Here is a 214,375-nt window from a genome sequence, read left to right on the forward strand (position 1 = left end):
TATTTTATTAATTTGAAGAATTTAAAGGTTGAATATTTAAATATTAGGTCATATTATATGACCCTGTTGTATACGGTATTCAGGTGAATTGGGAAATTGACCCGTTGTCCACCTGTGCAGGTGGCTACAAAGTAACAGTGTTAAAACTAAGTTTAAGAAATATTTAATATTCATTCACCTGCAAAAATTTAACCTTATTAAGTTTTCACAAATACTAATTTTCAATTTTATAAAATTCATATTCTGACTAAGTTAATTTGTAAATTTAATTGCAAATTTATTTTGGAATTAGTGGTTGTTATTAAGATATACAGATGTAAATGACACAATTATGACAAAAACTCCAAACATTTCACCAGCGCTTAATCCAATATTAGCTCATTTGCATATAAGTGGTTCATTACCTCCAGGAAATATTCGTATCATGTGTTGTAAGAAACTTGTAAACATCACAGTTAAAGCAAAACCATTGACAAATCAGGTTAATTTCAGCACTGAATTTACTATTTTGAAGTTCCTAAAGGTCAAACTACTTTGACAAAAAAAGTGTGATGTGCCCAAATATGGCAGTGATATGCCTAAATATGGTAGTGATAGGACATCATCATGTCCATATAGGGGCACATTCAATTTTTTTGTCACATAAAGTTTGATAGTGTAGACACAGAGATTTACTCCCATTGACAAATTGCAAAAGATGCCTAATATCTATATTTTGTCTTAAGATGATATTCTTCTTTAGTACTATTACCTACTGACTATGTTATATTAAATTGACAAAGTGTGTCTTGTATATTTTTATGTTTATTTTCATAAATAAATTACCAAATAATATACATATATGGGTTTTGTTGTGGATGTGGTAGCTTTTAGGTTCACTGATTAGTTTAGTCCTAAACATTATTATTATTGATTGATCGAATGATGTTTGGTATTTATTTCAGTTATCTTTAAAGTCAATTTTGGTGACTATCTCAAGTTTTTAAATTGCAAACACGAAGAAGCATGTTAATGGTTAATGGTTTTTATATATAGCGCAAAATACAAATAGTCTCTATGCGCTGGTTAGCACATGTGTGAAAATGAAAATGTTGATGTAAAATAAACCACGAAAGAGCCTAAGAAAACTGAATAAATTGACCAAGACAACAGTCCAAAAACGGAATCTCACATCACAACTCAAGTTATGTTATGTATGTACATAACAAACATTACGTAAATCAACTTGAGGTTGGTTAATTTTAGATATACTAAATTTTTTAATTGGCAGTGGAGGTCTTTTGTCTCTTGGTAGTATCAACCCTAGACCTCACCTCTCTATCCATCCTACCTCCTCTGAGCCAGCACAATAATGTTTGGAATTTCTCAGTTTAAAACCCACAAAACTATTACGCTAGATTTTCTATCTTCTATCATCGTGTATTTTTGTTTTTCTTTCTATTTGATCTACCGGTGTGAATCAAAGAATTTTTCACACCTTTTGGGGAGATGTTAGCTACCTTAGGCCGTGGCGGTGGTGATGTCTGCCGAGCTTGGTATGCAAACGAGTTGCAAGGCTTTGGGGACAACCGGGCTAGCCATTCAATATACCTACTGCTGGGTAGATATTCTAAGAATTTAGGCCATGGAGAGAGCGTTTGAGTTAAATGGTAAGATTCTAGGCCCTATGGGGCTGAATATCGTGTAATGAAGCTGTAGAAATGAGAAATTAGAAGAGGGAGTACCAACATAATATTATCATTTCCTTGTTTATGTTTTGTCGCGCATAGTTAAAATATTAACAGCACATTTATTTAGAAAATTGTTTTTGATTTTTTTGTTTTGACACATTTTGAGAAAAAAATATGCTTGTGGACATTGTAAGTTTTTTCAATTGTAATATTGGTAGTGTATTGAACAATACTGATATCCACACAGACACAAATTGGACACATAATTTTAGGGGGAAAAATTATGCTTGTGGACAATTTAATCCCTAATAAAATGAACCAAAACAAATATTCTGTGTTGTATTATTTGTTGTTGTCGGAGGGTGGGAAAAAAAACGAGGAACTGGTTAATATTATTAAAAAATTTATAAAAATTTTTAAAAGTTTTTATACTGATTCTGGAATGTTTCTTGAAACATAAGTTATTAAAAGTTGTTTCTGGGAATGACAGACACTTTTGTCTGAGAACTAAATCAAATTAAATTGACTATAAACAGAAAAAGTCACTTTTATGAGATGGTGTTACACTTCTAGAAAACGTGTCGGGTTATGAAGTCTTTAAGTCCAAAGGCGTTAAAACTGAAATATTAACAATAACAACAGCTGTAAGGACACTATATTATAAAATATTAAAACTGACACTAATGTAACTATTTAATAAATGTCACTTATTTAATAACTTGTCACACAAAGTGACACATGACACTTTTTAAACTTTTTTTTTCATGTTTGTAACAGAGTATATTTTCTATAATAATTTTTTAGTAAGATAAGTTTTGTCTACACTATCAAACTTTATGTGACCATATATGGACATGATGATGTCATATCACTACCATATTTGGGCATATCACTACCATATTTGGGCATATCACCACTATATTTGGGCACATCAAACTTTTTTTGTCAAGCTAGTTTGATAGTGTAGACAGGGCTTTACCCTATGATAAATTTTATTAATTGTTAAATTTATTTTATTGCTGAGTTGATAGATGTCGATCAAACGTCAAAATAATTAGTACTATGACCTTTGATAAGGAAGCCAATGAGACTCATTGTCCAACATAAACAATTATTACATGTATCATAACAATTGATAACAATAACATAAACAGTTTACATAATTGTTTCAGTCGACTCCAATACCGGACTCTTTAAAATCAAAAACTCTCTCAAACCAAACTTTTCTTGAAGTCAAAAATGCCCTCAAATTATTTTTAACTATTGAAAACCATTCATAATATCAGAATTAGGCTAGCCAGCCCAAAGGGCGCCACATTTAAGGCCGTGTGGTGCAGTGTGTTGGACGTTGGACTACCGATCGTCAGACCTAGGTTCGAATCCAACTCTCGCCGCATTGCTTGTATCCGTAGGCAAGATACTTTACTTACGTTGCCTCTCTCCACCCAGGTGTATAAATGGGTACCCAGTTAGATCTAGACACAACTTTGCGCTGGTTACCGGCTGCATTATGGAGTATGTTTCCATACGTGTTTGATCCCAAAAAATACTGGGGTAATAATGCTTGTAAAGCGCCTTTGAGCATGATTACTCATGAAAAGGGCGCTATATAAATGTGGTATTATTATATATTATTATTATAAAGGTGCCCAATATTGGCAGAGATAACTGTATGACTGTTACTCTTCTATTAAATGTTGATTATTATGATATGATGCAACTGTATTTTGTTGAGTTTTAGATTGCTTGGCGCTTTCGTCTCGGATTGAGTTGATTCTGTGGTTTACAATGCGTAAGGTACGGATATTCCATTATTTTATGTGTTATCAAATGTTATGTTGGTTAACTATAATTTCAAACGAAAAATGTCTTTTTTTCCACTCAGGTTAATGTTTCTGCTCAGAAGAAAAAAGAATAGACCCTAGATGCTCTAAATTCACAAAGAAGTTGAAGATGAAATTTGCTAAGAAAAACCCTGATTCAACACAGGATTCAGCTCTGAGTGCCCTCATAGGTAAGAGCCTAGAGGTAATGTTATTCAAATCAAATAGGATTCAGCTCTGAGTGCCCTCATAGGTAAGAGGTAATGTTATTCAAATCAAACAGGATTCAGCTCTGAGTGCCCTCATAGGTCATAGGTCATAGGTCGTGAGGTAATGTTATTCAAATCAAATATATTTTATTCATCATCGTTGAAATAGAAAGAAATCAGAAAAATAGGTCAATAAAATGATGAAAGGGAAATACATAAAAACTCGAAATGAGGTTGATAAAACTAATGGAGGAATTTATTTTATAGCTGTTCATCTCCCGTGTTTAAGTAGTCTATTTTGAGTTTTACACCCACAATATGTCAATTTCTTAGTAGACTAATTCAACTAATTTCCAGGTATCATTTTGTAACACTTTAAAACCATTACCATTAACATATTCTTTGAAATACTTGGATGTGGTTTGGGATGTTTATATAATTTAAGAGGTACTTCTATAAAGGTTATCCTAAAATTAATTTTAATTTTTAAGATTTGTAGCCACAACAATCCCAATAATGGAAGTTGTAGAACAGAAGGGACGGATGTGTTCATGGAATTATTGTTTTTATGCTAAACAATTCTGAAAAAACAAAAAAATATGTTTTACTTTTTCCAGCCACATCCAACAGCTGGGATTGCCAATACAGGATACATCTTAAACCTACACTTGGTAAACAAGTGGGATGTGGCAGTTACAGTGGTGTTAGGTCATAACATAAATAGGATTTGGACCCAGGACTCTAGGTAAGTAAGCAAGCATATAAACAAAGAAAAAAAGTGGTAATGATAATAAAGCCACTGTTATTGTTTTTCATTTTCAAAGAATGTGAATACCAAGAAATACATTTTTAAATGAATAAAATGTTAAAATAAATTAAATTTATTGTTAAATTGACCAAGAGACTGCTTGCCAACGAAAAAAATATCACCACACCACATTATAAAAGAAAGGATATATCCGGCAAATAGATAAAGTATTTTATTTATTTAATATGTCTGTTTTTAAATCAAAACGCAAAGTATAATCAAATTTGATGTTAAGCAAAGTCTTTAAGTGATTCCTTGCTGTTTTGTTTATTGCCGAGCTAAAACATAATGGCAGCCGTCCGCGACATCTTAAATTAGATTAAAACTAAAAATTATCATTAAAATATTTGCTGATGTTTTCTTATGTCTTGCTAGGAATTATTTGAAGATGAGTTTGTTCCCCTGACCATGAGTTCACTGTCAAATGATGAAAGATGCAGTTTAAATATCGATGTTGAAAGGTTGTTAATGGCCCCTGAGTTCTCAACCAGCATGCTTCCATTACAGTTTGTTAACATCATCCACACTGTCTTATAAAACTTACCCTGTACAAGATGATGTCATACTTTGGATCAGTCCATTATAATTACAGGTAAATTCATTCTCCATATTAACTTCATCATCATCATAGTTTTCATCACTGTCTTTTTAACATACCCTGTACATGATGATGTCATACTTTGGATTATTCCATTATAATTACAGGTAAGGTCATTGTCCGATGTGTTAGATTAGCAATCTTCTTATACAAGCGTGGTATAATTGGTATGTTTTTTCACCACGTCGCATATCTGTTTCGTAATCTGAGGCATCTGACGTAGTTGGGGCTCGTTTCCCGGGAGTTGATCATTCGGTGCAAGTTTTTGACATTGGGAACTCAGCAAGTGACTTCTCTTAATCTGCCCAGTGGAATCGCTCAAGCGTGTGATTGACAGATGATAGCAGAAGTTATAAACTTATGATTCACAGTCAAGGATTAGGGGTTGTAAGAGTAAGAAGGACTGCTCTCACAGTAATACTCATTCTGTGATTTTATCACATTTTTTATCCACAATTGGACACGATATTTGATACATAATGCAACGATTTGGAGTACTTTTTGTGGTTTTTGGACTTTTTTTGAATTATGGAGAAGGTAAAGAAATGAGTAAGTGAGCTAGTTAGTCAGGACCGCATGCTTAATTGTTTTAGCTTAGTTCAGGCTTGTAGTTTACTACTATATCCACTAACCCCAGGTCAATATTGTGAAAATTAAAATTTAAAACTTTTTTTTTTATTAATTGCATGACATTTTAAAGTACAGTATTTAAATGCATAAAAGGTAAAATGATTTTGTCATAAAAAAAATAATTATGATATAGAATTCTTTTGGCAAAAATTTTTTGGATTTTTATTGTTGATTTGTGGGCTTAATTTACATTTGGAAAGAAAGAATTTTTCTTTTAATTGAACCAATTATCATAAATAACAAAACCAGAGAAAACGATTCCTCCATGATATAACAGTTAGAGCTAAACATTTTGAAAGTAATTAAATTTGTTTCAAGTTTTTAAATTGTTAATCTTATTGATCTGTAGCTTAGAAATGATCAAGTTACAGTTTTGCATTGCTTTTGACCAATCAGCATTCATAACAGACCTACAGTGTAGTATTAGTACTAATGTAGTTAGTACAGTACTTTAATACTAATTGGTAGAAATGGTTTAAATTAACATCATCACAAGATCAGTACTTTATTCTCTGTCATTACGATAAAATACATTATTTAAAAAAAATCTTACAAAAACACATTTCCCACACGCACATGAGAACACGCAAACACCCTATCATTATTATCAACGTCGTTTGAACTAATTCGTCAATGATTTGCTGGTGTTATTCACCGTATTAAGCCTTGTCTACACTATCAAACTTGGTGTGACAAAAAAATGTGATGTACCCATATATGGACATGATGATGTCATATCACTACCATTGAGCATATCACTACCGTATTTGGTCATATCGAACTAGTTTGATAGTGTAGACAGAGCTTTAGTTTTGCAAATTATAGTCATTAATTAATAGCATATGACTGCAGTGGCAATTCTTGGTACTATTCTGTGAAATATGCTTCCCTAGTTTAATAGTCTGTAGTGTATTGTAGTAGACAGAAAGCGGCATGTATTTCCTATTCCCACTTCCTGACCCTACAATAAATGTTTTAAACAAAGCATAAATATCCTGCTATTGCATAACCTCTTAAGCATAATAGTAGGTTGTTAAAAATTACAACAATTACAATTAGTTTATTCATCCATGTTAATTTTAAATATCGGACAAATCTGGTATCCAAATTTTATGATAGAAAAAATTAATTTGGAGAGTTTCCGGTTTTCTGAAAGATCGGTATTGGGAGAGTTTCGTTTCGTTTTGTTTATTTGTTTTTTCCACTCACTTATATATATATATATATATATATATATATATAAACAAATCAGGCACAGAACATTAATTCTAAACCGCCCGGTGATATACTGAAATTTAATTAATTAATTTGAAACGATAAAGATGAGGAAATCTGTGAGAATGAGAAAAAGTCGCCCCAACCGAGACTCGAACTCGGACCGCCTGCTTGATATGCAGATGTCCTAACCATTAGACCACTGGGGCTTTCATGGTATTGTTCGAACTCGATTGGATAGCGACTCTTTAACATTCTCGGCGTGGTACGGCGGAACAGCACTAGTCCTCAGTTGTACGCACGCGCACCAGAGATCAAATTGATACGCCCTCATCTTACAGTATTTTTATTCACGAGGCGGGATCTCAGAAGAGATACTTTTATATATATAAACAAATCAGGCACAGAACATTAATTCTAAACCGCCCATATGTAGAGTTGACTACATATTTCCATTACATTTTACACCTTGAAACCTGGTAGTTTAAACTTTTTGAAAAAATGGTGTCAATGTTCTGCAAGTCATCAAAAAATCATTATGAACACAATTTAATATGATTTATATTAAAATGTAATGATAATGTGATATAAACACAAATCTGCCTCAGCCATGTTTTTTCAATAATGTATTTGAGAAAGATGTCACCCTATTAACCCCTTTAGGGGTGCACATGTCACATTTACCAAATTAAATCTTCCAAATCTCTGTTGCTGGTGTAGAAGGGGTCAAAGGTTACCCCTGTATTGCAACTTAACAGCCAGGAATGCCTTAAGTACGTATCGTTTTCATGAACATTAAAGTATCCGGTGGCAACAGATTTTTTTTCGGGGGTTACCCCTGGGCAAATGTATTGTCTGTGATATTTTGACGAGATTGCCAAAGCTGATTATTTTAATAAACTTTGTATCTGTACTTAGCCTTAAGCTCTGTCTACGCTATCAAACTAGTTTGACAAAAAAAAGTGTGATGTACCCAAATATAGTAATGATATACCCAAATATGGTAGTGATATACCCAAATATAGTAGTGATATACCCAAATATGGTAGCGATATGACCTCATCATGTAACATAATTTTTTTTTTCCGTTTCTGTGCTGTCGTGTTCTGTGTTGACCAAGTAGCATAGGTGTTTAGCACCTGTTTGGTCTTTCCTTGCCTTGTTTTGTCTTCTTTGTATTGTGTATGGCAGAAAATTGATTAAATAGATAAATAAAATATCCATATATGGGCACATGTTTGTAAGTTTGATAGTGTAGGCAGAGCTTTACGTTTAGTAACTTACTTTCCTAGATAGAATTGTTGGTTTATTTATTAAGTTCACTGGGAAGAAGTTTTCTCTGAGGCAATGTTTTAACAGTTTTAAATTTTGACATGGTGCGCCAAAACTGATATTGTTGTAAACATTTAAGTTCAATAACATTTAAGGTTATATATACAGCCTCAGATGATTTGCACTCGTTATCTTGTTTCGCTTATGGCGGGTGATATGTTGACGTGTTGACTCGCTTGCTTCTGAGAGGACATCATACCGTGCCCTGGCTACCATCCAGCCAAGGTTGCAATCTGCAAACCAAATGTTCCAAAACCACAAAGCAATTGGATTAAGTTTTAATACTGTTGTTTTCTTCATGTAAATCATTCGAATTGTGGTTAAAATTTGAATTAGTGTCGGTGATGATTATTCTATGAGACATATGGGTTCTACCATATACATGTTCAGAAGAGCATTATTATTTGTTCAGTATCTTAAACTGGTCAAATTAAGAGATTAAAATAATTCAAATACAAATTTGATACAGAATTTCACAAATTATTGTCATACAACATGTTACTGTATATAGTAGAACCAAAGAACTTATAACACAAGAATCTCCTGTTCTTCAATTTGCATTCAAAACACAGTATCGGAAGTACAGGGTTAAAAGGTCAAACTGGGCGATGCCATTTCACAGCATGGAGCAGCGCCCCCTCCAAACTAGGAAGTCAATTACTCTACCCCCCTAGAGCATTAGCAGATCCCCTCTATGATTTTGACTTTCTAATTTGATGCGGGCACCCTACTCCTCAGTCAATTACTCTATCCCCCCTAGAGCATTAGCAGATCCCCTCTATGATTTTGACTTTCTAATTTGATGCGGGCGCCCTACTCCATGGCTTACAATGGCGCCACCCATAGCTCTATTCTATCCCACAATGCCTTTCGAAATTGTTACGCGCTTCGGACGAACAGGAGATTCTTGTGTTATAAGTTCTTTGGTAGAACACTCCTTTGGGACACCACTATTAAGGGAACACTTTACTTGTCAAGTGAACAATGTTTTAACACTACGGCTAACCCATATAGGGAACATCCCTCTAGGCAACACAACACCCTTATAAGGATACTTTGTTGGGTCCTAGAAGTATCACCTTTATACTGGTTCTACTATAATAGTAATTCAGATATGATATGGCCAATACAGGAAGGCCATTCTTCCTCTTCCTCTCTTAAGATACTTTTTAAGAACATGTTATCGGGTCATCCTACCTTTGACCTTCAATGTCAATATCTTCTCAGTTCTCACAAAAAATGTTGCAAGTTTTATAAAATTAGATTTGTTTTATCTCCATGCAACATTTTTTTTTTTTACGAATGTCAGGTGTATAAATAATTCTACTCGCCATCTACTTGTTACGTTCGCACTTTGACACCAATGTCCTTCCGTCAAAGCACGTTCTTAAATTCATTTGATCTCGGAATATGTTGATTGTCAGATAACAACAAAATGACTGGAGGTGTTGTGTGAACTAGAGTTTCAATACTAAGTGATGGATGAAGACATTTGATCATTTTGCCAGGGTTATCGTACCATTTGTTTGTTACTCTTTCTCAAATAATTGCATTTCAAACGTTGACCTTTCCGTGTTCTTTTAAAAAAACATTTGTTTTATATTTTTTTATAATTAAATTATGTTTTTTCAAGTGTTGTCAATGAATCAAAGTTTGATTAAATCTTGACTCCAAAAGATAAAGCCAAGGATGACATTCTAATATTTCTCTTGAAAGATATGTCTGAGAACCATTTCATCCCCACCCTTACTTTTACTAATCCTAGAAATGGCAACAATATTTATCAATTTTGTTTCTTAAGTTAAGTCATGTTAAAAATCATTCTGCCCGTGCAGTGAAGATGGAATTTTCTCTCTTAAGCTCTGTCTACACTATCAAACTTTATGTGAAAAAAAAAATGTGATGTGCCCATATATGGACATGATGATGACATATTTGGGAATATCACTACCATATTTGAGCACATCACACATTTTTCAAACTAGTTTGATAGTGTAGACAGAGCTTTTCACTATTCCTTTACACAGTTTTAGTGGTTTCTAAGCAAAGACTCATCAATGCGTAAGTTCTAGGTCTTCGAAAACTTGAGAGCTCCCTATTAATATGTCTTGTTCTACATATTAACCATCCGTCTTCTATCAAATAATAATTGTCTTTCATTTAAATAAATCTGAACCACCTTAACTGGCTTAAATGGCTTGCAATACATGTGTTGGGTTAAAGTACAGTATCAGAGATAATCTAAGGAGCATGTTGTTGCAGACCGCAAAGTATCTTAATGTTTAGTCTCATAAGGCTTGTGTACTTAACATTAATATAACATACCACTTGAAAACAGGATCTAGCCAATTGAATGTAAACATACACATTATTAAATTATAATCTTGTATTATTCTGTGGTACCTGTTAAGTATTTCAGATTAGTTTTTGGCAACGTCCAGGTTTTTGCCAAATTGGTAAATACATTTTCGGAAAGCTTTCTATGTCAACTCCCAATTAAACCTTTAATGAGACATTTTTTTCTATCACATTAATATTAATTTTTTTTTTTATTGAGAAGACATTGAAATACAATTTTTATTGGGATTAATGCAGTCACTGGACTCCTGTTAGCATCTTTTTAAACACCTTAGATCCCGTTTGATGTGCCCATATATGGTAGTGATATGCCCAAATATAGTAGCGATATAACATCACATTTTTATTTCACGTAAAGTTTAATAGTTTAGTAGATATAGCTTTAGATAGTGATGATGATCTAAGCCGGGATCTTAGCTGTTTAAAAACCTTACACCCTTTAACTTGTTGGCACTCGCCCCAAGCCTTTTCTATCCCTGTATTGAATATGAGTTAGCAATATGGAATTTAGTATTATACTTGATATTGTCTGGAACACATTTTGCTACCATATGTAGACTACTCACACATGTTTAACATATGGTATATTAAGATCTGATCACATTATGATTACTGTATGTGGTTAAGAAATGGTATTGCTTTGTGAGGAGAATTTATATGAATCTATTTGTTAAATTCAATTTAAACCTCAGTAACACTGGGGCATTTATTTTGGATTTAACATTCAATTTTGAACATTTGTTGCAACAACCAGTTGGGAATATATATATAATACTGTTGAGAGCTAAAACATTAGATTTTGTATTTTGATAAATTTAATTTTGGAAAATACTAGATTCATGATGAGATTGTGTTTTTTCTTTCTAATAATAGTCTTTAGATTTAGGATTTAATTTTGTTGAAATTGTAGATGTAGATATGCTAACGATTTATCTGAGAGAAATGATTTTCAAAAGACATATTTTTACAATACTGAAATTGAGATTAAAAAGAGATGCTGTTCTTTAGTAGGACTCGCATAATCACACTTTCAATTTATTTTAGCTGATTTGAGATGAACAAAAATAACCAAAATCGTCCTGTGGTATAAAATTATTAGTCCTATAAATTGCCCAGGATGAACTTCAGGATATGTTTAATTAAGTTTAAATTTATATGAATACAAATGCAACCTGATATTTATCTAAAATAAGTTTTTTTCATTTTTAAGTAGTCATCGATAAAACTGTAAAATTGGTTAAAGTGAGTAATTTACTAATTTTACACTACCATCACGGGAACTTACTTTGTCAGCGTTTTAACACAAATGTTGTATCACCAACAAATTTACTAAAACATAAAACAGAATTTTAATAGAAGGTTTGGCATGAATAATTTGCTAAGTTTAAATTTATTTTAAATTTATTTTATTTAAATTTATTTCAACAATATTTTATGAGGGTGGTCCATCCAGCATCAGTTGATCATTAGGGACCCTCAAACAATACAAACAGTAAATACAAAATAAACTATAAAAACACAAAATTAACAAAGATAAAAAAAATAAATATATATATAAATATACAACACTCGTGCTTGGGAACAAATGTTCTCACAGTTTTGACACAAAGTTCTTGCCCTAAATTTAGTAAAACATAAAACAGATTATTGAAACGCATGTCATTTGAATAATTAACTAATTTTAAGCAATACACAAGGGAAATTGTTTCTCTTGATTTTGTTATACCTGGAGTTTTTTTTCTCAAAAAACTTAATTCTATAAAGACAGAGGACAGTGACCTGTAATTTGTTAATTTGAGGTCACTGTTTAAACATTGTTATAATGTGTAAATAGGTTAACTCTCCCAATAGCGCATATAGTACTCTCTGAAAAATCCTCCAAGTAGTCACAAAATAATTATTAACACTCAGAATACTGTACCAGAATTTCTTGAAAACCAGTGTCTGTATTTACTAATCACACTTAAGTGAGATATTTCCCTTAAATATTAAGTATTTTACTTAACTCAATAAGTATTTCCCTTAAATTGTATTCATTTTAGATAGGAGATTTTTTTTAATTTTAGGGGTAAGTGTTTCCCTTAGCCTAAATGTGAATAGTGAACTTAAAGCCTGCACAAGGGTGTCCCATTTTGGGATAGATAACTTTCATACAGTATACCAGCCTTTTACTAATTAAAATTGCTTCATTTTCAGGTGCTATTCAGAGTATAATGAGCCGATGTTGTACACTCGGGAAAGAATTTGGAACAACAAATTTACATTGTGAATCGTACGAAAGCGTGTTTGGAATCCCAGAATCAGATCGCATAGACTGTGAAAATATTTTTAGCTCGTGTTGTAAGAGATCAATAGAAATTGCCTATTGTGATCGTGGAATAAGAGACTATAACACAATTAAGCGGTGTGTGTATGGTGGAATGCTATCAGCGTCTTGTTTCAACATTCAGGATGAGGTAAGTGGTTTGCTGGTTATGGTGCTTGCCTACCGATTCAAAGGTGTGGGTTCAATTCTGGTTATGATTTTTACTTATAATTTTTAGAGAATAAGATTGGTTTGTCTGATGCCTGTTGAGAGACCCACTGCTTCGCTGCACAACCCTAATTAGCCCAAACCCCACAATGATGACCTGACCTATGAGAGAATATATTTATAGGAGAACCATAATTTTTTTCTATTTGAAATCTTTTGGAAATACTGTAGGCCTGAATAAATAAAAAATAAAAACCTTTTTTTATATCCTTTAATGTTTGGTCATTATAGCCACATTCACAATTGATCTTTGACCTCGAAAAACATCTTATCAACCCGCTTAGCAATCACTTAATTGGCGTACAGTTAGTGTTTCAAATGTATTCGCAAATTTTATTATAAACTATAAACTTATGTGAAATCTTGTTGTACTATTTAAACTTTACAAAAAGGTCAGAATGTAAATGCTCGGTATCCTCTGAATCGTATACAACTTGACTCATAGTGACAAGATCTATTGATACCTTCTCATATCAGTCGCTAGCAGCCACGTCTCAAGGTGTCTGCTCTTGCCATCTCCAAGGCTAATCAAAGAAAATGTTGAATCATATGTTGTTAGATTAAAGTGAAACTTTAGCAGAGCTTGGTGCAACATTTCACCCTTTTGAGATTAAGTTTAACACTATATATGTTCCAGTTTGATGTGAAAGTGATCTTTATAAAAGCATTAGCAGAGGATTTTAGCAAAGTCCTAGGCACTTTCTTGATAAGATTAAATGATTTGTTATAATCTATTCAGCATCCTTATTCCCCATCCCAGATTTTCAAAAGTCAATCTTTTGCCAAGTTTTCTATACCAATTTGTGTCAAATGTTATCAATACATTTTATACTCTACTTGTAATATCTTAAAGTTGGTAATCTTCTAATTTCTTTCTCAAGAGGCTTTTAAACAAAATTTGTTTTGCTAAAGCTCCCTCTGTCTATACTATCAAACTTTATGTGAAAAAAAATTTGAGGTGCCCATATCACTACCATATTTGGGCACATCGCACTTTTTGATTGATTTTTTTTGATAGTGTAGTACAGAGCTATAGTAATGTTTATATTTTCTTCCCCTTCCCAACATTTTAAAAACACTTTAATTTTTGAAATTATTTTCTGAATCCAAAAGTCTATGCAAGTTCAACTCTTTCCTAAACTTGAATTCTCATTTCTGTATGGTTGTACAAGACAATGTAATTTTCTCTGTAGACAGAGAAACTGATTTTACAATAACTTAATCATCTCCTACTGTAAATGTTCTAAGAAATTATATTCCCCTGCTTAGCTTCTAGGAACTTATTGATAATTCAAATTTCAAAATGTTTAGCCGCCTCACCAATTATCCACAATTAGGGGCAATTTGAGAGTACTGTATACCTAATTTTAAAGTATTGGTGGAGGTCTTACAGTGTCTATGCAAGGAATGGTTACACAAACATCATCAAATTCCTATAATAATGTTTGTATTTTGAATATGCTTTAGGGAAGATACTGACGTTCACAGATTACTGCCAGTTACACATTAATAATGTGTTTGTTTCAGTAAGAATGCATTGTAAGCCAGGGGTCACAGGTTCAAATCTAGTGAGAGGTCATAGGTTCAAATCCAGCGAGAGGTCATAGGTTCAAATCCAGAGAGAGTTCATAGGTTCAAGTCAAGCGAGAGGTCGTACGTTCATTAGAGTTTTTAGATACAATTATTTTATTCATTTACTGTCCAAACAAATTAATTGCTTACTATTATTTACTACTCTATAAGTAATTACTTAATATCAGCATGAAAATTAAGTTTTCTTACTCTTAGATAGGAGTATGAGTAATGAATGTAATGTTTAACATTGCTAGGTATTGCATACTTGTGTTATTTATTTTCATCTATTACAATCATGTTTAACGACAATATTTTGTAGCTGTAGGACGTTTCATGCCCGTGAATTTGCTGTCTATCGTACGTTTTAACGTTGGTGGTCGAGATCAGCTGTCACTGGGATCATCTTTTGTTGTCTTTGATGTGCTCATCTTCAGTTGTGGCAGCCATGTTGGCCAACCAATTGGCGTCGATCACTGTCAGTCTAGCCGTAGGTGACATGTCACCTGGAATGTACCACTGTATATTACTCACTTTGTCTGTTTGTACATGCTGTAGGTCTCTGCTGGAATACAACCAATCACAGCACACTCAAATTTAACCTGTGTTTTCATTACCATGCCAAAGAGTATTAAAATAGTTAGTTTTTAAAATAGAATGGATATAAAATATTAAAAATTTGATGTCAAAATTTGAAGCAAGCATAAACATGATACTGAATAGCTTTCTCGGGAGGTCTTGTCAATATGTTCATTCCAGTATAATGATAATAATAATTTTATTTCTAAATTTTCAATTTGGAGATAATTGATTTATTATTAATTTCAGCGTAGTGTTCTAGGAACTTTTTCAGTGAAGATTAATTCTCTTGTCTACACTATCAAACTTTATGTGATAAAAAAATGTGATATTCCCCTATATGGACATGATGATGTCTTATCACTACCATATTTTGTTACATACAGTAAAGTTTGATGGTGTAAACAGAGCTTAAGTTTTAGTTCGTACACAAACAAAAAAGAAGAGATATCTTTCTATCTTAACTCCACACCTGAATGAATACACATGTTCCAGGTGGCACTGTACAACTATTTTTATAATTTAATTTTACAAAAGCAGGTGACAACGACATGTGTCATTTAACCGGTGTGTGAACTGTCAATCACATGGTTTCTATGGCGATACGCTGTACACAGCTAGCAAGAAATATACCACAAACAAAATGATAATATTTATACTTTATGATTTACTTTATTAAAACTCTGTAAAATAATCATAAATAAAGAATAAGTTCTGAGTTATTGGGCATTACTTGCGGTCAAAGGTTAAGTGGCCTCAAATCTTAAAATTTGCGAATTTCTGATATGAGCTAGCATATCAAATTTCATGCTTCTATTACCCAATTTGATGTATTATGGGTCTACAGTCCCACTTTCATAGGGTCCTAATAATCCTATAAGTTATAGATTATTATCTATATTATTACGCTTTCCTTAATATTAATTTGTTTATGAATTTCATAGGAATGCTGCAAGTGTTGTCGTCTGGGTTCAAATGCAGGAGAACAAGGAATGGACTGCAATGCTGAAATACCAGACTTAGGCACACTTTGTAAAAGCTCCTTCTTAACTTGCTGCCTTGATAGTTCTGGAAGGCCTGGTAACGTTCCAAGCCCTACTACTACCACAGTTGATAATGGTAAGTTGTTGGATTCATTCTCTTATTACGCAATCTTTGAATCAACATTAAGCATTACATTGTGGGATGGTTGACAAACACGCACGAGAAACCTTGCACATCTTGGCACATAAACAATATTGTAAAATCTATATAAAAAATTATACATTTTGGGGATGCATAAAATCATTCTACATGGACAGGGCTCAATTTTATCAAACTTTTTATGTCAATTGCATTGTGGGACGATTGACAATCATGCATAAAAATCCTTGCAGAGCATATCAACTACATTGTAAAAGTCACATAACAAATTATACATTTTGTGGAATACACAACATCATTCGACATGGGCAGGGCTCAATTTTATCAACCTTTTTACACATCACATTTCAAGCAAGGCTACTCAACTTATTTCACTTAGAACCCTTTCCTTTGGGATCTTCAAATGCACAGATTTGATTGAACCTACCATACCCTAAACTATATTTCTAGCTTTATCTTTATTGTTTTATTTTTAGGAGTGAATGAGTGTAACACTCCAGGAGTGTGTCAGCATCGCTGCGTTGATACGCCAAACTCCTACTATTGTGAATGTAATCCTGGATATATCCTACAATCTGACGGAATCACTTGCATCCCAGGTAACAGAACGTTCCATTCAAAATATATCATGTAAATGTATATGTATATATGAATCAAACGATGTATTGGTTTGTGTACATTCATATCCAGCATTATAAATTAGTGGGGGCTAAATAGTTCATAAATGATATCAAATAAAATATAGTCATTATTTTATTTAAAAAAGACATGACTCATGTTAAATTGTTGGGGGGCTAAAGTCTGTCTATCGTTGCAAAAACTATGCAACCATTTAAAGCTAAAAAATCATGCAAACAGAATCACATAGTGGAAAACAAACTCAACCTTATTCTTATTTTGTTCTTAATTTTTCATTCATTTCATAGATCATTTAAAAGAAAAACATTTAACAGAAAGATGCCATGTGTTAATAATATTTTAAAACATAAAAAGGAAGAATCATATTACAGAAAGTGAACAAGGATGTTTTGGCTTCTGTAAATTGGCCCGCCCGAGTATTAGGAAGTCATTGATTGTTAAACAAGGGTGTTTGGTTAGTTTAACGTCTCAAATGATGGTCGTTTGTCTGCTCACGCAATACCTAGATAACTTTAACATACAGTACACATATGAAAAATCTTTTTAAAAACCTGTACCAGAAAATGTAAAAAAAAAAAGTAGGCTGTTAAACAAAGCTATCCCCAGATTCAACAATGGATGTAAATGCATTATAAAGATAATTTGTAATAGCGATTTAATAAAGTAAAGGGGATAAAATTAATTTGGCCTTGTTCTGACAATTTAACTTGAACTCTGTTGGTGTATTATCTTGTCCTTAGCCTTGAGGTGTAAAGGTCAGACAAATCTTTCCTTTCTACATTTCTTTGTTCATATTAACCAGTAATTAAAGTCTGTTATTTTAAGTCACATGTTATATCTCTTTCAATTATGACCCTCTAACAATAGTATATGTACATGGTATATGTCGTACACTGATAATAAGTGTTTTTTAGTTAAATATGGGGAAATTTAATTTTCATGAGTTGAAAGATTGAATGGTCTATTCAACAAATATTAATTAGGATCTAGTCAGGCTTTAAAAAAAATTAAAATCAAATATTGTTCAATTAATGATTTTTCTTAAGCTCTGTCTACACTATCAAACTAGTTTGACAAAAAAAGTGTGATGTGCCCAAATATTGTAGTGATATGCTTAAATATGGTAGTGATATGACATCATCATGTCCATATATGAGCACATCACATTTTTATTATATATAATATAATTTGTTGTTTTATCTTGTTTCTGTAGCTGGGGGTGATAGGTGTACGATATCATCACCATGTGAGCATCAGTGTACTGATACTGGAGAGGAAATCATCTGTTCTTGTGACTCAGGCTATGAACTTCATACTGATTCAAGATCTTGTAATGGTAAGCTTATAAAGCTCTGTCTACACTATCAAACTAGTTTGACAAAAAATGTGTGATGTGCCCAAATACGGTAGTGATATGACATCATCATGTCCATATATGGACACATCACGTTTTTTGTCACTTACAGTTTGATAGTGTAGACAGAGCTTTAATTTAGTGCTTATGTATTTTAGAATTATATCCTTATCCTCATTTTTGAATTGAATTGAAATTGAAATTTATATTTATACTGGGTAACCTCTTCAGTCAAAGACTGGTCTCCCAGAGGGCCCAGTTGGTGATCAGTGGCTGTGATGTACTAATACACCGGAGTAACCCCCTACTCGTCTCAAAAGATGTACTAGGTTCTTTAAAGTGCACACGAGCTAGATGTGTACACTGGACCTACGGTTTATAGTCCTTATCCGAGAAGACTCGTTCTACCACCAGAACCATGGAGTGAGTGAGCCTCGAACCCCTGCCGATGTTATGGCTACGGAATTACGGTTCCACTGTCTTAACCGCTCGGCCACTCACTCACTGGACAACCCTATTAATTCAGGGGACACAATTACAATGAAACAGTTGATATGCTTGCTTTACAGTTTTGACTTTGATAATAATACTTATTTTTGTTTGTTGTAGATGTGGATGAATGCCGTGTAGGGAATCCATGTCAAGCTGGTGAGACTTGTATCAATGAAGTTGGAGCATATACATGTCAGAGAGCTATTAGATGTGAATCAGGATACGAATATAGTGACCTCGCACAACAATGCACAGGTAATTCAATAAATTAAATTCCATTCAATTCCATTTAATTCTATTCAATTCCATTTAATTCCATTCAACTTCACAAATCCATATCCAGAAGAAAAATAACAAAGAGCCATGTGATGTAGAAGTATTACTAATGCAGATCTTAAGCTCTGTCTACATTAGCAAAGTTCTGTGACAAAAAAATGTGATGTGCCCATATATGTGCACGATGATGTCATATAACTACCATATTTGGGCATATCACTACTATATTTGGGCACATCAAACTCTTTTTGTCAAACTAGTTTAATATATGCAGACAGAGCTTTATGTATACAACGAAAGACTTCTCCACCAGCTTTTGTCATTTTTACATAACATAAATATTCTATCCAATCAAATTTGCACCATACCATGAAAGCCCCAGCAGTGGTTTACTGGTAGGATGTCAGAAGATTCTTGGTTCAAGTCTTGATTCTTCTCATTCTCAAAGATTTTCTCATCTACACCATTTATTACCTAATCACCAAGTGGGTTAGAGTTTACATGTAAAGTTAACATTTTTATTATATATTGAATTTTAAGTTTCTTTTTGGGAAGTTTTCAGTCTACAAACAATTTAAAAGAATACACCGTTCATTTTTCAGATATAAACGAATGCTTGTTGTATCCAACAATTTGTGCCCTCAAACAATGCGTAAACCGAGTGGGTAGCTACCAATGTGTTGACCGTAAAGTCCCTACTAAGCAGTGTAGCGAGGGCTATGAGGTTTACAAAGGAACTTGCAGAGGTATCAAGATATAGCCTCTATAGCCTGGTAGACGCTCCCCATCCCTTCATTTAGAATTGCAGTAGCTGTAGTATAGAAACATTTCTAACTATGCATTTCAAACTTAATATCTGCCCTCCCCCCCTCCCCTCTCTCTTTCCTAACAAAACTAATTTGATTAAAGTGACAATTGGTAAATAGAAATAGATAGATCAGTAACACATCGATTAAAAAAATTATTGGGTGTCAGGGATCGAATCCAGGAATTTTAAACATAGCAATAGTGTTAGTCTATCAAAAATAGATATCATAAAGTAGTTCATATTCTTTGTAGCTGTCAAAATAGAGTCTTGTCCCAAGCACTATCCCCTACATGGATCTGCCCCAAAGTGGTGTAATGAGCTTGTAAGCTTTAGATTCATAATGAACCTAAGAATTACTTTTGTGGCAGCTTTTAAAGTATCTTTCAATTACTGTATTTCTGCCTACATTAAGTGTAGGTCTATTCGTCAACAGTATACACTTATACATACATTGATGCTGTATATTGTTTCTGTATGTTTCTCCTTAACATTTCATCCAATTTTTATTTTTTTTTTATTATTATCTTAGCTTCACGTTGTTCATTTAATGTCATCAATAATTCTTGCATGAAAACATTTATTATTTTATTTTTCCAAACATTTGACAATAGATAGTACACTGTAATCGTTCATGTCATTATAATGCAGTAATATTTACCATAGTACAATTTTTTTAGTTTAATGAAAGCTAGAATTATTAAAAGTATAACATCATTGACTACCCATGCTGACTTCCAATCAATTTGATTTTTCTCACACTAATTAGTTTTTAATCAGTAGACAACAGTCCAATTCTGCTAGCTTCATACTTCATTAACTTTTAAGATTTCCGCTAATTAGCAATGACAAGATAACAATAAATCATTATCAGCTAGTTTTAACTTTGTTGTTCTGTATCTTGAAGACTAACAAAACTTTTTTTTCCAACAGAAGATGGCGCTCAACTAATTCTTAGTATTCATAATTACTCACTGTACATGCATGTATACCTACCCGAATAATATAGTTCTCTTTCCTCAGATATTAATGAGTGCGTACAAAATCCCAGTGCCTGTTCTCCTGGATCTCGCTGTGAAAATAGTCCCGGCAGTTATAAGTGTACTCGTATCACGCCATGCGGCACGGGTTATACAATGAATGCTGTTACGCAAAGTTGTGATGGTTAGATTAACTTAATACTAATATAATTATTAATTAGGATTAATTAAAAGATAATCCTTTATTACGCTTGGTCTTTCTTTTCCATCCTTAATCCTAATAATCCTGTAACAATAGATGTAAAACCTAACTTTACTTTTTTACCCTCCTCCTTTCCTTAGTTTTGCATCAGATTTTGAAAATAAAAATTGATAATATAGTTGTTTAATATAAAGTAGAACTTAATATAATATCGAAGTAACTAATTTATACAACACAGCAAAAAAGTACAACTAGTGTTTATATTGAATAAACACATGCATTGCTGACAACAATACAATATGTAGTTTCCATGCAAGAGGATTACTAATAAAGCCAGAGTCAGCAAGATACATTTAATATAATTGAATTTACACATTATTGGATCATTTTAACAGGCTGCATGTGAATTGAGACTTAAAAATACATTTGTGCGAATTTATTTATTTGGATGATATCATTATTAAATATTATTTTCTTTATGTGGTAGATATTGATGAATGCGCCCTCGGTGTACATACATGTAATCAGAAAGAAAGATGTATAAACTACAGAGGGCGATTCAGGTGCGAGAATTGTCGACGAGGATTTAAAGTTGATGGAAGCAACCAGTGTACAATTGGTAATAATCACAATACTTGTTTCTCAACAGCTCCACATATAACATGATCCCTCACTAATTTGGCACATATGGCGTTTCATATGTATACTACTTGAGCTCGTAGACAAAAATCGCTGACTGGTGGACTGACATAAAAAAGACAAGAGACTTGGGGCAAGTCTAAATCTCTGTCTACACTATCAAACTTTATGTGACTAATGTGATTTGCCCATATATGGACATGATGATGTCATATCACTACCATATTTGGACACATCACACTCTTTTTGTCAAACTAGTTTGATAGTGTAGACAGAGCTTAAGACAGTTATTGTACCAATAACGTTTTATCATCTATTTGTAGATATTAATGAATGTGAAGAGGAAGTGAATGCGTGTAGATCCAACACTATTTGTCAGAATACAATAGGAGGATACCAATGTAGGAGAAGGTGCCCTACAGGATATAAATATGATGAAGTACAACAAGCATGTATTGGTAAGACAATCAATATTTATTTTCTCCTGGCAAAGTCAGATAGTGGCCTAATAAAGTATCCTCCCTCTTACACAATCACAAACATACAAGATGCCCTACACAAACAAAGTTTTATTACAAGTCTTTGGAAGTAGAGTTGTTTTTTAACCCAGGAGCCTGGGATTGGTGGCTTAGCATCTAAACCACCAAGCTACAGGTTCAAATCCTACAAAGATACCAGTGTGTTATGTTTTAATGTTTGAATTCAGCTTTTCTACACTATAAAACTAATTTTACAAAAAAAGTGTAATGTGCCCAAATATGGTGGTGATATGACTAAATATGGTAGTCATGTACATATATGGGCACATCACATTTACCAAATTTTTTTTGTCACATAAAGTTTGATAGTGTAAACAGAGCCTTAAACTGTTTGTTTTCAGATGTGGATGAGTGTTCAGAGAATAGTCACAACTGTTTGGTTGGACAGACGTGTGTGAACAGACAAGGAAGCTTTACATGTCAATGTCCTCTAGGATACAACGCCAACAGACTAACAGGAAGATGTGAAGGTATGGGCATAGTCTAGGATCTTTCATAAGAGTCAACTAAACTCATATAATCCACGTTTTATATATTTGATGGAATATTTAATTTATTATATTTTGTTGTAGATGTTGACGAGTGCCAGCGTCGTGTATGTCAACATAAATGTACAAACACGCCTGGTAGTTTTCAGTGTTCATGTAATGAGGGTTTCGAACTTAACAGCGATGGCAGGACTTGTAAAGGTAAGCCCCTTTCACACATCTCTATGTTCTAAATAACCTCTGCTTCCTATCAGACACAGACAATTTCTAGCCTACAAGGTGTATTCACACTTGCTCCGTTTTATGAACGCTGCTTTGGTAAATATTGAAAAAATCATGTAAAGAATTGAACAGTGGTGCACATTTATTTAGATTTTTTAAATAAACTCTGTCAAGTAACTCCAATAACATTTTTATGTTTGACAAAATCTTGAATCTGTTTTGGGTTTTATAACATTTTAAAAATTTATTTTGCTTCCGCAAGATTTGGATGAGTGTGTTATCTCATCACCATGTCAACAGCGATGTATGAACACGTACGGATCGTATAGATGTTATTGTGAGCGGGGATATAGGACAAGAGAGGATGGAAGTTGTGTGGATAATGACGAATGTAGTTTATTTGCTGGTAGAGGGCGCCTGTGTGGTGGTATTTGTTACAATACACTTGGATCATATGAATGTCGCTGCCCTCCTGGTTATACTTTACAATCTGACCGTAGAACTTGTAAAGGTGAGATTTTTAAATTGTTAGGTAAAATATTAAATATTGTTTGGTTAATGTTACAGGCTATAAATGTTTCTACTTTTAAGAAACTGGATTTGTCAAGCTAGCCAAATACCACAACTTAATTTTTGACTAATTAATTGTTTTTTTTTAAGATCAAAATGAGTGTGATCTTGGTCTTGACAATTGTGGGTCTGAGCACACATGCTTCAACATTGGCGGAAGTTTCAAGTGTAATTATGTACAGTGTCCAAATTATTTCACTAAAGATAATAGGTAAGTTTTGCATGATGTGTGCTTGGCTCAAAGTAATCAAAAAACTAATGCTACTTTCAGAGGCTGTTAATTAAAATGTGATAAGTTTTCTTCTCCGCCTCCTTCCCTTCATTCACCTTAAGCTCTGTCTACACTTGACAAAAGTGTGATGTACCCAAATATGGTAATGATGTTCATATATGGGCATATCACATAAAGTTTGATAGTGTAAAGAAAGCTTTAAACCTTGTCTTGAAACAAACATGTCACTACTTCAAACTGAAAACTATGTATTTACATCAATTGCTTTATTAATGAGGAATTGTGTTGGTACTTGAAAACTGATTTGCCTTGCAAATTCAGAAGCTTACACACATCAGGGGGCACACCATACAAACGCTGGTGTTCTTTTGCTAGGCGATTTTGCTATTTTTTTCAAAATGAATTTAATAAGCTGATTTTTGTTCATTTTGTTGAGTGACATCTTTAATTGTTTTATACCTTTCAATAGTTATTAATTTGCTTGCCTGCAGACTGTCTTAATTTTCAAAGCATGTTTGGTGTGGTTTTTACTGTGATAATACTTTATTAACTTAAAAACAAAAACACAAAATAATTGCTACATATCCCATCCAACAGTAACAATATAGCTAAATTATCTAATGCAGTAGAACCCCTCATTTGGGACACGCCTATTCAGGGGACATCCCTACCCCTCATTTGGGACACGCCTATTCAGGGGACATCCCTACCCCTCATTTGGGACACGCCTATTCAGGGGACATCCCTACCCCTCATTTGGGACACGCCTATTCAGGGGACATCCCTACCCCTCATTTGGGACACGCCTATTCAGGGGACATCCCTACCCCTCATTTGGGACACGCCTATTCAGGGGACATCCCTACCCCTCATTTGGGACACGCCTATTCAGGGAACATCCCTACCCCTCATTTGGGACACGCCTATTCAGGGGACATCCCTACCCCTCATTTGGGACACGCCTATTCAGGGGACATCCCTACCCCTCATTTGGGACATGCCTATTCAGGGGACATCCCTACTCGTATTATGGGGATACCATTACCCCTATTCAGGGAACATCCCCTACCCCTATTTAGGGAACATCCCCTACACCTATTCAGGGGACACCCCTACCCCTATTCAAGTGACACCCTTACCTCTATTCAAGGGACACCCCTACCCCTATTCAAGGGACACCCCTACCTCTATTCAAGCGACACCCCTACCCCTATTCAAGGGACACCCCTACCTCTATTCAAGCGACACCCCTACCCCTATTCAAGGGACACCCCTACCCCTATTTAAGGGACAGCCCCTACCCTTATTCAAGGGACACCCCTACCCCTATTCAGAGGACACTCCCTACTGAGGTAAAACCCCTACCCTTATTCTGGGGACCCTTTTCCTGCAAAATCACTGGTGGTTAATATATGTGTTACCTCTATGGCCAGCCTGTTATGCAAGGACACCTCTATAAGGTTACACTTTGTTGGGTCCCTAAGGTATCCCCCTTATACGGGTTTTACTGTAGTTTAAACTAATCTGTACACGCATATCATTTTGGTGTGAACACTGCAAAGGATTCAGTACAAATGTGTTTTGAATAACATGGCTTGCATGATAGATTTCAACATTAACAAAAGGTCGCTTCATATAAGTAGTAGTCATTGGCAGAGAAATAACAAAACTGCAGCATCTAATCCCAGCAAGCTTACACACAAAGGTAAGAGTTGTTTTATTTAACGAGTATTAATAGCTGTGTCTACACTATCAAACTAATAATAAATCAAAATATGGTAGTCATATGCCCAAATATGGTAAGTGATATGACATCATCATGTCCATATTTGGGCACATTACATAAAGTTTGATAGTGTAGGCAGAGCTTTTATAGCTGTAATTCCTCCTTCAGTTCCTTTAGTAATACTGTATTTCCTAATAATAATATAATTCCTTCAGGCTCAAGTTTGATTTTCTTCAACCTATCATTCCTACCCTTAGTCTATAGATCACTTGCATGTTTTAACAGCAGGTTCGAAGAACTGTAATAATAATAATACAAATATTAGTAAATATTAATTTATTACTATTTTAAAGTAAATATTACATTATTATTAATTTTTTTTGTAACAATTTTACGAATTTGCCCTGAATTAACTTTCATACACATTTGATTTTTCTTAGTAAATGTATCCGGCAGATTTGTGGTATTAATGACCCAGAATGCATCAGGCAACCAACATCCATCACTCACACCTACATCTCATGGTATTCCCTGCCTCAAGTACCGGCCATGGTGTACCGTTTGACAGCGACCCCGCAATCCGGTTACACGTACGAATTCACTCTTACGAAAGGCAATGAAAGAAATGAGTTCCAATTACGGTCGTTGTACAACGTCGGCACGCTGAATATGATTACGTCAATTCGTGGTCCGAGAGAAATCGAGTTGGAGTTGGAATTAAACATGTATTTTATGGGAACATTACGAGGAAGAAATATTGCTAAAATATTCCTTTATGTTTCAGAATATACTTATTAACAGGGTTAATTAAATAATGATAAAAAAAATTGTGGTAATATTAGCTGTAAAAACATAATGATATTATGTAAATATTTATTACATATTATATAGAAAATAAATATACGTTTAATTTTCTAGCTTGCTTACCAAAATTTATGAAACTTTTCTACATTTTAAGCTGTGCATTTACCGGCAATAAAGCACTAGATCGAGTATATGTCCCTAGACCCCAAGAAAGGACTTAGGCCTAGGTTTGCTGCTTGGAGAGGCAAGGCAGCCACTCTGAATAGATAAGCACATTAAGACCATATGAAAACTTGAAATATGGGAATGAAGTTTAACAAAATGTACATTCAGAAATATCAGGACCAGGTTGTATATTTAGCTTAAAGTTTAAAAAGCTTTATAATTATCATTGTTGTAGCTAAGATATCATTTATGTTTAAGTGTACCTGAGAATTTGAATAAATGGTACTTTCACAGCCTGTTTGTTTTATGTTAATTTTGTCAGTTTTTGTTTAACAGTATTTACACATGCATCATTATTATCATCATCACTTTCACCATTCACCATTGTCACTACTTTCACTGTCATTACCAGTTACAGTAAGTATAGTACAGTTAGAATAAATACATTGCAGTTATAGTAAGTAAGTACAGTTAGAGTAAGTTCTCCTTATTGTCCTTGCTGTATTGTACAATGAATTTGTCCTATTGGCAAAAGATTTTATCTTATGTATAACAAGTATGTTGCAAGCTTTTTAATTAAAATTTGTTTTTATTTAAAATTAAAATGTTGTTGATGCCAGCATAAACAACATATTGTATTGTGTACAAAATTAATATTTTTACTAATACTATTTCATAATTGTCTTTTTACATGTAGCGCTGGATATGGAGATGTTCAAAGATGTATGCGTAATCTTGCAGCCTGCCCTCAAGGTGACGTGTCGTGCCTCTTGAATAAAACATCTGTCATTTCGTACAACTACCTGGCATTGCCGTCGATCCCAGCGCTACGACCTGGAAACCAAATTCGCCTTATCAGTATGCAGCCTACGTCGCTGTCCAGTACAAGTTCTGTGTTTTATCAAATTGTTTCTGGCAATGATCAAAGATATTTTGCTGTTATTAAAGCCGGAACCATAGGTTAGTTGTAGCAAAGTTAAACAAAAAAAATGTTAAAAAATGTTCTTTTCCCTAAGGAATAATTTAGTTCTTCTATTTGTCTTTGTATACTGCTTTAATTAATGTACAACACTTTGGTCTTTTTTTGGAAAAGCACTTTATAAATCAATATAGTCAAAATCAGTGTAGTATATAAGATTAGTTTTAAATTACACATCCAACAGCAAGTAGCTCGCCAATTACAGGATAGATAAACTACATCTCATGCTTATAAACTCTCATAATAAGTCTCATTTGAGTCATGAGTTACAACCATGGTTCAGGATTGAACCCTGGACCTTGTAAGGCAAGCATGTTAAACACCAAGCTACCACTAATACTTAAAAAACATGGCACTAGGTCAGGATTGAACCTTGGATTGGAAGGCAACAGCTAACACTACTGTTATTCCTTTAAATCAAACTTTATGTGAACAAAAAATGTGATGTGCCCATATATGGATATGATGATGTCATATCACTACCATATTTGGGCACATCACACTTTTTTTGTCATATGAAGTTTGATAGTGTAGACAGAGCTTAAGATATCAACCAATCAATAATTTTTTTTCTGTTTCAGGAACACTGTATCTTGTAAAAGCAGTTGAAGGTCCATACGAAACGGAAATAAAACTAGAAATGAGTACATACAACCGAGCGATGGCGCTAATTTATCGATCCATTGCCGTTATCAGTATTCACGTCTCCGAGTATGATTTCATGTGATGGAATTAAACGGCAAATCAAATTCTTCATTGTAAATTAGAAACCTATCTGGAGACTCCACCAGAATGTCTCTTGAATTGTATATTCATGTATGTAAATATGTTCAATTTAAAGGAATGCTTTTATGATGCGTTTGAGACTGAGGGTCAACTTTTGGGTGAAAAAGTTACACTATGACATGAGTGTAAACATGACTTTCAATTACATGGGTGTGACAGCAAGCCTTTATTTTCCTGTTGCTGTATACTAGATGGAATAGAAGTTATGGCCAATTCAATTACTTGTTGAATGGCTCAGCTTTCTTAATATTTGAAAATATTGATTCTATTCTTAAAATGAATTCAGTTTTAATTTCTATTATTATGTATAAAAAATATACTTATGATATACTTATGGTGCCCAATTACTAGCTCATTATGCAAGATTGCAAGAGATTACTAGTAGTAGCCCATTTCGGTAAGAGATTACTAGTAGTAGCCCATTTCGGTAAGAGATTACTAGTTGTAGCCCATCTTGGCAAGAGATTACTAGTAGTAGCCCATGTCGTCAAGAGATTACTAGTAGTAGCCCATTTTGGTTAGAGATTACTAGTTGTAGCCCATCTTGGCAAGAGATTACTAGTAGTAGCCCATGTCGTCAAGAGATTACTAGTAGTAGCCCATTTCGGTAAGAGATTACTAGTAGTAGCCCATCTCGGCAATAGATTACTAGTGTAGCAGCCCATGTCGTCAAGAGATTACTAGTATTAGACCATGGCGGCCCAAGATTTACTAGTATTAGCCCACCGCTCAAGATTTTAGTAATTCCTTCTTGGCACAAGATTCCTGATTCATGGCAGATCAGAGAGCTGCATCTAAATGACCAGCACACTGCATTCTTTTTCCTGGACACATATAGTAATCAAATCCTTCACTTAGAAGATGTCATCTCAATTTTGTAGTATATTTCAATTTTATATTAACAGCATGCACAGTGATTTGTAGGTGGTCAATTACTCCGATTATATACAAACAATTACCAAAGTATTTGCGCTAACTATTGTATCACATTGTTGTAAAAAAAACAGGTAAATTATTAAAACATGGCATGAGAATTTACAGATAAAGAAATATGCCTTTGTGTATTATGTGATGTTGTTGAAAGACTGTGGAATCTGGTGTTGACAGCTATATTAAGGGTGAAAAAAAACACATTGTCTTAAGTTTATTTTCATACATCATTTATTATTTTTTCATGATTTTTTTTCATCTATTTCATTGCAAAATGGACAAGTAACTATAGTGTACTGTATTAGGTTTGGAGTGGTTGAACCAGTTATACTGTAGTAGAAGATATGTTAAAGAACCAGCCCTCATTCTCATGCATTCTAAGAGAAACCTCTTGTAAAATAGAGAAACATTTTACTAATGATGATATTCACACTAACCTCAATACTATTTGGTAATTCATAATTGACTAGCTAGATCTTTAATTTCAAAATGTATTGATTTAATTTTTTGTTCAAATTATTAAACATTCTCAAGGCTGCATACGTAACGCTCCGTCGAGTCGTACAACTTCTCCATTCATCATTGGATTAGCTACTATACTCTCTACCAGGTGTGCATATTCCTCAGGGCTACCAAAGCGGCTAGGAAAGGGTACAGTATGTCCAAGAAACATTCGCACCTTCTCCGGAAGACTTGCTAACAAGGGGGTATCAAATAATCCTGAAAAAAAAAAAATTCATTCTGGTCTTTGCTATTGTGATTTTAACTTTTTAGATTTTTCATTCATAGCATGTTTAGCTTAGAGCTATTACTTTGGAAAAGTTACTGTATTACAATATACCACAATAAATAAATTCATTAGTGACCTGGTCAATAAAATAATCACAAAAAATGAATTTGGTACTGCAACCTTTGACCTTACCTGGAGCTATAGTGTTAACTCGTATCCCCTGCATTGCCAGATCCCTAGCAATTGGTAGAGTCATTCCAACAATAGCACCCTTAGAGGCCGAGTAAGCCGCCTGTCCCATCTGACCATCGTACGCCGCTACACTCGCTGTGTTCACTATAACACCGCGTAACCCATCAGCATCTGGTTCATTTTTACCCATTTCACCAACGACCAAACGAATAACATTGAAGGAGCCTGCTGCGTTCACCTACGAAGAAACATAAGGCCCAATTTACACAGACGAGCGGTAACGGTCAGCGGAAAACTGTAGCTTTCCCCACATAGAATCTATATCTATCCTGAGCGGAAACCGCCTGTCCGCTTTGCGTTATTTGTAAATGGTCATAATGAATAACATAGATTCTATATTTTTAATACCATTAGTACTGCCCGTCTGTGAAAATTGGCATTTAGAGGTGTTTTAAACCTGTGTTTTTACATATTACTTTACATACATACTGTATCTCATGTTCTGAAGTTACAGATAAAATAATTTGACATGAATGGTTCTTTTGATCAAGAACGGAGGTATTTGTTAACTGAATATTTTGAATATATACCAGTAAAACCCGTTGGAACTCATCCAATGGATGTGCTCTGTCTTTTCTAAAATTGTATGTCTTCACTGCGATACCAATACCAGCGCAGTTAACTGCAATGTCAACCTTTCCAAATGAACTCTTTGCTAAGGCAATGGCATTCTTCACGTCATCTTCTGATGTTACCTGAAAATAAAAAGAAAGATCATTTTTCAAAAGCATCAGAAAGAAATTTTATTGAGTGACCTCTTCAGTCAAAGACTGGTCTCCCACAGGGCCCAGTTATGATAAGTGGATGTGATGTACTAGTAGTACACCGGGGTAATAATTCAGGAAAATAAGCTGATGATATTTCTTGAGACTAAATGATTCTTTTGACCGAATCTTTATTTTATAATTGATTGATACATACATCTGCAGCAGCGAATCTACAGTTCTCTCCTAGTTCTTCAGCAATTTCTTTGCCAGGTGAGTTAGGCAGGTCAGCAATCACAACTTGAGCACCTTGACGGACAAGTCTGGTAGCTGTTCCCTTACCAAGACCCGATGCCCCGCCAGTCACAAGGCCAACCAAACCCTACAACAAAAGGAAATTGTTATTTATTAATATTTATATTTTATTTTTATAGAATATTTTATTTTATATTCAATGGCAAATTTCTGGTTGTTTAGACGCTGACAAGTTATAAATAAAAGCTTATAAGATCACGATTTGAGCTACTATACTACCTACCTTACTTGATAGCCTGGTCAGGCGCGCAGCCTATTATAGTAGCTCTAGATAGGGCTACTACTACAGAACAGAGCTTATTAGGCCTACTAGATAGAAGATTAGATTGCCCTAGGGCCAAAAAGAAAGTAGGCCTAGGTTAGGGCTAGCCTAGGCCTGGCCCTAGTAGTAGGCCCCTAGCCTACTAGCCTCTTGTTTTATGCCTATAAAATAAAAAGCCATCATATAGCTTTTAATATAGGGCTAGGCCTACTACTAGTGTACTTTTTAATAGAAATGTATATTTTACAATGCAAATTGTTTTACCTTCATTGATCTTATTGATGACATTATAGAAATAGCAGAAATACTAGGTATAAGTAGGCTTAACTGAAGTGGAGAAAACGCTTCCAAGCAGGTTACTGAAGCATGGTTTTTTAGGGTAGGCATTTAAATGACCTGACCTAAAGTTTTAACCAATCATATGATTGCTCATTTGTAACAACCTATCAGCACAAAGCTCTTATTTGTGTGATCCCGGTGCGAGCATAAACAACACAATTTCACAACATCCGGCCCTTTTCCACATGTCACACGATAAAAGATGACCATGAGGAGAGAGAGATAGATGACAGACGAATAAATAGGGCTTAGAAATGTATAAATAGTTGACAAATTCTTGTTTAACATGGAAAAAATCAGCCACAAAACAAAGCACGAGTTGCTGGAAACACTCAAGAACATGACAGATAACTTTAAAGAATTAAAAAACAGGTTAATTAACCCAGGTTCATTGAGGTATATTTTTTTTATGAAGGCTGCTAGCCTAGCCAAGCTAGGCTAGGCCTAGACTCTAGTTGGGCTAGCTAGAGTCAGCATGATCTGGCTGCTGCCCCCAGTCTACTCGGCGGAGATACCTTTCCTAGGCTAACTAGGCCTAGGCCTAGCCCATGGTAGGCCCAGCAGAGTAGTGTAGGCCAGGTCAAAATTGATATTTCAAATAATGATGATAAACTTTTATAATTAGTTAATACTAGCCTAGGCTAGTAGGCCTAGTCCTAAATAGGCCTACTAGCTAGGCTGGCCTACAGTATCCACTGCACCATCATATTGTTTATTTAATAATAATAATGGTATGTATCTTTTTAATTTCAGGGAGTTGCTGGATCCCCAGCATTTTGTTTTTTTGGCAAAATGTCTAGATAAGCAGTATGAAAATATTGTAACTGTAAATGAAGGCAGTAATAAAGAATTAGAAAAAAGTCATCATGATATTATTGTTGAATGTTTGAGATGTTTACGAAATGCCTGTGTTGAGTGTCAGCGTAACCAGAACATGCTTTGGTAAGGATGGGTTGATAATATGAAGTGATCATAAATAATGCAGCACAAATTCATTATGAAGATAAAACCAAGTCCTACAAATCTCCCCTACCGTACAATTGCAATACTAGTGATAGAACCTTAATACCCTGTAGGTTAAGCACTTTGTTTAAAATTATTTATGTATGACCCACTATATGATGCAGGGGTGCGTCAAAAAAGCTAGATGGTACGTCACATCAATGAACAATGGTGTGTCAATGTCACTTTATCATGCACCATATCATAAACAACATGGTCACCGTGCGTCAAATGATTGAGTCATGGCCACCAAAGTTAAGTCATATTTTTTACGCATAGGTGAGTCATGGTACTCATAAGGTATAACTCACATCGAACAAATGACGCACCCTTTCCCGGGGGTCGTATGGTGGGTCATACAATTGACAAGAAATGCATTAGGCCCTGGCCCGATCTGCCACACACAAATTAAAAGTTGCACTGTGGAATATTTACAAAGGTACATACAAATATTGCATAAGTATAGATTTAAAACTTAATTTCTTTAGTAATTCTGAGTGTGTTAAAAATATCGAGAAGCTAATTGTCATGCTGACAAGCCATCCAGAAATTAAAAACCAAGAAACTGCCCTCAGATGTGCGGTTCAAGTCCTTAGCAATGCTGGAAGTGGTAACATAGCAACACAAAAAATAATATGGGATGCAATTTTTCCAGAAACTTTACTGTGAGTATTTAATAATAAAATTATAATAATAAAAGCATTTATAATGTGCCGTATATCAAATCAATGATTGCTCATAGGCGCAGCACATACATGTATAAAACATAAGAATTTAACATATTTTTTTTTCTTTACCTTTAAACAACTCCTTAAATCCCACCTTTTTAATTTGAACTTTCATCATTATTCTTATGCTCTTTTTTATGTTGATTGTTCAGTGTTTTTAAAATTGAACTTTTTTTCTTATGTCTTACAGAACATTGTTAAAGTTTCCAGATAGTAAGGTACAGAATTACACATGTATGCTAATATACCATTCCATCACCTCTGATGTGAATACATTACAAATACTGCAACCTCCTGGTATACCACTTGTTGAACTTATTTTAGAACTTTCTACTAAAGAAACTGAACAGGATTGGTGGTAAGTATTGTTTTATTCCTTAAAATAAAAATTACATGATGGATAAACTATGTGATGGTGATATTCTCATTAAGGCTACATAATTTAAAAAAAATGCAAGAATAAAGGTATTGTCATCATCATTATATTAGCATCAGAAATATATATTGAATTGTAACAGAAATTTCATTTTTAGTTGCTAGTTTGTACCTTTATCAATTTATGAATAAAGTCAACCCTCCCAAAAAAAAACGGACACATTTGGGCTGGCCTAATATGTCTGGTTTTCTGGAAAGTCTGGTGTATGTGTTGTTAATGATAAAAATAAATTTGGGACTGTTTGGACCTCAAGAAAAGTCTGGTTTTTAATAGAGTTTGGGAGAGTTGACTATACTGTTGTATGTATAATATTAAAGTAAAATATTTGATGAACATTTTCTTACTGGTAATGTTATATTTAAAGTTTACAGATACTTGAAGAACTGCTCAAGTCACCTGACTTGTTTCTACAATGCTATGGCAACCTCAATGACAATTCCAAAGTGACTCTTCTTGACATCACATCAGCTTTGCTTTCAAATGATACGGATAACGCCTTGCCGTCTCAGCCATTTGCAAAAGAGGCAATGAATGATCATCAGATGGAAGAGACTAAGTTTGATACTAAGATTCCACAATTATCTATTGACTTTCTAGCAGAAACATTTGAAATGACGTTACTAACAGGGTTTTCAGCCGATTCCAGTACTGAGTCAAAACAAGAAATAGTAAGTTGAAAAAACATTTATGGTAGGAAGTATTTCTTCTAGAGGTTATTCCAAGGAACACCATCCCCTTTTGACAGCTAAAATGAAATGATGAACTCATTTTTTTGTATCTATTTCTGACAGACTATTATATTAATAATAAAACACTCCCCCGTTTAATCAATTCTGGATATGCCCCTGAAAACCGTGTCATTGGTAACGAAAGAGCTTTATTCTCATTAAGGAAAAAAAAAGAAAAAGTTTGGATATGGGTTTAAAAAATTTAGCATAATTCATTCTCATTAAATCAATGTAAGTGAAGTAGTTACATTAGCAGCAACAAATAATTCATCAATTAACCTCCTATAAGAAAAGCTCCGAAGCAGTTATTGAATATGACTTTGTTTGTTTTTTCAGTATATGCAAATACCTCTTCTTTTAAAAGTACTTTGTCTTGCAACATCAAATCTACATGTCTATCGCCCTCTACAGAATAGAACCTCGTTACTTGTGCATGCAGTAGGTGAGTTTAGCTACAACTGGTTTTTATCATCAAATTTATATACTATTATCAGAAGTGATGTAAGGTAGGGTCAAAGGGTCAACCATTATTTGCTAGAATTTTATAAAATCTGCCTCCCACATTTGCTGCTACTGATAAAACAAGTTAATGGTTGTGTTCTTGATTATTTCTTTTATAAAAATTTCTATCTTCGTTAGTTTTTCAATAGCAAGCCAAGTCATGCCACGTTTAATTAATCCTCCACCTATCAACAGATGAAGTGCAAATATAGAATATCTTTGTAAGCCAGAAACAAAGATTTTAACAACAAAACGAATTGTACTTATCCAATTGGTGGTTAATTTTAGAATCATTATTTGGCACGTGTAAGTAAAATATCGGCCAAATACTATACACTAGGCCAATTGCCAACAAATAAGTTGCCGATTTTTTCAGACGACGATTGATAGTATGATTTTAATTATGTAAAGGCAACCAAAAGTTTTATTCAACCTTTTTTAGGTTCTGTCTAGGATACTTTCAACAATTTATTTTGTTCAAATTTGTCACTACATATACAAAATATATATGTGACATTTATATAGCGATATTTCGTAAAGATCAGAGCGCTTTGAGTGTTATTAGTTGATTATTAAAATTATCTAGACTCTGAACAGGAAATAGGCTAACCAAAGACAACCCATTAATTACAATAAAAAAATACATATATAAATATAAATAAAAAGGTAGATTTCTCTAAAATATATCCGAGCAATGAATTTGTTAATTTTATATATAAAAAAAATTATTTATCCTATATCTTATATTTTAGAAACAAGCGTCTGTAGATGAAGCTAAATTCACCTATTGCCACCATTATTAATTTACAGAAAAGTTTCAAGTTCAATTTGCAAATTAATCATTTTCAACATAATCACTATGCCTTGTACTTTCCACAATACATCACTAATTATTTCATGTTTTGAAAAGCAATTAATTTAGTGGTTAAATGAAGGCAATTGTGCAATATCATGGCTTGATAGCCTATCGTACATGTGTAACTAATGATGGCTCATATGGGATTCATTGGGCTACGCATCAACCAAGTTGATACAAATGCGCCAAACCTGTTCTTATAGCCAAGTCATTCTGAAATATAAATTTGTTTTTAACCTCGCATTGATGTCTATTCCGATTAATTTAAAAAAAATAAATTTCTATTTTAAAACATTAATCAAATTGTTCATAATACAAATGATATTAAAATATTGGAACATGTTTATTAAAAGTTCTCAATTAGCTCTCATAAGCAAAAACATTTACACTAAGCCTGGATTCACACACAACATTTTGTATGGAATTCAGAATGAATCAGAATCTTAAGTTCTGTCTACACATCAAAACGTGATGTGCCCATATATGGACACGATGATGTCATATCTCTACCATATTTGGCCACATCACACTTTTCTTTCATAAACAGACACTACACTCATTTTTTATGAATTTTTATTCTGGAAATCAGATCCGATCTCGGTGTGATCATAACCTGCAACCCGATGATTACATGACTAGTTCCATAGTATAAATCCATATTATGTATTCTTCATAGGAAATCATATCTTAGGCTCTGTCCACACTATCAAAAAATGTGATATGCCAATATATGGACATCATGATGTCACATTACTACCATACCATATTTGGGTATATCACTACCATATTTGGGCACATCACACTTGTTTTTGTCAAACTAGTTTGATAGTGTAGACAGAGCTTTAGGAATGTTTCAATTTAAAGTAAATAGAGTTGGTTTCTGAATATGATTTACTTAAAGTGGCAAATTGTTTCAGGTGTGAATTCTAAAGAAACATAAAGTTTCACTCCACAAGGTGTTTAACACAGTGAGAACAGGTGTTGGCAAATGACATTACACATAGTTGTCTTATTTCACATTCCTAGGTAACATCTTACACCCATCACCTTAAGGATGCTCTGTCAATAAAATCCACCAAGTCGTGGCCAAATAGACAGATTGAATGCAGCGTTTACAATATAATAAATTTACCATTACTAAAATGTACTAATTGTCCAAATATGGTAGTGACATGCTTAAATATAGTGGTGATATGACATCATCATGTTTATACTGTATATGAGCACATCACAGTTTTCTGTCATATAAAGTTTGATAGTGTAGAAAAAGCTGAAGTTTTTAATTTTTTTATGAACAAAAGAATACTGTCATCATCTTTGCATATTAAATTGGTCACAATTTTAGCAAATAAATTAGATGGCTTCTAATTTAGGACTAAAAGGTTATAATAAAATTTCTGTAAAACAACCCCAAATTTCATCTTTAATTTGACATTCCAACGAGACATCAACAAATGTTTTCATCTCTTGCAAGTTTACCTAATATCATGTCTGTAAAATTATATGTCAATTCACATTACCTGACAACAGCATCTTTATTGTGATATTCCGTCGTTTATCCATGTAATGGATTATATTCCTCTGTTGGATTCCGTGTGGATTTAATTTGTAACAGTGTCTGATTATCGAATTCCACTCGGTTGGGTTCCTGACTCCAAACCTCACACTCAAAATAAATAGCTTTATATGAATAGCTGTCAAGTCCATCTCGGGTAATTCTTGACTTGTTGTAAATAGAAATATCATGTACAATTTATATAAATTGATCTTGAATTAGTTGTATTACATTTGTTAACATATACATTATCAATTACAGTAAATCCAATTCAACGGCAAAAAATGAGTATCTATCAGTAGCCAGATCTCAATAGAGTTACAAAATAAAATAAGCAAAAAGCTAAATCAAAATGATTCATAGAAAATTAATGGACCAACAGATAAATGTCCTATCCATAATAAACAATGAGAGTTCCTCATATATTATTGTTGTCAGGTTTTCGTTTGGTAGGAAGTTACATTTCAATAAAAGATAATGTAAGATTTTCATTTGTATTTATTTTAATGTTGTGCTTTTCTCTTTTCCCCTCACCAGGCCTTCTTCAAAGTTCACATCTAGTAATGTCAGAAACAGAAAAAACTACATCATCCCATCTTATACAAACTGATATCCACCCAAAACATGGATTTAAGAGAGATTTAATTCGCTTGGTTGGCAACATGTGTTTTAGACATAAAGATAACCAGAATAAGGTAAGACCTTGCATCATGAGCAGTTACACTAATCCTTGCATGCTTGTTCACATGCTTGCTCATGAGCAGTTACACTAATCCTTGCATGCTTGTTCACATGCTTGCTCATGAGCAGTTAGACTAATCCTTGCATGCTTGTTCATATGCTTGCTTATGAGCTGTTAGTCCACTCATTGCATGCTTGATTATATGCTTGCTCATGAGCAGTTAGTCCACTCATTGCATGCTCGTTCATATACTTGCTCATGAGCTGTTAGTCCACTTCTTGCATGCTTGTTCACAGCTTGCTCATGAGCTATTCATCGCGAAATGTATCCACCAATTCCAGTGTCCCAATCCAGCCTGATTTTTTTTACAAAAGAACTCTCACAGACTTAGTTTTTGATGCGCATTCATTCTCCGTTGCTGAAGCTATGCAATTTACAGTATAATGAATTACAAGAAGAGACCAGTTCAACCATTAGGTACAGTCCTAAGCGTGGTTGCCACTAGCGACGCAACACAAGGACGTAACGCAACGCAAGTGAATTGACCAATCACAAGCGATGGCTTATTCGCTTCTGATTGCTAACTGTCTATAACTTCGCTGGTCATTGGTTAAAACGCTTGCGTTGCGTTTACGTCCTTGCGTTACGTTCTAGTGGGAACCAAGCTTTACTACTGGAAATCAAAGTACGTAATTATTTGTTTAGGCTCCCACAGTAGGACACAAATTTGTAGGTTTAATAATTTGTACTGGCCTAGCTAGATACGGTTTAACATACTTATACACATACTGTATACAATCAAAATTTAGTGAATAAGTCAGTTTAGGCAATCCTTATTAGGTAGCCAGTCTAGGCAATTCTTATTAGGTAACCGTTCTAGGCAATCCTTATTAGGTAATCAGTCTGGACAATCTATATTAGGTAGCCAGTCTAGGAAAGTCTAGGCATTCCTTATAGGTAACCGTTCTAGGCAATCCTTAGTAGGTAATCAGTCTAGGAAATCCTTAAGGTAACCGTTCTAGGCAATCCTTAGTAGGTAATCAGTCTAGGCAATCCTTATTAGGTAGCCAGTCTAGACAATCCTTATTACAATAGCCAGTCTAGGAAAACCTTATTAGGTAACCAGTCTAGGCAATTCTTATTTGTTAATCTGTCTAGGTAATCCTTGTAGCCATAGGATAATTTCTTATTATAGTTAGTTGTAGGCTGTTAAGACTTACATTGGTATAACTTTGCCCATAATTTATATTCACTTTTAATACTGATTTATGATTAATTTAAAAGGTCTACCGTGTATTAATAACAAAAATAATACAGAAAAGATGACAAATACTGTATAAAGCTCTGGTTTTTATGATTTTAATAATAAACATCATTGTATTTTAGACATTGTAGAGAGTTGATTACGAACATCTCGACCTGCTTCATGTCATTCTTTGCCTCTGCACTTGTCTTGTATATTGTGCATCATATAATTTTAACCATTACACTTGAGAATGAATCTCTGCTACGTTACAGAAGGTAGAAAGAGAATGTTTAATACTTCCGTTGTTATAGCTAACTTAGTATCATTACCAATTTGTGGTGGAACTTTTGTTAATTGATATTAATTATTAGCGTTAAAAACCATGGAGTTAGGGATTATTACCGCGTTGTTTACAGTTGTAGCAAAGTATGCTTAAATGCCATGTGTAGGAGAGGACAGTAGGAACCCACCCACATCTGTGGATTACATTGTTAAGACCCTGGGCTACTGCGGTAGCCCACCTGGGTCACTATAAACAACTCGCCCACTACTTCCTGTGAAAAACATTTATATTATATAGTTGTGTTATTAAAAATATCTACACAATTTAAAGTATGGAATCTTTGATCAATCTATCTGTAATATAAGTTTAAGCATGGAGTAATTATTACTGGATGGTTTAAGTAACCAATCTATTTCATGTTGTTGTAGCGGCCTGTCTTCGTCTTAAGGCACATGGCTGTCATTGATGGATACTTAGCATCAGACTTCACTGCTGGTGTACTCAAGATCTACAATCATGTTATACACTGTTGTATACACAAAGAGATAGAAAAAGAACGTTTCTTCTATCTCATTTCATTACCCTCTCATATTGAATATGGTAATGTTTAAACTACCCATCTGAGCCAAGCATAATATTAAGTTACCTTATTTTCCAATTAAGTTAATAACTGGTTTATCTTTTTTGAAATCTTTTAAGCATTATGTTGTGAATTATGTGCTGGGAATCTGGCAGAATTCTAGGCTGAACTTCATGTTGAGTCAACACTAATTTCGTCATCAATTATTCAATTTAAAATCCTAATAGAAATGAGATTGTTTCGGAACCTGAGAGTACAAAACATAATAATGTGCGATGATTGATTGCCTTTTATTTGTAGGCTAGGCAATTACATAATAACATTGATAAAAACAATTAATAGTGAATAAATCTGAAAGTATAGAACCCCTTTGGATACCCCTATTATTTCCCATAAAAGTAAAAATATATGTTCTAACACTGCAGCCTTTTCAGGAGACAACCATATAAGGTGACACTTTGTTGGGTACCAAAGGTGTCGCCTTGTATTAAAAAATTGCATTACAAAAAGGTCGAAGAATGTCTTGATTTGATTTTGATTTTATTTGATTTCATTTTCAGCATCATTAAAAAAAAAATTAATATTAGGCAGTAACATTTCACTGTTTTGCTAGTAAATTTAGTGTGGTTGAAATCTAGATAGATAGGCACATAAACATGATTTTGTACAGACAACAATGAATTTAGTAATTTTACCGCTAAAGATGCTTCAAAGTCACCCATCATCTGTATTCCTTATATTCATCAACATATCTCTTCCATTTGGATGAACCAATCAAATTGCATTTAACTACGTTCGTTAGTTACGTGTGATTGCGAAACACAATGTTCGTTTTATAATGAACTAATAAATCACTGGATTAATGTTGTTAATTAGTCTCCGTGTACCAGGTGCTAGAAATAATTGTAAATGAGGATCCATAAAACAATAAACATTAAATGGATACACTCTAATGACATTATTAATCACAACGTTGTTAGACATTTTATAGGTAAATTTCCTTTTAACGACTTCATCATTATTTCAACACCTTTTTATCACTTTTTGTTGTTTGTTGTAATTCAAGTAAAACATTGCATCGGAATTATGATCTGTCTAAACCACTGATTTAGAATTGTGAAAAACGTTAGGAGTGTGCCCTCTATGTTCGTAGGCTACTTCCGGGATATATTGAATGTTCCTATAATATTAATATAGTCTACTGTAGGCGTCAACATTGTATTGATTATCAACTGTCTTGATTAATCATTGATTAATGTATATCCACACACCAAACCCACTATGTAGTTCACTTGATTGTTAAGCTCTGTCCACACACAAAAATTTGTGATGTGGTCAAATATGGTAGTGATATGACATAATCGTGTCCATATATGGACATATCAGATTATTTTGTCACATAAAGTTTTATAGTGTAGACAGAGCTTTAGTAAGATGCCCACCTTGATGTCCATTGTCTTGTGTTCAAATCCTGTACGAATCACCACAACTCCATTTTCTATTTATGAGATTTAGTTTATTTCCTTGTGCTTGTTCTAATGTTCTTGTCTTGTTAATACTTACTGTAGGCATGGTAACCGAGATTGTACAAGAGAGAGAAGGACTGTTACATTTTAATATCAAATTGTTTTTCTTTTGAACAATTTTGTAGGAATTTGTAACAAAAAATGTTAAATCTCACGTGGAATCTGATACATAATAAAGATAAAAAGATTGAGTAGAAGATAAAAGTTTAAAAAAGTTTAAAAGATGAAGATGAAGATTACCCTAAGGTGATACCACAGGCTTGCGGAAATGGTCTATAGTCAATGAATTACACATTAATCAGAAAATCAGAATCAAGGTCACATGATCACCTAATATCACCTGATTATTCCCACCCTCATCAACGATTTGTTTGTTTGTTCTCCTTAGCGACTTCCAAACTAGAGGGAGTTTCAGTAAACCCTACGGCTGTTTACAAGCTGACTACAAACTTTGTTCAGATATAGCACAGGCTATTAGCTCTAGGCCACCTGCTGTAATTTGTAACAGTTGCAAAACTCTGGTACGACCAGCCTGCTACCTGCGTCTTTTGACCTTTAGTTCGCCTTCGCTGTTTCACCGGGCCTAGCTTATAATTTTAGATAAATATTATGTTGTGAATGTCTTGGCTTTTGAGGACTGGGTCATGTCAATTTAAACAGCCAACGGTTATAAATTGAACATATTAAATTAAATATTGAATTTTTAGAACATTTCACCTATATCAAAATAATTACTTGCATGACCTAAGAATGATACTGGTGTATGAAAAAAACTTAAGGTTAACCATTATATTTGATTGACGTATTAAACAAAATTTACTATCAAAATACTCACAGCTAAATGTAACAATATTTTAATTGTGAAAATACTTCACCATGTTCAAAGGGTTTTGTGTTTCAGAATAAGTTTTAGTTACTGTAATTATTTTCCCGAACAATTGTTTATTTTAAGTTGATAGGATCATGTTCATAATAAGCCTTCTGGTGTCCACAATGCATAAATGAACGTTTTGTGTTTTATGTCTCATATTTAGACCACCAATGGTTAAGTAATTAAGTAATAATAATATATTTAAATTAAGATTTGGGATAAATTATTAAAATAAGTATCATAGTTTAATGAATAATTGAATTAATTTTTACATACAAGTAAATGGCATAACTTTTTATAGCAATTTTATTTAAAATACTAGTTGATTAGTTTACTCTTAAAAACTTTTTATACATTTGTTCTTGCGTTCTTCCTAATGACGTCGTGTTATCAGTCTGTGATCTTATGCCTTCGGCCACAATGCAGTCTTCCTTCATTATTGCCAGCAATTTGTTTGGTATTTGTTAAGCTTTAAGGGAGACAAAACATCTAAGATTTAGAAAAACTTGTAAAAACATATTTCTAACAATCACACAATTTACCACTGATTCCACGAATAGAACCAACTCCTCGTTATTTTTATGTGTTCTGGTATTGGAAACTTTTTCTATCTTTTGCATCTCTGTTCTGTTTTTTTGCAACATTTAGGGTGTTGCTGTAGGCCCGCTGTAGGTCTGTAATAATTCATAGCCTATGCCCCAGGGTGGGCTTATACCTGCATCAGTACAGTACTTTCTATATTGGATCACATGAGTATCAACAATTGACTTAACTTTATTCTCAAGAACTCTTCTTGTCTAATTGTTTAATTCTTTGACCAGAGGTACTGATTTAGCTGAAACACACTTTTTGAATTGTCCATTTAAGAGTCTATGAATGTCCATTTAAGAATCTATGAATGTCCATTTAAGAATCCATGAATGTCCATCATTCTTCGTCATTTAAAGCAATCTATTTAGGGAATTTATCAGCCTTTTTACAAATAATCTGCTTAGTTCTATATTCTTTTGTGTTATTTTACCAAGGTGACTTGACAATTGTTTGTCAAATTGACAGTACAGTAAGGCCCCTTTCACACTACCAGAAAATGTTTTTGAATCTCTAAGAAAAAGATATTATTGAATAGCTTATTTGGGTGTTGTTCACTTCAAATATGATGGGTTTATGGTTGGGTTGTTTATTGGATGAAAATGCAAAAAATAACTAGTAATTTTGTAATCAATTTTCTAATCAAACAATATGTAGGTCTACTACTACTAGCTGTCTTTTAGTATATGATTTAAACTATAGCACCTTAGTCTAAAATCTTTCTCATTTCTGACTTGCGTGATTAGTGTATTACACCTGAGGTCAAAGACGTAAGAGTCTTTTCTTGTTGCATACCTACATTTAACGGAAATGATTGTGTTGATGTATGTGTTGCTTTTGTTTGCTACAACAAGATCATTAACTGTATCATTTATCAAACATTGTTTGAAAGCTGCTCATACTTAACTTGAAATATAGCAACGGAACTTAGCTTATTTAAGGTAAATACAACAGCAGGATAATGATACTTGCAGAAAATAGTACAGACATATCCTGTATACCGTGTGAGTGATCGCATTTCTGGGTGGCTCAAAATCGTTGTTGAGATCCGCTTGAATAATTAATTGTGTTGAGGTATATATCACAGCAGGATGGTATGGTTAATATATGTGCAGTTAGGTTTTAGTGTTTATCAAGTCTTTTCACTTGTTTTAAACTTATTTTGCTCGCTTTGTTCTGGTACGTTTCAGGATGTAGTCGGGTGTTTTTGTAAGAGAATGTACAGGTGTATACTGTATGATCAATTAACTTCCTTTTTATATAGGTATTTTAATTATACATGTTCAGTGGGAAATTAGTAATTAAATGAAGTATAGTGTTCATCCCACCTACTGCAATAAAGGACATTTTTTAGAAAATAAAAACTTTAGTATAAATTGTTTAATAGGGAGAGAGTGAGTGGCCGAGCGGTTAAGACAGTGGAACCGTAATCACGTAGCCATAACATCGGCAGGGGTTCGAGTCTCACTCACTCCATGGTTCTGGTGGTAGAACGAGTCTTCTCGGATAAGGACTATAAACCGTAGGTCCAGTGTACACAACTTGGTCGTGTGCACTTTAAAGAACCTAGTACATCTTTCGAGACGAGTAGGGGGGTTACCCCGGTGTATTAGTACATCACAGCCACTGATCACCAACTGGGCCCTCTGGGAGATCAGTCTTTGACTGAAGAGGTCACCCAGTATAAAGATAAAACAAACAAAACAAACAATACTGTATTCATAATCAATTAAAGATAACATTTTACCTCCATTTTCATCATATATTTTCCATAGAAAATTCAATAAACAAACTGCATATTTTAGGATTTTAAACTTGTGACCTCATGGTGAATGAAATAGCAATTCTGTTTATATAACTATATAGTTTAATACAGACTTAGAGTATATAGTGTTTACTATGACTTTAGTTTAAATAGCACATTTTATTATGTACTATAAATATAACACTGTAGTGTGTGATGTAACACAGCAGTGTAGTGTTTAAGAGTATTATATTATTAACCTCAGAAAAAGATTGGAAAGCTGTGAGATGTGGTTTCTAAGGAGAATGATGAGAATTCCATGGACAGATAGAGTTAGTAATGAAGATGTATTGATAAGAGCTGGAGTATGCAGGAAACTACTGAAGGATATTAGGATTAGACAGATGAGATTCATGGGACATGTGTTGAGGAAGGGAGGTCTGGAGAACTTGGCATTAACAGGGAAAATAGAAGGAAGAAGGAGCAGGGGGAGGAAAAGAGTCGCTTGGTTGGCCAGCATAGCTGAATGGATTCGGAATAGAGGCGTGAATACCAAAGAAATGGAGTTGCTGAATATGGCAATAGACAGAGAATTGTGGCACAACATGATCGCCAAAGTCTCATGATATGGCACTTCGAGAGAGAGATATTATTAACTAGTAATATTTTTAATCACTAAAATGATGCAGTTTATTTCTCCATAATGGTTTAATAGAATATAACTGTTTAAAGTTGAAAATAAATATCAAATTAACAAAGTAAATATAGACAGATAAAAGTCAGTAGGAGATATATTGACATTAGCCATGAATACCTCAAGTGTTAATGACAATGCATTTAATGTTTGTCCTAAGTCATAAATTGTGCAATTTTTGTTAACTTTGTGATCAGTTTATAACCTTACTATTTGCCTTAGCTACTTGAACCTCTACAGTACACATACAGTGGGTTTATATTTAATGTACTTTTTAGGGTGTTTCTCTTGTTTGGGACCCCTTTGGAAACAACAAGCCTTTAGACTTAAAGGCTTATCCCCTGCTGCTTTACATGTTTTATTTTTTAAGTTCCGTTCTTGGAAAACAATAAATATTACTTACTTAATACCTATTTATACTTCTAGAGTTTTGTAGTGATATTCATTGTATCAGTGTACAATTAGACTAGTAGGTATTTAACTAGTTTAAACATCTATCAATGAGGTATTATTTAACTCTGGTGTTACAATGTTCAGTCTGTCTGTGTGTCCTCCTTAAGCAATTAATTTCATTATAACGTCCAATGAATTCAAGTTTTACTTTTTCAACTTGTGGATAAAAGAAAAACACTCTGTAATACCTCTTATAAAGTACGTTTCAATTCTTTTGTTTCTTGCTTTCCCACATGGGCTTTAGACATAACCATAAGATTGCTGCAGCACCGTTTATTACCTTCATTATTTTATCCAGGTTAAATTGCTTCTAAGGTATCTGAAATATGTCTTTTTGGAATATTATGTGTTTAATTGCCTAGAGTATCGATTAGCGCTTTGTCTAATCCCTAAATAGCCGCTCTTGCCATGTCTGTACTGTTAGTTTATTTGCTGTTCTCTTTTGATGTAGAGTTCAGACTTAGCGGTACTGTGTGTAAGTTAAGCTGGTATAGAGTGCAGTCGGCTAAGCTGCTGGTATCCACAGTATAGTAAAGTCTCTAGATTTCCTCTGGGCCCTGGTATATCCATGTGCATGCTAATGTGCCATTTAGTCTTGTCGGATAAGCTGGTGCTAATCACGTTGTTGTGGCCTAAATTGTTAAAGTTACCTTAGGGGCCTGTGTAATTCTCACTTATTGCACTCCCTCCACTTGGTTTGCGGTGTCCTTTAACAAAAAAAATAGTGTACCCATTCCTTACCTTAATACCTTTCCATTCATACGCACATGACCAGTGGATCAATGTCTGAAGCACGAGGCAATGAGAGTAAAACATCTTGCATTCTAAAGCCTTGTCTACACTATCAAACTTTGTGACAAAAAATTTGATGTGCCAATATATGGACAAGATGATGTTACTGTATATCACTACCTTATTTAGGCATATCACTCTTTTTTTGTCAAACTAGTTTGATAGTGTAGATAGAGCTTTACACACTTACCATTGTTTCATCTCCCTACATACACCCCCTGTTTTTCTCTAATCTCTTCTCATCAAAATAAGCTAAGCTCTTCCTATGCTTAGGCCTGCTTGCATGGTTTTCTCAAGACATTTACTGCATGATTGAAAATGTTCATCTGGTTTGTAGGTAATTATTGGTTTGGAAAAAAGAATATTTTCAAGATATTTACTGCATGAAGAAATGTTTAATACTAACAAAATAACGATTTGATGTGATTGCAATTCTACAGTATTAACTGCTTGTTAATGTTATTTTAAATAAAATAATTTATTTTTTCAGATTCGAGATTTAAATGGTATTTCATTGCTTCTGGATAACTGCTCTATTGATCCTCACAACCCCTGTATCCTTCAATTTATTCCATCTTTAAGTGAACCCTTTTTTTAGAGATCTATGACGCAAATTCAGATACAATTTCTCTAATTTTTTCACTTATACTCTCTTGGTTTGTTGGTTTTTTTCCACACATAAAATAATTAGTTTCAAAGATACAGTATTATGATATCTTTAAGTATGAGAGCCAGGCACTGCTATGTATGATGATAATAATTAATTTTGAGCTAAAACCTTACTTGTATGTATTTGAAGTTGTCATCTACATGTCAGGGAGACACAATTAAAGATTAAATTATCATTATATTGTTTGGCGACCCCTCAGGGTCACTTCACCTCACCTCACCTTTTGGGATTTAGAAAGCTGTCCATTATCCCCATTATTGCATTTTTTGTTTAAAAAACTTTTTTACAAACTTCTGCTATGAATATATAGATGACACTTAACAGATGTTAAAATAAAATACACATTTTTAAATTAATTTTAATTCCGAAAAATTTAATTCATTATATAGTTAAAATGTTATACATCTTTTCCACAAAATACTGCTTGCTTGCTATATAATCATAAATGTATTAAACTACAAGTCATTTTTTTAATTAATTTATTTTAGAATTAATTTCAATTCCGAAAAATTGAATTCAATATATAGTTAAAATCTGATACATCTTTTCACAAACTATTGCTGGCTTGCTATTGTAAATATATGATCATAAATGTATTAAACTACAAAAATATTTTGAAATGAATTTGAATTTCAAGAAACTGTTGATAGAAACATGCATTAGGTTGAAAGAAGACATTTCTTGCTGTCACTTTTAATATGTGTCGCTTTGGATTACATTTGTCACTCATTGTCACATTAGATATCATTCAAGGTGATATCTGTTTAGTTCATGGCGATTTAATTTAATTTAAATTTTGAGGATATATTATTTATTTCTTTATTCATCATACTTTGCATGTTATGGAACGAACACATTCACAAGTAACTTTAATTTAATTGTATTTAAAATGAATGCAATATAAAAAAACGAAAAAAAAAAATACCTCGATCCTCATATTTGAACCAGAAGTGATATGAAGTTAATTCTGTCTTGTTGAATACATTTTGTGTGTTAAAACGATTTAAAAATACAATATATTATACTATAGGCCTATATTTGTGGCTCAAGAACCTTCTTAATAAAACACACAACTGTTGTTGGTTATTTCGGACACCTGTTATAAGACCACGCCAAAATGATGTATCATTTATTTTTAGATTGGATAATTCAAAGGAAAAAAAAATGTGTCTCAATTATGGAATTTGGCAATAAAAAGATTTTCAAAATTCAGAAATGTCTTTCAATGATACAGTAATAGATTACTTTAACCTTCAGTTTAATCTTTAGATTCAATTCAAAATAATTTTTTAATCAACAACAATGAAAATCTTAATCTTAATATCAGGTATATAGAGGCCCCTAATATCAGTTCTATAAAGGACCCTGTAATATTATCTATAGAAAATGACCCCATAATATTTTTTTCTATAGAGGACCCAATAATATTAGTTCTAAGAGGACCCTATCATTTTTTTTTAAATGAAAACATGCAAGGGTTAATCGTCTCTTAAGATGTTTAATAAAATAAAAATAATAACTATACATTATATTATATTTAATATTTTATTTATACTTAAAATTTAATTCCTTAATTCAAGTAACTAGTTATAAGTCAATGGGCAACGTTGGCCATTCGTAACGTTTGTGAGAATAACTTGGAAAATCAACGTTTTATTGAAGAGATGAAAGTACAAGGTGTTGCCAGCAACTCTATGCTACAGGATATGGGGATTGAAACGGAACTACGAGATGGACAAGTATATGTTAAAACAAAATCAAAGTGATCTAATATAGCCTATTAAAACATCTCAAAAGTGTGGTCTGCAACTAAAGGATATGAATATTGAACTTAGAGATGGACAATATGTTAAAACAAATCAAAGTAATATAATAGCCTATTAAAATATCTATAAAAAAATGGCCAGCAACTACAGGATGATAATTGAACTTAGAGATTGGTCAAAATGAATTACGTTGCGCTTACGTCTTTGCGTTGCGTCTCTTAAAGCTTGGTTCCCACTAGAACGTAACGCAAGAACGTAAACGCAACGCAAGCGTTTTAACCAATGACAAGCGAAGTTATAGACAGTTAGCAATCACAAGCGAATAAGCCATCGCTTGTGATTGGTCAATTCACTTGCGTTGCGTTACGTCCCTGCGTTGCGCCGCTAGTGGGAACCACGCTTTAGGGAACTAAGCATTATAGTGTTGAACAACATGATTTGATAACTACAATCTCGTAAATGAAGGCTGTTTTAATAAGCGGTCCTGTAAATTAGGGACAAACCTCGATTCAGAAACCTTGGCATTATAGAATGTTTAACTTGCAGAGAACCGTTAATTGTAATTTTTAATATCATTTTCCTTTTTAACCTAAATTTATTTCCGTCTGTTTTAAATACATTAAAAAAAAATGTGACCTGGAAATTAGTTTTTGTTTAATTTCATTTAAAATTAAAAACATGTGTTATTTGAAAATAAATGTTGTAAATTATTTAGAATTCGTAAAGTTTCCTTATTACTTTGGCTCAATATTCACAAAAAAATGGAAAAAAGAAAGAAAAGAGAGATTTAATTTCATCAAAATCGTTATGTTGAAAAATTTGAAACTAAATGTTGTAAAATATTTAGAATTCGTCAGGTTCCTTCTTATTACTTTGGCTCAATATACACCAAAAAAAAAAAAGGGAAAAAAGAAAGAAAAGAGAAATTTGATTTCATGATTTTATATACAATTTTATTTACGTCTGCTTTGCAGTAATTTCATAATACATTATTTCATAAGATATAAATTAGCAGTCCATATATACACTAGGTTATCTTTACTCATTCAATGGAAGCCTTTACATCCAGTAGTCTACTGGATATGCAAAATATATACATTATCCTATATTTACACACTAATATTAATATACTTTATAAATAGAATTTCTCTCTACATAGGTCAAAGGTCGAATGTTGTTTTGGTCAGTCCTTCATTTTGTTCATTTATAATCATAAATGTCCTCATTTGCATTTTAAATTCATCATTTGAACAACCTCCGTTTCCACTTTTTTTTTAGATGCATATTATTCCATGTTGTGAAAGCTATGTTCTTTGTGCTTTGTGTATTTGCGTTTGCATTAATCTGCGTTCACATTGAGTCCGGATTCGTTCCGGTTTTGTACGGAATTCGTCACTTTTTTCAAAATCCAGAATGCGTCAATGCGAACAACCTTTTCCCATTTGTATCCGGCCACCGGATTCGAGGTCTCAATGTGAACACAGCTTAACGGCCCTTGTTCTTACCCATCGTGTGGACAGAGATGATGTCGAGTGGATCACTTGCATGTGAATTCTTCAGTTCTTTCGCTACATTCATTACACTTTACGTAACAACACCAGAAGAACTTACAATTGCATTGCCATTTTTTCGTATACTGATGCGTGTTATATCCCCTTCCACAACACAACAAATTACAACTGTCGCTAGTATCCGTAGCAGTTCTGTTGCACACTCGCCCGGTCGTTCCCAGGCTTCCCTCTTTACGATTATTCTCGCAGAAATTAGGCGATTTATGAAGGAACACCATGTCCAATTTACGTGGCTTTTCAAACCGACTTGAGCTTCTTATCTGTAAAAATGCTGGTAACTGTGTTTTACGAGATCGAACTGGTTCCACGTGTTTTGACTTCCAGAACCTGTCTTTTAACTTGTTTCCGATGATTCTGAATTGTGGTAATGTTGTCCAACACGTCTTCGTTGTACACGATCCAGATGCACCATGGCATTTGCATTCTGTTTTGATGCTGTTCTTAAGAATCTAAAATCGAAATAAAAAGTGAAATTAAGTATAGGCTATGTATGTTCATATTTATTTCGACAAAGAAGATAAATAATATATAATTGTTACAGTATAAATTGGGAAATCTCACTGCTTTAAGAATCAATGTAAAAACGGATCCCCGTGCACCAGAAAATAAGAAACTGGCTAACGCCAAGTCAATAGACTCATGCAGGATTTGTCGCGATATACCTGGGTCACGTCTATTTAAGAAATAAATTTAGGTTTATCCTGGAGTCAAAGCAGAATCCATAGGATAGGCCTATACTAGATTGGGACTATAAATAATTTAAACTCCTACAAGTGCATAGCGTATTTAAGAACCGGGCAAATAGTATTAACTTATTACGTACGTTACGTCCAACGTTATTGTTATGTAGGTTCATCAATGATCTTGCTGTCCTGCTTTTTTCTCTGGCATCCACAAACAACTTTGATAATCGAATACCATAGTTAATATCTGCACTACACCCTCCCCACATCCAGCCACCGTCCATTAGGACGCCTGTCTCTTTACTTCGGTCGCAGCTACAATTCGTCATGTTCCCTTGACTACACGCCTGCGTAATGGCGAAAGTTACGCCTGCTGAACTGATGGCGTATTGGTAGGCGGCTTCTTTGTAGCCTATTTGGAAGATAAAATGTATTTATAATCCTACATATTATGATCATACATTATGCAAACATCATTTGACTAAAGCTTTCCACTAGGGCGCAACACACGTCAAGGACGTAACGCAACGCAAGTACGTGAGTTGACCAAGTACGCGTTGCGTCATACGTCTTTGTCGTTCGTTGCTGGAAACTAAGTGTACGTTAACATTTAAACTTGTATAGACTTTATCCAAAAATAGTTGGTGATTTGCGCAATAAAAATAACGTTATTCATGCAGAATTTCAAACTTTTCAACCTAGGCTTTTATTTCACGTTTAACTAATATCTTAACATAGGCTTTAATGTCAACTCGAATCGGGATCAGTTCACCCTAGGGAGGTGCTAATATGTTTGGGAACATTCCGACTAAACCCCACTAAACGTCGCCGTCCAGGCACTCTGATTATTTTCTCTCTAAATTCGTCTTGTTCATTAAATGCAATTTTTGATGTTTTTCATCGTACAATTTTGCCCGAAGGGACATTAGATTTGTCTTGGGTCTCGACAGAGTTAGACGAAATTTGTCAACATAACTTTCTGACAAGGAAAGTTAATATCATCCACAAATTTTAACAGTATTTATTACAATAGGTCAACAAACTCCGAGGATAATGAAGACGTCTAGAACCGAATCACGCTTAAAATAAAAGTATACATTAAACAAAAAAGACTGGTTGGAAGTCATCAACACTTTTTTTTATTCAAACAGTACATTATGCCTACGGTCTTTAGTCAAAAACGATAAACAACCACATAGATGTTGGTGTATTTAGAATTGTTGTCTCATTTTAAGAATAAACTGTAGGGGCCGAACGTGTAAGTTCATTATAAAATGCATACCTCTTTTCGCTGCGATCATTATTTTGGCATTTGCACGCAACGTAACAGGACCACAATGCGCAAATTTGACCAATCACAACAGCGCATCGGCGGATCAAATTGTCGCTTGCTATTGGTCAAATTACTTGTGTTGCGGTTGCGCGTTCATGCGTTACGTCATGGCTAATGTTTTAAGGATAAAGTGTGTCCACACCCTGTTTAATTTTTTTTGAAATGTGTGAATCACGTGAAATACATTAAATCTGACTTGAAGCTTAATTATTAAGCTTAAAAGAGCGTTTTTGGCAACTTAAGTAGGATTTTTCTAATTTGTTACGGTTGATTAAATCTGGTTTGAGGTACAACACAATCTGTATTCTCATCATGACCCTAACTAAAAATGTTTCAAATGTTAAGAAAAAATATATGATTAATTTGAAAAAAATGATTAGTCACATCCGTTACCCTGGATTAATGCTTCTTATGTAATGTTTAACACATTTTACCTCCCTCAAAGAACATTAGTTTACCACGTGGTACAATTGATATGACCTTTACTTGACCTTATGTAGGCCTATATGAACTGGTAACTGTCCAATGATGACAATTTGGTTAATATCTATATTGCAACTTTTGATAAATTTTTGGTTATATACCGTATTTGAAATTACATTTTAGAACATTTTAAAATTGATGATTTTCAATGATCATTCGACCTTGATTCGTCAATGACATTTAGAACGCGCGCGCGCGTAAAAATCATGATAATCATTATTTTCTTATTCATTAATGTTCTTCCGTCGCACAGTAATGTTCTTTAAAAAAAAACTTTCTATTTACCCTGGATTCAGTAAAATGATTTTTAATTGGTAGAACGTGGAAGGCAGTTCACATGTTCATAACGTGTGGTGAGTCCACAGGGATACTTAATGTTCTGCTTCGTTGACTAAGTCACAATGTCCCTTCCCAATACATCCACATGACGTTAGACGTAGGATGGCATTTGCTATTACAATATAGTTCATAGTAATCGTTATAATATTCTTGGAATCGAATTGTATTGTTTTCTATATTTGAACTCATCTTTTTATTCATTCATTCATTTGCTTTAATTCGATTAGTACATCATCATCCATATTATACAAAACATACACACAACAAAAAGAGAGCAAATATCATCAGGAAAGTAACAATAGCAACTTCCACAAAAACAACCTAAAATATCCTAAAAAAACTATTTACACCAACGCTGATGATGCAGGTTGGATTGTGGAAGTACATTAACTATGGTTTTAAACAGACTATATTAGAACTGTCATGAATTCTGTTCTTAAACTACGAATGGAGTTCCTTAAATATTCATAAAATGAGGGAACGTTTTATTGTAGTTTTATACCATTTAAAAAAATGTCATACATTTTATGTGCAATAATTGCTTGTCATCTTTTTCTTCTTGTCTTGTATACATATTTTTGACAATGATTTTTACCAAATAATATGAATGAAAGAAGTAGTCTAGTTAACGTATGAAAACAAGCGCATCTTCATTTTCCATATTTTTGTTTACATACTGAATTATTGAAACATGTGTTTATGATAAGTCAGTAATATATATAACTTATACTCATGTTTATACCCTGTTAAGTCTCCGTATGTCTATTTCCAAGTCTGTGTATTAATACAACCAAGATAATATCACTAGTAAATCCAGGTTTAATCCTTCGTAATTCAATTGGATTTAAACGTAAAGTCTTGAAAAACAAACTTATCCGATCACATTAATACCGTACCACAAATAACTATTCTAATAGTAATCAGATGTTTTTAAAAGGTAACTGTATGTTTACAATATTCATAACAAATATTGTTATACTTCTAATGATGGATTTAGTGAAGGTAAACTTATTGTTACTCAACTGAGTTTGCAGTTTGTATTTTCTACGGCTAGACTGCAATTGTGCTGGATATTAATTAGACTTGTTGTTAAACATGATGAAATTGTCAATTTTAATAGAAAGAACTTGATAGATTATCACACTTAAATGTGTATCTTATAAGTAGCTTATTGTCAGACTGTATCTAATTTCTTTCCATTATCATATGAAAACACCATGATACAGCACCATAGACTATACCCTCACCTTACATGATACAGGCCTCACATGTGAGACACATAAGATGATGTATTACTGAATGTTCCTATTTATTTATTTTACCTTATTTATAGAAGGTGACCCTAAACAGCGTATGCTGACAACCAAGGGGCTCTCTTGATGGGTGTGACAGTGGATGTGTGCATATGTGTGCGACAGTGGATGTGTGCATATGTGTGCATACTAGTACACCGGGGTAACCCCCTACTCGTCTCGAAAGATGTACTAGGTTCTTTAAAGTGCACATGAGCTATAATAAAGTAGTTTTAAAATGTTCTTACCGACTGGAAGTTCGTAGCCGAACAATGACCGTTTATCACCGACTATCGTACAGTTCCACCGGCCATTGCTGAACTGGTACTCACACTCTGTCTTCCCTATTTTGATACCTTCGGTGATGGCCACTATTGCATCTGGACGACTTTGACATATGTTTTTCTGTCGTTCATCTAATCCTGGTATCCTATCACATATTATATTTGCACCCAATGCCACTACAGATGACAAGGCCCTGTAAGATAATGTTATTTTATTTAATTATTATGATATTGAAAGCATTGCACCGAATATATTACAACGTTGTTTCAATTGACATAAGCAAGGTCATATAACAAGAGTGTGTGTGAAACGTAGGATTCGAACCCAAATCCCTGTGTCAAAATAATTTAATATCGTCACAGTTTAGACAATATGACCGTCACAAACAGACAAATGAACAAAAACATTAGACAAGGCAACATTATGATAAAAACAAAGCAATGTACAGTATGCCTATAAAGTTCTGTTTCCACAAAAAAAAAGGTTTCTTTATAACAGTCGGTTTCCAGGTAAAAAGTGAAATTCAGTCATGATAAAATCTGTTCAGGCTATAGGTACTTTTGATTCCAGGTGAATAAACTGCTGAGCTGTAGACAATACCATTTTGGTTGTCGGTTCTATAGGCAAACTTGTTCTCAGGTCCGTAATCCCAATTTATCATCTGTTGATTAGTAATTGTATTCCGATCTCTTCTCTGCTTGAAGTTGAGTAAATTGAATTACCTTGAGCGACCGATAACAGTCAATAATAACACTATTATCCTGCCTTTACTCTTCATATTTTGTACTCCTCATCAAAATGAGCTTTTTATCAGTAAATTAATCTTGTTTCCGATGACCCAGTTTATTCTCTTAGTTCCGTCACGATTCTCATAATGCTATGTAGCAGTTTTAATGTGTTGGTTGTGATGATTTCTCAAGTTATCGTCCGAAAACGAGGCAATCCAACCGCGTCGTGTGATTAATACTACGCACGACCGAAGGCGCGAATTCCCAGCCAGAAATTGAGTCGACGATTGGGTGCTAATTGCTAGGTTAGATCAACAACAGCCTAGAGAATGGATGCAAATAAACTCTATTTTTCAGCCAATAACTTATAACATTAGAATGCGTACTTCGATACCGACTCCCGGGATTTTACCAGAGTTACACGAAGGAAGTCACTGCATTTTATTATTTATCCATTTCATATTAGGGCCTATTTTAGTAACTGTAACTGTATTTAAACTGTATGTCTATACGTACTCCATCTTAAATTATATTTTAGTAACGTTATTAACAAACTAGCGTGGAAGCATTGAGAATCGACTGATTATTAACACTGTTTCTTATATCGTGCTATATCAACCCCATCTTCAACCTTGATGTAAAATAGGCTAAATAGGTAAGCGTTACTTATACCAGTAATGTACACCAACTACTGATAGTCATCTAATTAGGCTTAATTTTAACCTTAATAATTTAAACCTACTTACCTCAAATCGTACAACGAACTTAGGATGAGATGACTAAGAAATACAGTGAAGAATGCACTATTTATGTGCATGTTAACCGCCGACTTAGTAATAACTTATAATGCGTATTATTCCAGTGTGGTCGGCTTAATGTCCAAGATTTGCACATTAGTAAGCCTCACGCTTTTCTACATTACCCACCACTAGTATGCTTAAGAAACCTCACAATCGCAAAGTCAAACAATACATCTGATTGGTCAGTGAAGTGTTGCTGAAACTTTGATCGCTAATTCTGAATGGTTGTTGAAACCAATCGGTTATAATATCGGTAAGCACAACATGTTTGCCTTCGGGTCCATCTAAAGTAGTAGTAGCCCCTCAGATTGTCAACATAATGATGCTGGTCAAATTAATCGTCTACTAGTGTTTTCGTAAAGTGTTACGTTACTCTTGTGTAATATGAATTTGCTGGGTAACGTGTAACTTCTCTTTTGTTGATGAGCTATGTACGATGATTCAGTCATCATGTGCGTGTTTCTTATGTTATACTTATGTGGTAGACACGTATGACTAAAACAAACGGTGTTGAACATTTCTCGAAGCCCTCAATGTTTTTAAAGACATTATACCATATTCATTCATTTATTTATTCAATAGTATGTAGGCCACTAGCCCAAGTACGGTACAATAATGGAAAATAGTACAGCTTGATATGGCAAAATTTCTCATTGTTCTTTTCAACATACACTAATTTCGTTTCCAAAAATTCTGCTATTTTTCCCTTTCATTTAAGAACAATTATTCAACAAAGGTTCCTTTAAAAATTCAATGATTCCAAATTTGCTCAACCAAGATTTTACCGTGATGTTTACTATCTATTTCACCAAACCACACAAAACACAACAGTGAAAAAAATAAGGAAAATAGCTTGCGCTAGTCCAAATCTTAACAACATTAATAAAGTTTATCTACTCATTCCCCGAATGTTGCGTTATTTCCAATAAGTTTTGTTTTTTTTGTTTTCATGTTGAGCCTTTCATTAAGGATATGTTTGACATTCATCATGTTAATCATGTTTAGCCTAAATGTTAACCATACACCGGGCCATACACCATGTCGAATGTTGCTGAATTAAGGATATGTATGACATTCATAATGTTAATCATGTTTAGCCTAAATGTTACCCATACACCATGTCGAATGTTGCTGAATTAAGGATATGTATGACATTCATAATGTTAATCATGTTTAGCCTAAATGTTAACCATACACCATGTCGAATGTTGCTGAATTAAGGATATTTATGACATTCATAATGTTAATCGTGTTTAGCCTAACCATACACCATGTCGAATGTTGCTGAATTAAGGATATGTATGACATTCATAATGTTAATCATGTTTAGCCTAAATGTTACCCATACACCATGTCGAATGTTGCTGAATGCTTATAATAATAGAATGTAATTCCTTTGAACTACGTTTACTTCACCAGAACGACCTTGTGTAATAACATCCTGAAAACAATACAAGTGACATACATTGACTTTAAAGCTACACTATCAAACTGTATGTGATCAATTGTGATGTGTCCTTATTTGGAGTTGATGATGTCATATCACTACCATATCTGAGCATATCACTACCTTATTTGAGCACATCACACTTTTTTGATAGTGTAGACAGAGCTTTAGGATTCAAGTTCAGAAAGTACTAGGTTCAGTGTGAATGATGGGATTATGGAGTTGTACTGTACGCAGATTGGTGGTTGAGATGTTCGTCTAACGATCGCTCTGCGTGCGTTCTTGGTTCGAATCATGTGAAATGTTAGGGTTTTTTTCATGACATATCAATTCCAATTTCAAAGACTTGTTTATGTAGAGAGTATTTATGTTTGTTATGTGAATAGATTGTCACTTGCATATCGCAACAAAATTGATAGACCTGGGCAATGTTCCCTAAATAAAATAAAATAATATTGTTAAAAAGTAAACTTACAATTGAGGGAAGGCACAGTATTACGTAAAACTTTTACTCTATGGTAAAACGAAGAACTTTTGTTGTTGAGGATACAGGAGAGTATCTGAATTCATTTCAACTGATCAATAAGTTGTATATGTATAATATAATAAGTCAATATTTAATGTATATAGTTTAATGTAGTTTAACTGTTCAATCACCATATTCATTGTATTGTGATAATTATGTATTGGTAATTGATTAATACAGACTGTATAGGATGCTGTCAATGGTTGTGAATGTTTCCGCAATGAATTTGTATATGTGAATGACTCAAACATTATTTATCTACATTTGTAGCATGTTCAGATTTGATAAAATCATGTTAATTTATAAAAGCAAGATTTCTGTCTTGTTGAGGATACAGGTGTGTTGGCAGGTGGATCGACAACAAACGGCGTGTCTGCTGTGGCTTGCTTACTTCTTGTTAGGATATCATGCTTATGTTTAATTGTTCGCTGTTTTAGCCCGCCTAAAAGACACATTACACGTCTCTTTAATTCAAACTGTCAGCTTGTTGTGTCTATTAGGTTTAGAACAAGTTGTTTGTCCATTTTCTAGACTATTGTGAAATCTTCAAATGCCTTTATACTTTATTCTGTGTTTTGTTTTAGGTACATACTAGATGGTTCATTTTCTATAGTTTCCTTAGATATCTCCATCGGTCAGTTGTTTTTTTAAATAAAAACAACGAACGAAGAAATAATGTAAAAATAAAGAGGAAGAAAAGAAACATGATGGAATTGACGTCATAATAAGTAGTACATGCCTCGAAGCATGTCGAATATCTCTAGCTGCCGTCTGTCACTCACTAAGTTTACTGTTAGATTACTTTAAAAATAAACACCCTTCTATCCTGAAGGTAATAGTGAAATGTTATATTCCATGTATAGGCCTAAGCTATTATAACAGCAGCCGTGTCTATAAAATATTGTCCATTATATCACCGTATAGAGTCCAACTTATATGCGTATACGTGTTTTATATTGTTATACAGGCCTATAATTGTTATAGACCCCAACCAAAGAAATTATTACTCTAAAAGTGTGTTTAAATTAGGAATAATCTACAACTACTACTAAATTTATACCTAGTGGCCCGTATATACCAAATAACTGTATAAAATGCACGTGTCTATATTAATGTTTGTATAATAGTATTTCCCTGTTGATTGGCACTGCAGTATCTTATCAATATTGTTTATATTTGCTTGTTATTTATTATAACTAGATATATATTAGCGTAGATTAGGTCTACTTCGGTAGGCTCCACTGGTTTGATTTCATGATCAGAGTACAAAATCCCTTCCATTAAATAGTACTAGTGACGATTATGAGTAGAAAATCTATCTTAATTCTTAAAGGCAAATTGATTTGTTTATAGAATATAGGAAGATGTACCTCAAAAAGAACAATGCTAGTATGAATCTAATGTTGATTCACAACATTAATCAAATCTTAATCGAATCTATTATCAAACAAAAACTACAATACTTTGGACATATTGCCAGACGGGATGGAGATAGTATGGAGAAAATGATTATGTTTGGGAAAGTTGAGGGTAAACGAAAAAGAGGAAGACAGAGACTCAGATGGATTGATGGTATAAGTGGTGCTACAAACCGACCAATAACCAGTTGCTATAATGAAGCTCAAGATCGGCAAGAATGGAGACACTTCATCAGAATGGTCACGAGTAGCCTACTCAGATATCATGAGTAGAACGACGAGAGAGAGTAATGTTGATTCGTTGACATTCCAACTATTCCCCCTTAAATATATACATTTCTGCAGTTCTTCTTTTATTTGAATTTACTTTCACTTTTGATGACGTAATCAATTGAAAGTGACGGTCGTTGACTTCTTTCTACAAGTTCAATGTCACAGGGTGACGTCATCGCGGAAATTAAGCACGACTAATGTCACCACAAAACATCCACCCAAGAAAAACTCATTAAGGATCATTATTCTGCACAATTACTGGCCTATTTGTAGCTATCAAGAAAAACCAAATGTATGTCGGAGACATTCTTTAAACCACCCCGAAACTGCACCCATCTTATATGCTAATGAATATTCATGTTTATTTTGTGACGTTTCCTGATGGGTCCCCAACTTATGTACGAAAGGAAATATCGCGGAGCGGTTTTTTTTCATACATAAGTTGGGGAATCCTTGTAAAAGATACACCCAGTCACGCCTTATGGATATGCTAATGCATATTCATGTTTATTTTGTTACGTTTCCCCAACTTCTAAGTACGAAAAGTAATGTCGCTACCGGGGATTTCTTTCTGGAGACAAATCCACATTCATGTTTGTAACTGTATATATTTCTTCAACGCAGAAGGTGGTCAACCGCCCATTGAATTTCTTGTAGAGAGTTAGCTCAGCTAGGATGACAGTAGATGTAAAGTCTTTGCTAACCTATGCGGGAGATTCGTCTTTTTTTACCGCCGCATTAATTGATGTGACAAAATTAACTAACACCTGCTCGGGTCTAACTGTGCTTGCAACTGTTTTGTCGGTTGTTCCTAATTTTAAAATAGCGTCAGATTCCTTCTTAATATACGATGAAAAGATAACTACATCGGGGAAATTTAAGTATTTTATCTGTATTTAAATTGTTATGTTATTCTGTGCATGGAGAAATCAGTTAGGACTGATTTCTTCATGTTCTGTGTGAACGCGTAATTCCATCGTTACACAATCGAGGGCATAACATAACGTGTTATCTATTGCCCCATGCTGATCGTCTTTCTCTCGATGCTTTAATGTAGTTGCCACAATGTATCTCGTGTTACCCTCTTTCGAATGTCATTTGCAACATTTGTCACTAAATAATGTCATTTCCATGTTTTTAAGTTTGCAGAATGTATTGACTATTGTCATGACTCTCATTGAGGTCCTATTTAATAACTTTAAAATATTTCGATGAAATCTTTGATACCGTATATGTTGCATTGTTTTCGTTTTCATAAGCAAAATTTCGTTAGATACCGTATAAAACCATATTTGGTATTACTTTGTGTACTTAATTTTAATTGAATATTCTGTTTTTTTTTCATCAAGAGTTTTTGGTTGCAATTCTTTTTGACCAAGCCCAAACTATATGGTTGATTGAAGTATAGGCCTAATGAATTTTGTCTAGGGTTTTAGGTTTATTCGTCACCCGGTACCAACATTATTCAGGTAAAGCCTGTTTTCCTGTCGACGTTAATCGACGCTATCGTTCATTGAAATGTTAACGATTTACAGGATAAGGTACTCGCTATCGTTATCATTTCAACTTGATCGTTTTCAAACGATCGTCGTTGAACTGTTAACGATCAACGACGATAGCGTCGAATAACGTCGGACAGGAAAACAGGCTTAAGCCTTCTAAACGTAAAAGGCCTATTCATAATGCGTATTTAAAACGCCTATAATCAGTGTGTGTCATTGTAAAACTATTTATTTGGTGATAAAACACGTTTACATTTTAAGATATAAATATGTTTAAGATAAATTCGTTTGATTTTATAATAGACAATACAGCACCTCTTAAATTGAACACTTCACTTTGTGTTGGCTGTATGCAAACCTTCAACGGAAGTACTTCACTCTCTCACTTGATAAAATTTATTTATGTCAATATTATTGTATTAATATTATAATGAATATTTTAAATTAAACTTCCTTTTAAGATCTGCTGACTACCGTTTGTATAGTCAAAATTAATGTCTGTTCACACATGAGAATGAAATAAAAAAAAGTAGGAATCACGTTTACATAAGAATGAAATAGAAAATAAGAATCACGTTCACACGTAGAATGGAATAGAAAATAGGAATCACGTTCACACGTAGAATGGAATAGAAAATAGGAATCACGTTCACACGTAGAATAAAATAGAAAGTATAGGAATCACGTTTACACGTAGAACAACATAGAAAATAGGAATCACGTTCACACGTAGAATAAAATAGAAAGTAGGAATCACGTTCACACGTAGAATAAAATAGAAATCACGTTCACACGTAGAATGGAATAGAAAGTAGGAATCACGTTTAAACGTAGAATAAAAAATAAAGTAGGATTCACGTTCACACGTAGAATGGAATAGAAAGTAGAAATCACGTTTACTACGTAGAATAAAATAGAAAATAAGATTCACGTTCATATGTAGAATCACAATGAAATTGACTGATTGATATGGTTTACTTAAAATTATGTTTTTTTTTTCGCGTTCAAAAGTTGTTAATAATCGTACACTTTTGTATACGCGCGCGTCGACTTAGTGTCGTGGTAACGTCACTGCTGATTTGACAGCTATGGAAATGAGATGTCCTGAAGGAGTAAAGGGTTGGTTCGTGCTCCAGTCTGTTTATCTTTCGATAAAAAATCTACAGTTACAGATAACACTGATGTACTGAACGATTGAAAATGATTAAACTCACAAACACATTTCTAAAATTTGGTCAAGGTTGTCAAGTGGCGGGAGAGTGTTGTTGGTGTTTTCTATTTTCATCTACACTAGAACAAACTGTCAAGGTTTAACATGGAGAATGTTTTAAACGGAAATTTCAACTATGAAAATGGACATCACAGTGTATTAAACATATCAGGTTTTATCCTTATCTAAAGAAATGGTTCATAATATGTCACAATCGATTGTAAAATGTGCAGTTGATGTCTCAAATTGAGAGGATGGATGACGCCCTATATGAATATCAGTGTCCGTCGAGAATTAGGCGTGGTTCTAAGTAATTAAAATTGATTTTAAAAACACGAAATAGTGCTCATCTTAACACATCTAGTGATCTATTTTAAATGGTTTTACTTTTAAATAATTGCCTCATGGCCCATTAGAGGATGTTGTTGTAATATGTTATACTTTCACCAACCTATTTTAAAGAATAACGAGACTGTTGATATCTTGTTACTATCCTAAGTTTTTATTTCAATTGGTTTGTTAAAAAGAAATTCCCAATTATTCATTTACTACAATTGTTTCAACCGATATGAAGATATATAATTATGTTTTACTTTTAAACTTTATAATTTACTACAAGGACGAATTTTGTCTTGTCTTGTAACTTGCTTTCCTAGTTATTACTCTTTTTATTTTATCAGTTGATTACTTCTACATGAAATTTAAAACATTATGAATGTCAAAGTTTAATCAATGTGTTTACCTTTTTTTGCCAGTTTTAAACATTTTTGAAATTTGTCGATAGTGTTTAATCTGGTGTAAGTACTGCTATTGTTTTGACGAGTTACAAATTACGATATGTCAAAAAATATAGAAATACACATATAAATAATAAATCTATCTTTAATTTCTAACACACACGGTGCAGAGTAGTAAAACTGGTTAATAGAAAATGTTCACAAAGACGGTACAGAATAGTAAACTGGTTAATAAAGAAAATCTCCAAATATCCCATATATCATGTCCCGAAGTGTAAACTTAGATGTTTCTAATGTTTTGTGAAACCTATTCCTATGGGAACTAGGTATAGCACCATCTCAATCATGACTCCACAAAAAACATAGGACAACCTAATTCTAAGCAAAAAGAAGTTTTGTTTTGACATTTAAATACAATAGAATCACACTTTGAAGAACTTATAAATTACTTTTAACAACAAATTTTAACAATTCTAACCATATATAGAAATATAAAAATGTTCAAAAAAAGTTAAAATCTTACCTGATGTAAGTTGAGATTAGAATGATAACTATTGATGATCGATATATTGAGCGTCCAATTACTGACAACATTTTGAAAAATAAAATCCAAATAAATGGTAAATTCAACAGGTTAGTAGTTTGTACACCTGACGTGGTTACGAGTTCTTTCTCCAATGATTTTTAGAAATCTGACAGTTTTGTTGCATTCTTGTTATAAACATAGGTAGACCAAATCCAAATTAATTATCGCAGTCGGTATTTATACAACCATTAGTGAAGACGATATATAAACCTAAACCCACGCGTCAACTAGTTCCGGGGAAAACGTTTTTGCTTCTACATTGTAATTCCATGTACGAACAAATGTCATAAAACTTTCCACAATGTTGGTGATTTACTTTATTCGTCGTCGACGTGACAGGAGCGCACGTGTGTGTTAACAATGTGTTACCATGTTACGCTTTCCCCTCGATGCGTCGTTTCTCTCTGTGATACTTTTTGGGATAATTATGTCAATGATTGAACACCAATAAATTCAAGAATTTAAACAGTACAGTTGAAGTTTGTACTTCTTGCTTTGGTCATGCCGTTTATTTATTGACCAATAGATATAGACTTGATTAACCAATGATCAAACGTTCTATATCCCTAGGCATATACACCCAATTCACAGAACATGATCGTACGGCTTAAAAGGCGTCTCACCCCGTGTAGTGTTATGATCAAACGCAAGCCGTCGCGAGCACGTTGTCTTCAGTCCCAGGAGAAAACACGTCAAAGCAATCTATTGAAAAGAGAAATGTTGCCCAATTTACACCCGTTGTACGATGTCGCGTTTCAAACATTTACACAACTATTTCCATTGTTTCATCACACTTATTTTTTCTTCAGACCAGACCTCCTGTAGAATGATACTGAAGAATGAAAGATAAAATCTTTAAATGTCTCGTCGTATTATGATCCGAATCAGACTAAACACCGCCTTATATTTTCCAAGTATTGCTCGTGTACATCTAATTACGAGTTTAATCCACTCCAGTCCTCCAAAATCTTGTTTAACAAGCTGTTTGGTAAAAGTGGGTTTTCATGCAATCTCATGTGGTTCGTAAGTCAAAGACCCGTATCCTCCCGGGGGACAAAGACATATACTTGATTATAAAATCCCCACAATGTTGTAACAAATTATCTTGATAACAAGTAACAAATTATCTTGGTAAAAAGTAAAGAAACAAGTATACTAGAGTTATAAACTAAGTAAGCCAAATGGTGCGACACAGAAAAGGTGCAACTAACTGTGATCTAGGCGGCGGAAATTATCGGGTTATCATCTAATTTGCTTGTTGTACATGTACAGGTTCAGGTCCCGTGGGACAAATGACAATTGTGGCATGTTGTCCAATATCCTAGGCCTAGCCCTGGACAAGGGGGTCGATGTCCATGCGTTTACGTTAAAAGTGGTCAGTCCACGGCCGACCGGAAACTCTCTATTAAGTTTACATAGGCTTAGACCCAATTACCTGAAAATAACAGACACATTTAAATTCCTACACTTCCGTTAACTGCTATAATGCAGGACCTGTGTTTCTGTTCAATTTCTGCATGTCAGCCGCTTTTAAAATAGTTGACTTAAATAGTTATATAGGCCTAACTTAAGTTTTAGGCATACCAATCTTAAATATCTTTTTTTTAACCCCTAGTAGTCCAGCGCCAATCTTACTGGAAAATATTTAAGGAAAACGTTAATTTACGCCTAGGCCCAGAAACCCCCTTTTTTCTTCTTGTCAGAAGACCATTACAATAATTATTTTTACTTAGTGATGAAAAAAGTTTTGATCACGTGACTCTTTTAAGAAAGTTATGAAACAAAAGAGGGCGCTCTTTCAAAAATATAAGCTGCGGTTGCATCTTTGGAGTCCAAAATTCAATAAACTATCTATTAAGAGGGACATCTTCGGGACTCAACAAATTGATCTTGATTTTAAAACATATATATCATCTAGTTCGTTTCACTGTCCTTGAAAATGTTTTCTTAGTAGGGGTGTCACCTGAATGTGTTTGTCCCAAAGGTACGTGAGTTCTACTTTCCTGTAATTGTTAACGTCCTATACAGTCATAATCATCTTAATTTTTCTCATTATTTTCTTTAATTTTGTTGTGTCACTGGCAGTAGAGTGCATGGTACCATATATTATATTATATATTGTGATAGGTACAGAGTGTGACCTTAGTTATATCAAATGTGTGAATATTGTTTTTCTGGGTCATGCATAAAATACTATATAATGAGTCGGCAATTTTTCCATTCATTCATTGTTAATTAAGGTTGTACGAACACCGGCCCTTCACCACCACACCGCCGACAGGTGCTTCTTTAACTAATATATAAGTTCTTTTTAAAATTAGCCAATTGCTTTTGCTTTGTGTTTCGTCAATTCGTACTTTGTCAGTCGGGTTAAGGGTAATTTTATTGAACAAGTTGTTGTTGTACCGTTAATGTTTTAAGTTGTTTCTAATAAAATTCGAGTTGATAAACACATGGACTTTGTGAATTTAGTCCACTGAGTATATTACTCAAAATTAGTCATGTGATATAATGGTGGACAGGACACGTTTGGAACGCATGATATGTACCGTCTGCTCATGGCCGGCGGTATTCTTAACCCAAACTACACTATCACATTTTATGTGACCAAAAACATGTGGTGTGTCCATATATGGCGTTCTAAATTGGTAACTGGTCACCAATAGTCTACCAATGCATATGTTGCTGAATGTGAAATGAAATTCGTCACCAGCAGAGTTAGTTTATGTTATGTTCAAACAAATGTGTTCTTAATGTTTAAAATGTACTATTGCACTCATTGCATGGGATAGTATAGTCACCGTACCATTAGGTGCGTTATTTTGTAAAATTTGACTAAATTACCAGGATGATAGCTTCTTAAGTACTAAGTATTTAACTTAAGGATTAACTTAAAATTGATTTAATTAAATTCATTCCCTTAAGAACACACTGCTCGTATTCAATAGATAATTTGGTTATCTCTGTTTATCAAAATTGGTAACTTACGGGCCAAGTTAAAATCTTTAAGAAAATATGCCGATTCATCGGAAACCTACCATCACTATGATTGCGCACAGTAACATTGTAACGAACTGGTTCGCGTCAACAAACGTCCACACGCGTCAACTTTAACTCAAGTCGGCAGTATAAACAGTTCTGTTAATTGCAGATTGTCTGTACCATGAATGATATGCACTTTTGCTTCTGCCGCACCAATAGCTAGATATTTTTTCTTATGGGGATTAAAAGCACATTGTGTTGATTATGCTTTACTCTCTCAGGGGCATTTTGTATTTATTTTTGGAAGAAAAAGTAGGTTATATTTTTTTTTGTAGAAGAAAAAAAATGTTTAGTTGTATTTACACTGAAAGTTGTTATGAACGAACATTATAGAGGGCAGTAAGTGTATTTTAAGAAACATCAGAACATAGATTCTAACTTATCCATAAACAAATGTTTTCGTTCCATAACACAAACGTTTGTTTGGTGCAGAGTAGAGCCGTTTATAGAAAGTTTGACCAACTTAGTATAAACGCAATTCTTGTAACGTGTAACGCGTAATACGTTTATATGAGATTCTTGTGACGACGAATGCGTCACCATCAGGTTTTCAGGTTGTTCACACGTCTATGGTGATCAGATTCACTGTTTACTGTATTTTGAGTTCAATTCACATATTTTAATTATATAGGTCTACGTATTTTTGTTTTGCTTACATGACTGTTTTCTGACTGTTGACAATGGGGTCTTATAGTGGCCATTCACCAGAATAGGCTAATAGTTAACATTCTCCTATCTAAAGTGAATACCAGTAAGGTGAAATCCTTAAATATTTATTTGAAAACTTAACGAAGTAGCTCGGTTAATTGTGATTGGTCAATAGGGCATATTGGCCTCCTAAATGTATTCTTATAACTCTCTGTCTGTCTGTTGGTCCACGTTTATCAAATATTTTTAAATCATTTTTTTGTCTGTTAGATTCTATCTTATATTCATAATGACGTCACAATAATACAAATTACACAGATTGTGAGGAACTGAAATAAATCGCAGTTTATTAATACTGATATTTTCATCGAAATTATATCAATATTAAATAGCTTTTTTAAAATCTATATTTATTATGAACCTTTTTCATTAAAATTCACAGAACTATAGGTGGCGCTTTCCTCATGTATCAAAACTTTATAAATTAATTTTCATGTTATTAATTGTTATACTTTCATTATTTGTTATTAACTTCTTTCATGCTGACGTCATTGACGATGACGTATTATCATTTATGATGACGTATTGTCATTGATGATGACGTAGTTATACAAGGAATTGGTATGTCTATTTATCATAAGAACACTGTGATGATAATATAAATATATGTATATATAAATAAAAGCCATTAAACATATAGAGTATACTAGTAAATAATAAAATATTAATCACACTTTTGATAATAAATTATTTAACATACTTTTATATAACTGTTGGTTAAAACTACACCGTTATGTACTGTCGTGAGACATCCCAAACCTCTATGTAAATTATATAGCTACTTTTCCTCCCTGAAGATATTCGTATCTGTAAACGGTAATCACAAAAAATCGAAAAATATCATCATCTAGACCATTACTATTACTTAGGAAGAGACATACAGTTAACGCACGCTAACTATCGTATCATCGCCTCACGCGCATCGCGTTCATATTTCTCACTGACATACGTACGTAGTTCCAAGATAAATGATAGATGCTTATTAATAAAGTAGTAAAGTAAACTTCAAATTTAATTTTTGTTTAGAACAATTCGATATGTTTTACTTCTTTACATCTTACAAATATTTTATTATTAATATTAACTACACTGATTTTACACAATAGCAATTTTAAGAAAACGATCAAACTGTACAAAAACTACTATTTACAAACGATAATGACCTTCGTTATGGAAATGATACTAAACATGGCCGTGTGCTGTCCCTTTACAACTCAATAATAAATACATAGTTACTGTGAAGGGACACAGTCTATTGACATCTTTTCTATCTTTTTACATCTATTAAAACATTCAAAACAATGTTAAAATTAATCTAGATAAATATCAGATTGAGCGCGAGCCAACAGTAACAACCATACGAATCACGTCTGCTTTTCTGATGGGGCTTTACATTTTTTTAATATTTAAAATGTCATATCTTATCAGACATTTTCCTTAAAGAATCTCAAATAATCGTTACTGTACCCCCTCTATCGTTGATGCTGCAGTAAAATTATTAAAAGGATGGAACAACCGCCGTTTGATGTGACTCACGTTATGTCCGAATAAAATTATTTCTGTCACAAATAACTGCACCAAGGTGACATAATTAGTCGTGTCTCAAGTGGCGCCCCGTACTCACGCGTCTTCGGTTCGCGTACAAGATGAGCTGTAGAGATGATAACAATATGTACAACTAGATTGATGACGTAATACCCTGCTTATTTACAAATGTAAACATCTTTGATTACTTTACATCGTTTACATTTAACATAACAGCACCATTTAAACTTGCAATTGCACCTTTCGACTAGCTCAACGCGGTACGAATTATACCCCCTCCCACAGCACATTAAATCACATCCGTCAGTCCCAAACGATGTTTTGTTACACTCTCTGCCTTTAGTTCCCAAAGATCCTGTTCTTGGGTTCTTATGACAATAATCCGGCGAATCTTCTAGATAAACTAAATCTTCTTCAGACGGTCGATTAAAACGTTTTTCTAAAATGTCCATCTTGCCTTTCTTGTTGACGCGGACCTTCGACGCTCCGTCGTATTTTTCTTTCAAAATATTTCCAATCATACGAAACGACGGTAATTGTAGCCAGCATGTTGTTAGACTACATGATCCAGACACTCCGTGACATTTACACTGGATGTCAGTCTTTGCGTAGATAGCCTGAAAAAATAACGAAAAGAAATTTAGTAAATTCAGTTTTGCGTTACACCATGTTTTTCCAAAACGAAATGTAAGTAAAGTTGAGAATGTTTCTATAACAACTGTTTTCTGGATTAATGATAAACTAAAAAAGGAATTAGACTACAATGATGACAGTCCGTGACATTACACTGGATGTCAGTCTTTGCGTGAAAAATAACGAGTAAGTAAAGTATTTTTACAACCGTTTTCTGAAGTAATAATAAACTGAGGAATTAGACTACAATGATCCAGACTTTATACGGTATGTTATGAAGTAGAAGTAGATAATACAGCAGCACAGTAGTTGGTTACTATGTAATAAGCAATGTAATTGGCAATTGAGGTGTTAGTAGTATACACGCGATACAGCTGTCAAAATAGTAATTATTATCTGTTTGATTCTCTTAAGTCATCATCAATATTATAAATAATATCACGTATCACAAACACATCTTTTACTTTATCGTAATTATTACAACATTATTGCGTTATCATTGTGATTTATGACAGTATTTATGTTGTACTTTGAACGTTTGTTAACACGCGAACTGCTCTGCTTGATTATCATGCTTCATTTGCCGTACCGTATCGTGTAAAAGAAATTAAAAGCACCGTCAGAGATAACTGGTAATACAGACAGTAGATAAAGTGAAGGAATTAATTTTTTTTACAAGAGAAAAGAAAATCCCTAAAATCTAGCATTATCTACTCATTATACCATAATGGGGACACTTAAGAAGGCAGTTACGAAATCACAGTATATAGTCGACCCTTTACAATAGCTGTACATAACAATAGGCATTACAGCAATATAACCTAATAATTATACGACGTTTATCGCGAACAAAAGTTTAAGCTATCACGACTGACACATTCTAGAAATAAGATGAACAAAATGTATTCAACAAATAGCAAAATTTGTAAATTCTTCGAAAATAGGTATGAAAGGTAAGCACTGTAAAAATAGAATTTTAAACAAATAATACTCGCGTAGCTTTCCATAGACATGGCTATCTATCACATGGGTTTAGATAAACAATTGTAATGGTAACGTCGATCGCCCACTCAGGTTGGCGCATCTTTCAGGCCACTTAACCGGGCTAAATCCTGTCACATCCTGCTGATGCATTTCGGTATAATAATAAACATCCAATGATCATGATAAATGTATAATACGTAGGCTATACCTATTTTCAAATGTCAGAATAGGCAATTGTTATCGTAACACTACAAAAAAAACTGACGCGTGCGTACAAAAGCTGTGGCGTTTTAACATTTTTCGAACGCGCGCGTCAAATACTACTTTAAACTTTTAGATAAAACAGTATTAAGAAATTGGATTGTCATTAGTGAGTATTTTACTACAAGAAATTTAATAGGCTAAAATGTCTCATAATAGACTTTACCATTTATAACTGGAACATTGCGTTTACATCACTACGTTATAGGCCTTCTGTACATACAATAAAGTAAGTTCTCTAGAGACAGAGATATGTACACAGTCGCCAGCTATTCACAAGTTACTTTTTATTTGAATCGTCATTTACACCAGGGTCATCGACCCTACTACAATAATTACGGTATCAAATTTAGACATTAATGTATGTATATTGTGGCACTGGTAGTTGGTGCACATACATTCCAATTCCAAGATCCTGGGTTTTACTCTAAATGTAAGAATTCGTTTTGAATAAAAACCAAATTTAATGTCTGATACAGTAATTTTTTAAGCTGTTTGCTGCATTTCCATATAAGGAATATTATTCGAATTCTTACTGTTCTAAAACATAAACCCATTATCCAATTTAAATCGTGGTAGATTTCCATGGCAACCGGCTGTATTATTGTAGAAAACATTATGAATGATGTAACTATCTATAGATTAGTATTAAATATAAATTCAAGTTAATTATAAAGCACAATCGAGAAACACAAAGAAAATATAGTGAGAAGCGAGCGCGTGATACAAGATATTAGTAATCATTATTGTCATAATGGAGAAATAAAACCCAAAGTTTTACATTACTGAATGAAATGGAGTCGATCCGCTGGGGAATTTATTGCCAACTACAGAGAGCATTGTATGTCTAATACAATGATTTATCGCCTACATTCTAATATAAAAATACATTTAAGATAAACTAGGAATTCTATATGTTATAAAAAGAACATACTATTATTTTGTCCTAGACAGTCACGCAAATGTAACAACGGTCAAAATATCTGGGTGAATCCGGTATATGTTTGGAAGGAGTTAAATTACTTGTGTTTCGCTTACGCCCTTGCGTTACGTCCTATTGGGGACCAAGTTTAAGTGTGTAAATGCAGGCACAGTGTGAACGTAGCTTTAACTCTGCGTATTACTTGTGTTTTGCTTACGCCCTTGCGTTACGTCCTAGTGGGGACCAAGTTTTAGTGTGTAAATGCAGTCAGTGTGAACATAGCTTTTTTTGCTTACGCCTTGCGTTACCGGTACGTCCTAGTGGGAACCCAGCTTTAGTGTGTAAATGCAGGCTCAGTGTGAACATAGCTTTTTTTGCTTACGCCCTTGCGTTACCGGTACGTCCTATTGGGAAGAACCCAGCTTTAGTGTGTACATGCAGGCCCAGTGTGTACGTAGCTGGTTTGATTACGCCCTTGCTTGTGGAAATCCAGCTTTATTGTGTAAATGCAGACTCAGTGTGTGAACATGGCTGCTTTAACTGCGTATTTAACCAATCTCTATTACGTATGTTTATTCCCATCGGAGTAACACTTCTTTACGTTGTTTATTTGTATTTGTTATTCCGGTATTGTTTGTTGTAATTCCAAGAATTATAGTAACCAAATTAAATGTTTGTCACGCAACTTTCTCATCGCCCTGATGACGAACATGTCAACGGGTTAAGAAAACGTACAGGAACTTCCCTCACACACAGGTTCATCACTTGGCAAGTAAACGTGGTGCATACCTTACTAAATTGTTTCCCTTTCTTATAATATACACATTAATGTTACGCAAGTTTTGTTGCAATCCTAATTGCATGTAGAAAAATGGACGAACTGTTAGTAAAAAGATAAATATTTTGGCATATATGGCGTTTCATACGTATTTCAGACAAATATCAAAAAGCCGACCGGTGGACTAATTATAACTAAACATTAAAAAGTAGAGATAGATTGTGGTCATCATAGTATTACTGTACTGTTACTAGTAAATATATTCAGAAGACATTGTGTAGCCAATGCTTTTTATTGCCTGTGCAAGTTATCGCACCTTTTTCCGGTATCTAAAATGTGTTTTTTTGCCTTAGCAAAGAAAATATGTTATTGAGTGATTTATATAATGAAAACATGCAACAAAATGTATAGCACATTCCCTTACCCTTCGTCCTGCCTCGTTGTTATGCAGGTTCATTTTTCTCCGTTTAAATTCTTTTGAACCACTTTCTGGAGTCGACTCTCTTTCTTTGGCATCTACAAAATTCCTGCTGAATTGGTACCCGTATTCAACGTTGTCTCCGCAACCACCCCACAACCATTCTTTAGGGAGATCGTCTGGTCTAGAAGCTCTGCTGCAACCACACGTTTGTAAGCTACCCTCTCGACAGTTTCGACTGATTGAGTTGATGACACCAGCCGCTGAAACCGCATGTGTGAACGCTGCTTCCCGACTAGCTGTAGAAAGACAGGATTAAATGGGTTGATTTAGTCTATGTTCCAGACGGAGTTTTGAATTAATATTAGTAAAAAGATAAATATTTTGACACATATGGCGTTTCATACGTATACTACGGTACTTAAGCTTGTATTTCAGAAAAACATCGAAAAGCCTCGAAATAGGGTTGATTTATAGGCATTGTAACTGGTTGGTTGGTTAGTCTGTCCAGTAAATTTATAGATCTACTATAGAGTTAGATTTAGTTAAACAATTTAAACTGTGGGTATCTGAAGCGACAAGTGTAATGGAAATTACCGACACTCTGATAAATGAAATTAGGTTTACATTTATTTGCCTTTCGGCGTTCCATATCACTATCACTATTTTTCTGAGCCCATTAATAACTGCACTTTATAAGTTTATCATGTAACCGTTCATACAGTATGTATCAATTTCCACCATTACTCTATAAATAGTTATAAAAGTTGCAATCGTATTTTCAAAAGTAAGTATATAGGCTATGGTGAAGAACTGTAAATAGACATGGCACCGTCGGTCCTATTCGTTTGAAGTTTTCACAAATGACCACTTGACGATTGCCAATTTATACTATTTAATTTGATAAGCCTATACATAAAGACATTGCAAGTTAGTCGTATCATGTTATATCTACCATTCGAAAAAAATATATGAAATAATTTTGAACAAGAAAGTCATTGTACTTGGAACAAATAGCAAGATTGAGAGGGAAAAGTTACTAAACAATACCCAGTTGATATTTGTCAAGGTGAGAGGGTCCCAGTGGAGTAAAGAAACAAATTGCTGTGAGGGGTTAACACGGTGAACGTTAGCTCAGTGAAAAGGTGACAGCTATGGTTTAGTTTCCGCAACAAAAGATACAACGTTACGTCACAGCTTTTTACAAGCTTCACTGAACATTGCTGGAGGCTCAGTATAGAGAAAATCATGCGTTTTTAATCAGTTAAAAAACATTTTTTCATTAAAATTGTTCCAAAAACATTTTCAACAGATAAATATTTTACAAAATTGCAACTCTATACAAATATTGTTTGATATCCTTTAATGCAGTTTTTTTTTTGGAACGTCAAGAAAGCCATGAAGAAAACAAAATTGTCTTTGATAGAACTCATTGGATTGTGGAGTTTTGGTAGTACTGTAGTGTGTCCATCAATTATTCATTGACATTGACTACAAACAATGGCAAGTTAGATTGATCACTACAAAAGATTAAGTCGGTTACACAAGCAACGACTTGGGGGAAACGTGACCACTTATGTAGAAAGCAGCCTGGTGGGATAATTTGGAGATTTTCTTTAGTAACAAATTACTACCTCGGGGTGGTTTACATTTCGTAGCATTTCACATGTGGGGAATTACAATATTGAAATGTATTGCTCTTTAGGTTCACCTACAGTAGTAATTTATTTATCCTCTCTCCCCCCCCCCCCCCCCCTTAAATGTGTTCATTTTATGTGAGGTACGTTGGGTAGGCCCTACGGTTTTTATATTGATAGTTTTAATGGTGTATTCAATTAATTTACTTGTGTTAAATAGGTGGTCTGAAATATATTATTTCCCTTCAATATCGTCGGTTCTTAATTTTAAACAAGGGGCACTAAAATACCAAAATAAACATAATTGATTGCAACAACGACTGGATAATTATTTTCGGCTTAGGTTATAATCAGGGAGTTGTAATTACAACTCCCTGTTATAAATTATTATATTTACAATGCACGTACAGTATTATAACTTGTATTTACTACAATGTCATGAATAGTGTTTTAAATAACAACAATACGATTGATATTGGACATTTTAAGTCTTAATGCATGCCAGGGATATGTAATCATTCAATATAATTACTATTAAGAACAATCGAATTTTTATAACAGGCAAATAACCCTTAAACAAGAAAATAACATTGAAGTAAATATATTTGATAAAATGTTGGTAAACCATGCTTTACTTAGCCGCTAAATCCTTACAATGTAAGGCTAGGCACGATCTGGTAAGGTCAAGAAACACGTAAGACTAACCATGCCATGGTATGCCAATATAACTGTATTCGCACGTCACGATTTTCTACAATAGCATCAAAAGAGCCTAATCAATGTTTTAAGGATTTTAAAATTGGATTAATCATGATAAATTACTGTTGATAACGCATTTACGAAGCATCAGACAGGACCTCGAATTAATTATTATCCATTCAGTTTAATTAACAAGTAATGGCACGTCTTGTACAACAGTACAGATAATTCAGGACATCCCTTTAATTTGAAATCAATTATTATTATAATGTAGAAGAGCAAGGATTAAACACCGTACAAGGGTCTGAATAGAATTCTACGTGGGAGAAAACCACTTTTTAATTAAGGCTAACAAATAATTAATCCCCTAATCAAAATAGTTTACACCTGTCGTCATACTGTCAATTGTGTAGTTTGTGTCGGTAGTGACCCAAACTTTGAAACGCGCGTTCAAACGTGGATATTAATGGAACGTGTTTTGTACGCGGGCGTTTACATTTTGCACGCGGGCGTGTAAATTGTGTTCGCGTGGTATGTCACCACCGACCATACGTTAAAAAAAATGCTCACCAATTGTCATTACTCTACCAAAAACTGATTCCTGGTCTGACGTGCTACAGTTCCACCTTCGATCCTGGAACTGATACTGGCACTCTTCGATGCCCACCTTAGCCCCTTCACCAATTGGACCCATGTGGTCACTGTACAGATGACAAAGCTTCCGTTGCCCTGGCGATAAGCCAGGTAACTGCGTACACATCTGTTGCGCACCAAATATAAGCAGATCTGGATTTTGTAAAGCTTCGTATTGATTGGATGATGATTCCAATCCAAGTGCCCTATAGAAAAATATAATAATTTAATTAATTTATAATGTTTCAAATAATGATGTTACTGTATGTACTGTACCTTAAGCGTGGTTGCCACTAGCGACGCAACGCAAGGACGTAACGCAACGCAAATTAATTGACCAATCACAAGCGATGGCTTATTCGCTTGTGATTGCTAACTGTCTATAACTTCGCTTGTCATTGGTTAAAACGCTTGCGTTGCGTTTACGTCCTTGCGTTACGTTCTAGTGGGAACCAAGCTTTAGTGGTTACATTCTTGTCTGGTTAAACTTTTAACACTCAACAAGCAACCGAATGCCATACTTGACAAATTAGCTGCCCCTTGAACTACCCTCATTTACCTCACTTGTTTTATGTTCAATTCCTAACATATGTATAAGTTTTGCCACTTGTATTGAGCTTACTATTTTAATAAATAGTGGATGAACCCACTTTGAACCGGCGAGAAATGTTTCACTGTATACTTTACAGTAACAAATTGATACTTAGGCCTATTTTATCTCCAAATAAGAAGAGGTAATTCATGATCTAACGTTTCGAACTGTATTTGAATATATTAGGAATGTATATACGAAAATAAAATATTTATCACACTTGTTAGTGTACGCAGTAGGCTATATGATTTCGTATGACCATTCTATATTAAAGTTAGACTTGCCCCAAGTCTGTATTCATTGTATTTTTGTTATTGTTTTTATTTCGATTTTGTCTGAAAATACCAAGTAGTATATGTATGAAACGCCATACAGTATGTGCAAAAATATTTATCTTTTTACAAATATTAAGACAAAACTCCGTCTGGAACCCAGACTATATTAAAGTATAAACCAACTGAGTTGTGACAAATTATGGCTAATTATCTATATATAAATTTACGTAAGGGCAAAATTCGGTAAATCGCGCGTTATTTCTAGAATGTTTACTCGATGGTATATACAGTTGGTTAGAATCTCGGTACTGATTTAAACCACCAGATGTAACCCTGTTTACTAATTAAATGAGTTAGATAATTAGTTATTGACAATTAAAACGAATTTAGGTTGAACGATTTGTCCCAAATAGTGGTGTTTTCCGACCGTAGTATACACTGTCTAATGGATGTCCTCTTAAAAAATACCTGCACACAATAATACGAGGATGCTTCGCATTTTCCTATCTCCTCCTACGATAATTGTTTTTAATAGCTGAAAACCGGTTGAACAGCTCGAGTACAGCATCATAATGTTGAAGACAGGCCGATTTTCTTAAAAAAATACTATTTTGATAGATTTAATATACAGTACGTTTATACAAATGTATTGATTTGCGATGAATGGAACATTCCAATCTCTCAGACTCCCAGTTTGTAGGTAAATGTATGAGCCCTCCATGGTTTAACACAAGTATGTACATTTATGGGCCCTTTGAGAATAAACTTAAAACTGAGATATACTGTAGCATTGCAATACTTTGACAATATTGTAAATACTGTACGAACCATTTTTGGTCGCCATTTGAATCGAAATTTTCTTACTGTGAATGTGGTTACTGTTTATTGTATTAATTAGTAATTATAAAAAATATAAACGTCGTAGTGGTGTATCGTTACATGTACTTTACTATTTTAATCGACTATACAGGCACAGTTTTAGTTTTTTGGACTCATTTTAAGATAAGTTTCTCCTTCGGAAGTAGGCCTAATTCCCAGTGTGGTAATTTTAGTTGACTACATTAATCATCGTGTCTATTTATTCGTTTCTGAAAACGACAATGTATTTATAATAGTCCTGCGGTACGTACATTTGAAATCGCCAGTTTTTTTACGCTGAAATTACAGTACTGTGTATTCGAGAACCATCTGTGAACACGACCTAGTTTTAACTAATTATTGTTGGCATGTAATCGATATTTAATAGGGTTAATTTTCTGTTACTAAGAGTTAATCGATATATTTAAGTGTCGTTCAGGTCCCAATCATACACCTGATCAATAGGTCTAATTACGGGACGTCCTGAAAAGGTGTAAGGCGTTCGTTACTTTTTCCTATGTTTTTTGGGATTCCTGCAACTTAAAATAAATGTTTACGACGAACGTACGTCGTGATGTGTGCCGCTTTTGAAAAAGCATTTGATTTTATAAATCAACTCCACAATATTGTACACCCTGGTTTCCCCCAGAAATGCTGGTGGTACAATATATTCCGAATTATATTTTTAATGATTAAAAAAGCAACTTTGGACCAGAAGAAAATGGTGGCTTTGAGTGAGTTTCCTTTCCTATTTTCAGAGTTCAGTGTTGGGGAGAGGCAGACTGCTAGAGATGCACTGACTGTACTGTATTTTTTATTTTTTTATTAAAAAATACACAGAATATTTCTTGAAAATGTCCTTTTAAAGAAAATATTTTTAAACATTATCTTTTAAAATACAGCACTTTTAAGAATCCACAGTTTGAAAGTTGAAAATATACGTTTTTAGAAAGGTTGTCTAATATTTTACCATTGATGTTTATCTGAAATTCATAGAAAATGCTCACGATTCTACAACACAAATGTCAATCACATAACCTCAATATTTGTTGTTGGTGAACAAAGTCAATATCTTTGAATAATTTAAGTGTTAAGCTGTAGTTTAAACAGTAAAGTAAAACAATACAAAAGAGTGTATTGCAAGTTGAATAAACTAAGCGGTTCTTCTGTTGTACATGCTAATTCTAGATACAGTAAGTTTATGCTTAAAGTTGATCACAAGATATTTGGTAAACAATCCACTTCCTTTCAACATGTAAAATAAATATAATTAGTACAACAACAAAAAAAGATTGTGCAAAGATTGCCATTTTGTAACCAGGCCAAGATAATTGTTTAGTAATTATGATGGATAGACCAATTGTTTTGTTCACTGCATTTCTAATGGTTTATTGTTTTACTCAAAGAATTATTTTACCCATGGAGTACTGTATAATAAGTCCAACATTGGAGAAATAAGTTAACTAACTAACTTATTTCTTCATGGTCCAACCAAATGGAAATATACACTGAAATACCAAAACGTGTCAATTCAGAAACAGTCTAAATATACAGTATAATAAATAGTAATAAGTGACAACCCTAAGTATACTGTAGGTGTCAACAACATTACGGCTAAAATCTACCAACACTTTAATTTGTTTTTTAAAATGTTATATTCTCTCCTCTGAATGAAATTAACTATGGGTACTCTTGGGATTCTGTACTAGAAAAAAACATGTCTGTCTACCCGATGATACCAAGGACATGTGTTAAGTAATGACTAAAGTATTAATTATAGTTTAGTCAATTTTAATTAAATGTTGATAGTGTTTCCATTAAGTCTTTGGTTAACTATTTACAGTAAGTACTTACGATAGGCTTAATCCGATTCAGCTTTTAAAACATGACACAAAAGCATCGAGTTACCGATAGTATAGACCTGTATGCAGTAATTCAGTTAAGTTTGTCTTGTTGTAGGCCTATTGTCTTTTTGGAAACCGAAAAGGGTTTCACAAAGTCTATCAAACAACCCGAGAATGTGTATGCCAGTCCACGTTATTGATAAAATGTTTTCAGCTAGGCCTACCATGTACAGTATAAATCATTGTTTGCAACTGGTTCCTCAATAGAGCGCATAACGGTAACTTTATTTGATCAACTGAATATATTATATCTGATTACGCCTGAACATTTTTATTGTTTTCTTTATTACCGATACAAAGTTTCTAAATACAAATTGTAGGCCTTGTTATTCTCATTCTACTTATGTACTGCTTATTTAATGTTTATTTGTTTTGCAACTGATTCCGCAATAGACCGCATACTTTAACTTTATTTGATCAATTGAATACAGTGTCTGATTAAGCCTGAGCATTGTTTTCTTTACCGAAGTTTCAAAATAAAATGTTTAGGCCTTGTTACAGTGTTCCCATTCTACTTTTGTATAGGCCTAAGTAACTGCTTAAAGTTTAATTTATGTTTTCTAAAGTATTAAGACGTTTATGGTATCTCGTAAAGATGAAAACGAGGCTCCGGTGATTAGATTTTGTTGGTGTATTATCTCACCTTGCTAACGTCTCTGTCAACGGTGTCTTATTTACTGTCTATAAGTTGGATGTCAAACTTGTTAATATCAAGACGTGTTGCTTTAAAATATTACTGTTGGTGAAATAGTTACTGTTCAGGGGGTAATCTAACGAGTATTAAGTATAGATATATTTTGACCATGATGTTTGGAGAAAAAAAAGAAAGAAAACAGTTATCTTTTAAAACAATATTAACTTACTAAGAAAAAAACCCCGCCTACAATGTTTGGTGTATGTAACCTTTGTGGTGAAATAATTTCGCAGGTCTCTGTGTTTACTAACGCTACAGAATTGGCATTTTGAAACAACAAAACGTGATATTCTCTTGTTTTATATGTGATTAGTTATTATTAGAGTCATTCACTGACAGATTTTAATCTGATGTTTTCCGACACAATAGCTATATACATGATCATACTGTTCGGGCTTACTTTATAATTGCGTCAAGTGGTACATTATTTACCAATCATGTTTTGTTGTTTTATACTTCACACTCAGTAATATTGTTTGTTGCTATGCTTGCTATGTTTATTGTTGTCAAGTAAAGGATTATGGATGGTTTAATATTTCGAGATTTCATTCCTCGATGGTCAGAGTACAGTATTTAACTGTCCGGATTTCCCAAATGTTCCTTTTTAGATTGTTGTTTTTGTTACTTTGTTTGATATGTCAGTGGTGTATTTTTTTAAAGGAATCTCACCTCGTAGGCCTATTAATGGCAAATCATTCAATGGTTTACCCAACAAGTTATACAAATTAGGGCCTACAAAAAAAAACAACCCTGGAGGTCCGTGATAAAACTATGGAAACAAGAGAAAATACCCTGTACATATTTTCACCAATTAAACAACAGGAAAAAAGAAATAGTTTCAGTAAACATTTACAAACAGAACTCAACGATTCTGGCATAACAACTGTCAATTGTAAGACATTAATAAACTTTCTTTTGTGTTTTTAGCTAGAAACAAAAGGGAGCAATTGAAATATAAACAATGCACTGGTAACGCCTAACTGACTTTAGTAATGCTTGCTTAATTTATTTCAGAATGGGCCTCATCACAGACCTATTACTTACTTAAAATAGGCCTATAACTGTACTTTATTAATACGACCCATTACATAATAATGGATCGATCCCATAATAATTAATATATGATCTGACACGGGGTACGATTTACAAACTTGATGAAAATAAAATCCTATTTTTGTATATTTCGTTGAAATGAGTTTAACATTTATTTATTTAAGTTCTATCCTACCATGCGCACTTATTCTGTCTATTTGTTGTTATACCTCAAAAGCTACTATTAAAAGAACCCATACTTAAGTAATGTTATACTTACCACCACGTCGCATCCAGACTTTGTGAAGTGTGGCTTTGAGGGAAAAGTAAGATAATAAATATCCACAGAAACTGGGCCAGCTCAGATGCCATATTTTTTTTTATAATTCTTCCTTTCAATAATCCTTCGAATGTCAATAATCTTATGACGATTGCATTTGTATAAATCCTCGTTAGTAACTACTTCGTCGCCGTGATAATCCCACAACACGTCCAATGACAATTCCTGTCCCCCAGTTCCGTTTGGTTACTGCTGCCGCTGCACACTCTGAAAGATTAATGACGTCATAATTAGTCTCCGTCCAGAGGTGGTTTACGTCAATAAACATGTCGCAAACATAGGTGGCGTTCTGATGATTTGTGTAGTACCTGCGTGTTAATGGGTATTTGGTATCGGTGTTGTAAGTTGATTGGATACTGTATTAAATTTAACTTTCATCAAATAATTTTGACTTAACATCAATATACAATATATACGTTCGGCAAATACATTTAACTAAATTGCAAACAAAACAAACATGATCGTCTGTGCCAGTAATTTGTGTCTCTTTAAAAATTCTTCAAAGTTATAAACTAAATTTATTTGACTGCTTTTTAAACTGTGAATATAAATAAGATTATCCCCGGACGCCGAAAGAGTAGTATTTTCCGAAAATGTGGCATCTCTCTTTCTAGCTGTACGTTTACTTTATGTCAACTTTTTGATTTAGTATTTCTTTTATTTCATAAGAGAGAGGGCAAGCCAGTAGGCCTACCTTTGGATCCGATATAGATACTATACTGTTTTAGGTTTTTCCTTAATAGTATTTCCTATGAGAGGACAGCCAGTAGGCCTACCTCCTTTGGATCCGATATGGATACTATAATGTTTGTTCCACGCTGGAACTACTACGAGACCTATAAAATACAAAATCAACATTTTTCTTAAGTTATCATGCAATATGTTTTTGTTTATCGTACTATGACCTAACTCCCTTTAGATAAGATGGTGTATGTGGGTCAATGAATCAATATTAATTTTCAGTATCAGTTAGGCCTATCAATGTGCTATTTATTTATCTTTTTGATAAATTATGGCACGATCATTTACATTTGTATACGTTGAATTGTGTTTATATATTTTATGTTGTTTAAGAAAATAAAAATTGGATAGGGAGAAGCTGAGAGGGATACGCACCACCACAAGCCCCTCATGATACCGTTTCGTCTGCATTTCTGCCCAAAAGATTTACTTTAATCTCACCATCTGTGACGTAATACAATTACAGTGACGTTTGGAAGGGGGATGGGGGGGGGGAGGCAAAGGGGTTTAACTTGCATAACTTGTAACTCTTTTAATCCACGTATTTGCTGTATTGTTAGGCCTACGCAGGCATACGTCATCGTTATAAATTTAACAAAGTTTTAACCAAGTATTTTAATTGGCATTGATATATGTATTTTACAATTAAATTTTCTGATGTTGACCGCACGTACATATATATTAACCTTTGAACTTTTCCCTGGTGACGATTCATTTTATAGCTGTCATAGGTGTGATAAAACATTTAAAACCTATCATGTTTGTATTTTCCAGGGAAATTCTGTACCGTCGATGTACGAAAAATAAGTTCGAATGAATGCTGCCCTCAATGTCGGAAATGTTGAAACTCCCACACGTTGTATTGCGGTAAGTTATGACGATGAAAGATTGTACTTTTTAGATTTTCGGCCAAAAAATATATACTTGTTAAGCGTCAACCTCTGAATAAATAAAAAAAAAACACTATAGTCTTATTTGTATTACCATTTTTACATAAACTGATACCAACATGTAGCCTACAAATGAATGATACAAACATTTTCAACTTCAAGAAAACCATTTAGCTTAATGCAATGAAATTGAATTTTTAGTTGTGTTTTTTGGTCATTTAAAAAAGGTTAAATTAAAAAAACAGAGGCGGCTCGAAAATCAAGAGAGGGAGGTGACGTTTAATTTAAGTATATATTTTTTGGTCTTATCTTGGTTGCAGTATTTGTAATATGTTCTTTTAAATGTTTTTACCACACCGTTTACCTTAAACGGATAGCGTTTAGGTGTCACGCGTATAAGTCTTCGTCTATAGTTTACATCCACGGGCCTGGAAGCACTGTAGGCTTACTGTCATTTGACCGTACTTTGACTAAAAAAATCCCACGAGATGTTCCGCACTCTGCACTCAGTGCTGTAGGCCTAATTTGTTATTTCACTAATTATACAGATTCCTCTCACGCAACGATTTAGACGTCGGGTTATGATAAGTCGACGTAATCAAAGCGTAAGGAGTACCGGTACGTTGGGCATGGGCTTGGTTGACCAATCACAAGCAAACATTCGGATAATGCATCGCTGTGATTGGTTAAATTGCTTACGTCGCGCTTATCTCGGAGCTTGGTTCCCACTAGAACGTAACGCAAGGACGTAAACGCAACGCAAGCGTTTTAACCAATGACAAGCGAAGTTATAGACAGTTAGCAATCACAAGCAAATAAGCCATCGCTTGTGATTGGTCAATTCACTTGCGTTGCGTTGCGTCGCTAGTGGGAACCACGCTTTACGTCCTAATCACCAACTTTACGGTATCAGATTACGTAATATGTGCGTTTAATAGTTAAGTGTTCACACAATACAGGAACCATGATTTCGTAATTCACGACTAAATAGCATTGGCCTACTACATGGTCTGGAAGTAATCTTGTAAGGGCTTATCTTTCACCGGCATGAGGCTTGTTGGCTGACCCCTAACTTTACTTCTGACTGTTGCCCTCGAGTAAATTTTCCACATTCTGTGGACTCGAAAGTTTGTTAGAATCTTGATGATCCAGGAGGAAAATGAAAGAAATCTTAAGGTTGATTTATTAGATTATTTTAGTCAATCGTACGGTTATTATGGAAGAAGAAAACACGGAAAGAAAGAGCATAACTGTGGAACATTGGCCCATAGTGAAGGAATTTCACGAACCTGAGAACATGGATGCATTAGTCCTAAACACTGGTGATCAAACAGAATGAGTACCGTTTATTTGAAAGAGCGTTATAAAAGTTTGAAGATATGTTTTCTATCTAATTAAAAAAAAACAAAAAACAAAAATCAAATTTTAAAAATAAACCGTAATTTAATACGCCCACTCAATCCTGAATCAGCATGACATTATATCTTTGATTTGTAAGATTAATAAAAAGCTAGAAAGACATATTTTGGGGAGAAAAGATTGACTTAACGATGTCTTTGTTTATCAGAGAATGGCTGCTGCCCGGGAAGCACCCGTGTGACTCACAACCTCCCGGTATAGTATGCGTGGTGGTTAGTTGATAGCCTTTACCTACTCCACTAACCTTAAAACGCATCACCACCCACAACCTCTAACGAATTATATAACTTCCGTATCCAAACCCAGACACTGTTGTCAATCAGAATTAAGATAAATTAATAAATTGGCAATACTCCCCGACCTGTGAAACCGATCTAGTCGGTAATAAAAATGGCCTTTGACAAAAAATGAAACAAATTGTAAACGCCTAGAACATGGAGTACATACGGCTAATACAGTGTTTGATAATAATAATATCATTCTTGCAGAGTTTTAAAGATATAAGAGGAAACTTAAAATTTATATATTTAAAAAAGACAATACACAAACATAATAAAATTGTTTATTTATCAAAATGATTATGTTTTGAAATGAAATAAAGGTGAGTGAACCTCACAAAAGAGAAAAAAAATCTCATTCAAACGTGGTTTAATTAGGAAGATAAAAAGAAGATTTTAGCACATAACTGTAAAAGTCGAAATATTTCGTAACCCGGTGATTACGTATAGGCCTACACCATTTGAAAAAAAACAAAATTTAAGTGAACCAAATTTTACGACTGAGTCACTTAGGTCCAAAATATAATTTTTTAAAAGAGCAAAGGCGCTCATTGCTTTATGTTGTGGTTAAATGTGTCATAAAAACTCAGCTAAAATTCTTCTGTCAGTGTCTACCTAAGAACAACGCTAGCATAGATCTGAAGTGTGTGGTAAGCCGCGGAAACGTAGTAGTAGCTTGTTCCAAATCAATATTTTAAGGCAAGAAGGGGAACCCAGATCAATAAACAGACACGCGCCATATTGAATATGATATCCCATCTAATCTACATCATCCAGTTGGCATTAAATTAATGAAATAATTTTAAAAAGCAATATTGCATGGTATGAGACGCTTATTTAAAGAGTACATACCACCGGTACACACATTGAAGTGTTCAACGCCGGGCGGCGCGTACGTTCAAACGCGCGCGATCGACACTGACAAAAATGTGTGAAACTCGAGCGGTTGAATTTGTGTAGGCCGCGCCTACAAGAAGTCTTCAAGATAGTTTAACAGAGCCATGTATAGGCAAATTTCCCCCATTACTCATTGGGTTTGGAATACATTATTATTGCATTTCCCTACCGATAATATACCACCTACCTACTGGCGATTCCTTAATGAATGATCTCATAGACAATGAACAAAAAATATATATGCAGTCCTTAGGCCTATTATAAGTGATAAGATTAGTAAGTGTACAGTATAAAGTGGTAACGTTATGGTCCAAGTCGGTATGAGTTGGTTATACCTTTATTGTATAGGCTATGATGCAGGGCATTGTATGTGTATAACAAGGACACGAATAGGCTACTATATAAAACAAGAAAATTAAAAAAGAAAGGAAAAAAATAATAGATTTAAAACAAATTTGCAAGTCACAAATTAATTCGTAAAACGGTAGATATTTTAGCCCGATAACGTATTATCTTCTGATGCAGGTTTTGCGCCTGCGTAATTCTAAATCCTGCCGCATCATTCTTGAAAGCGTAACTCATTTAGTCTTTGAGCAGAAATTTCCTGACTGTAATTTCGTCCCAAATAATCTAATTATTGTGATTACTAGGCCTCTAGATTTCCAATGCTGCTTTACCGTATGGTCATGCCTAAGACAGGATAACCCCCAACATGAGCAAAGTGGCAGGTGGGCACCTTTAATTTTCAGGCTTGTGCCATTTTCTTTGGCATTATTATATTATAGAATTTACTCATATAACCAATCTTGCGATATAACCGGCCTATACGTACATATCCAATACCGTATATACGCGTATAAAACCGACACGCTCAAAGCAGATGAACGCGCGCGTAAACTAATGTTATTTCACGCGCTTTAAAAGACTTTGGAGCATAATTGTTTAAATAGCCGTGCATTATAATATGATACAGGTGTAACATTATGTTTATTATCTTTAATAACATCGATATACTGTAGTTTCAAAATGGCATTATAGAACGGTAATGATGGCTCACCTTCATTAAAATATGGATGATATACGTGCCAATCATAACCACATCCGCCTCCTTAAAAAGAAACAAGGGGGTTTACAGCTTACCGCTAGCACGGCATCATGACTCTGGGAGTTCGTATTCCCAAACATCCATAACTTTAGGCTATAAATAATCTAGGAATCATTGGGATAATCGAAGTAGGATGTCGTTGTAATGTTTTATTTATGATGCCGTTGTTTTTCATCATCTATTTTTGTTTATCGCTGATCTAAATCGAGGAAGGCTTTTCGAACTTGGAACAAATATTTTAATAATTTATTTACAATGTTGGTTAATTGTGCCAAGTCATCATGTATTCGATTCATATCTTTTCTGTCACGACTGATTATCATGGATATAGTGCAGTGGTATAATGATAACCAGTCGATGTATATTATAGAAAAATAGACATATTTATAAATAAAAATAAAAATAAAAAATAAAAATAAAATACTGGAATTCAAATAACGCATAGTAAATATAAATTTCCCGACCAAAAATTGTGGTAATGATGATCTTTTTTTTTTTAAAATAGAACGCTTTTTAGAAATAATACGGTAACGCTTTAAAATACGCTGGAACATAAATGCCATTTTCAACATAGATAATGTATAAGCTTAACAAAAAATAAAGATAGAAAAAATAAGACGTGGAAAATGTTAACATTGATATTTGATATAATAAAAAACTTGAAAGAAAAAGAAAACTGCGAATTGTTAAATAAAAAAATATATCTGTACGCCTATTTAGAAACAGTTTTATGTTTAAAAGTCAATTATGACTTTTATGTGTTTAAAAGTGTTTTCACCAATGAATAAATTAAGAACCAAATTAAGAACATTTTGTGGCTAAACCCGCTTAAATTATAAGAACATTTGGTGAAAAATCTACTGGTTTTTAATATAGTGTAGTTTAGTCAAGTAAACAGAGGCCTACTTCTTCCTCGCTTGTGAATTGGTTCGTTGTTCAGAGGCATATTTTTCAATACAAAGCAAATTGTTATTTTATTAAAAGTCTAATCGCTAATCGCTACATAAATTAGATAAGTTTATCAACCAATAACTATTAACAATTCTTGAGTACTCTAAGGAAAATCTATTCAAACGCGATAATATATAATGTAAATCCACTCCATAAGTTCCTCCACTGATGGTAATGTAAACCAGTTGTTGTTTTACTTAACCAATCACAGACCGGTACGAGACTCACGTGGCCCAGAAAAATGCCTAACCACGTGACATCATAGAGTGAATGTTTTTCAGCTGCCGCGTCGCAGGCCGCTGGTGGGCCGTGTGTGTGGATTGCTCAGTTTAAAATGTCCGCTGAAATACACATTTCATGTTTATTTCCCGAGATTTTGGCAATGATATTTAGCTATTTAGATGTACGTGAAAAAGGTAGATCTGCCCAGGTGTGCCGGGCTTGGAGAGACGCTGCTTACCATCGGTCCGTTTGGAGAGGCGTTGAAGCTAAGCTTCACTTACGAAGGGCGAACCCGTCTTTGTTTCCTAGCTTAGTCGCCCGTGGTATTCAACGAGTTCAAATCCTGAGCCTAAGACGAAGCCTGAGTTATGTTGTACAAGGAATGCCTAATATCCAATGCTTGAATTTGAGTGGATGTTATAATTTAACTGATAATGGACTAGGACATGCGTTCACACGACTGATACCATCATTGACTGTTTTGAATTTAAGTCTTTGTAAACAAATTACAGATTCTAGTTTAGGACGAATAGCACAAAATCTGAAAGGCCTTGAATATCTCGATCTTGCCGGGTGTAGCAATATTACAAACACAGGACTGTTATGGATAGCATGGGGCCTACCGAAATTGAAACATTTAAATTTACGGAGTTGTCGACACATTTCTGACATGGGAATCGCACACATTGCTGGTGTCAGTGGGAATGAAAGTGAAGGGAATAAATTGTTGGAGGTTCTTGTATTGCAAGACTGTCAAAAGTTAACGGACTCAGCGTTATCGAGCGTGGCAAGGGGGTTACTTCGTCTACGCAGTGTTAACTTAAGTTTCTGTTGCGGTATCACAGATACCGGTATGTTGGACCTGTCTAGAATGCCTAGCCTACGAGAAGTCAACCTCCGCAGCTGCGATAATATCAGCGATATGGGAATTGCGCATTTGGCTGAATCGGGCTCGCATTTCAACGCCATCGACGTTAGTTTTTGCGATAAAGTTGGAGATCCGGCGTTAAATCATATCGCTCAAGGGATGAAGAATCTTAACAGTATCAGCCTCAGTTCGTGCCAAATTACAGATAACGGTTTGGAGAGACTTGTTAAAAGTTTACAAGAAATAACGACATTGAATATTGGACAATGTGGATTGATCAGCGACCGTGGTCTCGCTCTTATTGCGCAGTATTTAAAACAATTGAAATGTATTGATTTATACGGCTGTACAAAAATTACAACTGTTGGTTTGGAAAAAATTATGCAGCTCCCTTGCTTATCTGTTTTGAATCTTGGTCTTTGGCATAGACGGTAGAAAAAGAAACACAGATTTGTTGAAAGGAGGATATATTAAGCGGGTAAACAAACAGTTTTATTGTTTGAAGAATACTGAAATATTCTAGTGAATGGGTTTTTGAAAGGTTTTTATGTTCTACTATGGCTTTACATCTAATTGTAGTGATCACAATCCAGTATACATAGTTGTTCTGATATTTTTACCCTCGGGGATCAAATAGCAGAGGAGTGGAAATAATAGAGCATGCAAAGTGCATTTTGGGGCTAGCAAACCATGCTAGATCCCCTACAGTCATAGGTCAAGGCCTAACTAAAGCACAGGCTGAAATCAGTTGATGATGATGCAAAATAGTTTATAGTATTTAAAGTAGGGTTTATATCCCTGTATTTAATATTTGTAAAAACGTAAATCGATTAGGCTATTACAATATTGTACATTTAAAAACATAATTATTAATTTTAAACACACATTTCATGAATTGAATGTTATGGTATATTAAGACTTGACTTTATAATATTACAGTATTTCAAGCATGTCAAGCATGGTAAATACCTGTATCAGTGGCTTTGTTTTGACCTATGACCTATTCATCTTATGAAAGGTGGTAGGACAAAAAGGCCTCGTTTGATAATAGCAGAATATAAAAGAGTCTTTAGCAGCATTCAACACACTTTTGTGAGTGTGTTTTAACAAAGTAGTGTGGGCCATTGAGTTATTTAAGCAGTCTTTAAATGAATAGAACAAGCATCATACATACTTTGTGATTACAGTAATTACCATTAGACTGCTATCTATTACTATTAGTGCTATAAAGGACCATGCCAATATCATTGTACTGCATTAACTACAATATTTAGCCTTGTATATATTATATGCAATAATTTAGCAAATCATTTGGTTATCATACACACTCTTTATTGCAGTTAGTGCCTCTTATAACTTATATATTGTTGAAATAAACTAAAGTCATGTTACTGCAGTAAGTGAATGCAGATCAGAATTTTCACATATTATAATAATAATAATTAATATCCATATATTGTTCTTCCAAAACGATTAATTATACAATTTTATTTCATTTTTAATGTTCTTATTAAATGGATTTAAAAAACAAAAACTCCAAACTGGATTTTGGGGTTGAAATTGAAATGTTAGATTCGAAAATATAAATTAATTTCATATTTTATAAATGATTACTTGGCGAGAATAAGTGCATATATTATTATTTTTGCATCTAAAATTTAATTTGAAGCCTTGTAATGCCAAATGGCATTTGATGCCATGTATTGTATTATAATGTTTTGGAAATGTATCCAAAGCTCTGACCAAAGTTTTAATTTTTCAATAAAAATATAAACTTAAGAATATATGACATTTGGAATTTTTATACTTTATTATTAATGTTCAAGTTTGGACAATTATGTGAGTTTAAACACGAGTGGGATATTGTATCGTCGATTCTCTCGTATATTACATTAATCGAAAACAAATTCTTAAACAAAAATGCTTTGGGTGAAAAACTAGTTGATCTTGAGCAGAAATCTACAAACTTAAATGAGAGACAACATACCAAGCCCCCTACGCGTCAAGCACGATAACATTCCTGTACAACTGTCAGGTCAATAGGGCTAAAACTTAAAATCAACAAATGGTGTAACATGACTGACCTTTTTAGGGTTTTCGTGCATTTCAATAGTTATAATTGCCTATTGAACGTTTTAATGTTTTTATCGTCTGTGACAACCAAAAAATGAGAGGAGTATTGCGTTAGTATTTTGTTGAAGGAGGTGTATGGGCCTACTAACATAATTTGTGGAAAAGAAACTTCGTATTTACAGTACGGTAGATTCGCATATACTTTGCGTTTTTTCATTAAAAAAAAATCGACAGATACAGTGTGCACGAGATTTTGCGGCCTCAAACTTACATATTTTCTATTTGACAATATATTCGGTAGGGATGTTCTATACAGTTTGCGAGAAATAATTTTATAATTCGTAAACTTGGCATATCAAATTACGTAATAAATACGGTGTATTTGGTGACGTATTTATACGTAGTTATCGTCGGAGATTTAAAATGGATAGATAAGGGATTTACTGTGTTGTTGTATATTTATAGTAGACCACCTACTGGTTCTATTTTTAATATTTTTAAAGAAGGAGATTTTCTCGATTATGATCATCATAACAAGTTGTTTATGGTATTGGTCGTAGGCCGCTAAACCAAACAAAAATATTATACTGGTGGTTAGGCCATATACATTAGTAACAAGCTGTATTCTACAGTGTTGTAAACGTTTTATGAAACGGACAGCCTTGGCTCCATTAATTCTCAATTCTGCATGATATCTATGTAACATCTGCTTTCAAATATAGAGATAATATTCGTATTATATATGATATTCACGTTTGTGCCATGGCTCCTAGTGAAACATTGGGTTTCTTCGCCTTTTAACATTCAGTTCAATTCTGCCTCATTTAAAGTAACAATGGATGGTTTTACTGAATCTGTGCAGTATCAAGGCAAATTATGTAATAATAGTATCACATGTATCACATGTTATCGTGTGGAGATTCAATAGATTAAAAATTATACCTGGATGGTATGATTTATGAATCTACTGTACTCTATAGTATTAGACCCTGGAAAAAGATGTGTCAAAACTCTATCCATGTGGTTATTACATCATTATGGCACGCGCGCGTTCAACCTCTGTTGATTCTCATCTACTTTTCAGCGCGCATCTGATTCGTGTTATTTCTTTTCCCCCAGAACATGGAGATAATTCCATGATCTACTTATGACGAATGACGAAGGTTTTTTTTTTACCCCCTTTGATTTTTAGAAAAAATGTTAATCATATCCAAGGCAGGAAGTTGTTGACAAATCCTGGTAACCTGAACGAAATTGAATTTAAAATTCTTGATGATGTTAGGTCGAGTTTTGTTAATTCGTCGAGGTCAGAGATTTGAAGCTCTTGAGGAAAAATGATATTATTGTGACGTCATCTAAATCAGCCTCCATACTGTAGTAATTCGAGTATCATCATTTTACAAAAAAATAATATTAGGTTGGCTCTCTGTTTGAACCATTTTGTATATCTGAAATAATGATTAATTTAAAAATAAATTGCTATTAGAAATTATAAGAGAATTATAATGTTTAAAAAAACAGAATTCCATGTTTTCGATTATTTATAGCAGGCTAGGCCTGTTTTGTTTTTTTAATAGAAGGCGTATCGTGGATTCATTGGTGTATTGACGAAATAAAATAGGTTTTGAAATTCCCTCTGCTATAATATAATATGGTAAGTTTTGTTGGCATTATTGAAGACTTTTTGTTGTAATTAACACACCGATAAGTTTGTAATCGCCACATTGTTAGACAATGAATGGGGTAACCTTTGACCCCGATTATTCACAAGTAAGTGTCAAGGTACTTTTCACAATTTTAGTTTCGTTTTTTTAGTTGCTTTAATTTTGTGGAATTCTGTATAAGAAATCAACCAAACATTAATGTGTTATTAACCGTAATTTAAAGAAACAAGCATATAGTCTGAAATCAATGTATTTTTAGTTGAATTTAGCTGTTGTTTATTTATTATCTTGTTTATAAGCGAAATCATTACAATTGGCAAAAAAATATTGTCTATATTGTATACACGATTAATATATTTATCTTCATATTTCATGTTTTGTTATTGAGAAATATTCCCATCGATATTCATATTATCATCTGTTGTTGATGATATGCCTTTGTTCCAATATTAATATTTGTATTCATGGCCGGCCGTTTGTGACTTAGGCCAAACTGTTGTTTTACTTTTAGTCAATGGATTAGCCATATCGTGGGCTGAGTAAGTGGTTACCGCTTTGTTTCCCACTACAATCTGTATCGCTGCCGTTTACCATACTTCAAATTTAGGCCTACGTTTTTTATTATTATAATGTAGTCGGTTAAAATATACTAATAATTACGTATTGGATAGCCGATATTTGTATACGGTACATTGATTGTATTTTTAAAAGTGTACCAAAATCCGTGTGGTTTGCCCCAACACGAAGATTTGATATTGAAATCTATATAAAGTTACAAAACTTGCAGTTTCGATATGATTTAGCCTAATTTATAGTACATTCACTCCAGTAACCGCATAGTTTTCATTTAAATAGTTACTATAGGGAATAGGCCTTCATTAAAGGTAAGCAACTTAACTCGAACCACCACGCACTACGTCACATGATCACAAGGGTAACATTCCCTTTCCCCAGTCAATGCTACGATTAAACATAATTGTGCTTATATTACGTCATATGTGAGCATTCTAATAACATACGGTAATGTAATGAATGTTATAGTAGGCTTAATGTTATATACAAAAATGTACATACGGTATAATGTTATAGGCCTACATATTTTTGATAATTTATGTCTCTGAGTTAGGCATAAAGGTCCACAGTAACTCCACCATTATATAATCAACGCGTACTACATGTATATACTGTACCCCGTACGTAATATATCGTAAATACGTATATAGGCCTTAAATCGAAATACATATTGATATGCATATATTTTGTATGTAATTTCTGATAGGATATATAGTTTGATATTGTAGTTTTAATAACTATTCCGTATAATTTATTGTTTTATATCGGAATATTTTATTGATAGCCGTATACATTTCTGTTTCTCTTCATTTACGGTTCCCGTGGAGAGAGGGGCCCACACATTCCTCTAACTACAGGGGACCGTCGGAAATCCGTATCCGACGTGGCCTTTTCTCACAGAATACAGTCATCTGAATCATGTGTTTTAATGTATTTTTCGGTTATAATATTCATACATGATATTAGTACGGTTGTAGCAAAACCCTTTGCATGTCATTAGCTCGAAGGACGTTTAGTAAATCCACTCGCTGTAAATCTATCAACGCACGCTTAGACAGACAACGACCGACCGACGTCTGCTGTAACATAATGCAAATATCGTACTACGCATGCACGGTAGCCACGATATCGTATTATCATTAATATTATATTCGTGCACGAGAATTCATAGCGTCCGTCGTATACCGTACGATATAAATACCATAGCGTATCGTATAGATGCCACATATCGTATACGGGTATCATACGTGTTCGTGCACGATATCACGATCGTATACCATGCGTATATTATACTCGTGGACAAGAAATCACGGTATCGTATCTTAAGCTTGGTTCCCACTAGCGACGCAACGTAACGCAATCTACGCAACGTAAGAAAATGCCCTTCTAATAATTGTGTTTGCCCCCGCCTGCGTGAAATCAAACCTGCGATGTTTGCAGCACTATTGCGTCGTCGGTTCCCACTTGTGATTACGCAATACACCACTTTGCGTCAATACGTCGCTGCGTTGCGTCCAAGTGGGAACCAAGCTTTATACCCGGCGTAAACGAGTCTGATAGGTAATGTATCGTACTACGTAGGCACGGGGTTCATACTCGTATATCGTAATTATATTAGAATGAATGAGAAGCATGATCAGAGTCGCTACTCTTGCGTTTTATTTTAAATACAGTATAATTTTTATCCACGATATTTCTAGGCCTACATGGTTTATCAAAATCACGACGTCATTAAACTTAAACCATATTAGCTGCTTTAAATAGAGTGAGTTGTTTGTGAAAACACGCGCCCGGTACGTCAGTATTGTTCTAACCACCGTATTAAGCTACTATGTGCATCAGAAATAGATACATCAGTTGTTTTCACTCGTCATTAATGATAACAACATTTATCATAGAAATACAAATATTATTTTAATAACAAATAACAAGCCAAAAAAATGTTTAAAAAATAAAAAAGAAAAAACAATTAACTGAAACATTCAGAAGTGAAACGATTGAAAAAAACAGAGTCGAAATGTTTTTTTGAAACTTGAGATACGTGTGCATTTAGTCGGATGACGTTGTTGTAAAATAGTGGCGAGATAAGAGATATGTTACGTAAGATGAATCTATGAGTTTGTAATCCGACCAAATGGAATGATTGTTATCATTTAATATACGGATTATTTAATATCTCTGATACGAAATTATAACTTAGATGTGTTGTAAATGTCCACTAAGAAATGATATTTCAATATTATGATGAATCTGTCTAGAAATCACGGCGTCGTTGCTGGATCAAGTTTTATCAAAAACTCACGTCGCTCATTCACCGGTCATTAGCACCATCACAACGAGAAAACGCAGCGCATTTTATCCGTTTTTGAACGCGTGCGTGAACGAACCCACAATGTAGGCGGCCTAATGTTGTTTGTGTGGGCCTGCCATATCCTATTTCTTTCTGCATAAAATTTAACCTATATTGACAATGGCATAAGAAGATTGAATATAGTAAAACTCCTTCTTTGGACGTCACCCCTGGTTAGCGACGAGGGTGTGTGGGTTTAGCTTTTTTCAATTGTTTTTTGTACAGCGCTTAGAGGTTTCACAAGGCGCTTTATAAATCTAGGATATTATTATTTGTTATTATTCAGGCAACTCATATTTGGAGGCACTTTGAGGGTCCCAAATTGGTGTTTCTACTGTAGTCTGTAACTACAGATATTATTTCAATACCGAAATTGAGTTTCCATTCAAAATGTTGATATCAATGGCAAAACGTAAATGTTAAACAGTTGTAGGCCACCTCAGAACATCCTTGCAAAATGTAGGTAGATACCAGAGTAAATGGAGTATGACAAGCCTTTCCTGCTGGCGTGTCTAGTGTGGTAGAGAATTCTAGGCAGGCCTTCGTACACCTGGTCTCACATATAACGTTCATTACTCCAGAATAAGTTTGATATTACCCAAGCACCAGTGGTGACGTTAGGTCATCGATACATAATATTGACCCGATTATTTTGGCAATTTTCAGAGGTTGTTACGAATTTTCAAGCAGGTGTAAGCATGCATATAGAATATCCTTTAGTGCGGATATCAGATACGCGTACTGAAATCGTGTAATTCTTATCAACATTTTAACGCGTGGTGCGTTCTCTTGATGATGTCCACAAATTGGAATGTGCTATGCCTCTTTTTCCATAAATCAATTAATTTGGATAAATCTAAACTTACTAACATTTCCGTTTTTGAAAATAAGAAAAAAATTTGCGGTTTAAAATACTTTTAAACATCTGTTTGGTTTTCGACATTCCAAAATAGAATGGGTTTGCTAAAAATAAGTTTTATAGGTATTAAGGATCCTATTAAAAAATGTTTTGTAGTTTATTTCACAAAAATTAAAAACCACAAACAAAGAAAATTTATTTTGTGAACTAGTGTGTAAAGCTCTGTAGGCCTACTGTCTACACTATCAAACTTTATGTGACAAAATGTGACGTGCCCATATATGGGCAAGATGATGTCATATCATTACCATATTTGGGCATATCACTACCATATTTGGGCACATCACACTTTTTTGTTTTGATAGTGTAGACAGTGCTTTAGTCCTATGGCTTCAGATAGACGTGGGTTGAAGTACTACAACATAAACCAATCGCTGTTATTTCGATTGCAATATATAATTTCCACGTTCGTCGCTGAGGTGTTGAAATAGTCTATTCTTACACATTGTGTGTCAGATATGTCAAATTTAATTTCAAACTAATAACTCGTACATGTTTGTACTCGTTTTAAAGAGAAAAGAACAAGGTTTGGGGAATAATTCATTCGACTTTTTTTTCTAGTTGCGTCAATCACAATATGTCTGTAATAGAAAGAAATTTGTATGGGCAGCCGTCAATGCCAAACTATATATGAGGGTATGGGCACCCGTAACAAATACAAGTTTTATGGGTAAACATTAGGAGTGAACTATACATGACATTATGTTTATGTTTAACAATAATTAGGGCCAAACTATACATGAGAGAGTACATGAGCAGCAATTAAGGCGAATTATACAGGAGAGTATGGGCAGCAACTAAGGCCAAAATATACAGAACAGTTATATGAGTAATCATTAGTGCTACATTATAGGCCTACACAGGGCACTATGGGCAGCAATTAGGGACAAAATAAGAAAACTGACATATAAAAAAACTACATATAACATATTGACACATACAAACCAACACTGTATATAGGCCTAATACCTAATCGTATAAAAATCGGAAATTGGCATTATTTCAGTAAATCCAACTATAGAATTATACACTGGGCCTCACAGCCAAGTCAGGCCCTTTTAATTTCTTTTGTCCTAACTGACTGTTGACTCACAACTCTTAATAACAGAAAACATACGACTTTAGAGGACTCGAAAAATTGGACTTTGCTTACGTCATCACTTACGCGCAACACAGTGTTTCATGATAAATATTTCCCAAAAAAAATAGTAAAGAAGACTTATAAAGATAACAAACAAGACTGGTGATGAAAATAGTAATAATGTATTTTGTCAATGGAAGAAAAAAATGTTGGGACTTACTAACGTTCGGTTTAGCATATGAAATACTGTGTTTGTAACCGTATGTTTATTGAAGGTATCACTATCAATTGGTTAAAAAAATGTCAGACAGCGAAAATCCTTCCAATTTGTATCCATAAAATACACAATATAATATTTTACTTGGCTATAATAAAACATAATACGCGGCGGTACATGTGAGCCGCCGCCATTATTATAATATTATCAGCCGTTTGAATCTGTAATGTGTGTCCATAACATTTTAATGCTTTTATCTTTACACAATTATCTTGTAGGCTAGATTCTAATATTATCTTTAAAAGTTTTGATGGTTGTATGCGTTGAGTCCATTAGAAGGGGAGATGCGTTTCTCTCATGGGCTCTCACGGCTAACACTTTAAACAATGCGAGTTGTAGATTTCATTACTATAATCTGTGGGCCCAGCGCATTACATAAACCGTGATATCACAATTAGCATCAGGAGGCCTACATTTTGGTTGAGTTGCATACTAAAAACAATACTATGGAAACATCAGATAATACGAGGCTTGTAATTAGGTATTGTGTAAGCCTAGTACTGTATGTATGTTGTTGTACACATCTCAATAACAACATTTTACAAATGTAATCAAATACTAAACAAATCACTGTGAAATAGGAACCTTTAAACGGTACAAGAAAATATTAAAAGGTAATAATTACTTCTGTTAACATGTCTATTCCCAGTGTAAAACATAAATACATTATTATTACAGGATTATACGGTATATGTTTATTCGTATGATGAAGTGATAAAGAGACATGTTGATGATAAATTTGGACAAATCTTTTAGATTTGACATTAATTTTTAGAAATTAGTCATGATTTTACAAACACGCACTCTTTAAGCTGTCTCTATCTAATGTTATGCACATTTTATATCTAATTGTTAAAAATATTAAATATTGGTCAAAACGATTAATAATAAGAATACGGTTAATATCACACAAAGGTTGTCAAAATATCGCGATTTTGTTTTTAAAAGCCGCTTTGCATTAGTTTGGACTGTTATAACACAATATGATTCGTTTACATGAATAAGTGACACCTTCACTTGTAATGTACTTGTGATAACAACATACATGAAGTTTATAATAGGGATCTGTAACTCGTAAAGGAGTTAGTAGAGGGTTATAAATTAATCGTACATCCCTTTAAGTTAGCGGTATATACGGATTTTTTAGCTATTTTTATAAGGTGAATTTTTAGGCAGGCTAAGGATAATAATATTTTAAAACAACATGTTGTATAATATTATTCTGAAATGGGGAATTTCCCATAGCGTAACTACTTGTCATTAAATGCCTTTAAATTAGAAGCTTTTAAAGTTTTAGAAACCTAATATGCATTTTAGTTTAAGAACTCCATGGTTCTGTATTTTGTTCCGTATTGCGGTTTTCGTTTTAAATTCGGTCATTCAGCGAAAGAAAAAAATTGTATCCACAGCCTCATACAGGATGTGAAATTAATCTATCGTCTCTGAGGGATTCGTTGCTTAATTGTAACCGGGGCAACAGTTGCTTGATTGACTTACTCTACAGAAATTCGATTAATCAAAAAATATTCATATTATGAGGGCGCACTGCTGTTAAATAATTTGAGCAGAGATATTTTTACTACATTGTAGTATAGTATTTTAAAGTCAAACACAAGTAAAGCAAATGCTGTTATTCATTTGGTAGCTGTGGCTCAGTTCGTTGATGAATCTATGATATTTTCTGATTTAAATAGAATTTTATACAAATATATCATGTTTATTTACATTGCTTTGGTGGCAGAAACCATGTGTTATATGTAGTAACATCTTATACATTCATTTTATGTACACAATATGATATCATAATATGTAGCAAATTGTTTATGCGTTGTATCTGGAGAAACCAAATAAGCTCAAATAGCTTTAACCCTGGTTCCATCAGGAAGAACATTTTTGTTGCATCTATAGGTTTGGTAAAATAATATGTTGTGATGAGAGAGTGGGTTGTATATTGTGGTAATACCTACACACACCACAGTAAAAGTTACGACGTACGCCCAAACTAAGCCTCGTGGAGAATTTAATATTACTCAACCAGTGCCACCCTAGTTTATCGAAACAAACCTTTATATTCCTATTCATAAAGAAGTATAAAAGTAAATATCATGTACTTATTATATAATAAAATTTAATTATCTATGGAACCTATTTAATGGGTAAGTAAAGCAACACTAAGGCTTTACTTGTTCTCGAGAAATATATTTCCCTCAGCTAGCTCTTCGGGGATGTCAAATCTTATATATAACATCTAAGCAGGCAATATCTGTATAATATATATATGACTTGGGTAAGCTAGAATAGGCATATGTGTTTTATATTGGCATAACAGCATAGTTATCAGTAATGGAAACTACCTCATGACATAAATATATTGCACTCCCTCTACACAAATATATTCTTATCCGAAAATGGTTCATCCTGTATCTGAAGTCACTTAGATATATATGAAGTCCGCCCTCTAGTGTGTCAGTTTCTGATAACTTTTCTAATATAATTCACAAACCTGAATAACGATAACAGCTTAGTATTATCTGTTTTCTAAGTTTATACCAAGCAAACGTACAACATAAACTAATACCACTGACTACTAAAGTAACGTCCACCATCAGAGGCAACCACCAACAAACGCTACCACCACCAACATACGGTACGATGCGACACTATGATAATCGTCTACAGCAACACCCGTGAGGACGATCAAAGCATATTGATCGAAACGTCGAGAATTCAACAGTTCTTTTTCAAAAACTAATACACGTGGTGTACCGCAAACTTTATTTCAACATTAAAGACAACAGAAACAACGAACAGAAGCAATCACCATCAACAGAAACAACCACATAACCAACATAAGCAACCACAACCAATATAAGCAACCACAGAAGCAACCACAACCAACAGAATCAACAACCACCAACAGCAGAAGCAAGAACCGTCAACAGAAGCAACCACAACTAACAAAAGCAACCACAACTAACAGACAACCACACTTCCAACAGAAGCAACCACAACCAACAAGCAACCACCATCAACAAAAGCAACCACAACTAACAGAAGCTACCACCATCAACAGAAGCAACCACAACCAACAGAAGCAACAACCACCAACAAAAGCAACCACAACTTACAGACAACCACACTTCCAACAGAAGCAACCACAACCAACAAGCAACCACAACTAACAAAACCAACCACAACTAACAGACAACCACACTTCCAACAGAAGCAACCACTACCAACAAGCAACCACCATCAACAAAAGCAACCACAACTAACAGACAACCCCACTTCCAACAGAAGCAACCACAACCAACGGAAGCAAAAACCACCAACAAAAGCAACCACAACTAACAGGCAACCACACTTCCAACAGAAGCAACCACAACCAACAAGCAACCACCATCAACAAAAGCAACCACAACTAACAGCCAACCACACTTCCAACAGAAGCAACCACAACCAACAAGCAACCACCATCAACAAAAGCAACCACAACTCACAGAAGCTACCACCATCAACAGAAGCAACCACACAGCCAACAGAAGCAACGACCATCAACAGAGGCAACCGCCATAAACAACAGAAGCAACAATAACCAACCGAAGCAACCAGTGGTGGCGCCAGCGGGGGGGGGGGGGGGGCTACGGGGGCTCCCCCGTCGGGGAACACGGGTACTTTTTGTCGGGGAATATAACATACAGTAAAAAAAATTCACGTTCACTTCATATAGCTTGAGCGCCTAGAAAACCACGACGTTCCATTGACCGTGAGAGTACGTCAGAGGGCTATTATGCACTTTTATGCATTCGTTATTGCCAGAGATCTAACTACTAAACAATAGCTAGTACGCACTTGTTTGGCGGTATCCCTTTGTACGAATCGTTCACCGTTGGGTCGAGACGCGTGATATCATGTTCCATCCAGGGACCAAAATGTGTAATGTAGTTATTTTCCAGGCGAAGTTTACCGACGGTTCGGGTAATTTTTGTCGGGGAATATAATTCGTTCGCGTTCACTTCGTAGCTTCGGCGCCTAGAAAACCTCGACGTTTCATTGACCGTGAGAGTACGTCAGAGTGATATTATGCACTTTATATGCATTCATTATTGCCAGCGATCTAACTTACTACTAAACAATAGCTATAGGTACGCACTTGTCTGGCGGTATCCCGTTGTACGAATCGTTCAACGTTGGGTCGTGATGTCATGTTCCATCCAGGGACCAAAATGTGTACTGTAGTTATTTTCCAGGCGAAGTTTACCGACGATTACGTCGTGTACTGTGTCGACGTGCGCTACACTACAGCAAAAACGAATTATGTTAATTGTTCGTATGTTCACCAATTTTTTAATTTACAAGTAACCTTCTGTACCGTGGGGCACCTAAAATAAATATTTCATCCATTACTAAACAAAAAAACATGCCATTTTCGCTTAGCCAACATCTTATTATAGCTAAGTTATTACATTTTCAATGTCCTGATGTCATGAATTTCTCACCACTCGGAAGTCCAGATGGTACGCAGGCATACACTTGGGAGGAATAAACTTATTTCCCCGACTGAAAAAGGTCTACGCTTGCGTTTTTTAAGCCTCTGGGCCTGATGTTTCCAAAGTATAAAATGCAATTTTTTGAAGACCTGCAGCTCTAGTTTTAAACATTTTCTTAGCTCAGCCCCAACAATAAAGCTGGTCATATTTCGAAGTACAAGAAGTGCATTTTCCGGGACCTAACATCTCTATTTTTCAAACACTTCTTAGCTCAGTCACAACCATGATAGGGACTTATATTTTGTTTCATGTTTTGAAGTATAATAAGTCCAATTTCCAGGACCTCCAACTCTATTTTTCTAAATTTTCTTTGAACTTTTATTTTTTAAATTGAAAAATATGGATTGAAACAGTCATCGCGCATCGTTTTTTTGCACGCAGTATTTTATTTATGCATTATAAAAAATGGAAAAAATGGCTACCCTAAATCTGATTAAAATGACCTCAAATGACGCTAGAACGCGTTGCTTCCGGGGGCTTCGCCCCCTGGACCCCCACCGGGGGCCCTTGGCGGCCCCCTGGCCCCCCCAGCCTTGTGATGCTCGCTTCGCTCGCATAGCCCCCTCGTCGGGGAATGTAGCCCCCGCGTCGGGAAGATCCTGGCGCCACCCCTGGAAGCAACCATAACCAACTTATAAGCAAGGCACCATCGTTAACAACATAAGTCAAAACATAATTATTCAAAGCTAAAGAATCTTGATCGTTTTTTAACTGTATTTCGTCAATTCTCACTTGAAGCATAATTACATAGCTTCCTTCCAGTTCTCAGACGCGCAGTGAGGTTACGTAAATATTTTTGAATCTGGTTTTGGAAAGCACGTTCGTGCCTACAAATAATATTGTTCTTTCTTAGGCAACATATTTTGACAAACAGCGGTGGTACTTAGCATTCCCAGTGGCTAAAACAGTAACTGTTGCGACGCACAATTGATAGCTAGGCCTATGTTACATGTGTTCAAACATAGGTATGTACCTTTAGATGTAACTCTAGTAATATGATAAACTACGGTACCCCAAGCGAAAACAATTTCGAATATATCTCACACATGAAAACATCCGAAAATTTAAAGATGAATTCTCGTTCAGTACCGTACTATTTAAAAACTAATGCAGGCCACCCATACAGTATCAATGTACTGCTGTTAAACGACCCGTGAAAGTAGTACCTATCATAGAGTAATTACTCCATGGTAGACTAGTACCGGATAAGACTAAATACGGAACAGCAAATGACGACAAATTGGACAATTTGGACACTGGGGAAATGTGGAAAATCGTAGTAAAAATAAGTACTGAATTTAATTATAACTGATAAAGTTAACTTCGTGGACGCGACGACGTATGCATGCGCAACACAATTGAGTTGACCATTTACAATTTACTTGTTTGTTTGTCATTGTTGATTGCGTTGCGCTTTCGTCCTTGTGTTGCGTTCTAATGAGAATCAAGCTTTGGTCGTCGAACGGGAACCAGAAAACATAAAAGTTTGTAACTGATTTAAATGCAGCGTACTGTTTGGTAGGACTGGTTTAGAAAACAGCAAAAGGAAAGTGAACTTTACATTGAGGTCTTGGAGATGAACACCTGCTTAACAAATTCACTTATGACTCAAAATAATTAATACACATTGTGTCAACAATGGTTTCACTTTTCGCAGCGTGATTTCTTTCTAACAATATCAGACCTACAGTAGAAAATGATATATCCTTAATTATTGTCTGTTATTATATAGCGTTCACGTTTGTTCGCTTTACTCTATACCCTTTTACCATTCGCCCTAAATTTTCACTCTGCTATCTTCCCATCATGTTCTCTTATTCATGTCAAAACCGGGTTTAAATTATACTTTCCGTTAATTGGATATTGTTATTTGTATTATTTTGGACAAGGTTTCTCGGTAATCGATCATCAAAGGCAGTTAAAGCTTGGTTCCCACTCGGGCGTAATGCAGCGACGTAAACGCAACGTAACCAATTTAACCAATCACAAGGGATGGATTATCCATTCTGTTGCTTGTGATTGGTCAACTCGCTTCTTGCGTTGCGATTACGCCTTTGCGTTGTGTCCAAAAGTGGGAACCAAGCTTTAACAGGTAAATGTGTTAAGATGTGATCAAATATCTGATCTCAGATTGCTATCTAAGAATCGACGTGCACTGTGAATACTGAGATTTAATAGTGTATCAGATACGAGCGACCCTGGTTGTGAATCGAAGCACAGGTTAGCCACATCGCAATGGTGATAGGAATGCTACGCCTTAGGCCCTGATTAATGAGCTATCACGACGGGCTACTGACGCCCGATTAAAACTGATCTGCGCCGAGCCAGCTTCAACAACACTTTGCCTATATCCAGCAACAGGGTGGGAGGTACACAGAAGAATCATAAGGGATGAAATATTGCTAATTTGTCTTATATTCTTTGAGGATTTACCGCCGATGGCGAAGGGTTTAAGTGACGGACACAAATTCAATAAACAACGCTGACATGACATTTAAAATGCAATAATAATGACGAATATAGTTTGTCATTTATACCGAGATGTCACTTTTGACGCGCTCGTTCAAAAGTTGATGATATACCCACTCGCGTCAACTTTGTGTTACATTTCATTCGTTTTATATATTTTGTTTTGTACCTTGTATATAGATAATGCGTAGGTCACTCATGTCGTAAGAAGACGACACAATCCACTCGGGTCACTGACGTCATCACGGGTATCATTTTGAAATTAGGACAATCGGTGCGTGCATTGCATTTAATTTGGAAATTACAACGATTTGAGCATGCGCTTTGTGACGTACATGAGAAAGTTTCGCAAACACTATGACGCCGGAAACATTCCTAATTTAAGTTCACCTGTCTACACTTGGCCAGCCGTTCCAAAATACACAGAAATTTAATATTTGTAACATGTAAATCCAAGTCAATTTTTATGATATAATTATTATGTGGCGAGTGATTATCGAATGGAGTTTTTTTCGTTAGCAACATAACAACGTGCACCACTGTACTGTAGTACATAGGCCTATAGTTGTTTAAGCGTGGTTCCCACTAGCGACGCAACACAAGGACGTAACGCAACGCAAGTGAATTGACCAATCACAAGCGATGGCTTATTCGCTTGTGATTGCTAACTGTCTATAACTTCGCTTGTCATTGGTTAAAACGCTTGCGTTGCGTTTACGTCCTTGCGTTACGTTCTAGTGGGAACCAAGCCTTAAGGCTTATGTTACGTAACATTTTCAATGTGACACCACGAGCAATTTCGCGTTCAAATTTTGATGATAATGACGCGATGGCTTTTACACGCTTCGCGTGCTTTTCGTGTCTCTTCACTGGCTGAGAGTTTGACACGACGCTAGTTTCACTCAAAAGTAACTATAGAAAATAGTATTAAATATTGCTTACTGTAATATAGATTCTCCAGTTGATCTAGTTTATCAGACGTTAAATAGGTATTGTGTAGTACGATGGCATTTTGGATAGGGAAGTTTAGTTGTCACCTTGACAATATTGGTTGCGTTATCAAGATGACGTATTGCAACTTGTCGCGCTTATCACCACTTAGCATAACATTAGGGGTTTCCCCTCTTGTTATGATTTGTTACGAAATACGCACATTCAAAACGACAATTGTTAATTTATATTATATTTATAAATAGAATATGTTGCGTTTTGTGTGTCTTTCTGCCTATTCCGATATTATAAAGACATAGTAAGTAATACAGTTAATTTAAATATTTTGAATCTCTTTCTTTCCAAAGGTTTATTTAATGACAAATATGGAACGTGAAAAACACGCATAGAATAGGCTAAGGGAAATGGAAATTGATTTTCCGTGGTGGTCGCAGTAAAATAATTATCGTAAAGACATTCCAGTAGGGAAGATTTTAGCACGGTCTATTAATTTGTCGTTCTACTTGATCAACTTATCAATTAACTGTTAATCGAGTATTATAAATGGAGAAACACGATATTAACGTGAAGGCAAGTTGATTGGACCACCCTCCCAATCACACAACCAGAGGATTACATAAGAATCAAACAACACGTTTTCCTATATGCTTAAATGTTTTTACAGTTATTTTATTTTAAATGCAAGGCGCCCTCACTTTATGATTCCAATTGGTAATGTAGCTTAAATTTAAATTGTTCTTTAAAGTAATTTCAAAAAAGATTTTTCGAATATTGATTATGGCATTCACACACCAAGATATGAATTACGTCACGCTGAACGTAAAATTGAAAGTAATTAAAAGGTCTCAAGTTTCTAAAGTAACAGATAAACGTGAGTTCTGTCGTCACAGGGCTCAATTCACCAACGGTCCTTTAACTTAAGACTGGTTTGTTTTTGTAAAGCTTTGTCAACACTATCAAACTAGTTTAAGAAAAAGTGTGATGTGCCCAGTTGTGATATACTAAAATATGGTAGTGATATGACATCGTGTCCGTGCACATCACATTTTTTTACCACATAAAGTTTGATAGTGTAAACAGAGCTTAAGCCGTCGTCGGTATCACGGGAACTTAAACCATATTTCTAACCAGCGCATCAGTACGTAAATTTATATAATTTCAGAGGGGGTATCTCGTGTCATAAATTTACAATCATTGAAGTTACTATTGACCCAGTGTATTAAGCACTGTATTAACAATATTGACGGGGTATCATGGCTCTGTGGGCCTGTTTATGCCTACAACCAATTACCAAAACATTATATAACTGCAGCAAAAATAGCGCAAATCTCACATGATGAATTTGCCCAGTTTGAAGGCGAAGGCCTACAGTAAATATACTTATGTATATGCCCACTCCTTCAAGTAAACCGTGGAGGAAATTTGATTATTCAAATATGACACGCTGTACGGGCCGGGGTCATGCAATTGCTAAGGCATCCTAACCCCTCTAATCTCCAAAGACAATTGTAAATGTAGCATAAAAACTGTTGGATTCAAATAAGTTTGTATCAACACTTTGTGGTCAATTGTTGTTAGTATCATATAGTATATTGTGATTGCAAAAATATATATTTTTTTGATAACCAGAGGAAGTCGTTGCTTGTATGATTTTCAAAATAAACGCGCATTTTTTATGGTTTTCAATTCGTTCGACAGCTCGTGAACATTTAGCTAACAATCGGCAACAAGTCGCCAGTCTTCCTTCTTTATTAACATGTTAAACTATCATTTCTGTCAATCATTTGAAGAAATTGTTTTTAGAGTTAAGTATGAACTCATCAGCTATTCTATCAACTGCTAAAAAATGTAAGATTAACTTATGAAGGATTAGTTATATACTTAAGTATTAGATTAGGTTTTAAAACTCAATAATACTTGGAAACTGAATAAGTAGAGCCAGCACATTATGGGCCTATACATATCATCCATGGGGGGAAATATCATTTCTGTCAGTTTATACGAAGTATATGTATAATGTTGAATATTGTATGGTTTGTTGTGACTGAGTAATACTAAATCATTACTACTAAAATGCACACATGTACATAATAATTAAATTGTAGCCTATTCTGCACGTCTCCATACATATTTTGAAACCCCTCCCCCATCGAATTAGGAATAGTAGACAATCGTTATATTAGGCGTTGTCGTTTTAATTTTTGAAGTTCTAAACTTAACTTACTTACCTGTAGATATGATGTTAATTATAATATATTCCACTAATAAGTGAGTAGTCCAAACTACACGTATATTGTAGATGTAATAGGTTTTAGTCCACAAAAACAAGTTGGCACGAAAGCGTAATATCCCCGAAATTGCACCTTGTCAGACACGTATGCACACACGTTTAAATTGAGGCTTTTGTGAGGTGAATGATTAGACAAATAGACGTTTGATTTGTCAATATACTCGCATCCCCCAACAGCAGTATATATCAACAGTTTCAGCTTCAGTGTCCAAAGTTATGTTGAGTACCGCAGCATGACTTTAAAACGCATCGGTATCGTCCAGGTTAAAATTGGTAGCGGCCTACTTCCTAGTGGTAAAGAAACAAGAGCCAAATTAATAAGTACTCTAAATACAACAAATTGGAGTAAGATGAGACGAGGGCCATGGAAATTGGAAGGTTCAATAACCATACGCACCGTGCTATTACTTTATTATTTTTAATTGAGAACACACAGCCTTACGCATCAGTAGTCTCAATAACACAAGTTTTTTTAAAACGAAATTGCAGTTAAACGCCACCAATGTGTTATAACATTTTGGTAATTAAGACATTTATATGTTTAGAATTTATAGAGGAGATAATGATTAAGTATCACAACAACATATCTATAATACGAATACTTACGTAACTGGAAGTAAATTAAAAAGCACGAAAGCGAGTAAGTCCAGAGCTGTGGAGTGAGGTGGAAGCTAGCTGCTGTCAAGTGTTACGATTACTGTCGTCTGCCTCGGTAAGACGCGCGTGTCTGTTGCTTGGCTCTGATTGGTCACAAGATATTCAATGAGGAGGGACATTCTGAAGTATCAATGGAACGACCCTTGTATATTACGTCATCGAAACATTTCTTTTACATGACAATAGTTGAAGCCGTTTCATACTTATTTTTGTATGCAATTTGATGGGATAGAAATGATTAGGGGGTGGGGGATTGTGCGGGTGATGGGTCATGCGAATGTAAATAAGCAGCCGCTTATTACCTCTATAAACGGTTGACGTACCGTACGAGAATCGGGTGCTTAAAATACATCATTACACTGCCTCTAAATACCATTGTGAGTACCGTTTCATTAACCCCCACCCCCCTTTTTTATGTTGATTTCTTTATAATGTTCTAATCTGTTAACAAATCCAAAGCATCTATAAATGTGAACAAAGATGATTTTGTATATCCGTTTGACAACAAGGCAAGGAAGGAGGCATAAGTTATCTACGATATTAACGCCTGGGGACTGATGTCACCTGACATCTGAATTCATGCTGAAAGTAAATAACTATTTACATTAACGTGAAAAAAACTAGAAAAACAAAGAAATACAATTGTAATTTATGTTTACATTTTTACAACATCGGGAAGAAACATTCTTTGCTTAAAAAGTACGATAATAATTGCACGGCTTTTCTACGCGCGCGTCTTTGTAGTGTTGTCCTCTTTAGTGTAAGTTGAGTGCAGTTGAAATTAATATTATTATGTGCATTTTAGAGAAAGTGTTATAACTTTTTACTAATTTGTTTTTTTTATATTTCAGGCTGATGTAACATCAAAGTGAGAACCAGTACACGACAGAAATAATGTACGTCCCATTGGGTCGGGTGTATTTATAAAGTCAAGATGTATTAAGAGGATCACATAGTAATGATATTATATACTGTTACGACTAACGTGTCGAGTTTGCACAATAATAAACACTACTTCACCCTGCAGAGATCCAATATTAACCGTAGGCTTATTTCCAGAAAAAATAAACAGTAAAATCAACCGATATTGTACGCCATCAGATGATTTTGGTCAATTAATCAATTTATTTTCATTTTTCTAAAAAAAATGTTCATATTTGATTTAATTAGAGAATTATGCACACACATTGCTATATTTTTGTTTGCGCTAAGGGAAATGTCGACCTCAAAATCAGCAAAATATTCCGAAATTTCACCCCGAAAATCCCTGGGGTGAAATAATTTCCACCATCTAAGATTTTGATGAGTACAGAATTCTATGATGGTGCTCTATCAATTTCTTGACTCTGGGATTTCTAAAACAATCAGGAAAATATGCCGATAAATCCCTGAATTATATGTAGAAATATGTTCATATATAGATAGATATGATGATCCTGAATAAATATATGCAAAAATATTCCCACATATGTGCGCAGAAGTGCAAAAATATAGCACTTCTAATAGGACAAATTAGTTGAAGCAAAATAAATGAAGTTAGTGGTAATGGATAATATATAAAATGGCCGTTCGTTAAAAACACAACACACACTCAAACCTTGCAAACAAATATGCCGCACAATTAAAATAGTTGCATATATTAGCGAAGGATCCAATGAAATCGTTAACAATTCAGTTTTTGAATAGCTGCGTGACGTACGTGCACCCGTACGTGCACCTGTACGTCATTCACCGGTCTAGCGGAACGGGGTTTCCAGTGTGGGTAAGTAACAGGACATCATTTTGTACATTTAGATAAATTATATTAATCTAAATAATCCACTTTTTAATTTTAATAGTCTATATTCACTCCCTGAATTAAGAATATATTGAAGCCTCTACCACCTCTATTACTAATAGTCTACACTACCAGTAGCTAGGCCTATTGCTTGTTTTGGAATTCACTCTGTTTGGTCTCCCCCCGTCGTCGTCGGCGGTTATCTTTGAGATCTTAGCCTAAGCCAACAAGGACACGTTTCCCAATACAATTCCAGTTATTTGATATCTTATTATAAAAGTTGTATATCGAATGAAATGGTGGAAATGTAGTCACCATTTTGACCACCATTTAATCCAAGAGGCGAATAATTATCAATTTCCGATTTACTACATTATCAAACTAGTTTGACAAATGGTAGTTTTGTAGTGATTATCATGGGGTCCATGAGCACATCACATATTTTGTCACATAAAGTTTGATATTGTAGGCAGAACTTTACCAAATTATATGTAGGCCTATTTAAACATTATTTAGATTTTAAGTAAATCCATTTTTCCAGTAATTCTTAAGCCACAGTCGCACATGTACGGTACATTAACAATAAATATTCTTTTTAAGGGTAATCAATGTATTTTTGTCTTTCCAGAGATTGAAGATAATTTTTTTTTCTTTAGCAAATTTAGATTTTGTAACTTGAAAACTAAAAATATAAACGCAGCATGACTTGAATGGCTTCCGTACCCTTTTAGAGTTTCCAATCATTTAGTTCACATTACCATAACCTACAAAGTAATAGCCGGCCTAACTTTCATCAATCATGACGTCATCTAATAATATTGGTTTGTTTTTCAGGTTCAGAAGAGGTGCACCGCGCGCGTTCATTCTTTTTATTCACATTTTTACATAATATAATAATTATTAACAAACTCAGAGGGGTACGGAAGCCATCAATATAAATAAATGATCATTTTTTAGCGTAAATTGAAAAAATATTAACCTGCTACATTGAATGATTATATTATTCTTGTTTGTGAATGATTATCAACGTAGTCTACGTAATCATACGTCATCGTAGTCTACGTCATCGTAGTCTACTAAAACACGATAATGTCGAGGAAAGGTATTTATGTTTTATCGATTTTACGTGATTTTCTTTTAATACCTTTCGATTTGAATAACTATTATAAAAACGCATTCATAAAGTTAGTATTGCGTTACCTTACTGGCAGGTCTATTTATTAGTCGCTTGCAACGTGACTCAACAGCTCACTGTCGGTCGGTCGGTAAACACTAACCTGAGCACGGGACTGCAGCCATGTATATGGCCTTGTATTAATAACTGGTAACCGTTTGAAATAAACATAACTGGACCATACAAATATTATTTACATTTAATGACGAAATTTTACGTAGGCCTAAATCCAAATGCAAATAAAATAAAATTCTATTTCTTAATTTCAAACCCCAAAATTCTATTTCTTAATTTCAAACCCAAATCAGTTATCATAATAATGTTATTCTTTTTTCAGGTTAATCAAATATATTTTTATTATTTCAGATAATGGAGTTTTTCTATTTTTCTTTTGGAGATTTTCTTTTTATATTTGTCAATAAATAACTTAGTATTGGTTACCTTACTTGTAGGCCTATTTATTTTAATAACTGGTATCCGTTTAAAAGAAACATGGGCCTAACTGTACCCATTTTTGTTGATTAATATAAATAATATTTTGATGGCGAAATTTTACGTTGGCCTAAATCTATTTTACGATGGACTAATGTCCAACCCCAACCAGTTATCATAATGTGCAACTAACAATATTTTTTTCAGGTTAATCAAATGTATTTTTATCTTTTCAGAAATTTGAATTTTTCTTTTGGAGATTTTCTTTTTATACCTTTAAATAAATAACTTATAAAAATGCAATTATAAATTGTCTTAGTATTGGTTACCTTACTTGTAGGCCTATTTATTTTAATCTGGTAACCGTTTAAAAGAAACATAACTGGACCCATTTTGATTGTACCATAAAAATATTATTTCCATTTACGTAGGAATTAATTCTATGTCGTAATTTCCAACCCCAACCAGTTCCCATAAATGTGCAACTAACAAAATTTATTCTTTTTCAGGTTAATCAGATGTATTTTTACCTTTTCAGAGATTGGAGTTTTGCTTTTGGAGATTTTATTTTTTTATCTTTTAATAAATAACTGATAAAAACGCTATTATAAATTTACAATTCTCATGTAGTATCTGTTACCTTACTAGTAGGCCTCTAGTTTTTCTATTTTTCTTTTGGAGATTTTCTTTTTATATTTTTCAATAAATAACTTAGTATTGGCTACCTTACTTGTAGGCCTCTTTATTTTATTAATCGGTAACCATTTAAAAGAAATGTAACTGGACCCACCTAACAATATTCTTTTTCAGGTTAATCAAATGTATTTTTATCTTTTCAGAGATTGGAGTTTTTCTATTTTTCTTTTGGAGATTTTCTTTTTATATTTTTCAATAAATAACTTAGTATTGGTTACCTTACTTGTAGGCCTCTTTATTTTAATAAACGGTAACCGTTTAAAAGAAACATAACTGGACCCATTTTGATTGTACCATCTATATATTATTTCCATTTAAGTAGGCCTAAATTAATTTAATGATGGTGCAAATAAAATAATTCTATTTCATAATTACCAACACGGCCAGTTATCATGTCCAACTAATAATATTTATTCTTTTTCAGGTTAATCAAATGTATTTTTATCTTTGCAGAGATTGGAGTTTTTCTATTTTTCTTTTGGAGATTTTCTTTTCATACATTTAAATAAATAACTTATAAACACACAATTATAAATTCTCATATAGTATTGGTTACCTTACTAGGTCTAATTATTTTAACCATTTAAAAACAAAACATAACTGGCATGGACCCATTTCGATTGTACCATAAACATATTATTTCCATTTACGTAGAAATTAATTATTTCCAACCCCAACCAGTTCCGATAAATGTGCAACTAACAATATTTATTCTTTTTCATGTTAATCAAATGTATTTCTATCTTTTCAGAGATTGGAGTTTTGCTTTTAGAGATTTTCTTTTTATACCTTTAAATAAACTTATAAAAATACAATTATAAATGTTCATAGTATTGGTTACCTTAGTTGTAGGCCTATTTATTTTAATCTGGTAACCGTTTAAAAGAAACGTAACTGGACCCATTTTGATTGTACCATAAAAATAGAAATTATACCTAGGCCTAAATCAATTTGATGATGATGCAAATAAAATTAATTATATTTCATAATTTCCAACCCAAACCAGTTATCATAATGTGCGACTAACAATATTTATTCTTTTCAGGTTAATCAAATATATTTTTATCTTTTTAGAGATTGGAGTTTTTCTATTTCCTTTCAGAGATTTCCTTGTTTTACCTTTAAATAACTTAGTATTGGTTACCTTACTTGTAGGCCTATTTATTTTAATAACTGGTAACCGTTAAAAAGAAACATAATTGAACCCACCTAACAATATTCTTTTTCAGGTTAATCAGATGTATTTTTATCTTTTCAGAGATTGGATTTTACTTTCGGAGATTTTCTTTTTTTATCTTTCAATAAATAACTTATAAAAACGCTATTATAAATTTACAATTCTCATAATAGTATTGGTTACCTTACTTGTAGGCCTATTTTAATAAACCTTAACCGTTTTAAAGAAACGTAACTTGACCCATTTTGATTGTACCATAACAAATTTCCATTTACGTAGAAATTCTACGTAGGCCTAAATCAATTTGATGATGGTGCAAATAAAATTAATTATATTTCATAATTTCCAACCCAAACCAGTTATCATAATGTGCGACTAACAATATTTATTCTTTTCAGGTTAATCAAATATATTTTTATCTTTTTAGAGATTGGAGTTTTTCTATTTTTTTTTGTTGAGATTTCCTTTTTTTATCTTTCAATGAATAACTATAAAAACGCTATTATAAATGTATTGGTTACCTTATTTGTAGGCTCTTTATTTTAATAAACGGCAACCGTTTAAAAGAAACATAACTGGACCCATTTTGATTGTAACATAAAAATATAATTTCCATTCATATTTCAATAAATAACTTAGTATTTATTTTAATAACTGGTAACCGTTTAAAAAGAAGTTTTGATTGTTTCATATATCGATTTAAGTGACGAAATGTTACGTATGCCTAAATAGATAATCAAATGTATTTTTATCTTTTCAGAGATTGAGATATTTTTTGTACCAATAGAATTTAACGTTTCCACGTAAATCCATTATATCATAAGTAGGTACGTCTTACTAAAACATTTACTATCTTGCAAACTAAGACAATATAAAATTACTGTAATAATCTTTGTTTTGTTTAGATTGGTACAATTAAAAATCCCTGTATTCTAATTTTATTTTTTACAGATCAACAACAGATTACGTCATCAGATTATGCCAATACTATATACTTGTTTATATACTTATTTCTAACCTCAATAGTGACGGAAGCCTCTAACTAAATTAAAAAATCTAAGCAATATTTAAAATATAATTTTCAGAATTTCTTTTGTTTTTTTCTAGACTGAAAAATTAACGTAGTGTGTATGCCATCGTTGTATAAAAACTGTATCAAATACATCACGTAAATGTAAGTAAGACCAACAATGTAGAGTCCATTTTTATAATAAACAATTTTGTTTTTAATGTTTTGAGACATTTGTGATTTACAATACATAGGATATGTGGACATATAATTGCTGTATTTTATTATATATTTTTATAGATTAAAAACTTGGACACGGCGCGACAAGAACCGAACAACGGCGCGACAAGAACCGAACAACGGCGCGACAAGAACCGAACAACGCCGCGACAAGAACCGAACAACGGCCGCGACAAGAACTGAACAACGGCGCGACAAGAACCGAACAACGCCGCGACAAGAACCGAACAACGGCCGCGACAAGAACTGAACAACGGCGCGACAAGAACCGAACAACGGCGCGACAAGAACCGAACAACGGCGCGACAAGAACCGAACAACGGCGCGACAAGAACCGGACAACGGCGGAAAAAGTACGAAACAGCATTGGTGGTCAACGAGGCAGACGATGACAAATATATTGTGTTCTAATTTTGCAATTATGATAAAATAAAAATATATCTTATTTTAATCGAAGTAAACACTTTAAAATGTCCATAATTCATCAATACAAATATACTAACTTGCTTAACCATTTTTTTCTCCTCCATTTTTTCTAATTCACTAATTCATTTGTACTACTTGTTATTGTTGGCTTTCATGTAATGGTATCCCTCTTCTTATTTTACATTCCTCTCCATATCACCTTTCTTAGCTTGTGGGTAAGGTATGTAAGTAGGCTAGATATGTAAATAAGTCCTATGTATGCAAGTTTAAGTAAGTCCAGGTATGTAAGTGTAAGTAAGAAAGTAAGTCCAGGTAGGTAGGTCATGTATGTAAGAAGATCATGTATGTAAGTAGATCATATATGTAAGTCCTATGTAAGTAAGTCCAGGTATGTTAGTAGGCCAGGTAAAGTAGGAGAGAATACCATTACATGTCCGCTTATTGTTTAAACCTGTGTGTTACCAGCTAATTTTTTACTATCATTTCACTTTATATCTTCTTCATATTAACAGCACTGGTAATATTGATAACTATTATAATACCTATCATAACTATTGTCTATTGATCAGGGAAACTACACATCAATATATTTGTACTTGTTGATTGATATTAATTAATATTATCCAATATCATTATGAATACTTTATGCCTATTGCTGTTTTTATTTTTTAATAAATGTTGACTGCAAGGTTTGCTCAAAAATTGATTTATAAATCAACGTTGTAAAATCACAATATTATTATCATTATTTCATATTTGTAAATTATTTTAATAAAAAATATCCAGTGTGAATGTCTGGTAAAAGTTGTCCATTTGTTTAGAACCCAAATGATTTCATATTATAATTAAAAAACAATTTTAAAAAGTGTATAAGTAGGCCTACATAATTATTGTACGGCCGGTTTGTTTTATTGTATGTACCTCAATTTACCTCCACGTAATATCACATTACATTTATTACTACAGATAGTAGAGTAATTCCAGAAACTGAAAAGAGTGGTAAATTAAAATATAAGAGCCCTTTTAGTATACAACACCTAATACAATGTTTCTATGTGCTTTACACAAACAAAAATGATCCATAAAATATCCTAAAATAACGACAAAAAAAGGAAGTAAAACAGAGCACTTTGAAGCTCGCCGAAACAAGTATTCAGATTCAAAAAGAAGGAAGGAGATGTTGCTTAACCACTAACAAATCGATTGATGGTTGCCTCTTTAATTATTATTCCAAAGACGAGCAGATGAAAAGATATGTTGCCATAGAAGATTAAACTTCAATATAAAAGAAAATAATAATAATACCGTACATTCTAATAACTCGTTCATAAACACTTGCTAACGTCAATAAAATAATTCATCTTTTATTGATGTGTTTTAAATGCTATATATATATAGTGAGTCTGTAAGAATTGAATTGTGGTTTTTATATTTTCTTTCATCATCAAAATCATTTAAATCAATGTATCAATCCAAAATATTATTTAAATTATTTAAAGAATATTACAGATAATCATCGACATTATTCACGTATTCATACACTTATTTTCATTTCGTTTATTTTCCACTCTTCAAATGAACTTATTTGATTGATTATTTTAAAATGTAAACATCAATTAAGTTTTAAAATTAATTAATATCAAGATAAAATAATCATAAATTAAAAGTTCGGAAGCTTGTTATGTCTTCACAATGAGGCATTCATTCTATTTAAAATGATTAATTGAACGTTTATTTACAGATTATTTTTTCGACGAAGTAACTAATCTAATGTATATTTATGTCTAAATGATGTGATGTTTAACTATAATTTAATATCGTTATTGTCGTTATATTACTTTAGTAGTTAATACAAATTAAAATAATCCGTCTTTCTGTAGCCTAATCATGATATTATAATCACTCTAAATCAAACGCTACAGACAACCGCTTGTACATAATTCTATTCTTTTAAAATTACTGGTTACGATGCTTTATTATTATGTTAAATTCAATCTATTACAAATTAATTTTTCCCTATGTTGTTTAAGTGAAAATAAATATCGCTCCCGTGCTTTCTGTGTATAGGCCTAATCAATTACGGTAAAATTAAATTCTGAATGTATATTTTATTTATACAAGTCTACTAAACAGTTAACACTATTTATTTTATATTTAAAAATGATAAAGTATTCACAATTTGAGTTTATATTTTTCCATGTTTTACCATTTACATGGTGATTTAAATCCATGTGCGTTTCGACGCCTGTCCGATTAAAATCGCGCGCTTCCATCATCACCAAGTCCATCTCGTCAGGTACCAGCACAGCTCTCGAACCACCAACCAAAACATAAACATCAATCGTTACTGAAACTTTATTTGACGAATTTTGCCTTCCATAATACTAAATCAAAACTTTATTTGACGAATTGTGCCTTCCATAATACTGAATCAATACCTTATTTGACGAATTTTGCCTTCCATAATACTGAATCAATACATTATTTGACGAATTTTGCCTTCCATAATACTAAATCAAAACTTTGTTTGACGAATTTTGCCTTCCATAATACTGAATCAATACCTTGTTTTGAAGAATTTTGCCTTCCATAATACTGAATCAATACTTTATTTGACGAATTGTGCCTTCCATAATACTGAATCAAAACTATTTTAACCATCTCAAGTTTGTAAAAAAAAAACAAATTTGAGTAAAATAATCTTTTTAAAATGTTTCAAATGTTAGAATTAAGTATAAATTAAATTAAATATTTTCCGTTTCAGTGATATTGTACAAAAAATGAATCTTGCATCTTGAAGTGAAATCCAAGAATCCGATACAAAATGAAAAAAAGCCCAATACATATTTTGTTATTTATAAGTTACAAATAACATCGAAGTCGAGTCAAAAACAAAATAATGTTTTGCGGAGATAAGAAAATGATTCCGTTTATTTTACCTCTCAATTACTGTTTTTACCGAAAGATAAGATCTTTTGTTTGTTTTGAATTTGTGTGTTTAGTTTCTATTATTGAAAGAGTTAATTGTAATTTCAGCAGTCTGATCGACCGGCCGACAAGGGACACAAGGCTGGAATTGAAGCGATATCACATTAATATTACACCGGTAATGATGATCGTAATGGTATAGTATTTTCTGCAGCAGCACATGCATATTCAAGATTCCCGCGTCACGTCTGGGAATAGCTCATTTAAATATCAATGCATCACTGCACACAATAACAACAAACATGGAATAATATTGGCTCTGCACGTCGTCGACAACAGAAATTTAAAGACGTTTGCTAGCGTAAAATCTCAGGATGTGAAACAATGATGTTTTAAAGGTAAGCAATAGTTTTAAACAATATAGATTTAGATGTTATTAATAAAAGTTCAGTAGTTGGCTAGGCCTAGCATTGAGTCAAACTAGCCTCAACTCCTCCCAATAGGAAGCACGTGGTTGATATAGCTTAATATTGGGGTAACATAGGTATAGTCAAACAAATTGGCCTTAATACGGATTTATTTGGAGATTAAACATTGTTTAATTAGACTAACATCTTCTTTAGCAATCTGTCTTTATTTAAGAAGTTTTTTTAGTAGATGTGTGGATTTAAATTAAATGTCATTAATCAATCAATGTTTAAAGTTTCATATTTCCATAATGCAAAATGGTTTTTAATTGGTACAGTTAACTTATTGGTACAGGTACAGGTAAATTCGGGCAAGCAACTTAATTACATTGTAGGGTAGAGGGAACTGAATTGGTATGGGTCACTTAAGCCACGTTATTTGTATTGCACAGGCAATTAACTATTATTATTATAATTATTGTTGGTCACATTGAGGCTAGCATTGTGAATTTTATGTAGACGGGGCCCTATTATTAATTCGTACACGTAGTGTTACGGGTATTAGTACAGCTTAATTGGTATATAGGTAGCTTAATTGGTAAACGTTGTCTTTATTAGTACAGGAGCTAACTTGGTAAAACCAACTTTATTAGTACAAGCTTTATTAGTACAGCTTATTTGATATAGGAGCTTAATTGGTACGGGTAGCTCAATTGAGTTCAGGTAACTTTATTAGTACAGGAGCTTTGGTACAGGTACCTTCATTGGGTACAAACAACTTTATTAGTACAGAAGCTTTGGTACGGGTACCTTCGTTGGGTACAAGAAACTTTATTAGTACAGGATCTTAATTGAGTTCAGGCAACTTTATTAGTACAGGAGCTTTGGTACAGGTACCTTCGTTGGGTACAAGCAACTTTATTAGTACAGGAGCTTTGGTACAGGTACCTTCGTTGAGTACAAGCAACTTTATTAGTACAAGAGCTTAATTAAGTTTAGGCAACTTTGTTAGTACAGGAGCTTTGGTACAGGTACCTTCGATGGGTACACGCAACTTTATTAGTACAGAAGCTTTATTGAAACAAGTACCTTCATTGGGTACACGCAACTTTATTAGTACAGGAGATTTGGTACAGGTACCTCCGTTGGGTACACTACAACTAACTGTATTAGTACATGAGCTCTGGTATAGGTATCTCCATTGGGTACACGCAACTTTATTAGTACATTATCTTAATTGAGTTCAGGCAACTTTATTAGTACAGGAGCTTTATTGGTACAGGTACCTTCATTGGGTACACGCAACTTTATTAGTACAGGAGCTTTGGTACAGGTACCTTCGTTGAGTACAAGCAACGTTTTTTAGTACAGCTTAATTGGTGGTAGAAGTACTGCAGGTTTTATCCGTAATTCGTACACGTCGTGATCATACAGTTGAATTTGTACAGTGGCTCCATTGGTATATTTACCCATTGGGTACACTCAACTTTATTGGTACATGAGCTTTGGTACAGGCACCTTCATTGGGTACAAGCAACTTTATTGGTACATGAGCTTTGGTACAGGCACCTTCATTGGGTACAAGCAACTTTATTGGTACATGAGCTTTGGTACAGGCACCTTCATTGGGTACAAGCAACTTTATTGGTACATGAGCTTTGGTACAGGCACCTTCATTGGGTACAAGCAACTTTATTAGTACATGAGCTTTGGTACAGGTACCTTCGTTGAGTACAAGCAACTTTATTAGTACTGGAGCTTTGGTACAGGTACCTTCGTTGGGTACAAGCAACTTTATTAGTACAGGATCTTAATTGAGTTCAGGCAACTTTATTAGTACAGGAGCTTTATTGGTACACGCAACAAATTACGATATTACCATTAACGTTTGGACTCATGTACCTTCGTTGAGTACAACCAACGTTTTTAGTACAGCTTAATTGGTGGTAGTAGTACTGCAGGTTTCATCCGTAATTCGTATCACATCGTGATCATATAGTTGAATTTGTACAGGGGCTCCATTGGTATAGGTACTCATTGGGTACACTCAACTTTATTGGTACATGAGCTTTGGTACAGGCACCTTCGTTGGGTACAAGCAGCTTTATTAGTACAGGAGCTCTGGTATAGGTATCTCCATTGGGTACAAGCAGCTTTATTAGTACAGGATCTTAATTGAGTATAGGCAACTTTGTTAGTACAGGAGCTTTGGTACAGGTACCTTCGTTGGGTACAAGCAACTTTATTAGTACAGAAGCTTTGGTACGGGTACCTTCGTTGGGTACAAGAAACTTTATTAGTACAGGATCTTAATTGAGTTCAGGCAACTTTATTAGTACAGGAGCTTTGGTACAGGTACCTTCGTTGGGTACAAGCAACTTTATTAGTACAGGAGCTTTGGTACAGGTACCTTCGTTGAGTACAAGCAACTTTATTAGTACAAGAGCTTAATTAAGTTTAGGCAACTTTGTTAGTACAGGAGCTTTGGTACAGGTACCTTCGTTGGGTACACGCAACTGTATTAGTACAGGAGCTCTGGTATAGGTATCTCCATTGGGTACAAGCAGCTTTATTAGTACAGGATCTTAATTGAGTACAGGCAACTTTGTTAGTACAGGAGCTTTGGTACAGGTACCTTCGATGGGTACACGCAACTTTATTAGTACAGAAGCTTTATTGAAACAAGTACCTTCATTGGGTACACGCAACTTTATTAGTACAGGAGATTTGGTACAGGTACCTCCGTTGGGTACACTACAACTAACTGTATTAGTACATGAGCTCTGGTATAGGTATCTCCATTGGGTACACGCAACTTTATTAGTACATTATCTTAATTGAGTTCAGGCAACTTTATTAGTACAGGAGCTTTATTGGTACAGGTACCTTCATTGGGTACACGCAACTTTATTAGTACAGGAGCTTTGGTACAGGTACCTTCGTTGAGTACAAGCAACGTTTTTTAGTACAGCTTAATTGGTGGTAGAAGTACTGCAGGTTTTATCCGTAATTCGTACACGTCGTGATCATACAGTTGAATTTGTACAGTGGCTCCATTGGTATATTTACCCATTGGGTACACTCAACTTTATTGGTACATGAGCTTTGGTACAGGCACCTTTATTGGGTACAAGCAACTTTATTGGTACATGAGCTTTGGTACAGGCACCTTCATTGGGTACAAGCAACTTTATTGGTACATGAGCTTTGGTACAGGCACCTTCATTGGGTACAAGCAACTTTATTAGTACAGAAGCTTTGGTACGGGTACCTTCGTTGGGTACAAGAAACTTTATTAGTACAGGATCTTAATTGAGTTCAGGCAACTTTATTAGTACAGGAGCTTTGGTACAGGTACCTTCGTTGGGTACAAGCAACTTTATTAGTACAGGAGCTTTGGTACAGGTACCTTCGTTGAGTACAAGCAACTTTATTAGTACAAGAGCTTAATTAAGTTTAGGCAACTTTGTTAGTACAGGAGCTTTGGTACAGGTACCTTCGTTGGGTACACGCAACTGTATTAGTACAGGAGCTCTGGTATAGGTATCTCCATTGGGTACAAGCAGCTTTATTAGTACAGGATCTTAATTGAGTACAGGCAACTTTGTTAGTACAGGAGCTTTGGTACAGGTACCTTCGATGGGTACACGCAACTTTATTAGTACAGAAGCTTTATTGGTACAAGTACCTTCATTGGGTACACGCAACTTTATTAGTACAGGAGATTTGGTACAGGTACCTCCGTTGGGTACACTACAACTAACTGTATTAGTACATGAGCTCTGGTATAGGTATCTCCATTGGGTACACGCAACTTTATTAGTACATTATCTTAATTGAGTTCAGGCAACTTTATTAGTACAGGAGCTTTATTAGTACAGGTACCTTCATTGGGTACCCGCAACTTTATTAGTACAGGAGCTTTGGTACAGGCACCTTTATTGGGTACAGCCAACTGTATTAGTACAGGAGCTCTGGCACAGGTACCTTCATTGGGTACAAGCAACTTTATTAGTGCAGGATCGTATTGAGTACAGGCAACTTTGTTAGTACAGGAGCTTTGGTACTTTGAATTACATACAGGACGCTATTAATAATTCGCACACGCATCCTTTTATACAGGTTTATAGGGTACACGCAACTTTATTAGTACGGTACAGGTGCTTACTTTAGTTAAGCAACTTAACTATTATTAATATCATTATTTTTTTGTGACATTGTGGTTCTAGCTGTGTCTGAGAATGTAAATAGGGCCTTATTAATAATTCGTTCATGCATTTATACAGGTTTATATGGTACAGGCAACTTTATTAGCTTACTTAGTTGTAAGGGCAACTTAAATATTATTATTAATCATTTTTATTTTGTGACATTGTGGCTCTTAGCTGTGTCTTAGAATGCCCTGAGGTGTGTGGCGCAATGTGTTGGACGTACGTTCGACTACTGATCGTCTACTGACTGGGGTAATAATGTTCAGCACATTGAGAGCTTGCTTATATGCGCTTTATAAGAATGAACTATTATAAATAGGGCCCCATTATTAATTCGTACACGTATACGTGACTTTATAGCAACTTTATTAATACAGACCTTATTCAGCTTAATTTGTAGGTCAGGAAACTGATTTATTATCTCTTTTGATCGCGACATTGTGCCCCCATTGGGTCTAGTTTTAATTCGTTCACGTAGTATAACTTTGTATAGGGTACAGGCAACTTTACTGGTAGGCTACATGGTTTAATTGGTACCTTTATTGGGTACAAGCACTAGTAAATACAAAAACTAACTATTATTATCATTATTGTTTGGTCATTGTGGCTTGCTTTTCATATGATTGCTTTGTAAATTTATTTATAATTCGCAAATTGGTAAAGAAGATATGATATATTTTAAATAGGCCTACACATTTTCAAATATATTTAAATTTCAAACGTAGATTATTAAACTAACTAATTTAACATTTAACATACATATAATAATGTTTCTCCTCCCCCATTACTCTGGCCCTACCCCGTCCCATTTGAAATTGACAAATTGACATACATATATTTAATACTTTTTGATTTAAATTGAAAATTAAATACAATTTAATGTCCAACTAAATCGTTGTCTTTGCCTGATTAATCAAAACTTTTAAAAATATGTCAGTCTAAACCGCCGTTTTTCTGTGTTTTACCATTTATATGTCGTTCCAAACCGTATATATTCCGTGTTTTACCATTTTCTCATTTTAAAAACATGTCAGTCTAAACCGCCTATTTTCCGTGTTTTACCATTTACATGTCGGTCCAAACCGCTAATTTTCCATGTTTTACCAAAAAGAGATGGTAAAACATGGAAAATTTGCGGTTTGGACCGACATTTTTAAAAATTTCTGATTTTTGGCCGAAGGTTTAACACTTCGAAAAAAAATTTTTTTTTTCAGGTTGATTTTTGGCTCAACGTGCTACACTACCGGCTATGGATCTAGAGATCGTGGGATCGATTCCCGCTATGGACAAAAAAAAATAAAAAAATAAAAAAAAAATAATTTTAATTTAAATAAAATTATTTTCTCCTCATCTTCTCCCATCTCGCCTCAGCTTATCCTCCACTCTCCTCCACTCCTATCCGTTTCCCTGTCCGTTTCCGATGCGTATCCGATGCCTGTCCGTATCCGATTGCCTGTCCGTATCCGTTTCCCTGTCCATTTTCGATGCCTGTCCGTATCCGATGCCTGTCCGATTGCCTGTCCGTATCTGATTGCTTGTCCGTATCCGATTGCCTGTCCGTATCGATTGCCTGTCCGAGTCAATTCCAACCATCTCCAACTGTATCTCCGAGCTCCAGGTCCATCTCCAAGTCCATCTCGTCCAGCACAGCTCTCGAACCACCGACCATGTCAGTCATACGTCTGCCCCTCTGAGCTACCTAGGAACTTACTGAAAGTGTACGTTAATTTGTACGCCATAAACTTATAAAAGCATCAATCGAAAGACGAAGGTTCTTATTTTTTTTTTTTAAAGTATAATATGTTCACTTGTGTAGCGCAGCGGTTAGTGCTACTGTATAGTGATTGGAGGGTCACTGGTTCGAGTCCCAGTGGTACCGCACTATTTACTTTTATTGTTTGCAAATTGAATTCAATTTATATAAAAAAATTGCACTTGGTGGTATTTGAACCCTCGCCAAAGCACACATGTTCAGATCCAATCACACTAGTACTCACCAACATGCTACTTGAGGATTTGATGACCAACTAAAGATTCTAAAATACTTTATATTTTGTACATTTTAATTAATACAAAGGTTCTTATTTTTTTTTTTTTTATTAGTTTATATGTTAACTTGTGTGGCGCAACGGATAGTGCCATTGTGTAAGGACTAAAGGGTTGCTGGTTCGAACCCCAGAATTGTTATATTTTTAATTGAAATTCAATATAATAAAAATGTACCTGGTTGGATTTGAACCCCTTCTAAACGGGCAAAGGTTTAGATCAAAGTGCAGTAGTCTTAATCACCTGAGCCACTTGGGATTTCGATGGATCGCCGCAAATTCTAAGATACTTTATACATTGTAATTGACACAATTTATATATGTAAATTTATATGTACCTGGTTGGATTCGAACCTCTTCTAAACGGGCAAAAGTTTAGATCAAAGTGCAGTAGTCTTAATCACCTGAGCCACTTGGGATTTCGATGGATCGCCGCAAATTCTAAGATACTTTATACATTGTAATTGACACAATTTATATATAAATTTAAATGTACCTGGTTGGATTCGAACCCCTTCTCAACGGGCAAAAGTTTAGATCCAAGTGCAGTGATCTTAACCACCTGAGCCACTTGGGATTTCGATGGATCGCCGCAAATTTTAAGATACTTTATACATTGTAATTGACTCCATTTATATATAAATTTAAATTTACCCGGTTGGATTCGAACCCCTTCTGAACGGGCAAAGGTTTAGATCCAAGTGCAGTGGTATTAACCACCTGAGCCACTTGGGATTTCGATGGATCGCCGCAAATTCTAAGATACTTTATACATTGTAATTGACACAATTTATATATAAATTTAAATGTAATTGGTTAGATTCGAACCCCTCTAAACGGGCAAAGGTTTAGATCCAAGTACAGTGGTCTTAACCACCTGAGCCACTTGGGATTTCGATGGATCGCCGCAAATTCTAAGATACTTTATACATTGTAATTGACACAATTTATATATAAATTTAAATGTAATTGGTTAGATTCGAACCCCTTCTAAACGGGCAAAGGTTTAGATCCAAGTACAGTGGTCTTAACCACCTGAGCTACTTGAGATTTTGATGGATCGCCGCAAATTCTAAGATACTTTATACATTGTAATTGACACAATTTATATATAAATTTAAATCTACCTGGTTGGATTCGAACCTCTTCTAAACGGGCAAAGGTTTAGATCCAAGTGCAGTGGTGGTCTTAACCACCTGAGCCACTTGGGATTTCGATGGATCGCCGTAAATTCTAAGATACTTTATACATTGTAATTGACACAATTTATATATAAATTTAAATGTTCTTGGTTGGATTCGAACCCCCTTCTAAACGAACAAAGGTTTAGATCCAAGTTCAGTGGTCTTAACTACCTGAGCCACTTGAGATTTCGATGGATCGCTGCAAATTCTAAGATACTTTATACGTACTTGACTCAATTTATATATAAATTTAAATGTTCCTGGTTGGATTTGAACCCCTTCTAAACGGGCAAAGGTTTAGATCCAAGTGCAGTGGTCTTAACCACCTGAGCTACTTGGGATTTCAATGGATCACCGCAAATTCTAAGATACTTTATACATTGTAATTGACACAATTTATATATAAATTTAAATGTAATTGGTTAGATTCGAACCTCTTCTAAACGGGCAAAGGTTTAGATCCAAGTACAGTGGTCTTAACCACCTGAGCCACTTGGGATTTTGATGGATCGCCGCAAATTCTAAGATACTTTATACATTGTAATTGACACAATTTATATATAAATTTAAATGTATCTGGTTGGATTCGAACCTCTTCTAAACGGGCAAAGGTTTAGATCCAAGTGCAGTGGTGGTCTTAACCACCTGAGCCACTTGGGATTTCGATGGATCGCCGCAAATTCTAAGATACTTTATACATTGTAATTGACACAATTTATATATAAATTTAAATGTTCTTGGTTGGATTCGAACCCCCTTCTAAACGAACAAAGGTTTAGATCCAAGTTCAGTGGTCTTAACCACCTGAGCCACTTGAGATTTCGCTACTTGGATGTAGGCTACTTGTACTTGGACATAGACTACTTGTACTTGGATGTAGGCTACTTGTACTTGGATATAGGCTACTTGTACTTGGATATAGGCTACTTGTACTTGGATGTAGGCTACTTGTACTTGGATGTAGGCTACTTGTACTTGGACGTAGGCTACTTGTACTTGGATGTAGGCTACTTGTACTTGGACATAGGCTACTGTACTTGGACATAGGCTACTTGTACTTGGACGTAGGCTACTTGTACTTGGACATAGGCTACTTGTACTTGGATGTAGGCTACTTGTACTTGGACATAGGCTACTTGTACTTGGACATAGGCTACTTGTACTTGGACATAGGCTACTTGTACTTGGACATAGGCTACTTGTGCTTGGACATAGGCTACTTGTACTTGGACATAGGCTACTTGTACTTGGACATAGGCTACTTGTACTTGGACGTAGGCTACTTGTACTTGGACATAGGCTACTTGTACTTGGACATAGGCTACTTGTACTTGGACGTAGGCTACTTGTACTTGGACATAGGCTACTTGTACTTGGACATAGGCTACTTGTACTTGGACATAGGCTACTTGTACTTGGATGTAGGCTACTTGTACTTGGACATAGGCTACTTGTACTTGGACATAGGCTACTTGTACTTGGATGTAGGCTACTTGTACTTGGACATAGGCTACTTATACTTGGATGTAGGCTACTTGTACTTGGATGTAGGCTACTTGTACTTTTTATTATTATATATAGAAATATGTTCATATATAGATAGATATGATGATGCTGAATAAATATATGTAAAAATATTTCCACATATAGCCTATGCGCAGAAGTGAAAAAATATAGCACTTTTTGCGCATAATCTCAGAATTATCAAATATATATTTTTTTAGAAATCCCTAAATTATATGCAGAAATATGTTCATATATTGAAAGAGCATCATCATACGATGCTATGTACCAAGTTTCATCAAAATCCGAGATGGTCGGAATTTTTCCCCTAAAAAATCCCTGAGCTATAGCCCAGGGATTTTTTAGGGGTATAATTTCGACCATCTTGGATTTTGCTGAAATTTTGTACATAGCATCATATGATGATGCTGCATAAATATATGCAAAAATATTCCCACATATATGAGCAGAAGTGCGAAAATATAGCGATTTTTGCGCATAATCAAAGACTGATCAAATATCGGCATATTTTTGCTGAATTTTTTAGAAATCCCTGAATTATATGTAGAAATATGTACAGAATAAATATATGCAAAAATATTCCCACATAGTCGAAATTTCACCTTTACCCCTACAAAATCCCAGGGATTTTTTAGGGGTAAAATTTCGACCATCTTGGATTTTGCTGAAATTTTGTACACAGCATCATATGATGATGGTGAATAAATATATGCAAAAATATTCCCACATATATGCGCAGAAGTGCGAAAATATAGCGATTTTTGCGCATAATCAAAGACTGATCAAGTTAGTATTTACCGACCAACCTACGTAGAGTCGCGTTGCACACGACTAAAAAGTATGGGGTTTTTTTATATACAAAATTTCATCAAAATTGTGGGTGATTGGAATGAGTATAATGCAACTGAAAGGTATTACACATTTATATACTGTAGTTTATTGTTTTTATCAATTTATAATCAGTTTAATAACTGCTTTACCGATTAAGCTTGAAAATAAAAAAGATACCATGTTTTAGTATTGCTACATATCTAAAATGACAATAATTTTCATATACCTACAATCTACCAATCACTAACGTAGAAATAAAACTATGTATAGTATAGGCCTATTGTTACAGGTATGCATATCGTTGTAGTTCATGTATATATGTCATATACAGTATATATATATATATACACATAAATGCAAGATAATTATTAAAAAACATATATTCTAGATATACCAGAGTAGTAGAATTAATTTACAAAAATCGGAACATGAATAGGACGCTTGTCAATACATTTAAACCACCAATGTTATATACTATAGTATTTGTTGTAAAGGTACATATACATATATAATTTTAATTTCTCGATTATATAATACTGATATTTCAACAGTCAACACAATGTAGAGAAACATACAAAAATGTATAATCATTGAAAATATATAATTCTTAAAATTTGAGTTGTTTAAATACAGTACTATACAAACACATCAGTATTTTGAACTGCAAGAGTTGTGATATTAGTTATTTGTGGTTTAAATATACCGGCTAATTTAAATTGTGTTGTACTGTAGTTATTAGTAATTAATCTTTCTTAACGCAGTCCTCACTCTGTAGTGTGCTGGTATCTATCTTAAACCACACACACACCGGTAAAGTTCATATTCCTGGTTACCATGGCATCCGTTTCATTTTTTTTCAAAATAAATAAACACATACAGTAAAACCTTTACCTCTGTTGAGGGCAACTTTTCTGATAAACAAAGAAGGAAAATAGATAACATAGCACTATGAACAACTCCTATGAAGGGGACATCTCCAGTAAGGGCACATCCCCAGTAAGAGGACATCTCCAGTAAGGGCACATCCCCAGTAAGGGCACATCCCCAGTAAGAGGACATCTCCAGTAAGGGCACATCCCCAGTAAGGTTTAAGAGGACATCCCCGGTATGGGGACACTTAATTTATTTTTTCAGTTAAAACATGTTTAGCACATTTATACATTTTATCTATGTTCTAAACAAGGACAAAAAAGTTTGTTAAAATTAAAAGCACACTAGGTATAAATTCATGTTAATAGCAACAATTTTAGAACCCTAATCAATTGCACTTCTAACTTAAACAATACTGCTAGTTTTACAATTAGAATAAACTTTGGTATCTCAAATCTTTATTACATTTATTAAAATAGACAACTATACGTAAAGATACATCTAAACTGAAATAAAACTATACTATTGTATTAAACCTAGTGAAATAGGGTCTGGCTATGGAATATACAAGAAATTAGGGGTGAAATTATGTGAACCAACCATGGATATCAAAATCACCTCTCTGAATTTAATCTAAATTAGGGGTAGGATTATTTTTTAGCATAGGATTATCTTAGGTCAAATACTGTAATAAAAATAAATAGGAAAATAAAGAGTGTAATTTCTCAATGCTAGTATCTACAACTAATGTCAACTAATGTCAATCTAGATCACATTATAAGGCACACCTTATACACAATAAACAAAATCATTATCATATATATACTCACATAATTAATAAGCTGCTTATTATGTAATTTTGTAAATAGTATTCTATTATACTGTAGTTACTTAGTACTTTTACTACTACGTCTAGGGTATCGAGTATGTTAGGGACTTTTTAAAATGGGGACAATGTAAGGGATTATCCAGATAGGGGACAATGTAAGGGACTATTTAAAATGGAGACAATGTAAGGGATTATCCAGATAGGGGACAATTTAAGGGACTATCCAGATTGGGAACAATGTAAGGGACTATCCAGATTGGGAACAATGTAAGGGACTATCCAGATAGGGGACAATGTAAGGGACTATCCAGATTGTGGACAATGTAAGGGACTATCCAGATTAGGGGACAATGTAAGGGACTATCCAGATTGTGGACAATGTAAGGGACTATCCAGATTGTGGACAATGTAAGGGACTATTTAAAATGGGGACAATGTAAGGGATTATCCAGATATCGGACTATGTAAGGGACTATCCAGATTGGGGACAATGTAAGAGACTATCCAGATTAGGGGACAATGTAAGAGACTATCCAGATTGTGGACAATGTAAGGGACTATCCAGATTGGGGACAATGTAAGAGACTATCCAGATTGGGGACAATGTAAGGGACTATCCGGATTGGGGACAATGTAAGGGACTATCCAGATTAGGGGACAATGTAAGAGACTATCCAGATTGTGGACAATGTAAGGGACTATCCAGATTGGGGACAATGTAAGGGACTATCCAGATTGGGGACAATGTCAGGGACTATCCAGATTGGGGACAATGTCAGGGACTATCCAGATTGGGGACAATGTCAGGGACTATCCGGATTGGGGACAATGTCAGGGACTATCCGGATTGGGGACAATGTCAGGGACTATCCGGATTGGGGACAATGTAAGGGACTATCCAGATTGGGGACAATGTGAGGGACTATCCAGATTGGGGACAATGTAAGGGACTATCCAGATTGGGAACAATGTAAGGGACTATCCAGATTGGGGACAATGTAAGGGACTATCCAGATTGGGGACAATGTCAGGGACTATCCAGATTGGGGACAATGTAAGGGACTATCCAGATTGGGGACAATGTCAGGGACTATCCGGATTGGGGACAATGTCGGGGACTATCCGGATTGGGGACAATGTCAGGGACTATCCAGATTGGGGACAATGTCAGGGACTATCCAGATTGGGAACAATGTAAGGGACTATCCAGATTGGGGACAATGTAAGGGACTATCCAGATTGGGGACAATGTAAGAGACTATCCAGATTGGGAACAATGTAAGGGACTATCCAGATTGGGGACAATGTAAGGGACTATCCAGATTGGGGACAATGTAAGGGACTATCCAGATTGGGAACAATGTAAGGGACTATCCAGATTGGGGACAATGTCAGGGACTATCCAGATTGGGAACAATGTAAGGGACTATCCGGATTGGGGACAATGTAAGAGACTATCCAGATTGGGGACAATGTAAGGGACTATCCGGATTGTGTAATATTTAAAACGATAAATACATCATGCAAATTTTATAAGAAGCATGGTATTAATGCTTTGGAAGAGAACATCATTTCAACCTGAGTTTCACATTGCCCATTTATATAACCTTAGCCAAACAATAACAAGCCTGTTATTTTCAATATTATTTGACAGGACATGCTAGCATCTTTTTAACCTAACTACTAAATGAGATATGGTAATGTATGGATGTATAATACTATGATTTATCTATTTCGCTTAATTTGATTCTCTTTCTAATTATATTTTTTTTAAATACATACAAGTCTACAATTAACTGCTGTTTGATATACAACAAATTTTTTTTTGCGCTGACAGTTATTAATAATAATCATAATTTTCATCAATATTAACATCAATAATGTTCCTGTAATAAAATACCTTTCTTTCAAGTTATAAACATACTTGATATTGTGAAGCTAGGGAATTAGTAGACTTTGGATCACATTAAGCATTTCAACCATACTTTACTTAATTTATCTTGGAATTTCAGTCACTGATACATACAGGACACTCTAAACCCTGTTTCTCACTTGCACGTCACATCTGGTATAATTTTCAGCACATATTCATTCACATTAAAATGTATTTACAGTGAATGAAAATGTCTGAGAAAACAGTAAAAAAAACTGAACACTTGAATGCACACCAGTGCCCTTTAATCGCAAAACATCAACCTCTCGTAAAGCAAGATGGCGACTATTATTCCTGGGCAGGTTGCGTCAGGTGATCTGGCTGATACTGCATCATTTTGTTACAATAAGTTCTTCACGCCTACAGCGTAACACTCTGGATATCTCCTACTGTGACGACACTCTAAAAAGAGAAAGAAAACACAGGCTTTGTTTTAAATTTCAATTAATATTTAACAAGAATTATTAAATTAATTTCTTATTGGCAAACTCTTTTTTGTTGAAGTAATGCCTAGTTCCAACTTGGATGCAATGCAAGGACGTAAGCCCACAATTAAAGTAATCAGACCAATCATAACATGATGGATTACCCAAACTGTCACTTGGCCAACCAAGTTGCATTGTGCCTATACCGTTGCATAGCGCCTACGTCGTTGCATAGTTGTGTCAAAGTGGGAAGAAAGTTTAAACAAAAACTGAAAACTAAACAGCAAATTAACAGTTGTTGCTGTTAAAGTAGTCACATCATCATGTCAGAGATGAGATGAGGAGGATAGTGTAACATTTGTGTGCAGCTTTTGGGTTCAATAGCATTGGAGTAATTCACACACATGCTATGGCAGCAGGTGATGACAGTGTGGTGTTGAAGATCATCAGAGGTGGATAACAAATACAATACATTAGACAGCTGCGAATGACCCAATTATGAGGTTTGACATGGGTAATGAGATGGCACTCGTACATGGACGTAAAGATGTCTTATAAGAATGATTTCAATCTATAATAAAACAGGTGTTGATAGGGAAAATCATGGAGTTTCGATGGGTTACTGGTAAAACTAATCATAGAAGTTGTACTATTAAAAGTAAAGTCTAGCATGTTATGATATGCACATTACCGGTTACCAGTAACTTATAAAATTGAAATAAATCAGTTTCAATTTTAGCATGTTATGTTATGTACATTATAGGTTACCAGTAACTTACTAAATTGCGTGGTTGTTTTAAAAATAAGTGGAGCTATAATGAAGGTTTATATTTTATTTATAATAAGCAATAGAAATGTTAGACCCAAAACTACCCTTTAGGCACAGGACTGTCCACAATTAAGAATTGACCAAATGACCAGAGGGGATACGGTGTCTCTTGACCTAGGACAGTATTTTTATCAATTAGACTCTGCCCTTCATTACAAATCTTACTGCAGCTTGGATAACTCACTCCATCTATCACAAGTGTTGCTATTATTTCTTTAATTTGAATAAATATTCCCTAGCGAGGGTGAAGTACACAGGGCAAATGAGATAGCCTTTCTACCACATAAGTGGACATCAGGACTTTGCTTTGTCCACCTGCATGCCCTAAGGTCCAAAAACAGATGACCATCTTATCATGATTGACCGTCAGAATGTTAGGAATCTTCAAGAGAGTTGGATAATTGTGTAAAATCAACACTTGCAAATATCGATAACAGTACCATCATAATTTTTAAAGCGATACTAGAAAACGTTAATAGTGGTACCTGATGCTGACAGGACATTCCTGATTAATACTTAACAAGGGTTAGGGTTATAATATCAAAGGTGGATGGATATCTAACCTATCAAAAAAAACAGCTAAACATTTTATTCATCAAAACTCCTATAGCATGCAATAATCAGCGTGGAAACGATGGACAAAATTAGCTATTTCTTTCCCACATAATTGAAGTAAAAAAGATAAACACAGTACTGTATTATCAAATAAATAAAACCGTTTTGAATTTATCTATATCACAGATATACCAAAGATATCGAATGAAGTGCAGACTGGTTCTACTCTTGACAAAATAGAAGTGACAGGAGATTAATTAGCTTGACTTGTATACAGTTTTATTGATACTAGAGTAGAATATTAGCAAATGTTAATTTTTGATACTCAATACGATAACATAATTAATACCATACTATGTAAATGATAGGTAGAGTTCAAATATGTTTTACATATTTAACATTCTTATCATAACCCTATAAATTTGACATTCCAAATTGAATGAGATACTGATACTTTATACAGGTTGTTAAATATTATTTTGTGTTGGTGAATTTGCCATGACAGGTGATAGGAACGTGTTTCTGCCTCAACGACATTACTAATATAAAGTAAAGAAAAAAAGAAAGAAAAAGGTCTACTTTTTAAAATACAAAAACAATTGAAATGATTTTGTATATAAAACAGAAAACGGCCAGTGGTTGCGACAGCAAGACAAGGACACATTAAAAGAGAGTGTTTTAAAAGTTGTATCCGAAACATAATTCATATCTCATATCCACACTATTATCGCTCATTGCTAAACACCAATTCCTGTCCACAACCAGCTGCTTTTATGCTTTATCCAATTTCCTGATTAAAACATGTTAGATTCAGTACAACCATGTTAAAGTTCATGTAAAAGGCTTGCTGTACATTTTCTTACATCTGTGCTGCTTAAAAAACTCGAGACAAAAGACGCCAACTCGTAAAACGTTGACGAACAGCGATAGGTTGAACAATCTATACAGGACACTCCCTGGGACTTGGTCTAGTCTAAACAGTTATTGATCTTAAACCAAATGAAATTTGAATCATAATCTATTAATAGAACAAATATACGTTTTGAAATAATATTCTTGTTTCGAACCAAAGAGTTTTCAATAATTAGAAACAGATTTAAACTTCTTTATATGCATTTTTGCTGAAAGACAACATTAGTAAATATTATGTTGTTTTTATATAAATCCTGCAAGTGCTTCACATTATTACCGCATTGGATCAAACACGTATGGAAACATACTCTTATAATGTTGACCTTACTAAGTATACCCATTTGTACACCTGGGTAGAGAGAAGCAAACGCAAGTTAAGTGTCCTTATATTTTCAATATATAGCAGCTTGTGAAATGTGGAGATTGCACAACAAATCAGAGAGCTATATTATTCTGTCCTTGCATATTACTGTATGTCTTACAATATATGCTCTATGAAGAAGATATTTGGGAACACTAACGTTGTACATTTATTCTGTTGCATGAAGCATTTGCCAGGAATGAAACAAGTCAAGTAAAACAAAGCAATTCTATGAATCATTGTCTGAGTACAAAAACAACAGGCATCAATCATTATTAGGATATACATATATAGTATCAAAGGAGAATAATGTAATGTACTAATAGAAACCACTCCTTATACATTTCACAACAAGTGATAACTTCCCGTTGAATAATGAAATGACAGCTGGCTTTAAAAATATACATTATCAAAACAAACGGTACTCTCCTACTTACAGAGAAATAAAGCAAAATACAGTAATATATTACAGTTATACAGTTTTACAGTTATATATGTACAGACAACAAACAAATCATATTCTCCTACTTACAAAGAAATGCAGCAGTATTATAATTTGTATTGTGTTTATTGTTTTATGTTTTTAAGGGTCCTGCGAAAACAGAATTGTAAACTTCTTTATGCAGGATCCTTGCCATCATTTATGCTATGAAACTATATTTATAAACGATGAGTAAATAAATGTGAATTAAATTGAATATAACTGTATGGACAGGCAGTTTATTGGGATCATGGTATTTTGTTTATTCGATTAAATCTTATGGAAGAAAACTTTAAAGTATGGCCTACATACAGACAATAACAAACAAACTGTATTATCATACTTACAAAGAAATACACCAATAATATAATATATATATAACTTTATGGACAGAAAGTGTAATGGGATCATGGTATTTTATTTATCGTATTGGATCTTATAGAAGAAAACTCTAAAGTATGGCCTACATCCAGACAACAAATTGACCGATTTTAGCTTTTAAAACTGTCAGTTTCATTTACCGGTATTGTGTGGTTTCATGTTCTAAATTTGTCAAAAGTTAGCACTGAAGTGTAGCCTAATTTCCTGGCCATTCACCAGCAAGATTGTAGTCAATAAAAGTTGGTGTTCTGCTGGGACTAAACATGCATACTTGGCACCTTTTATATTGATTTACTAGGACATGTACTGTCAAACACATTTATTACAATTAAAGAATTTCAATTCATTGTCTTAAGAAAATCAGGAAAGCTGTACAATTTAATAACTGTTTGGTATGGGGGGGTACACAGAAAGTTAAACTTTTACTTCTTCATTATCAATACGAATGGTGCAGTTGCTTGGGTGTTTAGAAAGCTTGCTTACCAATTCCAGGGTTCAAATCTTGTTGAGTTCAAGGATTTATTTTTTTCTTATGGCTAAAAATAGTGCCACCTACCATATGTACTGTATGTATGCTAATAAGTTTAAAAAGTCTATAAATTGTCTCTCAATTACCTCCAAAAGAATGTAATTAAAGTTGAAATAGGCAGGTTGGCTTAAGAACCGGACAGTGTACTTAATCTGCCAGTATATTGTTTTATTAGATGAATCGGTAAATGTTTCTTCTTCGCAATTCGGTTAACGATAACCTCATCATCAAACTCTAAACATGTGAATTAATGAGATAATCGGATGACCATCAACTGTCAACACGCAACAAATCAATTTTACTGCAAAGGATACAACTTTCTCAGTAAAACCACAAAATATAACAAATAGTAATATCATAATGTAAAACAGAAGGTTTGAAACTGGCAACTTTGAGAATGAATACCATATAAGGAGGTGACACATACAAACAACAATAAACATGCACACTACATATTATGATGAGTAACTATATTAATATTGATACAAGGTTACATGCAGGCCTGAATAAGTCAAAACCAAGGTCAACACTTCTTATCATTCTACATAAAGGTAATTAACCTATGTATATTGCAACATCATTATGCGTAATTAGGTAAAGTTATAGACCTTTGGTATGATTTTAAGAACCTGTTCTTATTAACATGGCAAGGCTATCCTTTTATTTACCATTGTTATTATTTCATATCTATGATAATACATATTACAAATGCTATTGAATTATATTTATTTAATGAATGGCATATCAAGGATAATAGGTTAATTAAATTAAAGCAATCAACTAAATTGAGTGGTGCTTAATAGCAGTGAATTGTGATATAGGTGGATTAAGTCATGTCTTCCATGTTGCTGATTTTCATACAAGTCTAAAAAAGTTTTTTTTACTTTTTTAACTCAATGTCTCATTTGAAAGACATTAAATTCTACCTTACTTATAACCAGAGTCCAAATTAAATGGTTTGCAAAAGTCATTTGACCTACATAATCTGTCTTTTATTAGAATTCAACTAAAATTTATCATTTCAAAATTATATATATGATGGAAATGATAGATTGTTTGAGATGTCAATGAATGATAAAAATGAGGCAGACTGTGAGTCTTTGATTATAAATAAAAAATGTTGAATGAAAATTAATTTTTATGTTAAAACCAAAATTAAAGTTTTTGTGAGACTCGACATGGTATAAGCACTATAGGCCTATTGGAAAATTACAAAAAGAACGTCAAAATTTGCATAAAGCAAGTAAAACACATAAACATAGCAAAAATGTTGACAGTAAACAATTTACCTACTGGGCATAAATAAAGCTGCTCAAACTACTTACAATTCATGTATGACAAAAATCAGAATGTACATGTACGATACACTGACAAATTTGCATACAGGAAAATTGTTCAAGAAATAGTGTAAAGGTAAACTACAAAATTTACATATTAAAAAGTAAAAAAAATGCAAACATGCGAATACAAAAGTAGCAAAGACTAAAATCAAGAAGTAGACAAGACATTTGCATACAGGTGGGGAAGGGAAAAACAGCGAAGCAAAAAATCGCTAATTCGTACCATGAGTGGAAGCACTGTTGTGGATATTCTAGTAGTTTAGGCCCAAACGCCTTCTTCGTCATCCTGAAGGTCAAAGTTCAGATGCGTAACAAAGAAAAAATATGATAAAAATATATTATAACACACAAAATATGTATGTAATTGTATTTAAATTGTAATATATAATCATTTGAAACTATTATGCAATAAACCTGTGAAAATTAATATTGCAAGAAAAAATTAATCAAATGTAATAACAAAATGCGTAAAAAACATTGCTCATAATGTTAATAAAATTACAACTGAAACTGTGTCAATGTAAATAAATATGGAAGAATTTAAGACTGTAATTACAGAGCCCTGTTGATAGATTACATAAAGGAATTATATAGGCCAATGAAAGGTAGAAATCATGTTAACTGGAATTAAATGGAACATTTACCTTCCTCTAAGGGACTATTAAACATGTCATTTATCGCCGTCATTTTGATGTTCGCCTATTGGCATTTTCTCATATACAAAGATTTTTAAAAATCATTTATAGCTGTAAGGGAACAGTTTGAAATGATACCTGTCGTAATGCCTTTGTTGTTTTATTCAATGCCATTTTAAACTAGTTCAAACAATTAGTAGATTTACGATAATATTCTGGTGGCTTCAAAACTGTTTCTACTGACAAGTATTACTGTATAATCAATTTATGATTAATGTATTTATCCAGCATGAAATCAAAGGGACTTGCTATGGGTGAGCGCTTTTCTCTTTTTGACAGATAAAAATGGAATAACAGTATCAACTATGTTTTATGTATTTTGACAGACTACCCCTGTAATAAATCCTAGATCAAAGAGTATAAATTATAAGATACAGAAATTGTATTTAATATTTTTTCCAAGGCCTAATTCTATTTACCAGTAGGCCTACGAAGCTCAATTTGAACGCATTCGAGTGGCAACGTGCTATCAACCGTGTAGTGTAACCGGAAAGTATCATTGAAAGATCTCATATTCCCCACTCTTTAATCATCCATAAGGATTTTTGTTACACATCATTAAAATACATAGTAAAATACTCCAGTATAATGTTTGTCAAACATGGCCTGGTTTGTAATTTGACACTCGGAAATATTTTAAAATCAATTCACTTAAACCATCTGATGTCATGTTTCACTGAATATGGACAGAAATAAAGTAATTTTTACGAGTGACAAATTAAACTATAAACCACAAAATGTTCTTGTCGTAAAAGAAAGGGATCAAAATATCATATAAATTAAAATATAAAATTGTAAACGCTAAATATAAAGTCGGTTATTTTACATATTTCTGATTCTCATGGGCAACATAAACACAAAATCTTGAAACTTGATAACATGCTCAAGGGGTCATAGGTCATAGTATGGTGTAATGAAAAAAACAGAATAAAGACTTGTACAAATTGACGTTGATGTTTGGTACAAGGGATACAATGTCACAGTGCGTATAGCATCTGTTCTCTACATGATTTATCTTCTAACAGCTATAGCCCAAACTAAACGTACAATACAAGCAACAATGTTAAAACATTTTAACATGGAAACTATTGTGTTTCTCTTGTGCGCACCATACTGCAGTCTTTGTGGGATTGAGACAATCCAGTCAAACTGGCTGTGAACAAGAGTGCTACATTATTTGTTCGTTCTCAATCACAGTAAAAACTTTTTATAGTGTGCAAACTGTACATTTTTCAGAACTTACCAAAAATATGGAATTTTCAAAATTCTTTTGCAACTTAATATTGTGCATTTGATCTATTTCTTTTAATGTTGTGTGTGATACCAGTGCTATGTTACTTTTAGGGTAATAAATACATTTAATTTTACAGACCAGTAAAATTGAGGCAAGCCATTATAATTCAATATTTCAAACTTTATTTGTTCATCTTAAAGAATGAATAATAAATGTTCATTTAAAAAATAAAATAAAATGTACAAACCTGTTCTGGAGATAATGATTTTAAATCTTGTGCAATTAAGTTCTCACTTTCATTCAGGGAATGTAAACGTTTAACACATCGCTGGGTCTGGAAAAAGTAATATAAGAAAACAAAACAACATATTAAGTAAAGTAAATTACTAAATATATCATATGGGTAGTTTATTTTTTATTTTATTTCAACTTTATTTATAGAGGGTAACCCTTCCAGCTGAACCCGCAGGCCAGCTGATATTCAGGGGCCCTCTTGAAAATGACAAAATATATAAAACTATACTTAACTAATACGAATCTACTATATACAATTAAATTTAAAACTGAGGTAGTAACCTCAGACTTACCAATTCTCTCAAAGTAATGAATATAGTTTGGCAAAGAGAAGTACAATATATATTTTTTAATTAAAAAGAAAAGAATCTTTATTGATGTTTTAACAATTAAGAAACAGCCAACCACTTATTTTCACCAAAGTTTCTGAATTTCAAACTATCATTGTCTACATTTTACACTCTACAAACTTTATGTGACAATAAAATGTGATTGTCCATATATGGACATGATGATGTCATATCACTACCATATTTGGGCATATCACTACTATTTGGGTACATCAAACTAGTTTGATAGTGTAAACAGAACTTAAGACAGTAAATAAAAAGTAGGTACAGTAGGGAATCGTGATCAACAGGGAAGCCTAAGATGGCCCTTGTGGACAAATATCCGCTTTGCTGTTCAGAAAATAAGTTGCAAACGAATGCACTTTAATAAACTAATAACGACCAATGGTAAAACGGAAGGAAACACACACTCCTATGGGATTTGCACCAGGATTCTCTACGGACTGAAGACTCTGATAAATCTCTGGTCTTTGACAGTATAAAGTGATGTGGTGAATCATTCATGAAAAAGCTAAGACAACAAAAAAAAAAAAACCGTTTATGATAACAACATTTTGACAGTTACAGGGTCTTCCCATCACAGGCTAAAACTTTCGGTTTCATAAGAACTGGACCCTGAGGGACGGAGAGATTTGGCAATGGCGCTGGACCGCGGGGAGACATGGCCGACGACGTTCACTTAATTATAATACTCAATTGACATTTCAGAGCAGTTGTCGCTATCAAAAATTGTTTTAAAATAACGAGTCAGTTTCTGATTCTCAAATTAAACATTTTTTTACAACAGATGGAACAATTTGCTAAAATATCTTTATAATAATCATTATGTGTAAATGTGCTACAGACAAATGTATGAATCGAACACAGACTCTTCTGCTTGCTGTAGAGGCACCCTACCATCAGACCTCTTTCATAGAATCCAGTGAAATAAGAACAAAATATTTTTAAAAGCATTCTTTCACTGAGTATATAGTACTGTAGGCCTACATCAGAGTTGTCTTAATTCATCTGCTTTATAACTTCCTGACGAAAAACAAATTCTATTGATATAATAAAAGTAACGATAATAAAATTAAGTTGTATGTTAGAATGAAAACAATTTGTTCTTCTAAAACTAAAACAACTGAAATGGTAAAAACATTCACTGTAGTAGTTTCATAGCGGCATACACGTTTCCTGCTATTCCAGTTTACACAAGTCTCTAGCTACGCTAAGATCATCTTGATGAAATTAGAGATTAAACGCACTGTATCATGTTCTACAATTTGTTATTTGTCAAACATGTTTTCTTTATATAATACACACATGAGGGAGTGCACACAGGAAAGAAATCCCGTCCCCACTAAATTAACCACTTTTTGGAAATGATGATGGGATAAATTAGCAATCATGTAAAAATATTGATCGAGGTGAATAGAAAATGTTGATAATTATTGCGAGGAATGGCGGTATTTATGGACAACATTCTTTCTCTCTCTCATGTCTACTCGAATCCTTCAGCAAGCAATTTCAACAAAACATGACTTCCTTTCCTTCAACTTCCTCTTGCGAACCCCAATGTGTACCCAGAGGAGTTGGCCTAGTCTGTGAGAAAATACTGTGCTGTACACCCTGGAAATAGGCCTCGTTCAGTAGCACGTTTTTTTATAAATACAGGTTGTATAGGCCTAGATATTATAGTCGTATGTTATACTGAATGAAAAGGTCAGTTACAGTGTTGGCTATAGAAATAACTTTTAAATAGGTTTAAATATTGGTATTAGTATAGAAACTTTTAGAAGTTTGGCAAACAGGTTTAGCTAGCAAGGTATGCCATTATTTGTAATGTAAGAAAACCATTAAAAAGACAGCAATCTAATTTATTAAATAGCTATTTAAATAAAAACTTTAAAAAAAAAAATATTACCAAAGTGCGAGTAGTTTTACATTTGGGTGAGAAAATACACTGGTTCTTGGTATAACATTTACAAATCATGAAACTTATCACGGTCTAAGTTTCTAGCTGTAGGCTTAAGCCGAAACTCATCTCTCCCTCAAGGCGACTCTTTTCTCTGACCGCCAAACGAGTTTCGTTTTCTTTCTAAGCGCAATAAAAAAAACTTTGGCTAATTACTTGCCATTTGAGTGAGTTTCAAGGTAAACAGAAGGATCCAAGAATTCTTTCCTGCCAATTAATCATTAATGAATATTTTGTTGGCCCATGGTCAACTGATTACTTTGAAGTATATTGTACTTTTATCTATCATCCCAACGTGATGTGCTCGTCATTTGAAAGTAATGCAATTATGTTTATGAACATTGTTCATGAAAATGTTTGTTCTACGAGGAAGTACTGTGGGCATTCCAAATAAAACCATTGGCAACAAAAAAATAATAATTCTGGTTTAATAAATCAGATTTAACCATGATACCAAATCTAATAAAGCACTATGACTTTATGATATGAAGTTGTGTTTGAATAAAGGTCTGTCTACACTATCAAACTTTATGTGACAACAAAATGTGATGTGCCCATATATAGACACGATAATGTCATATCACTACCATATTTGAGCATATCACTACAATATTTGGGCACATCACAATGTTGTTGTCAAACTAGTTTGATAGTGTATACAGAGCTTTGGAGATTATTAAATCAAATTAAACTGTTATTTTCATGTGAATAAATCAAGTCTGGAATGAGATTCTGTATGTCGCATATAACAATGATACATATTAAAATACATGGAATTAATTCACAATTGGCATAGATTTGCTACTAAACCAAATAATGGAAATGAAACCAGTATAAACTGTCATTTTATACAGTAGGATTTCAAAAATAGCACAGTTATATTATACAATGACATTTGATGGGGTCATTTTAAGGGCCAAGAGACAACCATAAGAACACATCACCAAGAGACATTACTGTATAAAATCAAAGTAAAGTGATAGAGTGTGGCCTGTTACTTTCAAGCCAATATTGTATGTTTAGGTTTCAAGTGATTCCTGACATGTTCAGTTTGGTTATAGATACCTTATTAATGCTATGATGACAGATATGTTAAGTAAACCATAATCAAAGATTTTGAGTAGATTTTGTATAAAGGCAACATCAAGGTTGAGGACAGTAATAAAGTATAATATATCAATGAAAAGTGTTAACAGGAACAGTAGTTTAGTACAGTATTAAATTTAAGGGTCCTTAAATGGTCTTCTGATGATTGTTTTTGTTATTGTCAATCAATCTATCAATCAATCAATCAATTCACTATAAAGCTGTATACACCCAGATCCAACAAGTTTTACTTACTTACTTATTTAATGTAATATAGATAGATGTTATAGAAATAAGGATTAAAATTCCAGCCATTTATAGAAAAAAAAAAGCTCTCTTGACGGTTATATATGACAAGACCAGTTATATTGTCAGAATACTAATGATAAAGTCAATTGACATTTGTACCCAAGCACATCAACACTATCATGCATCACTAACAACATTTCCAGAAATGTCACTTTACCACTAAAAAATGTCACTTAATCATTAAATCGGACATGATAGTTTATTATCATGTCTTAGATAATAAATAAGGGAAAGATTGAGTTGTCAGAAGATAGATGTACTGCAGGTCAACCATGTTGCAGCTTGTTGCCATGTCAACCTGTACTGGATATTAAGCACTGGGTCAATTGGGGATACTGAAATATCCTGGCTGATAAATAAAATTAAATAATTCATTTCAAGTGACTTGTTCACTACGCACAATATATTTGGTAGTACATTTGATGTAGGACATAATAAATTATAACAATACAACATTCTGTCTTGTATATTATCTGAGTCATGCCATTTTTAGTTTGAATGTTTTACTAAGGCCATTTTACGCGGAGCTTTATGAAAAAGTAGTAGATGTGTCAAAACTCTTTGGAAATATTATGTGGACTAAATAGATGTCACATATAATAACTTTCATGCCTTTGTGTCGAGCTGCTAAAAATGTGCTCATTCGTCCACAACTATAGGAATAAGCTATAGGAATATTAGTTAATATCACATACTAATAAACTCTATTAAATTCTAGAAAAAATAAGACATTAGGTATAATTTTTAAGAAGATCTTAAGACAACAGAAGAGTGAAACTTAGTAGAGCTACTATGTTTCTCTTTACATACTAATTTATGCTTCATTTTCAACATTTTTTATTTGATTAAAATACAACAGCTAAAGGGCATTCTACTTGTAACTTGTAACATTTCTGGAATATAAAACCTATTTTAACACCCTTAGTTTATTTATATAACACAGAATGTTACACATTCAATCATATTCTTTCAACCCCTGGTACCAACCCTGTAATCTAAGTAACATATTTTGAAATTGCGTACGCAACTCAATTTCCAGCAACACCTGGGAAGGCAACTGGTGTACAGGTGTATTGTAGCAGGTTTCAATGGGGTGGTCTAAAATGGCGGCGATGCTACGCTAGAAGGCCAGTCAAAACAAACAACTGAAAATGATTTCTCAACAGGGGGAAGAAAATCAAAGACTTTTGATTGCTTATATCCACTGGGAGTTATTCTTGTAATTAATTTATAACTTTCTTGCATATTGTTACAAATTGTAGTTAATTTTTAGAGGAATGTAACAAATTGTAGAGTAAAATTGCACACTGTAACTCAATAAATCTTACCATAACTAAGCTAAGTATATTACTAGCAGGAATATTTTGGGGTTGAATTTCGTAACGCGAGACTTTGATATTTTTTCTGTAGTTTAATTTAAAATTAAATAACAAACTTTTTATTAATCTATTAATAAAGTTTTAAATAAAATCAATAAATTAATTTAATTTTTACTGATTAATATATTTAATAGTTTGAATATAAATAAATTTAAATTAAGTTATTTGTATTCTTAACTTATTTACTCCAGTGATGAGCACATAATTATAGAGGGCGATATATAAGCAAAATAAAACAACTATCTTTCTAGCAATGTATTTTGTAAATTGATGATGAATGTAACTTTAGATCAAGTGCTCTTTATTTAAAAGATCAATGTTCATTAGGTGGTTTTCCGATTAATCGTACGATCAAAACGGTATGACCAACTAGCTTGGTTTATAAGTAGCAATGTTCCTAAAGTTTATGTTGATATTAGCCTACAACCCACAAATTATACCATTTGATGCCTTTTGGTAACCTGTGTGAGAACTAGCTGCATCCATATGCAAGTGGTCTACTAAATGACCCTAGTGACCAGTTGGATGTCAACAAATCAATTACAATCATCTGTCCTGAGACTGACATACCTGTCACTAGATGTGTTGATTGATGTAGGACAACACAGCATACAACAGCAGGAAACACTGTCATGCTTTTAACCTGTCTGTTTTAGGACATGATCTTTGCCCTAAAAAACAACCCTAAACAACAAATTTGTAATTCATCTAATTTATTATCTGACCTCTGCATTTCAATAAATCTTATTTATTATTTATCATGGATTTTTAATTGATAATGCCAGATATAAAATTGCCTTTTAAATCAGATTAAGGTCACATTACTGCCAATCAATTTTAATTATGGTTTAATAGCTAATTCAGAATGCATAAATGTTACTGTTATTTGAAATTTAAAACAATTAAAGACTTCTATCAAAATGGGTAATCCTGGAAGGATCTCATCCGAAACCTTAGCAAAGCAGCTCAGGCGGAGTAGATAGAAGTTTACAATGAATGGGTAAGGAATATGAGAAAAAAGAAAATCTAGATTGATAGATAGATGATAGTGATACATATCCCCGTACATGTCATGCATTTTATAATTTACAATAAGATTATAAAACAGATAAAAGAATGACAATCCATAAAGATAACCAAATAAGTTAATGATGAGTTAGATGATTAGCGTTTAATGACATTAATAAACAGAATCTTTGACCATCAACAAACCAGCCCAGACAATTACAAGGAATACATATCCTAGCAGTCATTCATTCTAGGTCCTGACCCAGACATTCCATCAGGAGATGAGCAAACCTTTATGAGGAAGTTAAGATGAGTGTTTAATGGGTATCTTCACACATTAATAAGCAACTGTATATCATGTAAGCATGGTGTTAGTCTAAACAGAAGCAGATGCAGGCCTTATAAATTATGAGTAGAGGGTAGTTAAAAATGAATGAAAGGTCACGGTCAGGTCAATGATTTATTTTATTCAGAGATAGGATAAACAATAGCTACATAAGCGGCATCTTCAAAAGTTCTAATTTAGAGAAATTAAATGTTGTGGGTTTACAGAATGTATCAATATGATTTAGTGGTTTATTATGGAACAACAAATTATTAAATTTTGAGGCATGGTGGGAGAGAGAAAAATAATCTTAAGAATGATGTTGAATGCACAAGACCTGCCAAATGAAGGTGAGCCAGTACAGTACGCTACCTACTACTAGATTTTGTTAAATTAGGAAAGTTACTTCTTTCTTTTCTAATGTATTTCTTTTTAAAATTCACCTAAATAAAGTTAGTAATTTATGCAACTAATGTCACCCCTTCACCACAAGGGGTAACTTTTGATCCTCTACTAACCTTGGAACTGAATCAACAAAATTACTTTCTAACTTTACTGGGCCTCATGTATAGGTTTAAATCATTCATGCAATCACATAAATACATATATTGTTATATAAGTGACAGACACCCTATAAAGCATCTCCATTGAAACTGTCAAGTAAATAAATAAGTATAGTATTTACACTTCCTCTTCCATTTTATGTTGTCTAATCTTACTAATTGGTCAGTGTCCCACAATCTACCTTCCTGTACATGTCAAAAGGCTAGACCTGTAGATAGAACATGCAAGCCAAGTCAACACTTATATATAATCTATTACCTGCTGTTAACTGGCCACATTGATTGATTGATTGACATTATTACAACACTGTACTACTGATATATATTAAGTTAAAATGGGAATTCAAAGTTCTATTAATCCATTTACTTCTAAAATGATGTTGTTCTATACAGTATAATAGCGATGTATAAAATCTGTGCATGCGTGTAAGGCAAATATGCACCGTTCAGTTCATTATTGGGTGGGACTGTGTTTGATCGATTAATGTTATTATTGGTACCTATAGCTGAATGGGTATAACTAGATGCATGTACGCAATAATGAAGTAGATTAATGTTATTATTGGTACCTATAGCTGAATGGGTAACTAGATGGATGTACGCAATAATGAAGTAGATTAATGTTATTATTGGTACCTATAGCTGAATGGGTATAACTAGATGCATGTACACAATAAATGAAGTAGATTAATGTTATTATTGGTACCTATAGCTGAATGGGTATAACTAGATGCATGTACGCAATAATGAAGTAGATTAATGTTATTATTGGTACCTATAGCTGAATGGGTAACTAGATGCATGTACGCAATAATGAAGTAGATTAATGTTATTATTGGTACCTATAGCTGAATGGGTATAACTAGATGCATGTACGCAATAATGAAGTAGATTAATGTTATTATTGGTACCTATAGCTGAATGGGTATAACTAGATGCATGTACACAATAAATGAAGTAGATTAATGTTATTATTGGTACCTATAGCTGAATGGGTATAACTAGATGCATGTACACAATAAATGAAGTACATTAATGTTATTATTGGTACCTATAGCTGAATGGGTATAACTAGATGCATGTACGCAATAATGAAGTAGATTAATGTTATTATCGGTACCTATAGCTGAATGGGTATAACTAGATGCATGTACACAATAAATGAAGTAGATTAATGTTATTATTGGTACCTATAGCTGAATGGGTATAACTTGATGCATGTACACAATAATGAAGTAGATTAATGTTATTATTGGTACCTATAGCTGAATGGGTATAACTAGATGCATGTACGCAATAATGAAGTACATTAATGTTATTATTGGTACCTACAGCTGAATGGGTATAACTTGATGCATGTACACAATAATGAAGTAGATTAATGTTATTATTGGTACCTATAGCTGAATGGGTATAACTAGATGCATGTACGCAATAATGAAGTAGATTAATGTTATTATTGGTACCTATAGCTGAATGGGTATAACTTGATGCATGTACGCAATAATGAAGTAGATTAATGTTATTATTGGTACCTACAGCTGAATGGGTATAACTTGATGCATGTACGCAATAATGAAGTAGATTAATGTTATTATTGGTACCTACAGCTGAATGGGTATAACTAGATGCATGTACGCAATATAAATGAAGTAGATTAATGTTATTATTGGTACCTACAGCTGAATGGGTATAACTAGATGTATGTACGCAACATCAAAAGTTTTTCTTTGTAACTAAGAACTACATTTGATTAAATTACATTTTTTATTTTATCTTAACTGAAACTGCTCTGATAACATCTTATTGAATAATAATTTCATTTAATTTTCGTTTTTATCAAGCCGAACAAGACAAATAGGTTATAATGGTCGCCGATTAAAAAAGAAAGTAAATTTGAATTTGAGTCAAATGTTAGAATGGACCCCATGAGAGTAATCTAGGGTTACTTCCTCCTACATATTGAAATAAATATGTGAAAGTTATGATTTAGGACTTAAGTTATGGTTATTGATGGCTTTTGTGATCTTGAATGTATCAAGCATGGTGCCTATTAGGCTAGCACATTAAATGTTGTTTCTAATTTGTATCAGACACAAACAACAACATATTTCCAAGGAATGATGTAACATAGTGCTACAACTTGTATATTGGCGACCAAAAAATAGTTTTTACGATGGACTGCTCGATATTAGAGGTTAGGTTCAGGTCAACGAATCAGGGTGAATATAGAATACAAATTACTATAGCAAAACCAATATGATGTGTAATTTGTAATTGTATTGTAACCGAAATACTGAAGTATTTTTAGGTTTAGGCCATCTGATTGGCCATACATAGAGGGGGTACTCATATGAGAATGCTGGGCTGACATCTCACTGGACATATTTTTATTTTAAAAAATTGTGTAAATATTATCATGGTAGTCTATTAAATGTTACCAAAATTCCTATACTCTGTATAAACTATATGGTTGAATAGTTACCCCCTACAATGCTATCAAACTTGTCAAAAATCCAATACATTTTATTTTCCAAATATTTTGATAATAAAAAAATAAGTGAACAATAAATGTAATAGGGCAATCAGTTTTACGACAGGAAGGCAAATGTACACAATAAATCAACTGTTAGATAGTAAATGTAAGATTCACTCTAATAAGTGAACAAGTATGTCCTCTCCCTCTTTCCAAATATGAGGAAAGAAAACAATTTGAGATATTACTTAACATTATACAAAAACCAGGTTAATTTGTTATAGAAAATAGTGCATGTTTTTTTTTCATTGTCTCCCAGAAAATTTGTAAATGAAATTACCTCATTAATACCGTTTATTTTATATTGATACTGTTGATTCGTCTATTTGTTATTTTAATATTTTTATATAGTTTATTATATATCATTGTTGTTACTTTGGGAGTACGGAACCTGAACTCCTATTATAGTGATTAGGTTCACTTTTAGGTTCCTGCCTACTCCCTTAGTTTCTGTGTTTTTGTTTGTTTGTAACTGGTTTTTGGCAATAAATAATAATAATAATAATTCAAAAGCAGGTCCCCCACCTCCCATCTTCCAAATACAAGAAAAACAAAATTGAGATAACGCTTGATGATTAACTTTGTGTTCACTCTAGAAAATAGTGCATGCTGTTTTTTTTCATTCTCTCTACAGTTTTGCAAGTTTCTGGCCGCTGGTATAGTTTCTTCTTTTCTATCCATTTATATTACATATCAGCAAATCATTGGAAAATGTCAGAAATATTTTCACTTTTCATCTTTGTGTATTTCCTTTGCTAAGGGCGCGGGCTATGATTCATAAACGTCTGGGAGGGTTTAACCGAACTCTATATTAACAAGATTTTAATCTGGTATTAGTCCCTTCTGATTTGTTAATTAATTAGCCAATTAGGAATCAACATAATTACCTCATTAATACTGAATTAAGTCCTCTCAATCATGAACTCTGCCTGACCTTCTGGTCAACGACTTTTGTCCAATGAGCTAATCTTAAAAGTTAATCCTACTGGATTGACAAGTTAATCTACCTAATCTGTCAAGTGTATAGGTGTGGTTCTCTGACTGAAACACAGCTATACATCACTGTCAATATATTGAAATATATGTAATTAAAGAAGACATGTCATTGGAAACAATTCAAACAATTTTGCTAAAATAAAACATTTGTACATAAAATTACTTCCATTTTCATTGCTGTACATTGGCTGACTGAAAGATATTGACTGATTGAAAGATATTGATTGAAATGAATTGATTGAAAGAGATTGATTGAAATGAATTGATTGAAAGATATTGATTGAAATGAATTGATTGAAAGAGATTGATTGAAATGAATTGATTGAAAGGATTGATTGAAATGAATTGATTGAAAGAGATTGATTGATATGAACTGATTGAAAAAGAATTGATTGAAAGAAAGTAAAAAAAAGTTGATTTGATTGAAAAGAATTGATTAAAAGAATGTAAAGAAATTGATTTAAGATTGATTGAAAGAATGGAAAAGAAATTGATTTGAGATTGATTGAAAAGAATGTAAAAGAAATTTATTTGAAGTAGATTGATTAAAAGTAAAAGAAAATTATTGCAAGAATTTGAACAATTATTTGAACCACAGTCAGACAGAAACAAATGGATTTGAAAAATGTCATTAGGCAAGAGACTTACAATACAATTAGTACAATTACTCAGTAATTGAAAACTGTGATGAATTAGAAAGTATTGTTCAGAATTAACAAGTGCTTGAAATATGTACAATATATGTACAAAAATAAATTACTGTTATACAATATGACATAAAACAAGTAAAATAAACGTCGTTTATGCAGTAAAACAAGCCGAAACCTAATAAAGAGTAAAATAACACCTAGAAACCTGTTTTTTGTTTCAACATTCCAACCTGAACATTAGAATAATACCTGAATCCTAAATTGGCAAATTCAAATCATTAAACCAGTCAACTCTGGAACAGATCTTATAATACCTTAGTAACAAACTAGATACAAATGTTACTTATTTTTTCGTGTGGATAATATTCGATATTTTTCGAATAATATTAAGTTTGTGAATTGTGCTAGAAATCAGAACAAAAAGTGTTGTAAGTCAATCCATCAAAATGGAGGTTGTAGTATATATACTATTAAGCATTGAGAATAAAAGGGGAGGGAGGCTGGTAAAAAAAGATATAAAATGGGGTTGAATGAAAGAGAGCCTTACAACTTTGGAGAATGTGGCCGCACTGGATGTGAGGCGAGAGGGAGAAAAAGTGAAGTGAAATGAGATGTCAGTTTACCTCTTCCTTCAACTGCTTCACGAGTGCTTCCTTCTCCCAACTGAGTTTACGGATGTCTTCCGCCACCTTTGGATTCTTCTTGTGCATTTCAAGAAATGCCATATTGGTGTCTTTCTCAGCAATGGCAGCAGAGAGCGCCTCCTGTCTGAAAAAAAAAAAACCAAATGAAACCATTTTTTTATTTTTATATAACCACCATAATCTTATAATCATTTTAAGTGCAGACATGAACTTTCATCTCCCTTTTAAGGGACCACCAAAAGGCATTCATCTGTTATGACAATTCATTCATTCTAATTCCCCTAATCTATATAACTGCCTCTCATACTTCTTTTTTCTGAAGAATTTTATTTGAAATAAAATTGAATTAATATAATAATGTTTACTTTAATACAGCGCAAAATGCAGGGTGCCCTAAGAGATGAAAATCAACAGAAAATGTTATTAAAAGAGCAAAAGATTAATAAAGAAAGTGCAAATTAAAAAGGTGGGATTTGAGGATTCGTTTGAATGTGGTGAGCGATTCGGCATTCCTGAGTTTGGAAGGACGTTCCAAAGAACAACAGTTTACCAGGCGCGTTGTCCATAATATTTATGGGACAATGTTGTACATTATAACCATAGCATCAATACTTTAATGAGACTTATAAGATGAATGTATGTTTAAAAGTTTTGTAGCATTGGAATGTTTTGATTGATCCCCTACAGTACTGCAATTATAATTAAGATAAATGAACGTTAAAAAATGAAACAATTTATGACATTGTCGCAAAAGGGTTCCTATGTTCTATGTCCTACTTCAAGCTTTGTAATACAATACACTTGTATTGAAAGTTCTCATGAACCTTACTTGAATGTTCTTTACTATTCTATCATTAACATTATCCATCATTCTCAGGGAATTTAAATGAGCATTCCTTGGACAAAAAACGTTTGACAAATTATTACTGCAATTCATTTTTATGTATCAAAGTAATTTCTCATGCTGCTATAATTGTTTGTTGATGTAAGCTGAAAATTAAAAAGTTTTTTTTTTTTAAATTTCAATTATAAGCAACAGGTAAATCACAAGTTTTAGACAGATTTATTTAAATCAAGTGGGAGAACAAAAAATAAATCTATTCTTCCTTAAGCTCTGTCTATCAAACTTTATGTGATAAATATTGTGATGTGCCCATATATGGACATGAAGATTTCATATCACTAACATATTCAAGAATATCACTACCATATTTGGGTACATCACACTTGTAAAACTAGAAGAGCTTAGGCAAGCCAGTAAAATCTTCCATGTTTGTAGAAAATCTGATTTTATGCTTATCTTTCAATGCGGTTTGGACCTTGCTACAAGTTTCTGAATTGAAATTTCCCATTTACATATGCCATTGCCCTCCTATCTGGATATTAGCTAGCATTTTAGAGCATTATTTTATCCAAGCCAAATTCAACAATAAATTAAGTCTTCAAGACTAAAGCTCTGTCTACACTATCAAACTATAAGCACATCAGATGTTGTTGTCACATTAAGCTTGATAGTGTAGACAGAGCTTTAGACATTTATGCATGATGACATGTCAGAGAAATCAATCTATTGTTTAATTTCAGATAATAAAGTGGTGTTATTTTTGTAAATTAAAACCATATTTTAAATCCAACTAAAACTACACCAGGGACTCATTAACTCTATGGCCTATGAAATAGCACATTTTCATTTTTTTTACTTTTAGTAAAATTGACAACTTTTGATGATAAAATAAAGCACGTGTTTTGATAGGTCTGATCCTGTATAATCCTAAAGGAAGTATCCTTTCTAAATTGATTTCCTTACGGATTATGTTTAATGACAGATTTATTGATTTTAATAATTTCTGTCTGCAGTTCATTCATTGAATAATAAAATGATTCTACTTGTGTTTGTCAAAAATATTAATACAGTAATTCTAATGTTGCTTTAGTATGTCTTCATTTTGTTCATTCTTTATGTTTCCATTCACTGTGTTCATTCTTTATGTTTCCATTCACTTTGTTCATTCTTTATGTTTCCATTCACTGTGTTCATACTTTATGTATTCATGGTTTTCGTTTTCTCAATGTGTTTATTCTTTGTGTTCATTTACTGTTTTCATGTTTGATGTGTTCATTCACAATGTTAATTTTTTCTGTGTTCATTCACTGTGTTCATGTTTTCTGTGTTCATTGTTACTGTGTTCATTCAATGTGTTCATTTTTTCTGTATTTATTTTTACTATGTTCATTCAATCTGTTCATTTTTACTGTGTTCAATTTTTTCTGTGTTCATCCTTTCTGTGTTTCTATTCAACAGTAAGGGGACAGCAGCAATATTGCTCTAATATTGCTCCATAATGCAGTTACTGTTGCATTGCAATCAACTGTAAGTTTGGCAGTGAATTCAACTCTTAAGCTTAAAATAACTACATTAATAAAACTACCTACAGTAAAACAATGCTGCTTAGGTAATATGTAGTAGATGGTTCTAATAAAAAAGGGATTTAGAGTCAACTGTCAACTTTGTACATATGGGATTTAAGGCCATGAGTTCAGTACAGTCATACTTTTGAACATTGTTTTTATAGCATTCACTTTTAGTTGGTACAAGAATTCTTATTGGCGACTTTTAATATTCATGACAGTGACACGGCATGCGGCTATGTGTCTATAAAAGTAAGAAGATAATTATGTGCAACCTCCCACATGAGCATGCGTAGACTAATCTGTTTATTTGGAAACAATGGAAAGTTGCTATCAATACAAAGTAATGTAAAAACAAAGTAAGTGAAGCTTGTGAAAGGTATTGAATATTAAGAATCTTTATAAAAACATGTCCTGTATGTTTGATAAACATTTGCCAATATACATTTAATATTTGAATGAAATGATTCACAAATCTCAAATATCAATAAAAGAGGGTAGAAAGGGGTGCATTTATTTTGAATATCTCTGAGATGTAAAGCATACGCTATAGGCAATGTGGAAATGACATAGATTGAAATTTCCTGTATCTGAAATGTTCCAAATATATTTTAATATTTGCCCTTGGAACTTTCTTTTAGAAAATATTTAAATTAGATGGCCTTGCAAGTTGCACCCCTTATCTCCCTGAGGACATCATATTCGTGTCAAACTAAAATTAAATTTTAACATGAAAGGGGACAATAATAAAATCAATTGGAAATGTCAATGTTTAATTTAAAAGAAATTTAAATTAGAAATTACAAAACATGTTTTTGAAGTACACATTTTACAAGTACACTGAAACAGGGGGAAACTTTATGAGAGTCTGGGACAAATAAACTAAAATTTATTGGGTGTGGGTATATAAAAAATAGGCTAGATCATCTTGTGAGACTCTTAAACAAGTTATGTCTCAATGGTGCTGCAACAATGGTATTCAAGTCATTGTTTGACCAATACTTGTCAAATTTACTTATACAGATCTACGCGTTTCATTGATTAATTATTATCACTTCTTTTTATAAGAATAAATTAAGCTTTGGACTTATCATCCTACAAGTACCACCTTGTACTTACTTAATATCCATTATTTCTTTAACTTGCTTCTTTCGTTCAGACATCAACGCTGCTAACCGAATGTCTTTATCACGCATGTGGCCCCTTGTCATATGCAACTCATTATCGACATTTGATAACTGTTTACGTGATTTTTCTAATTCTTTTATGTAACCATCAACCTACAGAACAACAAAAAGGACATGAATGAACCCATTTTAACTTCTTATTTTACTAATCGTATACATTTTGTCCAGGACTAATAACAATAATATTTATTTGGCATATCAAGCACTACCTTGACAGGAGCAAGCAATATGAGCGAGCGAGTGGCCGAGCGAGTGAGTGGCCGAGCGGTTAAGACAGTGGAACCGTAATTACGTAGCCATAACATCGGCAAGGGTTCGAGGCTCACTCGCTCCATGGTTCTGGTGGTAGAACGAGTCTTCTCGGATAAGGACTATAAACCGTACACATAGCTCATGTACATCTTTCGAGACGAGTAGGGGGTTACCCCGGTGTACTAGTCCACACAAACACAGCCACTGTCGCACACAGCCACTGTGCAAATTGGGACTGGACCGTTTTAGAGGTGTTTACCACCTGTTGGTCCAGATCCTTCACTAACTGAGTTAGTGAGAAGTCGAATAAAAAAAAAAAAAAAATATGCATAGGCCTAAAAGCGCAATATAATCTGTTTCTAATTAATTACTTTCTGTTATCACCATGTACATAATTGATGTTAAACTTAAGGTTTCTAAAATCTTTTACAAAATTTTATCTTATCTTATAGATGCACACTGCCATTAAATTTTTGGTTTCTTTTGATGGAGGTAATCTATACTAGATGACCACTCCACTATCCCTATATATTCACTACCAGAAGCCTCAACTGAAATCATAATTCAAATTTGTTTTTAACCTGTTTTGATGAGATTAATTCTAATTATTATTTCCGATATCAAAAAAGTAGATTTTTTTTTTATTAGAATCTGGCAAGATCATACATCAAACTGATTTGATCACAGGAAAAGGACTGCTGACAGGGCTAAGGACATCGTCAATAAATGTTAATATTTTAACTTAAATTGACATGCTACTGTTAAATTTCTTTACGATTTCTTTAGATTTTTAAATTTAAAAATTGGAGCAGGAAATAAATGAATGATAGAGGCTTAAAAATGTACACTGAGGCAAAAGTCAGGGCTAATATATGACTTAGGTTGATATAATGATGTACATGGAGGCCTTACAAGGCAGGGCTGATATAATATGACTTTAAAGGCTGATATAATGATGTACAGTACATGGAGGCCTTAAAAGTCAGGCAGGAAATGTATGGGTGACAGAGAACCAAATATGCACAGAGACCTTAAAGTCAGGGCCAGGAAATGAACGATACAAAAATGTTTAATAAAAATCAAATTAATTAATAGCGTTTGGAAGATTTGAGAGACAAACAGAATTATTTGGCACGAGTATCGATTGCTACTTTAGAAATATGTTGTAAAGTATGTGCCGGATGTTACCGCATGATTGAAAGATGTGTACAGTCATCGCGAAAACATTTGTCAAGCAGAAACGGCTGTTGACAGTACGCTTTGTGCCCACGTCTACGTTATCGCAGACAGATCAAAAGAATCATTGTGTATGAAAAGTTTTCAGGGATAAACTTTGATCATAAAACAAATCAACATTTCTGACAAATATATTTCCATATAAAGAATTGACAAGAATTTATGAAAACCATTTTCAAATAAGTAATTTAGGATCTCTATCATAAAAAACTCCTGGTTTCCGGAGACCACATTTCATCATTTTCTTGAAACGTTATACATATGATTATTTTTATTGTGATTTGGTGAATAAATGTATTTTACGTGTACTTTATGTGACAAAAAATGTGATGTGCCCATATATGGACATGATGATTATCACTACCATATTTGGGCACATCACACTTTTTTTGGACAGGTTGATTTTGAATGAGTTTTCTGCCATCATGGTTGACTGTAGAATACTTCACACACATGTCCGCACATAGCTTGTACCGAATGATTTTCTTTTTACCTGTTTTTCTAAATGCCTAATATTATACTGTTGCTGTTCTATCATTATTTCTCTATCAGCTGTAATGTGAACACTCTCCTTCAATGCTTCTTCCAATTCTTCTATTCTGTCCTCTTTATGTCGCATCAATTGCTAACAAAAAGAAAAAAAATATAAAAGTATATTATAAATCATCCTTTTCTGCAGTGTAAAGGCCCATTTATACTCATTGACGATAAGTAGATATTAACAAGGCCGTAGAAGGCATGAGGCAGACTAGGCTCTTGTCTGAAATTTTCAATTTTTTACCACCCACCCCAATTCCCAAGCACAGATCTTCATACATTATATTGATAATTATATTTAAAGCATCTTTGCCTCGTCTGTTTTTAACCTCTCTCTACGGCCTTGATTAAGATGCATTTTTCCTACAGAAAACAAACAAAACTATAGGATAAACATTTATGTCGTTGATGAAGGTAATATTTTACCTGTAATTCTTGCGAGTCACTCGTAAGTTCTCCCTCGCGCTTGTTTGCTGCTTCCAATAACTGCGCATTCTTCTTCCTCTGCATTTGTTGTTCTCGTTTCATTGCGTTGAATTTACGATTTAAATCTTTCAATTGCCTGAAAGATTATTATCATTCATATGAACATTTTTGATAAAGACAATGTTGTTATGTCAGCTACCACATTGTGGAAGGGAGGTGGAATTCCCCACATAAAGCGGAATTCCCCACACAAAGTGGAATTCCCCACACAAAATGTACTTTCCCTTGGCAATGCACAACATTAGTAGTTGTAGGAAATCACTACTGAAAGGGGTGCCATACAAACACAAAACTACCATTGATAATAAAAATGAATCTTAAAAACTCAAAGGAATATAAACCGGGAACAATGGAAGCCATCGGGAATCATCTACTGTATTATTAGGAATAAATTAAATGAAGTATATATTGTTTTTTTTATTGAATATACTAATTGTAAATCTGTATTTCAAATAATAAGCTACACAGTTAAAACTGAAATCACAACTAATGTATACTATATGGCACAATAGACATATCAAATACAAACTACAACAATTTAAAAAAAGAAATAATAATATATAACTTTCATTAAAAAGACAAATATATAATATAGATATACTTGATACTAAACAAAGAAAATATAAATACAAAAGAATAAATAAAATTACATTAATATTAGACTAACGACTGGAATTAGGCTAGGAGTTGGCAATTATAATACGCTATTAAAGTTCAAAGGTCCTGGATCTTTCATGACAAACTAAATTGTTTATTAAAACGTTGCTATTTATTGAAAACAAAATAATAATAATACGTCATACTACCACAATAAAACAATATGATGTACAAATATTCACAAAGCTGAAATACAATGGTTGCACATTATACTGTGTAAAATAAAAGTGATTACTGCAAGGATGGGAAGAAGACATTGTTACTGCATATGTAAGGATGGGAAGAAGACACATCATACTCACCCTGAGGATTCACTGCTGCTTTGTATGAGAAGAAGATGTTCCAGAAGAGTAGAAAATTGAATATATTGTATTAATACAAAAGAATAAGTCCTGAAAACATGTCTGTTGACAACTGATGGAGATTAAGATAACAAAAAATGATAATGATGTCATTATCAACACCCTTGATTACTTACAAATCTAATTCTGATATTCTAACGTCTTTTCCGTTTTTCTCCGATTCCAAATCTTTAATGACCGTTAGCAGTCGGTCAACCTCTGCTTTCGTTTTCTTTAACTCTTCCTTGTGGTTTGCAATTTGATTCTCATAAACATGAACCTTCTGTCGGTCATCATGATCTCTACTACTTTTAATCTACAATAAAGAAAAATAATGCAAAATTACAAAAGAACAAAACATTTTTACTTCAGAAACAAAAACACAAAAAAACGATGTCAACTGGGAGTGTTAGACAACTTGGCTAAATCATGGATACATGTTACACAAATGTGAAGACGCGAATATTTGTGAGCATCTTTACATTTTGTGGGTTCAACAGGCCATGCACTATGTTTATGTGTGGGATAGACTCTGGTATCTCCATCCTATCTGGTATTCAATGAGTGAGTTTTTTCAGAGGGTACAGTATTATTTGTTTTGAAATAACTAAAATAATAATTTATCTTTTGCATTTTTCGTCATAAACCAATAAGTAGATATGACTGGAATTATATGCATCCAGCTTTTTATACAAACATTATTAGTAATATTTTGTTTTTTTGTTAATTTATCTGAACTAACATAAACAAGTAAAAAACAATAATCAAACAAATAAAACATAACATGAACTGTATAAACAACCATCATATTTCTCAATTTAAAATTATTACTTCAACAAAAACGATATAAAATATTAAAACAACAATGATATTTAAAAAGTATATTAATAAAAAATACTGACACATAAAAACATAATCAAGAGGCTTATTCAAATTTAAAAACTTTTAAATTATAATAAATAATTATAAACTAACATTTATTTGAATAACATAAATAGACAATCTTTTCCCAACTTCCAAAATGACGTTTGTATTCTTAAAGATCGAACACAAACTTTCATATTACAAAGCTATAGTACAATGACCATCATACCACAAACTCTTTCATGTGCAATTTAAGCTGCAACTTGTGTACATTTCAGAAGTATTAAAAGCCAGGCAGCATATTATAGAGGGCGTTTGTTAAGTAGCGTTTGTTATTTGACAACTTACCCGGTGAAGTCTACGCAATTTCTGATTTGGAATTGGTAAAATTGAGAAGAAGGTATAAAAGTTTAAACTAAAATGATGAAAATTACTTTACTAAATTGCTAAACTTGTTTACAAAAATAATACTGATAATTTAATGAATGGACTGTTCAAAAGTAAAGGAGTTAGTTGTCACTGCTTTGAAAACCATTTGTTGTTAATGTTTGGTACAATTAATAAAAATAAAATTACAGATTAACCCTTAAAAAAAAACTAATAAAAGACCAATGAAAAGCTGACATCTGTAACATTTCAACGCAAAAATAATCAAAAAGTGTAAAATGTTGTTTTACAAGGAAGACATGCAATAAAAGTGAAATTATTCTTAAGTAACAATTAAAAGATAACTTTTTTAGATACTAAATTTATCTTTTGATTAGATATGAAAAAATATTGGGAGTCACTGTGTACATAGAAATGATTAGTTTTAGGGGAAATTTAACCACATTTTTTGTAAACAATTTTAAGGTAGGAAAACTAGAAGAATAGATAAAATATAATTTGCCAATGTTTTATAGTAAATAACAATTTAAAACAAATCGTGTATAAATATAATAAATTACATAATAGTATTGAAATATGTAATTGCGTAGGTGTGCACAATATCATTGCATGCATTTAAAGAAATTATAATGCTTAAATTCCATTTATATTATATTTAAGAGGATAGTACAACATTTAAACTGTAATAAGTGAAGTTTTAAAAAAAGTTATAGAAAAAAATCATGATTTGAAATATATGTATGGAACACTGTAAAGAAACATATCAACATGAATAAAGACGACAATTAGTGAGTGATAAACAAAATATGGTTTTTGAAGAAAAGATGATCAAATTAAAAATACCAAATTTGATTATTATAACTGATATATCTTACCACTTGTAATGTCCCCTCCAGCTAGTGTAAAAGTTTAAGATTTGTTTAATTTCATGATTCATAATTTGAATAATTAATCTGCTTGTGTTATAAATTTTATATTTGTTGAGTGATTTATTGAGTGCTTCTCATTGCATTGTACAAACTTTATGTCATGCTTCCCTCCTAAAGGGCATTTTGATGTCCTGTAGTCACTTTTACTACTCGCACTACTCTCATCTATAATGTAGCATTTCCATGCATCTACCCATGACAGTATACCATCTATTCTATCTATCCACAACAGGGCTATTAAACGAAGGTAGCCCTCTACTCAACTTGAAACATACTGTACTTTCAAGTGTACACATGTAGCAGGTATACATTTGACATTTGACATTATACAGCACATTGGTCACTACAGTATTCTGTGTGTTGCCTGTTACTTATTTTTATAATAATCAGTGGTGCCTTTGACTCTATTGAGACATAAAGGTCAATAATAGTGTGATTACAACATAGAGGGCAGTAAACAAGTAAAAATAGAGGAGATCTACATCTTCTGAATAAATATACAATTTATTTGTTAGAAGTAAAGTGGGCCATGCCTGCCATGCTCTTTGCTCAAATTTGTTTACAATTGTTAAATAGTACGTACTATTGCACGCCATGTGAACGATTTCGAAAAATGAGTTTTGACTTAAGTACCTTTTCAAGTTCACTTTCAAGCTGCACAAGTTCCTCTGTTTTCTGTGCTAAGTTAATTTCCAGAGTTGTGATTTTAGATTCTTTTTTTAAACTTGTTGATACCATTGTTGAAGCGTGCTCTTTCATGTCCATCAAGTTGGCCTAAAAGAAAAGGAGAAAATAGAAAAGAAAATTCATATGTCTATTGTTATATTGATTGAAGAAAAGTGTGCCAAAAGTGTATGTTTAATAAATTATTATTATTGCTATATTAACTTAGTACTTAGTATTGTTTTTGGGTGTTTTTTTGAAGTTTAAGAAAATGATTAGAGACAGATCCAATTAATTTGGCCAGTCACATGATGTGGTTGTTGATTTTGTCAAATGTTGTTAAATTATTGTCTTTGTACAGTACTGTAGTGTTACATAATTAAAGGTTTTATTTTTCAAGTTCTTTTGAAAAATAAGATAATTCTTGAATATTGTAGTCAATAGCACTAATAACTGTGCTAGCTACCAGGCAAATCTAAAAAAAAAACCTGACAGTTAAAAACAATAATTAATCACAACAAAACTGATGAAAAATTAATTTCTATTCCTGTCTTGACGACATTACTTGCATAGAGCAGGTGAGTGGCTATTGTGGTTCATTTGACGTCAAATGGATTGAAGAAGAAACACTTAATTGTTTACGGTGTGTGAATTGATTAGCTATAGGCCGACAGGTGTACGTATTGCGTATAAAACTTGTTAAATGTGTTGTGAAAGAAGATAGATTCTCTTGTATTAAATTCACAGATTTCTCATATTCTATTCTACCAGACATGTTAATATGTAAACAATCTAAAGCTCTGTCTACATTTTCAAACTTTATGTGACAAAAAATGTGATGTGCCTATATATGGACAGGATGATGTCATGTAACTACCATACGATACGATATGATAAAACTTTATTGTCACAACGGCAAAAATATACAATTATGAGATATGGTTCCTTTAGGTACACTTTAGTTAGTAAGAATATAACATAAATATTTGGGCATATCACTACCATATTTGGGCACATCACAATTTTTTGGTCAAACTAGTTTGATATTGTAGACAAGGCTTTACAATGCTACAACTACTACAGTAACATTTTTCATGATGATGTCATATAACTACCATATTTGGGTATATCGCTACCAAACTAGAATCCGTTCCCATTGAGAATGTAGGTTTACTCTCTTTTTTTAACCATAATAAAATACTATTTTTCTGTATATTTATTGTTGTTTTCTGTATATATTTATTATTGATCAGAAAATTATAATTAAATTGATTTTAAATTTATACACAATGTACATTTGCTGAAAAATGCAATGAGTTATAATCTGTTCTGTTTAATTAGTTTGATGTTATTCTAACCAAATAAATAAATCAATGATTTTCTACTTAACACGAATGTACACAGGTTACATCGCTTATTGATAGTATGCTCCAAAATAAACAATTGAATTGGAGCGTGACGCCAATGACCATATTCAGTAATATTAATGATCTTGCAAGCTGGTGATTACGACTTGTATGGAAATAGCTATATAGGGATTTAATGTTACTTGTAATGTAGTTTTACAATAAAAATCCATAAATAGTAACAGTAAGTGTAGTATTACTATACTTAATGCTGTCTAACTATAATCTAATGCTATTAAAATAGGTAATGTAATACATTATTGAGATGTCTATTATCCTCATGTTTACAAAATGAAAATATTCTAATTTTTAGTATAAGGGACTTTTTACCTCTGTCAGAATGGCGAGAGGTTATGTGGTCGATCACGTGTGTATGTGTGTTTGTTTCTTTGTTATTTAGCAGAATTACTTAAAAAGTAATGTCCGATTTTTTAAAGGATGGTTCATAGCTGAAAGGGAACATTCAATTTTCATATGCCTTGGTCAAATATAAAGCTGAACACAGCAATGGACAGTTTCACCATAGGGATACACCTTTTACACAAAATGAAAGTTGTTCCTGTTTTACCATAAACTTACATCTTTGTCTGATAACGCTCGATTAAGTGAATCAACCTTTGACTTCAATTCTTTCACCTGCTTCTGATATTTAACAGTTTCATCCGATCTATTCGTATCTTCCTTCGTTTTCTGATCTTTCAGTCGTGCAATCATTCGTTCTTTCTCTGCCAACGCTTCTTCCAGACTTGTGACGGCGCTGTCCGTTGATGTCTGGTCCGCTTGTACCGCACTCAGTTTCGCTTTAATTCCGTTATTCTCAGTTTCTTTCTCACTTAGCTGTTCTGTCAAATTATCAATCTGAAAAAAATGAAAATAGCAAAATATTTGTCTAAATATTAAATTAGACATTTTTCTGAATAAGAAATGAAATCTTTACAGAAACCAATAACAGACTCTGTCATCACAAAGCAATACAAAACAAGATATTAAAGTATTAAAGATTATTATTAAGTAGAAGCAATAGTAAACCTTGGTTCCTACTAGGACGCAACGCAACAAATAAATTGACCAATCACAGGGGATAGTTCAGACGATCCGTCACCTGTGATTGGTCAAATTACTTTGCGTTCTAGTGCGAAACCAAGCTATATACATATAGAAATACAGAAGTATAGAAATACAAGAAGATTTAGATTAAAATAAGAAACTGGTTACTTCAAATAAAGACACAAAAGATCTACTAGATATTACAGAAAATGTTGATTTCTCAGGTTGATTTTGCTGTCTTTATCTGCAGTATAGGGAGATTTCAACTTGCAATGACCTCTGATCTATTAACATTGATTCATTGTGCACATTTGAAAGCATTGGGACAGGCTTCCTTATGTGATTCCTCAACAGTTTTAGCGAATCAGATTCTAGATCCAAGCGACAACCAATGATAATATCAAGGAGGTCCTCTGCGTCGTTACAAATCAAAAACTCCCAATTGTTTTTTAAAAACTTTTTTAGTAGAGCATTCTTAATTTTTAATATCTTCCAAACAAATGTATTTTAGTAATAAATCTGCCTTATGTGAAAAACATACAAGATGCATTATAAAGAATAAAAATAAATATAACTGAAACTAGATAGAATAAAAATTCAGTTAAACCGGGCATTAGGAAATAGTTGGATGGACGTATGGAGTTTTTCTTATACCATTCTAAATAGGGAATATTTCAATGCCCAGAAAATGTAGCATGACTTTGATGAATGTGCAAAGCTTAAGGCAAACCAGTTGTTACATTATATATCAGAATTATAATTAAAATATATGTTAGAAATTCAGCAGCGTAACCGAATGTAACTTGAATATTATGATGATGGTAGCGTTTAACATGGGTGCAGTTGTTGTGGGTTGCTTGCCGTAACCACAAATATATATTGTCATTTACAAAATTGCAGATAAAAGAGGAAACTGAGGTGGCTGCCTTTTGACATTTGGAAATTATTTAATTTCAAGAACGTTGGAATTTCAATTCTGCAATAAAATGCAATATTTAGTTAATAACAAAAAAACAACAAAACATTAGATGGTCGGAACATTCATTGATGCAGTTATTACAAAAAAAAAAAACATTCAAAACGGAAGAATAAACAAAAATATTCAGAAAACTTAAATCTATTAAGAATCTCAAGCAATAAGAGAATACTGAGGTATAAGGTTTAATAATAAACATAGCAGTTTCACTAGACAAACAACGAGATAGTAGGTCAAAGGTCACCTTGATCTGTAAGAACTCTAGTTTTCCATCTTTGAGTTCCAATGCATTCGTGTAGTCGGCTAGCTATTGGGGTTGAATATAGAGGTCAAAGGTTAAATGGTATGGTTTAGTTGTTTTTCATTTATTAATTATTGTATAATGTACACATTAAGTTGGGAAACATTAATGTGGCTTAAATTATGTATTAGGAAAATGTTTGTAGCGAGATATTAACAGTTTAAATATTTCAATAATTTGGAATAATGATGAAAATTAATATTAAAATGTGCGTGTATATTTTTTATTAATTAATGGTAACACATAAAATGTGAAAAACAAAGTAAACATAGACAAGGTACTCAGAACACAGAAACAGAAAAAAATGTTTTAAAAACAAGAAAAAAATCATTTATAGAAATATTTTTTTCTGTTTTAATTTAAAAAAAAACCAATAATTGAGATTATATAAATGTTTTGATAACTCATGCATATTAATGTCACACATAATTGATAATGCATAATAATAGATAAATAATATATATTTTGAATATGATGAATTATAAAATGAATATATTATCAAAGTTTAAATGATTAGCATAGTGTATAATAGACACACAGTATTTAGTGGATATTCTGCATTCTTCAAAAGTTATGCAATAAAAACAAATAGTTGTTGTTGATGCAGTGTTGCTGACCTGGGAGGACGTGGAATTTTACACCTGACTGTTAAAATAATAATTATCAATGTTAATTTTTTTAAACAATATTATATGTTGACAATGTTGCCAGAAATTCTTATTATTTGATAAGCAGTGTTTTTTTTTTCTTGGGCAGGTATAGGCAGTATTATAAAAACAAATTTCTAAAAATAAAAATTTGCTGATTGAAACATTTGATGGTTAATAAATATGTTTTCGATGGAAGATAAGTGCGTTTTTGTTTTTAAATTGCTCATGTGAAAAGATAAAAAATACAGTAGTACAAAGAAACTGTTGTACTTAACAGAGAAATGGTGTCGTTTTTGTAAAGCAAATTGTGTGTGAACATTAAAGTATTTTAAAATTTAAAAAGTTTCACTCCAGTTAGAATAAACAATTACAAATTTGTTAGTCTGAGTACTCAAACTTGAGTGATCAGTTCCATTAATCTGAGACTTAATTTATAATAGATTATAGAGGATGGTGGTATTTTATGGGGACATGCTATAAAAAGGCAAATAGTACATAGCAGGCATAAATAATGTCATTCATGTATAAAATCCAAGCAAACTTGTAGTCATATCCCGGAGTAAAGGGAAAGGTATGGTGGAAAGTGGGGTGGGTTTGGGAGGGCAAGGAATTTATAATACAGTTGAAATGATATAAAAATGATAATTTGATAAATTTCAAGGCTATAATATTATCATGTAAGATGCGTAACTAACCTTGCGTTGAAGTACGTTTGCTTTCCTGTCCTTGATGTCCACCATCTCACGTAACTCGGCGACTTCACTCGAATGTTTGTTCTTACTTGTTGACATATTGGACAATTGATCGTTCTTCTGTTGTATTAAAGACTCCTTTTCTTCAAGACGTCCTCGTAAAGCTTCGATCTATCACAAAAGAGAAATACTAATCCAGTAAAAAATATGGGGAAATAACATGTTTCTTGCACTGGTCATACATACAACATTTCATCTCCCCTTAAGCTTGGTTCCCACTAGGACACGGACATGGGACTGCAGACTCTTGTAGTTATAGTAATCTTACTTACTTTAGCAGTCCTTGACCAATGCATCTCAGTTAAATTTTACATTATGGTTCGTTGGTCAAATAAATAAAATGACACATTGTAAACCATGATACAAGCGAATGACCTATTGCCTAATGACCTATGACCTATTGCCTAATTGCATCCTAGGGTTCTTTCAGTTTCAGTTACTAAATCTCAGTCTTCAGCCAATACAAACCTAAGAGCTAAATACATTGCTGCAGTAGTTAGCAACGTTACTGCAGTAACTTACATCTGCCTGCATAATGACTATACGTTGCTCTTTTGCTGACAGAGATTCCTTAAGTAGTTGGATGTGTGCTTGACTGTCTTGATCTTGGTGGTTTAGCGTATCAAGTCGTGTCTGCAGTCCCTGGATCTCAGAATCTTTCTTTGTCATCTCAACCTTCATTTTATCCACCTTCATGAAAAAACAAATTTAAATGTAATTTATTAAAATCCAAAGGCAAATTACTGAAAAACTGACAATGCTGTGGGTATATCAGTGGCTGGATCTCAATGGAGATACAACAACAAAGCGAAAAGCTAAATCAAAACGATAAAGTAAAACAGCCAGAAAAGTTAGCAGAGCTTTTGGGCAACACTAGCCCTTCATCAGTGAAGTGAAATATATTGTTTGAAGGTTTAAATTAAATTGAGTTTAAAACAATTTATAAGCTTTGGTAATCATTCATAAATAAACTATTTGTTAAACTATTGATTTTTGTGAAAAGAGTTCTCAACTCTATCGTGTAGACTTCTATATCTCTAGAATTTGGAAATTGTTATTATTCCTGGTAGTTTATGGTCTGTTTTTTTTCATTAAAGTAGAAAAAGAAATAAATTCTATTTCGAAATTGAAAGTACATATGTCTAAGTTCAAAGGGTTAATAAAACAAAAGTTCTAATTTGGAATTCAAATGAAATTTATCGAAAGATGTGTACTGATTAATTAAACCTTAACGGGAACTCTATCTAGAAGCGATGCCCAAAGGTAAAGAGGTTGACAAAAACTGTAACTGTTTACTTAGAGATTTGACCAGTTGATATTTAAGGTGAGATTACAACAACCAATATCGCAATGCATTACTGAGTAAACCAAATGCACAGCTAAATTGAAGATAACTGTTTTGTCTTTCTTAAGGTCATTTGGATGTCATTTAATTAAGAATGAGAAAAAGTTAATTTAAATATTATTGTTGAGGAGAAAGTCACTATGGTAAGATGGCATATTGTTATCCTCACGACGTTAATTTTTGCTTGTATATTATATTTTATGTTTTTCAACCCTGTTAATGTTGACGTTTGGTCACCGTATGGTGACGGTAAATAAAATAAAAACAATATATAAAAAATAAATGCATAGAATAGCATTTACTTCAGCTATGTCAATTACCTTAATCTTAAAATGCCTGGCTTGACCTTTGAACTCATCAGCCTCCCGGGAATAGTTACCAGAATCATCAGAGCTTAGATTGTGGTTCGCACGATAACGACTTATCTCTTCTTCTTGATCCCGCAACCTCTGTTCCAGAATGGCTATCTTATTGTCCTGCATACAATAAAAATAATGAAATAATGGCGCTGGAATTGTGGACTTATGGCGCCAAAACTAAGCTACGAAAAGGAGATCATTTAATGTATTATCCATTAGAAAAGAAAATAGGTAAGATTACTTAGTCATAATCATATGTTAACTGAATGATTTAAGGAACATTTTGTAGGTAGAATACTAAAATATTTTAGAACATATATTTGTTATATTAAAGTATGTACATACATTTAAAGTGTTAGTAGAATACATTAAAAAAAGGAATGTGAAATGTTTTGGAAAAAAAAACCGAAGGTTATTTATTTTATTTATAATTATAATACAGTAAATAATATCTAAAAAAAATTATATCACTAAGAATGGCAGTTATATCAACATTACAAAAACTTAAATGCAACATCAAAGAAAAAAACTTCTAAAGGAAAACATGAAGAACTTAAAAATAAGGAAAGTACTAAAAAGGAAAATGCAATATATTTATAAATTATGAAATATTAATATTATAGCAAAGAAATGTCAGAAATAATTTACAAAAGTAAAAATTATTTTATAAAAGAAATTAAATCAGCTTTTATAAATAATTTATCCACTTTCGGATATTAAATTTATCTCAACTACAAAGAAAGGACACGTTTCATGCATTTCATGGTTTGATTAAAGTTAAAAGTTAAAAGTCATTCACATTTGTAAGCCTTGATTATTACAGTACGTCCTTTAAACCTAGATACTCTTTCATTTATCATCAACAAAATAAAATGCTGTAAATGTGCAGGGACAGAAAATAATTTTACATTTCACTAATATAAACAATGATTAATCTGTAATCTTTAACATATAATATAAGATTCAAGAAATTTTATCGGTTCACTTGAAAAATAAAATTTTTTATTTTGCTTGGCATAATTAAGAAAAATACAGTACTGTACATTAAATTGTACAAATGCTATCTAATGGTAAAAAAAAGGCCACTGATAAAATAATGATAATAGGGGCAGTTCAAGCTTAGAGTTAGATTTACCGCTACCGCGGGTAGAACTCAACTAAACCTTGGAGTATATATTAAGCTTCAACGGCGCCCCCTTATACTGTACCTTCATTTCAACAACCGCCTTCAGAGCCAAGCCACGAGACGAATCCGAATCTGAATGTATAGCAGATCCCAACTGACGCTCAAGGCGGTCAGTGCGGTTTGTATTCCTTCTCAGATCCTGATGTATCGACGAGGCAGCATTAACAAAGAGCGGGTACTAGTGTTAATTTTTAAATACCAATTTACATTACTTTATATTTTCCTAAAGTCCTATTTTAGAGGCCAGCAGGGGAGGTGGTATTTATACTGTAGGACTAACTAACATAACAAGCCTACTGTAGCTCATACCGATACATTTACAGTAATATTACCAATTTACATTACTTTGCCCCCTCTTTTAAAAACTAGCAGGGGAGAGGCAGTATTTATAGAACTACAAAAGCCTACTTTAGGTAGCTTCTACTGATACCATTTAGTTTGCACGCCTAGCCCTTTTTGCTAAAGTGCACTTTTCAAACTGAAGACTAACAAGAGTTTTAGCCTAGCACATTTTGCCCATTTTAGTGGAAAAAAGAAAATCCAAAATTGTTTCGGATCGCTCTTTTTTGTGGTTTGATTCCTAATTTACACATTTTAGCATAATATTCCAAATTCATCAGTTTAAGTTTACACATCATTACTTTACTTAGTTAAGTGTTTTTGTATGCAAATCATATGCAAATCATATGCAAATCATATGCAGAGTTAGAAATGCTGTAAAACATTGCAATAATTATGTTTGAATACTAATCAAATTGCACACTACTTTAAATACAACCATCAATAATGTAAACAGACTGTACTCAATATTGGTACTTTCTATAATGTAATTTCTATATCTACTGATTAATTTCTATATTTTGTGTTTAGAAATGATCATCAAAATCGGTCTATAAACATTGACGATTTCATTAAAATTCTAACAATCATCAATAAATAAAAAAAATAAAATTTTGCGTACAGTATTAATAGGGAATTAATGAGCATTTTAATTGGTGATGACACTGACTTCACGCTGTGAAGATTTGATCACATGATGAGATGGAAGCCATGTTGTGTCCAAAATACAATAATTAGCACTAGGACACTTTCACAGGGATTAGTAAAACTAATAACGCATTCAGTGGTTCATTAACGGGTGCTGTTAGAAATTGGAAAATGTACTTCTCGAATCGTTGAATGGTAATTTATGTCGGCAATTTAAAATTGCAAATGACTCATGGATAGAAGTGTCGTGTTTGAATTCAGAAAGAATTTAACTCGGACCTACAATTTTTGTTCTTGTATTTCGTGTATCTAGCAGGCTATAAACTATATAGGTCACTATTAATTTAAAATCCGCTGTTGAAAACAACTGACAAAATTTATTTAAACTGAAATAATTAATGATGTGTTATAAAAAAAATGTGGGCGGTATAGTACAGTAGTTACCTAAAACGTCTATGTTTAAACCATTATAATGTACTCCTTTCAGACTAGACATAATTAAGTTCATTAGAAGATCTTACTCTTAACTAAAGCTCTGTCTACAGTATTAAACAAAATGTAATGTGCCCATATATGGACATGATGATGTCATATCACTACCATCTTTGGTCATCATATCACTGCAATATTTGGCCACATCAAACTTTTTTTGTCAAATTAGTTTCATAGTATAAACAGAGCTTAACTTTAGTTTCATAGTTACTCTTATACTTACATCATTAAGACTAGAAATCTCAGCTTCTTTTTGTTCTAGAGTGCCGGTAACTTGTATCACTTTAGTTTCTGCTTCAAGAAGCCTGGTTCTAAGATGGTCCATCTCTTCATGGTTAGCCTCAATACCTTTGACAGCTAACCCTTTACTTTGTAACATTTCTAACAGCTTCTTAATGCTTTCGTCGCGTGACGCAAGCGTTTGTTTTTGCGTATCTATTCTAATTTCCATCTCCTCAAGCGTTTTACGCAAAAGGAAGAGTTCTTTTGATTGCCTTTCTTTTTCTAAACGTAACGATTCGAGTTCTTGTCGCTGCGCCGGGTTTAGAACTTGCGAGGCAGACTGCTGTTTCTGTAGCTCTTCTTGGAGCTGTTGAATAGATCTTGAAAGTTGCTAAAAAAACAATTATTTATTTATTTAAATTCAAGATTATTTGGTGCAAAAAGAGTTTGTTAGACAAAACTATGTCTCTCAGTCAAATTCAACAAACATTTATTTGATAAAATGCCATACAAACAATATAGAGCATAAAATAAGGACCAACCTAGAAGTAAACTTGTCTCAGTTGGCCCTTTAACATGGTTACATAAAATAATAACAAGTGAGAATAATGAACTTGAAGCATCAGTAATAATATATAATAAAAATGAAATGTTTAATATTTAAGGAGGTTGTTGTTGTTTGGACAACCCAGATTTGTTAGTGCGAGGAGTTTGTTTGTGGAAAACAATATTCCATCATTTTATGAATATTTGAGGATTTCGACTTACCGATTTCTTACAAGAATAAGGAAAATCGAAAACAGAATGTTAATTTGTATATATAAATATTTGTTGATGGATTCAAACATGTACTACAAATGGAGAGAGGCATTATATACCAATAGATAAAAGTTTTGGTCCTCTCTCCTTCATCTTTTTTGGTTTTTTTTGTTTGTAATGTATTATACCATATGAACAATTGTCTGAAATAAAAGTTGAATTTAATTGAATTAGGTAAAAGATATTTGCAGTGTTATAAAAAAAAGAAGATGGAAAGCAAAACTGTTTTAGGTTGCTGTTATAAATAATATAGTTAGCTAAGCTAATCAGGTAGAAGATTATCATTTCAAGAGACTATTAATTATAATTTGGAATGCTGGCAAATGGTATTGTGGGTGGTGTATTCTTTTGTGTATTGTATTATTGTTTTTTGTATTCTGCTCAGTGAAAACAGAAAATCACCTAGTATAAGTTTGAAAAAAAATTAAATATATTGAGCTTCTTATGATAGGTGCTAGAAAAGAATTAGGCTAAGTTACCCAATAGACACATGCTTAGAATGCATTTAGTTCTATCAGCATCACACAATCACTTTAAAACAAGAAACGCTTGAAATCAGGACAACCTAGAATATTTACATTAACAAGCAATCAGAGACGACGTCGTAATCCCTGATTCAACCTAAAGCACTTTTCAAAATGGTTTACTAATTGAAGAAAATAAATTTGATATAGGGACATAAGTGTAAGCTGTGCATTCCAACACTGTGGAACCCATCAAGGAGTTGGATATCGCCTCATTCAACCCTAACAACACCTCGTCTAAAATTGAATTAATCTTGAACTTTAGAAGGTAGTGCAATTGGTGAATTGAATATTGATAAAATCAAAACTATATATCATAAATAGATTATACCCCCAGTATTGTCATTTTTCTCAGTAATTTGCCTTTAAATTTATTAATTATTTATTATAATATATAATTAACAATAATATGAAAGCAATTTTTCACTGATGAATGAATGAATAAAAGGTCTATCAAGATCCAAAATAATTGTAATATAAAAAAAAATAAAAACAAAATAATACAATATACTTTCTAATATTTGATATAGTCTTCTATTCTACTAGATTAAAATATATATTTGTAGAAAATATATTTATTGAGTTAGACCAGAAGAATCCAATGATCATAATAATAATCACCTATTACCATGGAAATAGCATTGATTTTGTAAATTTTAATTAAATATAGTTTATAACATGAATCAGTATAAATCTTATCTACAACAACAATTTTTGCTCAATGAATGTGTTTACTGTACATATACAGTATATTTTCTAATCTAACTTAACTAACTAACAGTACAACTTAATTTTTAAAATGTAATAATCAATGGTATAAAATATTAATAGTGAATCATGGACCAATCTATTGTTGTTATAGGGGTGTAGAAGTACTTGTGCACTACTGATGAAATATTTTCTAATCTAACTTTACTAGGACAGTACAATTTTAATTAGAAAATGTATCTAATCAATGGTATAAAATATTAATAGTGATTCATATGGACCAATCCATTGTTGTTATAGGGGTGTAGAAGTATAAACATTTTAAATCTATATCTGGAGACTAACAGTATCATGTTCACATGCTCTTGAGTTAGCACTTAAAGGAAGGCTTAAAGTGGAAGAAGATCCTACTATAAAGTGCCTATTTTAATCAGAGACTGATAGAAAATCTGGTCGTTAGAAAGGTATAGGTAATACAGTACTAATAATAACAACAGCATACTTTGTAATGTACAATATGTTTGACAGATGAGATTGCATCACATTATAAATCTAGGATTACTATACTATTACTATAATGCTCAGGGTTTAAGTATTAGGAATCATGTCAAATTGTGTTTTCAGTTACTGCAGTAATTTTTTGTTTACTGCAATACAATGATTTTAGTTTTCTCGAATGTATGTATTGTATTTGTTGATAACTGTTGAAAACAAAATAAAAGACGAGATTGAAACTACACAAACAAGTCATTAATTTAAGTAAATTAATAATATTACAAGTTTCTGTTTTCTATACGATATGGTTTCGTAAAGTCATGCTAGAATCATGATTTAGTTAAAAAAAAAAATGTCCAGGCATTTAAATATGAAGTACATTTAGCATGTGAATTTTTAAATAATTTAACATACTTCAAATTAAAGTTGAATGCTACCACTTATTACGAATGCATAGTGCTGCTGAGTATGCCAGGTTTCCGAATGATTAACTCTTTATGTTTCATTCCCTATTGATCGGTTAACTACATCAACAGATACAGTATGTATGGAAGGCTCAACTCTTAATTTCTTTTTTATATACTGTAGTAGCTGACTGGGCTTATTATTATTACTAGTTGGATGAAGATGATGGACACCAAACCATATTGCTAGCCACAAACAAAAATGTTTTCAGTTTTGTATGCAAGTACATTAATAAATATTGTAATAAGCATTAGGTTTTATGTTTTGAGCTTAGATAGAATGCAAGCATACAGGTACTCTTATACTTTTAACCAAGCATTATTTTAAACAGGTTTTAAAAAAACTGTTGAGCTTGGTACGCAAGAAATATTATACTTCAATCAAGCATTTATTTTATGTTTTAAGGTTGGTAGGTATGTAACATTCCTAAATGTTACATTTAATATAGTATTATAACATTTTAATGTTTTATTCTTGATACTGTATATGCTGCTGCAGTAACTGAGTTATTATTAAACTGTACATGTTTATTCAATCGAACATTAGAACATGTGTGTTTTGAGTTTGGTATGCCATACTTAAGTTGTCTTAAGCATAACATATTTATGGCCATTATCATCATTATGCATCCTATTTTTAAATAAGCTATTTGACCATGAGATATGATGATGTATTCTGCCAATGAAAAAATGCTAATTGTCATTAAAATAGGAAACTACTGTACACAGTAAAGTCTGGACTATGCAGTAATTAAACAATCATATTGAAAATAGAAATTAAGCAAAAGAAAATAATTAAACTACAATGGAGCAGTTGTCATCAAGAAATGTTGCTAACGAGGGCTACATTAATTAGCTCTTATATCATTACATTTTGTATTGGATATTATAATAGTAAAAATAATTCTTTAATTTGTTATTATCCCAACATTTTAATGGAACCATTTGTTTTTTAATATTGAAATTTACCCTGTACTGTATAAACATAAAAGTAGTCTAGGATTTAATACTAAATTGACTTGCCTATATTCTGTAAAATCATGGAGTAACAACATAAGTTGCTCCATGCTGAAATTAAAGTCGATGTACAAGAGGAAAACAGTGATGATAACATAGACTAAAGACTGTGCTACATGATCAATTCAATTATTAATCGGCCTACTTCAAAATTATATGGCAGCCTCTCGTAAGCCTCAAGGTCATGTATCATGTGATAAGAATGGAATCTTCCAAGTGAACTTAGGAATGTGTCTTTATTTAATCAATTTCAATCAGGCTACATCAAAATGATGGCATGCAGTGATTTGTGTGTTGTATGATGTATGTACAGTAAAAGTATAGTACACCACCCACTGTATGTTGGTATCATCTGTCATGTCACAAACATAGAAATCTTATTAAAATGTATTTATTTATTTTTTACTGCCATAGGAATCAGGATACAGTGGAAATATTATCATTGGAGATATACAGTTATCTCATAATACATTATTCCAATCGATTAATAATGTCAATCCTATAAATTCCCTTTTTTATATAGAAATAAAATAATTAAATATCTTTTCCAATATAAAATTCCCCAGGTGATCTAGTGTGTTAAAATTAAGAAAAAAATTGCAAATTTTGACTCGGCCAAACAGCCATAAGTAAAACTAAAGCAATTCCTGGAAGATTTAAGAAGGAATTTTCTGTTAAAAGTTTGACATATTATTCAATCTGAAGAAATAAGATTTCTCAGAATGTGTTGAAGTCAAATAAAGTAGATTTTCAAATAGTATTGATGTGTGATGAGACTGATTAAACATTGATTTAGTGAGGTCTGATTTTGCACAATAATTACATTACTAATAGAAGCTCAAATTAAATATGATCATCGCCATGGAAGCTGAGTAACCACTCAGGGTCAATTTCATCTCCTTGACATCATCTCTCATTAGACTAATCATAATTAGATACAAATTTAATCTGTTGGTTAAAACATGATAACAATTTAATAAAGAATTCCATACGTGTTTATTGGCTTTAAAAAAAATTATTAATTCTCTAAATAAAAATTTTGGAAATTCAAATGATTTTTCTTCTTCTTTCTTTTTTATTTTGAATATTTGTTTATGAAACGGTATGAATGCTGCATTCAATTCAGATGACTGCATTGATAATGTATGTACCATGTTATATTCATTGACAAATATTACTTTCATTAAATGACAACGAAAGCATAATATATATTTTTTTATCGACTATTTTCCTGACTTTAAATTGAATTACCAACACTAGAAAAACAGAATACAGAGTGAAACTGCCTTATAAATGACTAGTGTAGTAGTGTTTTGGTCTCCACCACACAAATCACATGGGATGAAATAAGACCTAACAATCAGGTGACAAAACCATATCAAGCTTGAAATTGAATGGTTTTTGTAATTAAAATAATGCACAATTGATGATGTAACCTCAGCAAAATGAACAATACAGTAGTTTTTTATTTCATAGTGGTTTAGGATCATGGCAGTGATGAATTTTCTTTGTATGAGTAATAATTAATAATAGGAAGAATATCATTAATTAAAAATACATATAATGTACTATAATTAAAGGAATTACAGAACCACTATGCAAAACAGCTATTATGACTAGAGATCAGTTGTTATGGCAATGTCTTTTTTTTTTTTATTCTTTATATCAAACCAACAGTGTAAAACACCAATAACAGGTTGAAAATAAAACTAAACTATAAAATATGAGCCAATATAAATATATACAAATGAAAAAGAAAATTTAAATAATTTCATTTTGTATTAGTGTATTCATGGAGTATTGTTGTTTATGTATTGAATTAGAACAATAAATGTACTATACTATAATTAAAGAACCACTATGCATGCAAACCAGCTTTTCAGATTACACTTCAGATGTTGTATGGCAATGTTTTTTTGTATTTTAGTTAATACTATTGTTGTTTATGTATTAAATTAGAACAATAAATAATAAACAAACAGATAAACAATATTAAGAACAATAGACGAATAAAAACAAAATACTACAAACCTGCTTCTCATCGACAGAGGTGCAACATTGTTCCTTAAGCGTAACAAGTTTATTACTTTCGTCTTTACGCAACGCCCTCTCTTTTTTCAATTCCGGACTCCAAAATGTCTTAATACTGTTCATACTAGAACTTAATTTAGCTTCTTTAGTCTCTAAATCTTGTTTGAGGATACCATTTTCACGCTGCATCTCTCGCAACTGCGCTTGCAGATCCAACAACATTGAATCGCGCACTTGCCGCAGCTCTTCTCCCGGAGGATAAAACGCCATGTTGGTTGGAATTTCCTGACCCTGTTCAATTATTGGCGAAACAAATCCTTGACTCGAACCAAAACTACTTGAGCGACTATTTGACGGAGAGTTTTTAGGGGACATAGAATTTGAACGACCACTCGAGTTTGGAGATGCTCGACCACCTCCTATTAAATTACTAGGCACGGCACTCACTATTCCTTCCGCAATATACACAGGTCCAGCATTATAAGCAGCATTTAAAGATTGAATATTTTCCATAGGCAAAGATGAACCTAAATCTGTTCTATGCACTTGGCTTCTTGATGTGCGTGGAGGAGAAGGAGATGATGAAGATGATGCTCCTCCACCGCCGGAAGCAGAAACTGAATTTACCTGATGTTGTGCCTCACTGACACCAGCCAACGATTGCTTTACTTTCGAGTTTCTAGGCGAGTGCCGTGGACTATGCATTTGTGGATATTAATATACTCAATCAAACAGACTTATTTGCAAGACAATAGATAATCACTATTACTTTGTAATCTATTTATGCTTGTCTTTCATTGTTAAAAGACCTGTCTGTTACCTGAAGCAGAAAACCGTGAAATTTATCGACGAAAAGGACCTCATAAGCCAATCCCTGAAAAATGGACGGTGATGATGGCCTTATTTTCCAGACGGTAAACAAATACCCACGTGTTGGCTGTCAAACGTCTACACAACTTTTGATTGGCTACCGGAATCGAGAAGTTGATAGTAAATGTAGAGGGCGGAATTTTTAAATTTAAAAAACAACGAGGTAAACAAAACTTCAAGCTCAACAAAAAAGAGTATTTTAAACATTGTTTGAATGATGTTGATTCATTATAATCGATGAATAAAATGAATATATCAAATCCAATAATATTTGGCCAGGTTCGTACTATGATGACTAAATAGGCACGCCACTAAATATTCTATTAAAAATGTAGGCCTATTATAGGCCTGTCTAGGCTAGCCAGGCCCAATCAATATACAATAATGAACGGCGTTGTTACGTACGTACGGACGGGAGTGGGTGTGGCCTACTGAACTAACTACGTACTGGCTACTGCCCAGGTAGGCCTAAGCCTAGATTTACATCTATCAATACTTTGGTTACTTTCCACCAAAATAAATATTTTAAAAAATAAGAAAACTGAATTATGTTTTAAATTAGACATTCAGACATAGGCCTAGGCCCTACATTTATTTTATACTTATAGACAAGTTTTAGTGAAGATGAGCACAGGGCCATCCAGTCTGCACTTTCACAGAAACTTGGACCCGAATTTATAAGTCAAAGATCTGGCGCAGGTGGCCAAAAGGTAACTATACTAATGTACCATTACTAATAATAATATTAACATATCAGACAAAGTTTATTAAAATAGTTTTCATTTGTTTTTAAATCATCCAAAGAAATAAATTAATGTTTTTTTTCAATTTCAGCTAGCTTATATTGAAGGTTGGAGAATTGTGTCATTGGCCAATGAGACGTTTGGTTTCAATGGATGGTCACACTCCATCACAAGTCAAAACATTGGTAATGAATTTTAAATGTTATTTTTACTATCCATTACTGCAACAATACCATTTTATTTCTTTTATAATTTGCTCTAAGTTTGTTTCATTACAATATTTGCATTTTTTTATGAGTAGATTTTGTAGACCAATTCAACAACAAGTTTTATGTTGGAGTGACTGCAGTCATTCGTGTTCAATTAAAGGTTAGTACTGAATATACTTTCAAATGTACAGTACTACTAACTGTATATATTCATTAACACGCTTCATCATTAGACATAGTGCGTTCTACTATTTTGTGCCATTTATTCCTGTCATGGGCCGGGTGTGTCTCAAGTATGCCAGTGTAATTTAATATTGTCAATAACATAATACAAATGTTACAGTGAAGTTAAAGGTACAAAAAAATGTTGATAAAATGTATACTGAATCAATGCAACACTGTTATACAGGATGGTGTCTACCATGAGGATGTTGGGTATGGCGTAAGCGAGGGGATGAGGTCAAAAGCTCTATCAATTGAGAAAGCTCGTAAAGAGGCAGTTACTGATGGCATCAAACGAGCGCTAAAGTAAGAAACATCATTAATGTCATTAGCCACATGGTTTATAATGAGAACATGAATTACTTCAAAAAAATTGCTTTTTTTAAGTGCTTTACTAAATACAGTAATGTACTGTAACCAAATGGAGAATGCTGATGCTTTATAACATTAAAAAGAAATTACATCATTTTATGTTCCTACCTGTAGGAGCATAATGTTTTAGTATACATTTAGAAAAATGTTTAATGTACATAAAAAATAAACATATTATAAATAAGTACTTTAATGCATGAAAATAAGATAAGACATACTTTAAATCACAATGTTACACAATATACATTTGATATGTTTATTGAAACCATTTTCTTTCACTTTTTTAACTTTATAGAAGTTTTGGACACAGTTTAGGGAATTGTCTTGGCGATCGAAACTACTTAAAATGTATAGGAAAAGCTCCTAAACCAGTAAGTCAATTATCAGTAAAAATGTTATATATAATTTTCTTGACTTAATTTTATATTTTACAAACATTTTTGTTCTACCTTTTTAGGTTTCAGAAACTTATGATGTTGATGATATGAAGAGAACTGAGAAAGACCCTAACGTTTCTGAAGCTAGATACAATAACATGAGGAAATGTTTACAAAGACGCACTTCAACGGACACAATGCCGCCACCTACAACGCCGGTCCTAGCTACCTCAAAACTCAGCAATCACGTAGTTAAAATTACCGAACAAAAAATAGATGTACCGCCTAAAAGTACTGATATTTCAAAAGTTTCCGGAAGTGGAGATTTAGAAAGTAAAAGAAAAAACAGTGTAGTTGAATGTGGAGCCAAAGTGATCACACCTAAGTTAGCACCAAGCACTGCTAATAGACAAACATCTGGTGCTGAAAGAAAACCAAATATATCACTACCAAATAGTGTGGATGTCGTGCAGAACAGTGTAAATAGCAGCTCTATTGTAGATACTGGTAAAGTGACCAACAGAACAATGCCAATACAACAGAACGAAAGATCAACTTCTCCAATACCATCAGAAAAGTAGGTTTTGACAGGAAACAAATCACTAATCCTATTTTCATATGACATAGCAAGTCAAAGTTATCTACCCACAGTAGAAAGCCAATCAAGGTTTTGTCTATTTTTTTTTTAGTGTACCACCCTGTGGAGACAAAGACTTGTTACAGAGGAAGCTAAGACAGCAACAGAAGCAGCAAGAGTTCAGAGACAAATTGAAACAAAAGCAAAATGGAGATGAAGTGAAGTCTCCGTTACTCCCTTTGGAAAATATGTCACCAGTCGCAACGTCCACACCGATGCAAACAGAGAAGGTTGTCGATGGTGGGTTTACAGTTGAAGAACTTTTACTTGCAGAAGGTATTCCTTGTCTTTCTTAAGCTCTGTTTACACTATCAAACTAGTGCGATGTGCCCAAATATGGGAGTGATATGCTTAAATATGGTAGTGATATGACATCATCATGTCCATATATGGGCAGATCACATTTTTTGTCACATAAAGTTTGATAGTGTAGACTGCTCAACTGCTCACTACACTGATAAATATTTACGTTATTTCTAAAAGAAAAAATTGTATTTTTAGATGACCCAGAATTCTGGATAGCGTCGCAGGCATGCCGTGATGCCATGGAAGACTCGAATACTGTAGAAATGAAAAGTAATATTAATGGGGGACAACAAGGACAATATTCCAGACGCTCTAATTTTAACTGGAATCAAAGTAGTCGAGAAGGATCAAGGTTACAAAGTAGTAAGTCAATCACTCTACAATGCTCTAATTGTTTTTATCTTCTTTTGAGAATTTTTACTTAATAAATTTTTATTTTTTTCATAGATTACCCAACAAAAAGACGGAGAACTGATGACAAAATTAGCTGATAGTTCCATGTATTTCAATATTCTTTGATACTAAAGAATTTCTTAACCATTGTATCCAATTTTTTTTTAATAATTTGGGAAAAATCTATAATTTAAATTCAATGTTAAAATGTACATAATTATACTGGTATACTTTAACTTAGTACTTCATTATGTAGTGTGTGGTAATTTTTATATAATTTAAAATAATGAGATAAACAAATGTTTATTTAGCAATATATGTTTAATATAAAAGTACATTACAATTTATGATCAACTAATATTTTTTGGTAAATAAATAAACTTGAAACTTAATAGTACTTATATTCACTGTTTGTAAAAGTAAAATCACATGTGATGTTACCCTTTATATTTTATGTTCTAGCAGTATTTTTAATTATCGATGTTGGTATTTAAACAAAAGCATTTTTTATTTAAATTTAAGTCTGACCAACTGACTAACATAATTAGGTTTAAAAAGTTTAGAATGTTGGTGGGTGGATGGAATTCATGTCACTTCCTTTGTTGCAATTCTTGACACTATAGAGTCAACTAAAGAACTACATTGTAACTCTTCTTCTTGGATCTTGTAAATCTGCAATAAATAAAAGTCAAAAGACATTTGTGGAATTAGATTTGTATTGTGCAATTACAACTTGTGGCACAGTGTCTTGGGGGTTAAAGTTCTTGCTTAATTACCAGGATTCTATGTTCAGGTCTAAAACTACTCTATAGGTCCAAAAGATCATAGTACACTACTATTTATTCCAGTATTTTTGGGTGGATTTAGATTTTTTTCTCACTTTTTATTCATATAATTCATATTTTATTTAAGTCTTACCTTTTTAATTCTGTCAGTGTCTGAAATATTTGCAAGGTTTTCAAGAGAAATTAAGTCGCCAACAATCCTGGTTTTCAAAATGCCTAGTTTTTCATTTTCTTTGTCATCTAATAAAACTACTAGAAGATACTTGGCATCATTTTGAAAGCTGAATAGTTTAAAGGATTCACCAATCTGAAACAAAACAGTATTAGATGTAATGTGGACAGAGCTCTAGTTGTACACTTATAAGCTGAATAGTTTTAAAGGATTCACCAATCTGAAACAAAACAGTATTAGATGTAATGTGGACAGAGCTCTAGTTGTACACTTATAAGCTGAATAGTTTTAAAGGATTCACCAATCTGAAACAAAACAGTATTAGATGTAATGTGGACAGAGCTTTAGTTGTACACTTATAAGCTGAATAGTTTAAAGGATTCACCAATCTGAAACAAAACAGTATTAATTAGTGGATGTGCATTGACGACTGTGGATATGAAGATGATTAGCAATGTGGTTATATTCATATTTGTGATTCACTGTATCATTATAAAGCTCTCTCTACACTATCAAACTTTATGTGACAAAAAATGGGATGTGCCCATATGGACATGATGTCTTATCACTACCATATTTAAGTATATCACTACCATATTTGGGCACATCACACTCTTTTTATCAAACTCGTTTGATGGTGTGGACAGAGCTTTAGTTGTACACTTAATATAAGCTGAATAGTTTGAAGGATTCACCAATCTGAAACAAAACAGTATTAACTAGATTTAATTCGTCACTATGACGAATTATAGGTTATATGCATTGATTTAAATAAAGATAATTGATTTTTAAAAGATATATTGATTGATTGATTTTCTCAGAATCTTTAATTATTTATAATATATGATAGGACCTTGCTAACGCGAATAGCATAGCCGGTATCACAATCCGATCAAAGATCCCTCTGCGTATAATGTCATAAACCGCATTTGTTGTTACATAATAATAAAGACATAAAGTAACTTTTTATCTAGATTTCATTATAAATCATGTGTATAATCTATACACTAAGAAATAAATTTGAACAATACGGATAATAAAAAAAAAATCTTATTTCGTTTCCCAAGGTGAGACTCGAACTAGGTACCTTGAATGCCATTGACACGAGCACAGACCATCGAGCCATACACAACTGACTAAAAGTTGGAGAAAAATTCCTCCGTGTATTTACTATGCAGTAACCACTTTGGTGCAGATAGATTATTACATACCGCAATGAATTATAATGTTTTACTATGATGACATCTTTAAAAATTTAAAAAAATGATGCACTGTCAAACTATATACTTTTAACTTTAATATATGAACTTCTTAAGGAAGAAAGTTAACGTTAAGTTTGTTATTTTGGCCTAAGAAAATGTTATAATTTGTTTGATTGTCGAAATTAATTTTGTTAAATTTAATATGCCATTAATGATGACTTAATCAACTTTTGTTCTTCTAATTTCATAATAAATCATACATATGATACATACACTTCAAGAAAATTAAATAAAAAATAGGTGTTCCCGAGCATTCTAACGATATATATTAATCTTAAAATTTAGCATATTTTCACCATTTTGTTAACTTACACGTGCGTAGCCCGTCACTTTTGACGTGCTCGTATAACGCTGTTTTGCGTTGAAAAGTGAATAAAATATGATGATATTATTAAAGAAAGGTTATACAACAGTAATCGGACACAAACAGTGCGCATTAACGTTTGACGCGCAGTGCGCGTGCAAAAATCTGCGCACTCATGGCAATTTTTTAAACGCTTAAAATTGCCTGAAACGTACTCTAATTTCATCGAAAATAAATTCTGACAATTTTCAACATTTTAAGCGCGCGTACGCATGCGTTATATGCGCTACGCACGTAATTGTATTTCCATATGATGAAATATGACCTGAAATTTATGAGTACCAAATTTTGTTTAAAAGTGATTCATGTTTGTGAAGATATGATTACAAACGTGATTTCGTTAAATCGCGCGTAGACCGCGTAATTTTTGATTGCGCATCGTGAAAACATAACCACATCGATTCCTGGCCATAAGGAATATACTCTGAAAAATTGACTTAGATAGATGAAACTGATGCCAAGATAATTCACGGACAAATAGTGCTAAGGAAAGAATAAATAAATAAATAAATAAATAAATAAATAAATAAATAAAGATTTTGACAGAATCAAGAGGTTATATGCATATCATGCATATAACCTAATTAGTGGATGTGCATTGACGACTGTGGATATGAAGATGATGAGAAATGTGCTTATATTCACTGTATCAGTATCACTCAGGCATTTAAACTTACATTTTTACTTGGTGAAATGTTGTACAATATCTCAGAATTTACAGATCTTGTTTTTAACTTGCCATTCTTTTGATTGTAAATTGCTTTGTTTGTAGCCACTAATACTTGAAATGGATCTGCCACCTTGAGAGAAAAAAACACAAACAAATGTTTCTCCAATGGTTTAACAATCATCTACCCCATCCCACCAGAGACTAGAGTAGGCCTAGGTCATAATTTTTTAGTTTAAAAAAAAGTTTAAAAACTAAAATAAATTACACATGTCACGACCTAAGTGCTGTCAAGTTTAAATAATGTGTAAATTAATAATTGCTGTCAGTTATTTGAATTTTTATACATTAACAATTTAAAGTAAGTTGAGCCTAGCACTGTTAATCGCCTGATTCATCACCCGACGTGGGCAGTTTTGACCCTCTGGATTGCATGTGACATGTTTTCTGTCGTCGTGGACGGGCAGGGGCCTAGCTAGCTTATCAAAAAGGCCGATAAAAACTCACCAAATCTGGAGATAAAATTGCAGCGTCAATATTACCACTACCAATATGCTTCTTTACTTCTTCTGCATTTTCAACATTTCCAAATAATGCCAAGGAAACCATAAAATCAGCAAACGTTTGTACCTTGAAATGCTTCACAAACTCCATGTTTGTTTTGTGTGCGAGAACCAGCCGATAGATGGCGTGAATCTTTATTATTCTTTAGCGCCCTCTATATGTATTACTTTTTCCGCGAGTCGCGAGAGAAATAGCTGGTAGCCTACACGATACACAAAGTCAACGAAAAATGTCGTAATAAATTCGTATTTATCAATTATTTAAACTAAACTGTATCTACACATATCAATAATGTCTCAAATGTTAAATTCTGTGTTTAAGAAGCATATAAAAAATCCTAAATTAGCTGGAGGAGTAGCAATTGCACTGGCTGTAGGCTTCGGTGTTCAGCGATATCGAAACAGAGAGGACTTGGGCAGCCTAAGCAAATACATTTTCTCCGCGGACAATTCGAAAACAAAGACTACCGTAGGAGGCCTAGAAAACAAATCCCAAGAAAAGGGTATTAAAGATACAGAAAATGAATCGAATGCTGAGGGGACAATTACAGGAAATAGGCTTATATCTTCAACAACTGTTGGACGGTTATTTTATTCACGTTTATTAAAATTATTAAGAATTATTATTCCTGGAGTGTGGACCAAAGAATTCGGTATTTTAGTACTTCATACTGCTGCCCTTGTTACAAGAACATTTCTCTCTATTTATGTTGCTAATTTAGATGGAACCATTGTCAAATCTATCGTAAAAACAAATGTAACAGAGTTCGCTTTTAGCCTTATTAAATGGCTTCTACTAGCCGTTCCCGCGACCTTTATAAACAGTTCAATACGGTTCTTAGAAAATCATTTAAGCTTGGCATTTCGTTCACGACTTGTTGCGCATTCTTATAAATTGTACTTTAAAAATCAGACATACTATCGCGTTAGTAATTTAGATAGCCGTCTTGTAAATGCTGATCAAAATTTAACAGAGGACGTGACGATGTTCTGCCAATCGGTGGCGCATCTTTATTCGCATCTAACCAAACCGATATTGGATGTAATTTTGATGTCAGGAGCTTTGATGCGAATGGCAGAAGAAGGCAATGCACATACAAGTATGTCTCGTATCCTTGGCGTTACTAACCTGATAGCAACTGCTCAAATCCTACGAATGGCATCCCCGAAATTTGGCAGACTTGTTTCTGAGGAAGCTCACCGCAAAGGCCATCTACGGTTTATTCATTCTCGTGTTATCACGAATGCTGAAGAGATTGCATTCTATGGTGGTCATGAGGTTAGCATTATTTATTATAACATGATTAATATATTGTTTGAAGGTTTGCATGGCGAAATCAAATGTTGATATAAAGTTTGTGGTACACCACGTGTATTAGTTCTGAAAAGAACTGTTGAGTTTCTCGACGTTTCGATCAATATACTTTGATCGTCCTCAGGAGTGAGAATGCAGAAAGTCCAGGAAACTTGGAATATAAGTTGAAAGGGTGGGACTGGAGTGAAAGCCAGAAACAATGGCAAGTTCACACAGTGGCAGGGACTGAAACTAGCTATAGCAAAGCATTGTTTCTCAAGAACAATATTTATTTATTTATTTATTTGGAATTACACCTTTAGATCGGTGGCACACTTAGCACAAAGGTGCATCCTTCACAATAAAAAATATAACAATTAACAGAAAAGTAAAAAAAGGCAAAACCAACTATCAACCCCTATCCTACCCCCCCCCCCCCCCAATTTACATTGATACATACAGTAGATTATTACTTTACACAATGAATACAAAACAAGATATAGTAAAAGTGTATAAAATAAAATAAAATCAACTGATAAACACAGCTTATTACGAAAAACCCCAACTCCTCCCCTCCCCCCCCCCCCCCACCACTTTTTTTCAATTTACTTAAAGATGTATTGTCCCTTTGACTAATTCCAAAAAAATAAAAAATAAAAGATTTCGAAAAAAGGTGGGTCATTTTGAAGTATCATAATAGTTATTAACTATCACCAAAAATTTTTCGAAAAAAAAAAAATTTTAACTGAAATACAGACGTTTTTTTGTTAAAAAAATAACTTTGACTTCCAGTCAAAATTTTCAATCAAAACATATCCCATAATGAAACGCGCTTGTTTGGCTACTCTGTATGCATAGTCATAAAACTTCCTCATGATCTGTGTGAAAATACCTTCTTAACCATGACGAGTTGTAAACAATCCTAATTTAGCATATGCATAATGCGTACTCATGGTTTGAAATCTTTGTTTACTTTCGCTCGTGACGATTTTCCAAATGAAATGTAATCAAACTAATTTACCTGTTAATTACGTAAACTTGTTGTTTTTGGCTCATATTTTCGACTTAAAGTGAATAACTTTAATATTACTTTGATATGGCCACTTTAAATTTAGAATATTTTGACCTTCATTTTTTTGTGTTTCAAGGGACAATACATCTTTAATGTAGCAATGTAGATAACATAATTATTGAGTCATGGAATTCAGTGAATCATTTCGAAATTGCCACAATAGTGAATGGAAACTTCCTATAGAAGAGCATTGTTTCTGATAGGTGTGAAAAGCAGGGTGAGACAAGCTAAAAACAATAGCATTGTCTCAAAGTTGGGTGTGGACTGGCCAACATGATTATATGATGATAATCCTAATACGTACTATCTATGTACAGTATGGCAAACGTGTAATTTCTTATACAGTAAACGGTAAAAACATATCAGTTGTGTTCACATACTTTTAACAGTATTAACATTTGTTTAATAAATATTACAAGATTCATTGATTAACACTTCTAATTAAACAATTTAACTAATTTTATGAAAGACAAATAATTATTGAACTTTGTTTTATTTTCAGATTGAACACAGCCAACTAAGAAAGGCATTTAATTCTTTGGCATCTCAAATGCGTTTAATATTTAGTAAACGTCTTTGGTATGTCATGTTGGAACAGTTTCTAATGAAGTATGTGTGGAGTGCTACTGGTCTGGTAATGGTTGCTATTCCTATTATCACTGCTACAGCTCCAGACATGCCAGGTATGTAATAATATTGATTATATAACATTTAAATAAATTTGATTGGACAATTGTGGGTCACATGGCATGCAATAGAAATGCACTATTGAACATTTTAAAATGAATTTTAAATCTATTATTTTGCAGATGGTGAAGAAATAACAGGTTCTGAAGAGATCAGCTTAAGAACAGAAGCATTTACTATTGCTAAGGGACTGTTGCTATCGACAGCTGATGCAGTTGAACGAATTCTATCATCATACAAAGAGGTACATTTGTACATGTACTTTAGCTTGTTGAGTCCTGGGTTCAAATCCTAACTTACTGCCACAATAACATGACCTTTCTGCCAAAGAAACAATATCATAGACTACCTACTGTACGATGGTTATCGTTATTTGTTATTACTGATTTTTATACAAAATAAAGGTTTAATAAAATGATTAATTTCTGAAGGTTACTGAACTGGCAGGGTACACAGCAAGAGTTTCGGACATGTTGACCGTATTCAATGATATGTCCGAGGGTACATATGTCAGAACGAGTGTGACAGGTGCCACTAAGTCAATGTTGGAACATGCATCATTAGGCAAAATAGAAGGTCCATTGGAAATAAAAGGTTAGTTTTTATACTACAGTAAAACTAAACAGACAAAAAAATTTGTTAATTTATATAGTATATCTCTCTACATTTGTAACCCAAGGTGTCCCACTGACAGCACAAGGGCAGTTCTAGGGTGTTGCCCAATGTTTTTCTGAGGCTTGGCCAAGTATGACATCATTAGTCTGGCAGGTGATAATTGTATCATAGTAGACAGGAAGTGTATGTCTTTAATTTATTGAACTCATTTCCTTCATGCAATTATATAAACAAGAATATTCTGACTTCTGTCTAAATATTTCACTATATTTTGACAAAATCTTACAAATCATTTTCCATCTTTTAATTGAACAAGTTCCTTACCGCTCAGTTCTCCAGCAAGTGATGATTGTATTCTACAATACACACCAAGAAAAATATTGCTCACTCCCACAAAAACTGCACTTTCTATATTTTTCGCTGACTCCCACATAAACTGCACTTTCTACAGATTTTTCTTGAAACAATGACAAGTTTAATAGAAAAGAAACAATATGTTTTAGCCATAAATATTCATGTAGACAGAAATAAAGCAAACATGTAATAGAAATATTAATAAAAGATATGATGGCAATGTGGAAGGGCGTGGCTTAAAGACGGCTCCAAGGGCGTGGTTTAAAGACGGCTCCAATATATTCTTAACATTTATATTGAAGTTTTAACCCAATTTCTTTTACACTATGCAAAATATTTTGATGTAATACAAGTATCAGCATTTCACAAGTACTGTATATGACACTCTCACAGATGTTTATCATATGAATTCCTTTTTTTTAAATGTGGAATAAAATTAATTAAAATATGAAGGTGTTAATTACTAAATGTCATAATTTAAAAAAAAACAAAACATGTACAGATTAATAAAAATAATAAGAACTGATATACCCAATTTCTTTTACACTATGCAAAATATCTATTCTTGATGTATGTATACAAGTATCAGCATTTTACAAGACATTCTCACAGATATGAATCCTTTTTTTTTTAAATGTGGAATAAAATTAATCAAAATATGAAGGTGTTAATTACTAAATGTCATGATTAATAAGTTTGATATGATGTGTTGCAGGTGAGGTGCTCAACACTGACATGTCAATAATAGAGGTTGAGAAGCTGTCAATTATCACACCCAATCGGGATGTAGTCGTGTCAAATTTGACATTTAAGGTAGGGGCTGATTGTCATGTTAACCTTATAAAAAAAGGGGGCCAATGTACAGTATCGGAAAAAATATACGATGATAATACAGATTTTTGTGCAATTGGAAATTCCAAATGTTGGGCCATATTTTGAGTTCTTTTCTAGATGGACCAAAGGAGAACACATGATGAGCCATCAATCAAATAAGTGGCACAAGTTGAATAATCAATGTAGTAAGCTACAAGCTCTAATCAAGTCCATGACGTATTGAATACCATCTGACATAGATGAAGCGAAAATGGCCATTAAATCACTCATTTTTCTACTGCAATTTTAGACCATCACAAACTCTGTCTCGACTGTTTTTGATTGGATAGGGATAGATTCTAAATTGAATTTGTCTTTAGGTCAGAGTTCAGCCCATAAAAACTTTAGGACATGAGTTTAAAATGGCAGATTTATTAATCAATTGTATGAGCTCCTGTCATTGTGTCCCTTGAGAATGTCTGACTGATGTTTTCCAAGCTAAAATATGAATTTAATTATCTATGTGTTTGCCAACTTTTTTAAGAGTTGTTTGACTGATGAATTGTCTTTTTATGTCAGGTAGAGGAAGGCATGCATTTGTTAATTACTGGGCCAAATGGATGTGGAAAAAGTTCTCTGTTCCGAATGCTATGTGAACTGTGGCCTGTGTATGTGGGTAAATTGACCAGGCCTAGCCCTAAGCACATGCTTTTTATTCCACAAAGGTTAGTTAAACTTGAAATATAGTGCCGCATTACAACCATCCAATCTCTTTAGGGAAAAAGTACTGTATGTATTAACATTGATTATTTGAAGAGAATTAAAGATGATTTATTTCCCACTTGCGCTCAAACTCTGTTCATCTGATTGCTGATAATGCTGCAACCTATAATATATAATAATCCATTGTTCGACCATAGAGATACATTTCTCTATGGTCTGACTGGACAACATATATTTCCACAGCATTAGTGTGGTTTTATGCATGACCAAATTAACATGAAACAAATAAATAAATCTTTTTTTACCTGTGACCTGTCTTCTGCAGACCATATATGTCACTGGGTACACTCGCTGACCAGGTAATATATCCAGACACTGTGGAAGATATGGAAAATAAGAAAGTTACATACAAAGACTTATATGCTATCTTATCATTGGTTCATCTGCAACATATCGTAGCCAGAGAAGGAGGTAAACTTTACATTTTTTAAACCTTATTTGTTTTGATACCATAAAGATTTGTGAGCCCTATCTACACTATCACAATTCATGTGACAAAAAAATGTGATGTTCTCATATATGGACATGATGATGTCATATCACTACCATATTTGAACTTATTACTACCGTATTTGGGCACATCACACTTTTTTTGTCAGACTAGTTTGATAGTGTAGACAGAGCTATTTTTGATGTAGAGTTGACAACGTGGATATCTAGACCAAAAAAAAAACTATGGAAATCCCTACTCTACTTTTATGCCACTAAAGTGTCAAGTAGGCACTAAGTCTGTGGGGTGGGCCTTGAATAGATACACCGGAAAACACCTACTCACTTCACATTGCAAAGTATTAAGCTTAATAATTATGGTCTTAACACAAATTGTTAACAGGCGTTTCATTGCAAAGTACTAGGAATTGTTCATGGTTGTCCAATACTCTTACTTATCAGATTACTGGTTTAAGAACGGCACAATTTCTGTACTGTATGTAGAAGAGTTACTTGAAATAAAGTAGTGTCTTTGGTAAAGATCAGTGCGTTGTTGTTATTGTATAGGTTGATGACATATAACAAGGATACAAAACTAAGCACAGGCTTATAAGTCATTTAGTGTTAATAACTTTACATGGCAGTTTAAGACCACCTTCATTTAAATTAAGTTTTAATGGCTTATTTCATAACAAGTCAATTCAATTTTAATAGTTTTCAGATCTGAAACATCCCATATGTTTTGTAAAGCTGTCTGCAGGGGCTAGCCAAGTTCCTTAATGTCAGTATAAATTTCTGAAGATTTAGACAGCTTTTAAAAGTTCAAATAAAAATTTTCAAACCATTAATGTATTACATACATACATACATTAGAAGCATGGGAAAATAAATTGGACAAAAAAAGTGGTATGGTACTCACTCAACACATTTAATATCAAAATATTGTTTTAAATGTTAATCATCATAAAAAAAAGATAACAAATAGGAAACAGATGCCCTAGAATTAAACGGAGGCTATGTCAATGAAAACGGGTTGTAAACGGCCAGGTTTTTGTCTTCCTTCTTTTTTCACTAGTTTTTTTTTCTTTATTGAGGCAAAATTATTTGTAAAGTACAATTAATATAGTTTAAATAATTTGTTTTACTAGTTTGTATATAAAGTTTTTTTTTTAAATAAATTTAAATTTAACAATTTTATTCATGATGTATGTGTAAAATTATAAACAAAATTTATAATATTTTCACAATATCTATAATCTTAATGATAGTAATAGTTACTAGTTCGTATATAAAGTTTTTTTTAAATAAAATTTGAATTTATTACCATTTTTTTCATGAATGAGTATAACAAACGTTCGTTACTATTTATAATATAAATTTATAATATTTTCTAAATATTTCTCTAATGTTAATGACCTGATATATTTGTCATCCACATCTGTAACTTATTTCCATCTTCCTGGTCATGGTCACAAAGTGGAAGCAACAGGAAAATTGTTCCCAATCCAAGGTCATACTCAATATCTTATCAATTCTAATTGTCTGTATTATTTCCCTGAGTACTTTACCTAATGATATTGGTCATCAATATATTAATTAGATTATCATTTTGATATCTATTTGATATGATGCAGATTAAAAAGTATCAATAGGCTGGTTTTAATTAGGGAGAGAGTTATCCTAATTCTAGATACCCTAACAAGCTGTTCCTTTTTTTGATGTCTTTTTCATTTTATCCTTTATTAATATTATGTTTTATTATATAATGTAAACTTGTATTTAAATTATTTCATTTCAAATAATTTGATAGTTTATCTAATGGGAAGCAAGCATGCTTTTGATTCTATCTATTTGATATGATGCAGATTAAAATGTATCAATGGGCTGGTTTTAATTAGGGAGAGAGTTGTCCTAATTCTAGATACCCTAACTAGCTGTTCCTTTTTTGTATGTCTTTTTCATTTTATCCTTTATTATGCTTTATTATATTTTATTATATATAATGTAAACTTGTATTGTTGTTAAAGTATTCAATTTCAAATAATTTGATAGTTTATTTGATGGGAAGCCAGCGTTTGAGTGTAGAGCTACACAATGCATGTCATTTTGATTTTTGGTATCTACCCTGCTGCCTATGCAGTTCTTTGATTTATATATACAGTACATGTGTTTGTACATAGGCTAAAGTTAAGTTATGTGTTTTTTTTTATAACTCTAGGCTGGGTGGCAGTGCGTGACTGGAAAGACGTTTTATCTGGTGGTGAAAAACAACGAATGGGAATGGCTAGGCTATTTTATCAAAAGTAATTGTTTTTCTTTTTATTGAACATTATTCCTTTTTATTGAATTTTATTCATAAAGTAAATGGGAATAAATTAGAAGCCTACTACTGTAGATTCAGAACATTTTATATAAAAGTTGATTAAGACAAACTTAGTCTTTATGGTGGGCTAATAGTACTGTAGCCTACTAGATTCAGAACATTTTATATAAAAGTTGATTAAGACAAACTTAGTATTTATGGCGGGCTAATAGTATTGTAACACTTTGATTGATATTCTGACCTACTTATTTCTGTTTACTTTTTACCATACTTTCCTTTACTTGTGTACATTAATGTATTAATGTCCTTTATTTTCTAGGCCGAAGGTAGCATTGCTTGATGAGTGTACAAGTGCTGTTAGCATTGACGTTGAGGGTAAAATATTTCAGGCCGCAAAGGACATTGGTATCATTATGCTTACCATCACTCACAGGCCATCACTCTGGTAGGTAGAATGTTTTAAGTACTTGTACATGTTCAACCTTTTCATTGTATTGCTTTTGTTTTATGTTATACTACAGTAGGTACTGTGAGAGAACATCAGTTTACTACTGAATAGACTCACTAGTATAAAGAATAAAATTAAGTTATTTTTATAAGTAAGTTATATCTTTCTTGTTTTAATAAAACATACCGGAAAATTGCAAGTGAAAAATTTTCTGTATGTATACTGTAAAGGAAGAAGCATTTGTCGCCTCCCTGTACAAACTAAAATATCTGTAGGGCCTGTCTATCCAGTAATTATATTGTTCAACAAATAAGTCAAAAATTGCTTGACAAATGTGTTTATTTGTAGACAGTGAATGATGGTAATATATCTATCAAATCTCGCTTCTAAAATAAACTAGACCTATCTTTAGAATTGACCAACAAAATACGACAATTCATTATATATTATTAAGTTGCCAACTTAATATTTGCTAAACGGTGTTAAAAATACTATATTGTCATGAACTTGTCAGTGACTAAGTTTACATTGATATATGCTTGTTTAAAATTGTACATAAATCTATTCTCTTGGGAAAAAGTCTTGTCGAATCATCACTTTTCTTGATCTGTGAGATGCATTCTAAATATGGAAGCTAGTATGTTATTTAATATTTTAAATGTGTGATATGGATCCATAGGGATAGATTATTATGGATTGGTAGATTGAATGATCGATGAGCATGAAAACAAGATTAAGATAATTTCGGTTAAGTTTTAGGACTTGAGACATATTTTACAAAAACAATTTTTCAGAAATTCAATGTTACGTATGCACAAAATACAATTATGCATGTTCAATTTAAAGCCCTAACTATTGTTCTACATAGGACTGTTTTGTCATCCTTGGCAATAGTTTTACTGTTGTTATTCTTTTATTCATCTAGGAAATTTCACACCCACTTGCTGCAATTTGATGGGGAGGGAGGATGGAGGGTAGAACAGCTGGATACTGCTACAAGACTAGGCCTGAACGAAGAGAAGCAAAAATTAGAAGTGCAACTAGCTGGTATACCACGGATGCAGCAACGCTTAAATGAGTTGTGTAGGATCTTAGGTGAAGATTCAGTACTAAAGACTAAAGAGGTGAACGACCTGCAACCATATTCAGAGTTAGAAAAAGCTTAAACAAGAATTTGGTTGAGGTTTAGAATGTGTCATACTTAGTTATTGCCATCCAATTGTATGTTACTGTATAATGAACAAGAATATTTCCTAAAAAATTAAACAATAAAATGTACATATTTTTAGGAATGTGTCAAATTGCTTGGGTCAACCAATATCACCAGCTATAAGAGTACCACAAGTACAGTCACTGCCAAAATGTTTAATATTGCGCCCCTATGGTAAAAAAGTAATTGTTTTTAGCTATCATACCTTTCAACAAAATATCGGTAGTTGAAGTGTAAATATTGATACTAGCCATGGTACATAACTTCACAGGTTGTTTGCCCCAGAGGGAAATTCCTGGGTTTCCAGGCATTGTGTAGTGACCATTGAATGGTGTAGTAATCAGGGCTAGAGGGTCAACTTGTTATGTAGGTCAGAAGCCTACAAGATTCTATATGTATCGGACACCCTAAGGGTAGTTGAATAAATATTATTGCCAAAATGATGGATTTACTAGTTGTACAGTACTTTTTATTCAACATTTATTCTGCTAATTTAAAAAAAAATGTTGAAATTTCATCTATATTATTATGAATTTGAACTGTAAATATTGTAATATTAAAGTATGAAAGCGCATAGAAAATTTAGTCTTTATTGTTGTATCGTAAACAAAAAAAACTAAATTCTTAACAAAGGTGTCATTAATATAAAAGTTAATGATAAAGACATTGATTACTCATCATTTTTAAAACTGTAAATGTTAAATTTTATCAGGCCAAGGTGATCTAAAGAAAACATGTCAGATGCAATCAAAATAGTTAGTTTTTAAAAGTTGGACTTACGCCATGGATGTCTGTTGTAACATTCGGTGACCTTGACTTCATTTTCAAATCCACAGTTAGTCCTTTCCTGAAAAATAACAACAGGACACACCCATGTTGGTGGTATTCAATCAAAAGTAATAATGTTTCATTTGTGTATCAATTTGCAATGGCGGGTCCACGATTTTTAAATAGGGGTATCAAGGGCTAAAGTGGTGCAATTAAGTTATTATGATGATGATAACTTAATATGATGCCCTTAATCTGATTTCTTATTTTTTCTGGCTGGTCCACTGTTCCATCTACCTATGATTTGTTGGATTATTATTGCATAAATATTGGGTCACTATTCTAGAGACACCATATTTTTTTTGGCCATATTTAATGAGGGTGATCCATCCAGCAATTGCTGATCGTTAGGTACCCTTAGAGGTTTACAAGATAAACATATACACAAGATGCTCTATAAAGTATGAACAAAGTCTTATTACAAGTCTTTGGGAGTGGAGTTGTAATTTTGTTCTTAGATCCTGACATGTGACAGGACTTGAACCCAGGACCCTTGAAGTGGTAGCCAAGCATCATAACCACCAAGCCACAACTGTGTGTCCACATTACTAAGAATTGCTTTGTCATCAGGAATGGTGGAATTATAATGTTAGAATAATATTTGGAACTGTCAAAAACTTTCTTATTTATTTCAGATCAAAATTTTATTTGTAAAAATTAATGTGTTTTAAAAATTATATTTGCAATATTTTTTTTCCAGTGATGTTATGATCATTTTAATCTATGCAATCATGGAAGAGTGTAGTTTCAATCTTTGGAAGATTATAATTTCACTCTTTCCTGATTAATTATAGTTTATTATATGCCAACTCATTTTAATCAAAATTAATTTTAGTTAATTATTAATTTTTATGTGTCGATTACATTCAATTATTTTATAGTAGTAGTTAGTGGAATAATATTATTGATATTTTATACCATATACATTGCAATTTACATTGCAATTTACAAATTGTCTAAGCCTCTGTTCACACTACAGAAATATATAATTGCTACATGTTGTTTGCAGTAATTAGTAAAGTTATTTTGTTGAGTTAAAATTTAAATAAACTAGGCCTAATTAATAACTATAATACATCATGTGGGATAAGCTTGTTTAATATGTGTGCAATACAAATTACTTTAATACATGATGTGGTGAGAATGTCAGATTCAAATCAGAGTTATACCTCTCTCTGTTCTGATGTTCTTTTTAATGTCTTTCTCAATGATACAGTAACAACAATTAATGAATATAATTATTAACAATGCAAATCTCTTGTGTAAAGTATATATAATTTGGCTATACAATTTTCTGACTGCATGTAATTTGGTTGAATAAAATATATGCAGTAATTATTAATTTGTTGCATTAGCTTGTGTTGTCTGAAAAGACATTATTTTATATAGGCCTAGGCCTATACTAAAAAGCAATAATAATTACTTAATTGCATTTCTCAGAAGTCTTATTATTTTTTTTCTAACATTTCCACTGTTCTGATATTATTAATTATGTGAGTTTTCGTTGATTTGAAACGATAAAGTTTGTTTTAGATCTAGGCCTGAGTCTGTGCCTTGTTCCTTGCTCACTCGCGCCTCTAAAACGTACTCGCGCGTGTAAGTATTCTTCTGATGGACTAAGTCCAGGCTAAGGCCTAGGCCTAGGTTCATACATAAATAGACGAGAAATTGAATAGATTATATTATATCAACATTTACGTATGCATGACGCTATAGAAGTATATCAAATATTTCTCATTGTAAGTTAGACAAGTAATAATTAGTAAATTGATAATAAAAAGGCATACTTACTAAGTTAAAACTTTTTAAACAAATTTCTTCCACTTCTTTTTGAATAGTAGCGCGTACACCTCGTGTACCGTCTGATTTTCATGTGGGGGCGGGCTACTGCCGCGCGGTGCATGATGGATTGACGGTTGTTTCTGATTGGTCAATAGTTCAAACATTATGAATATGATTACGCATATTACAATAACTTAAAAATGCAAACACATTAAATACTTTTCCGTGCGCGTATAAATGTTGTTGAAAGTAGGGCTACGGTTCATTGGTGATAACTTTGATGATAATAATGTTACGCTGCTATGTTACAATTACCATATTGATGGAAATAATCTAGGGCCTAGCTAAACTAGTTCATAATAATCATAATCGTCAATGGTATTCAGCAAGAGTTTGACTTCTCTACGCCAACAATCTGTTTTTCATCAACTTATATACTGTATATATCAACACCACGGAAGCATAGTAGCAGGCGCCTGTCTTATTAAACGTTTTTGAGTCATTGGTGATATAATATTCAGTACAGGACTGGCTAAAGCAATAAGATGGGTGAAAATAAGATGTATGGTTAAAAAATTAAAGTTTGAGTCATTTGAAATATCCAACAAACAGGATGTAAAGACTTGGGTGAGAGAAAATAAGACAAAAAATAAATATATCAATATTAATATTATGTGAAAAGCAATCGTTGTTATATTCATTATTCCCATACAATTAATTTACAAAACTCAATGGTATACTGGCCGTTACCTACAGTACCTGAACCGTACACGGGCAGGAGCCATTTAAGAAGTAAAAATTAAACTACAGAAATCATCTTGGCCTTACATACTGGCCGATACCTATCTATTGTTAGCACACGCAGTAAGAAAAAGTCATTGAATTATCGGTAGGAAGAAGTCAACTAGAGATACGTTCATTGAAAATATTCTATGGGAAAATAAAATGAATGATATGCGTCTGTGTTTTATGTTCATAATTGTCCGTCTGTCCGTCAACACATCTGAGTAGAAATAGTACAATTAGGTTTCAAACGGAAACAACAATATAAGGAGAAAGTACGATAACTTGACAGCACAATGTATCACGATTATTTTTATCTCGCGTGTATCGTTCAACGTTTTAGTATTTGGTGGTCTATTTTAAATTTATACAATTACATTGTAATTAGGTGTATGTTCTATGTACTCTAGGCTATATAATTCTTTAAACAAAACTGTGTAGGCCTAGGCATACGTAGGGCGTATCCAAGTACCTGAGTGTCATATTTGTTGGCAGACTATAAAATTTGCACAGCGTGTGGCGCAGTGTGTTGGACGTTGGACTACCGATCGTCAGACCTAGGTTCGAATCCAACTCTCGCCGCATTGCTTGTATCCGTACCGTAGGCAAGATACTTTACTTACGTTGCCTCTCTCCACCCAGGTGTATAAATGGGTACCCAGTTAGATCTAGACACAACTTTGCGCTGGTTACCGGCTGCATTATGGGAGTATGTTTCCATACGTGTTTGATCCCAAAAAAATACTGGGGTAATAATCCTTGTAAAGCGCCTTTGAGCATGATTACTCATGAAAAGGGCGCTATATAAATGTGGTATTATTATATCACGATTGTTTTTATCTCGCGCATCGTTCCACGTTTTAGTGTTTGATGGTTTCTTTTAAAATTAATATAATTACATTATATAATTAGGTGTATGTTAACTAGCCTCCCCCACCCCCACCCATAGGCTATATTATTCTTTAAACAAAACTGTGTAGGCCTATGTACAGAGGGTGTATCCAAGTACCTGTCACATTTCTTGCCGACTGTAAAATCTGCACACGGTGAATATTGCATATCAAATTGGATATGTTTGGAAAAACCTCGTATATTTTCACTTCAAAATGTCACACATACAATAAAATTGTAAGAATAATGTTAATGTTTATGGTACTATTACGAATTCAACCACCATTATAAAATGCAATGTTTATTCAGTTTAGGAATTCTGTATTAAAATAATCATCATTACGAACAACGTGTGAAGCATTTGAAAATGGATACTAGAATTCGCCTCTGGTGTCTTTTCACAAGTAATCTCTCTAAACACTTACATCAACAAACATGGGACTTTACTTCCGAAGACATTTAACCTTATGGCATCGCTTAAGAAGCCTGTCAATCAATCAATACTCGTGTAATAATTAATACATTAGTAACTTCATTAGGATCTATTGTATTATTCTACCTTACAATATCTTGAAGAGTTCAGAATTCGTTGCTACCTCTAACTGTCTGCTAATATGGAATAATTAGCATATTAGTAACTTTATTAAGACATGTGAAAGTATACCATACCTTCTCAAATCATGACATTTCCCAGTTAGTCTTAAACTGTGCTACTGTGCAGATTATTATTGAGAAAGTAAAAAAAAAATGCAACGCAACTTTAAAATTCACAAACGGCAGTTTGGGCAAAAAAAAAAAAGAATTTTAACAGTACCACACAAAAACTACTTCTACCAGAAACGGTGGTACTAAAAATACGGTATTACATATACGTATTTTTAAACAGTATTTTTAGGATATGCAGCAGAAACAGGGGCGTAACAGCTATGAGCGCTCACTGGCTAAACCCAGGGGCCCCGGGGCTTATGGCCCGGAGAAAAAACAGATGACGAAAAGGGCTAAAAAGGCTCGTACTCAGGTCTTTGCGTTACGCCACTACGATGCACATCATTATTAACACTATCATCATCGTCTTCTAATTCGTTGTCAATACCTGTAGTAAAATGTTCATGACGGCTCTCTGACAAAGATGACCAGACAGAATTATGATGCGTTAACGTATTTAATTTCAACGCTGCATTCTTGTCATAGTATTATATCTTTCAACAAACTTTACAATATATATTTCAAATATTTAACAGTCAATTTTGACTTCAGTGGCGCTGGTACACGTTAGCGAAATGCTCTCAATATAACACATTGTGTTTTAAATGGTACCACATATTAAATGTGTTATATATGGGTAATAACAAAGATGAGTTGTGGAACAATTTCGACGCCGCATACCGCTACCGTCAAAATCTACCTTCACTACCACTTATACATACCGTACTGTACCGGTACTCCTGAGATGGTCATATTTTAACTACCAACAGACATATACATATAGATATATTATTAAATTCACTTAATTAATCATGATAAATCATCGTATCTGATTACAAATCTATTAACAATATTCACAATCATTCTCTACAATATTATACATTTCATTAATTTATACGGATTGAGATTATATGAAGATTTATTGTAGGTTCATCACCAATATCCAGAATAATTAGCATAACTACAGGTCATCTACTAATTCGCAAGTGACGTCAAGATATACATAACAGTTACGCGCGCGTTCAATCGTTGATGACTCTGTACTTTGAATTACTGATTATGAATCCTCAATTCATATGTACATTACGGAGATATTGATTAATAATTAAATAGTGACGTTTGAACTACATTGCAGAATGTACTCACTATCTCAATATCTTAATCGAGTTTACACCTTTTTTTAAATTAAATATTTTATCATAAGTTGTATCTTAATTTCATACCAGTTTGCCGCTTGACCTAAGAGAACATTATTGTTATTATTACATATGTTGTAATTTGGCAACGCTGTATGTGGTTGCAACTGCAGCTGAAGATAATCAGTGAGTCCATGATGTCACACGATTACGTCAATACTACAGCAGACAGTTAATGGCGTAACAGCTGACGTAATAGTACGGGCAAGACTCACATTTACGCAGGTCAGGATCTTACACGGTTAGATAATTAGACATATAGCTTCTTCCTTCACTATTACAAAAATTCATACTAGGGTTAAGGTAGCTTAATTGTGCATTGCATTTGGGATGAGACCTTAAGTCGGTGGTCCTGGTCAGTGTTCCATGTGTTCTAACTATTAGTTAATGTACTATCTTAAATTTTCGATTCGAATCCCATACTACAATCATCACAATATCTTTACTAAATAAATAAACCATTTCTTGGATAAATTAGATTTCAATATTGGATCATCAGATGGTGTATGTGTATCTTTTTTTTACAGCAAACCATATTATATATTGGAAAAACAGTTTTTAGCCCCCAACCTACAGGCCGTACGGTTGGACTCGTCCAAACATCCTTTCGCACGATTTGAATGCGCGGGGTCGTTTCCACACGCAGCCTTCCATTTCTCTGTAGACACAAGTTCCAAAATAGTACGCGCACGTGTTACGAGATGGCGTCCATTCACACTGCGTGCTAAACTCAGTCTGGTTGAATGTTTTCAGCAACCTTAATTTTGATTTCTTGTTTTTGTTCTTCTTGCTTTTTTTGTTCTTTTTCTTCTGTTTTGATTTCTGATTATATTCTTTCTTTTCTTCATATTCGTTAACCTGAAAAAACATGTAAATGAAACTTGTGATTTTTAACTATTGCTCTGTCTACACTATCAAACTAATGTGACAAAATAAGTGTGACTTGCCCAATATGGTAGAGATATGCCCAAATATGGTAGTGATATGACATCATCATGTCCATATATGGGCACATCACATTTTTTGTCACATAGATTTTGATAGTGTAGACAGAGCTTTAAGTTGTTGATATCTGTGCATATGTTATTTTCAAGTTATATTCACAGGTGGTATGTACTTAATCTAATATTGTGAGACCACCCTAAAATCAATTACAGTATTAAAAATTTCAGAGCGGTAACCATTACCTGTGATCAACCAAAAGTCATGCACGCAATACTTTTTATAATTGATGAACTTGAGAAAATGTGTGTGTACTTTTCTACCGCTGTGGAAGTGTACTTACTTTGCAATTACAATTACTCGAATAAATTCCTTTTAATCCTCTAAATTGTTGTCGGGTTATCTCAGGATATTTGACGACCCAATGTTCATTGAGAACGTTTAATCGTCCTTCGAACATCTTGGTACGAATTACATTTGCATACTTGGAATCTGGAACACTGTCACTGTCGATGTGACCTTTAAAATTAAATTTAAAGAATAAATAAATAGTTATTATAACCATAACTTGATATGTATAAAATATTTTTACGCTCATTTTAAAAAGTACTGTACATGAGAACTGAATATTCGTTTATGAAACTTCAACATGAAGCAATAAAAAGAATAAAATCTTCAGCAAACATTATATTATTTTGAATAAAGTCATCATAATATCATAATTTATTTTTACGAACGTTGATGAAACTTTTTGGAAGGTTTTTTCAAACATTTAAATTATTTCAAGTATTTAAAAGAAAAAGATCATCACCAACAATTATATTAAATTATTTTGATTCAAGTTTATCAGAGTTTTCATAAATTGTTGGCTTTTTACAAACGTCGCTGATAAAACTTTTGGAAATAATAATCCGAAAAAAATGATTGGTAAAGTTTCTAGGTCTAGATCTCCAAATTCATTCCTACAAAAATAAAAATTCTCACCTGATAAAATATAAATACTGTTTACGTCCAAGTTATAGTCAGTAGAGAATATTTCCACCAGCTTAGAGGTTGTAAGTAATTCCTCACCTTTGTAGATATATATGATACGCGCCAAATGCACAGACGAACCTTCTTTTCCATACTTTCCAAATTTGGAAAAAACTCGTTCCAAAAGTTTACTTTCCCTGGCAACCTTGTCGTCGTCGTTAGCGCCTTCTTCTGTTGCCGCCATTACAGAACTCAACATGGCGTCTTCCTCAAAAGTTTCCTGTTCGGTATTTTCATCAAAACCAAACTCTTTAAAATTATCGAGAAACTTTCTGATGTATTTTTTGCTCAGAGGACATGATTTTGCGCGGGAATCTAAAAATGAGTTTCCCGCTTCGTCTAACTTGGACCACATGTCGTCTGATGTTGTGGGTGTGTCCTTTTCTATGCAGTGCCTCAGAATGTAGTCATACAATGATGTTGTCTTTAGTATTTTAGCTCGTATTACTGTAAAAAAAAATAAATGAATGTCATCAATTTCAAAAATAGATAATAAAACAGTTTTGTATTTCTTGTTGTCTTATAGGCCTAAACAAATTCTATAGGCGAGGGAAAAAAACAAATTGAAATGTCAGCAAACACCAAATAAAATAACGTAAATAATACTTTATTGGAGACGGTGTGTTTATATGTTTTTCATTTATGGTACGCATTAAACACGTTACTCGCCCAAAGCTTACAATACAATTCTGCTTAAAGTTAAAATAAAAATATATATCTGTAGAGTCGAGACAACAATATTGCACCTTTGGGCACTATGAACGCGTGAACGAAAGTTGAAACTGTGATTTGGGAATAGAACTGGGGATATGAGGTGTGATACGTTGGCAAGGTGCGCAGGCGATGACAAACACGTCCACACTATTCACACTTAACCTCAAGTCGATTAATAACACAACATTGTATATAATACATTTATGATTCAGAATTATGCTCTGTCTACACTATCAAATTGTATGTGACTACAAATATGATGTGATCATAACTGGACATGATGATGTCATATCACGACCATATATTTAAGCATATCACTACCATATTTGGGCACATCACACTTTTTTTGTCAAACTAGTTTGATAATGTAGACAGAGCTCTAGAATAATTGTTGTGTGAATTTGAGGTCGATATTTCGACACCTCGTGACAACTATCTGAGAATATAAGCAAATCCCAGTATGCAACAAAGCTATTAAAATTGAAAATGTATCATACTTTGCTTAGGCCCTAATATAATAAGGTTTATCGCAAATAGCTTCTACAATGCATGATGGAAAGGGTTAGTTTTAATTTAATTTGGTTATACATTATATAACTATAATGCTAACTTGTATTTTGCTTAATTAAATTTGTTTGTTTGACTTGTTGATGTGCGATGTATTCCTTTTTGTATTGGTATATACAACAAGTAAATATATTCGTTTAATATTTCCGATAGAAATTTAAAGTTGTTAAATGTATTGCTTCAACACGTTATGAAAAGAAATAACACCTCGCATTTATAGTATCAAAGTTATTACAAGAAAATGAGTTGACACTCTGTGCTTTATCAAACTCACCGAATTAATTTAAACTTATATTGAAAATGCTCAATGTAATAAAATATACCAATTGGCCTTCTTTCACGTGAATAGAATACAGTACTTGTGTGGAGGAAATAAGTAACAGACATACAAACATTTGTTCACTATCCGTCAACAAATTGTATCGGTGACTGTACGTGGATAGTGTACCATACTGAAGAGAAAGTTTTTTTAAAGTTTATACTCAATGATTCTAAAATTGCGTAATACTTTCCATATTTACCCAACCGTCGAAAAAAATGAATAGTGTGAATGGTGATAAAGATCTAAAAAGACACAGATTTTGTTCAACATCAGTCAACAGAGAACACAGGTTGAATCGATGACTGTATGCGAATATGTATTAAATGGAAAGTTTGCTTTATCGTTTATTTAATGATTATAAAATTGCGTAATACCTTCGTAGAATAAAGTTTCTACTGTGAACGAATATAGAGATTGTGGAACGTATTAAGCATAATTATTTTATTTACCACCTCAGATAATACAGTCATATGCCTATTATTAATATTATACATTTGGCGCCATTACTTATAGCATAATAGCTTTTCAAAAGTCACTAAACTCGAGAATTGTTGAAGCAATCAACACACTTTGCGTTAACTGACAAATTAACCATCTTAGCCTTCATGTAAGATAATGTTTAACATTAGACCACTTTTATATACAGTATGTTTGTACGTAGGCCAATTGTATTGTAACGTTGAGCAGTGGAAAACATGTTTTTCTCTAACAGTATATCACATATCATAACTCGGAGCTAATCCAATTCCATTAACACATAGGTGGCCTACTGACCCGACCAAGTTTGACTTTTTTCTAAAGACACCGTACCCCACATGTGGAAATTAATATTGATAGTTTCGGAATAAAAAAAATGATAATAATATTTCTAAATAAAGGTGATTCAGGGCAACACTGTATACAAACAACAAAAGAAAAAAAAGAATATTAGAAAGTTAAATTTTAGAAGATAAAAAAATGTCGATTGACGCGAGCGGCACCAGATCCTCTCGGAAGACGAGATGATTTAGCCATTGACGTGTTGAATACGATGACAGCAATCGTAAATAAATAGTGTTAAATCAAAGAGGCAAACAGTAACATTTTATTGTTAGTATTTCATGCAAAACGAGAGAATTCCACCAATTTATGTTGTTCTCGCCAAGGGAAGTGCGAAAGTTCTGGTCATTAGGTGTAAGGCAGCACCAAGTCTTATGATTTCAGTAGGTGAATAGCCGTACTAATGATGTTTTTATTTTGTGACGTAAGACGTCATCGACATCGATTGTTATCGATTGGACAGGCATTAAAAACTTGAAGTAAATATCTTGAAGGGAGGAAGATGCACTCTAACGAATTAGTTTAAAGTAAAAAATCGACACGTTTACGCCACAAAGAGATACATGCATTGACGGTACGCGCGCGTTCGAACGTTGATGATATCGGCACTACTTTGTACGTACGCGCCAACACTGTTATTTTAAAACCATAATATTATACATTATCTTATTTTCATTTAATAAGACGATTATAAGTTTTATTTGTTCTCAACCAAGGTTGGTTGTTCCATTTTGTTGGTATAGTAGACTATTTAAAAACAGTTTCTATGTTTGTATCGACATTGTTGATAAAGTTAGCTGGTCCGTAAATCATCAATTGAAGGTGGATTTGTAATATAACCCATTGATTTACATTAAAACGTTTTATTTACTAATGTTACTGAAAACCACCCACGATAGAGACTTATAGTTGTAACATTAGGAGATCTTAACAGAATTTAGTGAAACCAATAATGGTTTCATATTGTTCGGATCCCGAACTAAAAAGGCGTAATGAAGTTAGTTACTGACATTTAGGTCTAAATCACAGGGACGTAATAAAATTAGTTGCGGGTGTACATCTGAATGACACGTCATGTCACGTCATATTAAACGCGTTATAGACCACCAGAGTTGAGTATACAAACTATGGTACGCCAAATATCGATTTAGATCACAGATGATAAGGGGAATCATATCTGCATTAATAATTGAATATTAAAGACACGATAAATACGGGTAATTTGGAATAGTATAATGCCTTTTTTAAACACGACTCGAATCTATTCGTATCGTAAAATGTTTACATCGCGCATTGGAGAACATTGTTGACGCATGTTGCTCGTGGCAAATATGTAATTTAATTAGACGATTATGGGTCACATGGCGTACAATGGTACGTAATATTTAACGATCGTCTATAGAATATTTTACAAATTTATTAATTTGGCGTTCCGTACGCTAGTTGCACTTTTAAAAGTGAAAAGTGATTTGATTTTTTTTTTGTCCGTGGTTCAGCACGCCACATGTTCAGAGGCCTTTTGGCAATGTGAGACTGGGTAACAGCAGGATAGAACTAACATTACTGTAGGCCTATTAGACTTAGTAAGCCATCATGCCATAATAACTTAATTACCGTTTGCAACTGCAAACAACCTGGTAGGTAACGATGTTAGGTCTCGGATTGTTTGTCATTTTGAATACTGTTAAATAGTGAAGTTTGTTGTAAGTTCACATTACATGGAGAAGTACGAATCATTTTGAATACTGTTACATCGCGAAGTTTGTTGTAAGTTTACACACAGGGAGAAGTACGAATTAAGTGTAATAAACAATACAGATGTAGTGTCACTGCCTACCATTACATTTATAAAATAAATATTAAAAAAAAAAAGCAAAAACCGAATCAAAGTACATAAATGAATATAAAATCCACAAGCCTATAATAAATTACTCACGAAGAAGTTTTTGTTAGTAGCCTATACAAATTGTGACAGTTGCATACTTAAAAATGATTGTACTTTATTTATATAGGCCTAAAGTGAAAAAAGGACAAAATAACAACAATTGTGTTATTTTGTTAATAAAGGTTAATAGAATCAAGAAAGCAGATTAAAGTATAGGAAAATAAACGCAATGTAAGCTTTAATATCAAGTGTTTGATCATTAGTGAATTCAGTTGTACTATTAAGTAAACCAAAATACATTTCATTTTGATTAATGATACGATGACTCTTATAAAAATAATGAATCTCTTTAACTCGTTTTTAAACAAACATGAGTGACGCATGGATGAACAATGTGACGTAAAGCTCGGTTCACACTCTATATGACGCAACGCACGAATGACGTAGCCTACGCGCACCGTAAATTGACCAATTAAAAACGCGTATACTACTCAATCATTCCGTGGATACTGAGATGGATACACGTGAATAATCTGAAAATACGGTAGCTTTATACGACACGCTTTGCGCATTTCCATTTATCTTGCCACCAAACTGATAATAAAAGAAATTACCCTTTCAATTAAAACCACACAAAACTTTTAAAGAGGTCTTAAGTCACCCTTGACTTATAAATAAAGGTGTTTATTATTGGACAAAAACTCATTAAAGATGTTCTGGCGTATCGTATTCAATCATCAGAACCACTAAATCTACAAAGACTGATTCACATCGACGACAGGTGGCGAGGAAAACATTCCTCCAATATCAAATTCGTTCTTTTACCCTCGTAGATTTTATTTTGTGGATAGGCATTTTAAAATTAAGAGTTTCAATATGGGTGAAATGTTCGTTTCAATAGAGTCATAGTGCGTCTAAACACCCTCTAAAGTAACCATGAACCTCAAAAACTTTTTTCCATTTGGGCATAGACTGACCACTGTGTGTTTTCCCAAGGCCTGATGCATGCATAAAATTGAAATAAATTAAAATATTAAATAAATGTCTGCATATAACGTATTAAAGTTGAGCCAAAATCCTGGTGATTATTTATTTATATCTCTTAATATGGGTTAAATTACAACTGATAGTTAGACCAAAGCATGTTTTGCGAAAGTACTATAGTAAATAAGGATTTCATCACGAATATCATGAATACGAAACAGCAACTTTATACAACGATACTAGAATCGCGTAGGAATGCATATTCAACCCACACTCTCGGTCGGATACAGACTCCAGCAGACAAGCTCAATTTCAGCGTTTTGGGACCACAAATATTTGAGTTAGGACTCGTTTGAACGCATCTTCATTGGCGGTAACAATCAAAGGAGTTTAGTTGCATTCCAAAGTTTAACGAGATTTTGATTAACCCTAACAATCGCTATAGGAATACAAGTATTTACCAAGTGGCACCAGCGTGTGAAAGTACATTGATAAAATTAGTTCATTCTTAAAATGAAAAAAAAAACAACAAAAAAACAACATTTCATTCAGTTTGGTAACAAGGGACTAATTAGTTACAAAAGTTTGATATTGATAATAGATACTTAAGTATATACTTAAAAGTAAGGAAGTTTAATTCTACTTCAAAATAAGGTCAGGAAAGAGTGCTTCAAATGGTTATAATAAACTATCATCTTTATAACGGGAATACAATTATTACGTAATACATTTCTAACTGATGGTTCTTTGGCCATTTCGGAGGTCATCATTTAGATATCATACTCTGATGTAAAGGAGTATTGGTAATTCACAAACCCTGCTCCCTAACAAGTCTTGTTATCTCAATATTTTTATTGTTTAACAGACTAACTACTTTAACTCCATTGGGAGATGGAAAGGTATTCTGTTTTACATTTCTTTATACGAAGAAAAATACTAAAAGTACAATATTAACTTTTACAAACTGTGATTTTCCAAATAATTCTTTTTTAAAACATTGCAGCTGTTTAAATTGTTACGTTTTTACTTGATTACTTTACATTTTGCGCCACCTTCGTAGTATTAAAAATGTGGCACAGTAACACGGCACCATACCACTTCCTAAACCACGCGTGATGGGTTCAAATCTCCGGGATTAATTCCTTTAAATAACCGGGATTGTTTGCTAAGCATATACTACTTAATATTTAATTCTTCTTCTTCTTCTTCTTCTTCTTCCTTAGACTCTTGGTCTAGGGCATTTATTTACACAGCACATAGGCCAATTCAATTTATCTACAATTTGAAATTGCATTACTAATATAAACTATGTACATATGTAAACATAACTTACCAAATTGACCATCACAGTATTGTGTCTGTGGATGGATCTTCAATCTCTGTGAAGGATTACACCCATGCACAGATAAACACATAAACAAGCTCACGAAACCTAACCTCCACGTTATATCCATATCTAACACAATAAGTTAATTTCTAAAATCCATAAAATATCCAGTATAGGCCTATAGTTCCAAAAATATTTATTTCGATTGCGTTAACAAAATACTCAATAAATTCTTTGATAAATATTAGGTGCGAGAAAAAACGATTGTATTACCAAACAGTCTTCAGTAAAACTTGACAATGAATGAAGTTGTATTTTCCATCAACACACAGCAGACGACCATTCGCGTGACCTAATAATACCGCCCTCAGACAACTCATGAAGTAGAAACTGTATGAAAGATCTTTTAGGCCTCATACTATACGTATGCCTATAGGATATTACATACACTAGATTCTTGTAGATAGTTTGTTATAATATTGATTTTGGGTAAACATCGACTACTAGGCCTACAAGGAAAGGACTCGTTTCGGGAACAAGGTCAGAAACAGAACAACATATCAGCCTGTCCGCAGGTATTCTACTACCCTATATAAAATAACCATTTAGAGAGCAAATTAAGACTAGATAACTAACTATACTGAAAACTTGCGACGATCTATTTACAAAATCAAAGAAATATTTTAGCATTCTGCTAGGAAAAGTGATTATTTTTCTGCTGACTTGGTCACATACCAGCAAAGAAATTAAGGACCTATGAGTAAATACGGGTTACTATGGGTCGTGTATTATGCCGGTGCTGAGTAGAGTTTTCAATCGTCGCATCGGAGATTAGTACCCGGCCCGGCGCTGGAGTCCCTTTGAATTACGAAAGCTTCCGTAGCAACCGGCTGATTCACGCGCGTAGGACCACGTCATGTTGAAAGATGTAGTAAGGAATTGACCTGTATTAAATAGTTGTGACCTTAATTATAATTAGAGCAGGTAGTTTATATTTCACTAAAGGCCTATCACTACCTTTCGTAGGCCTACAGTTTATTTCCACATAAATTGTATTAAATGTTAAGTGGTCTTGTATCATGCTTAAGGCCAATTTACACAGACAAGCGGTAACGGTAAGCAGAAAACCGCGTAGCTTGTCCTACGTAGAATCTGTATCTATCCTGAGTGGAAACCGCCCGTCCGCTTTCTGCTTTGTGTAAATGGTCATACCATGGAGAAATCTTATTTCTCCATGGTCATACGGAATAACAAAGATTTGTATTACCGTTACCGCTCGTCTGTGTAAATTGGCCTTTAGTCTAAAACCCGGTTATTTATATAAATTCGAAGATTTGAACCCACCACGCGCGGATTATGGAGTAGTATGGTGTCGTGAGACTGTGTCACATTTTCAGTACTACAAAGGTGGCGGCGCTAGACAGGCTTTTAAGTTATTCACTGCATCGATTGCAAAAGTTGTTGCAGAAATTGTGAATGTTGCCCTCTATTTAACAGTGAAACCAGATTCCTGTAAGTCACCACTATACACTTATTCATACTTTATGTCGGCAATATGTCTACTCATGGAGTTGTACAAAATGTAACAGAAACAAAAATGCATGTTATAACATTAATCCGGAAATATAGAGCATTCTTAAGTAGGTCTAACGGTAAAAATGACATTTAAACGAAGATAATCGGAAACCTGAAATACAGCAAAATATAATATAACAAAACCTTTTCTAAATAATTGCTAATTAAATGCATACTAACTATTAAAATAAAATAAATTAAGTAGTAGTAGTGGAGCTGTCGCTTGATTATTAACATGCTTGCCTTCCAATCCCAAAGAGGACCAGGGTTCAATCCTGACCTAGTGCCAGGGTTGTAAACTCACGAATCTTAACATCACTTCCTAAGCCTCAAATGATACTTAGATTTATAAGCACAATAAATTATAAAATAGTTTATCCATCCTGTAATTGACGAGTCTGTGCTCGCTGTTGGATGCGTATGAAATAATGGCTTCAATTCCATCCTCAGAGTCAGACAGATATAGACTGGAAATCGTCACATAATAGCAAACTCTTCTTCAGTTTAGAAGATTTTATAATTGAAGCGACAACATTCTTCATTTTAGCAACCCAAAGTTGAAATGACTCAAAACATTTAAAAGGATTACGATCTACACAGTATAATGATAAACACAGAGAGAATCACTCAATCAACACACAATCAACACAACAGAAATATTTCTATAAGAAATCGCATTAGTTCTATTTTCTCTCTAACAAAAATGCAGACTTGCTAACGAACTATTACAAGAGCGAAACTACTCAATCACCAACACACAGCAGGAACATTAACAGAAAACAAGAGAATGTTCATACA

The 214,375-nt window shown here is 33.3% G+C and overlaps 11 protein-coding genes and 2 long non-coding RNA genes across 26 annotated transcripts; 6 read left to right on the top strand and 7 right to left on the bottom strand.

The window, feature by feature from the left end:
• Positions 1-5,016: 5,016 nt before the first annotated feature.
• On the top strand, positions 5,017-28,474 carry LOC140059545 (uncharacterized). 5 transcript variants are annotated; one of them, XM_072105487.1, is made up of 15 exons: positions 5,017-5,102; positions 12,840-13,099; positions 16,272-16,446; positions 16,947-17,069; positions 18,323-18,445; positions 19,073-19,210; positions 19,834-19,977; positions 21,706-21,837; positions 22,181-22,315; positions 22,738-22,866; positions 22,969-23,085; positions 23,369-23,617; positions 23,767-23,887; positions 27,301-27,563; positions 28,164-28,474. In XM_072105487.1, the coding sequence occupies exons 2-15, from the start codon at positions 12,857-12,859 to the stop codon at positions 28,307-28,309; spliced, it is 2,238 nt and encodes a 745-aa protein (XP_071961588.1). In that variant the 5' UTR covers positions 5,017-5,102; positions 12,840-12,856; the 3' UTR covers positions 28,310-28,474. The 5 variants fall into 5 exon arrangements, with proteins under 5 accessions (XP_071961588.1, XP_071961587.1, XP_071961584.1 ...); XM_072105483.1 differs by lacking the exon at positions 5,017-5,102 and adding an exon at positions 5,267-5,657; XM_072105485.1 differs by lacking the exon at positions 5,017-5,102 and adding an exon at positions 5,268-5,645.
• Positions 28,475-29,511: 1,037 nt separating this feature from the next.
• LOC140059546 (3-hydroxyacyl-CoA dehydrogenase type-2-like) lies at positions 29,512-31,957 on the bottom strand. Its single transcript, XM_072105488.1, has 5 exons — positions 31,826-31,957; positions 31,202-31,366; positions 30,811-30,975; positions 30,221-30,458; positions 29,512-30,018 (listed from the first exon to the last, which is right to left on the bottom strand). Exons 1-5 carry the CDS (start codon positions 31,946-31,948, stop codon positions 29,828-29,830), a joined length of 882 nt encoding a protein of 293 aa, XP_071961589.1. The 5' UTR covers positions 31,949-31,957; the 3' UTR covers positions 29,512-29,827.
• Positions 31,958-32,114: 157 nt separating this feature from the next.
• Positions 32,115-111,063, top strand: LOC140059561 (ataxin-10-like). Of its 3 annotated transcripts, none has more exons than XR_011847227.1 (9): positions 32,115-32,272; positions 32,654-32,842; positions 33,391-33,567; positions 33,821-33,988; positions 34,431-34,734; positions 35,131-35,236; positions 38,244-38,401; positions 84,285-84,377; positions 110,846-111,063. XR_011847227.1 is itself a non-coding variant. In XM_072105510.1 (9 exons), exons 1-9 carry the CDS (start codon positions 32,187-32,189, stop codon positions 49,599-49,601), a joined length of 1,431 nt encoding a protein of 476 aa, XP_071961611.1. In that variant the 5' UTR covers positions 32,115-32,186; the 3' UTR covers positions 49,602-50,258. The 3 variants fall into 3 exon arrangements, 1 of the variants encoding a protein (XP_071961611.1); XR_011847226.1 differs by lacking the exon at positions 110,846-111,063 and adding an exon at positions 93,791-93,861; XM_072105510.1 differs by lacking the exons at positions 84,285-84,377; positions 110,846-111,063 and adding exons at positions 47,656-47,719; positions 49,423-50,258.
• On the bottom strand, positions 50,545-65,124 carry LOC140058557 (protein Wnt-7b-like). Of its 2 annotated transcripts, none has more exons than XM_072104222.1 (4): positions 64,752-65,124; positions 55,551-55,780; positions 51,996-52,267; positions 50,545-51,621 (listed from the first exon to the last, which is right to left on the bottom strand). In XM_072104222.1, the coding sequence occupies exons 1-4, from the start codon at positions 64,820-64,822 to the stop codon at positions 51,139-51,141; spliced, it is 1,056 nt and encodes a 351-aa protein (XP_071960323.1). In that variant the 5' UTR covers positions 64,823-65,124; the 3' UTR covers positions 50,545-51,138. The 2 variants fall into 2 exon arrangements, with proteins under 2 accessions (XP_071960323.1, XP_071960324.1); XM_072104223.1 differs by lacking the exon at positions 64,752-65,124 and adding an exon at positions 57,062-57,245.
• On the bottom strand, positions 68,861-110,015 carry LOC140059564 (protein Wnt-5b-like). Its single transcript, XM_072105512.1, has 6 exons — positions 109,944-110,015; positions 109,276-109,625; positions 82,710-82,976; positions 77,012-77,280; positions 74,112-74,404; positions 68,861-70,726 (listed from the first exon to the last, which is right to left on the bottom strand). The coding sequence occupies exons 3-6, from the start codon at positions 82,799-82,801 to the stop codon at positions 70,268-70,270; spliced, it is 1,113 nt and encodes a 370-aa protein (XP_071961613.1). The 5' UTR covers positions 82,802-82,976; positions 109,276-109,625; positions 109,944-110,015; the 3' UTR covers positions 68,861-70,267.
• On the top strand, positions 89,344-92,056 carry LOC140059562 (F-box/LRR-repeat protein 14-like). Its single transcript, XM_072105511.1, has one exon. The coding sequence runs from the start codon at positions 89,385-89,387 to the stop codon at positions 90,573-90,575; it is 1,191 nt and encodes a 396-aa protein (XP_071961612.1). The 5' UTR covers positions 89,344-89,384; the 3' UTR covers positions 90,576-92,056.
• A 4,690-nt stretch (positions 111,064-115,753) lies between the features above and the next one.
• On the top strand, positions 115,754-117,436 carry LOC140059220 (uncharacterized). Its single transcript, XR_011847147.1, has 3 exons — positions 115,754-116,077; positions 116,358-116,424; positions 116,560-117,436. It is a non-coding gene; the product is annotated as an uncharacterized lncRNA (long non-coding RNA).
• A 12,669-nt stretch (positions 117,437-130,105) lies between these two features.
• On the bottom strand, positions 130,106-180,143 carry LOC140059347 (ELKS/Rab6-interacting/CAST family member 1-like). Of its 7 annotated transcripts, XM_072105231.1 has the most exons (19): positions 179,256-180,143; positions 173,199-173,588; positions 171,519-171,635; positions 170,272-170,427; positions 169,129-169,296; positions 168,550-168,717; positions 167,148-167,210; positions 165,460-165,738; positions 163,445-163,585; positions 162,758-162,778; positions 160,769-160,947; positions 160,593-160,607; positions 159,574-159,709; positions 159,104-159,235; positions 157,055-157,215; positions 153,506-153,650; positions 141,677-141,763; positions 139,724-139,786; positions 130,106-134,089 (listed from the first exon to the last, which is right to left on the bottom strand). In XM_072105231.1, exons 1-18 carry the CDS (start codon positions 179,958-179,960, stop codon positions 139,760-139,762), a joined length of 3,090 nt encoding a protein of 1,029 aa, XP_071961332.1. In that variant the 5' UTR covers positions 179,961-180,143; the 3' UTR covers positions 130,106-134,089; positions 139,724-139,759. The 7 variants fall into 7 exon arrangements, with proteins under 7 accessions (XP_071961332.1, XP_071961331.1, XP_071961337.1 ...); XM_072105230.1 differs by lacking the exon at positions 139,724-139,786; XM_072105236.1 differs by lacking the exons at positions 139,724-139,786; positions 171,519-171,635.
• A 129-nt stretch (positions 180,144-180,272) lies between these two features.
• Positions 180,273-183,754, top strand: LOC140059349 (uncharacterized). The gene is made up of 10 exons (XM_072105239.1): positions 180,273-180,404; positions 180,734-180,835; positions 180,960-181,053; positions 181,170-181,237; positions 181,487-181,605; positions 181,967-182,042; positions 182,129-182,625; positions 182,738-182,961; positions 183,187-183,354; positions 183,439-183,754. The coding sequence occupies exons 1-10, from the start codon at positions 180,363-180,365 to the stop codon at positions 183,480-183,482; spliced, it is 1,434 nt and encodes a 477-aa protein (XP_071961340.1). The 5' UTR covers positions 180,273-180,362; the 3' UTR covers positions 183,483-183,754.
• Positions 183,755-183,919: 165 nt separating this feature from the next.
• On the bottom strand, positions 183,920-187,309 carry LOC140059350 (EKC/KEOPS complex subunit TPRKB-like). Its single transcript, XM_072105240.1, has 4 exons — positions 187,142-187,309; positions 186,645-186,767; positions 184,303-184,476; positions 183,920-184,056 (listed from the first exon to the last, which is right to left on the bottom strand). The coding sequence occupies exons 1-4, from the start codon at positions 187,286-187,288 to the stop codon at positions 183,970-183,972; spliced, it is 531 nt and encodes a 176-aa protein (XP_071961341.1). The 5' UTR covers positions 187,289-187,309; the 3' UTR covers positions 183,920-183,969.
• Positions 187,310-187,407: 98 nt separating this feature from the next.
• On the top strand, positions 187,408-199,362 carry LOC140059348 (ATP-binding cassette sub-family D member 2-like). The gene is made up of 10 exons (XM_072105238.1): positions 187,408-188,476; positions 190,066-190,246; positions 190,373-190,494; positions 190,682-190,844; positions 191,935-192,032; positions 192,612-192,757; positions 193,081-193,226; positions 195,463-195,547; positions 195,887-196,012; positions 196,941-199,362. The coding sequence occupies exons 1-10, from the start codon at positions 187,490-187,492 to the stop codon at positions 197,179-197,181; spliced, it is 2,295 nt and encodes a 764-aa protein (XP_071961339.1). The 5' UTR covers positions 187,408-187,489; the 3' UTR covers positions 197,182-199,362.
• LOC140059351 (uncharacterized) lies at positions 190,833-199,883 on the bottom strand. The gene is made up of 4 exons (XR_011847168.1): positions 199,845-199,883; positions 198,006-198,072; positions 193,061-193,130; positions 190,833-191,322 (listed from the first exon to the last, which is right to left on the bottom strand). It is a non-coding gene; the product is annotated as an uncharacterized lncRNA (long non-coding RNA).
• A 2,769-nt stretch (positions 199,884-202,652) lies between these two features.
• LOC140058607 (uncharacterized) lies at positions 202,653-212,314 on the bottom strand. The gene is made up of 4 exons (XM_072104290.1): positions 212,009-212,314; positions 205,337-205,831; positions 204,696-204,871; positions 202,653-204,268 (listed from the first exon to the last, which is right to left on the bottom strand). Exons 1-4 carry the CDS (start codon positions 212,127-212,129, stop codon positions 203,981-203,983), a joined length of 1,080 nt encoding a protein of 359 aa, XP_071960391.1. The 5' UTR covers positions 212,130-212,314; the 3' UTR covers positions 202,653-203,980.
• Positions 212,315-214,375: the final 2,061 nt, after the last annotated feature.

Source organism: Antedon mediterranea, chromosome 9 (assembly GCF_964355755.1).
Source record: "Antedon mediterranea chromosome 9, ecAntMedi1.1, whole genome shotgun sequence".
NCBI lineage: Eukaryota > Metazoa > Echinodermata > Crinoidea > Comatulida > Antedonidae > Antedon > Antedon mediterranea.

Bases quoted from the DNA above. Each gene is read 5' to 3' on its own strand.
- LOC140059562 (XM_072105511.1), top strand. From the start codon at position 89,385: ATGTCCGCTGAAATACACATTTCATGTTTATTTCCCGAGATTTTGGCA.
- LOC140059347 (XM_072105230.1), bottom strand. From the start codon at position 179,960: ATGCATAGTCCACGGCACTCGCCTAGAAACTCGAAAGTAAAGCAATCG. The intron at 167,211-168,549 runs GTTAGTTACGCA...CAACCCCAATAG, and splicing joins CAAACGTACTTCAACGCAAG to CTAGCCGACTACACGAATGC. The intron at 141,764-153,505 runs GTAAACTGACAT...TACTTTTTCCAG, and splicing joins TGAAGCAGTTGAAGGAAGAG to ACCCAGCGATGTGTTAAACG.
- LOC140058607 (XM_072104290.1), bottom strand. From the start codon at position 212,129: ATGGATATAACGTGGAGGTTAGGTTTCGTGAGCTTGTTTATGTGTTTA. The intron at 205,832-212,008 runs GTAAGTTATGTT...TTTTTTTTACAG, and splicing joins ATACTGTGATGGTCAATTTG to TAATACGAGCTAAAATACTA. The intron at 204,872-205,336 runs GTGAGAATTTTT...TTAATTTTAAAG, and splicing joins CAGTATTTATATTTTATCAG to GTCACATCGACAGTGACAGT.
- LOC140058557 (XM_072104222.1), bottom strand. From the start codon at position 64,822: ATGTTGTCAGTAATTGGACGCTCAATATATCGATCATCAATAGTTATC. The intron at 52,268-55,550 runs GTAAGAACATTT...TCTTCCAAATAG, and splicing joins CGGCTACGAACTTCCAGTCG to GCTACAAAGAAGCCGCCTAC. The intron at 51,622-51,995 runs GTACGTAATAAG...TTTCGATTTTAG, and splicing joins ACAATAACGTTGGACGTAAC to ATTCTTAAGAACAGCATCAA.
- LOC140059350 (XM_072105240.1), bottom strand. From the start codon at position 187,288: ATGGAGTTTGTGAAGCATTTCAAGGTACAAACGTTTGCTGATTTTATG. The intron at 186,768-187,141 runs GTGAGTTTTTAT...TTTTCTCTCAAG, and splicing joins CAATTTTATCTCCAGATTTG to GTGGCAGATCCATTTCAAGT. The intron at 184,057-184,302 runs GTAAGACTTAAA...TATTTATTGCAG, and splicing joins ACACTGACAGAATTAAAAAG to ATTTACAAGATCCAAGAAGA.
- LOC140059349 (XM_072105239.1), top strand. From the start codon at position 180,363: ATGAATAAAATGAATATATCAAATCCAATAATATTTGGCCAG. The intron at 180,836-180,959 runs GTAACTATACTA...TTTCAATTTCAG, and splicing joins CTGGCGCAGGTGGCCAAAAG to CTAGCTTATATTGAAGGTTG. The intron at 183,355-183,438 runs GTAAGTCAATCA...TTTTTTTCATAG, and splicing joins AGGATCAAGGTTACAAAGTA to ATTACCCAACAAAAAGACGG.
- LOC140059545 (XM_072105483.1), top strand. From the start codon at position 5,588: ATGCAACGATTTGGAGTACTTTTTGTGGTTTTTGGACTTTTTTTGAAT. The intron at 16,447-16,946 runs GTAAGTTGTTGG...TTTTATTTTTAG, and splicing joins TACTACCACAGTTGATAATG to GAGTGAATGAGTGTAACACT. The intron at 17,070-18,322 runs GTAACAGAACGT...TTGTTTCTGTAG, and splicing joins CGGAATCACTTGCATCCCAG to CTGGGGGTGATAGGTGTACG.
- LOC140059564 (XM_072105512.1), bottom strand. From the start codon at position 82,801: ATGGCATCTGAGCTGGCCCAGTTTCTGTGGATATTTATTATCTTACTT. The intron at 74,405-77,011 runs GTGAGCATTTTT...GTCTTTCTACAG, and splicing joins TGGTAGAGTAATGACAATTG to CTAGTCGGGAAGCAGCGTTC. The intron at 70,727-74,111 runs GTAAGGGAATGT...TTATTTTTTCAG, and splicing joins ACAACGAGGCAGGACGAAGG to GCTATCTACGCAAAGACTGA.
- LOC140059561 (XM_072105510.1), top strand. From the start codon at position 32,187: ATGGAAAAAATCAGCCACAAAACAAAGCACGAGTTGCTGGAAACACTC. The intron at 32,843-33,390 runs GTAAGGATGGGT...TAATTTCTTTAG, and splicing joins CGTAACCAGAACATGCTTTG to TAATTCTGAGTGTGTTAAAA. The intron at 33,989-34,430 runs GTAAGTATTGTT...TTATATTTAAAG, and splicing joins GAAACTGAACAGGATTGGTG to TTTACAGATACTTGAAGAAC.
- LOC140059348 (XM_072105238.1), top strand. From the start codon at position 187,490: ATGTCTCAAATGTTAAATTCTGTGTTTAAGAAGCATATAAAAAATCCT. The intron at 190,845-191,934 runs GTTAGTTTTTAT...GATGTGTTGCAG, and splicing joins AGGTCCATTGGAAATAAAAG to GTGAGGTGCTCAACACTGAC. The intron at 192,033-192,611 runs GTAGGGGCTGAT...TTTTTATGTCAG, and splicing joins TGTCAAATTTGACATTTAAG to GTAGAGGAAGGCATGCATTT.
- LOC140059546 (XM_072105488.1), bottom strand. From the start codon at position 31,948: ATGCCTACCCTAAAAAACCATGCTTCAGTAACCTGCTTGGAAGCGTTT. The intron at 30,976-31,201 runs GTATGTATCAAT...TTTTATTTTCAG, and splicing joins GTAGATTCGCTGCTGCAGAT to GTAACATCAGAAGATGACGT. The intron at 30,459-30,810 runs GTATATATTCAA...GTTTCTTCGTAG, and splicing joins AGTTCCAACGGGTTTTACTG to GTGAACGCAGCAGGCTCCTT.